The sequence below is a fragment of the Sus scrofa genome, unplaced genomic scaffold (assembly GCF_000003025.6).
Source record: "Sus scrofa isolate TJ Tabasco breed Duroc unplaced genomic scaffold, Sscrofa11.1 Contig1206, whole genome shotgun sequence".
Taxonomy (NCBI): domain Eukaryota; kingdom Metazoa; phylum Chordata; class Mammalia; order Artiodactyla; family Suidae; genus Sus; species Sus scrofa.
Window position 1 is genome coordinate 1,446,465 of NW_018084833.1, and position 250,144 is coordinate 1,696,608.

Genomic DNA, 250,144 nt, shown 5'->3' on the forward strand with positions numbered 1-250,144 from the left:
GGCCACCCAGGAAATGAGAATTTCAGTTAAACAGCGGATCCCCGTTAAGTCTAAGTATATCCCGTTAAATTTGCATTTCAGGTATGGGACTTACGTAGACTTCAAAAACAAGTCGCTGCTTCTCTGAAACTCACTTTTAACTGGATGTCCGGTACTTTCCTTTGCTATATCTGTCGAACCTACCCCAGGCTCGCGGGGAGGGTGGGTCCACTGAAGCGGGGAAAGGAGTGGGGCGGGGCCTGGAGGGGCGGGACCGGGCCTCGGGGGCGGGCCGACGAGGGGCGGGGCCTGGAGCAGAACGTGGGGGCCGGGGCGGAGCGAGCGGGGTGCTGAGGCGTGACCAGGCGCTCGGGGCGGGGCAGGAGGCGGGACCAGGCGCTCGGGGCGGGGCGAGGAGGTGCCTGGCCTTCCAAGGTCGGGACAGGCGGGGGGCCTAGGAGGCGGGGCTGGGGGCGGGCGGGCGGGGCCGGGGCGGGGCCTGGCCTCGGCGGCAGGGGCGGGGCCGGGGCGGGGCCTGGCCTCGGCGGCAGGGGCGGGGCAGGGCGCGCGCGGCGCACGTGACGGCGGTTGCCAGGGTGAAAGGTCAGGCGCGGCGCGGCACTCCCAACATGGCGGCGGCCGGGACGGCGGCGTCGGCGGCGCGCAGCCCGGGAGCCCCGGCGGGGATGGCGGCTCGAGTCCGGCGCCCGCCCGCGGCGCGGCCCGCGCGGCTGCCCGCCCTGCTCGTGCTGCTGGCGGCGGCGGCGGGGCCGGGAGCGGGCGGCGCGGCGCGGCTGTACCGCGCGGGCGAGGACGCCGTGTGGGTGCTGGACAGCGGCAGCTTGCGCGGCGCCACGGCCAACAGCTCAGCCGCGTGGCTCGTGCAGTTCTACTCCTCGTGGTGCGGCCACTGCATCGGCTACGCGCCCACCTGGCGGGCCCTGGCCGACGACGTGCGAGGTGAGGCGCACCCCCGCGCGGGTCCGACCCCGGCCTCTCGGCCTGGCTCCCGCGACCCCCGGATTCGCCCCTCCGGCCCGCGGCAGCCTCTCAGCCCCCTTTCCGCGTGGCTCTACTCAGGGACCCCTGTCGGCCGCCGCTGGCCTGCACCCCGGGGACCCCGTACGACCCCCGTGCGCTCCTGGGACGTCGGCCGTCTCAAGTCGGAAAGACAGCCCTTCTCAGTCCACAGCTGGGGGCCGGGAGGTCGTCCCATGCGTCCTAGCTCCCCAGACCCCTTGTTTTGAGTCCCTAAGAGCTTCGGCGAGCGCCCAGGCCTTTGTCGTAGCTGCGCCCTCTTCCATCCTGCGTCCCATCGCTGGAGTGGCTCGAGTTCTCACTCTCTGGGGATCCCCACTCCTGTCCCAGGCCCCCTCCCCTTTAAGCCCTCTTCCTCCTCTGCTGGTTTGCTTGGCCGAGCATATGGTGGCTACTCGAAGTATCCACACCTCAGGCGTCCAGCTGCGCTGAGACTTCTCCGTAGAAGCAGAAGAAAACCCTCAAAGCGTTTCATTGGTTGGTTGCTGGTACACAGCCGCGCAGCCTTTGATAAATCTGTCATCCACCCAACTTCTGCTGGTGTTCCCACGCGGTCTTGATACCGGCACTTCCCCGGCCTTGCGAATTGCGAATCAGTCCCCAAGCGAGCGGCCGGCTCTGAGTGGCAGAGGTGGAGGGCGGGGGGTTCGGGGCGCTGGCGCTGAATGGGGTGCGCGCCCCGTCTCTCAGGCGGGAAGCTGGTCCCCAGCGAGAGGCGGCTTGGCAGGCCGCTTGCTGGGGCGGAGCTGACCTCTAATTATGTATTTGAGCGGCTGAGAGGCTGAGAGTAACAAGTTGCAGGGCTGCTTCCTGCACCTGGGCGTCACAGCCAGTCTTGCGACTTTCTCACTTCTGGACAGATGCGGAAACGAACCTGAAAAAAGGGCTTCTGCGCCTGGTTGTAAATGACTATCTTTAGATGCTTTGCGTCTTGCCTTGGGGGTTGGGGCCCCTTGATCCGAAAGGGTTCGTTTTTTGGTCTCATGTTTTCTTTAGTCCCTCGTGTTCCGACCCTGGTCACAGCAGAAATCAGAGGCAAAGTGGACAGTCCGCTCCTTAGTAGGTTTTTTTTTATTTTTCCTAAGCCTTTGCTTTGATACCAGGCAAATACTTTAATAATACAGACGACTTTTCAGTTCTCTCTCGTTATTTGGTGGCGGAAACAAAGATATGTAAATTAAAAAGCAGGTAGATTTGGCAAGATGTTTGGCTCCTATTTTGTGCGTGTTCCGAGTTTTTCAGTGTAGTGGCTGAAAAAGGTAAAAGCTGTAAACTAGGTTTGACTCTGCAAACCCAACAAGGCGGGAGCCTTGAAATTTGTCCCCGGGACTCAGAAGGTAATTTATTTTTGAAACTGGAACTGGCCAAATCCATACCTAATGGTGTGATTAATTTAACTCGTAGTTAAATAAGGTTCTCTTCAGAGAGCTGGACGTCCTCCAAGTCAGAGCAGGAAGTACAGGCCTGAGAGAAAAGGGAGAAGTGGCTGAAAGTGAGAAACAGCTGTGGCCCCAGAGACGGGAGGAGAGCCGGGGGTCCTGAGAGCCCAGCTGCCCCGGGGAGGGGCCCCAGCACCAGTGCTGACCGAAAGCAGAGCCCTTGGCTCTGGGGAGTGTCCCCCCCTCAGGGACCTTGTGGGCCCAGCCCGAACCTGCTGGATCAGAAGCTGGGGCCGTGGGGCCCAGCCTCCTGTCGGCACAGGCCCCAGGGGTGGAGGATCCCTGCTCTTGGGGACAGTAACCCTGCAGGACACCCGCGGGAAAGGGCCCATGGCCGGCGGGGCTGCGAAGCGTGGCATCTAAACTCCCCTGGCGATGGGGTGCACGGGAGCGCCCCAGGGAAGGGCCCGTCACTCGGGCCCTCGCCTCCACGCGACTGACCCCGGGCCCTTTCTGTGCCTCATTTCAGCGAACCCCTGGGGAGCACACTGGGGACTGCCCCCGCCCCCGAGGAGGTCAGGGTCAGGGTCAGGGTCAGGAAGTCGGCGCAGCCCCTCTGCTCTGCCTTGCTTCCCGCCTGGCCCTCCCCCAGGGGACAGGTGCCCCGCGCCCACGTCGTCCGGTGTAAGAGTGGTCCTTGCTCCCGTTACCACCGCTTCGGCTGGTCAGTCCCTCGTGACTCGGGGTGTCCCCTGAGCCCCCAGGGCGCGCAGACTTCGGACCAGGCCTGTCGCTGGGGGCCTCTTCCGACCCCTCCTGAAGCACAGTGATGAGCCAGCGGAGGCAGGCGCGCCTCTAACCCCCCTGCTCCCTGCTGTCCGCCCTCCCCCGGCTGACTGGCCTCTGCCACTTGCTCTGAAGGGGCTCCCGGCCCGGGCCCGAGGGAGGGGGTCCCCTTCCGCTCGCTTGGGGGTACCTTTGTTTTCCTGAAAGATTTGGATTGAATTTTAGCTCTTTGCTGACGTTTTCAGGATTTTGAAAATAATCGTTTTTTCCTCATTAGAAGGTGGCTTAACAAACAAAAGGTCTGCTGTTGGCGGCTTGCAGTGTTTGTGTGGATCCGGCTTGGGCCTGTCTCTTCTGAGTCCTTTTCAAAGCCGAGCCGCCGCTGTGCTCCTGGAGATCCCTTTGCCCGGAGCTGTGGTGTCGGCTGGGTCTGTGGTGCGGCCTCCTCCTGTGCCAGGAGCCGAGGTGCCCAGCAGGCGGCCCCCACCCCTGCCAAGGCTCTGGCACACTTAGGAGAGCTCCTCGGGGCAAGGTGTGTCCCGCCGGAGGCCCCGGGGCCTGTTCGCCTCCGGGAAGAGCGCCAGGGAAGCAGGCAGGTGTTCCGTCACTGCCCCAGGATTCTGGGTGAGAGACGCGGGGGGCCCGGGAGCTGGTAGGAGGCGCCCCTCCTCTCGCCATCCGCGCGTGGCGCGTGGTCACGGCGTCGGGTGACAGGCCAGGTGGGCCGATGGCCCGCTCCCGGGGTCTGCGGAGGGCGGCCGGCCCGTTCTCGCTGCCGGTGGTGTCGACTCAGTCTCGCCTCCCGTCCGGCTCTTCCTCACCACGTGGCGTCCTGGTCAGCGTGGCCGCGGGGCTCGTGGACGTGAACTAGACCCCGGGTGGTTCCCTGTTCCCTGGAAGGAGGAGGGGCCTGAGGGCGAGGTGCTGATGGCAGCGGGAGCTCAGCCGGACGCGGGAGAGGCGAGACGAGGCTGTGAGGCAGGCCGGGTGCGTCCCCGTTACGGGCTCACGGGAGCCTGCTGGGGGCCGACTGACCCCCCTGCCCCCCACGACTTGTCCGTGAGACCCAGGCTCCAGAGGGACCCCACTGCCGAGGAGAGCTCGGCCAGCTCGCGTGGGGAGCCCGGCTTGTGAGGGCCGCCAGCCCCGCCGGCCTCGTGCCCTCGCGCCGTGATGCTCGGCCTCCAGCCCGTGAGAGACGGTTCGTGTCCAGCTTGCTGCTTACCAGTCAGCCTGCAGAGCCCACGGGACCACACACCGTGTCGGTTTAAGCCCATGGGGTGGACGTGGGGGTGGAAGGATCCTTGAAACCCAGTCCTGGGCCCTCTGCCCACGACGAGGCCAAGGCAGAAAACCCCTGCCCTGGCAGCCCGGGGGACTCGTGGAGACGTGTGCTGACCTCTGCTCATTAGCATGTGGCTTGGGTTCTGCCCAGGCCCCTGTATCCTAAACTGGCTTGAACCTGGAGCTTATCTAGAAAGATCTTTGCTCAGCCAGGCAGGGGCCTGCATGGGGCTGGCATGTGGGATCCGAGACGCCAGCCTCCCCCGACCTCCGGAGGGTGAGGAGGCGAAGCGGGGCTCGGTGCCTTAAACCAGCACCCGCTGGCGTTCTCGTAACCCTGAGTGGTTCGTTCAGCTGTCCTGTGAGCATTTTCTAGAACCGATGGATGCTTGACCGTAAACCAGCCGTTTTGAGAGGTTTTATTAGAACTGGACAGGTAATGGTGAAACGTTTCATCCTGTTAGGTTGAGATCAGGAGACTTGAAATAAATTTCAGCCCGCTGTGTGTGGAAGCTTAATTCCTCCCAAGTGTTGTTTAAGCCCGTGGCACTGAGACGAGGCGTGTGAGCGGTGAGGCGTGGGCGCAGGCCTGACCTCTGCTCCTGCCATGCCCCGCGGCCGCGCTGCCTCCCAGCTGGCCCTCCGCACCCCTCCCTGCCGTTTGGTGAGGGGAGCGGATGGCCGAGGCCGTGCCTGTCCTGAAAGCAGGCCGTTGGCACTCAGCTCAGCGCACCTCTCTGCTTTGGGTGGGGGGGGGTCCTGGCAGGGGGGAGACGGGGGTGGGGAGGGAGGGGCACCCGTTGAAGGCGCGGATCCCCTGAAGCTAAAGCTTTGACACGTTTGCATTTGATGCCGTGAAATCGACGTTTCCCTTTTGTGTCGCGGTGAATGCCGTCCATCTGCCAGGGCGCAGGGTGACTGCTGGCGCCCCAGAACCCAGGGCTCCCTCAGCTGCGCGGGAGGCGTCACGTGCCCTGCACCAGGCGGGCCGCTTCGCGGGCCCTGCTGCTGGAGCCGAGCCCCGGGCCGGGCAGGGGCTGCCTCCGCACGCACTGGCCGCCTCGCTGTCCTCTCCCGGCAGCGTGCGCCCCAAGGAAGCGGTTAACACGTTCTGAGTGCGCTACCTGCCCCCGGCCCCGTGACCGAGGCGGGCACGGTCCCTGTGCCCCCTCACCCCCCGAGCCTGTACATCAGAGGGGAGCCCCGGACAATAAACAGAACCAAGCACGTGAGCAGGTGAATTGCCGCTGACGCGTCCAGGAAGGGGACCAGGATGCTTGGCTTGCACGGGGCGGTGCCAGAAGGGTTCGGAGCAGCTGAGTGAGGGGCCTGCCACGTGGAGGGGACAGTGAGTGTGAAGGCCTGAGCCGAGCAGGACTGTTTCATGTCCAGAGGGCCCACGTCTGCTAGGGGCCACCGTCGCTCCCGCGCTGTCCTCAGGCTTGACCAGCAGGGAGAAGGGCGGCCTTTGGCAGGTGTTGGGAGAACCGAGGGCCGCAGGCTCCCAGGGGCCAGCGCGGGGTGCTTCTGGGAGGGGCTGTCGGGCTGGGGGCGGGTTTGGGTGGGCAGAGATGGTAGAGGTGGTAGCAGTTGTTCCCCAGAGAAGTCACGGGTGCAGGACTTGGCTTCAGGTTCACCGCCAGGAAGAAGGCCGCCTTGCAGGTGCTTCTGCGCAGGTGGTTTTGGCACAGCCTTCGCAAGTGCCGTGCCTCGGCTCCAGGGCCTCAGCACGCAGTCGCATTTGTCCCTGTGCTTGGCCAGTCACTGTCCAGTTGGGCTGGTTTTCTTTTCTGTTCCGTTGTTAAGAAACGTTATTGCGGAGTTCCCGTCGTGGCGCAGCGGGAATGACTCTGACGAGTATCCATGAGGACGTGGGTTTGATCCCTGGCCTTATTCAGTGGGCTCAGGATCCCGTGTTGCTGTGAGCTGTGGCGTAGGTCGCAGACGCGGCTCGGATCGGCTGTGGCTGTGGCTGTGGCTGTGGTGTGGGCCGGTGGCTACAGCTCCGATTCCCCTGACCCCCCAGCCTGGGACCCTCCATATGCCGCAGGTGTGGCCCTAAAAAAAAAAGGCACTGTTATTTCAGACTTGGACATGTGACGGGAAGGCGGGGCTCGTGTCCTCTCAGTGTCAGATTTGGGCTTCATTTCACAGGCTCCCGCGGGCTGGCTCTCAGGGGCCGTCCCGTGTGTGGCCTTGTTAACTGCTCTTCGTCAGGGGCTCAGGCCGAGGCTGCCGAGAGCTCACAGACCTCGACGGCAGAGGGAGGGTGGCTTCCGTCCAGTGGGAACAGGCAGCGGAGGGTAGGCGTCCCCGGCCCTGGCGGCCGTGTCCTCTCACTCCCCTGGCCAGGCCCTTTGGTGTGACCCCTGTTCCTTCTGCACGTGTGTGGGTAGTGCCCCGGGCGTCTTGAAGAGTAGTCCCCACTGTCGGCTTGGGGTGGACGCGGTGGAGGAAGCCTCATGCTGGTGAGCCTACCAGGTCTTTGTGTATCACAGGCGTCCGAGGACCTGTCGGCCCCGCGCAAGTTTTCTTCAGCCCCCGCAAAGCTCCTCCCCAGCGGTCAGACTGCTGAGCCGCCGCTGCTCTTTGGCAGGTGACGGCCCGACTCTCCGTCACCACGCGGGATAAGCCACTGGTGAAAACCTGAGGGAGACCAAGGTTTTTCTTTTTCTCTTTCATTTTTAAGCCACCAGCAGGTGTGCCCTGTGTGTGTGTGTGTGTTTATGCTACACCCACGGCATGTGGAAGTTCTGGGCCCGGGATCGCATCTGAGCCACAGCTGCCACCTGAGTCACAGCTGCGGCAACACCGGCTCCTTTACCTCGTTGCACTGGCTGGGATCCAACCCGCACCGCCACGGAGGTGACGTCGGATCCTTAACCTGCTGCGCCACAGCGGGAACTCCAGCTGTGCCCTCTTTTGAAGGGTAGGGTCCCCCTCGCCCCCAGTTCTGAGGGCGAGGTGGGCGCAGGGAGGCAGGGAGCCCGTGTCCTCCTGGGCCGTGATTTGGGTGGCGTGCCCGTGGCTCTTGGGACAGACCCCTCCGGGGTCTCCGCCCTGCCAGCCACTCCCGTCCCCCTCCTTCCTCGGGCTGCGCTCAGTGGGACACAGCCGAAAAGGATTTCCACGGCTGCCCTGGGCAGGGCCCCGTGTGACCTGCCCCGCGCGCAGACCACTTAGGAAAGAGGGCTCCCTTTCAGCACATCCTATAACCGGAGGCGAGGCCATTACCTACCTGGTCCCCGGGGCCTCCCCGACTGCTGCCCGAAGTGCCAGCACAGCTCCTGGCAGCACGCCGGCCCTCGGCCCCGGGGACCCTGAGCTGCTTCCTCGCGGGCTCAGGGCCCGTGGCCAGGGTCCTGCGTGGAGGGTGGGGCGCGCGCTCACGAGCGGGCTGCCGCCTGGGGATGGGCCCCGGCCTTGGGGGAAGGTGTGAAAGATGCTGGGGGCGTGAGGGCAGCGCGTTCCCCGAAGACCCTCTGTTCTCTGTGTTGGGCGCATGTCACGCAGAGGCTTTTTCGGGACGTCGCGTGATGAAGTGGCTGCTTTACTCTACGTGTGACCATCAGGGTTTGGGGGACAAACGTTCACCTGCACTGAGTTTGGGGTGACCTGGTGAGACTCAGCCCTTGGATGGCAGTGGCGCCCGGCGCCTGCCGGCGCCTGCTCTGAGGGCCTGGATGCAGGCCACGGTCGGCTTTCTGCCCTGCCAGCTCTGCTGCTCCTCTGTCCTCGTGTCCAGCAGTCCCCCAGGCAGGTGGCCTGTGAGCGAGCTCGTAACCCTGCTTCGCTTTGGAAGCGAGGTGGGCAGGGGTGGCCCTTGCCGTGGGGGCTGCGCCTGGGCAGGTCAGGGAGGCCCCCCGGGATGCGGTGTTTGTGTGAGACTGGAGAAGGCAGCCCCGCGCAGGCCAAAGGAGAGTGTCTGTCCACCCAGGGAGTGGGCTCGTCGTGGGGCCAGTGTCATCCATGCTGACCATCTCGGTGGCCAGGGTGGCTGGGGCAGGGGCCCGGTCCCAGGGGCAGATCTGAGCCCTCGCCCCGGTCTTGGCCCTTGGAGCGGGGGAGCGCCAGAGCCCGTGGTTCCCCTGGACCTGGCTCTTCAGCTCTGCGCCCGTGCGGGGAGCTGCAGAGCCAGGGCAGATGCCCTGGCTGCGGCCTGTGGCCCGGCGCTGTCTGGGAGTCCGGAGTGTGGCTACGCAGCCGGGGTCGGCTCTGTCCAGCCGCATATTCGCTGCAGCCTGGTGTCCACACGGAGCTGTGCTGGCACCTCCGGGAAGGTAGACCGAGAATCAGGACCCGAGGCCCGGGGTGCTCGCGCGCAGCACGCATCCCCGCGAGCGGGCTGAGGCTGCTGGGAACGTCTTTGTTGTCTTGCATCACTTTCCGTTTCGGGCCGGCTCCCCTGACGCCGTGTCCCACTCTCCGGGGCAGTGGGGCCCTCTGGACATCCTCGCTGAGCCTCGGAGCCTGCGGTTGTGAGCCAGGGAAGAGGTGGGCGAGATGGAAGGGCCGAGAAGCTGCGATGGGGCCTGGGGGCGTGGGGGGCGCCGTGCAGCCAGGCCGCCGGGCGGAGGGGCCCCCCTCAGCACAGGACCTGCTCCCTGCTCGCCCCGCGGGCGCTGCCTCTGCTGCACTAACTGGATGAGGGTATTAACTGTGCTTCCGTGGTTCCCGTGATTGGAGACGCCCGAAAGGAGTGACCCACGATGGGGAGGGTTCTGTGATTTTTTCCCATCCTCTTAAAGTGGCCTCAAGACAGGAGTCACAGACTCGCTGAGGCCGCGCAAGGGGCCCTGTTCAGTCATTGGTTGTGAAAGGTGCAGCTCGGCTTTTTTTCTTTGCCTTAATCCTTTGCCTTATATCAACGTTGGTCAATCGTTTTTATAATTACTGAAGAAAAAGACACTTTCTTTTGGTCTTTTTAGGGCTGCCCCTGCAGCATTTGGAAATTCCCAGGCTAGGGGTTGAATCGGAGCTGTAGCGAAAGGCATGTATTTTTAAGCAAAGGTGTCAGAGGTGTTACGTTAGTTGGGGAAAAACCAATTATTGAATTGCTAATGGACACAGGCCTTTACGCTGTGTAGTACTTAGTGGTGGTCAGTTTCTCCGTCCAGTCAGGTTGGTTGGTTTGGTTTGGTTTTGTTACTTAGGGCCGCACCTGCAGCATATGGAGGTTCCCAGGCGAGGGCTCGAATTGGAGCTACAGCTGCCGGCCTCCACCACAGCCGCGGCAGCATGGGATCCAAGCCACATCTCTGACCTACACCACAGCCCATGGCAATGCCGGAGCCTTAACCCACTGAGTGAGGCCAGGGATCACACCCGCAACCTCGTGGATGCGAGTTGGATGCGTCACCGCTGGCCGTGGTGGGAGCTCCAGGCAGGTCTAGAACACAAGCTCTGCAGTCTTCGAGCCCAGCAGTGCGCAGAGTGACCGCGCGGAGCCGTGGTGTCTGCAGTGTCTCGGGGACGCCGGTTGTGGGGTCCCCTCTGAGGTCACGTGGCTGTAGAGGACGGAGCCGGATTCCCCGTCCCCTCGGGCCGCCTCAGCGAGCCTGCAGAGGCCGCCAGCTCGGCCCCTTGCCCTGGGAGATGAGGGTGGGGCGCCGGGGTCTTACCACCTGGGAGAAGCGGGTAGAGCTTGTGAGGAGCAAGCCTCACTTGTCACTGCGGGGGCGTCACGCTGGTGACGGGAAGGGCCGGGCCGAGCCCTCACCCGAGCCCGCTGCGCCTCCTGCAGCCTGGGGAGCGGGGGTTCAGAAGGAAGGGAGGCTCGGCCGCCCCACCCGGGAGCCAGGCTCCCTGCGCGTTTACAGAAAAGCCCGGGCTGGTGCAGTCACGGGGCTGCGGGGTGGAAGCCCCCCGGCGGCGTGGACCGGGCCGTGTTTGGACCCGAGTCAAACTGAGGAAGAAGTGGACGCCTGGGAGGTTGGACCCCCGACCGGATCCTGTTGCTGTCGTCGGGTGTCTGCCTGGCCCCGCGTGCTCGCGGTGGTGACCTGGCTGGAGAAAGGGTGCCCAGGGCATGTGCTGGTAGCTGGCGGGCTGGCCCGGCGCCAGCGGCCGTGGCCGAGGACTCGATGAGCCAGGGATGGCTGCGAGCCGGCAAGTGTCCCTTTAAGGCAGGGAAGCCTGCGCAGTTCCGGCTGCCCCTTTTCACACGTGTTTGCGGCGTGGGAGGGGCCTTGGGGACGCCCTGGGGTCACCCCCCCCCCCCCGGGTTCTCCCTCGGCCGTGTCCCTGACCCAAGAGACCAGCGGCCAGACGCTGCCGGCACCTCCCCGCCCGACCGAGAGCCTGGGGACGTGCCGGCCCAGCAGCCGCACCGCGTGGGAACGCTTCTGGGCAGACGCCGCGCTCGGGGCCACCATCCTGCTGGCCGGGGCGGCGGGGCTCACGGGCTGCTCCCCGTTCCAGATTGGGCCGCCGCCGTCCGGGTCGCCGCGCTGGACTGCGCCGAGGAGAAGAACCACGAGGTGTGCCGCGCCTACGACGTCCGCTTCTACCCCACCTTCCGGGTGAGCGCGCCCCCCGCCCCCCCCCCGCCTCCGCCTCCCCGGGGTCGCACGTGCCACGGTGGGGCCGTGTGCCCATGGGTGTGCCGGGCTGGGCTCTGAGAAGCTCGGGGCTGCCCTGCCCCAGCCCCAGCCCCGGGCCCCGGCTCCGAGGAGGCTGCCCTGGCCGCCCCCACGCCCCCTGGCGGCCCACGTGACCTGGATTGGCCACATCGAGGGCGCTCGGCCCTGCGGCTCCAGCCCCCCTGTGTCCTCTTCCACTACAGAGGGCGGCGGCGCAGGTCACCTGTGGGTTGGCGCGGCTGGGGTCCCAGCGCGTGCCCGGGTGCCGGCAGCGGGGTGTGCCAACCCCTGCTGCTGGGGGCATTGTCGTGTGTGTCGCCCCCTCTGCCCGTGTCACTTGCTGTTTTCCCCCCGGCTCGTTTGTGCTTTTCTGACGATTTACCGAAGTCCTGGGTATGCGCCCTGCTCAGTCCCTCCGTAGTGAGACGGGGGTGTCTTCAGCCCGATGGCCGCTTTCTCCCCGACTTTAATGTGTCTTTAGTGGGGAAGGGGTGTAACTGTCATGTAGAAGCCTTTCCTTCTGCCCAGAGACACACGTAACACCCGTCTTCCTGCCGGACGTCGTGTGGGTCGAGCTGACGCTCCAGAAGCACCGTCAGCGCCGTCGGGAGGCGCCGTCCGCTCTTTCGGGCCCTGCGGGCTCAGGGTTCGGGTTGGCCCTGGGCGCCTCCCAGAAGCTGCTGGGAAGCAGGAAGACCCACAGAGACACACAGGCACGGGCTCGGCGTCAGGGCCGTGAGCTTCCCGGAGAAAGTCGGCCGCGGCTCTAAGACGACGAGCGCCCTGCCGCCTGGAGAGTCAGCATTCACACGGATACCAGCTGCTTATTTAGTCTCTGTTGCTCTTCCTAGTATTTTAAAGCATTTACGAAGGACTTCACAACTGGAGAGAATTACAAAGGTAAGGCCGTAGGCCTGCGTGGCCCCCTCTCAGATTCCGCCCTCCCGGAGAGGCCTGGGACAGTGAGGGTGGAGGCCCCCGGCAGCACCAGCATCCCTGCCTCTCCTTTAAGCAGCTGTGGCTCCAGCAAGGATTTGTTATTTTGTGCTTTGCCTGCCTTGGCAAACATGGCGGTGAGATTTCTCGTTTCTTCTTTTTTAACGGCTGTACCCGCGGCCTGTGGAAGTTCCCAGGCGAGGGGTCGAATCGAAGCTGCAGCTCCGGCCTACACCGCAGCCACGGCCACATCAGATCCAAACCCACTGAGCGAGACCAGGGGTCGAACCCGTGTCCTCACAGACACTTGTCAGGGTCTTAACCCCTGAGCCACAGCAGGAGCTCTGAGGTTTCTTTTTTAAAGTAAACTTTTTTGTCGGAAGAAAACCTTTGGAGACGTGCACACGGCACAAGTGCACCCATGGGTGTTTGTGAACGAGCCACCCCCCCCCAGCCCAGCCCCCAGGTGAGGTTGGCCCGCCTGTCTCTGACGGGTCTCGATGGACCCGTGCGGGTGGCCTCCGTCTCCATGATGTGTGTGCAGCCGGCCCAGGGCTCCCGTGTCCCCGGGTCCCCACGCTGGCCGCCGCGAGGCCTCCCGGCCCACAGACCAGTGCCGCGTGTGCCCTGCGTTGTGGGCGGGCCGCTCGGCTGGGGCTCCCCGGCGCCCGGTCGGCCTGGGCTGTGACCGGGTGCTTCCCCGCAGGGCCCGACCGAGAGCTGCGGACGGTGAGGCAGGCGATGATCGACTTCCTGCAGAACCACACGGACGAGAGCAGGCCTCCCGCCTGCCCGCCTCTGGACCCCATTCGGTGCGTGGCTCGGGGAGAAAGCCGCAGGGGGCGAGGGCGCTGCGTCGTGCCGGTAGCGGCCAGCGTCGTGGGTGCTGGCGGGGACGGCCGGGACCGCGCTGAACGCCGCCTCTCGTCCTCAAAGGCCCAGCGACCTTCTCTCCCTCATCGACAGCCCTGCTGGCCGCTATGTGGCGGTGCTGTTTGAAAGCGACGGCTCCTACCTGGGACGTGAGGTACTGTCTCGTCGTCGCCCGGCCTGTTGGGTTCCCATGTTCCAGTCTCACTGGTTCTGGGGACGGTGGCCTGGACTCGGCATCCCCCGGTTTACAGGCGGCTGTGGGGACAGGGAGGGCCTGGGGGCGGGGAGGCCCAGAGGGTCCCTCAGGCCTCGCCGGCAAGGCTTGTTGGGTGCCCTCTTCTGAGCTCCCGGCTTTTGTGCCACGTCCACAGTCCTGTCAAACCTCGTTTCTGCTGTGAAGCCTGTTTCGCTGTCATTTCACGCATGTGGGACCGATGCCCTGGCCTTTGGCTTCAAGCGGGCAGGAGAACAGGGCTCTGTGCCCCCGCGTCTTCCAGGGACGCCAGGGCGCACCTGCCTCCAGAACTCGGGCGTCCGTTGCGCTCTCTCTGCCCTGACCCCGACTGCTTTTCTGCTCCCGGGCGCTCCGGGATGGAGCAGGCCTGTGCTGGGCTCTGGCCCCCGCCCCTAGGGTCCTGCGTTGGGGGCCAGAGGCGTCCCGGCCACGGGCTGTCCCTTGCCCCCACGCCCTCCCCCCGCAGACCCGTGCCGGGCATGGCACGGCAGCGGCACCCTCGGCTCACAGGGCCCTTCCAACCCGGCGCCTTAGTGAGGCCCGTTCGGTACCCACGCCATCCCTTCTGAGAGGTGGTTCTGCGCCTGGCCGTGCGGGGCCCCATGGGCCTGCCGCTCTCCTTTCACACCATCCTAGCTCCCAGATGCCACCCTGGCATCCCCTGGCGCCGCGACCCCACTGCTGCGCCCTCAGCCTCCGCGGCACTGGGCGGGGCCGCTCCGGGAGAGGGGACGGCCAGCTCCGAGCCCATGGCCCTTGGGCTGGCCGCCGGGGAGCCTGGTCGCCGGCGGTGCCGTCAGCCTCCCAGACACAGGCCGCGGGGGTCGAGGGGAAGCGGAGGCTGGGACGCACCCCACATGCGGTGGCGAGCGGCCCTGCTCGGGGTGTGGACGCTGCGGGACGCCAAGGCGTGCAGGTCAGGGCCCGCTGTGGCCGCCTGCGGGAGCCCAGGGAGGGTCCCCGGCGCTGGCGGGCGAGCAGGCCGAGGGCAGGGTGGGCTCCGGCGGCGTTCGGGCCGCCCCTCGGGGCTCTTTGTGCCGTTGCCTGGGGACACGGCCGTCCGCGGGGCGGGTGACGGCCCTTCCCCGCTGTCCAGGTGATCTTAGACCTGATCCCGTACGAGGCCGTCTCGGTGAGGAGGGCGCTGGGTTCCGACGCGGCGCTCCTGGCGAAGCTCGGCCTTTCTTCTCTGCCCTCCTGCTACCTCATCTACCCCAACGGCTCCCACGGACCCGTCACTGTGTAGGTTGGGTTTGGCGGGAGGAACGTTCCCCACGGCCCCTGGCAGCCCCGGGCCCTGCGAGCGCGGGAGCTCGCTCGGTCCGGCTCCAGGCCCCACGCTGGCTGCCTGCTCCCCCTGGAGGAGCCCTGCCCAGGCGGGAGGTGGCACGCGGCACCGCGGCCTGGCTGCCCGGCGGCCTTTGCTCCCTCCCGGGTGCCGTTGGCACCTCATCCACCCCGTGCTGCCTCGGGTTCTAGTACTTGCAGGTGATGTTACCTTAAAACCCAGACAGGGATCAGTGCTCAGCACACCTGCCCCTCGGGGCTGTGGGTGGGTTCGCCTAACGTTCTCAGAGGGCCCAGCTCCCCGGGGCGCGGGCTTTGGCACCGTGCTGCTCCCCAGCCGCACATTCCTGGGCCGGAGGTCCCCGTCACCGCCCAGTGATGGAGGGGGGCTTGTGCTGGACCTCGAGACCCAAGGCAGCCCCGGTGCCGGGCGCCTGGTCCAGGCTCCTGCAGGCGCGGGCCGGCCGTCCAAGCCCCGGCTCTGAGCCCGCGCCCCGCCCCCCCCCCCTTTCTCACAGCGGGAAACCTCTCCGGTCCTTTTTTTCCTCTTATTTGAAGTCGCTGCCAGGTGTGAGGAAGAAATCGCTTTTGTCGCCCGAGAAGCCAGACAGGGAAGAAGACTCTGGGACCGTGGCTTGGAGGGAGTTTGACAGGCAAGTGTTCCCCCGGCAGTAAGGGGCTGCGGGTGCAGGACGGGCCACCACCCCACCGCCCGTCCCCCAGGAACCCTCCCTGAGGTCTCGGGGGGTGGGGGGGGAGCCCCGCGGGGTGTGGGAGTCAGAGCGCGGCTTTGGAAGGGGGGTGTCCGCCTGACTGTGGCGCCCACCCAGGTCAAAGCTCTACACGGCGGACCTGGAGTCCGCGCTGCACCAGCTGCTGAGGGTGGAGCTGGCCGCCCACAAGGCCCTGGCCGGGGCCGAGCTGCAGACACTCAAGGACTTCGCCACCGTCCTCGCCAAGGTGCCGGGCCTGGGCCGCGGGGTGCCAAGGGTGGCGGCTGGGGGTGTTTGCTCCGCTGGCTGTGGGGACACAGGCCGCCTGGGCTGACGGGGGCCCCCTGCTCCCATCACTTGGCCCGACCGGCCACGCACAAGTCACCGGGGTCACCTGTGCAGGGCGGGGGCGGGAGGCAGTGCCGTCCTCAGGACGAGCAGGGGCTTCTGGGGCCTCTGGGGCTGGGGGGGGCCTCTGGGGCCGGGCGGGGTCTGCGGGGGCTGGTGCCTCGCAGGTGAGTGGGAGGCTAAGGGGAGGCCTGGCGGGATGAGAAGAGGGCAGGGGGCTGGGGGAGGGGAGGGAGGGAGGGCAAGGCTGCTGTGCTGGGACCTGGGGGCTCCCGCCCTAGCGGCCTGTGGAGCAGTGGGGGCTGGCGTGGGGAAGTTAGGGGTCACCACAGTCTCCTCCTGCCGAGCCCGCTCAGCCCCAGAGCCGAAAATCCAGGGCTTGTGGCTGTCTTGGCCCGGGGCTCCTACGGTGGCCGGCTGGGCTTCAGGGAGGGGTCCTGCCCTTCCCGGGGGTGGGCCCGAGCCCCAGTGCCCTTGGCCCAGCAACCCCTCTGCCCACTGACCTCTGAGACGGCCCAGGCCACCTGCTGGTCGGCTGTGCTCCGGTGTCCCCGGGAGAGATCTGTTCCCCAAGGGCAACCCTGAGTGGCCTGTTATGCAGGAGACAGGAGACCTGATGTGAGAAGGTCCGTTTGTCACACGTTCCTCTCTGACCCAGTGACTCATCACACTTGGGCTGGTCTGGCTTTACTCACCAGGAGTGAAAAATGAAGGACATAGGATTTAGGTTTAAAAGAATAAAGGGCCCCACGATAGGTTTCACATGAACGAGCGCCGCCTCTTCAGACGGTTCCCCGAGCCCCTCAGAGCTCGGGGCCCTCCCGCTGCTCCGCTCCTGTGGGCGCGCGCCTGCCCGCTGCCCATCATGTGACCCTCGGGCCGTGGCCACCCCTGCACCCCGGCGCCAGCCGTTAGCGCGCCGCGTGGGCTCTCTCCGAGCCCCGAGGCCTTTGTCCTGCAGAGCCCGAGTCAGATCACACGACCAATAACTTTTCTCAGGTTTGCCTAGATGTCAGCTTCTGGGTGGTGGGTACTGGCGCCCTGGGACCACGCAGGGAAAACCCAGATGGTGCCGAGCGGGACGTGGGTCGCTTCTGCTCCATCCGTTTGTCTCAGCAGCTGCTTTCACGGGTTTTCAGCCTCAGCGACCCTCACCTGCGCGTTTAACGGGCCCCATCGAGTGGAGGGCGCCCCAGAGAAGGACCGCGGCTCCTTGAGCCGAGGCCCCTCCTGCGCCCGGCTGACACAGCAGCCGTGTCCACACGCAGCCAGGCAGCAGGCTGCCCTTTGCGCGGGCACCTCCGTGGCATCCCCCCTGTCCCGGGTGGGGACACAGTCAGAGACGGCCGAGGGGGCGGGACCAGCGAGGGATGAGGTTCTGGAGGGACCGCAGAGCCCGAGACAAGGTGACAGAAGAGGCCCAGGGTGGCCGTGTCGTCTGTCGTTGTGAACCGGCTGCCAGGCACGAGGACCAGTGGCCGTGGGCTCGGGGGAGGCAGAGGGCGGGGCACCGCGCGGGCTTTCCCCGCAAGGACCCCTGTCCTGCCCAGGTCCCCTGTCTGTTGGGGGAGACTCTGGTTCCTCCAGAGACCCCCACCCCGCTCTCCGTTAGCGCCACTGCGTTCGAGGGGTGGGTCCAGCCGGGAGGCTGTCCGGGCCCCGCGCGGTCGGGCCCTCTCCCGAGCAGCCCCTGAGTGGGCTCCCTCTGCTTAGCTCTTCCCCGGGCGGCCGCCGGTCCGGAAGCTGCTGGAGACGCTGCAGGAGTGGCTGGCCAGCCTTCCGCTGGACAGGATCCCCTACAACGCCGTCCTCGACCTGGTCAACAACAAGATGCGGGTGAGGCTCTGCTCCAGGGGGCCCGGGGGGCGCTCGGCCCTGACCCGCCTTCTCTGTGGTGTCCCCGCTCCCGCGCCGCCCCCGGCGCCGCCCCTGCCCCCAGCTGTCCCGCGCAGGGTCGGGGCCTCAGGCGGCGCGGCGCTGGGGCGTTCTGGGCTGTGGTTTCTGTTTTCAATTTCTAGCGTCTAGCGACCCCTTCTCAATTTCCCACCGAGAGACCCGGCAGGGACAGACGGGTTCCAGGAGAAGCGGGCGAGGGTCGAGCTGCCACGCAGGCCGTGCCAGCGGCGAGGGTCGCGGGCTTGGCACCTGAGGCTGCGGGCTCAACAGCCGGGCTGCCTAGCGTCTCGCGTGTTCCACCAGCTCCGGCCTTGCCCTCTCCTCCCCGGGACCTGAGCCGTGGGGCAGGAAGGTGGGCCCGTGTGGCCCCTCCTGGGCTGTCCTCGCCGCGTCAGGCCATCAGCTCACTGGCGACGTCAGGATCCTGCTTGTTGTGCCAACAGCCGTCAGGCGGTTGGCTCTCTCGGTCGTGAGTCTCGTAGGGTCGTGACCGAGGGGGGGCGGCCGTCCCTCACGCTGACCCCTGCCGACGCATCGAGGGCACAGGCGAGCCCCTCTCCTCCCAGACCGAGAAGAGCAGGGCGTCGCGGGTGTTGGGCGCCCTTCCTGAGACAGACTTTTCCCTCTCGTTTGTTCACTGGATGTGACCTCACATGTGGCGACATGTGTGGCGCTTGGAAGATGTGCTTCCTGTGCAGCCGCCACCCCCGCGGCCCGGACAGGGGTGGTGACCAGCTGTTTTTCTTTCAACGATCCCGTGATCTGTGCCTCCCTCTTTCTTCGTTTTTCAGATTTCTGGCCTGTACCTCACTCGCCGCGTCCAGTGGGTCGGATGTCAGGGAAGCCGAGCGGAGCTGAGGGGCTACCCGTGCTCCCTCTGGAAGCTCTTCCACACTCTGACTGTCCGAGCCGGGACCCACCCGGACGCGCTGGACGGCACAGGTGAGCCGCCCCGGAGCGGGGCCTGGGTGCCCGGGCCGCCTGGCGCCGGGAGGTGGGGGGGGGTGCGCCAGAGGTCGAGGGGCCCCCGGGCCCGCCTGGGGGTGGAGGCCCCGAGCGCAGACGCCTGCCCGCTCAGCTCTGCGCCCGCCAGTCTGCGGGAGGCCGAGGCCGCGCTCGGCCGGGAAGGCGTGCGAGCGGGTAGGAGGCACCGGGAGGGCGTCTCTGATGAGCCCCTGCCCCGGCGGCCTCTCCACCAGCCCCTTCCCCGGGTGGGGATCCGTCCTTCGGCCGCAGACTGTCCATCGCTCGCCCAGGAGCCGCCAGGGCCGCGCAGAACAGACAGTAAAACGCGCGCCGGGCTTGTGATCCTCTCTGAACTGGGAGGCGTGTGCACGTCCCGGTGAGGCGGCCCCCGGCAGCGCCGGCCTGTCTTTGAGTTTTGTGTCTGAAGCCGCATGGGGTCCCGAAGGCTGCACTGGTCCGAGCGGACTCTGGACGCCCACGGTCCGGTGCTCTTGCTGGTAAAGTCGCGCAGCTCTTCCCCGGGACCTTGTGCTGTGTGACGGCCTGGGGCAGACGCCCTGGCGCGGGACACCCTGCTCGGGTTTGGGCAGGCGGGTCGGCTTCCGCAGGTCGGGCTCACGGCGGCCCAGCTCCCCCACAGTAACCCTGGGGCCTCGGCCGAAGGGCCTGGCTGCGCTTCGGCCGCATCCCGCTGCTCACACAGGGCCCGTCGGTAGGTCTCGTCCAGCCCCGATCCGGGCGGAGGTAGCAGCAGAGCTCGGCCGGGCCACGCGGCCGCGTCGGCATTGCCGCCCCCGGCTCTGCCCAAGGTGATGCTGGGTTCCTGCTCCCGGGGTCTGTGGACAGAGGTGGCCTTCAACAGAAGAGTCCCTTAGGAGTCCCAGGACAGGGGAGTGCGTTTTCGGGGGAGAGCCCGGGGCTCCCACTAGCATGTGGAGCCAGCAGCTCCGCGCTGCCTGACCGACCGCCAGCCAGACCACCGGCACCCACTTCCGAGACGGGCACCTCAGCGGTGGGGACCCCGAGCACACGCGGGGGGCGTGGTGACGGCGGGATGGAGGCCGCCAGCCGGCCGTCGGCGGCGCAAATGGGAGCAGCCCCGAGGCGTCTGTCTCCCGCCCGGAACTGGGTCAGGCTGGGGCCCGGATTATGTCTTGGAAGGTTTTGCCTCCTTAGCACTCGCTAAACCCCGCCGCCCGCAAAGCCGGCCCGTCCCCTAATCCCTCAGGTGGAGTTTGTGCCCCTTGTCCACTTTAAAGATTAGGGCGCCCGCGGGAAGGGAAGGAGGATTACCCAGCGCGCGGGCAGATGTCGGCCGGGCCTGTCCCCAGCCTGGGCGCCGGGCAAGGCGGCGCCTGCTGGGTCCGCGGGAAGCCGCCCGGGGTGGGGACGAGCCGTAGGGCCGCCTGGTTTCAGAGGAAGATCCCGCTAGGGCTGCTGTCACCGCGGGTTCGGGTTCAGAACGATGTCTTTTGTTTTTTTTCTAATTATTTTGCTGCCTTTCTTTTAATGCCGACGTTTAATCTGTCTTAATCTCGCGGTCTCGTTTGTTCACTCAATCCCCGTATTAGTTGTCTGAACAGGACTCGGGCCCCGCCCTGTGCCGCTGCCCCGTTTCCTCAGGGGTCCTCCTTTGAGCGGAATGCTGGCTGCGTCCTGCTGGGGGCAGGGGGGTCACTTTCTTCAGCCACCTGCTCCTCACTCCTGGGTCCCGTCAGGGTCTGTGCGCCTGGTACATGCCAGAGGGTTTCTCCCCACGGAGAGGCTGCGTTTTCTTTAAAAGGGTGCAGGGGTGCAGGCCTAGGAGGGGCCTGTGGCCTCATGGTTCAGGATCCAGCGTTGTCCCTGCTCTGGTGCAGGTTCAATCCCTGGCCCGGGAAGCTCTGCGTGCCGCGGGCACGTGCAGGCCTTCACCAGCCTTGCCGCCCTGCTGTTCCCAGAAGGAGCCTGGCTCCTGATGGGCCGTGACTGTCGCAGCCCCTCCTGGAGGAGCAGCCGCAGCGAGGGGCTGGCCGCAGGCCCAGAGGCGCATCTCGAGGCCACGTTCATGCTGCAGCTTGGGCTTGGGGAGGGTCTCCGGGTAGAACCACCGCAACATTCCGCATGCGTGGCGGCCCTGGCACCAGCCGTTCCTGGCTCCCCCGCTGCCATGCCAGCGCCGCGGTTCCGGTCCGACCCGCCATGGTCCCTCCGCAGGCTTTGCAGGCGACCCCCAGGCCGTTCTGCAGGTCATCAGGCGGTACGTCCGCGTCTTCTTTGGGTGTAAGGAGTGCGCCGAGCATTTTGAGGAGATGGCCGAAGAATCGATGGACTCCGTGAGAACCGCAGACCAGGCAGTTCTCTGGCTCTGGAGGAAGCATAACGTGGTCAACGGCCGCTTGGCAGGTGAGCGAAGCCACGTCCGGCGCCCGCGCTGGCGCGGTGGGGACTGCACCTGCTCTTCGCTGACACACTGCCCACCACGCGCCAGGCTGCCTGCCCGCGAGGCCCGCCGCCCGGTCACCTGCCGGGAGCAGGGGTCGTTTCACGGGGACCCTGGCCGGGGAGCTGCCGGCCTCGGCTTCCTAGCGTCGTCGCTCGCTTTAGGGCTCCTGGGCTGCGTGGAAACGGAGGCGTCTCTTTCCACCCACCAGGTCCCCGAGAGCATTTGGCAGCGGAAGGGTGGGAGTGTCATTACTTGTCAGTGAGGAATCCTAGGGTCCTTAAAACCTGCTCTCAGACCGCAAACCAAACCTCTCAGAGTGGTTTTGTTTAAAAAACAAAAAACAAACTAGGGCGCGTGCGCTTTCTCAGCGTTAAGTAATTCAAACTGTTCCTGAATCAGTGGCAGATTAAAATTAGGCTTAAAAATAATCCACTGAGGAAGAAATCTTAATAGAGATGAATAGAAAATACCACTAAACTGCTGGTTTTATTTAATCCACTGCGGCGTAAAGACCTAGCACAACTAAGGCACTAAAGGGAATTGGTTTTTCTCCGCTCCTGGAGCTGATGGCTCCAGCTCGGGTCACGGGGCCGCGGTGCCTTGTGTCTGCGGGATTTGTCCTCTGCCTTAGGCTGCAGGTTAAGGCGCTTCCGCTGTGGCCTTGGCACAGACATCTCCAGAGGCAGGTGTCAGCCCCTCACAGGTCCCCGAGGTTGCCCTGCCCGGCAGCCCTGAAGCCGCGGGGGAGACGCGCTGGCCTGGGGGCCGCTGGGGCTGGGGCCTGCAGCTCTGTGACCGCCCTCCCTGGACGCCATCCCCCGCCCCCCAGGCACACCTCTGGCCTCTGGATTGGGGCCCAAGCTCCTTGGAGGCCCTGAGACCTGGCCCGGATGCTGCCCGTCCCGCCAGACCACAGGGTGCTGCACGGGGATGGCCTCTGGCCTCGCTTCTTGGTCTGGGTGTGCGTGTCCAAACCCCCCCACGAGACACGACCCCCAGGGGTGCACCCGGGCAGTGAGTGGCCGCACCGCCCTCCCACCCCGCCCGGGACGCGGCCTGCAGTGCACAGGCGGCGGCGGGGAGGTCGGAGGAGAGCGTCTCTGCTGAGTTCAGGCCTGCAGCCAAGGCGCTCTCCTCCCGTTGCTCCCAGGAGCACTCCCTGGGGGTGCGGCACCCCCAGTCCGATGGGGAGTTCCAGGGCCCCGGGCCCCATGGCCGCATTTGCTGGGGCAGGGCCTTCACGAATGGAAGGGAGACGGGTGCTCGGAAGTGCAGCTGTGGAGCTCCCTGGCGGCTCAGCCGGCTGAGGGACAGTGTTGTCACTGCTCTGGTTCGGGTTGCTGCTGTGGCATGGGTTCGATCCCTGGCCCAGAACTTGTGCGTGCTGGGGGTGTGGCCAAAAAAAGTGCAGCCGCGCGCCTGGGGGAGCTCCCTGGCTCTGGCTCAAGGTCTTGCCCCTCATGGCTGAGGGCCCAGCGTGCGTGGCCAGGGAGCGCCCCGGGGGTCAGTGGGGGTGGGGGCAGGCGGGGGACTGTGGCCTGTCAGGCGTGCTGAGGCGAGCGACGGCTGAGCTCTGTCGCCGAGCGGTCGGGGTCAGGAACCTCAGATTGGATTGTCTGAATCGCATCCCCCACTCCGAGGTCCTCCGGCAGGTGTGCAGGGCCTGGGCCCCGACCCGCTGCAGAGTGACACCTGTAAGGTGGGTCCCGGGTGGCGGGTTGACGCTGTCACCAGGGCAGTGCCACCAGCTGCCGAGCGAGCCGGGCAGAGCTGTGGTGCGTTTGTGAGCGTGGGGCGGCCGGCAGGATGCAGGCCGAGGTCTGCACGGGGGACGTGCTTGGCTTTCCCTGGGTGACCGGGTTCTGTCCTGGAGTGTCTTCCAGGGTCCCCTGGGGGTCCTGAGGAAACGCCTGGACAGCGCGTGTCCGGGGCGGTGCTCCTGGTGCTTTGTGGGGCTGGGGGCTTGGGCGGACGCCCTGAGCGGGCCACGAGGTCAAAGGTGCAGAGCCGGGGGCTTGGCCTGGCCCAGGGGGGTGGCTCGGAACGAGGTCTGGCTGGGGGAGTGGCCATGTCCGAGTGTGACGTCCCCGTGCTGCGGGGAGGGGCACGGCCAGTGCGGGCTGAGCAAGCAAAGGGAAGGCGGGACCCCACCCGGAGGTCGGGGGCCAGGAGCGGGGTGTGGAGGGGGTGGGGGGTGCGGGCAGGAGGGATGCCGGGTAGACTGGGGCCGGTGCTGGCCTGCGGCGCCAGGAGAGGGCCGTCAGCCGCCGGAAGGGCCCTCACGGCAGCCCCCCTCCTCCCAGGCCATCCGAGTGAGGACCCCAAGTTTCCCAAGGTCCCGTGGCCCACTCCGGACCTCTGCCCCGCCTGCCACGAGGAAATCAGGGGCCTGCCCAGCTGGAACGAAGGCCAGGTGCTCCTGTTCTTGAAGCGGCACTACGGCAGCGACAACCTCGTGGACACGTACTCCGAGGACCTGGGAGGCGCCGGCGAGGGCGCCCCGGCCGAGGGCGAGGGGCCGGAGCGGGGCCGCACTTCCCCAGAGCAGCCCCGCGGAGCCCTGGGCGCCGAGGGCCTCCGCGTGCCCAGCGAGCTGCCGCCCGGGCCTCACCTGTCAGAGCGGTGGCGCCAGGGCCCGGCCGCGGACCTCGGGAGTCTGAGCGGCGCCGAGGGCCGCAGGGGGGCCGAGGCGGCCGCCGCCGCCGCCGCCTTCCTGGGGCTGGGCTTCTCCAGCCTGGACATGAGCCTCTGCGTCCTGCTCTACGTGGCCTCGTCCTTGTTCCTGATGGGAATGTGCTGCTTCTTCCGGCTGCGGTCCAAGCGCTGGAAGGTCAGGCTCCACCACCCGTCCGTGTAGACGTCTCGAGACCATGGACGCGCCTTCGGGGGAGCCCGCGGCTTCCGTCTTGAGAGCAGGGATCTGTCCGCGCACCAGCCCTGAGGGCCCTCCGCCGTGCCTGCCTCTGCCTCTGCCCGCAGGGCTCACGCCCGCACCTGGCGAGGGACTGTTGGCCTTGCTGGCCCCTCGGTGGCCACCTTGCCCAGACCCGGGAGCGGGGGCTTCTGTTTTCTCTCTTCCAGGTCTCAGAGCGGGCGGGGGGCCCTTCCCCCGGCTCTCGCAGCCTCGCTGCCCTGGGACCTGAGAGCAGCCCCCCGCCCCCCAGGCCCCCAGTCGCCTCCCCGGCCCGCCTGCTCCCCGAAGCCAGTGGTTCTCAGTGGTTCACCTGTGTTCGTGCTTCTCCACTGTGTGGTTATTTCTGCTCGAAGCAGGAGAAATCTCCCTGGACGTCGAGGCAGCTCAGGACCAGAGAAGGGACGCCCCTCCCCGCCCTGCTCTCCGCAGGCGCTTCCCCTCCAAAGGCGGATGGGGGGCGGGGGGGCTGCGGGCCGGGGTGCTGCCCCTCGGGCTCCAGAGGCGTTCTCCTTGTTCCCGTGGTGACAGGCGGCTCCGAGTCCCCTCTGCCTGCCTGTGGGCTGGGCAGACCTGCTGGAGGCCCTGAGAGATGGGGTCCCCCACGTGAGGGGCTGGCAGGGGCCTCCGAGGGGGCCCGTGTCTTCCCCCTCCAGCACCCACGCGGCACAGCAGGAGCCCAGGGCTCAGCGGCAGGGCGGCGGTGGCGCCCTAAGGCCAAACCGCATTTGCCTGAAGCTGTTCCACCAGGTGTCCTGGTTCCAGGCCAGGTCCTCAGGCTTCAAGGATTGGTTTTCTAACATTTAATGGTTTTAACACATCATTTGTAAAACCCAAAACATTTAGAAGTAAATTCGCCCCTGAAAATGTAAACAAAGACAGACACTGTGGCAGGGACACTTCCTGAGATCCTTTGTGGCTGTTGGTTTGTCTCACAAGCTCAGACGTACGTGTGTGAGTGTGTGTGTGGGGGAGACCACGATGCTGTACCTGTGCGTGCGTGTGTGTGCGCGTGTGTGTGTGAGTGTGTGCGTGCGTGTGTGGTGTGTGTGAGTGTGTGTGTGAGTGCGCGTGTGTGTGCGCGTGTGTGTGTGAGTGTGTGTGTGAGGGAGACCGCGATGCTGTACCAGTCTTTCCACTCTGCCTCTTTCTCTTCCACCCACTTAGGGTGTTTACTAAGTGCAGCCGACCACGTGGTGTGTCCTACGACACGGATGCTGGTGTGACACCAGCAGCGTGGGGGGGACTGTCAGCTTCTGGTCACTGTCCGTGGGGGGCGCGGGCCGCAGGCCCTCAGAGCAGGGACTGGCTCCTGAGCTGCTCCCAGAGGTTTCTTGTTTGACGCTTTCTCAGCCCTGGAAGCCTTTGTGTTTTAAAGCCGGCTTGTCTTCCTGGGCGTGTGCCTGCGTTACTGAGGTCCCTGGGCAGCCTGACGCAGGATCCAAAGGGAAATACTTCGGACCAGTCCTTAAACGGCCTTTTGGTTCACAGCCAGTGTCTTTTTCTCCCCAGAAGTAAGTTTCTTTGGGCGGAACTGGGATGGCGCCTTGCTTACTTTCTAGAACCCGCCTGAGGGTGATGGTGGCATTCAGGGTCATAGCAATGTTGCAGTTGGAGGGACAAGGTGTGCACAGGCCTGTCGTGGTCGGGGGAGGATGTGCCAAGGTGGCCCGGGGCCCTGCGGCCCGTGTGCCAAAGCGGGAACTCAGCCTCACGTGCTGCTCAGAACCAGACGCTCCCTTTAGGCAGAGGTTCAATTCTCTTTCCTAAAGTTGTGAATATTGAGACTAATGAACATAGTAGCTCGATAATTTAAATGTATATTTATTTTTAATGGAAGGATTTTGATTAGAAAGAAGCTACTTGACATGGGAATGTCAGTGAAATTTCCTACTTGCCAGGGACACAAACATTTTGTATGTATGTAAAACTCTAATGTGCACATTTTAAAAATAAATCTGATGTTTGAAAACATTGTGATTCTTTTGGAATAAGAGCTGGCGTTACCAGCGACGGGTGTTGGGCAGGCTGCTGGCCAGGGTCTCCTCCAGTGTAGGGACTGGACATCCGAAATGGTAGGCTTGCTTGCTTTTTTTTTTCTTAATCTTATGGCCCCACCACGACATGTGGAAGTTCCCGGGGCCAGGGATTCAATCCAAGCTGCAGCTGTGGCAACACCAGATCCTTTGACCCATTGCGCCGGGCCGAGGATCGAACCCACCCCTCTGCAGCACCCTGACCTGTTGCAGTCAAATTCTTAACCCACTGCACCACAGCAGGAACTCCTGAAATTCTAGTTTCTTATGAACCACAGGCCAAGAGTCAGTGGGAAGTGAAAGGTGGGCAGTGAGGGAGCGGATCTGGGGCTGAGCTGGACTGAGCGCCGGGACAGCAGCCTCGGTTCCCCGCACGGAAGCGGGCAGGTGGTGGGGCTCAGATGATGCACGTGAATCTCCCCAAAAGGGCACCTCTGAGGACCCCAGGTGAAGGGTGCCACCAGCCTCCGCTCTCACTGGGCACAGCTCTCCCAGGCTGCCCCTCTGCCGCCAGACCTGAATGGCGTGCCTCGTGCCCACGGCTTTGCCCTGACACGTGCGCCACCTCGGGTTCTGGACTAGGGTCATTTCTCCTCCCCCCGCCCTCCCCTGTTGTGCAGTGGGGGACCTCCAGTAGTCGTGTGTGTGGCTTTTAGGGAGACCGCTTGGCTGCCCTTTTGCCTTCCCAGGCGGCCGCTGGGCGTGCCAACCAGCCGGGGTGTGAGTGATCAGTGGGCGCCCTGCCTGCCAGCCTGGGTCTGTGTGGGGCTGGTGTAGGCTTACCATCCGGTAGCCGGTCATCCAGGGTCTTGGCCCTCACAGCCCTTGGGTCCTTCTGAGGAGTTCTGTTGGGGGCGCCCGGGTGCACTTCCTCCTGGCTGTCCTGGGGGAGTGGGCCTGGGGCTGGGCCTGGAGGGCATTGTGGGTTGGGGGTGGAGGGCAGAAAGTTTCTTAGGCCTAAAGCAGCAGTTGAACCGGGCAGCACCTGGAGCCCGAGCCTCAGCAGAAGCCTGGGCCGGAGGCCACTGGGGCCAGAGGACCTGCAGCCTGGGCGCTGCCCTTGCAGGAGGCCGTGAGCGGGAAGGAGCGGGAGCGGCGGGGTGGAACACCCGCTTGGGGCGAATCCCCAGCATTGGGAGCTCAGGGCGGAGCCGGCTGGCGCCGCCCGCCCAGGCGTGGGGGCGAGGGGCGGGGGAGGGGGCGGCGGGCGGCGGGACGTGGGGACGCCGGCCCCGGGGAGCCCGGGCGGCGGGCGGGGTCGGGCGAGGAGGAGGTGGGCAGCCGCGCGCCTCCATCAGCACCGCGGACAGCGCCGGGCACAGAGGCTCCCGCCTCTGACCACGCAGCGCGGACCCCGACGCGCGCGGCTCCGACGCGCCCAGGGCCTCGGGGAGCGCCGAGCCCTCCCGGGGGTCGCAGAGGAGGAGGGAGGAGCGCTGCCCGTGCCACTTGGGCCCGGCCCGGCCCGGCCCCGCCGCCGCGATGCTGCTGGAAACGGAGCTGGCGGGCGACCGAGATCGGCCCGGGGCCCCCGCAGCCGCCGCTGTCTGCACCTTACGCGGGACTCGGGGTAAGAGCCCTCACGTGCCCCGCAGCCTCCAGCCTGGGCAGGAGGAGCCAGAGGGGAAAAACGGCAGCGGCGGCAGAGGTGAAGGGAGGGACAGCGGGAAGGAGGGGGCTGCACACCCAGGGCACGGAGGGAAGGGGTCTGGAAAGACCTGAGAGACGGAACCCGCGGTGGGCAGAGGGCCTGGAGCTCCATGCGATGTTTTGGGAAGCCTGAACCCTCGCTTGAGGGCCCGTGGCTTTCTGTTTCCGTGCCCTGAGAACAGAAGGCACCGTGAAGGGGGCGGGTAGAGAAAGAGCCGCCTAAATCCAGAGACCCCACGCCTCTCAGCTCCCACACACAGCCCAGGCCTCCTTCCGCAACCCTAATGCCAGCTCAGAGATGCAGCACAGAGGCCCCTGGGTCGAGTCTCCTGCCTAAACCGCCCTCCCCAGGGGCCATTCCATCGATGGCAAAGACGTTGGGAGATAATGGAGGCATTGTTGGCGGGCCGGCCAGATGCCCAGCGCATGGGCCCGCCCGCCCCTGCTCCAGTCAGACCACACATGGCTCGTCCCAGGCAGGCCTCTGCAGCAGCTGACACTCAACGGCCGCCGACGGCCCAGCATACCCAGCACCCTCTCAGCTCCCTGGCTCAGACCCTCTCGCCCTGTCCTTCTGGGGAGCAAGCTTAGGGCAAAGCGAGGGGGCAGGCACATGCTCCTGCTCAAACTGAGCCGCAGGGTGGCTCAGAGCAAAGAGGAGCTGTGCTTTTCCTGCCGAGATCCTTCCAGGCCGGCCTGCAAGTTCGTGTACAGACCAGGCGACTGGAGGCCAGGAGGGGGCAGGGTGATGCTGGGGCATCACTGGACTCCAGGCGGAGCTTCCCGTCGGGGCGGGGGGGGGGGGTGGCACCAACCTCTGGTCCCCAACACTTCCTGAGGTCCCTTGCCCTCACCACGCCCTGCGCTGCCAGGGTCCACACTGCCGTGTCCTGACGGTGGGTGGCTGCGGGGGGCTGGCCTGGCCTGGGCCTGCCCTCTGGGGTAGGCGAGCATCTCACATGATGAGGACGGTGGGTCCTGCAAGCTCACCTGTTTGGACTGGGGGCAGGGTGTGGGAGAATCGGGCACTGAGCCTTCCTCCTGTGCTGCGGTGGAGGGGAGTCAGAGTGGCTCCTGGCTTTCCCAGCTTCGTCCCTCCTGACCTGGAGTCCATCTTGGCCGCATCCCGGAGGAGTCGGAGCGAAGGACGCTGGGTTTCCCCTCCGGAGACTCACCCTCCCTCCCTGCGCCCACTCTGGGCTGTAGTTTCCAGGGGGAGGCCCAGAAGCTGCTCAGAGCTGGCAGGTCCCAGCTCGGGTCTGGCTCCTGGTGGCTTCGCTGAGTCCTAGGGCGGCACACTCACCCTCTTTGGGTCGGGGTGCGCTCGGGCGGCTCGACATTGTGACCAAGCCTCCCAGCTCCGGCTCGCTCTCGAGTCCGAGCCTCAGTGGCGGTAGGACCCGGCTCCCTCCCCTCCGTCCCCGCCCCGCTTGGGCCCCCAGCCTACCCGGGCGAGCCCGGGCCCAGGCCGCAGCCCAACGCCGGCGCCGGGGCTGGAACTTGCACGGCCCGGGGAAGCGCCCTCGGGCAGCCCCGGCCCGGCTCCTCCCCTGCGGCTCCGGGCCCTCGGGGCCGCGCCAGAGCCCCGCGGTCCTCCGCGCCGAGGCGCGCAAAGCCAGCGGACGCCCCCGACGCGTCCCCGCGACCCCGGCCCCGCCCCGCGCCTCGGCCCCGCCCCCGGCCGCTCCGCCTCCGCGCGGCCCGTGGCTCCGGGCCCCTGGGCGGCCGGCGGGCGCAGCGCCCAGCAGCGCCGGGAGACGTTGGCACGCCGGCCCGGGGCCATCGAAGCCGTGGTCGCACCGGGCCCCCGGCAAGTCCAGGGACCGAGAGCCGCGGCGCCAGGCGGCGGGACCCATGGAAGCGCGCGGGGAGCTGGGCCCCAGCCGGGAGTCGGCGGGCGGCGACCTGCTGCTGGCGCTGCTGGCGCGGAGGGAGGACCTGCGCCGAGGTGGGTGCCCGGCCGAGCGGCTGCGCCTGGGAGGGCGGACCCCGAGGAGACCTGGAGGTCCTCGCTCCTCTCCCGGCCTGGCCACGGAAGCTGCGGGAGCCGGGGATCGCGGGCCGGACCGGGTGTCAGGGCCCTAGCACAGCTCGTCCCTGCCTGAGCCCCTGGAGCTGTGCTGTCGGGCGTTTGGTCGTGGCGCTGGTGCTGCTCGGGCCAGGGAGCGCTCTGGGTCCCAGGACCGATTTCGGACACCCTCTCCCTGATGGGGAGAGTGTGCAGAGAGCAAACGTGGGTCCCAGTGACCACGGGGAGGAAGGTCCCCACGAAGGCTGCTGGTGCCCAGACCGTTCACCCTTTCCAGGGGAAGAGAGTCAGATGAAAGGGCCAGCGTGGAGCTGCGTCCTGGCCGTGGAGGGTCCCCAGCTGGGGTTTCGGGGTCCGCACGCACAGGCACCTGCTGTGTTGGCCCACTCAGGGCAGTCCTCCTACAGGCAAGCCCTCAGCTTGCGGGTGGCAGCAGCCTCGCTCCCACCGCCTTGGCGCTCTCGAACTGGGGCGGTTCGCTGCAGGCTTCCAAGCAGGCGGGACCCACAGGACTGGGAAGGAGGTGGCCCGGGGGTGGGAGCAGGGGGCGGGGGCAGGTGGGAAAGGGGTTGCATCCAGGCTGAGGGGTCTCATCCTGCTCCTGCTTATTTATTTATTTTCCGACGGTTCCTGGGAGGGGCGGCCACAGGAGCTGGGAGGAAAAGGTGGGAGGGCCGAGAGAGAGGGAGGGAGGGGCGCGGGCTCGGAGCGCCACGGCGCGCAAGGTTCTGTTGGGCCCCGCCAGCGCTGACGGTAGGAGACCCCGCCAAGGCTGGAGTCGCCATGCAGCGTAAGACCCGGGCCGCCGGCGCTTCGCGAGAGCGCGAGGGGCGCGGCGGGAGCGGCTTTTGCCGGCCGCGGGCTCCAGGGGTAGCACGGTCGGGGCGCTGTCCGGGCCGCGGTGCTGAATCTGCGCCGCGCCGGCCTGTCCAGCCACCAGCCGGTGCCGGGGGTCCTCGCCGTCCTGCCATCGCCAGCCCGGATGGGGGGCCAGGGTGGGCAGCATATTCCCCAGGCTCTGCTCCCAGGGCCGCGGTTTTGTCCGACGCGGGACCCTGTCCTTCGCGGGTTTCCTGGGCTGTGGGAGGGAGATTGATCCACTTTCTCTCAGCCTGGAGCAGAGGTCGAGCCCTCTCTGGCCCTTCCACCCCCTGCCGGGCCGGCCTAGGGCTGGAGGGGTGTCCCGCAGCGAGGTAGCGAGGTGAGCTCGCGTGATGTTTGAGTGGTTCCAATTCCTGCTCATGGCTCTCTCCTCTCCGGAGACCTTTTCCAAATTAACGGGGAGTCCTCACCCCATGGACACCCTGAAAGCCGCTCATGAGCCTGTGGCTCCGGAAGGCAACCCCTGCCTTTCCCCAGCCTGGTTTCCCTGGCGGCCCGTAGTCCCCGGGAGCAGAATTAGCAGGAACCCAAGTGTCTCTGTGTTGGGGTGGGGGGCAAACCACCTACTGTGTGCTCGTGAGTCCAGTCCACTCAAGTGCCAGCAGGGCCTCCCAAAGACGGGACGCCAGTTTTTACTTTGGTGGCCTGCAGACAGGACCCCGGGGCTGAGCAGCCACACCTGCAAGGTGTCTCTAGGTACCACGACGCCTAATTGTGCAGGTAGTGAGGGCGCTTGGATGGTGAATGCCCCGTGACCCCCACATGCCTGGCCTCTGGGGATGCTGAGGGCCCGACGTCCAGCCCAGCCTCTGAGAGAGCCCTCGGGTCGGGGTTTTTGCTTGAGCTCAGCGTGCCCCTCTGTGCCCTGGAAACATTTTACAGTTGATGAGCTCAGGCCTGTGGGGTGGCCTGGGCACCTTCCTGCCCAGGGGCCTGTTTCTAAACCTAGTTCATCTGTCCTGAATTTTAGCTGTGGGCCAGGCTGAGGACTTCCACGCCCCGCACTCGCACTCCCTGAACCTGAGCTCAAGCCGGCCGGGGACGAGGGTGTGCAGGGAAGGCAGTCCCCTCCGCGGCCCTGGTCCTGGGGGCGGGGGTGGGATGGTGCCTTCGAGGCCCCCCGATCTGTGCCCACGACCACGGGGGCTCCTCTGCCTGCAGAGATCCCACTGTGTGCCGGCTGCGACCAGCACATCCTGGACCGCTTCATCCTCAAGGCTCTGGACCGCCACTGGCACAGCAAGTGCCTCAAGTGCAGTGACTGCCACACGCCGCTGGCCGAGCGCTGCTTCAGCCGCGGAGAGAGCCTCTACTGCAAGGACGACTTCTTCAAGTGAGACTGGCTGCCGCTGGGCGGAGGGGTTGCTACGGTCTGCCCCGGGGAAGGGGGCCACCCCGAGGACCCCCCTGGACCCCCACGATAACCAAGGCCGGAGCCCTGAAAGCGCCTCTCTCCAGACCCCTTCCTGCTCCCCAGGCTGGGTGTCCTGGGGCTTCTCGGTTGGCGGCTGGGCTGGCACATTAGCAATTTTTCAAAGTAATGAATTTTACGAATTGTTGAAGCGGTTGTTCAAAAGAGGCCCCCAAGTTTGTAGAACTCTGCTGGGCTCACTCTCTCTTCATTTTGGGCTTGTTTTTGTCCTTAAATGATGGGGATGGGGCATCCACCGGACACAGACCTCGGAATCCAAAGGACCTGCCGCCCGCCGGCCCTGCCCCTTCCAATGCCCCTTCCTGATCCAGCGCCGAGGCCGGCCGTGCTCCCCGGGGCCTCCGGATCCCCTTCCCCGAGTCCGTGCGGCTCTGCCGCGCTGCCGGGGCTGCGGGCAGGCGACCAGGGGCAGGGCCGGGCGAGGCTCCCCTCCAGGACCCGCCCTGCGCGGCGCCGCGCGAGCTGCTTGCTCTCCGACCCGCTCGGGGCGAAGGAGCCGCCCGCCGCGCTGAGCCGCGCCTTGTGCGTCCCGCAGGCGCTTCGGGACCAAGTGCGCCGCGTGCCAGCTGGGCATCCCGCCCACGCAGGTGGTGCGCCGCGCCCAGGACTTCGTGTACCACCTGCACTGCTTCGCCTGCGTCGTGTGCAAGCGGCAGCTGGCCACGGGCGACGAGTTCTACCTCATGGAGGACAGCCGGCTCGTGTGCAAGGCCGACTACGAGACCGCCAAGCAGCGAGGTCAGTGGCCGGCGGGCGGCGGGCACCGGGGGCGGCCGGCGCGGGGCCCGCCCTCTCCCTGCCCGTTTGCGAAATGGGGCGGAGGCCAGGCCTGGTCGCCGCGGAGGGATCCTGCCCCCCGGCGCCCTTGGCGAAGCGCTCCCGGAGCGGGAGCGGGTCAGCGTCTTCCCACCCGGCCGGGGCGCAGGGCGCGCGCCCGCCCGCAGACCCCCGAGCCCGCGTGCCTGGGGACCCGGAGCAGGGCCGCTCCGGGGGAGCCGGGGCCTGCGGTCTTAGGGGGCCGCCTCTCTCGCTCGGGTGCGCCGGGCGGGGCGCCGGGGGGGGCGCCGGGGGGGGGCTGAATTGTGCGCAGGAACCCCGCGGGTCTGAATGATCCCCCCAAATCCTGGCGGGGACGAGCCGGCGCTCCCCCCGCCCTCGGAACCGAGAGGAGCCCGCGGGGGGCGGACGGGAGGTGGCTCCAGGGCCTCAGGTCTCTAACCAAGGCCGCCGCAGCCACCACCCCACCCCCCGCCGCCCCCGACGGCGTTTTCGAGGTTTTTCTCCACGGCTCCCAGCGTCCGCGTCCCGAGAAACCCTCTGGTCGCAGCGGCCGAGGCAGGCGGTCGCGGCGGGGGCGGCATCGGAGGCCCGGGCGGGCGTCCGCGCGCCGGGAGGAGGGTGGGACCGCGGGGCGGGAGCAGGCCCAGCTCACGGCTCCCCGCCGTGCAGAGGCCGAGGCCACGGCCAAGCGGCCGCGCACGACCATCACGGCCAAGCAGCTGGAGACGCTGAAGAGCGCCTACAACACGTCGCCCAAGCCCGCGCGCCACGTGCGCGAGCAGCTCTCCTCCGAGACCGGCCTGGACATGCGCGTCGTGCAGGTCAGCGCCCCGCCGCCCCGGAGGGCAGCCCCCCCCCAATCGGGCCCCAGACCCGCGGCCGCTCACCCACCCCCGCCCCGCAGGTGTGGTTCCAGAACCGCCGGGCCAAGGAAAAGCGGCTCAAGAAGGACGCCGGCCGGCAGCGCTGGGGCCAGTACTTTCGTAACATGAAGCGCGCCCGCGGTGGCTCCAAGTCGGACAAGGACAGCGTCCAGGAGGAGGGGCAGGACAGTGACGCCGAGGTCTCCTTCACAGGTACGCAGGCCGAGCGGCCCCTCACCCGCAGCGCCCACAGCAGCCCCCCCAGAGTCGGGAACAGCGCTGGGGTGATTGGCTGCAGGGAGCCTGGACATCTGAACGTCTCACTTAGAAAACACGCGCTTATAGACGCTGGTCCCCCATCGGCAAGCCCTGTGGTTTGGCCTCTCAGGCCCGCCGCTTTCCCCCTGTGACCCGAGGGAGGGAGGGGCGTCTGGACGACGGCGTCTTTGCCCTCCCCGGGCACTTGCCGTGACTTTTAGGAACGTGGCCGCAGCAATGTTGGGGTGATGAAAAGTTGGGGGGAGGGTCCGCCCTCCTCTCCGGAAGCTGATCATCTCCTTTTCCCAGCCCGGGGAGACCCCCCACTCCTTACGGTCCATCCTCAGAGAGTTGGCCCCGTGGCGTGACCTTAGGTCGCTTACCCAGCCTCTCTGGGCCTCGCTTAACTTGTTTGCAACAGCAGGATGGCAGCATGGGTCACCCCTCCCCAGGCAGCCTTGGGGTCTCACTGGAACCTTGGGCGCTGGGTGGACTGTTCCTGGCCCCCTCCCGCCCTGCAAGCCCCCTGTTTCTTAGGCATCGCGTGGGACTGAGCCGAACAGGTGCAGAGGCGGAGGGCTGAGAGCCTTGGGGAGACCTCACGCCTGCGGGGAGCACTGAGGGGGCCAGACGTGGCGGGGGGGCCCTGATCAGTGTCCTCTGCTTCCACTGCAGACGAGCCATCCATGGCCGAAATGGGCCCTGCCAACGGCCTCTACGGCGGCCTGGGGGAGCCTGCCCCTGCCTTGGGCCGGCCCTCGGGGGCCCCGGGCAGCTTCCCGCTGGAGCACGGAGGCCTGGCGGGCCCGGAGCAGTATGGAGAGCTGCGCCCCAGCAGCCCCTACGGTGTCCCCTCGTCGCCCGCCGCCCTGCAGAGCCTCCCTGGCCCCCAGCCCCTCCTCTCCAGCTTGGTGTACCCGGAGGCTGGCTTGGGGCTTGTGCCCGCGGGAGCCCCAGGTGGGCCCCCACCCATGAGGGTGCTGGCAGGGAACGGACCCAGCTCCGACCTATCCACGGGGAGCAGTGGGGGCTACCCCGACTTCCCTGCCAGTCCCGCCTCCTGGCTGGACGAGGTGGATCACGCTCAGTTCTGACTGAGGCCCCAGCTCCGTGGAGCACCAGACACGAGCACTGCCCCTGGCTGGGTGGTCGGGAGCCGCGCTCTCCTTTCCCGAAGCCCTGGGCCTCTAAAGGACACAGGGTCACCGGCGGGGCACAGGCTGAGGACTGTCCAGCCCGGCGGCCCTGGCCCCGGGCAGAGGGACTTTCTCCCGGTCTCGAGGCTCCTTCTGGGACAAGGGGCGGAGCCCACCTGGTGGCTGCTCAGCAAGCCTTGTTTTGTAAGCAGATTCCTCCCTTTATCAACCAAAATTAACTGAGTGCTTGCTGCTCTTTCTAGACCGGAGTGGTCAGCCCCCGAAGCCGGGGAGGGGGGCTCTCCCCAGCCCAGAGCAGCACAGCCCTCAGACTGGAAGATGCTTTAATTTTTAAAATTAAAAAATAATACGAACTGTGCTTCCATTTCCCAGCTTCCTCTGTCTGAGTTCTGCCGCCCCCCGGCCCTCCCACTTTAGTTCGGAGCGAGGCCTTGTCTGTCCAGGCGGCCAGGGGGCGGGGGGGGGGCGGCAGTGGGGAGGCCACGCCTGCGTCCTTCCTGGTCCCTCTGGGGACCTCGCCGCCACCAACCTCTGCCTTCCCCGGGATCCGCCTCACTCCTCTCCCCTGGGACACCTGGCTCCAGATCTTTCTGTCTTTCTGACTCCACGCCCCCGGGGGAGAGACAGGCTCTAGGCCACGAGGAGCCCTTGCAGCCCAGACTCGGTGTTCGCCGCTGCCTGCGCCCAGTCTCAGCCGCCCTCGGGCCCTCAGCGTCCAGGCTAAGCCCAGCCCTCCGACGTCCGATTCCGTTGCCAAACAGCTCCAGCTCCCCCCTCTAGCGAGCGGGCTCCAGCTGCCGGAGGATGGGACGCCCCGCTGGAGAGGGCTGGGGGGCCCTCCCCCTGCCAGATGCTCGGCCGCGGACACAAAGGCTGGCCGCGCGTGAACTCAAAGGTATTCCTCCAGCCCGCGTCCCAAGCTACCTGTTGGTTCTGTGAAGGTCCCCTGGCTTTTATTTATTCTCTGACCATCAGTTCTTCAATAAATTTGTCAGTTTCAGTCGCCGGAAGGTTCATATCCTTGGCAGGGAATGGGGTGCAGGCCGGGGGTGGGGCACGGGAGGGGGGACGGTTCTTCGAAAGCGGGGAGCCCCCTTGGAGTAGCTCTTGGCTCCTGGCCAGGGATGGCACCTGGTGTGAATGGGGGCCCCTTTGTTTCTGGATCTTGGCTAGACATCTGAGCATGGGAAGGAATGGGGGAGGACAGACCGTCCCACCGTGGGCGGAGGTGCTGGGCTCCCCTCTCTGTCCCCAGGAGGGGCAGGCGCTGGGGCGGCCGGGTGAGCTGATGGCTCCGGGTTTGGAGCTGGCTTCCGCTGGGGGAGGGGCACTGCCCTAGTCAACTTGTCAGGAGAGCTGTGGCCATGGGGGTCTCTCCAACTTGGGTTCCAGCCCTAGCCACCTGCTAACTTGCTGTGTGACCCTGGGGAAGTGACCTGCTCCCCCACCCTGCTTTCCTCCTGTCAAGGGGAGACAGGTGACAACCCCTCCACGGGGAGACATAAGATGGTCAGTGACCCCCGCCCCCCCGCTGTGGGTGCTCACTCCAGGGCAGAGCCCTGGCTCTGTGTCCTTCACTGCACCCTGGGCACTGAGGTGGGGGGGGCGGAGAACAGGCCCCCAGTTATGCACCAGATCAGACAGAGCATGAGGGATCAACCGAGGGTCCCCCACGTGGGAAAGGGTGGGGGGAACTCCCCAGATGTCCCCTTGGCCAGGCAGTCCAAGAAGCTTTGGTCAAGTCACCCCCAGCCCCAGCCACCTCAGCAGGGCCAGCTCCCAGGCCAGGGCCTGCTGCTGCCTCGAGGACTGGAGTTTGTGGCCCCTCTGGGAAGAAGGCTGCTGGCAGCCCCCCCCCAACCCCCCCGCACATGTGGGCGGGGGTATCTAGGGACAGAGGCGTTCCAGGGAGTGGGGAGGCCCTTAGGAGAAACTCGGGGGAGGGAAGAAGAGGGTTGCATGGCCATTCAGCCTGGAGGTGGCCCCAGGGAAGAGCTGCAGGTGCTCTGAGCAGAGGTGGGGGTGGGAAGCGCATTAGCCCCCGGGATCCATGGAGAGCAGAGGTGTCCCAGGCTGGCCCTGGACAGGTGGCCAAAGGGACATGGCCCAGCCGCAGGCGGGGCCGGTCCCCGGGGGAACCACTTTGGACTTTTTCCCCGCCAAGGGAGTCCCTCGAGGGGAAAGGGGCTGAATTTGGGGAGGGGGCCCGGCTGCCAAGGGGCGGACCCTGCCTCCCCTGGCAGCGCCCCCTGGGGCATATAAATCCTCCAGTCACGCCCCCCACCCCGCAGCCTGGAGACCTCCCCTAGGCCAATGGGGACCTTTCAGGGGCTGACAGGTTAATAAAGTGCTAAGCGTCCCCACGGGGCTCTCTGCCGGTTTGCTCACTCCAGCTGGTGGCGCGTCGTCGGGACGGCGTCAGGGCCCCAGACCCAACCCCCAGGGCTCGGGGAGGAGACCGCCCAGGCTGCCTCCGCAGGAGGAGAGCGCGCGCCTGGCGGGTGGGGGCTCAGCTGTGTCGGACCCTCGGTGACCCTGACAGCGCTCGTTTGCACACCTCGCGGGTCTGGTCCCCCCTCTGAGAAGGGCACCTGCCCTCCTGCTCTCCCTTTCAGCTCTCCACCTGGGCAGCCACCTATTCCCATCTGCATCCCCGCTCAGCCCACAGACGTGAGCCCAGACTGGACACCCCCAGAGGGGAGGTGGGGCGTGGGCAGACCTCAGGCTGCGGGCGCTCTGCAGGGAAAGGCGGCCGCTCCATCTTTCTGGAACTGTCTGCGGGGTCACCTGGAGACCTCAACTGACCTCCCGAGATGGATCCTGCTAACCGGGCGGAGCATCTAGGTGCTGGCGGGTGTCCGGCCAGAATGCGGGTGACGGGCACCCCATCTTCTTAGGGAGCCAGGCGGGTGGCTCCCAACCCTGAGTCCTAGATCCAGCCCTGGGGTCTCGGAGGGGACCCGCCCACAAGAGGCCAGCCCGCTGCTGGTCCAGGCCGCTCCTGCCAGCAACCGGCCCGGGGCACCTCCAGCGAGAACTGGAGCAGGAAAGGGCGCTACGAAGCCGGTGGGCGCAGGGCAGGGGCGGGAGTGGGGGGTGGATGGGGGGTGGCTCTGGGGCGGGAAACCCATGCATGTTTGGGGGAGGGGCGGCACCGCATCCGCCCAGGACCGGGACAGAACGCCTCAGGCAGGAAGCATCCTGGCGGGGAAGTAGGATCCGCTCAAGCGTTTCTCCTGGGGGGCAGGGCTTGTTCGCTTTTAAAAAACAATAAGCTCTGTAGCACCGTAATTAGAACAGCCACTGTTAACCCAGGCAGGACCCTCATGTTGGCACATCAGCACGTTCTTGTTAACTTTTGAACCTGGCGACGTGTGTACCTGGTCAAAGGTAAGACCTGAATGATAGAAATGATAAAATCAGCCAGTACATAAAAGGACCTCTTTCCTTTTAAATATAAAACGTGCACAGGGGAGGAAAGCTCAAAGGACCCTCTCTCTCCTGGGGACCAGGGGACACACCGGCTCCCCTTCCAGCCTCAGCTCCTCCTCCCGCCTGCCTGCAGAAAGGGTGGGTTTATTTCGGGGACTGCCCCCCCCAGGGGGGCAGGAGTGGGCTGGGGGTCCAACCCCCTGGGGGTTGCCTGGCTGAGTAGCAGGACGATAAATCAGTGGGTTTTCAAAGGAATCAGTCTGGAGCGCTGCCTCTCCGGGCCTGTAATGATCAATTCTTTAAGCCCATAATTGTTTAAATTACTCTGAGCAACATAAAACATTAATTTTAAGAAATTTAATAGAAAAAAGCTCTTTAAATCCGCAACGAGATAAATGGCACCCGGCATTTCGACCTTTTTCCCACCTTGGTGGCATTGAATAATCTGAAAGTTATTTACATTTTCATTCTTTGTGGGAAGTGTTGACAAGCTTTTGGCCGTGGGCGAGGTGTGCGGTGGCACGGAGCGCCCCCCTCCCCCCTAATTAATGGGGGAGCAGCGACTTCATAAGCAGAATTTTCATCCGTCTGCCTGGGCGACCTGTGGTGACGGCTCCCGCCCCGCCCCCCCCGTAGCTGATGCAACACGACTCATTTTTTACCATAAAAATATTCGCTCCAGACCAGCAGAGCCCCTCTTCCAAAAATAGATGCGGACTAGGAAGCCGCTGTCACGGGCATCGCACGGATGGAGTCCAAGGCCAAACCTGGGAGGGAAATACAGATTCTGCAGAACCCACAGTCCGCGAGGCACCTGCGTGCTGCGTGTTCGCGAGTGTGTGGAGCGGGTGTGAGTGTGTCTCAGGGGGCGTGGAGGAGTGGCCACCAGCCCCCCTGGACACCCCCTCAAACCCTCAGTCCCACGTGTTCCCAAGAGCCTGGCCAAGCTCTTGGGGCTCCACCCTGCCCACACCGCAGAGCCAGGGCAAGGCTAGGTCCAGGGAGCCAAGAGCCACAGCCTGCAGAAGTCCTGGGTTGCCCGCTGAGTCGCACCTGTCTGTCAAGGACCCCCATAGAGCACAGGCTGGGGTAACTGACCCTGGGACCTTCCCGGCTGTGCGGCTGCCTCGTGGCAGCTCTGTGACGGTGGGTGAGCTGCTCAGCCTCTCTGAACCACCAAGAGCAGCAAGTACAGCCTCCTTGCCAGGCTAAACAGGCTTATCAAGGCGGTGCCGGCAACAGGCTCGGGGGGTGCCTGGCCACCCTCGGGGCGGCACCTAAGCCACTTTCTCAGGTTCCGAAGGCGAACCCCATAGACCTGGAGGAGGCGGAACCCCAGCAGACCCGCCCCACCTGCCTGCCCAGGCCTCGGCCTCGGGGTTTCACGCAGCAGACATACTCCAGCGACACACACACTTAACGCGTTGCCCACCCCTGCTCCCCGAGTGCAAGGACGGGTGAACCGGGGGCGGCACCTCCAGCACCTGCTCTCAGAGGTCAAGGTGCCCTGGCCGGGTTGGATCAGAGCTGCCATGAGACTGGGTAGCCCAGGATGTTTTTCCTAACTTGTGGGTCCCAGTTGCCGCCAGGGAAACAGCTTCTGTGTTGAGGTTCTGGGCCCTGGTGTGCCCCGTGCTTCTGCCGGGAGCGTTTCCAAATCTAGGCTGGGGGGGGGGAGCCCAGAGGGGTCAGAGGCAGCTCAGGTCCCAGTGCCCTGCTGCAGCCCGTGTCTGCCCCAGGAGATGCTTCTACACACCCTCAGGACAGCGGGGGTGGGGGGGGGGAGAAACTGGAGCCCGGGCAGGGCTGGTGGGACTGTTCAGGGTAACGCCACTGTGGAAGATGCCTGGGGGTTCCAAGATGCAAACACAGGGAGCTCCCGTCATGGCTCAGCGCTAAGGCACCCAACTAGTATCCATGAGGACGCAGGTCCGATCCCTGGCCTTGCTCAGTGGGTTAAGGATCTGGCATTGCTGGGAGCTGTGGTGTAGGTCACAGATGTGGCTCGGATCTGGCATGGCTGTGGCTGTGGTGTAGGGAGGCAGCTGCAGCACTGATTCAGTCCCTAGCCTGGGAACTTCTGTGTGGCGTGGGTACAGCCCTAAAAAGAAAAAAAAAATGTAAACACAGGATCAGGAAGCAAGCCCCTGCACGCCTACATCAAACCCAAAGGACCTGGAAATGGACGCAAAGACACCTGCACAAGCATGTTTGCAGCAGCCAAAAGGAGAAACGGCCCAATGTCCTCAGTACGAACTTTAACTTGAAAACGTGCGTCACACCATGGGATGGAGTTTAGCCACAGGAAGGAAGGGCGTGGACACGCTGCGAGGCAGGCGATCCTTGGAAACAAGGTGCTGGGTGAAGGAAGCCAGACGCAAAAGGCCACATGCCATATAATTCAGATTCTATTCAATGTCCAGAGCAGGTGAGTCCCGAGACAGAGAGCGGACTAGTGGTGATGGGTGGGCGGGGTAAGGAGTGACTTCTAAAGGGTTCCAGGTTCTATTTGGGGTGATGGAATGTTTCTGGACTAGATCTAAGTGGTGGGCACCTCGTATGCTTTAAAAAGGTTAATGTGGGAGTTCCCTGGTGGCTCAGCTAGTTAAGGACCTGACATAGTGTCTGTGAGGATGCGGGTTTGATCCTTGGCAGTGGGTTAAGGACCTGGTGTTGCCAAAAGCTTCTGCAGAGGTTGCAGATGTGACTTGGATCCTATGTTGCTGTGGCTCTGGCATGGGCCAGCAGCTGCAGCGCTGATGCAACCCCTAGCCTGGGAACCTCCATATGCCACGGGTGCGGCCCTAAGAAGAAAAAAAAATTTTTTTTTTGTCTTTTCTAGGGTCTTACCCATGTCATATGGAGGTTCCCAGGCTAGGGATCTAATTGGAGCTGTGGCCATCTGCCTATGCTAGAGCCACAGCAATGCAGGATCCAAACCGCATCTGCAGCCTACACCACAGCTCATGGCATCCTTAACCCACTGAGGAAGGCCAGGGGTCGAACCTGCAATCTAGTCGGATTCGTTCACCACTGAGCCACAACAGGAACTCCAAAAAAATTTTTTTTTATTTTTTCATTATATTTTATTTTTTTAATTTTGTCTTTTTGCCGTTTCTTGGGCCGCTCCCGCAGCATATGGAGGTTCCCAGGCTAGGGGTCTAATCGGAGCTGTAGCCACCGGCCTACGCCAGAGCCACCGCAACGCAGGATTTGAGCCGCATCTGCAACCTACACCACAGCTCACGGCAACACCAGATCCTTAACTCACTGAGCAAGGGCAGGAATGGAACCCGCAACCTCATGGTTCCTAGTCGGATTCGTTAACTACTGCGCCACGACGGGAACTCCAAAAAATTTTTTAAATTAAATGGTTACTGTGGAGTTTCCTGGTGGCTCAGTGGGTTAAGGATCTGGCATGGTCACTGCCAAGGTGTGGGTTCGATCCCTGGCCCAGGAACTTCTACATGCTGTGGGTGCAGCCAAATGGAAAAACTAAAGAAAGAGAAAAATAAATAAATATGTAACTTCTTGTTATGTGAGTTTCACCTCGATTTTTAAAAGGGGGCACCACTCACCCCTCCCGGCCGGGCCGGCCCACAGGCTGTTGGCAGAACCGAAATGCTGTGGTTACTAAGGACAGCCTCCCCCACAGCCCCTCCTGGCGCCGGGTCACGGGCCGGCCGCCCCTCTGCCAGAGGCTTCCCTCTCCCCGATGGGTCCCTGGACACCCCTCCCAGAGACCCTCGCCTCCGCTCCCCTCCCGCCCAGGGTCTGCACACAGGCTGCCGCTTCCCCAGGGGCAGGGGGACAGGGCACTGTGCTTGGTGTCCAGGTCCCCACGTGCAGGTCAGCGGGACCCTCCTGAGCTGGGTACAGCTGCCTGGTGACAGCGGCTTCCAGCGAACGACAGGAATGGAACTCAAGGCCCCGCTCCCTTTGCAGGAAGGGGCTTGTCCGGAGCGGGAGTGCCTTTCCAGCCCCAGCCAGGGCCTGGCGGTCCTTCGCGGAATGGCTCTGTTCCTGGCCCCCTGTCCAAAGCGCCCCAGGAGGCCGCTGGCTGTTGTCCTCAGGCCAGCCGGGCCACCAGCCTGTTTGACCTCCAGAAAGGTCAGAGGTCGAGACCTGTGATGTTCCGAGTGCTGTGGGGACATGGGACACACCCTCTCTTCACACGCTGTGCCCCCGCCCAGGTTCTTTCTTTGCTGCGGGAACAATGCCGGCTGCAGGCAGGCCAGGGGTCCGGCGCTGGGGCAGCCACTGCGGCCTCTGCCCTCTGGAGGGCAAGCCAGTCACCACCAGCCCTGAGCTTGGGGACAGGTCCCCAGGTGACGGTAGGTGAGTGACGGGAGAGAAAAGGAAGGGCCCTGGAGCCCCTGCCGTGCACCACCTCACGTGACACCTCCCTCCTGAAAACCTGCGGCCAGCGTGCTGGCCCTTAGGAGGGAGCCCCCAGCCCCGCGCCCGCCTGGTGCCTGGCATCCGGGGTGGGGTACAGTGACAGCTGCCCTCGCCGTCTCCCCTGGCAGTGGCCCCAAGAGCCAGGCTTGTCCTGGGGCCATGCGTCTCCTGCACTTTCTGGAAGATTCCTTTTCGGCTGGTCGGCCAGAGACCTGGCAGTAGTTTGCTCCCAAGCTCCCCCCGCCCCGCCCGAGGGCCTTTCCTTGGGGTGGTGCGGCTTTGGCTCCCTGACCAGTGCTTTGTTCAGAGCTAATCTTTAGAATGACAAGGTTTAAAATTTAATTAGCAGCTTCCACTTATGCAAACTCTCCTCATTAAACTAAGTGTCCTATTAGTTAAAATGAAGCCCGGTGGGGGTGGGAGCTGGACGCATGGCCCCGGGCAGAGACGGATAACGACGCAGGAAATTTTACGGTGGCCTTGGCTGCTGCAAGTCGGGTCATCACTTAGGTGGGCGGAGTTCTTTCCTAGTCCTTCAGGTGACATGGACGGCAGGACTGGGCGGGGGGAGCTGGCCGGCGGGGGCTGAGGCGGTCAGGCTGTGAAATACAGGGGTTAGGGACACACTTGGCGGGGGGCTGGGAGAGTTGACGTCCCTGGGGAGGCCACCGGGCCCGCCAGGTGTGTGAAAGACGGGCGGGTGGAGGTGGGAGCTGTGGGGGCCCTCCTGGGGGTCCCTCCGGGGGTCCCTGGCCTCCTGTCCCATCTCTGGGGCTCTGGAACAGGCCTGCTGACCCCAGAAGCGGACGGGGGAGGCCACCTCCACCTTGCGTGTATAAACAAACGCGAACGGCTTCTGTTTCGCTTATAAACGGAATGCATGCCATCTTGCCAAATTCGGAAAAAACAAGGAAAGACACCCCCCCCCAGCGGGTGTCGCTCCTTCTAGGCTTTGCTCGCTGCCCTGCGTGCGTGTGTCTTGCACGCATGTCGACTCTACACAGCCGCTTTGTGTCCTGCTTCTTCTCTTGAGTGTCACCCTTGGCTGTTCCCTGGGCCACCAAATGTCCCTCTGAGATGTTCTGCTGGCTGTCCAGTCCCCTTCCTCTGTTCGCACTGGGCTCCTAGGGCTGCTGGCTCCTCAGCCTGTGTGGGAGGGGGCAGCTGGCCAGGCTGACCGCTTCACGTGCACAGCCTGCCCCTCCCCGGTGCCCCACAGTCCGAAGCTGCTGGCTGGGGACGCGCTGGGGGCGGGGCAGCATCTTCCTTCTCCAGGGCCGCCTCCTGACCTTGGGGACACCTGCGTGCAGCCACCCACCCTCTTCTTTCCTGGCAGGCTCGCACCCCCCTGCACACTCTGAGTGTCTCTGCTGGGGCTCTGTGCAGTTGGGGTCACCCACCATCACGTCCCTGGCTCCCACCCTGCCCCGAGCGCTCCCCTCCCTGGGTCCCTGGCTGGGTCATGTGGAATTTCTCCAACTTCAGCCCAGGGGCTTCTGTTCCCAGAGGCTCCCGGGCGCTCTGGCCAAACCCTTAACCTACCGAGCCCATGTGGCAGCCTGGGTAGGGGCAGGAAAATGGGGTTAGAGGCTTGGGCAGGACTGGGGACCCCGAGAGGGACAAGGGATCTCCCCGGGAGCAGCTGGGTGGAAGCACCTCGGCTGGGTGACGGCTGGGCAAGCCTGGAGGGGACGTACCAGGGAGCAACCGGTGGACGGGGCGGGAGGGTGGATCCAAGCCGAGAGGCGGGACCACAACCCTTTCCTGTGTCGTGTCCTTGTCACCCCTCACTCAGGGATGGCACCTGACTTCCCCCTGCAGTCCTGTCTCACGCCCAGGTTTTGGGGGCCCTTTGCGGGTCCCCCACCTCCGTGCTGCTCTTAAGCTGACGACTTTTGCGCCCTTCCTGTGGCCCCAGGGCAGGTCTGCGCCCCCCCACCCCCACTGATGAGTTGGAGGGCCCCCTGCGGGTCTGGGGGCTGACAGGTGAGCTGGCCCCATACCCCCCGCACCCCCTCCTCGGCAGCCTGCACCCTCCACCCCTGCATCTGGCCGTCCAGCACGTCCATCTGGCCCTTTGTGCGTGGGCTGCAGCCAGCCGGTGGGTGGGCAGGCGGCCCACGAGGGTCTGGGCAGGCGGGAGCCCCGACCCCAGGAGGCCTGGCCGCCCCGCCTCCTGTCACTGTCCTTTAACTAACACTCTGAAGGATTTTTCAATGGAAGCATCTCCAGACCGCATGCCCCCTCCCCCTCCCCAACCGCCAGTCACTGACAATGATGAGAGGGGTTAAAGGGCGGGGGTCAGGGGTTGGGGTGGGTGTGGGGGGGTAGGGCTGCTCCCTTCTTCCTGTGCCCCAGCGGGAGTTTGTGCCCTCGGCCCCCTACTGTCTTGGCCCATTGGGGGCGGGGGCAGGGCAGTGGCCTGAGCAAAGGGGCCCGCAGAGCCCGTGGCCCCTCCTCCTGTGTCTGCAAGAGGAAGCACATTTAGCTCAGGCAAACGCAGAATTAAGTCTGGGAACGTTTCCTGTTTGGGGTTTAAGGAACCTGCCTATTTGCTGTTTTCTGGTTTTGTCTTGACTTATTAGTGATTAGCCACCTTGTAATTCCAACAACTTTTTTTTTTCAAGGTCCTTAACCCTCTAGGCCACCAGGGAACTCAACGGCTAGAATTTGAAGTTAATTGAATATTAAAAAAAAATTGTACCGAATAATCTTTTCTATGGGGAAAAGCACACATTCTAAAGCACAGAATAAATATGAGATTCATTGCCACACTTCGCACTGGGGTGTTTCACCCCGGGAGTTCTCTGGGGCTGAGACGACAGGCCTGTCCCCTCCCCTGGGCGGGCGCTGAATCACAACGCCCACGTGTTCAAGCCCTCGCCTCCAGTACCTGCGGAGGGAGCCTTCCGTGGAAATGGGTCTTTGCAGGTGTAGTCAAGTTAGGAGGTGGCCGGGGGGGTCGGGTGGACCCTGATCCTGACGCGTGTCCGTCCGAGAAGAGGGGCTCCGGGACGGGGGGGGGGAGGATGGTTCTTGATGACAGAGGCGGAGGTGGCGCGATGCTTCTGGAGACAAGGGGCGCCAGGGATCTTGGGCGCCACCGGAAGCAGGAGAGGGGCCTGGGACGGAGGAACCAGCTGTGCAGACTGTGGGCTTCCGAGCTGGGAGGGGTCTGTGTCTGCCCTGATGTCACCCGTCGCCCGGGGCATGTGGCTTTGTCACCGCGGCCCCCTGGGGAAAGATGCTTGGCTCCGCCCCAGGCCAGCGCCAGCCAGCGCTAACTGGTGCCCAGGAGGTCTGTTCAGGACCCTGCTTCGCCCTGGGGGCCGAGCTAGTCAGCTGGGAGTAGGGTCAGGCCGGGGACACTCGCAGGAGGTGCCGTCTTCCCCCGCCCGGGGTGCACCTGATGCCCACCTCCCTACCACACCCGCCGGCCCAAGCCCCTGGCCGCACCGCCAGGTGCGAGCACGGGCAACTTTGGCGCCAGCCCCCGTCTCCTTCTCGTAGGCAGAGAGGGTGGAAAGGGGCCCGCCAGCTGCCCCCTCCCCAGAGGCCCCAGCAACCCTGCCCGGCCCCCGAAAGCCGCCAATATTAGAAAGGATTTGTGTCCCCGATAAATAATGCAAAGTTAAATTACATCCGCTCCGGCTTAAATTTTCATATTCCTACTTCTCAGCTCCATAAAGAAATTCTGTCCGCGGGCCTCACGGGGTGGCCTCTGCCAGCTGCCGGGGCTCCTAATGAAATTACTTCGGCGGGCGGGGCGCCGAGGGGCGTGGGGGCGGCGCACCCGCTGGGGGAAAAGGTAAAAGGCCAGAGTGCAAATTATTTATCTCCCTAATAACCAGGCGGAGCGCGGTTCAGCCGCAGAGGCCGGCCAGAGCCCCGGGGTGGGCTGGGCCGTGATGTATGAGGAGGCAGGAGGCGTGGGGTTCTTACGACGGTGACCCCGCCCCAAGGGCACAGCAAGGACGCGTTTCTTAATCGTCTGCAGAGCAGGGAAGCCCCCACTTCCAGGGAGAGGAGGGGGTCAGCCTGGCCCTCCCGGGGCTCAGCGAGCAGGCGCTGACCCCGCCTGCCCTTCAGGAAATGCGCAATCGGGGCCAGGCTCTCCCGGGCCCTGCCAGGGTCAGGGCTGGCTTTTGCAGAACTGCCGGAGGTTTTTCCTGGCCAGGGACACCGTGGGCTCTCAGGGTACGATGTGACCAGACCCAGGGCCTCAGGGAGGAGGGAGGGCCTGGGACTGCCTCCAGGGGTCAGGGGCCCACGCAGAATGGACTAGCATCCCGAGCAGGCCGGGAGAGGCCGGATGGCTGGTGGCCGTGGGAGCGACCGGCAGGGGGGCGGCCCTCATGCCGAGAAAGTGGCCAATTCTAAGGGCAGGCCTGGGAAGAGGGACATGGCCAAAATGTGGGAAGGGAGTGGCTGGACAGACCCCAGGGCAGCCTCGGAGGCCCCCAAACCAGGACAAAGAGCTGCAGCTAGAATCTGACTCCCTTGTTACCATCAAAAACAGGGATGCCCCCATCGGCCCCAGAGCGTGCTTCGCAAAGGCAGGCTCCGCTGGCGAGGGGCTGGCTGGGCCCCGGCTCTGCAGACAGTCTCCGGGCGGGACCGGGGTCTCTGCTGTTGTCCAGGTCCCCAGGCCCCGGTGGCCACCCCCACCTCAAGGTGGGCCCGTCGGCGCCCCACCTGCCGAGTCCACAGCTCCCGTCCCGCATCTCAGTGCTGCACCCACTTTCCCTCCCTCCTGGGTCTAGGACCCCTGGGGACCCCGCGCCATCAGGAGCCCCCCCAGAACTCCAGGCCTGGCCGGACAGGCAGTGTGGCCCCCTCCTTCTCCTCCAGCCCCCACCCCCCCTCCTATTTACGGCCACTTAATCTGTGTGAGCAGCCAGCCCCCCATATATCTCCAGGTATTGATCAGCTTTAGGCTGATAGAAGTTCAAGCTCATGGGGTCCCGCTCTTTGACCCCCAAATAGGGTATGAATCTCAATCGAATAGACTGATATTCGCACGTGGCTTCTCCCCGGGCTGGACGCTGCGGGAAAATCAATGCGGCCTGCTAATGTCTGACGATTTATAGAACACCTGCCATTTTAATATTAGAATAAATGCTATACGGCTGAGGGAGGGGGTGCAGGGGGTCTCTAGGAAAATATTTCTTAGAGAGCCTTTTCTGCTGGAAAATGATGTGCGTGGAATTTTATGAAGTCAAATTTATAGACCACATTGAGGCTTATAATTTAAAACTCCTTATGCGAAAGGCATTAAGTAGAGTGCCGGGGGTGGGGGAGGCCGCGCTGGACAAGTGGGTGGTCCCGGGGCTGGAGGGAGAAGCCTGGAGAGGGTGCCGAGCCTGAACAGCTGGGCCGCCGGCACAGGAGGCGTGGGCTGGCCTGGACGCCAGCGGGGCGCCCGGCCAGGGGCCCGTGTCACCCCACCCCAGGGTCTCAGGGCTCTGGAATCCAGGGCATCAGGCCTGGGGAAGAGAGGGGTGTCCCGGAGGTGAGCCCCCTGGGGCTCCGTGCGTGCCCCAGGCTCGCACACACGGCCGTGTCGTGCCCGTTCATGCCCGGACTGTGCGTGTGTGTGCCTGCAGCCCCCCGCACGCGTGTGCGCACACGCATAGGCACACGCACACCTGCTCCCCCGCAGCCTCTGGCCAGCCCCCTGCTCCTAAGCCACCTCTCGGATCTCGCTGCTGGCGGATGTTGTCAGCACGGAGCGTCCCATCCCCCGAGGAGCCCAGAGTCACAGGTGTCCCTGGTCCGGCAGAGGCAAAGGCACTCCGTAGGCGTTGTCGTTTATTCATCCGGCCGCTCCCGCAGCCACAGCAGTGACAACACCAGAACCTTAGCAGCTGGGCCACCAGGGAGCTCCAGCAGATGTTGTTTGGATAGACGTGCAGAAGACACTGCCGGGTGAGGGGCGGGGGCACCATTCCAGTGGGTGGAATTGGGCTCCGGCCAAGGAAGCAAACAGCAGACGGGGGGCCCTCCCAAGCAGCCTGAGTGCCAGGCAGAGACAGGCCCTGTGTGCACATGGGGGCCAGGGCCTCGGAGGGTCCCGGGGGACCCTTGGCCCGTCGCAGCCGGCAAATGCCCTCTCAGGGGCTCTGTGTCTGTGGACACCGCAGGGGGCCTGGTGGGCTCGCCTTCCCCTGAGGCCGAGCCATCCTCTCCGCTCTGAGCCTCAGTTCCTGCTGCCGGAACTGCAGAGGTTGCTGGCCGGACAGTCTGAGAGCCCTTGAGCCCAGGTCCCAGTCTGGTCCCCCGTACCCCCCGCGCCGAGGGGCCAGTTCAGAACCCACGCTGTCCCTGCCAGGAAACCCACCCGAGCCCTTGGAGGCCTAGCTGTGGGCAACGGGCGCTTCCTGCGGGCGGATTAAGGATGGATGGGGCAGGGGCATCCCTTCCCCAGACGGGAGACCTGCCCAGTCTGGGATCTCCCCTGAGGGCTGGGGGCTTATTTCCAGGGACAGCAGAGGGGGCTCGAGGCCTGGGGGACCCCGGCCTCCTCCCGACCGGGACTGCACCTTCCCTGCCTCGGCTCTGGGCTGCGGTCGCCTGGACGTGGCCCGGGAGGTCCCCACCGCATCCCTCTGTCCCTGCAGCACGCGGCGGCCGGCGGTCACGGGCGCTTCCCTCCAGGAGCTCCCGGGCCTCTGCCCACGGCGCCCGGGGCGGGACGGGCGTATTTTACATTTTCCACTTTATTAAGCGAGAGCGTGGAGCTTGGGGATGTTGCCTCTTCTCTGTGGTCAATTCCACTCCTGGAGCCGATAAATCTCCAGGCCCGTGATTTGTGGCTCCGCACTCCCAATAAATCCAATCTTTCTTGATGAAAAGGTTGGTGCTCCTGGCTCTGCTTTAGGTCACGGGGTTTGTCCAGAGTCCGCGGCTGAGAAGAGGCACCTGGCCGGGCGCCCTGGGGCAGGGGTGGGGGGCCAGGCGGGCGCCACCCGACCGTGACAGAGAGGAGAGCCAGGCCCCCCCTCAGTGCCCTGCTCCTGACTTGTGGCCAATTCCCCCGAGGCTCCACCACCAGGGCACATTTGGACTCTTTTTTTTTTTTTTTTTTGTCTTTTTTTTTGTTGTTGTTGTTGTTGCTATTTCTTGGGCCGCTTCCGCGGCATATGGAGGTTCCCAGGCTAGGGGTCGAATCAGAGCTGTAGCCACGGCCTACGCCAGAGCCACAGCAACGCGGGACCCGAGCCGCGTCTGCAACCTACACCACAGCTCACGGCAACGCCGGATCGTTAACCCACTGAGCAAGGCCAGGGACCGAACCCGCAACCTCATGGTTCCTAGTCGGATTCGCCAACCACTGCGCCACGACGGGAACTCCACATATGGACTCTTGGTCTAAAATTCTAGAAATCTCTGCAGTAATGAAGAGAGGGTTGTTGCCCTTCTCAGAGGCGGGGTTGCCGGTGGACAGGGGCCGAGCTCAGAGCGCTGTCCCTGCCACGCTCCGTGCGGTGGCCTCGGGACTGTGCCGGGTGTGACCTTCCAGGGGGCCTCTGCGGCCAGTGGGGACCGTCTAGGGCAGCAGGTCCGACAGAGGTATTGGGGTCGGCCTGCTGGGCCCCCGTGGCCGCCCTGGCCACTCTCGAGCCTCACCCCTAATCTGTGGGCTGGAAGCAGGGCCGCCTGAGAGAGGCCACGCAGCCCGGCAGGCAGCGAGCACCCGGCTAGCCAACCTGCTTTCCGCGAGGACTTCAGGCGGCCCTGACTTTCCAGCAGAAAAGGCTGATGATGGTGAAAGCCAAACCCTGCCCGGCAGCTCCTCGAACCAGCGAGGAGAGTGGTTTTCACAGCAGCCCTCGCGGGTCAGGGTGGCAGCGGCCCCAAGGACACGGGCCTTGGACAGAGGGGCGTGGTGCCCTCTTGGACAAGAGGGTGGAGCCCGGCGGGGTGCGTGGCGGCCTTGGTGCCACCCGAGGGGGGCGGCCTCGCCCTGAAGGCGACTCACGACATCCTCTAGGACTTTAAACCCCTGCTCATCTGACGCGCTGCCCATCTGCGTCGGAAACGAAGAGGGACGAAGGTTTGCGGCGGGTGAGAGCGGATCCCGGGAAAGGGACGGAGGAAGGGCTCGGCCGCAGAGAAGCAGAGGCTCTGCCGAGCCGGCGTCAGCGGGCGCCTCGGGTTTAAGGGCGCGACCAGGCCGCCAGGGGCCTGCATTCCTGCCCGGGCAGGGGCTTAGTTGCTGGCACCTGAGACAAAAGCCCTAACCCCCCACTTCCTCAGACTCGGGGCTGCTGAGCCATTATGCTGATGAATCAAATGTTTCCCAAGCACTCAGGCCTTTTCGGCTGATTGCATTTGGAGAGCCCGCTCCCCCATGGCCCCGCGGAAGTCCCGTCTATTTATTTTATTTAGTTTTTTTGGGGGAGGGGCCATGCCTGGGTCACCAGGGGCGGTGGGGGGATGCCGTGGCCTGGCAGGAGATGGGCCTGCCCTTCTTCAAGGGCTAAACAGCAGCGTCCGTGTGGAGCCCAGGGAGGAGGAGACAGGAAGTGGCCTGGCCGAGGGCCAAGGGCCAGGAGGCCCGTTGCGTCCACAGCCCTGGGGACTCAGTCCCCTCCCCATCGCAGAGGGGACCCCAGGCCCGGGGGCATGTCTGCCTCACCAGACAGGCTGGGTGAACCCGGGTGGGCAGGAAGTCTGGACCAGCTGCCAGGTAGCCCGTGGCGCCTCCTGACCGGGACTTCAGGCCGTCCGGGGCTGCCCAGAGAGGTGACCGTAAGAGCCCCTCCTGTCCCCTGTTCACACCTGTTACCTCGCCCCATGGGCCCGCAGGCCTGGCCTGCCCTCAGCTGAGAGCTGGTGTACCGGCCATGGGCAGCCATAGTGTCCTTGCGACCACCACATGAGAGAGAGGGCTGGGCACTCTTGGGGACAGGCTAACCCACCCTGGCGACAGCGCCCCCCCGCCTCTCCACTCCACACCCCCCTTCCCCGTGACTCGGCTCCTTTCTGAGTCTTGGACTCAGGACCTTTGCACCTGCTCTGTCCTCTGCCTGGTGCCCTCTCCACCTGCCCCAGGACTCCATCCCAGGCTGATGAGACATCAGCTCAGCTGCCCACACGGAGCTCCCTGGCCCCTTCCAGGTGGCTCCCCCGACTTGGAATCACCGGAGCACAGCCCGGGCTTGTGCCGGGGAGGCTTGTCCCCTTTGGGCCACAGTGGACGTGTCTGAGGCCAGGGAAGGCGGAGGGACAGAACGGGAGGTTGTGATGGGGCTCAGGACACGCTACCTCAGTACGGCGCCTGGGCATAATGCATCTTTTAAGCTGAAGGAGTTTGAGAAAAGTGTGGAAACAGGGAGTTCCCTGGTGGCCTAGCAGTTAAGGACCTGGTCTCGTCACCGCGGTGGTGCTGGTTTAATCCCTGGCCGCGGAACTTTCACATACGGCAGGCACCGTCCAAAAAGAAAGAGAATTATGTTTTAAAAGAAAGGCTGGGAGCAGGAAGGTCCGTCTCAGTCTCCCCACCTTCTCCGAAGGCAGGGGACCCGGCGGGAGCCTGCCTGCCGGCCTCGCTGAGCTCCCTGTGCGCCCGGCGTGGCAGGGCCGCCCTCCCTCCGGAGGCTCCAGGGGCCGGTCCCTCCTGCCTCTTCCAGCCCCTGGTGGCCCCGACGTCTGGGCTTGCGGGCCCCTCGCTGCGGTCTCAGCTCCACCCCATCCTCACGCGGCTTCGCCGCCGGGCTCGTCCGTGTCCCAGATCGGCTTTTCTCTTCAAGGACACTGGCCCGTGGACGCAGGGCCACGCTCACCCTAACCGCACCTGCCCAGACCCTGGGCCTGCTGCTCACTGGCTGACGGGGGCATGGCCAGCCTCCCGGCCTCTGGTGCCCTCCTGCAAGATGGGCATGCTGTCCCCTCTCAGAGGGCCGTGGGGGGGGGGCAAACCCCCTGGCCTCTCACGGGCTCGCTGCCCACCTGCTTGAACGCTGGACCCAGGGCAATGCCCCAGGGGACCTAGGACTCAGAGCCGAGCTGAAGGCAGTAGTTTCTGCTTTCCCGCGGGAAGGATTCCGGCCTCAAGGATGTGTCCAGACGGCCACTGGGCCTGGGGGTTTGCACTTTGAGGCAGCTGTCGGGGGAAGGCTGACTTGGCGTCCTCGACAGTGAGTCCAGGAGTTCCTGCTGGAGCACAATGGGATCGGACCGTCTCGGGACGGTGGGACGCAGGTTCGATCCCCAGCCCGGCTCACTGTGTCGAGGACCCGGTGCTGCCGCAACGGCCGCTTTGATCACAGCTGTGGCTTGGATCTGCTCCCTGGCCTGGGAACTCCATGGGCTGCAGGGCGGCCCGAAAAACCAAGAAAAAGTGAGGAACTGGCTTGGGGGGGACCCTCTCCAGGTCATTAGAGGGGCTCAGGCAGCCTCTGTCTTCGGAAGCCCAGGGGTTCTGACTCTGGGGGCTCTGACTGCTGGGTTTGGACAGGGGACCAAAGCTGTGCTCAGTCCCTGCCCTGGGCCCACCGCTTTGGGACGGGCACCTCGTGCCCAGGCCTGGTGCTTCTGAGCCCCATGGGCCCACCTCGCGCACTGGGCCCGTCCAGGACCTGAAGCCCCAAGGACGTCGCTATGGAGCACGGTCCCCCAGGGTCGGGTGGGGGCCCCCTCCCTAAGCCGCACCTGCACATGAGGGGTTCCCACCCCCGGCACTCTGATCGTCACCACCTGGCACAGCTTCCGGCCACGCGCCAGGCTCAGGGCGAAGACCTTGGGCATCTTGGGGGATCCCGGTAAGACTCGGGCTGGGGACCATCCACCCTGTTACGGACACATCAGCCGAGCCTCCCAGAGGCACGGCCACGCACTCGAGTTCACAAGCAGCTTCTGGGCTGGGGGTCGGGGGCCCAGGGCCAAGGCCATGACCAGCTGACCTCAAAGACTTGCTGCTCCCTTGCTACTGTGCCCTCCAGCTGAGAGGGAGCCCCCAGGGTGGCCAGCACCTCCCCCGCTAGCTTCCCCTCTGAGGCTTTGGCCCAGGGGACAGGCTCCAGGGCACAGCCTGGGGAGCAGATTCCAGAGGCCCCCTGAGCACTGCGTGCGGAAGGCAGGGACCTTCCACAGCCCAGAGCCCACCTGCCCAGGGCTCCACTCCCCCTGCATCCCGCCCCTTGTCGGACCACCCAGTGCCTGCAGGTAAGTGAGGGTGCTGGGTGGGGTGGGGGCTGCAGTGTCCCATCAGGGGAGCCCTGCCAACTCTGCCAAGGCCCTTTGGTGCTGTGGGGGAGGGGAGGGCCGTCCACAGGCCCCTGGGGTGGCATTGAATTGCACTGGACAGAAATCAGACTCCACAGAGGCGACATCTGAGAAGGGGACCTTCTTTGTTTGCTCCTGGGGCTAAAGTCCAGCCTCCAGCCTCCTCCCTGCAATTCTGTCCTCTTCACTTGGCTTTTGTCTGGGTGGCCTCCAGAGGGGATTACCTGGGGGTCCTCTTACAGTTCCCAGGTCTTGCCCCGCTAATGAGTTCGGGGGCGGGCGGCAGAGGTGAGCTCGTGGCCTGCTTCCGTGTCGTCCTGGTAACGACCGACCGGCCGCGGCCGCTCTCAGGCTGGGGAGGCCTCTGGGCACCGCTTCCCCGGCAGGGAGGGCGGTCAGCGCGGGTGTGGCTGTGCCTGTGGGACTGACTGTCCAGCAGAGAGCCGGGAAGGCAGGCCCCACACCAGGAGACCTTCCAAACGGTGACAGGTGCTTAGAACAAAACCAAGGGTGGGCTGAGTGTCCCAGGAGCGGGGAGGGGGACCTGGACGGAGCTGAGCGCCAGGAGGGAAGTCAGAGATGAGACAGTGAGACCCATTTTACAGAGGAGGAAGCTGAGGGCCAGAGAGGCTCATAAGCAGGGCCCTGGTGACAAGCTGATGGGAGCTGAACCGGCATCTGATCCTGGCCTGGGGATGTCAGCCTGCTTTCACGGCCACTCTGGCCCAGCCCCCCTCTTCTGGGGGTCCCTGACCCCAGTGGGTGAGCCCTTCGCAGCTGGGCTTCCAGCCTGGTAGACGCTTCCTCCCAAGGCCGTGAGTTACCCCGCAGGTGGGCACAGAGGGGTCCCTGTCCACCCGCCTGGCCCGGCCCCCCGGTGGCTGGCTGGCCTCTGCTGCCCCCTGGCTGCCACCCTGGTCTGGGCCCAGCCATCCTGCCATGTGTTACCCCGAGGCTCTGTCTGGGGCCCAACCTGGGATCCTGCAAACAGGTTCACCAAATTGTCAATTAAGTGAAAATCAATCCTGAGTCATTCATCACAGGCTGCTCGGCCGCGCACGGGCCTCCATCGATCGGGGCCCCCGGGGAGCGATTGAGGCCAAGTGCAGCCCGCATCTGCTGCATCGGGGCAGCCTCTGCGATCCATCATCTGGAATGGCCATTGCCCACCCCCGCGGGACGCCCAGGGCCTGCCTGGGAGGTGGGTGAATATGGGCACAGGACCCAGGACCGGGAGGCCCCCTCCCCACCAGCCCCCGCTGCCTTGGCCGGCTCCCACAGGCCAGCCTTCCCCGGGGACCAGGCCCCCAGGGACGCGGCTCCAGGAGGACTCCCCTCTCCCTCCCCACAGCCCCCATGGCCCGGCCGCCCCCCACTCCCAGCACCTGGGGACACTTGGGAGTCTCTTCCCCTCGAGGCGCTGTAGCCCTGACATCATGTCCAGGCCAGAGGAACTACATGAAAGAGGGGCCCCCCCATCTCTGCTCCCTCTCGTCCCACCTCCCCACGCTGGGCGCCCTGACCAGCCGTCACTGGTCATGGCCCTCACCCCCAGTGATGGTGACCCAGCAGGAACCTGCAATGTGCTGAGCTGGGCTCCGGGCCCCCTATAGGGACCGAGTCCAGTGAGGCCGCCTCTGGGGGCCAGTCCTCAGACAGCAGGCTGGGCTGCTGCCCCAGAGACCAGAGCCTCTGCCGTCCCCTACTCCCTGCGCTCAGCCGGGGAACCTGCGGGCCTGGAAGAGCCCGAGCTGTAATTCCTTTATAATGCAGCACTCAGGCCGTCATTTTTATGCCAGGAGGAAATAAACCATCTCCACCCGCCTGCAAACCGCCCGTCCCCAGGCCCTTCACTGAAAGCCGCACCAGCCCAGGCTGCGGGGTCGGGGGTGAGGAGCCAGGCCTGGGACCCCACGCATGTGGGCAGCCCAAAGGGGCTGTACATCCTGCCCTAAGAGCCAGGGTGCCCCCGGAGGGGGGGTTCCCCCTGGGACAGGCGAGCCCTCGATGGGGCGAGCTCCCAGCCCCTCTTCCTGGGTTCGAGGGGGAACTGACAAGGGCTAACCGCCCCCAGAGCGCCCTCCCCTCCGCGGCTCCCCTTGAGCACAGGAGTCCAGACAGCACTTGGGGATTGTTCCATGAGGACTCGGGAGGAAACTGGCCACGTGGGTCAAGGTCCACACCCTTGGCCTTCCGGACACACGGGTCCACTCACAGCCAGCATCCCCGCCGCCTGAGGGTCAGATGCTGCAACAGAGGCCAACAGGACCCCCCCGGCCCTGGTGGAGCCGAGGCGAAAGCAATCAGCCTAAGTAGGAGGACGGCTTTGCGCGCGAGGGCGAGCTTGCCGCGTTCCTCGAGCACTCACTCACCTCGAAATATTTATTAAGCCTTCGGGGGACTTTTGCTTCGAACCATAAGGGAGTAACAGGGACTGAAATGTCCCTCGTGCTGGGGAAAAAAAAAAACCCAGCGAAATAGCTAAAACATGTGGAATCACGGTGGTCCGACACGGGGAGGCGGGCAGCAGAAAACGATCCTCGGCAGATGGGCAGAGAGCAGAGTGACCCCTCGGTGGCCTCCGCCCATGGCCGGGCCCAGCCCAGGAGGGACACCGCACAGGACCAGCGGTCTCGGTCTCCGCGCTGAGGACGCAGAGGTGGAGCGGCAGGGACCGGGGCTGCGCGGAGAGCAGGGGAGCTCCGGACTGCCGCAGAGTCCCCTCGAGTCCCGGCAAAGCGGAACGGCCCACGTGTGCCAGGGTGGCACCCGACGTGGGACAGAACCACAGAAAGGAACCCACAGGGCAGTCCTCGGACCACCCGCCTGGGAGCGGCTCCTGTTCCAGCAACTAGAGGGGAAGGTAGAGACAACACTGAAGCATGTTACGTTTCTTTCTTTTTCTCTTTTTTGTCATTTTAGGACCGCACCTACGGCATATGGAAATTCCCAGGCTAGGGGTTGAATCAGAGCTGCAGCCAATGGCCTCCGCCACAGCCACAGCCACTCTGGATCCTTAACCCACTGAGCGAGGCCAGGAATCGAACCCGCATCCTCATGGATGCTAGTGGGGTTTGTTAATTACTGAGCCACAAGGGGAACTCTGCATATTACGTTTCCTTAAACCAGCGATGGCGAGTACATTTCAAGAGTAGCCGTGTGGGAGTTCCCACTGTAGCTCAGTGGTAATGAACCCGACTGGTATCCATGAGGACGCAGGTTTGATCCCTGGCCTCATTCAGTCGGTTGGGGATCCAGTGTTGCCGTGAGCTGTGGTGTAGGTCACAGACATGGCTCAGATCCTGTGTTGCTGTGGCTGTGGCGTAGCCAGCGGCTACAGCGCTGATTGGTCCCCTAGTCTGGGAACTTCCATGTGCCATGGGTTTGGCCCTAAAAAAAAGACCAAAAAAAAAAAAAAAAAAGGGAGCAATGATTCAATGATTGTGCTATTGGGCTATAAAGGGGAATACCATTCTGACACCTGCTGCAAGGTGTTTGAACCTTTAAAACATCATGCTAAGTGAAATAAGCAGATAACAAGGCCCTATACTGTAGAATTCCATTTCTATGTTATACCAAGACGAGCCAAAGGCATAGCAACAGAAAGTAGCCACAGTTATGAGGGGCTGGGCACTGGGAATGGGGAGCGAGTCTTTAATGGGGGCAGACTTTCAGGTTAGAGTGATGAAAAACATTTTTTTTTTTCTTTTGTGGCCGCCCGGCAGCATGCGGAGTTCCCAGGCCAGGAGTCAGAGCCGAGCTGGAGCCACAACTGTGGCAATGCCAGCTCCTTAAGCCACAGTGCCAGGGTGGGGATTGAACCTGCATCCTGGTGCTCCAGAGCCACCGCCAATCCTGTTGCACCACAGTGGGAGCTCTGGAAAGGTTTTGGAAGAATAGTGATGGCTGCGCAACATAGCGAATGTAATTGATGCCTCGGATTGTGCGCTAAAGACGGTTGAATTGGTGGATTTTGTTACCTATGTTTTACCGCATAAATTAAAAAATTAGTACACCATTCAAGTGCACCATTTAAATGGGTGAATTGTGCAGTAGGTAAACCGCACCTCAATGCTTAGGAGAAAAAGGCAACGGTCGTCAGATTCCCTTTTCTCACCGTTCTTTTTTCTTTGCTTTTTAGGGCTGTACCTGCGGCATATAGCGGTTCCCGGGCTAGGGGTCGAATTGGCTCTGCCGCTGCCGGCCTCCACCTCCAGCCACGCCAGATCCGAGCTGTGTCTGTGACCTACACCACAGCTCAGGGCAACTCCACATCCTTAACCCACCGAGTGAGGCCAGGGATCGAACCTGCATCCTCTTGGATATTAGTGGGGTTTGTCACCGCTGAGCCGCAGCAGGAAGTCCTATCCCTGACCTTAACGGCGGTGGTGGAGCAAGTACAGACCCAGCCTGGGCCCTGCCGAGCTCACTTTCTCGGAGAGACAGACGGGAAAGAGAAGCTGTAAGAGAATTATTCAGAAGAGGAGAGGGGCGTGAAAGAAGGAGGCTTCCCGGGGACTGTGGGGGGCAGCTGGGCGGGCCTGGGGGGGACGAGGGCAGCAGGCTGCGGGAAGCAGCACTCGCGTGGCCAGTTTTAGCACCGGTATTTCTAAGAGCAATGACACTGAATCTTCCCAAATGTCTCAATGTCAGGGAAACTATTAAGGGTTTACGCCACAACCAATCCATTGAGGATTTTGCAGCCCTTAAAAAAATATCTTTCAAAAAGAGCATTGAATAACTTGGGAAAATGTCTGTTGCAATTGGGTGAAAAACAGAAACAAAAGTCGACCACGTGATAGAATTACAACAGGGCCTGGGCAGTGCGCGCACGCACACACACACACACTCACACACGCCCCACATCTGGCGTCTTCCCTGCTGTTGCAGATGAGGAGTTAAGCCCCAGGGTGGTGACACCGCTGGCCCAGGGCTGGCGGGAGCTGTGAGTCGGCTGTGGCTTATTTCCTCCCGTCCAGGCTGCCTCCTGATGGCTTCTCCCGAGGCCAGCCCCACTCCACATGGTGACACCACCCCACCTGGTGACACCGGCCGGGCTCCACGCCCGCAGCCCCTGCCTGTGGCCCCGTGTTAGGGCACGGCAACAAGGACTCTGCTGTGCCCTCGAGGCACCGATCCCGGGTCCCGGGACAAATGAGAATCACACTTGAATCCTCATAAATCTTCCATTCCTGACAAACCGGAGGAAGACGAGGGCAGGGGAGATGGGGGAGGGGAGAGAGCCCGTCCCCTGCTAATTCTTTCCAACTGCTGTTTATTGAAATGAGGCACCAGGGATAAACCGGAGCCGGATCGATAACAGTCTGTCTAATACGATCAGGCCGTCAGCCAGGGGCCGCCAGCCCCCGCCCCGCCCTCGGCCCTCCCTCCAGGTGATGGCCCAGGGGCCCTGGGAGCCACCGCCCGCCTCAGCCCTCCTGACCCCGGGGGAAGCTGCCTACAAGGCACGGGGTCCGCCTGTGGACACAGCCAGCCTGCTCTCTGCCGGCTCTGGGCCGACCTGGGCCCCCTGGTTCTCCGCCTTCCTGCAGGGTCACCCTGCGAGGTGAGCATGTGCCCAGCCACAGGCCCTCTGGCTCCAGCAGCTCCAACTGCCCCGGGGGCCCAACCCAGCACCTTTTCCTGCCCTGTTCCCCATGCCCCAGCCCCGGCCCTGGGTAACCGGGGCCCCTGTGACCTGGTATCTGTGCGTCCCGCTCTGGCTCCTGGGGGCATCTTTCTTCTCTACTGAGTGACCAGAGGCTGACACAGGTCTCAGCCCCGCTGCAGGGGACCCTACAAACAGGGTGCCCTAGAGACTGACAACCCTGGGAAACCTCCCCCGCAGGGGCTGAACTGGGGCCGTGCTCTGGGGAGGGGGCCATGGGATGGGCTAACTCAGGCCCCCGCTGGGCTGTGCCTCCATGAAGCGGATCTCACGGAGGTGGCACAGGTGCCCACGTACCGCGCCCCCATCCAATGTCTGCAGCTCCAGTGAGGGACCAGGCGACTCTCCCGCCCCAGCCTCCTCCTCTTGGACCTGGAGACCCCGGGGTGGTGCTCCTGGGCCCCAAAGAGGTCCGGAGACGTGGGGAGACGTGGGCTTATCGAGGGACCAGCTTTGGGGCTGGAGTCACTGTGCCCCCCGCCAGCTCCCAGCTTCCCGCGGACGAGCCTGCTTTCTGAGTCGGCATCTGAACCCACCAGGGATCGGAGACCTCGGCCAAGTGGCGGATGAGTCTTTGCGAGCCCTCCACCCCGGTTCCCCCCATCAGGCCAGGAACGTTAAAGGCGGGAGGAGCGTGACAGAGCCGCGTGGGGCAGCCACCAGGAGACGGACGGCGAGAAATAGGCCTGAGGGTGTGTGGCCGGGTATAGACTGGCCCAGGCACCGTCCACTGCCCAGACCTCTGCATGGGGGTCTTTATCGGGTCTGGCTCCAGGCAGCTTCGCTCAGTCAATCAAGATGCCCCCAGCCGGGCCTCGCCCGCCCCCGACCTTGGGGTTCAGGTTTTGGCTGACACGCGACCTTGGCAGTGAGCAACCTGGAAGCTTTGAAGCCACCGCCTCTGTCCTGAGACAACGTCCTGCCTTCAGCTGGGCGGGACCCGGCCCTGCTTCTTGGCTGCAGAAGCAAACAGGGGAACAGACAGCATGCCCTGGGGTTTCACTTCTGCAGACACAACCCTTCCTGGAGCCGATGGACCCGGAGCAGATCGGCCACAGAGGCACGAGGCCTGGCCTTTGCGGGGTCACAAGGCAGCCCCCCAGGAGCCACCCCCCACCCGCCCTGGCTATTCCTCTTTCTCTTCCTCCAGGGCCGCCTTCTCCATGAATTGTCACAATGCTTTCCCACCAGAGGAAAGTCACAGGACAATGGCTCTGGCCAGACCCTGTGCTGAAGGAGGGAAAGCCACTCGGGCCACCTGCTCACCCGATCAGCCACCTCTAGGCGCTGCTTCCGGAAGCCCGGGCTCCCGTGCCCCAGACTCGGAGCACCTGTGTCCCCCAACAGGCAGAGGCCACCTCAGGCAGTGCCCCTGCAGGCCTGGTTCCTGTAGCCCCTCAGCCAGGGCTCTGGCCCCAGTCCCACGTCTGCAGGTCCCGAGAGTCGGCCAGCGGAGAGGGGTCATCGGACCCACAAAACACGCTGGGCAGGAGGGGAGAGGGCGGGCCGCCGCCTCACCCACCTGCAGACCCCGGCCCAGGGGACCAGGGCTCTGCAGGCTCACAGGCCCCAGGCGGGAGCAGCCCTGACCCAGCGGCCCCCAGGGGACTTTGCCAGGCAGGTGGGGTCCCTCGGGGGGGCAGTGCAGCAGTGACCGGAGCCAGGGGTGGTGTCCGCAGCTTCCACAAAGCCCCCGCCCCGTACAGCTCCACTTCTGACCCTTTTGGGGGGACCCTCCTCTGCGGCCTCGTTTCCCCATCTGCGGGGGGAGGGCCGTGCTGAGACGACCCACTGATGGCGAAAGGCCCTGAGGTTTCTGCCCGCGCTCCCAGGAGATAATGACTTGATTTTTGGCTTTGTTCTAAAGCCCCGAGCGCAGGGACCAGCTGATGGGAAGAACCGCAGAGGCTGGGTTGGCCTCTGACTGGGGACAGACCCTCTCTAAGTAGCCCTCAGACGCAGAGTGGGCGAGCCTCCCAGCAAACAGGGAGTCCGGGGCGCCCCTGCCTGGCCCCGGACGGGGTGAGCGGTCCGCATGCCCGGCCGGCCGCGGGGCTCCCGAGCACAGGGGAGAAGAGCAGCGGAGACCAAGAGGAAATCAAAAGCAAATTATTTTCGGGATTATAGCTCTCGAGCCCCGGCAAGATATTGCCCATTTTTCATAGCAGACAAAAACATTTTCCAAGGGATCAATTTTGCCGGGAGAAGTCGCCTTCTTTCAACCCACAATCCATCATATTTCCCCATTTGCAATTTCTCGGTGTCTGAGTGTTTTAAGTTTCCTATGAATTATTTTATAAAGCTTTCTTTCTCTCTGCTGAAATGAGCTTTCTGGCCCAGCTCAGAGGCCGACTCCCTCAGGCGTGGGCCTGGCGGGACAGGGTGCAGGGTGGACCCGCCCTCAGGGGGGTCGCATCGGCCGCCCGCCGAGGCGCCGCATCCGCTGGAGCCCGGGGGTGGGCGCGGGCCGGCTGGGCGGGTGGGAGCTGGTGGGCCTGGCCGGCGGGGGACAGGGCGGCCACCAGACTCTCGGGGGCAGTGGGGGCGGCGGCGCGGGGAAAGTTTTTGAAGAGATTTATTCTGATCTGCGGCTGAGGGAGGGTCATCCTTCAAGAGGCCGCGTGTATAAAAATTTCCCGGCCTGTTGATTGGTCTGTCACAGTGATTTGTGGCTCTTCCCCGGAGGTGGTGGGGAGCCGCTGGGCCCGTGAAAGGCGGCCGGACAGATTGCGGAACAGAACGGGAGGGAGGCCGAGGCGGCCGGCAAGATTTATTGACCCCGGCCCACGGAGGTCCCTTCAGCGCCTTTAATCTGGCCTTTCAGCCTGTCACCAGCACTGATTGCGGCCCGGCTGGCTCCCCGGGGCCCCGCGGGGCTAAGGGAAAGGGGGCGGCCCAGGAGCCCTCGCCATCTGGCCGCCCCCCTCCCGCCGTGGGTGCCCCTGCCCAGGCCAAGGAGGGGCCCCTCCCCCGCTGCCCCGACTTGCCATCAGCCGGGGCTGCCACTTTGATAAAAAGAACAACGTTCTTGACACAGGGTGCATGGCCGGTACCACTCCCAAGCCAAAACACACTAGTCGGGGTTCTCAGGCGAGTCACCGAGCCACGCAGCCGCGCAGCCACCGTCACGGCCAACTTTACAGCATCGCCCAAAGAAGCCCCTCAGGCGCCGTGCCCGTTTCTCACGAAAGGAAAAGTACTGGCACATTCCACCCTCTGCTATTTACCCGAAGGAGCTGGAAACTTACATCCACGCCAAACCCTGCACGCGTGTCTGCGCAGCAGCTTTGTCCCTCCGCGCCAACACTTGGAAGCAGCTAAGACGCCCTTCGGGAGGCATCCAGACGGTGGATGGATACTACCCAGTGCTAAGAGGACGTGAGCCTTCAAGCCGGAAACCTCGCGGAGGAAGCTTCAGCCCTGCTAGGAACTGAAAGGAGCCCATCTGCAAAGGCTGCGGTGATGCGAATCCAACCACAAGCCAGCGCTGCCCCGCACACCTGTGAGACAGGCCATCGTGGGGGAGTTAAGATGTTGGTGTTGGTGAGGGTGTGAGAAAAGAGGAGCCTCGTGTGCTGTTGGCGGGAACGTCAATTGGTGCAGCCTGGGATCGAACCTGCAACCTCATGGTTCCTAGTCGGATTTGTTTCCACTGCGCCACAGCGGGAACGCCTCAGAAAGATTTAAAATAGGAGTTCCCGCTATGGTGCAGTAAGTTAAGAATCTGACTGCCCGGCTCAGGTTGCTGTGGAGGAGGGGGTTCACTCCCCAACCCAGCGCAGTGGGTTACAGGGTCTGTGGTGTAGGTCACAGCTGCAGCTTGGCTTCAGTCGCCGACCCAGGAACTTCCATATGTCACAGGTGCAGCCATAAGAAGAGAACGTTTAAAAGTAGAACCACCGGCGTTCCCGTCGTGGCGCAGTGGTTAACGAATCCGACTAGGAACCATGAGGTTGCGGGTTCGATCCCTGGCCTCGCTCAGTGGGTTAAGGATTCGGCGTTGCCATGAGCTGTGGTGTAGGTCGCAGACATGGCTTGGATCTGATGTGGCTGTGGCTGTGGCTGTGGTGTAGGCCGGCAGCTGTAGCTCCAATTAGACCCCAAGCCTGGGAACATTCATATGCCGCGGGTGCGGCCCTAAAAAACAAACAAAAAAAAAAACCCAGAAAAAACCCTACCACACAATCCAGCAATTCCAGGGGACTGCAGACCTCGGCAATGCCACAGGCTCAATTCTAGACCAGAGCAATGAGGCGAGTCGCACTCTTTTGTTTTTTGTTGTTTTCCCAGTGCATCTAAAAGTACGTTTACACTGTACCATACAGTCTATTAAGTGTATAGCAGCATCACGTCTTAAAATATCCATAATGCACATACCTTAATTTAAAAATCCTTTATTGCTAAAAAAGGCTAGCCATCATCGGAGCCGTCGGCAAGGGTTTCTGCTGTGCAATTATAACATCGAAGACCACTGACCACGGAGCACCGCAGCACATAGGACAGCAGAGAGAAATTGGAAAACTTTCGGGAATTACCAAAACGGTTGCCCCAAACCTTCCGCTCGCGAGACGCAGTGTCTGCAGATAAAGCCACACAGCAAAGTACAGTAAAAAGGGGCGCGCCGGCCTTGATCCCACGGAAATGAAAGCACTGTCTCCAGGAGTTAGCGGCGCCCCTACGTTCACAGCGGCGACGTGTGCAATTTCCAAGACGTGGAAGAGCCTGAGTGTCCATCGGCGGATGAACGGATAAAGACGATGCGGTGTGGTGATAAGTTGGAACGTTATTCAGCCACACACCAGGAAGAGGGCCTGCCAGGGGTGCCGACGCAGACAGGCCTTGAGGACATGATGCTGAGGAGATAAGTCCGAGAACGTCTGGGTGGTCTCACGTATACGTGGAACCCAACAAAGCAAACGGCCGGGCACGGAGAGCAGGCAGATTGGCGTTTGCCGGCGGCGGGGACGAGCAGAGATGAAAGGGGTGGAAAGGTACCCACGTCCAGCCCTGAGGCCGTCAGGTCCTGGGATGCGACCAGCCGCAGGTCGACGGTACTTCACCGCGGCGTGGTTTTGTGCCCAGGAGGCGGGGGCCTCAGAGTTCTAGAAGAAGGAAGCTGGGGTGCCCGAGTGGTGGGGGTCCGCTGGACTCGCCGTGACCATCGTTTCGCAGCAACGTGCCTCGGATCATCGCGCTGGGCACCTCGAGCTGGCCAGCGCCACACGTCGCCAGGGCTCCGTGGAGCAGGAGGGGAGAGCACGTACCGCCTGAATCCAACTGCCATCATTCCAGAAAAGGCAAAGCTATGGGGACAGCAAAACGGTCGGGGTTGCCAGGGGCCGGGGTGGGGGGATAGGTGCGCACAGAGCGTTGTTATATATATTTTTTGTTATTATTTTTGGCCGTGGCAAGTGGACGTTCCCGGGCCAGGGGGTGCAACCTGAGCCACGGGCGTGAACGCGTGTCCTTCACCACTGCGCTGCCCGGCCTTTATTCCTTAGCTGTTACCCCCCACCCCCCATGTCCATCCCTGGCATCTGCTTTCTGTCTCCGTGGATGCCCAGCCCGGACACGTCACTCAGGGATCAGGCCGTGCGTGGGCGTTTGTGTCTGGCTTCTCTCACCGAGCAAGATGCTTGCGGGGATCACGCGTGCTGTCGCGCCTGCGCGTCGGGGCCTCCTTCCTCTTCCGCGTGAATGACGCCCCATCGAGGGATGGACGGCGCGGCTGGTCCGTCATCCGCTGACATCCTCCACCCCCCGGCCCGCGCCGTCTGTGCCAGGGTTTGCGTGCCGGGGCGGGCGGGCCCTTTCTCTTGGCGTGGAATTGCGGGGTCACGCGGTGACGCTGTGTTGAGTCATTTGGGGAACGGCCAGGGTGTTGACGGCTGCGCTTTATTTTTCCACGTTTCCTTGTGGTTGACGTCAGATGCGCTCATGGTCCTAAACCCTCAAGATAGAGAAAAGTGTAAAGAAGCAAAACAAACAGAAGCCCCCCCTCCCCCGCCCCCCGTGGCCCTTCCCTCCCTGCTTCTCAGGCACCAGCTTCACACACCAAAGGCCCCTCTGACTGCTCAGCTCTGCACCTGCCTTTTCTCCTTGGGGTTAAATATTTAGCGTAAGGTGTCCCCTGTGTTGGTGAACCCCCGCCTCCACATGTCACTTGAAAATGTTCTCGCGTATTCCGGGCAGCAGAGGCCCCGCTAATTGCTTCATGGCTCTTTCCTGGACCTTCCGGGGTGCAGAGAACAGCGCTGGACGGGGGGCATCTGAGCAGAGGCCTCCAGGGAGGCGCTGCCCCCTCCTTCATGGCCACCTGCTTGCCCCTTCTAGGGGCCAGGGCCCCAGCCTTGGCCTTGACCGGCTCAAGGGCGCAGGGATGGAAACGAGGACAGACCCTTGGTGCCTGGGATGCGGCTCGGACTGGCCACCTTCTCATCCCTTCTCCGTGTGCGACCTGGGCCGAAGGAGGTCCCGTCCTCCCCACTGGGTCCCCAACTGACCGGAGGGTGTGAAGGGCACAATCGGCTCTCCCAGTATCCCCCCTGCCCAGGCCCACAGGGCGGGGAGGGCAGGCTGGCCTGCTCTGTCCTGTCCTGGGCCAAGTCCTGGGAGCCTGCAGTCGCCTCCTCCTCTGGTCCCACAGCCCATTCCACGGTGTGGCCCCGGGGAGGGACTCCAGGGAACCAGCTGGGCTCAGAATCAGCACTGCCAGCCCAGCCCTCGCTGGGCCAACTCGGCTCTCAGCGTTTAACAGGGTGGGTGCTGCTGCGACACCCATTTTCCAGGTGAGATCACCTGTCAAAGCCTCAAAGCTGACCCGGGGCAGCCCCGGTGCCCCTCTTCCCTGCACTGTCTCTTGCAGTTACTCTGCCTCCTACCAAGTGGCCCTTCCATAAAGGGGCAGCGGGCCTTGAGCCCCATCGCAGGAGGACCTGGGGCCCTGGCACAGCCTGCGCCTGCCCCTGGGGCAGCCAGGGCCCTGAGCCCAGCCCCACCCCCAGGTCCCCGAGGACCTGAGCAGTTCCCGGGCAGCATCCCCCTCGTGACTGAAGGACAGCAGAGCTGGGCTCTTAGAGTGGCCCTGGGTGTCCAGAGAATGAGTCTGCGTGTCCCCAAGGGGTGGCCCTGCCCAGCACTCCCTCAGGGCTTCCTGTGGTCCTGGCCCCTCTGCTGACAGCCCCGGGGACAGCACCACAGCCATGACGGCCAGGCAGGGGCAGCTGCCTGACCCCAGGGGCCCTGGCCCCTGGCCCAGACGTGCAGAGCCGAGGTGGCAGGTCTAGAGGACAGGCCAGGAGGCCGAGAGCCACCCGGACGACCGCGTCTACACCGTCCCCAACTTTCAGAGGCCACACCGTCCTGACCTTGAGGGTCCAGGCTCCTGGACCAGCCCTGGTGTGTGGGGTGAGTCGGGGGCTTCCAGCTGAATGTAGGGTGGGCGACCTTTGCACCCCAGGTTCTCGGAGAAATGGGGAAGGCAGAGTGGCCCATCTGTCACCTTCACCGGGACTAAACCCCTTCTCCAGGATTCTGGGAAACCTCTAGTGTTTAAAAAATCCATAATAACTCCAGCTAAAACCAGGGGCTGGGCAGAGACGCTGAAGAGAGGTGACACGGGATGAACGCTCCCCGCCCCCCCTGAAGACACTGTTTCCGCAGCTCCTCCGGGCGCACGCAGCACCCTGTGGGCGGCCACGGCCGCAATCTATTCTCAGCCCGCACTTGGAAATTAAATTCCCTTTAGCCAGAGCGAGCCTGGCTTCAATCAGCCCCAGGCGCCGTTTCCCACCCCTGCCCGCCCCTCCCCACCGCAGCATCCTTTAAGTATGCAAATGGGGATGCCTTGCTAAATGGCCAGCAGATTGATCCTGCTGTTTCATCAGGGAAATGAAATTAAAGTGGAAGCAGAGGCTGCCGGGCTGCCCCGCATGCTCTGCCCTTCAGCTGGTCGGGTTTCTCCCGGACACGGCTCTCGGGGGCCCGTCCGGCCCCTGACCCTGCTGCCCGCCCGCCCGCCGGGGGCCTGGGCCTGTCAGCAGATGGCCCTGACCTTGAGAACTTCCGGAGGGCGCAGCAGGCATCCCCTTCTGCAGGACTCCAGCTGGGTGAGAGCCAGCAGCACCTCCGTGCCCTGGCAGGGGGAGGCAGGTCCCTGGGTGAGTCCCCTCCTGTGGGCTGCGCCTCCCTGCCCCCATCAGACTGGCCAGCAAATGCGATAGGAATGCAGAGTCTGGATCCCAGCAAGACCCCCTGAAGAGGTGGGGGACAGCTTGGGGGCCTGCGCTTCCCTCACCTGGGGTCCGGTGCCCACCCCTGAACCTCCTGATTTTCAGGGATCTCAGGCAGGGAGGGGAGACGCCGCCAAAGCCTCTGCCCTGGGCCCCCCACCCAGGGCGCATGGCAGATGTAGGGCAGGACGCAGTGGCCGCTGGTCCCAAGCCAGAGCACAACCCAGAGGGCTCCCCTGGGGCCATGGTCTCGCCCCCACCGAGAGGCCCCCCAGGCCAGGACGCAGCTGCTTCCAGAGGCAGGAATGATATGACAAAGTCGCCACATGCCCGGGGCAAGAGTAGCTTCTAAGGATGTGGCCATGCTTTCCCCAGCCACTCTTGGTGTCCAGTTCCCATCAGGCTCCCTGGGGAGACTAGACAGGTCAGGCCCAGACCCACCCCAGGGGCCCACAGCCACCAGGCCACGAGATGAGGGGCAGAGGGTGGAGCCAGGTGAGCTGGTGCTGGCTGGGGGGAGGCAGGGTGACAGATGGCCCACAGCAGAGGGCCCAGCACACCCCCTCTCACGCGCCCCCCCCCCACCTCAGGGCCTTTGCACCTGCCGCTCCCCTCTCTGAGGGCCTCAGGAATTGGCTCCCAGGCCCCTCCCCTGGGGGCAGGCAGGACCAGCACCCCAGCCCACTGTCCCGTCCTGGAACCCTGGACATTCTCCGGTTGTGCGTTCTGCATCTGACTCCGCCACTGGGAGGCCAGGACTTTGGGGTGAGCACAGCTGGACCCACTGGACTCAGACCCCAGCAGACACTGTCCTGGAACTGCGTCTGACCCGCCCACCAGTGGCTCGTTTCCCATTCTCACGAGGCCTTCTCCGTGAGTGACAGGTCCCGGCGCCCTGCTCCCCAGCCCAGGGTGCCCACTAAGGCGCCTGGCTGCCCGAGGCTCAGTGTCCCCGTGCCTCAGTGCCCCCAAAGGGAAGCCACAGGTAGCCCAGCACGGGGATCCGAGCTTCCTGGGCCTCGTGGGAGCCCCTCGGGCCCTCCCGTGCCGGGGTGGGGAGCAGGAAAGTGCCCCATCTTTGATTTAGAGCGATAATGTTAATTACGATGCTTGATTCTCACCGTAATTAAACGGATTCATTCCCAACAATCAAGGCTACACTGCATAATACATTTAATTAGCCAGATTTCCTAGGCACGTTGGCAGAATGGAACTGGCACGTTCGTGGTGTAATACACTTAATTCTGAAATAAATCATTGTTGGGAGAGACGCTCGCACAGCCCCCCCCACCCAGGGGACCAGGGGGCACTTGGGGGGGGCACCATCGGCCCCGGGGCTGGAACCACAGGCTCCTTCGAGGGCGTCTTCGGTCTGGGAGTCCTTCCTGGGGCTGGGAGGGGAGTGAGGGGCCGGTCCTGGGTGGGGAGCTGAGAGGCACCCGCTGATGCTTCCAGAACATGCAGCGCTGTCGGTTCAACAGCCACGAGAAGGCAAAGACCCCCTTGGGCCGGGGAGCGACCGTCACTGAGGGAAGAGTCTGAACCTTGTGGCCCAGAGGCCGCGTCATCTCGAGGGTCTCCCCACACCTCTGCCCCACCCCGGGGGGGCCCTGGCCCTGACCCTGGGGGCAAAGGCAACCCTGCTGTCCTGGGGTGCCCCCCTTTGGCACGGTCCCCCTCCCCCCCGGCTCCCCTGGATGAGGCCTCCCCTCCTGTAAGCAGAGGGACTTTCATGTTTGGTGTTTCCGTGAGAGGCAGGCCATGCCAGGCTCCAGATGTGAGCCCCAGGTCCCAGCGCCACCTGCCACAGCCCCGCCCCGGCCCCCAGCTCCTGCGGGCACCTCTTCCCCGGGGCCTCGGCCCACACGCCCTGTCTCCTGCAGCATCCCAGGCTGGGCCAGGTGCCTGCCCCTTTGGTGCCGCCCCTGTGAGGCCGGGCCCCACCCACCAGAATCCAGGCAGCAGAGCAAAGGCGCGAAGGGGATGTGCCCGGAGTGACAGCGAGGCCCCGGGGGCTCCCCCTGCGCCGCCGCCTGCCCTGGGCTCTGGTTACCGTGTGTGCCTCTGCCTGCCACCCGCGTGGCCTAGCCTCGTGCATAATTCAGGCGCCTTGGAGAGGCCCCAGCCAACAGGTAGCGATGAGGCCCGACTGGCCTGATCAGATGTCATGACACAGGACACAGGATGAGTGTCCTTTTGCCCCATCCGTTCTTCAGTGACAGGCGGGCAGGGAGCAGTGTGGGTGTCTCCTGGGCCTGGTAGGGGCTGTGTTGGCTGCAGGTGCTCAAGACACTGCCAGGGGTGCTGGGCTGCTCTGTTGGGCGGTGATCTTGCAACCCAGCTGGGTCCCTTACCTGCTGGTGGCCTTGACCAGGGGACCACACGCCAGCCCTCGGGCCTCAATTTCCTCATCTGTGAAATGGACCCAGGGCAGCCCCTGTCACTCGGGGTGGGAGGAGCGTGAGGATGACGCTGAGGGAGGACTGCCCCACGGCGTGGCCGGCGTGGCCCCTGGTCAGCCCGGGGCTGGAGTCCTGCAGACCAGGGCTTGGGCTGGGCCCGCGGCTCTGGTCTTAAGGGCACCACCTCCGCCCCTCGGCCGCGACCCCTTCTCCTTGAAACTGGAGAGGCAGTTCTGGCCTCCCACGTTTGACTCTATAATGAGATTTCAGGAGTTCCCATTGTGGTTCAGCAGATTAAGAACCTGCCTGGTATCCATGAGGATGGGGGTTCCCTGGCCTCACTTGGTGGGTTAAGGACCTGGCGTTGCTGCAAGGTGCAGCCTAGGTCGCAGATGCAGCGCGGCTCCTGTGTTGCTGTGGCTGGGGTGTAGGCTGGCAGCTGTGGCTCCGACGCGACCCTTAGCTTGAGAACCTAAGTGTGCCTGGGAAATGGCCCTAAAAAAATCAAATAAAAGAGATCTCAGATGGGGTCTACAGCACCCAGAACCCACAGCCACCCTACGAGGGTCACGCAGCCCCTCCAAGGTGCAGACAGCTGTGGCCACTGCCCTTGGTCCTGAGACCTGTGGGTTTCCCTGGAGGTCCGGGCTCGGGGCTCTTGATGCTGGCCTCTCCCCAGGGCTCACTGCTCCTCTGACTCGAGGGAGGATATGGGGCAGGGACTCCCTGGCCGGAATCTCAGGTACGACCATCACAAGGAGCTTTCAGCCTGGACAGAGAATGGGGGAGGGGGTGCCTGGCCCCCACCCCCGCCACTGCTGGCCGATTCCAGCAGGACCTGGCCCTGGCCACACACCACCCAGTACACTCAGGCACAGAGGACCTGGCCTCCAGCACCGCGAAGCCACCCTAACCTCGTCCCCCAGACCCGGGGTCGCAGGAGAGGCAGCCAGGCCGAGCAGGGCCTCTGCCCCTCCCTCCCTGTCCAGGGTCCCCCTTGGAAGGATGTCGTGCAGATCGAGAGACCCAGGAGCTACACGAGGAGAGGGGCTCACCGGGACCCCAGGAAGCCCTCCCAGGACTGCCCCACAGCCCAGGGCTCGGCCCCTCCCCCGCCCCCTCTGCATGAGCACCTGCAGACCAGGTAACCTGAGCTCGTCCTCTTCTGCTGCTGCTTTTTTAAGAAAAGAGGGATCCCTCCCCCTGAATAATTGATGAAAGGCGTTAACAATTGACCCTGGGGAACATCTGGCAGGTGGAGGGCTTTGCACCCAGTCGGCAGCATCAGGTTAGAGTGACTCTGCAGAAGGAGGGGCGCTGGCTGGGTGGGAGGCGGGGTGCTGAGCTGTGCCCTCCCTGCCTCTGCCCCATCCCCATAACCAGGGCGCCTCTCCTCTGCATCGGGGGGTTTCCTGGGGCAGGGGTGTCCCAGAAACAGGGGCTGCTGGAGGCCTGGGCTCAGACAGGGGTTCAGGAGCATACATGCTCCCACCTGCCACGCACAGACACATCAGCCACACGCCACACGCGTGCACGATAGTGCATGCACACACGTGTATACTCAGGCACGGCGCACAACATGCAGGTGTGTTCTTGCACGTGTGGGCACCCCCCTCCCCAGGTCACATGGGAGCCAGGGTGGCTGGCTGGGCGGGCAGGGGGCTCCCCGTCCATGCCCACCTGGACAACGGCCCCCTCCTACTGAGCTGGCACAAAGCCCCCTTGACCTTTGCCTGCAGGCCCCAAGGGCAGGGGCGCACCTGCGGGGGCGGTGGGGGGGTGGTCAGTGAAGGAGCAGCCAGCTCTGGAATTTTCCAGATCCAGGCACGACGTCTACAGCGATGTCTGTGGAGAGGAAATGGAGGAGCCCCCAGAGCCAGCACATCGCTTGCTTGGGGTGAGGAGGAGCTGGAGGGGGAGGGGAGGCAGCTCGTGCCCAGCGGGGCCTCTGCAGTCTCAGCCTCAAGACGCCCTCAGCAGAGTCCCGCCCTGAGCAGCCTCAGATGGCACTCAGCCCTCCCCGCCGGCCCCACCGGGGGGCACCTCACACTCTGGGCCAGGTGGCCCCTGTCCCCTCTCCCCCACTCCGTGCCTGTGCCGGGCACCCCCAGCGAGGGTCCCCCTCCCACCCACCCGAGTCAATGGTTTCCTCGTTAGGGAAACGTCCGTAATCGTCCCTAAGTTACTGGACTTCCGAGCACGTCTCTGGTCGATGTTTCTGCCGACCTTGACCCGGTGCAGGGTGTCCGAGCCGGGGAGGCCACGTCCCAAGGAAGGCGGCCCCCGGGAGCTGACGGAGGAGAGGCCCCAGGCGGTGTCAAGGCTGAGCTGGACCCCTGCATCCCCCGCCTCCCAGCTGGTCACCGGCCACGGGGCACGGAAGTCCTCAGGCCGCAGTGTCCCCGCCTGCTGCACGGGGCGATGAACGCAAACCCCCTCCCAGAAGGCAAGCAGGCCTCCCGCCTTCCTAAGGCTCACAGAGCTCCCGCTGTGGCTCTGCGGGTTAAGAACCCGACACAGTGTCCCTAAGGATGCGGGATTGCTCCCTGGCCTCCTTCGTGGGCTGAGGATCCGGGGTTGCCACAAGCGGCTGTGTAGGTCACAGATACAGCTCAGATCTGGCGTTGCCGCAGCTGTGGTGCAGGCTGGCAGCCGCAGCTCTGGTTCGACCCCTGCCCTGGGAACCTCCCTGTGCTGCAGCTGCAGCCTTAGAGGGGAAAAAAAGAAAGAAAAGCAGGCTCGCCGCCCGAGCCGAGGTGCCAGTGCAGCCGGGGCCGGGCCTTTGGGGTATGGCCTGGCCCAACCCTCACCGTCACCCAGACTCTCTCACCAAGGCTCGCCCAGCTCACAGATGAGGAGTCTGGCCCGGAGCTGAAGCCGCCGCTGCCCTCCTCCATCTGCAAGGCTGGCCCGACGGCATGTGGAGCCAGAAGGGAAATGACGCCCCCACTCCCGGACACCCTCCACTCACGAGACGGGGCGTCAGGACCGTAAGAGTTGAAGCCCATGGAGGTGCTGTGGCAGGAGTCGGGTGGGAAGACCAGGGTCTCCTGGGTCCCCCAGGGCAGGCATTCTGCAGCCACGTGGCCCTGCCACCCGCTCACAAAGCTGACTGGGGCGGGGGTGGGTCCAGACACTCCCTCGGGTCGGGTGGCCCCCCCCGGGGGGCACAGTACATGGAAGCTGCCCCATGTAGAGGGGGGCGGGGTGGGCTTCAGGAAGGTGCAGGCCTCTGAGGGGCAGCCCCCCCACTCCACCCCCGCAAAGGCCTGGGAAGGCGCCTCGGCCTGGAAATGCTGAGTCCCCAGAGGACACCTGCCCTGGGGAAACAGGTTTTGTTTGAACTCACCCCCAACCCTGGCGCGACAGGAGACAGGCTGGTGTTGCTGGGCAAAGATCAGACGGGCCCCCAGCCCTGCACCCAGTGGGGGGGTCTTGCCCCAGGGGAGGGGCCCACCTGCTCAGGGACTCTGCTGTCCCGGAAACTGGTCCCATCTGGACCAGAACCTTCCCACGTGATGCTCTGATGCTCGTGAGTGGTGGGGGTGGGAGCCCATCTGGAGAAAGCCCCCAGACCCCTGGTGGGGAGGAGCTAGGCGGCATCTTCCTGAGTGCCAGACTTGGGAGGGACGGGCCTGGCTGGACTTTGGTGCCAAGAGGGGTCCTGCCGTCCCCCTCCCTGGGGGGCTGGGGCAGATCCGGAGGCAGAGGGGTGTGGGGCCCCTGGCCGCCTGGGCCTTCTCTCCTGCCCTGGCGCCCAGCCCTGGGGCTGTCACCCATGCATCGACCCAGAGGACACAGAGCCACAGAATTGAGCGCCCACAAGCCTGGAGCCCTGGGTGGGGGGCTTGCTCCAGGTCTCACGGGAGAGGGCGGGGCCAGGACTCCCCGTCCAGGGCTGCCCCAGCTTCCCCTTCCTAAGACGGACTGGAGACCCTGGGTCAGGGAGCAGCCAGGCAACGCACAGTGCGGCCTGCAGGTGAGCTCGGCCGTGTCCCCCAGGCCGGGCGAGGGAGCAGTGGGAAGGGCTGGGGGACTGCCCTCCCCCTCCCAGCTCATCAGCAGGGGAGGGCGGGACCCTCTTGGTGAGCCTGCTGGGCACTTCCAGGAGGCCTCCCACGTCCGCATCTGCACACAGGGCCAGGGGTGCCGGACGCCGGGGACCCGCAGAGACAAACACAGGTTCCCAGCCTCTTGCGCCTGAAGGAAACGCCGCCAGAGCCTCCAGCAGCCCCTCCCCAGGCCTGACCCAGCAGCCGCCCAGGCAAAGGAAACTCAGGGCGCCCTCTCCTCCCTGGGCCTCTGCGACCTGGCCTGGGCCATCGCTGTCCGCATCCAAGGTCACCGAGGGTGGGGCCGCCTGGGACTCCTGGAAACGGGAGTAACAGCTTTAGATTTTTTCCTGTTTTACAGCCTGGAGGCAGGCTTTCTGACAGCCTTGCGGTGCAGAGGTGGGGGCTGGCCTTAGGAGGGAGGCGGGTGGGCCCAGGCACGCACGCTCCCCTCACCCCGGGACTCCCGGGTGGCCCCGGGGACCGTCCTTTGGCTCATAGAATAGTGATTCCGGCCCTCGCTCATTGATCTCCCTGAGTTTTTAAAGGAAATTTTATTTGTTTGGGGTTTCTAGTCATTAAGTTAAAACCAGTAAAACAGAGAAAAATCAATACACATAGGACACAGCACAGCCAGTCCGTATTACGACGTAAAGCAGGCGGAATAAATTGCAGCCAGGATCGGGGCTGGGGGAAGGGCCATGGCACCCGAGGGTGGACGGTGGGTGTCCTGGATGCCCCCCCACCCCGCCCCCGACCTCAAAGGGGAAGCCAGCAGGGTAGGTCAGGCACGGGGTGGACCCCAAGCCATCTCGGACCCTCTGCACATTGAAAATTCTTTGATCCAAACACAGATGCCCCTTGAGGGACAGGGAGGGTGACTGAGTTCCTAGGAATCCTGCCAAGCTTCGCAAGGGTGCCCACCGCACACGCCCCACTGCCTGGGCACGCTGGCAGAGAGCCGGCCGGGCACATGGCCGGAGGAGGCCCCGCTCCCTGTTGGGCTGAGCAGCTTTCCACTGGGCACCCCACGCCAGGGCTTTATCGGCTCCAGCGCCTCCCCTCACAGCCCTGGGAGGAGGGCACCCACGTGGCTGAGGGCTTCAACGTGGGCGCCAGGCACCAAGCACTTGACCGGAACCAGCAGAGGGTGGGACTGAGCTTCGGAGACCCGCGGTGACAACACCGCCCTTCTCAGGCGCCAGGCAGGGCAGGGGCCAGGGATGGCTGAGGGGCTGTACCGGGCTGGGACAGATGCCAGCAGGGAAAAAAGCTGGCTTAGTGCCTCCGTACAAGAGGTGCCAGAAGCTTCTCATCACCAGAGAGCCACACGTGTGCTTCTGCCAATAGGGAGGGGCTGGGAGGCCCACAGCGTCTGGCTTTTAAAGCTCAGCCCCTCGCGGACGGGAGGAAGGCAGGCGGGCAGGCGGACGCCACCTGCCTTAGTAACCCACGCACCATACGCCCACGCGGTGGGGGCGGACAAAGCACGGGGTTTAGTGTATTCACCACGAGGGCGACCCTCCCCGAGGTCAGTTTGAGAACACTTTCATCACCCCGGGGAGAATCCTGGGACATCGCAATGCAGGCTCCGACGAGCACGGACGGGACGATTCTGGGCGGAGAGCAAAAGCCAGGCGCCCAGGGACCGGGGCTGCGGGGTCCACCCGCGTGAGGAGTCAGCCCCGCAGACACAGGACGAGCCGGCGGGGCCAGGCTGGGTGGGGATGGGGACGGAGCTTCACCGCAGGACCATGGGACCGTCCTGGAGATGGTGACGGGGGCTGCGCAAAAACTTGACGGTGCCTGACACCCTGAGCTGGGCGCCAACAGTGGTCCGGGCGGTGGACTTTGCCGTAGGTCTATTTCACAACGACATAAAAAATCAAGGGCGTTCCTGCTGCGGCTCAGGGGAAACGAATCCGACGAGCATCCATGAGGACGTGGGTTCGATCCCTGGCCTCGCTCAGTGGGTGAAGGACCTGGTGTTGCTGTGGCCATGGTGTAGGCTTGCAGCTCTACCTCCCATTTGACCCCTAGCCTGGGAACCTCCATATGCCACAGGTGCGGCCTGAAAAATATAAAAAAATAGATAAGTAGGAGTTCCCGCCGTGGCGCAGTGGTTAACAAACCCGACTAGGAACCATGAGGTTGCGGGTTCGATCCCTGGCCTTGCTCAGTGGGTTAATGATCTGGCGTTGCCGTGAGCTGTGGTGTAGGTCGCAGACGCGGCTCGGATCCCGCGTTGCTGTGGCTCTGGCGTAGGCCGGTGGCTACAGCTCCGATTCAACCCCTAGCCTGGGAACCTCCATATGCCGCGGGAGCGGCCCAAAGAAATAGCAAAAAGACAAAAAAAAAAATAGACAGGTAAAAGAAGGAAGGAGGTCCTGTACCCTGAGCTTCACTCCAATACCCCCGATCTAGGCCCCTGGCAGTCCCAGGTCCCCAGGCTGTGGTTCTGCACATTTCACGCAAACAGGATCCCACGGCCCGTGGACGTTGCTGTCTGGCTCCTCTCGGCACCGCGTTTCCGAGGTCCGTCCGGGGTCCGGCCCGGCTGAGCTTCATCCCTTTCCATCGTCTGATATCATTCCGTCCAACAACCACGTTCGGTCGATCCAGTCGTCACACGATGGACATTTGGGTTGTTTCTGCTTTTGCCCGTAAGGCCTAAAGCCGCTGTGCTCACACCGGCACAAGCTCCCGTGTGGACCCAGGAGTGGAACTGCTGGGGCCAACAGCAGCCCCACGTTCAAGTGTTGGGGGAATCACCAGATTGTTTTCCAAGTCCAACTTTTATTTGGAGAAGGTGGTTTCAGGGAGCTCCCTGGTGGCCTAGTGATTAAGGATCTGGCACTGTCACTGCTGCGGCATGAGTTCCAATCTCTGGCCTGGGAACTTCCACATGCCTGCGGCCAAAAATAAACATTAAAAAATAATAAAATAAATATTAAAAAATAATAAAATAAATAGGAGTTCCCATCGTGGCTCAGCAGTTAACGAACCCGACTCGTATCCATGAAGACGTGGGTTCGATCCCTGGTCTCGCTCAGTGGGTTAAGGATCTGAGTTGCTGTGAGCTGTAGTGCAGGCCGGCAGCTACAGCTCTGATTTGACCCCTGGCCTGGGAACCTCCATAAGCCACAGGTGAGGCTCTAAAAAGAAAAAAATAATAAAATAAATAAAAGGTAGTCTCAGAATTCACCCTGACTGGGGGGAGAAATTTCCCCTTACAGAAGTTGCTCTCGGCACGGGAGGCCGGCGGGGGGTGGGGGGCGGGGGTCAAGCTTGCCCTTGCACACAGACTGTCCAGCACTTAGCAGTGAAAGATCGCAGCCCCACGCCCGGCCCTAGACGGTCCTGGCGTTTGGTCTCGCAGGGGACCTCAGGCCCACCGCGCCTGCCGAGGGCGACCGCCTCCTCTCTCAGGGAACCAGGGGCCAGTTTTCTCTGCAAACACGCGGGTTTCTTGCCTCTCCTGCCTTCCGTGGCCATCAGGCCCCAGCACAGCCGCCGCCTGGCACGCTGCCCTCTGGGGGATCGTGGCAGTAGGGGCCCAGCAGGGCAGCCCCCTCCAATCGGGAGGCCCGCGCGTCAGAGCATACGTCCTCTGGGACTTCGGGAGGCGACCCCTTCCACCCGTCCAGGCTTTCCAGTTGGCCCGCCGGGCAGCAAGGGCCTGGCCCTGCCCATCTTTCTGTGGTGGGGGGGCAGCTTCAATTGGCCAAACCTAAGCTCTGTGCGCGGTGGGGGCGGGGGCGGGGGCGGCCGCCGGGACCCTGCCTTGACCAGAGCTCTGGAAGCAAAGCTTTGTGTCCGTCCAGCTCCGCCCCCCCGAATTTGGGAGTTCACAGGATAGTTTGGCACTGGAATGGCACAGAAAATTAAATCAATTACCAAGTCTAATAACGAACCTCAGGGTTTTAATTAAACTAAGCGTAATTAAACGGCCAGCTCTGCTCTGTCGATGCCCTGCTCCGGCCCTGGGGGGCTGGGAGCGTCTGAGGAGACAGGATGGAGCTGGTGGGAGGGGATCGATGGGCTGCGACGTGGCAGGGGACACAGCGGTGTGACCGTGTCTTCGGGAGCTGGGACAGAGGGCCGTGCTCCTGCCTCAGAGCACCGGGTCCTGGGGAGGCTCGGGACCCCCGGGCCCGGCCAGTTGACAGAGGGGCTGAGGCCCCGGGACACCCCGCAGCTGAGGTCCGGCCCCTCTCCCTCCAGTGGCCGCGCTCTGGCCCTCATGGGCCTTCTAGGGCAGAGGCAGCGGTGGCCGCCAAGGCGGCGCGCAGCCCAGGCTCTGCCTCCGGGAGGTCCTCTCTTCCCGAAGCTCCCTGCAGGGCCCTGGGCTGGGCCTCCCGCCACCTGCTCACTTCACCCAGCTCCTCACGCCCTCCTGGCCCTGAGCTTGGGGTCTGAGTGGGCGGCGGAAGCAAAGGCCAGGTCTGGCCAGAGCTGCTGTGCTTCCTTAGAAGCCATCTGGCCTGGGGCCTGGGCACTGGGTTACCCACCCCACTGGCTCTCAGACTGTCCACTGCCAGCCCCATGCACTGGGCTCCACGGGGGTGACCGACGGCCAAGCAGGATGGGCGGCTGCCCGTGGGAAAAGGACGGGGGTTTTTAGGAGGGGCACAAGGAGGCTTTGCTTCAGAGGCTGGGGTCGGGCCCTGGAGGGCCCCACACAGGGAGAAAACAGATCTGCACCCATAAAACTGTGTGCTTGTCTCTGTGCTTTGGCAACCAGAGGTGAAACAGTGGTTTCCCAAGGCCGCCAGGCAGATTCAGGGCCGTCCAGAGCAGGCAATGAACAGAAACTCCAATCATCACATGCAGTCCGGCTGACCCAGAGCCAGCCCAGCAGAGCTCTCCCGGGTCCTTCAGCCCCAGCCTCGCAGGCCACGCCGCTGGGAGGCTTGTGGGTTCCTGATGGACCAGTGCCCGCTGCCCCGGGCAGCCCCAGGGCAGGGAGTGGGCCCCTCACCCTGGCACCCTCAGCTGGGCAGGAGTCCCACCGAGCAGTCTGGGGAGATTTCAGCTCACCAATGCCTTGTAATTCTCGCTGAAAGGTGCCAGAGGGGAGCCAGCCCCCCTCCCCGAAGGCACGGTCCCTCAGCTGCGGGATCCCTTCAGGAGCTGCTGAGGCCACGTAGGTCCTTCCAGCCTCCCCCTCCCCGCTCCCCGTTCTCAGGCTCAGGGCTTAGGGGCGCCTCCCGCCCAGGCGCCCAGAACCTGACGGATTCGTGTGATGCTGTGTGCTGGAAACGTCCTCCTCCAGGCGTCAAGACCTAAAATGCATAATAAAAAAAAGAACCTTCACTGCGATTGTCTGATCTAAATTTATTTCGTAACATGCAGAATTAATAAGATCCCGGCTTTAAGGCAACCATGGCAACCGAATGCAGAAAGGCTTGTCCCGGGGAATAGATGCATTCATAAATAACCCTGGAGTGCTGACATCAGCAGTCGTGGGACCTGCTGCAATGCCAACGCAGTGCCGCGCCCTGTGCCCTGTCCGTGAGCGCTGCGTGGCACGCCCCCGTCCCCCGCGGGGGGACTGTCTCCAGCTGTTACCTGGAGCTGGCGTGGGCTGGGGGCGTGTCCCGTGGCCCGTCAAACGGGAGCCCTCACTGAGCTCTGTCTCCTGTGGGGACCCAGCCTGCAGATGAATGGCCCTGGGCATGGGAGAGGTGGACACAGGTGAGACACTGTCTCCCTCCGCTCCGGCCTTGCCTTCCGGGGCAGCAGGCCGAGCCGTGGAAGAAGGCGTTTGCACATTCATGGAATCATCCATGCATTCGACAGAATAATGCAGTGAGCGAGGTGGCAGGACAGGCGGGGCGCGTCCTGGGGAGCTGCTACGACACCAGCAGGTAAACCTGCCGTGTGATCGCCAACCTCGGATCAGCGCTGAGGGACGGCCCCCGGAGACGCCCCCTGCGTCCTTGACCAAGGGCCCGTCAGGTGCCCTTTCTTCCCCGGGGCCTGTGGTTTTTGCTGCCCTGAGGCTTCAGTTTAGCCTCGGACATCAAAACAGCTCAGCCTGGCTGTGATTCTGCCCAGAAGCAGGAGCAGCCCACGGAGGGGCCACTGCACTGCCCTCTGGCCACCTGAAGGACACGGCTAAGACACGCTTGCCAGGTGGGTGTCCTCCACAGGGAGTCTGGGCCCTGCCGTTGTGATGCGCCCTCCACCTGGCTGGCCCGCCCTGACAGTGGGCCTTCCCTCAACCCCTGCACCCTCACCTCCTCGCCTGCCCGGCCAGATTCCCAAGAGCGCATCCAGAAGATCCAAGAGAGCGCCTGGGGATGGCAGGTGGGGGAGGGGCACGCAGGTGGCACGCAGGGAGTTCACGGCAGGGAAGCTATTCCGAGGGATGCTGGGACAGATACAGGCCCTCGCTGTTTCTCCAAACCCACAGAAGGCGCAACACGGAGAGTGAACCCTAAGGAAGCAGCAGCATTGGTGAGGACAAGGGACCATAGCTCTGGGGGGGTGATGCAGGGGCGGCTGTGCAGGGCAGGGCAGGGGGTACGCGGGAAGTCTCTGCACCTGCCTCTTCATTTTGCTGTGAGCCTAAAACGCCTCTGAAAAAAGTTGTCTACCTGTACAGAAAGTGACACTGTCGGGGCGACCCTGTGGGCGTTTTTAAACTCTGCTTCAGAACAACTCCTTATAAGAGGACCCCCAGGCCTAATGGAGCCGTCCTGCCCAGGCTCACAGGGCTGCGCATCCCCCTTGTTCCTGGAAGACTCATGCGCCCAAGAGTCGTTTGTCTCCGACCTGAGGAGCTGCCCCGGGACCATGGGCGGAGGCTGGGCTGCCAGGGATGGGGCAGACTCAGGCTGTGCCCAAAACCCCAGGGAGAGGGGCGGTCCCGTTGTGGTGCAGTGGTTAATGAATCCGACTAGGAACCATGAGCTTGCAGGTTTGATCCCTGGCCTCGCTCAGTGGGTTAAGGATCCGGCATTGCCGTGAGCTGTGGTGTGGGTTGCGGTGTAGGCGGACAACTGTAACTTCGATTCGACCCCTAGCCTGGGAACCTCCATATGCCAAGGGTGGGGCCCTAAAAAAACAGACAAAAAAGCCCCAGAGAGAGGAGAATGGGAGCCACTTCTGAGGGCTTCGAGACTCCCACTGGCATAGCCCAGCAGCCCCCACCGCCCACCAGGACATGGGCAGTGGGCTCCTGCCAGGCTGGCAGCTTGCCCTGGGCCCCTGTATTCTCAGTAGCATCACAGCAATTTCCCCATCAGCACCCAGCAGCCACACCCCCCTCCTTCAGTGAGAGCCCATGGTACCCACCCGGGCAGCAGGAGGCTCCGGAACCATCCTGCTGGACCCCTGACCCTGCCCTGATTCCTCGGGAGGTGTGTGTGCCAGCCTTACCCAACCTGGACCTCTGTCCACAGCCAGGCTTCCTTACCTGGCACCTCCATTTTCTTACCCACCTCTCCCTTCTGGGTGAGCAGCTCTCTCTCTCCTTGTCTCTCTGACTCTGTCTCTCTCTTCTCTCTACACCCACGCAGAGGCCTGTGTTGAGGGGTCATCCCTGCCCCCATGTGTCACTGCAAGAAACCCTGCAGCCCCCTCTGGCCCCGTCTAATGAGCGTCCATCCTGTTTTAGGAGGAAGGCTCCTGGGGGGCGGGGGCGGGGGTGGGCGGGGGTCTCGGCGCTGGGCGGGGAGCTGCGGAGTGAGTCTTAACCACCCCACCCCCGCCCCGCGGAGCCCCAGAACCTGGGGTCCCAGGAGCCGGTGGAAGGGGAGAGGCCGCCCCCTAGCGCCGCCGTGGTGGACGGAGCGCGGTTCCCGGCCCCCCGCTGGCCGCCCCCCACCCCCGCAGGCCGGACGGAGGGAGACACGCTCCTGGGGAGTGAGTGGGTGCGGGAGGTCACAGGTGGGCCGGGTCAGGTGGGGACCCGGGGGTGAGCGGCTCAGGACGCCCAGCCCTCCTTTTGGCGCTGCCCACGCTCCCCATATGCTGTGTGCTGCCCACCTGCTCTGCCCTGGGGTCCCCATATAGGGGGGTACAAGTTCCTCCCGGAATCAGCCCTCTGCTCACCCAAAAAAGCCTGGGCTCCCCCCGCGTCTGCACCCCGACCCGCAGAGCGCACCCCTCATCTTGCTGCCACCCCGCCCGTCTCACGCTCAGCTACGCCGGGACTAAACTGGCTTAGAGACCCCGGGATGCTCCAGGGTGCCCTGGGTGCGCGGGTGAGAGCAGGGTTGCCCCAGGGTGCCCCGCGGGGAGCAGCGAGGAGCTGGGGTGCCCGGCTTGCTCCACCACCTCGCGCCCACGCAGTGCGCAGTCTCGCGAGCCGGCCGTCTCGGCCCGAGCGCGCATCCAGGCCCGGGACCGCCCCCTGCTGGCCGCCACCAGCCAGGCCGAGCTGAGCCGCGGAGCTGGGGAACGGGGCAGGACGCTCAAAGTGAGCGCGGAAGAGATGCGCCCCCTGCTCCTTTGAGATGCTCACCCGTCCTGCCCATGCCTCCAAAGGAGCCCCCTCTTCCTGTCCATGAGGGCAGGAGGGTCAGTGTTTGGCAATATTTTTTCTTTCTCCCCAGGGGTGTAAAACAACAGTGGGGCGTTCCTGTTGTGGCTCAGTGGTAACGAATCTGACTAGTATCCATGAGGACGCAGGTTCCATCCCTGGTCTTTCTCAGTGGGTTGAGGATCCCGAGTTGCCGAGAGCTGTGGTGTAGGCTGGCACCTACAACTCTGATTTGACCCCTAGCCTGGGAACATCCATATGCCGCGGGTGTGGCCCTAAAAACGAAACAAAACAAACAGTGGACCTGCAGTTCACGCAGCCTTAGGTCTATGACACTGTGGGTCGCTGCTGTGTGGTGAGTGTTTGAAGTTATGACTGTCCCCACTTAAAGAAGAGAACCCGCCCCAGGACCACCAGCCCATAAGGGGCAGGGCCCTAGCACCTGCCTTAACCACTCCTGAGAGCCGGCAGGAGGCCGGTCCTCCCCACTCAGAATGCAGGGCCTGTAGATGGGAAAGGGGAGCCCAGCTGAACCGCCTTTGCAGCAGCCACACACAAGGAAGACAGAAAAGCCCGTCTGGGCCACCTTCAGGGCAGGCTTGATCCAGCACCTGAGTCCTGGGCCTGAGGCCCTTAGTGCTTCCAGGAGCTGACCGCAGGGCTGTCAGGGACCTAGGACAGGGGTTGAAAGTGAATGAAAGGAGGGGCCTTGGTTTGCCCTGATGTGAACCCAGCACCCATGAGAGCTAGCGCAGGCCCATCCCTGCCCCCAACACACGCACGAGAAGGAGGCTAGGCTCAGAGATGCAGCCAGGATGTGGGGCCAGGAGCACGGTCAGGCCCCAGTGCCCTTGCCTGAGAGGGTCAGTGCTTGGCAAGTGGGGTTGGGAGTGTCCCCTCATGGGACACAGGAGCAGAGCTGACAGAGCTGGACAGGTGCAGTTTCTCGGTCAGGGGCACACAGCTTCTGCTGTCCTTCTCGGAGGGTCAACACACCAGCCCCCCGTACCCCTTTACTGGTCATGACACCTCCATGCTGCAAAGTCAGAGTCCAGGGGACCCCCCCCCTGCAATGAGGATACTGGGGCTGCTGCCTCCTCCAGCCAGGAAGCTAGATGGTCCTGGGGCCCCCTGGCACCGGCCTGCGTCCAGGGCCATGTGCTGACCAATGCGTGTTCCCTCCCAGGTTCTGTCTAGCTTATTTCCCTCCACTAAACCCTTAAACGCCAAAGAAGCTGGGACGCCTAGGACCCTTGGCTGGGCTGGACAGCTTCTAGAAAGGAGCTCAGACGCACACTGGAGGCAGCTGCGGGAGGACCGGTGGAAGCCCCGGGAAGGGTTTAGGGTGTGATGGTGGGAGGGGACAGGTCAGTGTGGACGGCGTTAGCATGGCAGGCCCACGGGTTATTCTGTGCGTGCACGGGTCCCTGTTCATCACAGGATCGCATATAATGACCCAGACGGGCGCCTGTCCAGTCGGAGGGGAAGGATGAGGCAAGAGACAGGGCGTCATGGACCGGGGTACTCGCGGCCCTAAACGCCAGGTTTATGAAGAGTGTTCACTGTCGCGGTCCGGGTTCCTTGGCAGAGGCACGCGGTAGAGAGCAGATCGCACACTCAGGTGTGCAGCAGAGGCGTCTTTGGACAATTCAATAAAATACAGAGCACTCGCTGGCAGAAAGCAGGCGCCGAGGCGCTCGGCTTGTCCTCCTGGGTCCCAGGGCAGCGCCGGACTCCTCCCCAAAGGCCCCCCAGGGTGGCCAGGGAAGCAGGGGAGGCAGAGGGTGTGCCGATGGCTCCACAGAGGCCCTTCACCAAACTGTGCGGAGAGGGGAAAGAGGGGCCCTGGGGAGGGAGGTGGGTCCCGAGGTCCAGGCAGCTGTTAAGAGTGCAGACTGAGGGAGTTCCGACTAGTAACCATGAGGTTGCGGGTTTGATCCCTGGCTTCACTCAGTGGGCTAAGGATCCAGCGTTGCTGAGAGCTGTGGTGTAGGCTGGCAGCCGTAGCTCTGATTCAACCCCTAGACTGGAAACCTCCATATGCTGCGGGTATGGCCCTAAAAAGCAAAAGAGAAAGAGCTGAGACGGAGGCAGAGTGACCCGTCCCCTCCCTGAGGCTGGATGCGAGCCTCTTCCCCGTCTCTGCTCGCCCTTTCCCAGCTTCTAGAATCACACACTAAGCAGACCCAGTGCTGGTTGAAAGAGGAGCACAGATCCTACAAAAAGAACGAAAAACATCTGCAAAGCTTGGGTCCCCTTCTTCAAGCGCTAAGCTTAGTGACGTTCTCCTTGGCGATGTGCTCGGGCCTGGGGGGTCCTGTCGGACAGAGAGCGGCCTTCGGCAGGTTCCAGGGGAAACGGGGCTGGGGGGCGCGTTGATGGGGAAGTGGGCGCACAGCCAAGGTCCCCACCGCAGGGTGAGCTTGGTGAGCTCAGCTCCACGCCCACCCCCGGCCAAGCCTTGAGCAGAGACCACCTCCTCCCCCGCAGGCCCAGGCACGGCCCGTCTGCCTGTCCCCACCTCCCCCCCAAGAGGGCAAAACGCCCTTGAGGTCAAAACTCGCCTTTACTCAGGAATCAGAGCGGGGGCGGGCAGGCTCCGAGCAGAGACGTTGGTGGGAAGGGAACAAACCCCAGTCCATTTAGGTTCCCCTTGTTCTGGAAAAGACTGAGACAGACCAGGCATCCTCGCCGATGTGGGCACCAGGGCTTCGGGAGCCAAGCAAAGCCAGAGGGGGACGGTTCCAGACGGTGACTTCCGGAGCGGGCGCAGGGGACAGGCACGAAGGCTGCCACGCTCCCAGGACAGCACGCTCTCGGAACCGAGCCGAGTGCCTGGCTGATGGGCTCTACCTCCAGCCGCCCTGGGGAACAGGTGGGCCCTGACCGTCCGGTCCTGCTCCAGGCTAGTCCCGCCTCTGCTCCCCGGGGCGCGCGCCCACAGCCATCCATCACTTCCCGGCCTCCAGATTATTCTGGGGCTGATTAAATTAGCAAATGCAATCACAATCTGAAGCGAGTTAATTGAGAGAATTTATTTGGGCCTGACAGTTTTATGCATGTTTGATTAAGTATTATAAGGTTTGGTTTTGATTTTGCATAATTTAACTTTAAATCCTGCACGGGGGGGCCATCAGCCATTAACGACCAAAATAAACCTCTTTTAAGATGCATCTATTTATGATTTATTTCTGAATGCAATACCTTCCAGATTTGTTTGGTGCTCTTACCAAAGAGAGAAAGTTGTTAAAAGTAACATTCTGAGCCACCTCGTTCACCCCATAAATCTGCCGGAATGTATACAATTCATTAAAAGTTTTGAAAGAAGTACAAGTTAGTATTTATGTGGCAACAAGTGACATAGAAATGCTTATGTTGGAGTTCCCATCGTGGCGCAGTGGTTAACGAATCCGACTAGGAACCATGAGGTTGCGGGTTCGATCCCTGCCCTTGCTCAGTGGGTTAACGATCCAGCGTTGCCGTGAGCTGTGGTGTAGGTCGCAGACGCGGCTCGGATCCCGCGTTGCTGTGGCTCTGGCGTAGGCCGGTGGCTACAGCTCTGATTGGACCCCTAGCCTGGGAACCTCCATATGCCGCGGGAGCGGCCCAAGAAATAGCAACAACAACAACAAAAGCCAAAAAAAAAAAAAAAAAAAAAAAAAAAGAAATGCTTATGTTTGTCTTCTGAGTGTGCCATAAAACACATCCACCCCGCTGGGCTCCTCCGAGCCAGACAAGTCGCCCGCGCTCCAGGCCGATGATAAATCCGCCACAAATCTTCACGCCTCTCAGCACAAAACTGTTCAATCAACAGAGGTACGCGTTGTGTCTCTTGTGAAATTAGCACAGGAGAAAACACTGCCCAGGCCGGGACTGGGGCACGGGGGCTAGAAGCGACCCAACGGGCGTGTGCGCTCCCCTTGAACGTGAGCCTCCCCGCCCTCTGGGTGGCCCGGGTTCCAGTTTTGGGAGGGCACGTCTGTGAACTGGCCATGGCCTGCCACCCGAGAGGAGGCCAGCGCCACCAAGAAGGTGGGCCAGGCCGGGAACTCCGTCCCTGGCAGCGTTTAATGAGCATGGGTCCTGCCCTGGCCCTGGCCAAGGATGCCGTGTCATCAAACCCTCGTTAACGGCCGCTGGGGATGGGACATGCAGCCCAGATGGAGGCTGGACACGTAAGAAGGTGCCATGGCTTGGCCCACCATGGAGCTTGTGGCGAGAGGGAGGACGGACCCAGTTCTGAAATCAGGGCAAGTCTGTCATCCGTAAACTAGGGTCCAGCCACCTCGGGCTGTCCCTAGGTCACTCCCAAGCCCACAGCGGGTCTGTGTGCCCCAGTGTCCAGCCCCACCTGCTGTCCCTCCCGTGCCCTTTCCACCTGCAGTGCATGCACACGGAGCCTGGATGGAGTTGGGCAGGCTAATGCCCACGGCTGTCACTAGGCGATGCCAGACTGAGGCCTGTTTCCCTCCAAAGCCCAGGCCTCAGTTTTGAATGCCTAGCCCAGGCCGGGCACTTAACCAATCAGCCAACCAACCAACTCAGGTAGTCCTGGGCCCTGCTGTGTGCCAGGCATTAAGACTGCAGCAGAAGCTTCAGCTCCAGACTAGTGGAATGGGGGCAGGCCTCCCTACCAGGCACGACCACGCTGAGACTGAGCAACCTGCTCGTGCTGGCCTTGGACTTGGAAGGACGCAAGAGAGCCAGCCGCTGGGAGATCAGGAGCCGGGGAGGCAGAGGGGGCACACTCCCCTCCCCCACTACCTCGAGGACACAGCCGCCCGAGAGAAAGAGGACTTTTGCTCATGGCTGGAAAGCAGGCCAGAGCCCAACCAGGCAGGCTGGGCCTGCAGCCCACGCTCTGGCCGTCCCCCACGGTACTGCCCTCCGTAAGTGCTGTCCTGCTTTGGTGTGACACACTGGCAGGTGGCCATCAGGACACTGGCCCAGAATCCACCTTGAGGAGAAGACAACCTCTCTGGGTTCATGGCAGTAAAGGAGGGATCACAGCAGGGGCAGGAGAGCGCTGATCTCACAGAGGCTGGGATTCTGTAACCCAGAACCAGCAAGGAAATAGCCTTGGGTGAGGCGACCAGGGACTCAGCCAGAGTGCCCAATCAACTAGTGATGTCTGCCTTGAGTGCCCGATCAACTAGTGATGTCTGCAGGGGACCTGGATAAGACAATCCAGTACGCATGCTACGTATCAGGGGCGGGATTCATCCTGGGTTTTGGAGTCAGGCTTGACTTGAGCAAAAATCCCTTTCCTCATCTGCAAGGTGGAGGCTAGACTATTTACCTTGAAGGTGGTTATAAGGATTTTCCTTTTTTTTTTTTTTGTCTTTTTAGGGCCACACCCACAGCATACAGAAGTCCCTGGGCTAGGGGTTGAATTGGAGTTGCAGCTGCCGGCCTCCACCACAGCCACCGCAACGCAGGATCCTTAACCCACTGATCAGGGCCAGGGATCGATCCCACGTCCTCATGGATATCAGTTGGGTTCATTACCACTGAGCCACAGCGGGAACTCTGTTACAAGGATTTCAAATGACATGTTCCCTCAACCCACGTGAGGATGCGGCAGACCGCCCCAGGCCTGGCACCATTCTGTTACGCTCACGGGGTCCGAGAGGCAGGGTGTGGACAGGGAGGGGACAGGGCTTCCCTGCTCCATGCCATTCAGGAGCTCAGCTGGGAAGACGTGAGTCAGTAGAGGACTCAAGGGCTGCGGCCAAAATCACCCAGAGAGCTGTTCACTCACACGCCTGATGCCTGGGCCAGGACCCTGAGGCTCAGCAGGGCCACACCGTGGGCTGTCCCACGTGCCTCCACATGGCCCTGCGTCTCACAGCACAGTCCGCCGCTGGCTGCTGCAGGGGAGTGTCACGGAGGCTGCGGTGGAAGCTGCAGAGCCTGGCAAATCCCACGGCGTCACTTGGGCTCAGGACCTGGTCCCCAGGGCGACCCCCAGCCAAGGGGAGGGAATGCAGTCTGCCTCTTTTTTTTTTTTTTTTTTAAAGTTTTTTTTATTGCTATTTCCCCCATGCAATTTTGTTTTCTGCTGTCCAGCAGGGTGACCCAGTCACACAGACACGCACCCCTTCTTCTCCCGTGATCAGGCTCCGTTCTAAGGGACTAGACAGAGTCCTCGGGGCTACACAGCAGCATCTCACTGCTCATCCATCCCATGGAGTCTGTCTCTTGATGGCGAGGTGACAGCAGGACGGCTTATGAGGACTTTGAGGTGGCTGAATCCTAATACCCCACGTGGTTGGGACGCTTGTGAGGACGAAGCCCACCGACACGGGGCTGGAGGCCGCGCTGGCCCTGCCCACGGACGGACGGACCGTTAACACATGAGCCTGGAGAGGCCCACCCCTCCCCACACCCACGCCTGCAGGGCGGCCTGGGGTCGGGATCAGGACCCCTTTACTCTCCTGGGCAGCAAGAGCCCCTCCTCGTCTGGCCCCTGAAGTGCCTGGAGCCTCCTCACTCCCCAGCGAGTGCAGGGACCGCCGGAGCCAGGCAGCCTTCAGGCTGGCAGCTCTTTCGATTTAGTCATCAAAACACGTTTCGCATTTATTGGAGGCGTCTGCTCAAACCCGCCTGAAGGAGGTTTCTGTAAAGGCAGAGAGGACAGGGTTTGCGGGCCCCTGGGGCTCTGTCGCGGGAGGCCACTCGGCTCCATGGGAGCCACAGACAAGCGGGGAGCACGAAGGATCTGGTCTGGGCTGCCCCAGGTACCGCCAGGCCTTGAGGCCTCCGATGGAGTTGGGCCCTTCATGCCCACCGGCGGGGCTCTGCGCTCCATGTGCACTGTCCCAGCAGGTGGCGCCAGGGCACTGCCCGCAGCCACCCTGACGCCCGCGGGAAGGGCAGGGGCAGGCGAGGGAGGGGCGCCTGGGAGGACGGAGACGGTGGGGGAGCCCCACACCAGGGCAAGCCTTCGAACAAACGCAGCCTGGGGGGGTCTCTCCCCCCGCCCTGCCATGGAGCTGGCCCTGAGGACACAGCCTCGTCCTTGTCCTCGGGGCTCCTGACCTGGCGGTGGTCAGGCTGCAGATGGGTGACATCTGGCATTTCTACTGAACGAAACAACAGAACGTATCAGTGTGTCGTCAGGAGAAGTACTGCTTTATGAAGCTTCAGGAGTTGTTTAAAAGTGGGCATGTGTGCACTAGATCACAGCACAGAAATACATCCTACTGTGAACCACAGTAAGAAACTGAGCTAGTGGAGAACACTAAATACAGAACCACCATAGGATCCAGCAATCCCACTCCTGGGCATATATCCAAAGTGTTCCTTGAAAACGACACATGCACCCGCATGCTCATGGCAGCTCTATTCACAACAGCCAAGACATGGAAACAACCCACATGTCCCTCGACAGACGACTGGGTGAGGAAGATGTGGTATATATATGCAATGGAATACTACTCGGCCGTGAAAAAGGACAGAATAATGCCACCTACAGCAACATGGATGGAACTAGAGACTCTCATCCTGAGTGAATTAAGTGAGAAAGAGAAAGACAAATCCCATATGCTATCACTCATGTCTGGAATCTAATAGATGGCACAAATGGACCTTTCCACAGAAAAGAAACTCATGGATTCGGAGGACAGACTTGTGGTTGCCAAGAGGGAGGAGGAGGGAGGGGGATGGACTGGGAATGGGGGTTAATAGATGCAGACTATTGCCGCTGGAGTGCATAAGCAATGAGACACTGCTGTAGAGCACTGGGAGCTATATCCCGTCACTCGTGATGGAACTTGATGGAGAATAATGTGAGAAAAATATATATATACACATATACATTTATATATATATATAAACGACTGGGTCACTTTGGTGTACAGTAGAAATTGGCAGAACACTGTAAATCAACTACAATGGAAAAAATAAAAACCACAAAGTTGATAAAAAAAACTGAGTGGAAGAGACCGTCTCTTAAAGGATCTCTGCTGCTTTTGAGGCAGCAGAAGGGTAACCCCCTACCAAGAGGGGGCCAGGGGAGGGGTGGCACATCGTTGGAGGCAGCATCCCAGAGGAGGGGAGACTGACCGGGGTCTTGAAGGGTGCAGAGGAGGTCACTGGGCGGAGGATGGGCGGAGGGACGGGAAGAGCCAGGGTGGAGAGACACGTCATTGACAGGTGCAACGGGGCCTCCTCAGAGTGGAGCAGGCGCCTGCACAGAGGGGCCCAAGGAGACAGGCCTGGACCGGGGGCTGGGAAGGAAAACCACCACCCTAGGGTAGGGTGCAAAGTAGGGGGCTGCGGCGGAGACCCTGCTCACAGAGAAGGTCTTAGGAATCACTTCCTAAAACGCCCCTCTTCACTCTCCTCCTCCGCTGCTGCTGCTTCACCTAACCTGGAAATTGTTCAAAGCGCTCAGGGCCTCAGGCCTCTTCGGCCCCTTCCTCCCCTCTCCTTCATGATCCTGCCAGACTGTCCTCACCAGCAGAGCAGCAGCTAAAGGGACAGGACCACAGGTACCCGCAAGCCTAAGTCCCGACCTACACCACAGGGACCGGGCGTGGGCAGGTCGGGGTTGGGACTTGCACCCGGAGGTGATGTGCTCACCGTTAGGGGCTCCTGCAGGCAAAGAAGCTCGTGCTCGAGCGGGTCCGTCAGGAAGAGGGCAATACCCAACTGTCTTTTGTAAGGGACGCCTGAGGAGCTGGCTTCCGTCACAGAATCCAGAACAGAAAAAAAAAGACCAGGACACCCCCGACCCCCGCCACTGGGGGACAGAACCAGCCACTGCCACGTATGGGCAACCAGCAGATTCTCCGAACTTGTCAGAATTCAGGCAGACGGAACTTGCCAACTACAACCAAGGAGCGCGAAGTGTTTCCTCTGTTTTGACCCTGGTCAGATGAAAATATTGAAACACGTCTGCGCGGAAATCTTTTCTCCCTCCCGGGACGTGGCAACCCCAGGGCTCGGTGTCAGCCAGCGCGCCCTGACTCCCTGCATTTCAAAACGTGTGTCCACTGGCGGTGTCCCCAGCCCGCCCGACACCTTACACTTGGGGACCTTGGTGCCGGGGGTGGCCCGCCGACTACCCCCAGCTCGCTGTGTCTGGGGACGCCTATGTCTGTGGCTAGTGTCAGCCAGCCTGGCCTGACTCCCTACTTTTGGGGACGTGTGTCCGTGGGCGGTGTCAGCCAGCCCGCTCCCGACACGCCGGGCTGCAGACACGCAGGACGGGGGCGGATCCCGCGACCAAAGGGGAGCACGCTCCAGAGGCCAGAACTGCACTGGCGGCGGGCTGCGCGCCTGCGCACCTCCAATCGCCTCGGGCGTAGCGACGCATGCGCGGGGGCGTGGCCTCGGACTCCTCGGCTCAGGTCCACCCTCTGCGCCTGCGCAGGACTGGCCGAGGCGCCGGCGGAGTACGTGAGGTGGTGTCGCCGGGCGGAAACGTCATGGGTCGCGCGCCGGACACGCACGTACCCACGCACGCCCAGGGGAAGCGCCGAGTTCCGGGCGCTCAGGGTCGGCCCCGAGCAGGGGGAAGGGAAGCGCTCTCCGTGTCGGGGCGGGCGGAGGGGCGTGAGGAAAGTCCTACGGTGGCCGCAGAGGGACGTTTCTACGGCTCCCACGCTGGGCCAAACGCCGCCGGGCGCCGGGCGCGGGAGCCCCTGGCCCTTCGGGGCAGCCCCGAGCGGGGACGCTTGAGGGTCCGGGCCGCGCCGTCGGCACCATGCGGCCGCCCTGCTCCCGGAGCCCCGAGGGACAGGCGGCCGCGCGGCTCGGGACGCCGGCGCGGAGAGGGCACCCGGTGAGCGGGCGGGGGTGCCCGGGCGGGGCGCAGGCGGCTCCCGGGGGCGCTGCGCGTCGGCCCTGCCTGCCTCCAGGATCCGGGGCCTGGCAGCCCCCAGAGGCGGGCGCCCGGACTCCGACCTGGAAGCCCGTGGCGCAGACGGGTTGCTTGCGCCCAAGTGATGGGAGGATGGCGAGCGGCCCGCCCCCAGCCGCGACCCCGAACCGTGAAGGGAGCACTAACGCCGGAAAGTCATTGGCTGCTGTCAGACCGGGTCTGGCCGAAGCCTGTGGGGAGGGCTGGGCCTGCGGGTAGGGGAGGGTGGACGTGCCCGGCTTCCGGCTCTTCCGCCTCTGGCCAGAGCAGCACGTGGGCGGCCCTTTGCCCTGACCCGTGGCGGAAAGGAAGCTAGCAGGAGCCCCTGTGCAGGCCTCCGGGCTGAAGGCCTTGTGGTGGAGGCAGATGCCCTGGACAGTGCCTCCCCGAGCCCGTAACCAACTTCGCTGCTAGGTTTTTACGCATCGGTTCTGTACTTGCCGTTCTGTGTTTCTCTCTCCACGATTTCGGCACGCCATAAATGGCGGTTCCTAGGCCAAACCAGGGAGCCACTTGCTATTTCTCCTTTCCTGGGGTGGCCCAGTCCATTGGGCTCCATGCCCTGTGATGACACCACTGGCCGTGGGCAGTCACCCTTTCTGCCAGGCACAGGCAGCCCCTGCCCTGTTATGCCTGCTTCCTACAGCACCCCTGGGAGTCCAGCACTGTCCACGTCCCGGTTCTGCAGAGCAGGGAGGGTTTCCGGGGTGAGGTGACCTGCCCGAGGTCCCTCCAGGTAAAGGACAGCACGAGGGTTCGGGCTCCGCAGGGGAGCCCAGAGCCCTGTACCTGCTGCCGGGTTCCCAGCACTTGGCCTGTCAAGTTGCTCAAGAGAATGGCTGTCTGCCCTGTGGGCACCCTCTCCCTCCACCAGTCCTGTGGTGGCTGCCACTCAGGGACTGATTCGCCCTGGATAAAGCAGCCACAGAAGTGCAGGCAGGAATGGGCATCCCAGATAAGAGCCAGACGGTGAGTCCAGGGAAGGGGACTCCCGCCAAGCCTGGGGGGTGGGGGGGGAGCTTAGCCAGGGTTTCTACCGGCCTTTCATGCCGTGTTGCTCTTTGGCGTGTCCTCAGCATTCGTTAAAAAAAGACTAACCCTGGGGGGATGTAAGCAGGTCCCAAGTCTCTGACTCAGTGTCCCCGCAGCCCCCGGCTGGCTGGTGGCCCGCGCTGACCCGGCTCCTCCCCCTGTCGCTCTCCCTGCAGGCCCACGCCTCCCCCGGCGCTCTGCCTCGGACCCCGGGGCCCGGGCGCTCATGACGCCTATGCTGACCGCCACCCGGACGCCGCCGCTGCGAGCCTGCGCCGCCGCCCGGCCCGATGCCGGTCATGCCGATCCCCCGGCGGGTGCGCTCCTTCCACGGCCCGCACACCACCTGCCTGCACGCGGCCTGCGGGCCCGCGCGCGCCTCGCGCCTGGCCCGCACCAAGTACAACAACTTCGACGTCTACGTGCGGGCGCGCTGGCTCTACGGCTTCATCCGCTTCCTGCTCTACTTCAGCTGCAGCCTCTTCACCGCCGCGCTGTGGGGCGCGCTGGCCGCCCTCTTCTGCCTGCAGTACCTGGGCGTGCGCGTCCTGCTGCGCTTCCAGCTCAAGCTGTCGCTGCTGCTGCTGCTGCTGGGCCGCCGGCGCGTGGACTTCCGCCTCCTGAACGAGCTGCTCATCTACGGCATCCACGTGACCATGCTGCTGGTGGGCGGCCTGGGCTGGTGTTTCATGGTCTTCGTGGACATGTGAGGGCCCGGCCACCTCGCCCTGGGGGGGCTCTGCTGGGAGCCCCGGGTGCATGCACCTGCTGCAGGTTCTTTTCTTGAGACCTGGGAGGCCGGGCCCGGTCCGCCCTTGCCCACAGACACCACCTGGGTGCCTGACCTGGGAGAGGAGAGGGCTGAGGCTTTCTGTGAAGGGACCTTGGCACCTGCCCTCCTTTCTGTGCGTGCTTTCGGGGCAGGACCTCCGGCCACCTGCTTGTGGTTCCAGGCTGCACTTTGCCGAGCTGTGCCAGGGTGGGAGCTGGGGGGGGGGTCCGGTCTGCACTTGGGGAGCCTGTCCCTGTCCCCAATCCAGGACACTGGCATCGCCTCTGGAGTTCCCTGGGAGAGGGGCTGCCCAGGCGCACTTCTCGGGAGGGTGTGACTGCTCCCGGCCCAGCCTTAGGGAAGCGTCAGGCTCCACCAGCAGACGCACCGCACTGCCACCAAGCTCTTCACTCTGCCCCGGGCCACCCGAGCCCTGGCCTAGCCCGCAGGCCCTCCGCCATCTGTCACTCTGTGAGGCGCTGGTCCTGAGTCCCAGGCTGGGCTTCAGGGTCACCTCGGTTTGCCTGGCAGGTTCCCAGATCAGGGTCAACCCAGAGGAGTGTGGGGCCCAGGGTCCACCTGTCTCCCTCCTGGGTGGCGGGTCCCAGGGCCCACCTGTCGCCCTCCTGGGTGGGCCTGTTGAGAGTGCCAGCCAGGTGCTGTCATCTCGTCAAGCGTCCGTTTCTGGGGAGGCGGCTCTGTCTTTTTCTGGCTTTGGGGGCTTTCCATCCCATCCCCTGAGGGAGTGTCCAGGATGGAGACGTGCTTGTCGGAACAGATGTCAGAGGTGGCCCGAGGGCACCAGGCTGGACCTCCCAGCGAGGGGCTCGGCCGCCCTTGTTCCTGCCTCGGCAGCTGTTAGAATGGAATGAGGGCGTTCCTGCGGAGGCTCAGTGGTTAACAAACCCCACTAGTGTCCATGAGGACGCAGGTTCAATCCCTGGCCTCGCTCAGTGGGTTAGGGATCTGGTGTTGCCGTGAGCAGTGGTGCAGGTTGCAGAGGAGGCTTGGATCCTGCGTTGCTGTGGCTGGGGTGGGTGTAGGCCAGCTCCAGTTCGACCCCTAGCCTGGGAACTTCCATATGCTGCACGTGCGGCCCTAAAAAAGCAAAAAAAAGCAAGTTGAACGTGGGCCGGAAAAGAGCAAGTGGCCCAGAGGGCTTCTGCTTGTGGAGAGAACACGCCGGAGGCTGGTGCTTGCCCAGACCCTCCCCCTGGCCTCTGCCCACTGGGGCGTCGCGGGCAAGTGAGAGGGACTGAGTAACTACGCTGGGGCACCAGCCAGAGGCAGGACTCAGGGCCCCAAATTGAGGGTGACACCTCAAATTGTCCCCACAACCCCTGGGCACGGGCGGTGGCCCCTGCAGCCCTGCCTGGCCTGCCAGCCCAGCGGCCAGGGGCAGCTGGCAGGACCATTATGTGCCCCCCGCGAGGCAAACCCGAATCAGGTAGAGAGCAGAAAAGTACTCGGCTGTGCGCCAAGCCCTTGACTCCGTAGCCAGCTTCGGGCTGACGCGGCCACGCGCGGTCCGGGCAGCTCCTGCAGGCAGAGGGAGCGAGTCCGCCTGACCTGCGTGGGTGGCGGGCCAGACCCCGCGCGGACCCTCTTCTCAGGGCTGCAGAGAGTCATTTGCACTGGATCACGCTGTTCCCGAAAAGCTTCGTCTTGTGTTCACTGGCGGCCGTTACCCGGGCCCGCCGAGGCTGCCCACGGGGGCGTGGGCGCAGGGCTGGGCGTCGGGGCCTCGGCGGCGCAGATGCAGAGCTGCTCCCTGCCGCGAGTGCCTGTGAAGTCCTTTATGGAATGAGCCACCTGCATTAAACTTATTTTTTTAACACCTTGATGGCGTGATGGCTTACAGCTCAAAACGTTAGGAGTTCCCGTTGCGGCGCAGTGGTTAACGAATCCGACTAGGAACCATGGGGTTGTGGGTTCCATCCCTGGCCTTGCTCTGTGGGTTAAGGATCCGGCGTGGCCGTGAGATGTGGTGTGGGTCGCAGACACGGCTCGGATCTGGCATTGCTGTGGCTCTGGTGTAGGCTGGCGTCTACAGCTCCGATTCGACCCCTAGCCTGGGAACCTCCATGTGCCGTGGCAGCGGCCCTAGAAAAGGCAAAAAGACAAAAAAAAAAAAAACCAGCTCAAAACGTTTATTCCTCTTCTCCAGGACGTAACCTGCCAACACCGCCACAGGGCCGTTTCTCTGAGTGAGACTGACACCTGCCACGCAGGAGGCCTGAGTGTGATGGGCTGCAGGGGCCCAGCCAGGCCTTGGGGCCAGGGTTCCACCACCTGAGCCTGTGTGTCCTGGGGTTTTGGCCGGGGTGGCCCGGCAATTTGTCAGTGCTGGCCGAGGGGCCTGGTGCGGGCTGGATTGAGTGCACAGGTAAGCGCCTGTCGCCGTGTGAGAGGGCGGATGGCGGTACGTGGGCCCGTCCGGACAGGACTCAGTTCCAGGGCAGACACTTCGGCACAGGAGGAAAAGGGACACAGGCCGAAGTTATAGTTCTTGTTTCACCAAAGAGCCGCTTGAAGAACGAGAGACGCGACCTCATTCAGCGTCTTTATTTCACAAAGGCCTCCGGCTTCTGGGCAGGGACACCCACATTCCTCTCTTTAAGGGTGGCGTCCTTCCACGCGGGGCTGAGGGTGGCGTCCTTCCACGCGGCCATGGGCACCAGAACGCGCCCTTGGAAGGCGAGCCTGGCTGCTGCCTCGGAATTTGTGGAACTAAATGTTTCAGAGGGAAACAACCCAAGTCTGGGAGTTCTCTGGTGGCCGAGCGGGTCGAGGCTCCTGCCTTCTCACCGCTGTGGCTCTGGTTGCCGCTGTGCGGCGTAGGTTCGATCCCTGGCCCAGGAATTCCCCTGTAGCGCCTCTGTGGCAAAAACAAACAAACAAACCCCTAAACCAAAAAAGAGAACCTGAAGTAAACGTTGCAACTCTCATTTAAAAAAAAAAAAGTCCTTTTGGGGTTTAGCTTTCGATGGCAGAGTTGGTAAAATCCTTGTGAAAGCCTGGGGCCCCCCACCCCCCAAGCAGCGAGGACCCTTGGGTGTTGCCTTTTGTCTGACGAGGCCTTCGAGGCTCAGGTGGGCGCACTGCTTCCCAGGCGGCCCCCTTGTCCCCAGACCTGGGCCTGGGGTCTTCATTTCTCACGGGCTCCAGGCGATGTGGGGAAGGTGGATCCAGGCACAGGAGTGAACCAAACGTGAGACCACCCGCGGGCACGCTGGCTGCACTGGCAGCAGGTGGCAGTGGCTGGCACTGTCCCAGACTTGTCCTCACCATGCCGGAGCCTCGGGGATGCCCGCTTCCTGCCTCTTCCACAGGCCCCCTCGCATGGCCTCTCCTGGTTTGGGGCGAGTGGCAGTGTTGCCGTCGGCAGGTCTCTGGGCCGGTGCTGTGCGGTGGGGGTGCTGTCTGCACTGTGGGGCAGGCGCTGCCAGCCCCGTGGGGCCCTGAGTGCAGGAGCCGGGGCTGCCAGGCTGAGCGGCTGGGGTTGGGTCTGACCCCCCCTCCCCCAGGGCTCTGGTCGCCCTCCTGGACCATGCACTACACCTGCCAGGTGCTAATGGGGTTTCTAGTACCACGAGCCTGTGGGAGCTGAGGTGCTGGGGAGGGGCTGGGGCCTTCCTGCTGGGCCCCAATCCTCTGGCCAAATTTACCCGACGACCCCTGGGGACAGTCACCATTTTCAAAGAGCACGTGCTGAGCCGGCCACCGCGGGAAGGCAGAGGCTGTGTGGGTGTGCAGACCGTGCCCCGGTCACCTGCTCGGGTGCCGTCCAGGAGGGGTCCCTGGACCCTTGGGCGCCGCAGTCGGGAGCTGGCTGTGTCCACCCTGTGTCCCAGGGGAGCTGTGCCTCTGCTGGGAGGGGAGGCGGCCCCTGGACAGCGGTGATTTGGGAGGGGGCGGCAGCACAGCGGCCACAGAGCAGGAGGCTGGCCCAGGGCGGGCGGGGGGACAGTGCCCGTGGGGGCGGGGGGCGAGGTCTGGCAGGAGGATGGGCAGGTTTGCATGGAGATCCCTGGCGGGAGCGGAGTGTCTGGAGGGCAGCAGGTGTCAAGGCGGAGGTCAGGAGGTCAGGGCCGGGGCAGAAGCCTTCGCCGCTGAAGCTGCAGCCGGAGGAGGGAGTGGGGGAGGGGGGCCGAGGGGTGGAGTCGTGCTTTCTTCACACCAGGTGCCGGCAGCCCCTCGGCGGCCAAGCCCAGGAGCCAGGCTGCCTTTCCAGCCCGTCCCTCTGCTGAGCGACCCCAGCCAGGGGGAGGCAGCCCACAGTGGGAGGGAGGCCGCGGCAAGAAGGGGAGTTTCCAGAAGCCAGATGCTTATTTGCTGTCCAGGCCCCGGCCCCCGGCAGAGGTGGACAGGGGGCCGGTACCCGATGTCCTCTTTGTCCCTGCAGCCTGCAGCCACCTCTGGCAGCCCCGGGACGAGATGGTGCCTCCAGGGGCCGTCAGACCCTGCGTGGTTCCCCCCCCCGACCCCCGGGGGGCCGGCCCTGCGGAGGGGGGGCAGCCTCACCCAGGCGGGTGGGTGGCTGGGGCAGGCGCGGCCCAGCTCTGGACCGGAGCGTGACCCCCAGGCCGCTGCGGAGGAAGGGCCATCCCCCAGGACCCGCCCGCTGCGGATGTTGGCGTTCCTGACCTTGAGAGGTCCCTGTCCCTGCGGCGCCTGATTGGACGAGGGAGGGTGGCAGGCGCTGGCTCCGTGCTGACTCAGCGCCTTCAGGAGGGAGCCGCTTCCTTCCCTGCGCGCAGGCCGGCCGCTGGCTTCTCCGTCTTCGGTGTTGTCTGGAAGGGCCCTCTCTTCCGGGAAGGCCCTTCCTCTCACTCTCGGGAGGCCCGGCTCCTGCAGGAGCCACTTTCCAGAAAATCCCCAGTCGTCTGACAGGTCCCCGAAGGGAGCCCCTCACCCCCCGCCCCCTGCCACCAGCATCTTTGCCCGGGAGGGGACAGGGCGACATGGGAGCAGCGGGAGCAGCTGATTCAGCGCTCGTGGGCCTGCCCCTCCCCCAGCCCCCGCCGGGCAGCGTGCCCAGGCAGGCTGGCAGCTGTGGCACACAGGGCCTCTGGCAGGATTGCTGTGGCTCTCGCTGTGTGGCCTGCACTGCGCCTGGGGGGTGGCGGGCTGACGCTGGGAGGGCCTGCGCGGGCAGGCGGGCTGCCAGGCGCCCTGGTGCGGTGGCATCCACGGCCTGATGCAGAAGAGGCCACTGCGGTCCCAGAAATCAGCCTGTCCCAAACCAGGAGATGGCGGACAACCACCCCCGGCCTCGTGTGGTCTCCCGAGAGCCCAGGTCGGGAGAATTCCACAGCTGCTGGCTGGTCAAGCCACCTACCAGCCTGATCGAGGTGGCCTGGAGCCCTGGGGTGGGAACAGGCTGAAAGGGGCAGGCGCTGCTACTGGTGGGGACCAGCCAGCTGATGAGAGCAGCCTGGGCCAAATGGGGCAGAACGAGAGGCAGCACCCCTAAGGACCCAGAGTGGCAGGTGGCCCGGGCGGACCCTGGGGCAGACCCTGAGCCCGGGCAGGAGGATGCTGGCTCTGTCCGCCACGAGGGCCCCGTAGGCACGTGTGACGGAGATGTGGGACCGTCCTCGGGTCCCCAGCCCAGGGAGGGCCACCGGGGGGTTGGGGGCGAGCATTGGGGAGGCACAGCCTGGAGGCGGGGACTGGGCAGCCACCCCAGATCATCCCTCTGGACCCAGCAGTCCTGTGGGCCCTGCAGTCCTGTGCCACCTGCTGTGGTCGGTGGCTCTGTCAGCGAACGTCTTCGGACAAAGCCCCAGAGGCCGATACGAGTGTCTGAAGAGTCCAGGCCACGTTCCCATCAGCCGCACGGGACCCTTGCTCCCTGCGGGACGAGGCCGGCCCTCCTGCCTTCTTAGACCCTTAATGACCAGTCCTGGCTGAAAAGCCGCGTGACCAGTGCCACAGAATCTATCAGTCCAGGCTCGTCCCTGGGAGGAGGTATGTCCCCTGCTGAGGGCTGGGGGGCACGGCCTGGGCTCCCAGGAGGCTGGCGGGGCTACGGGCCCTTCCCTCCTGGGGACCCGGAAGTTGGCTGTCCTTCCGCAGCGAATGCCACCTCCCTGGGCAGCGTGCGGTGACCTTCCTGGTAGGAACACCAGCTGCCCTGGTGAGGGATTCACGCCTCTGCCCAAGGTTCACCTGTGGGGATCACTTTGCAGAACCAAGGGGGCCTCTGTGGCTGGAGGGGGCTGCGGGCGGCCCTGCGGTGACGTCACTCTGGGCTTCGCGTCTGAGTTCTGTTCCATCCCCACCGCGGCAGATGCTAACGCGAGTTCTTTGTGTGTTTCTCAAGTCGTGACCCTGTTTTCGGGTTCCCTCCATGCATAAAAGCACCGCAGCAAACTCGCTTATCCGCACTCGGGGGCCGAGTCAGCCTGTCCCGAGCAGACAGGTCCCTGAGGTGAGTTTCGGAGCGGCCGTGGCCCCGTTCGCCCCTGCACCCCTCCCCGTGCTGGGCGGCTGGGCGGTGCGTGCGTGTGTGCGCGAGTGTGCGTGTGTGCACGTGAACACGTCTGAGAGCGTCTTCCCTTTTGAGTCCTGCCCTGTTCACAGGGCTCCGGGCAGGGCGGGTGGACAGTCCCGGCCCTGCCACCCTCTGGGCCCCGGGCTCCCTGTCGGTGCTCCTGGGGAACAGGAGGCCCCTGACGGCCCTGGTCCCCGTGCTCCTGCCCAGGAGGCAGTGGCCGTGCAAAGGCCCCGCTTCCCACCGGGCTCAGCTGGCCGCCGGCCGAGCTGGTTCACACGAGGACGGGGCTGGTGCCCTGCCCACAGCTGCTCCTCGGGCGAGATAAGGGAGAGGAAACGGAATCTGGACTCCCAGCCCGGGCGGCAGGGTTGCTGGGCGGCTGGGCCCGGAGCCGGTGGGGAGGGCCGTGGGAGTACAGCCCAAGGCCAGTGCTTCCTGGCGGGTGGGAGCTGCAGGGAGGGGGTGCCGTGGGCTCACCACGTGCCCTGCCACCCGGATGGCCCGGCGGCCGTGTTCTCTGGGATGGTGCGGGCGCCCTGCCTCGGGACAGGTCTTTGGCCCCCGTCTCGACCTCAGGGGCACTTCCTGGGCAGGGGGGCACAGCCTGTGGCAGGATGTCGGACCTGTCACGGAGACCTGGCATCCTGCACAGAGCTGTCTAGGGAAGGGGAGTGAGTGGAGGGGTTGTTGTCTCAGCGCTTTCGGGGCAGAGTATCCCGGAGCTGCTGGCTCATAAACGGCCAACATCTGTTTCTCACAGTCGTGGAGGCTGCAGGTCCAAGGTCCTGGGGCCGCAGATGAGGTGTCGGGGCGACGGTGGGGTGCAGCTTCTGTGAGCTCACGGCGGAAGGGCAGGCACCCTCTGCGGCCTCCTTCATAAGGACACGAGATGACCTCCCAATACCTTCCCGGAGGTTAGGGTTTAACAGATGAACCTGGGAGCCGCACCCACATTCAGACGGCAGCGTGTCCTTTGTGTGCCCAGGGCTGGCACTCAGGACGCCCTCCAGTTTCTGAACACGGTGTCCAGGGTCACTCAAGGCCATCGTAAGCTGGGTCTCCCTCCACAAGTGGCCACGGGTGTCCTGAGTGCTGAGTTATTCCTGGAAAGGCTGCGCCGCTGTTTAGGACTTGGCCCCGTAAGTCCTTCTACTTGTCTCACCTGGGTGTCTCTAGCTGCTGCTGCTGCGGAAGACTTTCCCTGTCCTGTGTGCATCCTGTCCGCTGCCTCCTTCCTCCTGGCAGCGTGTGCCCAGCTCTCACCTGCACCCCACAAAGGCACTGACTGTCCCTCACACTGCGGCGGCCGCCCTGCGTGAGTCGGCCAGGCCCTGCTGCCCCTCCTGCAAGGAGGGTCAGCACCACAGCCGCCCGGCCCGCAGCCTTCTTGGGAGCAGGCGGCAGCAGCTGCCTAACAGCTGCACTAAATGTTAGAGGGAAATTTAGGACAAAAGAGGAAGACGATTGGCGCATCCGATTTAAACTGAGGGGAGGCATCCAGAAGCCAAAACAGTGCTGCCCTAATTCACGCGCAGAGCGAGCCACGGGTTTGCAGCCTCTGACAGGAAACCAAAATACTCACCCAGTTTCCTTCTGTGCGAGGGATCCAGACTCACCTGACAAGGAGCCTGCAGACGTCCCCTAACCTCTGCGGGGCGGCCTCAGACACCCTCGGGCCGCAGGGTCAGAGGCGCACGTGTGCTGGACTGGCCGGAGCGTCTGCCCTGCAGGCCGGGTTGAGGCCGGGAGGGCATGTGGGAGGAGCCAGAAGCACCTGGGCAGACAGGTGCCCTGCCCGCAGCTCCAGCTCCAGCTCCAGCCCAAAGCCCGGCGTTCCTGGGCCCTCGCACCCCAGTCATGGGTGGGCTCTCGGCCCAGGCCCCCAGCTGGGGGAGGTGGTCCCGTGGGAGCAGAGCCTGTCCCCAGGGAAGGGCTTAGGGGGAGGGGTCTGGGGGAGGACCTGAGGTGGCAGGCCTTATCTCAGAGCTGCCTTCAGCCACCTAAAGCCCCTAGATGAGGGCCCCACCCTCGGTGGAACCGCCAGGCCCAGCTGGCTGTCGGGGGCTGATCTGTAGAAAGTGAGTGGCGGTGACGGTGGTGGCGGCCGGGGCGGGGGGCCTCTGGCTCCCCCTCCCCACCATGGACCGGGCTCTGAGCGGCCACTCCTGCTGGCCTCGTCTCGGCCTCCAACTCTGACACAGGGTCGGTGCTGGGCGGAGTGTGGGAACCTCCGGTTTCCGGAGCCCATCGGAGCCTCAACCACAGACCCGCAGTAAGACCCCGAGAGGGATGTGCCTTCAGCCCCGTCCATGAGGCAAGGGGACAGGGGGAAACAACTCCCTCTGCCCGGGGTCGGGGCGAAGTGCATTATGTGAAAAGGGCTTCTAAACCCAGCTCCGGTTCACCCTTCCACTTCGAGCGTGTAAGATGCCGGCGGCGGGGAAGGAGCTCCTGCTGCGGCACAGCGCTCACGAACCCGACCAGAATCCATGAGGACGCAGGTTCGATCTCTGGCTTCACGCTATGGGTTAAGGAGCCGGCGTTGCCATGAGCTGTGGTGTAGGTCACAGACGCAGCTCAGATCCATCACTGCTGTGGTGTACACCGGCAGCTGCATCTCCAATTCGACCTCCATATGCCGCACGTGCGGCCCCAAAAAGACAAAAAACAAAAAAGTCCGGCAGAGGGTAGAGTTCCCAAGTGGCCTAGTGGTTAAGGACTTGGCGTCGTTACTGCTTTGGCTTGGGTTCAGTCCCTAGCCCCCATGTCCAGGGGGTCCCTCCCACTGTGGAGACTAAAGGGGGGCAGCCAGGTGAGCCATCAAGAAGAAAGGCACCGTCCCCTGGGGTCGGCACCTGTTCCCACCCGCCTGCTGCCTGGACTCAGGCAAGCCCCCCACCCCAAAAGCCGAGGGTCACTCGGGTGGGGGAGCGATGGGGGGAGCAGGGAAGGTTCCCCCATGGCAGGGGCATGGCGCCAGGCCCTGCACCCTCAGCCTCCTTGCTCCGGGGCCGACATGCAGCTCCCTGCTTCCCGGGACCCAGGAAACGTACGAGAGCCTCGGCCCTTCCCTGAGCCTGAGAACAGAGGCGGAGGAGGAGGAGCCACGCTGGGGTGACCCTCGGGCTCCCCGCTTCCCACTGGGCCTTGGCACCTCCCACCAGGCCCCCCACCTCCCCAGAGGCCACAGGGCCTGGGCACAGAGCCCCTCCATGCCCGTCTCCCGGGCTCGGGCTGTGCTGGGAGTGGACCCAGCGGCTCTGACCAAACATTCACCTTCCCTACCAGGTGGGTCGGAACCAGGCAGAACCAGCCCCTTCCCCGCTCGCCTGTTCCTCGAGACAGCCGGGCACCTCCTCTCGGGGCCCCGCATCCCATTTTGTTTTGCCTTGTGGGAAGCACGCGTAACCTGAGATGTACCTGTGTCACCACTTTGAGCGCACAGCTCAGTGGCCTCGAGCCGGTCCCTCTGGTGTAACCACCACCGCACCCACCTCTGAGATTCGCTCATTTCCCAAACCGAAGCTCTGTCCCCATTAAACACCCGCTCCCCCTCCCTCAGCCCCGGCATAAATAAACAAATAAATCTCCACCGATGTCGCAGAAGGTTCCAGTTTTCCTCGGGGCTCCCCAGCCCTGGTTATTTTGGTTTTTGTTTTTTATTTTGGATGAAGTGCTGTCTTGCTATGTGAGTGGCTCTTCTTAGCCCACGAGGTTTTGGGGTCTGTCAACCATCCGTGGACAGCAGCCCTGGCCGGCCGCATTCTCTCCCAGATCCGAGGGGCGACTCCCAGGCCAGCACGAGGCAGGAGTTCCAGGAGGACGGGAGGTCCCGTGGCTACCTGGCCGTGGGTGTGCGGGCTGCTCGCCGCCCCCGACCAGGGCGAGGGGGCCTTGCTGGCAGCCCTCCAGGCTGTCGGAGCCCTCGCTGTGCGCTCTGAGCAAGACCTTATCCACATCCTGGGGTTGATTCAACCACCCGCTCACAGACGCAGACGGCAGGCTGCAGAGGGCTGCCAGGGGGGCCCAGCGCTGGGAGGGCCAGCCGGGGGCTCACGATGACGTCCCCGAGGGCCCGGGGGACCACCGGGCCTGAAGGACGAACCAGAGTTGACATGCAGAGGGGAATCGCAGGTGCAAAGGCCCTGTGGCAGGGGGACAGAGCGCAGAGTGGGCCCGCGCGGGGGGGTGCGTGGGGAGGGGACCAAGGCTGGGGAATAGGCGGAGGCCAGCGGCTCAGGACTGGTGGGACGTCCCTGAGCACAGAAGGGGCACAGAGTGAGGCCCCGGCCCGCCCTCCTCTCCACTCCATCTGCCCCTCCCCCTCTCTGGCATCAGCCCAGTCCCCAGTGCCCAGTCCCCCGTCTGCAGGACAACCGACTTTTCCATCGGACACACAGGAGTTTAACGGGCCCCCACGTGGGGTCCACTTGTCACCTGCACAGGAACCTGGACTGGCTGGGGGCTGGAACCCCAGGAGTCTGGCCCCGGAGTCCCTGCAGGACGAGCTTGGGCCCAGTTCTGGTGTGGGGGATGCTCCCAACGCAGGCTTTGCGGGGAGTGACAGGCGCCCGGTGGGCAGAACCCAATGCTTCTGGGGACTGCAGGCCATGCCAGGCTTCAGAGTGAGTTTGGCGGAGACACGGAGAAGAGCCAGCAGTGCCCAGGGAGGTGCCCTGTGGCCCAAGGCACCCCGAGGGGGCAGAGGGACGCCACGGGGAAGAGGGCGTGGCCCTTCCTGGGTGGGGTTCTCACTGATTCTCCAGAATAACTGCCACAGCACAGTAACGGCGGGAGGGGGTTAACGTACACACAGGACTATTTATAAAACAGTTAACCAGCATGGCGTTCCCGTCGTGGTGCAACAGAAACAACTCCAACTAGGAACCATGAGGTTGCGGGTTCGCTCCCTGGCCTCCCTCAGTGGGCTAAGGATCTGGCGTTGCCATGAGCTGTGGGGTAGGTCGCAGACGCAGCTCGGATCCCATGTTGCTGTGGCTGTGGTGGAGGCCGGCAGCTGTGGCTCCGAGTCAACCCCTATCCTGGGAACCTCCATATGCCGCAGGTACAGCTCAAAAAAAAGCAAATGAATAAACAAATAAATAAATAAGACAATGGCAAATGGCATTAGGAAGGGCGGCCAGGGGGCCAGGAGGGCCTCCAACAGCCGGGGCACCCACTCCAGGAGGTCGGACTGCCAAGCCCTTTGCTGGAGGATCTGGGGACCCTTCAAACTCACAAGCCCCTTCCCGTTTTCTTGGCCCTGGGGCCCGAATCAGAGGGCAAGGCGCCCCTGCGGGCCAGTGGGCAATGGGATGGCCAGGCTCTGCCAGGAACAGAAGGAGAGGTGATTTCCTCGGGAGGGCAGGCTGGGGGCCGTGAGGCGATGCTCAAGGTTGGCCGGCTGCGGCTGCTCGGAAAAGTGCCTGCCTGACGGCCTGGGCTGGGCTTTGGCTGGAGGGTGGCCTGGGCCCTGGGGTCCCTGCCCTCCGTCCTGGGTGAGCAGCCCCATGCTCCCCTCCAAGTCTCAGCAGGCTCCGCCTGGGGGGCTGGCAGACTTCCTGGGGGGGCTCCTGGGGTAGGCGGCAGGATTGGATCAGTTTTGTTCCCGTATTAAGAGGCGGTAGCTTCAGGGACCCCTGAGCCGGGGACGGGGGTTGGGGTGGCAGAAACCCGGCTGAAATGGAAGGCCTGACTTCTGCGAGTCTGGGGAGGGCGGGGGCGAGTGGACGGCCTGGTTGGCACCGAGCAAGGTCCTAACAAAGAGCCGCTTTGTGGGCAGCTGGCGCGCGGCCACTAACGGGCTGGCCAGGGCCCCTCTGGGAGTTTCACGCGGACCTGGAAAGGGAGGCTCACGGCTTGGCTGACAGCCGCTGGGTCCGGGCAGGGGTCTCGCTGACCGCGCTGCTGCGATGCTCTGGTGCCTGCAGCAAAAGCCTCCACAGGCCCCTCCCCATGAAGGCCCAGCCAGCCTCCACCTGGGGGCAGCTTCCGAGGAGGAGGGGCCGGACCTGGGGCCGGGGGTCCTTCTGTCCCAGACCGGGAGGCTTCCCCTGGGGCCGTCAAGGCTGGCCTGGCCACCCGAGGCTTATTCTGTGTCCTCCAGGCAAAGTCAAGGAGGCAGGCCTTCCTTTGCTCTCAAGGTGGCCTGGGAGAAGGGGCTGCCACTGCTGCCAGCTGTCACACCGGGCAGCCGACAGGCCCCCGTGGGGAAGCGCTGCTTTCTCGCTCTGCCTCTTCGGACACTAGAGTCTGTTCACAGCCCCGCAGCCCCGGCCAAGGGCCTGACCCTGCGGTCCCCTGCCTGCTGTTTCCCTGCCTGCTGCCTGGGCTCCCTGGCCACTCTGAGGTCAGGAAAGTGGCACCAGAACACGGGCAGGTGGGCGGGGGTCCTGGCCCCTTGTTGGCAAGCTCACAGTGCCCCTCAGGCCCTCACACGCGGCAGATGTCTGTGGACAACGGTCTGTGCTGGGTACCCCCAGAACCAGAGCCAGGGCTGTGGACAAGACAGGGAACCTGTGCCCAAGGGGGAGACGGGACTGCGGACACCAGAGTGGATTATCACCCAGGCTGGGTCGGGGAGCCGGCTGCCAATGGGTCACGGTGGGCAGAGACACAAAAGCTCTGATAGGGTAAAGCGCTGAGACACAGGGAGGGCGGTACAGACAGTGGGACGAGCAGGTGCAAAGGACCTGGGGCAGACGGATGCCAGCATTGGGAGGCCCCATGCAGAAGCCGGCGTGGCTGGCCAAGGGACGAGTAGGGGTGGGTGTAGGGTGAGGAGCCAGAGCTTGGCCACCCCCGTGTCCTGAGTGAGGAGGGACACAGGGGCCACTGGGGCCTGAGTCACGGAGGGCATGAGCTGACATGTTCAGAAGCACCTCTGTGGTGACAGACCCAGGGAGGGACAAGAGGGGCAGACAGGAGACCAGTGAGGGGGACGTCGCAGTAACCTCAGAAGGGGGATTGGAGCAGGAGGGTGGCTGTGGACAGGTAAGGGGGACCAATGCCCGCCAGGCCTTGAGGCGGCGCTGTCAGGACTGGGGTGTGAGGACAGTGAGATGCAGAATCCAAGGTTGGCCTGAGCTGCCCAAGGAGGGAGCTTCCGGAAGGAAGAGCTGTCCTTTGCTGGGATGGAGGCCGGGGGAGCAGTTCTGGGGCACAGACAGGGTCTGTGCAGCCATGTCACACTAGGCACATCTAGCAGCCGCTCAGGTGGGCAGGTGAGTCTCCGGTTCAGTCTATCTGATGGGCCTCAATCCTTGGAGAGGAGCCTCGGTTGCAGGATGTCAGCCCTTCCCCAGAACTGATACCAGCCACGCGCAGGGGCCCATGCATCCCGGAAGACCCCCGCCCCCAGGTGGGAGCCCCTCTGCTCTAGGGAGCTCAGGACAAGACTTGAGTGAGCAGAGTGGGGTGCGTGGAGCAACTGGTGTTGATGCGTGTGGACCCGGGGAGCCTGGAGGAGGAAGGCGTCCCCTGCCCCTGCCCCCATGGGAACCCGGCTCCGTCCAGCGCTTCCGATCAGCCCTCACACCTGCAAGACCGTGGCAGCAGCACCTGGAGGGCTGGCCAGGGAAGGACAGACCGGGGACCAAGTCATGTGCCCAAGTGCACCCTGAGCCCCACCCGAGCCCCTGCCTCGGTGGGCCCTCCGTGTGTTTGCAGAGTCACCCGCTGAGATAGCCCTCTTCCCCCAGCCTGACGCCCTCTGGATAAAGGAGGGAATCCAGCTGAGGCCACGAAAGCTCAGGCCCAGCTGCCAGGCCTCCCCGAGCTGGGAAAACCCTGTTGGCATCTCGGGGTCTGTGGTGCTAATCGGATCCCTCAAGAGGGGCCTGTGGCCACCCAGCCTGCCTATCAGCCAGCGCAGGCTGGTCGTTTACAACGTCTGGAAGGGTCGTAAAGATTAAATGGAGGGATGGGGACCGCCCCGCCTGCTCTAGGATCCAGAGCGAGTGACCAGGAGCTAGCTGCAGTTTCTACCTAAGCTGCATTTTTCTCGTCAGTGAAGCAAGAATAAATAGAGAGCCAACGTCATGGAACTGAGGTGAAAATTAAGGCAGCACAGGCTGGGTTTGGGTAGATACCCAGCATTGGAAACCTGCAAGCAGGGTTTACACGCACACGTGCACGGAAACGGCACCAAAGCCTCGGGGACAGGCTTCTGGGTATCTGTCATCTTCTAAACACTTTTTGGAGCTCCCGTTGCGGCTCGGCGGGTTCAGAACCCGACGCAGTGTCCATGAGTTCAATCCCTGGCCTCGCTCAGTGGGTTAAGGAGCTGGTGTTGTCGCAAGCTGTGGCAGAGGGCACAGATGAGACTCAGATCTGGCCTTGCGGTGGCTGCAACTCCGATTCGACCCCTAGCGGGGAACATCCACGTGCTGTGGGTGCAGCCCTAAGACCAAAAAACAGTTTTCAATGCTTTCTACACGCCCTTCATTAGGGAAAAAAGAATTTCTTTAATATTTAGAAAATACAAACGATCAAAACAACCAAAAGAGTCCCTCCTGGGTGGCGGGTCAAGGATCTGGGGTTGCTGGTGCAGAGGCTTGGATCGCTGCTGTGGTTCGGGTTTGATCTCTGGTCTCAGGACTCCCCCATGCCACGGGCGTGGCCAGAAAAAAGAAGAAAAAGCAAAAAGCAATGAGAACATGTAAATCTACGATCAGTTTCCCGGTGAGCAGAGGCTCCCACCAGGAATACGTAGAACAGACGGCCGGCACCCCTGCCCCATTCTCACCTGCTCTAGTGAAGCGGTCACACCTCTGGACCCCATCGCACAATGACCTCTCACCCTTGGGCAAGGAGGACCTTGGAGCCTAGGGAGGGCTTCTTGTGTCCTGAGCCCTGGGCTGGAAGCCGCTAGACACAGCTGCCTCAGCTTGCACGTGCCTCTGCAGAAGCCCCAGTTCCCAGAGCCCCGGGGGAGTGTGCAGGGCGGTGATCCTAAATAATCCTAGGAGTCAGGCAATCCTAAAGTCGCCAGACTGCCCTGGGCCAAGGCGTGGCCTCTTCCCATCCCCCCCCCCCCCCCCCCCCCCCGGCCCCAGAGCCTCAGGGGTCCCCGAGCAGGCAGGGATCTACCTGGGCCAGGGCCACATGCCAAGCCACGTGACTGTGTCTCCAACTGGTAGCGTCCCCTCTGGACAGCTGGACTGCCCTGCAGCCGTGGGCATGGCTGGGGCTGGGGCGGGGTGGGGCCTGGGATGAAGTTTAGGTCTAGGTGCCGTCCCAGGGGCGTAGGTGCGGTCCCAGGGGCGTGCGCAGAGAGTCCCAGAAGGTTCACCTCCGACCCCCAGAGCATGGCAGGAGAGAGCTGGTGGGAGGAGGTTCTTTGTCAGCAAGACCTTCAGGGGTCTGTCTCTGACCAAGGTCAAGGAACGAGCAGGAGACTGGGGCCAGGAGTACGCAGACGGAGCTTCTGACCGTTGTCCTAGGAATGACCTTGGCTAACCATCCCGCGGAGCTTTAGCCCCAGCTTCTGACCCAAGGGGCATCTTCACATCAGCGCCCTCATGCCGGTGGCTCTGTGCTCAGGAACACTGTCCGGGGCTCCCCATTTTCCTGCAGGGGCCCTGGCGGGGAGGGGGGGCGGCGGCGGAAAGGAGGGAACCAGGGGGTCTTTGAAGGAGGTCTCTGGTCTCCTTGGACGACCACTGGAGCGGGTCCTGGCTGCAGCCCTCAAGTTAGCATGGCGGTGCCTGAGGGGGATGTTTGTGGGTCCTTTCGGATGCGTGGCTGGTTTTATTTCTGCTTACTTGTTTGAAAACCTCATCTCTGTCCACAGGAGGGTGGCCTCGAGCAAACCGGGAGACGCGGCGGGGCAGCGGGGGCAGGGGGAGGCCCTCCCGGCCAGTGCACCCAGATCACGCAGAGCCTGAAAGCAGCCCCCGGCCGCCTCTACGCAGCTCGCAGTTCCCGGGCTCCGCGCAGGAGGCGCCGGCGACCTGCGCGCTTGGCCTGAGGGCGCTCTTGCGTCCCCGCTTTCCGGCCGCCGGAGCGTCCGTGGCAGTCAAGGCCGCGCCCCCGCTCCCGCCCGCGCCCCCACTTGGCGCCGCATCCCGGAGGCTGAGCGCTGCAAGTGCGGCCGCCGCGGGGAGGGGGCGCCCCAGGCCCGGGGGCTCTGGGTACGCAGGGCCGGGGAGAGTGCGGGCTGGCGCCCCGGTCCTTCCCACGTCCCGTCCCGGCTCAGCGCCCGGCGCGGGGTCGCAGGCCGGGCGTTCGCGGAGCGGGCGTGCGGCGGGGGCGCAGAGCTGCCTCCCCTGGACCTCCCCGCCCGGGCCCCCCCCCCCCGCCCCGGCCCCTCCCGGGGCGCCCACCTGCCGGCGGGGCGGCGCGCCCCGGGGCGGCGAGTGCGCGCGCGCGGCCGGCGCGCTGTCCCTTTAAACGGCCCGCGGCGCCTCCCCCGCGCGCCCCGCCCGCCGCGGTGCGGCCCGGTGCTGGGCGCGGCCGGAGAAAGTCCATGTGAGCCGGAGCGCCGGGCCGCCGGAGCACTTCCTGCCGCAGGCCGGACCGGGCCGGCGCCCGCAGGTACCCCAACTTCGCGCCGCCCGCGGGCCCCGCCGCCGCACTTCCCGCGAACTCCGCGGCGCGCCCTCCCGCGCCTGCCGCAGTGCCCAAGTTCGCGCCGCGCGCCGCCCGCGGAGGTGGCCGGCGGCGCCCGGGCCTGGGGAGGCGCTCGGCCGGCCGGGCCGCACCCCGCCCCGCCGCACACGGACCCCGGCTCCCGGCGCCGCCGCCGCCGGGCTTCGCGGGGCGCTCGGGACTCTCGGCCTCCCCCGGCCGGGCGGACGGAGCCCAGCCCGCCCGGGTGGGGAGGCCCCCGCGGAATCGGCCGGGGGCCGCGGCCCCGGGGCCACGCCCCTCCCTCAGGGCCAGGGTCCGAGGCCGGCGCGCGGCTGCGCATCAGCCTGGCCCTGCGCCTCTCCTTCCTCGCCCTCCCGGTCCCGCCGCCGGGCCCCTTCGTGGGCGTCCCTGCCCCGTGTCCTCCCTCGTGCACACCCTCCCTGGGGAGAGTCTGGGGCCCCGCTGCACTGGGAGGGGGCTGCCACCTCTCCTCCGCTGCTCTGTCCCTGCGGAGCTGGGGTCTTGGGGCCCGAGCCCCTTCTCCAGGAAGCTCGCGGTGAGGTCTGAGCCTGCTGCTCCCCCACCCCCCACCCCCCACCCCGCATGGTCGGGGACTCAAACCCTTCCGTGGTCGGCAGGGGTGGTGTTGGGGGGGTCATGAGGTCAGAGGTCACCTCCGGGACCCCCTCTTCCGGGCTTCTCAGAAGTTTGGTCTTGGGGCCCGTGATGCCAGCTCTCGCCGGTGCCCTTTAAACCTGTGGATCTGCGGTGGGCCGGTCCTGGGTCTGGGCTGCAGGCTGTGCATCGTCCTGGGATCCTCCTTCTCCCGGCCTGGATGGGGAATGTTTGGCCCCCACGGGCAGCTGGGCTTTCTTTCCGGCGTCGTTTCTTGGGACCCGTTGGGCACCCAGCCACCCGTCCCCTGCTGGTGCGTTCCGACGGAGCCTGTCCTGTGTGGTGGGGGCGGGAGGGGGCGCACCCTTCCTGGGCTGCCATCTGGTTGAGCTGGTCTTCTGAGCACCCTGGTCTGGTCTGGTCTGGTCTGGGTCTCTCTCTAGGTCTCCCCTTCCCAACCCCTGCTTCTCGGCTTCCTCTCTTGAGCGCCTGTCCCCTCTCCCCTGGCTCCCTGCAGGTCGCCCCAGAACAAAGGACCGGGTTCTCAGTGCTCAGGGCGGGCGGGTGGTTAAGCCCCCAAGGACTCCAGGACCCGGGTCTGCCTCTTGGCTCCATTTTAGAGATGAGGAAACGAGGCTGGGCGGGAGGAGGGAGTTGGGGACGGTCAGGCCGTGGCACTGCCATCCACTGTCCGAAGCGCCTTCCCCCTGCGCCCCCGTCTGTGCCGCCCATCCCTCCCAGGAGGCCCCAGGCGGACGCTCTCCCGTCGGTCATTCCACGGTTGGGTGGTACCTCGGCTCGGCCGGAGCCTGAGTCCAGAGCCTGTGTGGAGGAAGCAGGAGGAGGCCAGGCCCAGGGTGGTTGGCCCTGCTGTTCTGGGGAGCTGGCTGGAAGGAGCAGAGACGCAGGACGCGTATCACCTGTCACCTCTCTGTGGCGTGGATGGGTCCCCAGTGGTCACCCTGACGGGGTTGGTGCTGACTCTGAGAGCTGGCGTCGTCCGGCCTCTGCTCTGCAGCCCTTGTGCTCTTCTGCAGGATCCCGGGCCAGGAGAAGATGCCTGTGCTGGGGCTGCCTGGCAGAGCCCTCGGCCCTTTATCATGGCCGCGAGGGGACACCCAGAGGGGCCCCCCGGCAGGGGGCTCCCGGGTGACTTTTATTAGAATCCTCCAAACCTCTCTCTGTTTTCCAGCTAAAACATGAGCTGCGTTCATGTGAGAGGGATGCCCATGGCAAGCGCTGAGCTGGCGTGCACAGCCTGGGTTCCTCTGGCACCTTTGCCTCTCGGGCTCTGCCTGGCGGCCCGGCGGCCCCGGCTGGGGTGGGCCTGGTACCCCTCCTGGGACGGAAGATCAGAACAACGTCTTTGACCCTTTCAAGGATGTTCCCAGGCAGCACATCCTCCCTGTGCCTCCCCCTGAAGCCCACCCCACCCTGCCCCCTTGCAGCTCCCCTACCCTCTCCTGCCTGGGCTCTGCCCGGCCTGCCCCACCCCCGGCCGGCCCCTGGGTTCTGTTGTCCTGCTGGGTTTTGGGGGTGCGGGACGAGCTGCCCTGGCTGGGGCGGGGTGGGGGCCACGTGCTGAATTGTTAGAGCCTGAGCAGCAGCCCCGTCCAGGCCTCGCCCCCAACTCACCAGCCTCATGTGTGCCCTGAAAAGCAGGGCCTCCGGCAGACCCCAGAGGGAGGGGCAGACTTGGGGAGCTGGGCTGGGCCTGGGTTCTTGGGACAAAGCAAGCCACCTTCCAGCTCGGGAGGGTGTTGCTGGCCTGGGCTGGCTCTTTCCCAGGGCCAGCATCCCCCAGGAGTGCCCTGGATCAATGGCCCTGGCCGTCAGTGCTGGCCTTTTGAAGGGGTGCAGTGCCTGTGCTGTGCCACCGTGAGGGGCACATATCTGTACACAGAGATAAGTGCCACCAGCCCCTGCTGGACCCAGAGGTGTTCCCGGTGAGCGGCACCCAGAGCCAACCCCACTTCGGGAGCTTGTGAGGTCTGGGGGGTCTGGGGTCTGACTCGGGGCTGGTGAGGGGCTTCAGCATCTCTCCTGGGGCCGGCCAGGCCCGGCCGCCTGCAGGGTCTGCAGAGAGCACAGCCCGGCCGGCCGGTGTTCTGGGTCCTCCCCAGGCCTCTCCAAGCGCCTCATTCACGTGGCTCTCCTGGCACCCCCGGCTTCTGCCCAAGGTGAGGAGCCTGGCACTCAGGTGCTTCCAGGTGGGGCTGGGACTTAGGGTTAGAGCCAGCATCTCTCTTTGGGCCTGCACCCCGGTTCAGAGGTGTGTCCTGTGTGTCCTCCGCCCCCCAACCCCTCCACCGGAGGTCCCACTCCCTTTTCTTGTGTCCCGAGACCCCAAAGGGTTACATCCCACCCCCGTCTTCAACCTCCGGGCTCGGGGTGCGGCCGCCGGGATGCGTTCAGTCAGCAGGCCTGAGGCGCCACTCCCGCCGCCCAGCCTCCTGAGCAGCAGGGATCCTGGCGACCTCTGTTTCTCTTTTAGCAAATCCTCGCTCTCACCAGGCCTGGCTCTCGATGAGATCATTTGCAAAATATGCTCCCGCCTGGCCAGGGCTCCCTCATTGTGTCACCTGCAGCTGCCTGCTCCTGGGAGCTGGGCTTCCTCCGGCCTGGCCTCTGGCTTTTGGGTTTGGAAGCAGGTGCTTTGTGGGTGAGGGTCTCAGAGGGCCTGGCAGGGCAGACGCAGTGTTTGGGACATGAACTTTGCAGCGCGGCTCCCTGGTGGCTGTCTCTGGGTTGGCATCCTCAGAGTGGGGGCAGCCCTCAGGGGGACAAGGACGGCAGGGCGCTGACCTTTCCCTGGGCCTGGGAGTGTATCTGAGCAGGAGGAATTGGTGAGGGGGGGTTCTGCTGTGACCCTGGGCTCTCCCCGGCCTGCCCTGCCTGCAGCTTCTCCAGGCCAGGAGGCCTCAGGAGCAGGGCCTCTGAGGGGTCTCTCAGATCACATCCTAGCCAAGGCTGTGTGACCTTGGGTGGGTAACTTAGCATCTCTGAGCCCCGTCCTGGCCCGTGTGTTGTGACACTACATAGTAGCTTCTTTATTCCCTGCTGGGAGGCTGAAGGTGAGCAGGCTGCGCCTCGGGGCCTCTGGAGATGCTCCCTCCCTGCAGGTGGACCAAGACGTGAGAGGGGTTCGTATCCCTTTAAGGGGAGGCTGCTTCTCAGGCTCCGGGAGGACGGAGGTACACTTTTCTGTGAGGTGTTTGTTTCTCTGGTCTCTGGTCCCACGGAGGAGAGGCTGGCTCTGGGTCTCTGAAGGAATCTTCCCCCTCCCCCTTGGCCCTGGGCCCTGGCATCTGGGAGGGCACATGGCCATGGATGGGCCGGGAACTCCTGGGCCCCGCCCAGTGTCTGCCCGTGTGCCTGGGAGGCAGGCAGGGCCGGGGGCGGGGACCGCAGGGGCCTGAAAGTGCCCATATATAGTCACTGGGGTAAGCCGTGAGCCTGGCTGTGGGGCTGTGTCCCAGGCCCAGGCTGGCCGGCCCCCACGGCCAGCATCAGGCCTAGCCACTGAGTCCTCCAGGGTGGGCTGGCCCTGGCGTGGGGGTACTGAGGGGAGCTGGCTTTGGAGCGAAGCATCAGGTACAGCAGCAGGCGCAGGTGTGGTGCTCTAGGAGCGTTTGTTGATTGAAAATAAAAACCTGGGCCCTCTGTCGTCAGGGCCAAATGTACTTCTTCATTTTTGGAAGTCGGAGGCCATGCTATGCGGCTGCCCCGTCAGCCAGAGCCACCCAAGCAAGCAGTTGCCTGCTTGTCTGCAACCCTAGCCCTTGCCCCACAAAATGCTCCCTTCGTTATGGTGACACCCCTAGATGTCCCCTCCCCATCCACACTGTGCCAGGGGCTTCTGCTGGCATTTTCTGGAAGAGGGCCTCCCCCCACAGCCCCCCTCCTGGCCGCTGGCTGGAGACCGGCTGGTGGGGCCTGCCAAGCTGCAGGGTGGTCTTTGCAGGAGGCCTGCTCGCTGTGGCGCGGGGTCAGGAGCCGAGGGCGTTGTCGCGGGTCCCACGGGGCTCCCCACCCTAGCTCTGGGCATCTGCCTGTCTCCTGTCCTGGCCGTCGGCGTCTCTGTGCCGAGAAGGGAGAAAGGGCCGGTCTCTGCTGCGTTCCGACTCTCGCGCTGTTAAAAATCACCCGGTGAACATAGTTTTTGCTCATTTAATTTCGTTTCCATCGCGCTGCTCAGCGCCTTTGTTAAATTTTGTATATTGGTACTTTTTGTTGTTGTCAGCAGTTTTTTTTGTCTTTCTTTTTTCTTTCTTTTGGGGGGGATATAAAACCATTAGGGTGAGAGAAGATTAAAAAGATACATTACAATTAAAATGTTAATGAAATCTGCATCATACAACTTTCGAAACCCTTTAGGCATTAATCTTGCCGGTGTCATGTCCATTAACTTTGGCTATTCTTATTCTACACTGACCCCTGCTGAGAGATTTGTGCTATAATTGGATTTTTTTTTTAATAAAAAAGAAAAAAAAAAAGCTTTTAAGGAAATAGAGATTGAGTGGTGGCCCTGGCTCTTACGCAAAGAGAAAGGGGGGGAGGGGGCCCCCCGTGGGGCGGGGCTCCTGCCTCTTCCAGCTTCTGGCCTCGCCCCTCTCTCCTTCCCTGTGGGTGACTGGCCAGTCCGTCCACGGGGACACTGCCCCGGTTGCTGCCCCCAGGGGGCCGAGGGTGGCCGTGTGCTCAGGCCCCGTGGTGCCCAGCTGGGTCCAGCTGGCCCGGCGAGCGGGCTTTCTCGGCCCCCGCGTCGCCGTCACAGCAAAGCCGGTCAGGTGGTTGGCAGGGGGCTGCAACAGACAGATTTCGTGTCTGTGTGTTTTTGCAACACCTTTCTATAAAGGGAAACATAATTTAAAATATGATTACTTAGTGTTGTAACAGCCGCCTCAGCGCTCCACGCTATGCCGAGATCATTATCAGAGGCTGATATTAACTTGCAAAGAATATTATGCAAATTGCCGGTTGGCTCCTCCGGGAACCCTTCTCGCGGGCTGGGGATGTGCTTGGGGTGCGGGGTGCCGGTGGGTCCCTCGGGGGTGACGCCCCGGCATCCCGGGCCCCCCGGTCCTTGGTCCCCGGCTGTGTCTCAGGACACTGGGGCAAGTCCGTCCCCTTCCTCCACACTCCTGTCTGCATGGGGGGACGTGGGGGGATGCGGGGAGCAGTGGGGACAGGGTGGACCCAGCGGAGGCTTTGGGGCAGGGTGACAGCTGGACACCCAGGTCCCCCAGCTGGCCACCCGGCTCTGTGCTGTGGTTTGAGTGAGTGTCGGCTCTGAAGGGGTCCTGGCAGGTGTGTGCCTTATGAGGTGGCTGTGATCACGGCTGCTGCCCCGTGGTCAGGGCGGACTGGGACAGGCTCTGGCAGCAGCTGGAGCTGGGCACTCATGAGTCCCAAGTGCTTGTCACTCCTAAAGGCTCCGAGGTCACAGACAGCCCCTGGCTCCTGCGACAGGCTAGCCCATCCACTGACTCAGCGCCTGGCTGGGTGGCCCCCAGGGGCCCAGGCAGCCCCCAGGGGGGCGGTGGCCCCGAGTGCCACGCACACCTGCCCTCTGGGGGTCTGAAGGTGGCTCCCTCCCTTGCTGAGGACAGCGCGGCCCCCATCATGTGAACGCTGCTTTGAGGGAGTCTCCGTGGGGTCTCTCAGCTCCAGGAACCTGGAAGTTTGCTCTCTGTGGAGAGGACGGGCCAGGGGCGGTGTCAGCCTCCTGGTCATCCTGGAGTGTAACAGGGGTGGGGTCATTTTCCTGGGGGCCAGGTAACAAGTGGCCACACAGCTGGGGACTTAACACGACAGAAATTGACTCTCCCACGGTCTGGGGGCCGGAGGTCCAAAGTCAAGATGTGGGCAGGGCTGTGGGGGGCCCTCTCCTCGTCCAGCGTCTGGCGGTGCCGGGGGTCCTCGGCGGCCCTTGGCCTGGAAACGCGTCACTCCTCTCTCAAGACCTTGACTTGTTACACCTGCAAAGACCCTTTTTCCAAATAAGGTCACATTCTGAGGTTCTGGATGGACAGAATCTGGGGGGCCCTGACTCCCCAGGGTGACAGGGTGGGCACAGAAGCGCTCTGGTGCCTGGGACGTGGGGGTGCTGTCCCAGAAGCAGGTGCAGGCCTTGCTGGCCATCTGGCTCGGCCCCGGGCCGCCCCAGGAGGGTGGGCAGCTGGACGCACAGACAGGAGCGCCACTCCCACGAGCACCTGCACGGCGGCGTGAAGGCCCAGCGCAGGCCACGGGGTCTGCACTGACCTTTGGTTCGGGCGCTGGGCCGGGGTCGAGGCCGGGAAACGGGGCCAGCCATGGAAGAGGATTTTCCTGAGCCAGTGTCTGCGGTTACATAAGTTTGGGGACAGGAGGCAGAATTTGTGTTAATTGTTGTAACCCAGTTTAGGCCACAGTCCTTGTCACGGGGAGCGGCCTGGAAAGGAGAGGGGGCGGGTCTCTGTGGGGCCTGGGCGCTGGACCCCCAGCCGCAGCACAGGCTCGGCCACCGTGGCTCTTGCCCCCTCCCCCAGAGGAAGAATGAGATCGCGGCAGAGCGCAGGTCAGAGCCCGGTTGATGCCGCGGGAGGAGGGGGCCAGGTGTCCGGGCGGTGGGGGGGCGGGGGCGGGGGGCGTGCCCTCAGGGTCCAGACAAGCCCAGACCTGGGGCCTGCGGTCCTGGACCTGGGCCCTGAGGCCAGGCCGAGGCGGGCTTGCCAGGGGCCCCTCCTCACCGGCTCCTCGCACTTCCGGCCCGGCTCCCCAAGCCCAGCAGCACCAGCTGTGTCCCCGGTTCCGCTCTGGGCCTCTCACCAGATTCCCAGTTAATGCGGGAAAGTGGAGACCCATTCCCACCCCCCAGATCTCCTTGGGCATCGGTCCCTGGCTCTCTTGTGAGGCCTCCATCCCTCCCCCCACCCCCCAGCCTGGCCTGGGGGGCTTCTCTCAGGAACGACAGGTGACATGCTTTTGCTGCTCAAGCTCAGGAGGCCAAGGTCCGGGGAGGGGCCTGGCTACGTCCCGTGGTGTCTTGAGGGTTTTTAGAACATCTGGCTAGGACTTGGAATGAGGCCCAGAGGTGGGGGCTCCCCGAGACCAGGCCCCCGTTCTCCAAGGTGGGGACATGGTGACGTGGCTTCCTCCAGCCTCCTGGGCCTGTTGTCACCATTGCCAGTGTAGAGGCCAGTTGAGGAGCCCCCCCCCCACCCCCCGCAGTGCTGGGGACACTGGTTCTGCTGACTAAGGCGAGGTGACAATACCGGATTTAGAGAAGCCGTATACTGGACACAGAACTTCGTCCAGAACCGAGTGTAAGTAAGAGATCCCATGTGCTCCAGTGTCACTCGCTGCCCACCCCGTCCCGCTGCAGCCCAGCCATCGCCCAGCCATCCCCCAGCTCTCACCCTGGGTCCTTTGCAGTCAGAGGGTTGCTAACGAGTCCATGTCCCAGACACCTGTTGGGTCTGCTTTTAAATTTTTAATTATAAACAATTCTTGGAGTTCCTGTCATGGCGCAGCGGAAACACATCTAACTGGCATCCATGAGGACGTGGGTTCGATCCCTGGCCTCGCTCAGCGGGTTAAGGATCCGGCGTTGCCTTGAGCTGTGGTGTAGGTCGCAGATGAGGCTCGGATCCCGCGTTGCCATGGCTGTGGTGTAGGCCGGCAGCTACCGCTCTGATTCGATCCCTAGCCTGGGAACCTCCGTGTGCCGCGCGGGTGAAGCCCTAGAAAGACAACAGCAAAAATTCTTGTTACTTCCGTGTAAAACCCACCATCGTTACCGCTTTTAAGTACTCAGTTCAGTGGCATCAAAGTCACAATTGTGCAGCCCCCCCGCCCGTGCCGTCCGTCTCCGGGACGCCTTCATCTTCCCAAACTGACACTCCGTCCCCAGGGAAGAGCCCCTGGCCCCGCCGTCCACATCCTGTCTCTATGGGTTTGGTTCCCTCACGTGGGTGCAGGATTCGCCCCTCTGCGTCCGGCTGCATTTTGTCCGCGCGACGTCCTCCCTGTGCGGTGACCTGTGTCAGGATGCCCTTCCTGTTTCAGGCCGAGTCTCGTGCTCTGTGCGGATGGACCTGAGCGGGTTTCTCCTTCCGCTGTCGCAGGACAGGTGGCTGTTTCCGCGGCTGGCTGTCGGGAGTGGCGCCGTGGGGACGCGGGTGTGCTGCTGTCTCTCCAAGTCTGGCTGCGTCTCTCAGGCTCCTTCCGTCTGGAAAACCCAGGGTCTTTCCTTGGTTCTCAAAACCTTGACCCCCGGAGTCCAGACCGCTTTTGCAGGGCGCCCCCCGTCTGGTGCCTCTTGGGTGGTGGTGCTACGGCCGTGCCACCGTCCTGTGGCTGGAGGTGGCACGTGATCGACTTTGCCCAGTCCCTCAAGGGCCCTTGTCTGGTGTGTGTGTTTCCGAAGCAGCCCCAGCATGGGGGTCACAGGGTTGGGCGTGTGGCCGTGGGGGGTTGCGGGCCTGAGGGATCTTGTGTACCCGCAGCCCTGGAACGGGGGCTCTTGCGTGGGCCCCGTCATGGCTGTGAGTGGCACGTCTCCCCAGGGTCCCCTGTGGAGAAGCTCCGAGCCGGGCACTGGACTGCAGCCCCCGGTCCCTAGCCTGCTCCTCCTCTGGGCTCTGGGGCTCCGTGGGGATGAGATGGGGGTGCCTGCGACTGGTCCCCTCGTGCCCACCCTGAGCGCCGGGGAGAAGTGGCTTCCACAGCCCCACTCACTGTGTCTCCTCCACCCGCCCCCCGACCTGGGGCTGCACTGGGGCCATCCCCCCACCCCCAGTGTTCCCTTAGGTCCAGGCTTAAGGCCAGCGTGGGGTGGGTTGTGAGTGTCTCAGGGCTGTTGAAACAGAGCCACAGACGGAGCTGCCTGTCCCCGTTCTGAGGCCAGAAGCCCCCAGGCCAGGGTCGCAGGGCCGGCTGCTTCCCTCCCCGCCCAGCTGCCTGTGGTCGTGGGTGCTCCTGGGCTCCCGGCCGCCTGGCCTTGCTGGGTCCGGACTTTCCTCTTCTCAGGAGCCCGGTCCACGGCCGCTGGGCCCCAGGTCCCGTCGGACACCGTCCTCCCGTGACGCATGGCACCTGCGGTGGTCCTACTTTCGCTTAAGGTCTCATTCTGAGCTTCCAGGTCAACGTGAATTTGGGGGACCCCATTCAACCCGGCAGAGGGTGAAGGCCAGATTGTCCCCCTGCCCCCAGTCCCTCTGCTCCGTGGCTGCCTCCCCCGCCCCGTCTTGGCAGGAACAGCGGTACGGTCCACCCGCTCTCAGGCTGGGCCCCCGGCCCCCTGCCCTCTCGTCCAGGCTCCCCCAAAACCCCCAGCCCAGCTGCTCGGCCTCTGGCTCTTCTCTTCTTGGTGGGGGCGCCCACACCTCCCGTCTGGCAGGACGGCTCCAGTTCCGCTGCTGAGGAAGAGGGTTGTGAGGTTTCCAGCCGGTGCCAGGAGCACCGTTTGCCCACATGGAGGGCGGTTGCCATCGTGCCAGCGCGCGTGTGTGGCGAGTGGCAGTTACTGCAGCCGTGCAACACGCAGCATCGTTCCTCTGGCTCCGGATTTGGGCAGGATTGAGGCAGCACGAAATCCTCGTCGTGAGCGCGTCGTACACGAGGGTGAACTGAGCGTACCCGGCGGCTCCGGGGAAACCCGTGGTTCTTCCGTGGCGTGAGGAAGGAGGCTGAGGTTGGGAGGGGCTGGTGGGCCTGTTCTGCCGTGAGCTGCTCTCCCCTGCAGTGTGGTGGTCAGCTCTGCCGTGCCCAGCTGGCCACCGAGGGCGCTGGGTGTCCTGGGCTTACGCCCACCAGCCTACCCCTGCGGGGCTGGGCGGGACCGGGCTTTCCCCCCACTGGGGGCTACAGGAGTGGGGGCTGGTGCCAGCAGGAAGGCACTGCCTGGGCATCTGTGGCTGGGCACCCCCAAAGGCCTCTCGTAGCTCCTTTTTTTTGCTTGGTGTGACTCCAAGGGCCCTGCCCCGTGCTTTGTGGGTGAGGGCACCCCACAGGCACCCAGGAAGAGGCAGGTCCAGCCACTGGCTCGAGGCCATAAGGCAGGGGCTTCAGATGGCCGTGCTGGCTGTACCCTTCCATAGACCCCTGCGGCCCTCTTAGGAGAAGCCCCTCCGAGCCTGGCCCCCTGCAGGGATCACTGGCCGTCACGGTCTTGCCTTGGTGATGAGCTGGCCAAGGGCTGAGGTCTTTGGGGGAGTGTCTCATACCCTCTCATTTCACGGAAGGAAACTAGGGCTGGAGGGCGGGTTGCAGAGCAGAGCAGGGGGCGGGGGGGCTGTAGTGACTGCTGTGCCCACTCGTGGTTCTCTTGGGGTCCCAGTGTGCTGCCCTGGGTGGGCCTGGGCAGGGCAAAGACAGCAGAGCCCGTGGGCAGCAGTGGTTACCTGGGCCAGGTGCGTCCAGGTGGACTGACCCTGGGTTGGGGTGGCTCCACGAGGAGCCAGCAGGGAACGGCAGTGTGTCCTTGTCCCGGGTGGGGCGGGGGGTTCTGCCCTGCCCCCGGCTCTCGAGCATCCCCAAAGGTTTCAGTTCCTCCGCACTGTTTCTTAACTTCGCTTTCGTAATAATTATAACCGCACGGAGCCCCCGAGCGGGCTTGCTCAGAGCCCCGGCAGCTGTGATTACATGGCAGCCACTGATTTCCAAGAAACCTCACAAGGGAATTCGTTAGAGCCGCAGTGGAAGCAGGTGCCAGGCACCGCCTCCCTAGACGGCACGGTGCAGGGACAGCCGCTGGCCCGGCCTGGCCGGTGCTGGCCCGCTGCCCTGGCCTCGCCCTCGCCCGGCCCTGGGAGGGGTGTTTGCAGGGTGGGGGATTCACAAGATGGGCCAAGTGCAGCCCCCCTCTGGCTTCCCAGCAACCCGGGGGCCTGGCAGGTCCCGAGGTGGCCGTCCAGTTCCAAGTTTGGTCTGGTCTCTCTCCTTGGGAACTCTCCTGTGTCCCTCGTCGGTTCCGGGACATACAGACATGTGCAAACAGGCTGTTTCTTTTCCCCAGACTGTTGGAGATCCTGACACCAACCCCCCCACCTCATCCCTGGGCCGCCTGCAGGGCACAGGGAGGGGCTGGTGGTCCCCAGGCAGCTGGAGGAGCGTTGCTCTGGCTCCCGCCCAGGCGGATGTGGAGTCGGGCCTTCCTGGGGCCGGGTCACGGCTGCTCGTGATGGAGAGACCAGTGGGCCCTCCGGGTCCCGCCGGGGGCCCAGAGGCGCTGTCATCAGGGCGGGTGACGCACAGCTCACTTATCCTTGGATAGAAGGCCATCGTAAGGCTAGGGCCGCAAACCGTTCCTCTCCCTGTCTTACGGCCCCGTCACCCCCAAGTGCGCCGTCTGGAAGGGCAGGACACCCCAGGTTCATGGGGCCGCTTGGTGGGTCCCAGGCAGGGCTGACCTGGGTGTGTGCTGCCCACAGGCCACCCTGCCCAGGTGTCCGGCTGGCGTCCTCTCTCTGAGCCCCTTCTGCTTGGGGTACTGGAGTGTGTCCCCCAGCCCCAGGCCTGGAGAGGAGATCCTCCGCCTGAGCCCCCCCCCCAAAAAAAAAGCTTAGCAAGGGCGCCGCAGTGTCCCTGGCTGGCCGTTTCTGTGCTGTCCGGCATTAGCAGCACTTGCTGAGCTGAGACCCCGCTCGGTGGGCAGGCAGGTGGGCAGGCACGCAGGGGCCCTGTGAAGAGCCCCCCAGAGCAGGAGAGGGAGGGAAGAGGGCTCCTGGCTCCAGGCAGCCTGAGGGCTTTTCCGGTTTATTGTGTGCAGACTGGACCCCTGCCTCGCTGCCTGGTGGCCACGGGCCACTTAGGTTATTCCTCCAGCAACTGAGGCCAGGAGGGGTGGCCCTGGGGTCCCGCAGGCCACTGCCGGGTCCTGCCTCCAGGCTGTACCTTGACATGGTCCGGGCTGAGGAAGGGGAGCTGGGCCCTCACGAGGGGGTCCTGGGCAGCCCGGGGTCTGGGGGCCGTGCTCCACCTGCCTGGCCCCCGCTGGGTGTCCCCTGTCTGGAGGCTGAGGGGCGGCGCCCCTGCTTGGCGTCCGAGGCCCCGAGCCGCAGCTCACACTTGGGGGTCCAGTGGTGGGCCTCCCTCTTGGCCCCCCCCCCCCCAGTGTCCGAGGTCCCCCTTGCCCGGGGCAGGGTGCTCAGACATGCATGAGTAGTTTTCAGGTTCTGTGCCCTAAACTAACAAGCGGGCGCTTTGTTTAAAAGCCGTGATTGAACTCAAATTATCACGTTTACCTTCTGTGCTCCCCGGGGAACCGTTGCAGAGGCGGAGAGGGGCGCCGGGCACGGCCGTGTGCAACAAAGGCTGATGGCGAGGGTGGCCCTGGCTCCCCGGGCTTCCCGGGCGAGTGGCCCTCGCAAGTGAGGCCCCCAGCCTCTCCTGCAGCGGCCTCTGCTCCCAGGGGCCCCGGGCTGTCCTCCCCATCGGAGACAGAGGAGACCGGCCCGTGGGCTGTGCTCGGCCCCGAGGACTTGGGATCCCAGCCCCCTTGGTGGCTGTTTCCTCTGGGGTCTGCTCGCCCTTTGTGGCCGACGCCCAGGGCCCCGAGCCCCGGCTTCTGTCCTGCTCTGTCTCTGGCGGCTGCTTTTGGCCCAGGGGCGTCTCGTGCTAGAGGCCCGTCTGTGGGTGAAGAGGCCTGGTGTCCACTCTCACCATCCAGGTTCCTGCTCTCGGGCCGGCGAGCGAGTTCCTGCCTCAGTTTCTCCACCCGTGAGACGGGGTGGTGGTATTTTTCCGCAAATTAAGAGCTACTCAGGAGCCGGGAATTGGGGCCATTGAAACGAGACCTGGGATCATTCAGGGCACCCCCCCCCCATGCACGTCTGCTTTCCTCTTGGGAACTGGATTCCAAGGAAAAGCGTTTCTGGATTCTGGGCTTAGGGGAGTGAGCCTTGGCCTGCGGGGCCCGAGGACGCGGTGTTTGTGTGTGGGCATCGCCCCCCCCAACACTGTATTTAAAACTTGAACATGGATTGTGTGATATGCAGCGCTGGAAAGGTGATGATCAAAAACTATGAGTGGAGTGGTCGTGTTGATCTGATCTTCTTTAGAAGCCCCCGTTGAGGGATGACGTCCAAGGCGGGATTTCAGCCCGTGCTCAGGCCTCACGCTGCTGCCTCTCCCGAGTCAGTGGGCGTGCGAGGCACGTGGCCACGGAACCTACAGAAAGGGGCGCCGACCCCAAGTGCACGGCTTGATGCACCTGCGTGGCCAGGTGCAGGTGGAGCCTGGCTCCCAGTGCCCCTCAAAGCCTGAGCCTCTGGCACCGGGGGAGCTGGCCGTTCTTGAACTGCCCAAGGGCAGCGTGGGCCTGGCTGCTGCTAGTGCCAGGAGAGTCTACCGGTTCCTGGTGGGCGACGGTCCAGGGGACTCTTCCAGGATTTCAGTATCTAATCTCCTGGGCGCTGTTACGGACACCCTCTGTTAGGAAGGTTCTAGGTGTGGGGCTGGGTGACCACCTGGAGGCATGGGGAGGCACCGGGACACAGGTGGGCACAGCTGACCCCCCCCCCCCGACAGGTGGGTCTCCGCCAGGGGTCTCATTTACTCCCTTCCTCCATGATGCCTGCCTGCCTTCTTTGGCATCTCTTGCTGGGCGCCTGTTCCCGTCGTGGCCTCCCTCCCCTGTCTGTGAGCTGCCCTTTCCTCCACACTTGGGGTCCAGTCGGAGCTGCAGCCGCCGGCCTGCAGCACAGCCGCAGCAGCCTGGGATCTGAGCCGCATCTGTAACCTATACCACAGTGCACGGCAATGCCGGATCCTTATCCCACTGAGCGAGGCTGGGATCGAACCCACATCCTTGTGGATACTAGTCGGGTTCTACACCGCTGCACCACACTCCTGAGCTGCCCTCTTCGTGATTGCCATGGAGACTGCTTTAAATATTCTCACCCTGCAGCCCTGGTTTTATAGGCATTGCAAATACCTCCTCCTCTGAGCTTTTCACGCCTCTTGGTGGGCTTTCTGAATTCCCAGTTTTAGTGAAATACAGTTTATCAGCTATTTCCTTTATGATTAGGGCTGTTTGTGTCCTGTTGGGGACCTTTTGGCCACAGGTCACTTTTCTCCCCCTGCTGCACCCCTGCTTTTTTTGGCCACGCCCACAGCCTGTGGAAGTCCCGGGCCAGGGATTGAACCCACACCACAGCATCGACCTGAGCCACTGCAGTGACAGTGCTGGCTCCTTCACCGGCTGTGCCACCAGGGAACTCCTCTCTTTTGTTCTTGAGGCTTGATTCCTATGCCTTTCGTCTGCAGCCCTGATGACATGTCACTTTCACAGACACTGTAAATTGCCGAGAGGTTTACCGACATGGCGTTTACCACCTTCAGGGTTTTCAAGGGCACAGCTCTGTGTGGCATCAGTGCACGCACATCATTGTGCAACCGTCGCCACATCCGCCCCCAGGGCTCTTCCATCGCGGCAAAACTGAAACCTGTCTCCGCCCCCCCCCCCCGCCCCCCCGCAGCCCGGCCCTCCTGTCCTGCTCTCTTTTTCCATGAATCGACTCCTCTGGGTCCTCACTCGGGCGCCCGCCCGATTTCCCTGAACCGTGTCCTCCAGGGTCATTCGTGTTGTAGCCTGTGTCGGGATCCCTCTTTTTTCATGGCCACACCCTCGGCATATGGACGTTCCCGGGCCAGGGATTGAATCCCGGCCACAGCAGCAGCCGCGTCGGGTCCTTTAACCCACTGTGCTGGGCCAGGGATGGCACCTGTGCCTCTGCAGCGACCCGAGCCGCTGCAGTCAGATCCTTCAGCCGCTGCGCCGCAGCAGGAACTCCAGGCTCCCTTCTTTTTTAAGGCCGAGTAGTATTTCCTGGTCTGAGCAGGAGCGCTCCCTGAGCGAGCATTTGAGGAACTCAGGATTTATAGTCCCTGAAGAAAGAGTGTTGCACTCAGGCTGTTCGGTTAGTTGCACAATTGCTGAGTGTCCCGAAGGCAGGACCCCCACCCCTCGGGGGTTCTCTCTCGACTGGGCAGGAGCCACCGCTTGCAGCCCTCGGGGATGGACTTGCTATCAGAGAGCAAGCGGAGCGGAGGCGCAGCCCCTGGAGAATGACGCGGTCCCGGTGACCTTGCTGGGCTGTCCTTCTGTGACACGGAAGGGGCACAGTCACTCCGCACCAGCCGGCCTCGCTTTGTGAGCCTAATTTCCAGCCTCTGTCCTTCGAAGCGGGTTTCACTGTGCTTGGCATCACCCCACGCGGTGCTCAGAGGCGCCCTGTGGAGCTGGTGGGCTGGAGCAGCTGCTGAAGCTGGTCCATTTCTCTGCATTTCCTGAGGAGGCTCAGACCCATGTCCAGGAACCTCAGGGGCTCCCTGGTTCTCCCCGGCTCAGAGGGTTAAGGATCTGACGTTCCTGCTATGGCGAGGGTTCGATCCCTGGCCCGGGAACTTCTGTCTCCGTGAGGATGCAGTTCGATCCCTGGCCTCACTCAGTGGGTTAAGGATCCGGCATTGCTGTGAGCTGCGGTGTAGATCACAGATGCGGCTTGGATCGCACGTTGCTGTGGCTGCGGTGTAGGCCGGCTGCTGCGGCTCTGATTCAACCCCTGGCCTGGGAACCTCCGTGTGCTGTGGGTGCCTTAGAGAAGAGGAAAAGAAAGTCAAGGGGAGTTCCCTGGTGGCTTTGCAGTTAAGGATTTGGCATTGTCACTGCCATGGCTTGGGATCTATCCCTAGCCCAGCAATTTTTCTGTTCACGGGCATGGAAAAAAATAATAAAAATAATTTTTTTTTTTAAGTGTCAAGGAGGTGACATAGTGCAGAGTACTGAAAGTCCCTTGGGGGTGACGGCATCAGCGGTCGGAGGGAGCGAAGGACCTTCGCCCCTTTACGTGGCCGTGACACGGACTCTGTTCACTAACATGCACCACTGTTTCCACGGAGCCCCAGCTTCTCGTTTGCCCAGAGTATAACATGCTTGGCAGCCAAGGAGTCATAAGCACCTAAAAAAAAAAGATCTTATGAGTAAGCCTCTCAAAGCCAAGCAAATTTTGCCCAGTTTTTACCATCTCGTGTCTGGGGGAAGAAAGACGCTCTCTGTGAACCTGCCGAGGGCCGCGGGTCCATTCTGTTTTGATTGTCCTCGTCCCCTTCGTGGGCTGGGGCAGCCAGACATTTCGCATGCGGGCCAAGTGCTCTTGTCCCCGTGACCCTGGAAACACACCCTTTGCTGTGCTTGGGTCTGCAGCCACGCTTCCTGGCCGCCGCAGCACCTGCTCACAGCCCCGTTTTATCAGGGGGGCTTTTTATTTCCATAACCACCGACTCCCTGGGAAAGAGGCTGCAGGTGAGCAGAGGGAGACGACAGGGAGCCGCGTGTCCTACAAATGACTTAGCGCACTGGGCAAACCCAGAGTACACCCGTCAGGATCCTGCCCCCCACCGGGCACACGTGTGTGCACGCACGCCTCTCACGCCTTGTTAAAGTGGCAAGGAGTGTGGTCATGGAATCTTGAGCTGGTGCATACAGATCTAAAGCAGAGAAGGCAGTTCCGCTGTGGCTCAGCAGTAACGAACCCGACTAGGATCCATGACGACGCAGGTTCGACCCCTGCCCTCGCTCAGTGGGTTAAGGATTTTTTGTTTCAGCCATTCTGGTGGGTGTGTCGAGTATCTCGTTGTTGTCGTGATTGGCTCAAGTGGTGGACATCTTTCGTGTGCTAACGTGTCATCTGTCCTCTTTCGTGCAGTGTTTCCACGACTTTGGCCAATTTTCTCGTTTTCTTCCCCAGCAGGTGTGTGTGTAGGTCATTTATGTAAAAAACTGGGTTCTGAGCGTCCATTCTGTTTCATAGTTTGGTGTGTGCACTTAACATGCTGTAAGTGGTTTTCCCTTTGCTCAGTATTCTGTGATGTTAAATCCGAGTAGCGTTGATTGATGATGCTGTGTTAGTTTCTGGGGTAGGCAAAGTGATTTATATATTTATGTATATCATAGATTATGTATGTATTCATTTTTTCCCTTTACAGTTTATTATGAGGCACTTAATCTAGTTCTCGGTGCTGGTCCCTGTTTTATATGTAGTAGTACGTATCTGCTAATCCCAAATTCCCAATTTTCCCCCAGCCCCCCCCCCCCCGTCCCATTTGGTGACCGTAAATTTATTTTCTATGTCTGTGAGTCTGTTTCTGTTGTGTAGACATACGTAGGATCACGCCCTCCACATATAATGACAGGTTTGCCCCTTCCCTTCCACTTCGGGTCCTTTTATTTCCTTTTCTTGTCTGATTGCTGAGGCGAGGACTCCAGGGCTGTGTGAATGGGCGTGGTGGGCGGGGCGTCCTTGTCTCCTTCCAGATTCTGTTTCTTTGTGCCTTGTGGCGACGGGGGCTCTTTGTCGGCCCGTGGTTTGCAGGTATCTCCTCCCGGCCTGGGTCTCGTCTGCCCCCTGCCTGACGGTCTCTTGCCCAAGCGGACCTTGGAGATTTGGATAAAGTGGCCCCGTCCATCAGGCTTTCCTTCTGGGAGAACGCTTTGCAAAGCCCTGGGCCCGGCGGCCTTCTGCGATGCCTTCTTCCCGCTCTGCGGCAGGCGCTTAGGTCCTCCATCCACCCTGGTGGATTTTTGCGTGGTGCGAGGTTGGGCCGAGGACCCTCCTCTGCCTCCGGGCCTGCTCCTACCCCGGCGCCACTTGCCGAAAGGACCGGGTGTCCTCCAGGATGTCGCCGCATCTTTGTAAAAAGTCGCCTGGGCGTGTGTGCGGGCTCTTTGGGGAGGGTGGCTCAGGGGCCTGTGTGTCCCCGTGCAGCCTGGGACACTGGGGCTGTGCAGGAATCTTAAAGTCAGCGGACCGATTCCTCCCCTGTCCCTCTTTTCCAAAGTGGTCTTAGCCCTCCTTTCTAGTTCCTCTGTCTTTCCGCATACGTTTTAGAATAATCTTGTCTGGGTTTGCAAAACATCCAGCTGGGATCTTGAAAGGCATTGTGTTGAATCTGTGTCCAACTGGGGGGAGAAATGACGTCTTTACTGCCTTCCCGTCTGTGGACACGGTGTGACGCTCCATTTATCTCCATCCCATTTCGTTCAGCAGTAACTTGTAGTTTTTCTCACGTGAGTCCTGTACATGTTTTGCTCGGTTTACAAGGAGGTGTGTTTTTTTCATTTCATTTTGTTTTTTATCTTTTTAAAAAGTACAGTGGGTTTACAATGTTGTGCCAATTTCTGCTGTACGCAGTGACCCGGGCACACAAATACACTCATTCCCTTTCTCTTTTTTTTGCCTTTTTTGTTTTGTTTTGTTTTTAGGGCCACACCCTTGGCATATGGAGGGTCCCAGGTTAGGGGTCTAATTGGAGCTACAGAGGCCAGCCTACACCACAGGCACAGCCACATCAGATCCGAGCCGCATCTGTGACCTACAGCACAGCTCACAGCAATGCCGGATCCTTAACCCACGGAGCGAGGCCAGGGATCGAACCCACAACGTCATGGTTCCTGGTCGGATTCGTTTCCGCTGCGCCACGATGGCAGCTCCCCGACATTCCCTTTCTTATCTTCCATCGTGGTCCAGCCCAACAAGTAGGTATATTTTTTGAGTGATTGTAGGTGGTATTGAGTTTTTTAATTGTAGTAATTGCTGATACATAGAAATACAATTTATCTTCTATCCTGTGACCTTGATAGAGTCACTTATTTGTTCTAGGAGGTTTTTGTGTTTTTGTCACTTCCCTGGGTTGGTCCCTGGAGACGACCCTGTCATCGGGAAACAGGAAGCTTTATTTCCTCCTTCCACTCGGTGTGCGTTTTCTGGCCCCACCGCACTGGCCCCCCGACGTCCTCGCCGTGTCTCCCACCGAGAGAAGGAGTGTGACCTGTGCGCTTTCTGTAGCTGCTCGGTGTGATGCGGGGCATGTCCTCTGAGAGGTTTGGTTTTGGTTTTTGTTCTTGTCTTTTTAGGGCCGCACCCGTGACGTATGGAGGTTCCCAGGCTAGGGGTCCGATAGGAGCTGTAGCCACCAGCCTACACCACAGCCACAGCATCGCAGGATCCGAGCCGCATCTGCAACCTACACCACAGCTCACGGCCATGCGGGATCCTTAACCCACGGAGCGAGGCCAGGGATCGAACATGCGTCCTCATGGATACATTAGTCAGATTTGTTGCCGCTGAGCCATGGCGTGAACTCCTCTGAGAGTTTTTATCATGGATGGATGTTGAATATGGTCAAAGCTTTCTTATGCATTGAATGATATTTTCATTTTGTTTCATTGATTTTCAGATATTGAACCAGCTTGTCTCTCTGGACTGAGTCCCACTTGGTCACGGTATATAATTCTTTTCATTTAGAGCTAAGATCTATTAACATTTTGTTGAGGATTTTTGCATCTGTATCAGGAGAGACTTGGGTCTGTAGTTTCCTTTCTTTGTACCATCTTTGGTTTTGGGTATCAGGGTAATGCATAAAATGAATTGGAAAGTATTCCTTTCTCTTCTGTTTTCTGGAAAAGTTTGTATATATGTTTGTACATATGTGGGGTAATTCTTCTTTAAATGTTTGGTAGATTTCTCTAGGGAACCCACGTGGGCTTAGAAGATTTGTTTTTGGAGAATTTTAATTAATTTATTTTTTAAATGTAATTGGTTTTGTTTTTATTTCCTGGGCCAATTTCCTGGGCCAGGGATCGAGCCTGTGCCACAGCAGTGACCTGAGCCCACGGCAGTGACAAAACCAGATCCTTAACTTGCTGAGCCTCCAGCGGATTCCTTTTTTGAGACTTTTCCAGTGAAAGATTTGGTCGTCAGAAAGTGCTCAGAAGGCTCTTTGACGGACCCCTCCTCCACGTTGGGTGAATTGTGCTGGGTTCCCCTGCCCGCCCGGTTGGTTCATTGCGTTAGGCTGTCAAGGTTATGAGGTAGCGTAGTCCCTGGTTCCCTCATTGTTCTTTTGCCATCTGAGGGTGTGTGGTGATCTCAGCTGTTACGTTTCTGAGATTGGCAATTAATGGGTCTTTTCTCTCTCTTCTGTCGGTCTTGCTAGAGGTGTGTCCGTCTGATCGGCTCCTTCTTCCATTGGTCTACTCCTCTGCTGTTTTTCTCCTTTCAGTTTCATTGAATTTTGCTCTCATCCTTGTTTGCTTCCTTCGGCTGGTGTCTCGGTGTCTTTGGTTCTTTTTCTGGGTTCTTGGGATGAGAACTCAGAGTATGGACTCGACTCCCGGGCTTCTTTGTCGGGCAGGGACTCCGTGTTGTGCCCGCCTCACGGCTCTTACGTGGGGCCCACGCGTTCCAATGCATCGTATTTTCATGGCCTTTCAACTCCATTTCCTTGAGGCTTCCTCTCTCGCACAAGGTTGACGTACAGGTATTGCTGCTTGCTTCCAGGTGTTTTGAGATTTCCCTGTCTCTCTTCTTTTCTTGTCTTTTTAGGGCCACCCCCACAGCATATGGAGGTTCCCAGGCTAGGGGTCGAATTGGAGCTGTTGCCACAGCCACAGCCACAGGGGATCCTGCACCACAGCTCATGGCAACGCCAGATCCTTGACCCACGGAGCGAGGCCCGGGATCGAACCCGCGTCCTCATGGATACGAGTCAGATTCGTTTCCGCTGAGCCCCGACGGGAGCTCTGACCCTGTTGGCTTCCTGTTACGGAGTCCGAATGGGATCCCACCGTTGTTCCAGAAGAGGCTCTGTATGATTTCATTTCTTTTCAATTTCTTGAGGTTTGTTTCTTGCCCCAGGACATTGCCTATCTTGGTGTAGGTTTCACGGGCACTGGAAAAGGAGTGTGTTGTGTCGTGTTGGGGTGGAGGCTGCGGTCAGTGTCAGTCAGATCTTGCTGGTGTTTAGTTCCTGGTTTGTTACCTGTCTGCTTCTATCAGTTGTTCAGAGGATTTTTGACGTCCTCGACTCTGGTTGTGGTTTTGTCTCTTTCTGTAGTTGTGCGAGTTTGTACTTCATGTATTTTGCCGTTCCCTTGTCTGCTACGTGCGTGCGATTGCTCTGTGTTCTTGGCGTAAAGCACCCCCTGGTCATTGTGAAATGTCTCTCTCTGTCTCTGATAATTTCCTTTGCGCTGAAATCTGCTGTATTTGATATGAACAGAGCTGCCCTTTTTTTCACAATTTGCATGATCTATCTTTTTGCATGATAGGTCATGTTTGCATGATTTATCTTCGTCTATCTTTTTAAAAAACTTGCCTTTCTTTGAAGTGAGTTTCTTGTTGACAGCAGTTGAATTGAGCCTTTCAAAAAAAACCCAAAAACCTGCTGTGCCAATCTTGGTCTTTCAGTTGGGTCTGTTTGGGCCGCTTACATTTAATGGAATGATTGGTGTGTCGGCGCTTAATCTGCCGTTTTGTTTTTCGACTTTGTTCTTCTTGGTTGTTTATGTCTCTGCTCTTTTTTTTCTCGCCTTCCTGTGCGTCACGTGAACATTTGAAAATTCTCATCTTGCTGTATCTTTGTTTTTAAGAAATAGTAGCTTTGTTGAGATGCAGTTCCATGCCATGTAATCGACCAAACAGTGTACAGTTCAGTGGTGTGCAGTCTAGTCATAGTTGTGTAACCATCCTAATCAATTTTAGAACATTTTCATCACTCCAAAAAGAAACCTCTACCTTTCAGCCGTCCCCCTCTTTCCCTCCCTCCCTCCCTGGCCAATCTTTGCTGCTTCTGGTTCTAGGCAGTCGCCGGCTTACTTTAGGTCTCTACAAGTTGGCTGTTCTGGACATTTCATATAAATGGACTCATACAACCAGCGGCCTTTTGTGGCTGGCTTTTTTCGGTTTGCCTGTCATGTTTTGAGGTTTACCCATGTTGGCGCGTGAATCAGTACTGCATTCTTTTTCATGGCTGAACAATATTTCATTGTATGGCTAGACCACACTTTGTTTATCCATTGTTCCAGGGACAGACATCTGGGTTGTTCCCACACTTTGGCTCTTACGCGCGATGCTGCGGTGGGCATTCGGGCACACGTTTTGGGGCGGACGTGTGCATTCACTCCTCCTGGGGAGTTGCTTAGGGCCAGTATCGCTGGCTCATGTGGTAACTCTCTGTTTAACCTTTTGAAGAAGTGGCAGATTGTTTTCTAAAAGTGGCGGCAGCATTTCACAATCTGACCATGTTTTCATCAGCTTTTTGTGGTTGTTTTTTGGCTGAGCCCAAGACATGCACAAATGCCTGAGCTGGGGATCAAGTCTGTGCCCCAGCAGTGACAGCACCAGCTCTTTGAGCCGCTGCGCCGCGGGGCACTTCCTGTAGTCATTTTTTCAATCGTGAGGTGTGGGTGCTCTCATTTTGTTCTTGTTCACTATTGTGTTGGCTGTTCTGGGTCCCTTGGCACTCCCGTGGGCATTTGGGAATTGGCTTGTCCGTCTCTACAGAGATGGCAGCTGGGACTTGGCTTGGGGTCGCATGGACTCTGCAGCTGAGGTGGGAGGTTGTCCTCTCTTTACACTAGTTTCTTTCCGCAAAGTTTTGCAGTTTGTTTGTTTTTTTTACTGTTTTCTTTTTGGTCACGCACGTGGCATGTGTGGAAGTTCCCTGCCTGGGCATCCAACTCGCGCCACAGCAATGACGACGCCCGAGCCTTGGCCCAGGGAGCCTCCAGGGAACTCCAGTTTTGCAGTGTTCAAAGAAGAAGGTTTTACCCTTGTTCGGTTTGTTCAGTTTATTCCTAAGTATTCTATGCTTTTTGGATGTCATCGTAGGTAGAATTTCTTCCTGAACTTCTTAACTGGAAGTGCGTTTGATTTTGATCTGCGGATTTTCTATCCTGCCGTCTTGCTGAACCGTGCCGTTGTTCGGATGGTCTTTTGTGGATTCCTTGGAATCTTCTTGGCACAAGATCATGTCATCCAGGAACAGAGTTAGTTTTTCTCTTCCCCGTGTCATTTTCTTGCCTAGTAGCCTTCACAGGACGTGGGACCTGCGGGTGTGGATCCTGCCTCGCTTTGGATGTCAGGGGAGGCTCGCCCGGTCTTTGTCCACGGGCTGTGAGTTAGCCAGGGCGTTTTCACTCACGTCCTGTATCCGATCGAGGGAGCCTCCCCAGTCCTAGTTTGCCGAGCGCTTTCTATGTGCTGAGTGTTTTTCCGTGTCGTCTGTGTGTTTCGTGTTTTCAGGTGGCAGGTGGCAGGGTTATCGTCTGCCGGAGGTGCGTGTTTTTGCTTATTGTTTTTGCGTTGTTATTCTTATCTGTCAGAAGTTTGAAAGCAGCCGCCGTCCAGGATCGTGGGAAGTGGGCGTCTCTCGCAATCAACGTCGATACCAGTTTGTCAGAATTCTTCAGTGAGTGGACTTTTTTATTTTCTATTTTTCATCATCACGCGAAAGTAACGCCAGCCTCTCTGGTTGAAACAGTGTGTGGAGTTGATCAGATGAACCACTTTGCCCAAGAGGAAACACACCCAGGTCTTGAAAATAAAATATGCCCTGGATTTAAAAATCAGGGGGACTGCGTCGTGTTGTCCTTTTAACCCGTTATCAAAGCAGCCTGATTTGTCCTTCGATGGCGGGAATTTGGGATCTTACCTGGGAGTGGTTTTTGAGCGAGCAGCTTCTCTGAAAAGGGCCCCTCCCCCTAAATGCCAGCTCATTTCGAATATGTTCTGGGGATTTTGAAAATCCTAGGTTTATAAAATTGCTTATGAGGGTGCCCGTGAGGACACAGCTCTTTAAGAGCGTCTGTGGTTCACGGATCCCCTTCAGAGGGGGAGACGGTCCCCCCGTCAGGGTGAACACAGGGCTCCCACATTCAGGGAACCTGCAGCCTCAGCCCTGGGTCAGGAGCAAGCACGAAAACAGCTCTGCTCCACGCCTCTGAGAGACGTTTTCCTTTGCAGGGGGCTGAGCTGTTTCCTTGCGGGAGGAATAGAGAGACAGATGACTGGTGGGGACAGACAAGACGCCCCCATCGCCCCTTCTGAGTGTCCCTGTGCTCAGCCCGGAATGTCAGGCCCCCGTGGCTGGGGGAGCTCTGGGCAGCGTGGCTGGGACCAGCCGAGGGGGCCTAGGAACCCCTGGTCCTCACTGCGGAAAAGGGGTGTGGCCCAAACCACAGCTAGGATGCAGACAGATGGGCTTTGGCCAGCAACCCACTTGACCTGCTTCTGCAGGCGAGTCCACGGGCACCTGCCAGGTGTGGTGGTTCAACGGTTATAAACAGACGCGAGAGAGTGTGTGTCGCGGCTGTGTGGACCTCGCCACCGGGGAGCTGGCAGGGTGGGCGCCCGGGGAGGGGTCTCCGGGACCTGCCAGGCCTGACCCCACACCGGCTCAGGTCCTGCAGTGTGAACCCTGCAACCTGTGGGGGCGTCTTTTCTATGGAGAGAAATCTGTGCATCTTTTGGGGGGGCCGTGTCCCCACCGTGTGTCAGCTCGAGATGAATGGTGCCATCTCAGGGCAGAGGATGTGGGGACATCGCCCCCTCCCCCGCCCCCGCCCCACACACGCCCGTCTGCCCTGCGAAGGGCCTGCGGGGCGTGCGCGCCGTCGGTAGCCCCCGGTGATCAGCATTCCCGGGCCATGAAGTTGGGTGTTGGCACTTAGGGGCGTTTTTTTCCGTATCAGTAGGTGCCTTTTATGGCCTCGCCCTGGGCCGAGGCCCGTGCCTGCCCCCCGGGTGAGCCCCCGGCTCTCCTCCCTCACGCGTGGCGCCCGAGTTGCAGGGGCGCTTTGGGAAGATCTGGTTTTGTGGTTGAGATTCTCACACTGGAACACGAGGACAATTATGTGTAGCTTTTATTTGGCCCCCAGGATTCTTACTGCATTATCCGTATTTCCTTTAATTTGTGGGATTTCTAGTAAATGGGCTTAAAAATAGGTCTGGGCGCGATGCCAGGCAGATGCGGGCAGCAGGCATCTCTGCGTCTCTTTCTAAAGGCAGAGCGGGGTAACCCCCGTGTCACTCGGGCCTGTGCCTCCTGCAGGTCCGCAGGCAGCCGCCCCTGCTCCCCGGGACGGGCAGGGGTGTGCCAGCCAGAGCCCCGACTCCAGGCTGCCTGTAGGGGGCCGGGCCCAGGGCAGGGTGAGGGGTGTGCCCAGCGCTAGTGCCCGGGCTGACCGGCAGGCGGGGTCTGCTTGAGGGGAGGGAGGGAGGCAGGCAGCGCGTGGAGGGGTGGTCTCCCGCTGGGCTCGTGCACCTCCTGGGCACGCTGGGGGCCGCTTTGCCCTTAGGCACCCCCATGTCCCAGCTGCAGCGCAGCCCTCAGGGACCCTGAGACCCCTGTGTCAGTGCCACCTGGGGGGTCCCGGATGCCCTCTCGTGCCCACCTGCGGGGGTTGGTGCTCTATGGGGCTCTGGGTGGCCCAGAACCTTCTCTTCTGTAGCCCCTCCACTGCGTCTCCCTGCAGACAGGGGGCTGGACCCAGAGGGCAGAGCCCACCCAGGCCTGTGCTGCCAGGCAAGCTGGAGCCCACCGTCACGTCCAGCCCTGTGCCCAGCTCGGGGCTGTGCCCGCCGAATCCCACCCCCCAGGGTGGCGCTGCTCCCAGGGGCTGGGCCCCATCCACTGAGTCAGGTGCTGCCGGCAGCCGGACCACAGCATCCAGAAGGTTGACCCTGAGGGTCGGGTAGGGGGCGGTGCCAGACCTGGGCCCGCGTGGGGTGGCTGGCCAGGTGTCCCCAGGGGAGGGGGGAGGAGGTGCAGGGACCCCTTTGGGAGAAGGTGGGACAGGCGGGCCGGCCCTAGGGGCATGGGTGGCAGGGTCCCTGAGGTGCTGTGGTGTCTCTCTCTTGGGCCGCCTTGGGTGAGGCTGGCTGGGGCGTGGCCCGGGACCCCACTGTCGCGCATGGAGGTGAGGGCTGGTGTGTTGTGGCCCCATCTCAGCGTAATCCCCCGCCCCCCCGCCCGCCCCAGCGGCTGATTTAGTATTTCTGTGTCGGTCTGATTTACATGAGATTTTTAAGCATAATTAGAAATGCAGGGATCTTTGTGTTTTACCTCGACTATTTATGGCATGATATGCAGATGAGCAGAGCTATGAATATTAAAGACGGTCGTGTGTGCAGAGGCGCTGTCTTTAATGAGTTGGGTGACCGGTGGGCACGGGCCCTCGTCCCCTCCGTCCTCCGCCAGGGACCTGGCCGCGTCAAGGACACCTGCAGGCCCACGAGGGGACCGCAGGGTGGTGGGGGGCCCGAGGAGGGATGGCCTGGGCAGCCCCTGCTCTCAACGCCCACCCCGGGGGCCCGGCCTGCCCCCAGCCTGGGGTGCCAGGGGGAGACCCTGCCTCAGCTCCGAAGGGAGGAGAAGGGTGCCGCCTGCCAGCTGGGAGCTGGCTTTTTAAGTTACTAAACTATGCCCGAGGGGGACCCTCTTCCAGCTTACATTATTTAAATTACAAATACAGGTGAGAGAGTGTCGGCTCTGCTCAACACACAGCTTAATTCCCTGCAAGCCTTCTGGAAGCGGTTCCCGGCTGGCCGTGGACTCGACGGGCTGCATGGTGGGCCGCAGGCTTGGGGGCCGCTCCGCTCCGCCTGGGCCGACTGTTGGTGTTTGCTGAGGTTCGTGCCCTGTGTGTTGGCTCCGGACCCGTTACCCGCACTGAAGTTGCAGTTTTCGAGTGGAGGGCCGGGGGCTGGCGTGTGGGTGGCAGGCAGTCCTGCCTGGTGGCCGTTGGCATGTCAGAAGGAGCCACAGGCTGCATGGTCCCCGTGGACATGGGGCAGGGGGCCACCCAGACCCCTAGACAGGACCCTCGTCAGAGCCCAGTGTGGGGGCCATGTGCCATGCGACAGACACAGGGCCCGCTGTCCCTCTGCTAGGCGACGCCCCACCCCATGGTCCTGTGGCCGGTGGGGCTGATGGGGCTTGGCTGTTGGTGCCCCGCCCGGTGCCCTGGGCCCTGGGGGGGGGGGTTGCTGGGTGCCATCTGGAGGGCCTGGTGGGGAACCTGTGTTTGTGCTCCCGCCTCTCCGAGGACCAGCCCGCATCTGTGGCTCTCTCCTTGGGGCGGCAGGGGAAGGTCCCATAAGCACATTTTTGAATTGGCAGATTCTGGCAGGCTGCCCTTCTCTGTTTGAAAAAAAAAAAAAAAAAAAAGGATTCCAGGCAAACATTTGTTAGTGCAGTTAAAACCGGCTTGTACGCGTGATGCCCGTCCAGGCTGTGGTCTGGGCGGAGCTGCTCAGGTGCCTGGCTCAGTGTGGGAGGCCTCTGGCCTCCGCCTGTCGGGCTCTGCGAGCTTGGGGGGGGGGCAAGGGGGGTGGTCTTGGTGGGTGGGCCACAGCCAAGGACCCGTGTGACCCTGAGGCCTGGGCCCACGCCAGCCAGCGTGGAGGCTGAGGTGGCGCTCTCACCTCTGCGGCCCCGGGGCAGGTGCCGGCCTCCGCGGGCCTCTGTCCGGCCCGGCCAGTCCTCGTCTGCTTGATGACCTGACTCGCCGGGATGGTGGCGGGTGTGGAACGCGAGAAGCTGGGGAGGATGGTGACGGGGTCCCTGACCCACCCGTGGCCTGGGCCTCCTTGTCTGCCCTCGTCTGGAGGCGGCGGGGCTGGGAGGTGAGCACGCAGGTGGGGACCGTGGGGAGGGCTGCTGGCAGCCGAGACCCTCCCGGAGCCCTGCTTCTCCCTGCCCGGGCATTCCCTGGTGGCGGCCAGCCTCCCTTTCTCATGTGTTAAAGTTCGGTTTCTGGGGGCGGGGAGGGGGTGCAGGGGCTTCCTCTTTACCCTGCGGAGAAGCAGAGCTGCACAGCCAAGGCAGAGCCTCACCTGGGCACCGGGGGGTGCGAGCGGTGTGCGCGCCTCCCCTGGGCAGTTAGTTGCTCTGCTGCCCGCCGTCCTGAGCCTCCCCCACCCCCTCATGCCCTCCTGACCACCTGGCACGCAGCAGCCCGGCTGATATGCCTCGTGTCTGAGGTGCCCGGTGCGGTGGCACTGGCTCTGAGTAACCCGCCCACCTCCCGGCCGGACACTGTCCTGGGGGATGAGGCGGCTGGAGCCTCGCGGCAGCTCCAGAGCACCTGCTTTGTAGCAGGTGTCCCCGTTGCCAGGCTGGCTTCTCCTGAGGTCCTGACCTGGCAGGGCTTGGTGGCCAGGCAGTGGGGCAGCCCTGCGACGGGCCCCCTGCCGGGGTGGGGGAGGCAGGCGGCGAGAGGGGCTCCTTTTCCTCCCATCAGAGTATTTCCTGGCACACCTGCCCCTCCTTCGTCGTGCCGCGGCGGGTGTGTTTAATGGCTGTGCGCCTGCCGAGGTCCAGACCTCTTATTAGATTGGTAAAATTAAATCCTGCAAAATAATTTAATTTAATTTAATTTATCTCGCCTCTCTTTCCCTTGCTGGTAGTGATCCTGAGAAATTACACGCTGCATTCCTCTGCCTCAAGCGCCCTCCCCCCCCCCCCCACAGGAAGCTCTTTAGGGTCTGGGGTGGGCGTGGGAGGGCGGGGAGCAGCCGGGCTTTTCCGGGACACGGACACCGCCACCCTGAGGCTCCCTTGGCCCCTGTGTGCACACCTGTCTGCAGCTCTTGGGGCCCGAACCCCCACATCTTGGCTCGACCCTCTGTGGGCTGCCCTGCTGGCAGGGGGCTGGGAGGTGCCTGGGTTGACCATCTCTAACCCCAGGGCCTGGATCCCAGCCATGCCCGAGGGAGGGTCCACGGGGAAGAGGACCCCCCCCGCCCCCGCTTATTCCGGGCAAGGTTGTGGAGTCCATTTGGAGCGGGGCTCCCCCGAGGCTGCCGGCTGCAGGGCTGGACGCTGGCTGAGGAGCACCAGCTGGGGGTTCCCTGAGTGGGTTCCATTCGGAAGGGCGTCATGAGGGGACGGGTTCCGTGGGGCAGCGGCTTTGAGGAAGGCCGGGATGAACAGATAGGGATCCCGTGGAGTTCCCGTTGTGGCGCAGGGGAAATGAACCTGACTAGGAACCACGAGGTTGCGGGTTCGATCCCTGGCCTCGCTCCGTGGGTTAAAGATCTGGCGTTGCCATGAGCTGTGGTGTAGGTCGCAGACACGGCTTGGATCCCACGTTGCTGTGGCTGTGGTGTAGGCCGGCAGCAACAGCTCCGATTCGACCCCTAGCCTGGGAATTTCCATATGCCGTGGGTGCGGCCCTCCAAAGACAAAGAAAACAGAAAACTAAAAAACCAAAGATAGGGATCCCTGATGTTCCCCCTGGCTCTCCAGAACCTTCTGTAAATGGACGGCCTTCGAGTCTTGCCACGGAGGATACCCGAGTCAGTGGTCCTGCCTGGGTCGCGGGGGATGGGCAGACGGAGGCCCTGGAAAAAGGGGTCACGTGGGGGGTGGCAGGCCTGGGCCAGGAGACTGCGTCTGACGCCCCCTGAGGCCCCTGGCCCGTCTCCTCTCTGGCCGCCGCTGGAGGGGCTGGCCCAAGGCTCATCCTGCTTTCACAGCCCTGGGTGTGTAAACCAAGCCTTTGTTTTATTCTTTTGTCTTAAAGTTCAGCTTTGTTCTTGCTCCGGGCTCCAGGCTTCTAAGAAAGCAACCTGAAACCGGCTCGCACTGGGCTGTCCCGGGCTGGGCCGTGGGGCTGCAGCCTCACCTGCACAGGTGGCTTGAGGACACGGCGACACCAGGGCCTGTTGTCCCCATCCCCCGGGAGCCGGCGGCGTCGGCACCTTCCGGGGGAGCGTGGTCCCCGCTGGGCGAACGCTCTGGCCCCAGCCCTGGGTCGCAGGCCTTGTGATGTGCAGACGGGGACCTAGACAGGCTGGGGGCTGACGGAGATGCCCACCTGGACCCCCGCCCTCCCACTCAGGTCACGGCAGGCAGGGCCACCGAGGTGCCGCTTACGGGCTGTGGCCGAGCCCTCTCCTAACATTGGTTCCTTTGACCCTGTGGTCACCCTCAGAGGGTGAACCTGGCCCCATCGACAGGAGAGCATCCCAGACGTGGGGCCCCTTGTTTGAGGTCACAGAACCTGCATCTGAGGTGGCTGGCACCGGGCCTGGCATGTGGGGTGGTGCCCAGCAGAAGCCAGGACCCGCTCTTGAAAGGGACAGCTCCGCAGGCCTCGTACTGTCCCCTGCTCTGGGTTCAGAACCTGGCTCCTCCCTGCCCAGCCCTGGGCAGTTGGGACGGTCTGGGGACTGGGGCCCGCTGCACCTTGGCAACCTCTGCTACCAGCCAGGCCCGGCCACCCCTTCTCATGCAGAAGAGCCCCTTCTGGCTCAGGAGACCCCACCTCGCCCTCTGGGGGGCTTCTGGCGGTGAGGGCTGAGGGCCTGTGACCAGGGCCGTTTTGGGGGGCCTCCCCGCTGTGCTGTGTGCCCCTGGGCAGCACAGCCCTCCCTTCCGGCCCTCCCCTGCTGGGTTAATGCTCATCAGGCATTGGGCAGGCCCGCCCTGGCCTCAACAAACTCATGTGTGGCCCCTGGAGGACTTCCCTGCAGAGGGCCTGAAGGCAGCTGCTCTGTCCCCAGGAGGCTGGTCCTCAGCTGCAGAGGGAGTGCTCGCGGGGGGGGGGGGGGGAGCGGAGGCGGGGCCGGACCCTTCTCTACCATCACGGCCCCACGGGTCCTTTGACCTCTGAGTGTCCACGTTGACTCCGCCTGGGCCCCGCCTGTCCCGCTTTGTGGCTGGGTGGGCACCGGAAGCTGGACCCACAACCCCCACCCCGAGGCCCAGCCCCTCATCGTGAGGCCAGGGGGCTTCTAGGCCCTGGGACGGGGGCAAAGTGGGGGGGGGACCACCAGGCCCACACAGCTTACCTGGGGTCCCGACAGGCTTCTGGCCCAAGGCCGGGTAAAGGTGGGCTGGTGACGCCGCACAGTGTATAGATGGCACCTCAAGGGCAGCGGGGCGAGGCCTGTGCCCCAGCACGCAGGGCAGGGCCCTCCTTCGCCAGGCGCCCCGGGGCTGGTGCATCTCGTCCAGGTGCAGGTGAGGAGGGACTGAGGTCTGGGCGTGATCACCCGGCGGCCGAGAGCCGAGGCCGGACTTGAAGCCCGGCTGGTACCGCGATGGGGGCACCCCGAGGAGGAGGCCCGGCCGAGCCCCGCTCCCCTTGCCCACACAGCCCCCCGGATCCCCAGAGTGCCAAGCAGGGCCCGTGTCTGTGAACGCTCTGCAGGCAGGCCTGTCTTGCCATCACCCCGTGAGTTGCCCCAACCCCATGGAGGAGGCACAAAGCCGCCTCTGCCGGCCGCCCCGCCGCTCCACGCGCTGGGCGGCTTCCCCGCACCTGGACTTCCTCCCGCTCTCCGTTCAGCGGCTTTTTATCTGGTCTCGGAGCTGAGCCCACGGTGTGTGGGGGGGGGGGCGCCAGATGGCTCTTTCTTTTTCTCCGGATGCCTTGGGGGGCAGCGGGGGGGGTGCTGCCTGTGGCCCGGCGTCCTCCCGGCTCCAGCCACCAGGGCCAGTTCTCAGGTCTTGACGGTGATGCTGGGTCTGCAGGGGACGGGGCCTTGGCCACCTCCAGTCTCAACCCTGTCTCTTGTTGCAGCTGTCACCGTTGGTGACAGGCAGGGAAACCGAGGCAGGCCAGGCCCACACGGTCCAGCAGGTAGTGGCTTGAGCCTGGAACGAGGTGCCATCCTCTGAAGCAGGATGGGCAGCATGTGGCACAGCCACCCCCACCCCCACCCCCCGCCCCAGAAGAAAGGCTCAGTAGAGGGCCGACCCTGGACCCTGGGGGCCGTGGCTTTGCTGCCTCCTCTCTGGGCTCGTCCATCAGGGATCAGGGCTGGTCCTTTGGGGGCTCCTGGTTGCTGGACACTGTGGGCCTGGCCCCAGCTGCAGTCACAAAGTTGCACTTCTTTAGGGGAGCTGCCCTCTGGGGAGTTTGGGCAACAAGGTGACTACGTGGGTGAGTGGAATGGGGGAGCCGGAGCTGCACTGGTTGGGGCTGCTGCTCTGGGACCCCAAGGAGAAGGAGGCGGGCGGGCGCCGAGGGAAGGGGCACTGGACTTCTCTGTCCGTTTCTGCACATACACCCCCCCCCACCGCCCCCAGCCCCTTGCTCTCTCCTTTCTGCCTCATTTTCTCACCTCCCTCCGTTTCCTCCCCGCTGGGCCCCCTCCGTCACCAGCTTCTGCCCTGACCCCCTGGCCTCCTCCCCCTCCCCCCCCAGCCCCGCCCGCCCTGGAGGAGTTAGACGGCTCTGCCAGCCCTGCAGACTGTTTGGAATAGTTTAAATGCTTTGACACCCGGGCTGTACAGGATGGCAGGGTGGCAGTTTACTGGGTAATTCATATGCAAAACTGCACTATAAATTTCCAGGCTGTCTCAGTTGCCGTGGCACCGCGAGGCGTCTCTCCGCGTCCAGTACAGTATTTCTGCCATCTTTGTTTGCATTGCAGTGAGTCATCAAAAGTCTGTCTTGTACCAACACCCGGAGCCGTGCATTCCTCTGGCACCAACACTCCACTGTTTTTAAAGCCGGGGCTGGGAGCTGGCATTTACTTCGGCTCCCAAATCAAAGGCGGCTATTCATTCCCGAGAGCTGCCTGGATGTCCGTCTGCATCCGGCCTCTTCATTTAGATGCTGTGCGCTGCCCCGGGAGCCGGGCTGGGTGCAGCTGAGCCGAGCCCAGCGCCGAGACTCTCTGCCCTGCTCCTCCTCCTCCTCCTCCTCCTCCCTCCTCCTCCTCCTCCGGCTCCTCGCGCCCTCCCCACCCCAAGGGCTCCCGCTCCGTTTGCTGCATTCCCGGAGCAGCTGGCGGCTGCGGGCGGCCGGCGTGCGGGCGAGCCTGCCCCTGCCAGGCTGAGCGGGCAGTGCCGGGGCCACAGCGGCAACGGCCGAAGGTAGGTCCCCTGCCGGCCAGGCCGGCAACTTCTCCGCAGCGGGGGCACTGCGGGCCCCCCCTCCCCGCCCAGCAGCCGCCCACCTGCCCAACTCCTGCGGCGGCCGGTCCGGCGCTCCGCCCTCCTCCCGCTGGCGCCTCTGCGGTCGCCTTCACTTTGCTCCCGCGGGACAGAGCGGCCCTTTGTACCGGCGCCGACTGCGCGGAGTTGGGCCGGCGCCTTCTCCGGCCCGTCCGCCGTCCGAGTCGGGCATCGGACCCTCGGCGCTGGGGGCCGGTGGCGCCGAGCCCTTGCCCTGCCCTCCCCCGTCTCCCCACGACCCCTCTAGTCACCTGGGCTGGGAACGAGCCAGCAGGGATTGGCCAGCGTCAGGAGCTGGGGGGCCAGGCGGGCAGGTGGGGCTGCGACAGGCTCCCAACTCCGGTCCAGCGGGCAGTTGGGGGCCGGGGATGCTGCCGGCCAGGGGAGCCCCTGGCTGTGGCCCGGAGGGGGAGCAGAGGTGAGGGAGCCGCCGAGTTCTCCCAGCTCTGGCTCACTTCCCTGGGCGGCCCCCCCTCCGCCCCTCCAGAGGCCCAAGGGGGCGGCTTCTCCGCTGGCGGGGGCAGAACCCCCCTTCCTGCGGGGCCCCTGCGCGGCTGCTCCGAGGGAAAAGCGCAACAGCAAACCGAAACCAAAGCCTCCGAGAGACCCCAACACTCCCCCTTCTGCTCCCCCGCCGCCCTGGGGGAAGGTGGGGAGTGGTCCTTGGCTGCTAACTTTTTCCCGGGAGAGGGGTGCTCTGCAGATGCAGGCCTGCCGCCCTCGCCCCTCCGGCAGCGCCGTCGAACCGCCCTGTCCCCCCTCCTGGTCCCTGTTCCTGTCTTCTGCCAGGACGGGGTCTCTGCCAGCCCGGGGGCTCATGCGCGGCCCAGGGTGGTGTGGCGGGCACCCTCCTGGCTGGGACCTGGCGGGAGCGTCTCGTGTCCTGGGCACCGTTGACGGCTCGGCCGGGGTCCAGCCGAAGGCCAGGTGGGCCGCGAGACCTGGTCTGGCTGGTTGCGGCCGGGGCGGCAGGGGGGGGCGGGGGGGCGCCCAGAGGGAGCACTGGGCGCTCGGGGCAGTGGGGGGCGGCGGCGGGAGCTCGGTCCTCCGGGCGGGCCCTGACCGCGGGCCCCCCCGCGCCCTCTCTCCGGCAGATGTGCCCCGCTCGGCCGCTCCCGCGCTGAGAGTCTGAGACCAGCCCGCAGCGCCCGCCCGCCATGTCGCAGATGCTGCACATCGAGATCCCCAACTTCGGGAACACCGTGCTCGGCTGCCTCAACGAGCAGCGTCTGCTGGGCCTCTACTGCGATGTGTCCATTGTGGTCAAGGGCCAGGCCTTCAAGGCCCACCGGGCCGTCCTGGCCGCCAGCAGCCTCTACTTCCGCGACCTGTTCAGCGGCAACAGCAAGAGCGCCTTCGAGCTGCCGGGCACCGTGCCGCCCGCCTGCTTCCAGCAGATCCTGTCCTTCTGCTACACGGGCAGGCTGACCATGGCGGCCAGCGAGCAGCTCGTGGTCATGTACACGGCCGGCTTCCTGCAGATCCAGCACATCGTGGAGCGCGGCACAGACCTCATGTTCAAGGTGAGCTCGCCCCACTGTGACTCGCAGACGGCCGTGATGGAGGACGCCGGCTCCGAGCCCCAGAGCCCCTGCAACCCGCCGCCCGCCGCCGCCGCCGCCGCCGCGCCCCCCTTCGTCGTGTCCCCCTCCGTGCCCATCCCGCTGCTGACCCGAGTGAAGCACGAAGCCATGGAGCTGCCGCTGGCCGCCGGCCCGGGCCTGGCCCCCAAGCGCCCGCTGGAGACGGGGCCCCGGGATGGCGTGCCAGGGGCGGCGGGCCCGATGGGGGCGGCGGGCACGGCCCCTCTCAAGCTGCCCCGGGTCTCCTACTACGGGGTGCCCGGCCTGGCCACCCTCATCCCCAGCATCCAGCAGGCGCCCTACTCCCAGGGAGAGCGGACCAGCCCGGGGGCCAGCAGCCTGCCCACCACAGACAGCCCCACGTCCTACCACAACGAGGAGGACGAGGAGGACGACGAGGCCTACGACACCATGGTGGAGGAGCAGTACGGCCAGATGTACATCAAGGCCACGGGCAGCTACGCAGGTAACGCGCGGTGGGGGCCTGGCCCCACGCCGCCCCGGCGCCCGCCCCCAGGCTCGGGTGGACCTCCAGGCCCTGCGTGGGCCCCGAGGCAAACCTGCCTTGCCCCGTGGCCCTCGCAGCCTGGCGGGAAGACGGGCACATCCGGGCCCTGGACAGCCCAGGGCGGCCGCTGCGCTGGCGGTGTGCAGGGGACAGTCCCCAGCCCCGTCCGGACGAGCCGGCAGGAGCAGGACCTAGGGCTGACGCGCAGGGCCTCAGCCAAGGACTTCACACTTGGTCCTGGATGAGGCGAGAGGCCACGGGCCAGTTCAGCTGCAGTGTAGCCTGTGGGACGGGGCCCTGGCCTTCCCTGGACAGATGAAGAGACTGAGGGCCTCAGTGGACCAGGGACCTGCCTGAGGCTTCACAGCGCGCTGTGTAACCCAGGCTGGTGCCTCCCCTGCTCGAGGCCTCCGGGTCCCTGTCTGTGAAGGGACCTTTGAGGCTGCCTTTGACCTCAGCCCTTTCCCCACCGGCCGCTCAGGCCAGATCCCCCTGGGCTGTCCCATGTGTACCCACCTCCCTGGGCCCAGCACCAAGGCACAGGCGGGAAAGTGCCAGGGGGACTGAGCGAGCTGCCCCCCAGCTTGTTCGGGGAGGACTCCTGCCTTTGGAACCTTTAAACCTGGCCTGTCCGTGTCACTGCCCGAAGGCTGCATCAGGTCCCCAGGGGTGGCTGAGGATTTGCTGGGTGAAGGGTCCGCCGTGGAGGCCCCGGCCAGGTGTCCCCCTGCCTCTTCCCTGTTCCCCGAAAACTGGCTGTGTGCCCGGGCCTGCTGCCTGCGCTGCGCTGCTCTGCATGCGGGGCCTGTGTCCAGTGGACTGGACCGGGTGTGTGGTGCCAGTGGGAGGTGACATCCCAGAGCTGGGACCCCAAGGGGCCGTGTGGGGACTCTTTCCTCCCTTTGGGGCCTCCCATGTCCTCTCCTCCCACTGCTGCGCCTCCTCCTCCAGGCGGGCACTCAGCCATTAGCCCCGGGGGTGGTGGGGGCAGAGTGAGCCGGAGCCCTGGCCGCCTGGGGCCCTTGGGACATCCGGCCGCCTTGTGGCCGAGGGCTGGCCGTCTGGATCTCGGCTTCTGGTCTGGCCACCCTGGGTCCCTCTCTCGGGTCCCTTTCAGAGCTGCAGGGGGAGGCACTGCCCTGCGCAGCCCCCTCGGGGGCTCTGGGCCTCGGTTCCCCCTTAGAATTCATTGCTTCATCTTAACCCGTCTCGTCATACCTGCGCAAATTCCGCAGGACGCGAGCGAGCACACAGACCAGCTCCACCGGGACTTGGGCTTCCTTAGTGGTAGAGGGAGGGCTTTGTGCTCCTGGTGCCCAGAACCCTGTGAGCCCTGCTGGAGGCACGCCTTGCTGGGACCCCAGGAGTACCCGGGTGCCGTTTTTTCCTCTGCCCCCGGCCGACAGCCCCCAGGGGAGCCCAGGCTGGGCCAGAGGCAGCTGGGGCGGCTCCTGAGCCCTTCCCGAGGAGACAGGCTACCCTCGATCCCTGAAGTCCCCCGTGCCAGCAGCTGGACAGTGCAGCATCTGCCAGGGGCCTGGCCAGTGCAGCAGGACCCAGGAGAGCAGCCTCGCTCAGATGTCTCCCTAGGGTCCCCCCGCACGGACCCCTCCCCCCAGCACGTCCTCAGGCCTTGGTGCCCCTGGAACAGCAAGAAGCAGGGTGGTGTTGGGATCACTGGGAGTGGGTCGGGGGCAGTAGGCCCTCTGAACCCGGGTCCCCCTCACCTGTGCAGGCGTGGCCCACCTGTGGCCTTAGTCTTCCACGGAGCCAAGGCACAGTGGCCGTGGACAGTCCAGGGTAGGGCTGGGGAAGCCGAGCTGCCCTGAGCAGCCCCCTGCCTTAATCGTGCCTGGGCCTTCTCACCAGCCCTCCCCGACTCAGACTGGAAACTGTCCATCTCAGGCTGGGCACCGTCCAGCCCAGGCCTGTGTGTCTGTGCCCTGTGGCCATCAGAGCCCCCTGCCCGCTCCCTGGGGGTGTTGGAGGTGGGGTGGGTGGTGGCGGGGGGGGGGCCTGCCTGCAGCTGACCCTTTGTGGGTTTTTTCCTCCGTGAGCCCGTAAGTGGGGCAGGGAGGGCTGTGTGATTTCTTGGTTAAAATCTAGGTTATTGGCGGTGACGTGGTTGCTATCGCCGGGCGCGGGGGAGGGTCCATGGGGGCAGACGGGCAGAGGGGGACTGGTCTTGGGTGCTGGCTCCCCACCCCCAGGTCCCTGCACACCTTGGCCTGGCCTGAATGGGGACATCGTGGCACCCCCGGGGGGCCTGGACGCAGGCTGTGCCGGGCGCTCAGAGCCGGGATCCACAATGTTCTAAGGTGAACTGCTGGGGCCCAAGGGCACTTGGAGCCCTTGTCCTTTCTGGCCTTGGTCTCCCCACCTGCCAGGGGAGGGCTTGGCCTGAGTGACCCTCGGGGGACTTTTGACAGGCACCCTGTGTGCGGGAGGGCCCCATGCGGTGACCCCACCCCCACCTCGTCCCCTTAAAGCACCGTCAGCTGCTCCCGTGTCCCGAGCGTCTGGAAAGCGGGGAGCTGAACGTGACAGATGAGGGTGTGGAGCCTGGACCCCCCAGCCCCCCTGGGTCCGTCCCCTGTGTCTCCTCCATTCCCTCTGAGTCCTGTGTCATCGTCCCCGGGCAGGTGCCGTTCTTGGTTCATCCACTCCCCCCTCCAAGGACGCTGGGGGGATTTGCATGTGTCGCTGTTAGGAGTGGGGGTGTCGATGGGGAGGGTCAGATTCACCCCCCGTGGCAGCGGGCTCGGCCCCCGCTCGGGGCGCAGGGCAGCCCTGCCGCAGGGCCCCAGCGCAGTGGGTGTCTGCACGCCCGTGGCTGCGGGAGTGGGAGCCAGGGGCCAGTGCTCAAGGCCGGGTTCGTCACGGGGGTTGGGGTTGTTTTTTGGGGGGAGCACAGAGGGCCCCGCCCCCACCGCACACCACGAGGGGTCTGCTGGTGTGGCCTCCCCTTGGTCACGCTTCTTGGGCGCGTCTGCACCTGCAGGCCGGGAGCAGTGGCCGCCAGGATGGGTGTGGCCCGTGGAGACGGACACACACACACTACGGCTGGAGGCCAAGGTCAGGGCAGGCTGCCCCTCAGCCCTTGAGGGAAGGGCTGGCAGGGGCGTTCCCAACGCCTGCCCGGGCTCCTCCCCTGCTCTGTGTGGGTCTGCCCCGGGTCCCCCCACCGATGGACGGGCTCCCTGTGGTCGTCCGAGATGGAGGCCTGCCTGGGTGTTTAGGCACCAGCCACGCGTCCACATGAGCCCCTTCCCAGGAGGGGCGGCTCTGGGGTGCCCTGCTGGTGCGCCAGGACGCCGCTGGTGGACCTGCTCCCCCTCGGGGTCTGCCCGGGTCCCCACACCTGGATGCAGGACAGACCCCGGCAGCGCATGTTCCCTGACCCCGCCGCTCCCCCGGCCAGCCCTTTCCTGCACCACGTCTGAGCTGAGCATCTGCTGTCCTGTCCTGTGGGTGGGGGTCCAGGGTAGAGGGGCCCGCCTGAAGTGTCACCACTCCCCATAGCAGGGCCTCCTCCTGGTCACAGGACGCCTGGCGGAGGCCACCCCCTGCGCCCAGAGCTCAAGGCTGTCACCTGGGGTCCCACAGAGAAGGGAGAGGACAGGACGTGTTCTGCAGGCCCCACCCCACCCCCACCCGTCCACACTGCCGCCCGGCCTTGACTGGGTCCACACTCTTAGAGCCCAGCGCTACCCTGGGCTGCCTGGTGTTGGAGGGTCCCCCGTCACATCCAGGTAGGCCACCTGGTGACAGAGGTGTCCGTGCCAGTGTGTCAGATAGCTCACACCCTGGCAGCTGCCTGAGGGCCAGCCAGGCCCCCCACGTGCCAGCCGGGCTCATCCCTGTGGCCTCCCTGGGGTCCATGCAAAGACACAATCACCCCTCGCACCCCCAAACACCCTGAGATGTCTTCTCAGACCCGTTATATTGAGTTGAGATGTCCACACTCGATGCCACGGGTGAGGCCAGGCCGGGGCGCCGTCGGCGCAGTCAGCCGGCGCGTGTGCCCGCGCCCCGGGGGCCCTGGCACCCTGTTGCTGGCGTCCCCTGGCCCCGTGGCAGGCAGCCTCCGCTCTGCTTTCCGTCCCCCGATGCTTCCACCTGTTCTGGAACGTCGGGGGGGCAGAGTCGTCCCTGGAGAACACGAGCGAGACTTGCCTGCCGTCCGCCTCGTGTATCCGGGTGTTTACACGTGAGCCGACACGCCAAGGCCAAGTGCACGGGGATGTGCTTGGTCCCCGTCAGCAGTCCGTCCAGCCCCATGGTCAAGGTGCCCCAGGTTTCCCACCCCCAGTGTCCCCTGGCGTCCCCCCCCACCCCGCCGGGCCACGTCCACCTGCCTCCCACTCCTACGGTTCTGCTTTCACGGGACCACGCAGGACGGATGTTTTATTTTTGACTCTTGCATCAACTGTGTCTGGAGAGCCATTTGTCCCTGCGGTTTAGGGGGTGGGTCTTTGGCCCTCCCAAGCCGGAGGCTGAGCATCCTCCACGCCGTGGCCGTGGCCGTGGCCGGCGGGTGGCGCCGTTGTCCTTAGGCTGCTGCGAGTGCCCGAGTGCAAGTGGGACTGCCTCCGTTTTCCTGATGTGTTGGTTGCATCCAGTTCATTGCGGCGGGCTGGACCACTCCTCCGTTCCACGCGGTCGTTCTGGTTTTTCGCTTTATTTTCAGTTGGCTGATATTTTCTTAAGGAGGTTGGCATCTGTGTTCGCAAAGGCTGGTCATCCATGGTTCGCCTGCAGCATCTTTGTCTGGTGGGACCGGAGGACACGCCAGCCTTCTGTCCCCTTGTCCTTTATTTTCTGAAGGCGTGTGTGCACGTTTGACGTTCTGTCTTTCTTAAGTGTCGGGTAGAATTCATTCACCAGTGAAGCCACTTGGGCCTGCAGGCTTGCTGTTTTGTTCACCGTGGGAAGATTCTTAAGTACATGTTCTGTTGGTGTAGATACAGAGCGATACGGAACGTCTCTTTGGTCTTGTTCAGGCTGTGGTAATTTGTGTCTTTCATAGAATTTATCCATTTCTGATCCGCGCAGTGTTCGTGTAGCCGTGCCAGTTCTTATATTTAGTGTATTTAGTGTTTGCCTGGCATTGGCTCTTTCTAGCCTTTTACTGTTACTTCATTGTATTTTATTTATCTGTGGCACGCAGTGGCCTGATGTGGCCCCTTAGTTCCCAGAGCAGGAATCGAACCCGGGCCGCAGTGGTGAAAACAGCGAGTCCCAACCGCTAGACCGCCAGGGGCCTCCCGTCGTCCTTTTCCTGTGTCTTAAAGCGCGTAGTTTATCGGTGGCACGTGGTTGAGATCGGCTTCCTTATCCAGCCTGATCCTCTTTTCTTGGGAGTCTTTGGATCATTTCCAGTTACCGTAATTTTCAAAGGGATTAGGTTCAGACCTGTTGTCTCACGAGTAGTTTTTTATTAGCCGTGTTTTCTTCCTCTTTTCCAGCACGTTTTGAGTCTTATTTTTGTGGCCGCACCTGCAGCACATGGAAGTGCCTGGGCCAGGGGTCGAATTGGAGCTGCAGCTGCTGGCCGACGCTGCAGCTTGCGGCAGCCCTGGATCCTTCACCCGCTGAGGGAGGCCGGGGATCCAACCCGCGTCCTCACGGACACTGTGTCAGGTCCTTAAGGCATTGAGCCGCGGCAGGAACTCCGTCCCGCACTTTGGGACGGCATCTCTCCAGCGTTCCTCCTGAGCTCTGCTGGTGACCCAGCGATTAGACCCCCGCCGCCCCCGCCGCCCCCGCCGTGTGGAGCTGCCTCGTGAGTCTCGGCTGATCCCGTCGGGTTTGCTGCTCCCTCCCGGGGGATTCGGACCCTAGAAACTGTGTATTTTCCTTTCCCCGCCCTGGTCCTTTGTGGAACTGTTGTCGTGGATTTTACTTCTTCGTAAGCTCTGAACTTTATGATAATGTCACTGTGAAACAGCCACTTGTCTTTTTTTCCACTTTAAAATCCAAACACCAGAGTTCCCGTCATGGCGCAGTGGTTAACAAATCCAACTGGGAACCATGAGGTTGCGGGTTCGGTCCCTGCCCTTGCTCAGTGGGTTAAAGATCCGGCGTGGCCGTGAGCTGTGGTGTAGGTTGCAGACGCGGCTCGGATCCCACGTTGCTGTGACTCTGGCGTAGGCCGGTGGCTACAGCTCCGATTCGACCCCTAGCCTGGGAACCTCCATATGCTGCAAAAAGACAAAAAAAAAAAAAAAAAATCGAAACACCGTGGAGTTTACTGCTTGGGGCGTCTTGTCCTCTGGGTTTCAACAAACACGTACAGGCACGCGATCGTCTCCTTCGTAATCAAGACCCAGGGCCGTTTCACCTCCCGGGTTCCCCCCCACCGCCCCCGGGGCCCCTTCGGGGTCTTTTCTTCCCTTCTTCCAGCTCCTGCAACCACAGGTCTGGTGTGGGGCACATCGGCGGTGTCGCAGCACGTGGCCTTCGAGTCAGAAGGCATTTGATCATTTGCGTGGTGTGAGCGCAAGCTCCTTCTTTTTGCCTGCTGAGTAGTACTCCATCGTGGGTTCATCTGGTTGCCAGGTGAAGGACCTCTGGGGTGTTGCTAGTTTGTCGTCGTTATGGAATGAGATGCTGCAACGCGGTGTCTGGGTTTTTAAGCACAGTTCAGTTTTCAGTTCTGTTGGGTGAGTTGGCTGAGGAGTGAGAGTGTGGGTCCCACCGTGAGTGTATTTTTAACTGTATAAGCAATTGCCCAAACTCTTGTCGGCAGTAGTTCTGTCACGTTCCATCCCAACCAGCCAATCAGGAGAGTTCCCGGTGTTCTGTCTTCTCGTCGGCACTTGGCTTTGTCTTTCTTTTAAGCCACCCTCGTGGTCTGGGGTGGTGGCTCCTTGCAGCTTTAACTGGTAGCCCTCTGGTGTCTACGGACGTGGTGCACCCTTTGTGTGTGTGTTTGCAGTCTGCGCACCTGCTCTGGCCAAGCCTTTCCCAGTCTTCTGCCCTCTTTGTCTTGGGTGGTAGTGGGTACTGGGTATTGTGTGTTTTGCACACGGTCCTCCGGAATTCCACGGACGTGTCCTCAGTGTGTCGTGTGTGGAGACCCGACCTCGGTCTGGCTCGGTGTCTGCGACGTCCCCCTGGGTCATCTGGTTGAGGTGACCTCCGCCAGGGAGAGTCGCCCCCGTGACAAGAGAAGCTGTGCCGTTCGCCTTTCACCCACCACTTCTAGTATTTATTGATGATTCTTGGAGCTCCCGTCGTGGCTCAGCAGGTTAAGAACCCAGCTAGTATCTGTGGGGATGTGGGTTCGATCCCTGGCCTCACCGAGTGGGTTAAGAGTCTGGTGTTGCCATGGGCTCGGAGTTCCCGTCGTGGCGCAGTGGTTAACGAATCCGACTAGGAACCATGAGGTTGTGGGTTCGGTCCCTGCCCTTGCTCAGTGGGTTAACGATCCGGCGTTGCCGTGAGCTGTGGTGTAGGTTGCAGACGCGGCTCGGATCCCGCGTTGCTGTGGCTCTGGCGTCGGCCGGTGGCTACAGCTCCGATTCAACCCCTAGCCTGGGAAACCTCCACATGCCGCAGGGGCGGCCCAAGAAATAGCAAAAAGACCAAAAAAAAAAAAAAGAAAAAGAAAAAAAGAAAAAAAAGAAATGGCACATTCGTACTGACGTCTGTGCGTGGAGCTCAGCGCCCCGGGCTCCTCCAGCGCCTCTGTCCCCTGCGTCTCGTTTCCCCTCTAACAGTCCCCATGCCGACCCTGTTTGCCCATTAAGGCTTTGCCCTCTGCAGTATTTCTGCACTGGATTTTTTTAAAGCAGTGTGACCTGCGGCTCCAGGTTTGCCTTTCTCTCTACCTTTCCAGTGAGGCTGCTGCCACGCTCTCCTGAGAAGACCGCGTTTGCACAGTGGCGTCGCCGTGTCCCCCGCGTGGTCCCCAGACAGGATCACAGGTCCGGCTTCTTCTATCCGAGCTCCGTCGGTCCCTGCGCTTAGCCCTACGCCCACCCCCCACCCCCCAGTGTCTCTACCGTGTGGGTCTTCCAGGTCTTTCTTCCTTACTGCTGCCTTGCTTGGGCTATTTTTTGGCATCTGGATATGCCTTTTGGAACCAATTTGCCAGATGCCACACAATCCCTGCTAAAAGTTGGTTGGGATCTCACCTGCTCTTTGTGTTTTGTTTTGCTTTGTTTTTGTCTTTTTAGGGCTGCACCCACGGCATATAGAGGTTTCCAGGCTAGGGGTTGCATTGGAGCCACAGCTGCCGGCCTGCACCACAGCCACAGCCACGCCAAATCCAAGCCAGGTCTGTGACCTACATACGCCACAGCTCACGGCAACGCCGGATCCTTAACCCACGGAGCGAGGCCAGGGATCAAACCTGTGCCCTCATGGATGCGAGTCAGACGCATTCCTGCTGAGCCGCGACGGGAATTCCATCACCTACTCTTTGGATTAGTCTGGGGCAAACCAGTCTTTCCAAGATCGGGCGTATCTCTCCATTTTTTGATATCTGTTTCTGTTTTCTTAGGACTATTTTGTAGTTTTTCTGCGTATCTTTTATTAGATTTATTCCTAGAAATTCATTTTTTGTTTTAATGACATTTAAGCCCCCCCCCATTGCTTATTGCTAATATACAGAAACAAATTGGATTATTTTTAGAAATCTGGCCACTGAGCTCAAATCACATCTTTATCCTCACAGGTTTTACCCACACGTGCTTTTGGCTGTTTTCTCTGCACGCGCATGTCGTGTGCTGAGAAAGACAGCTTCCTTTAGTCCTCTTCTTAGCCTTTTTCAGTTCAAAATGTTACTGACGTGTCATTGATTTCGGCTCCTTGTTTTCTTTCTTGCTTCCTCCGGCCAGAGCTCCCGGCTCAGCCCTGTCTTCCTTCCAAACCCAGGAAAGGCTTCCAGTGTTTCATCTTTAAGTGGGATATTTGCTCTAGGCTTGTTCGTGATTCCCTTTATCAGATTCAGGGAATTTCTCTTCCGAACTGAAGAGTTTTGTTTTGTTTTTCTGTAAATAAGCATTACATCTCCACCAAAGCTTTTTCTCTAAATACCGAGGTGGTCGGGTCGCCTTTCCCTTCTGGCCTGTTGATGTTGTAAGTTGCTTTTTCCAATATTCAAAAGCCTCACATTCCTGGAAGACGTTCAACCGCCTCGTGATGCCGGGTCCTTGTTTTATGCACCTCTGGATCCCCCGTCCTAATTTTGTTTACCCCCGTTTTCGGAGGGGGGCCTCTCCTGAGCGTGATCCCCACCCCCCCTGTGTTCACCTCCTAGAAGGAGGCAGGAAAGGCAGGTGGAAGACCTGGGGTCCAGCCCTCGCTGAACTGGGGGAACCTCTGGCCTGGAGCCTCTGGCTCTGCAGGTGCCCCCCCCCCCGCCACCCCCCGCCCCGAACAGGTGTCCAGAGCTCCAGCCTGACCACCGGGAAACCTGTTAAATGGTTCCACGTCCTTGCACAGCACACGCCGTGTAGGTGCTGGTGTCAGCACCCCAAACCCGCATCAGGGGAGGCGAGAGTCTGGGCCCCACGCCTGGAGGCCACAGCTGTGGGGGACGGGGCCATGCTTTCCACGGTGGCTGATATTTTCCTTAGGGTTTTCACCGCCGTGTCTACGAGTAAGTGTACCCCCTCATTATCCTCTAAGGTAATGGCTCCCTTTTTGTTGGCAAGGCTATCTTGCTTCATAAGATGAAATGAGAGCGGCGTCCCCGTTGTGACTCAGTGGTAAGGAACCTGGCGAGTATCCAGGAGGACGCAGGTTCGATCCCTGGCCCCGCTCAGTGGGTCAAGGATCTGGCGTTGCTGTGGTTGTGGTATAGGCTGACGGCTGCCGCTCTGATTTGACCCCTGGCCTAGGAACCCCCATATGCTGTGGGTGCAGCCCTTAAAAAAATTGAATTGGTAATTAATTAATTAAAAGAAAATAAGAATTGGAGTTCCCTGGTGGCTCAGCAGGGTAAGGACCTGGTGTTGTCACTGCTGTGGTGTGGGTTCGATCCCTGGCCCTAGAATGTCTGCGTGCTGTGGCCAAGGAAAAAAAAGTGAATTGAGAATTATCCTCTTCTTCTTTTAAAAAAAATGATCTGGAAGCGTTAGGATAAGTTTAGCCAATATCTTAAACGTTTGCGGTTAATTCACAGGTGAAACCACTTAGGCCTGGAGTTTTTTGCAGGATGGTATTAGATTCCTGTCTGTATTAGCTAAGTTTAGATTTCTTTCTCTTCTTAAGTCGGTGTTGGTGAGTTCTCTAGAAGCTTGTCAGCTTTATTTAATTTTCAGATTTATTGGTGTGAATTTACTCCTAATACCCTCTTAAAATCTTCCTAATGGTTTAAAAACATTTTTGTGTGTGTCTTTTTAGGGCCACACCCATAGCATATGGAGGGCCCCGGGCCAGGGGTCAAATTGGAGCTTGTAGCCACCGGCATACATCACAGCCCCAGCCATGCCGGATCCTTCACCCACGGAGCGAGGTCAGGGCTTGAACCTGCGTCCTCATGGATGCTAGTCAGATTCGTTTCCACTGAACCGGGACAAGAACTCCTTAAATTTATTTTTGAATCAATGCAAATGGATTATCGTTGACTTGTAATGTTGTAAGCTTCAGATCTAGAGCGAAGCGAGTCAGCTGTGAAGGTACGTGGATCTAGTCTTTCTCAGACTCTCTCCGCATGTAGGTCCTTGGGAAATCCCGAGTGGATTTTCGGCAGCGTGGTGTGTATGCCTTAATCCGCATTAATCCCAAACGCCAGTTTATCCCTCCTGGCCGAGGGTCCTCTGACGACCACAAGGTTGGCTTTGCCCTCTTTCCGTTTCGTGGGTAAGTTCTTTTGTATCGTTCGTATTAGATGCCGCACAAGTGGCACCATGTGCTTGTCTTTCTCTGACGCCACTTGCGTGAGCGTCTCTTGTTGCATCTGTGTTGCTGCAGATGGCACGGTTTCCTTCTTTTTGGCGGCTGAGTCGTGTTCCGTGGCGTGTATGGACCACATCTTCTTCGCCCGTCCTCTGTCGATGGGCACGTAGCTCGTTTCCATGCTGTGACCATGGGGTGCCCGTCTCTTGTCGAATTCAGAGTTTTCTCTGGACGCATGCCCAGGAGTGGGATGGCTGGATCATAGGGTAGTTCTGTATTTGGTTTTTCATTTTCATTTATTTTTATTTTTGTTTTTTTTGTTTTTGTTTTGTGTCTTTTTAGGGCCACACCCACGGCATATGGAGGTTCCCAGGCTTAGGGTCGAATCGTAGCTGAAGCCGCCAGCCTGCACCACAGCCACAGCCACAGCCACAGCCACGCCAGATCCGAGCCGTGTCTGCGACCTACACCACAGCTCACAGCCATGTCGGATCCTTGACCCACTGAGCGAGGCCAGGGATCGAACCCGCAACCTCGTGGTTCCTAGTTGGAGTCGTTCACCACTGCGCCATGACGGGAGCGCCTGGATTTGGTTTGTTTAAAGGAACCTCGGTACTCCTCTCCGTTGGGGTTGTACCGTATCATCCTGAAGTTTACGGAAGAAAGTGGCAAACTCTGACTCTGGGCGGATCTGCCCCAGGGCCTGGTCCCCAGCAGGCCACACTCTGAGGATGCGTTTCTGTTTTTAAAGAGGTATTTAAAAAGGAAAAAGGGGAGTTCCCGTTGTGGCGCGGTGGTTAACGAATCCGACTAGGAACCATGAGCTGGTGGGTTCGATCACTGCCCTTGCTCAGTGGGTTAAGGATCCGGCGTTGCCGTGAGCTGTGGTGTAGGTCGCAGATGTGGCTCGGATCCCGCGTTGCTGTGGCTCTGGCGCAGGACAGTTGCTACAGCTCCGATTAGACCCCTAGCCTGGGAACGTCCATATGCCGCAGGAGTGGCCCTAGAAAAGGCAAAAAGACAAAAAAATGAAATGAAAAGGAAAAAGGCAAAAATGAAGGCTATGCCACAGCAGCCCCCCGATGTGGCCCAAACAGCTGAGAGACTTGGCCTCCGGCCCTTGGCCGTGACCCCCGTTCTGTAGGATCCGCTGTCGTGTCGTGTCGTGTTCTCAGGACTGGTGGTTTGTGTCTTTTCTGCGCTTGAGCCTTGCGTCAGTCTTGCCAGAGACTTTCCAACAGAGGAGTCTTTTCAGAGAGCCAGCTTTTGGGTTTTTCTCTGTTGTATTTTCAGTTGACCTTTGAAACGCATGGATCCACTTTAGAGAGCTTTTCCTCCCTAAGTACGACACCTGTAAATAAACGTGGGCTTCTTTGTCACGTACCTTCCTTGTTGATGTCTAGTGCGGGAAACTCCTACAGCAGCTGCAGTGCTTGCTATCACACGAGACACAGCGTGGACGGAGATGCCGATGGATGAGGCATCTTGGAGCAGACGGCGTAAGCCTGTACCATCCGGAAAAGCGGTCAGTGTATTGGCGCTTCCTTGTGACTTTTTAAATAACATTTTCTTTTCTCTGACGTAGTTTAAGAATACAGTGTAGAGGAGTGCCCATTGCGGCTCAGCAGTAACAAACCTGACTGGTATCCATGAGGACTCGGGTTCAATCCCTGGCCTCGCTCCGTGGGTTAAGGATCCAGCGTTGCCGTGAGCTGTGGTGTAGGCCAGCAGGTACAGAAAAAAAGGAATACGGTAAATAGAGTATAGGAGTTCCCATTGTGGGTTAAGAACCCAACTGGTATCCATGAGGATGCAGGTTTGATCCCTGACCTCGCTCAGTGAGTTAAGGATCCCGTGTTGCCACAAGCCACAACGCAGCTCACAGATGCGGCTTGGATCTGGCGTGGCTGTGGCTGTCGTGTAGGCCCACAGCTCTGGCTCCGATTTGACCCTTAGCCGGGGAACGTCCATATGCCACAGGTGCAGACCTAAAAAAAAAGACCCCCCCCAAAAAAAAGAATATAGTATAAGTAGGAGTTCCCTGGTGGCTCGCTGGAGAATCTGGCATTGTCACTACTGGGGCTCGGGTTCAGTCCCTGGCCTGGAGACTTCCACACGCCCCAAGCGCATCCAAAACAACAGCAATAGAAATACATACACATGCAAGCTATGTGTGAACCGACTGCATACGTGAGGCTTCTGCTCAGCAGCGGGCTCCTTGCTGACAGCCAAGTTGTGCGGGCGGCGAACGTTACCTGTAGAGTCTCAGCTGCCCAGGGGTCAGCCGCTCGCCCCCATCATTTAAGGGTCGCCTCTTCTTATATACATTTTCACTTCGGTTTCTTTCTCCTTCCTCTGAGCTAATCTGCTGTTCTTTTCCTGGTTTTTGTGATCGACTGATGTCTCAGCCTCTTAAATGCCCTTCGAGTTTCCCGGTCAGCTCTGCGTCATTCTTCCCAAGACAGTGGGATGTGTCGTATTTGCATTTTCACGTTGTTAAAAATATTTATTTTTTATTTTTTAAAAAAATATTTAAAAAAATATTTTTTCCTGGTGCTTTCGCGACTTTTTTTTTCCTTGACCCTTGGGTTATGTAGTGGTGTGTTACTTAAATTTCTAAACACATTTTGGGTTTCCTGGTCATCTTTTTGTTACACCTTCCAAGTTAAATCTCCCGTGGTCACAGAATATTCTCAGACCACCTCATTGCTCTGACATCTGTGGAAACTCACTGTGCCCCAACAGATGTTCTGTATGCAGGGAAAAAAAAAAGGCATTATTCAGCCTCATAAACTGCACCTGTAATTAACTCAAATCTTGCATACTCTTTCAGTTTTTTTAGGGCTGCACCCACAGCATATGGAGGTTCCCAGGCTAGGGGTCGAATGGGAGCTGCAGCTGCTGGTCTACACCACAGCCACAGCAACACCATATCCGAGCCGCATCTGGGACCTACACCACAGCTCACGGCAACGTGGGATCCTTAACCCACGGAGCGAGGCCAGGGATCGAACCCTCATCCTCGTGGACACGAGTCCGATGATTTCTGCTGCGCCACGACGGGAGCTCCCTGTTTTTATCTTCCTATGTTGGCTCAAGACATGGGGTGTTAAAATCTCCAAATATGGGGGTTCCCTTGTGGCACAGTGGATTCAGGATCTGGCGTCACTGCTGAGGCATGAGTCAGCCCTGGCCGGGGAACCTCCATGTGCCTCAGGCACAGCCAAAAAAAAAAAAAAAGAAAAGAAAAATCCGTGTATGTTTATAGATGCGGCATCTCTCCTCTTCGTTCTGCCGGGTAGTGCGGGGTTTTGATTCGGGTGCCTGTCGGTTGCACGGGGGTTTTTCATCCTTTGAACCGGCCCTCTTGTCGCCGTGGGATGCTCTGTGGCCCAGGAGAGCCTCTTGCTCCGAGGCCCGTCTGGTCGCACGTCGGCAGAGCTGCCTGGCCGCCTTCTGCCCCCTGTTCACCCACCACATCTCCTCCCCATCTTCAAACCTGCTCAAGATTAGCTCTTGAGTTTTGCTTTTGAATCCAGTCTTAACCTTTTTTGCTTTTCTCACGGCCGCTCCCAGGGCCGTTGCAGGCCAGAGCAGAGTCCCAGCTGCAGCTGCGGCATTGCCAGGTCCTTTGTTTTTTATTCGTTTTTATTTTTTATTTTATTTTTTGCTTTTTACGGCCATACCTAGAGCATATGGAGGTTCCCAGGCTAGGGGTCCAATCAGAGCTACAGCTGCCAGACGACGCCACAGCCACAGCAGCACCAGATCCGAGCCGCGTCTGCGACCTACACCACAGCTCACAGCAACGCCGGATCCTCAACCCACGGAGCGAGGCCAGGGATCGAACCCGCAACCTCATGGTTCCTAGTCGGATTCGTTAACCACCGCGCCACGACGGGAACTCCACGGCAGATCCTTTAACCCACTGCCACTGGGCTGGGCATCCAACCCTTGCCTCTGCAGCAACCCGAGCCGCTGCGGGCAGACTCTTAGCCCGCTGCACCACAGTGGGAACTCCGTCGCCGTCTTTAATGGGAATATTTGGTCCAGTACATTCCATGTGAGTTACGGTATCATGGGTTTCCTCTGCGATCTCAACGACGCTCCCTCCGATCATGTGGTTTCTCGATTTTCCCCTTTCCTTCAGGTTACTCAGGCGTTTTGTTCTGTTTATTGCCTTTCCACGCCTGTTGTAGGGCTGTGTCTTTTCCTCTGAAGGCTTAGGGATTTCACGCCGCGTCCTGGCTCCGACCTTCCTTCAGGGAGGCCCCCCCCCCCCCGCCCCAGTACACACACACACACAGGCCTCCATCACTTTAGCCTCCGTGGTACCCAGTCGTGCCAGGTGGGGGCATCTCAGTTCTGGGCCCCGGCCCGTGTGTCCTCGTCTGCCCCCGCGCCCAGCGCCAGGCCCGTCCTGTCTGATCAGCTTGGAATCCTCTGTGGTGGGCGCACCCGTGCACCCGCCACCCCTGCGTGCTCCCGAGCCACGCTTCGCCGCCGCCTGCGCGCTCCAGGTGACGCTCTTCTGCGCTCTGGCTTTTCCCTCTTTTCACTTCCGCGGCTTCGGTCTGGATCTTTTGCCCTGCGCCGTTTTCCAGTAGGTTCTCCAGTCTTCTCATCGGCTCTGCTGAACGTCCTCCGACCCGTCGTCTTTCTGGGACTCGATTGTTTTGGTCGATCCTGGAGAAATACCCCGTGGTGTTCCTTTCTGGCGCAGATGGACAAGAGATGTTGCAGAGGCCGCGTCTGTCTGTTTTCTGTTGCAGATCACCGAGCGTTCCGATCTCACTTTTTTGTAAACGGTGAGGGTTTTTTTTTTTTTTTTTAAATCATTTGGCTCTGTTTCTCAGCTGTCTGGTAATTTTGTATTGCATGCTGGACAGCGTGTGAAGGCACATGGTGGAAGCCCTAAGCGGGGTGGCGCCAAAGGCGTCCCAGGAGCTGTTTGAGGCTGCGCGTGAGGCCGTGGGTTTGTCCCGCAGTGGGGTGACCTCCTGGGGTGCCCCACTCCTCGGCCCCGGCTCTTCCGGGTCCCGGCTGACAGCGGGACATTCCCTGGAGCACCGCCGCCCCGTGTCTGTCCCGCACAGACGTGAGACGCCGCAGTCTTGACTTCAGTTGTATTTTCGTTTCTTGCCAGTAGTTTTTCAGCATCTGGTCTTGTGCGTGCACACACACACACACACACACACACACCCCGTTAGTGGGAAGCAAATACGTTGGGAGGATGTTGGGAAGTCACCCCCGTGCCAGCTGCTGGCGTGGCCCCCGAGTCCCTGCATGTACCTGATCCTACCACCTCCTCTGCTCAGTCCCAAAGCTGCCGCGCCCCCTCCTCAGCCTGGCCCCAAAGTCCAGGCAGCTTTTTGTCTTCTTTATTGGCCACCCTGCAGCCTGTGGGGCTCCTGGGCCAGAGGTCAGACCCGAGCCGCCGTTGTGACCTGTGCCACGGCTGCACCAGCACCCGATCCTTTCACCCGCTGCACCGGGCCAGGGCGCGAACCTGCACCCTGGCGCTGCAGAGACACCTCCGATCCCGTTGTGCCGCAGGGGGAGCTCCCAGGGAACTTTTTTTTTTTCTTTTTAGGTCTGCACCTGCCGCATGTGGACGTTCCCAGGCGTGGGGTCGAATTGGAGCTGCCGCTGTCGGTCTACACCACAGCTGCAGCAACACCAGATCTGAGCCACGTCTGTGATCTACACCACTGCTCACGGCAATGTTGGATCCTTAACCCACTGACTGGAGCCAGGGATCGAACCTGCATCCTCACGGATACTCCCCAGGCAACTTTTTTTTTAAACGCAGATTTATTTTTTAATTGAAATGGAGTTGATTTGTACTATCACGTTAGTGTCAAGTGTTGTACATAATGTATGACATCTGTTCTTTTTTCAGATTCTCTTCCTTTAAAGGGTAGTGCGCAGTGCTGACGCTGGTTCCCTGTGCCGTACAGTAGGTCCCTGTCAATGAGCTTTCAGGGTTGTTCTTGCCAATGGGGTCCGAGCAGTACTGGCCACTCCGTCATTCTCAGAGTGCGTCTCTGGGGTATTTTGCAGGCTAAATGCATTTATCTTTGTGTAGCTAGTATGTGCTCGTTATCTGAAAGAATCTAGGAAGATTGGAGTTCCTGTCGTGGCTCGGCGGTGAAGAATCCAACTGGGGTCCATGAGGATGCGGGTTCGATCCCTGGCCTCACGCAGTGGGTTAAGGATCCAGCGTGACCATGAGCTGTGGTGTAGGTCGCAGCCGCGGCTCCGATTTGACCCCTAGCCTGGGAACTTCCAGATGCCACGAGTGCAGCCCTGAAAAGCAAAAGAAGAATCTAGGAAGATCACACCATGCAAAGCTGCTCGGTGTGGCCTCACTGCCTCCGCTGGCTCTCAGAGGCGTCCCCAGAAGCCCCTCTGGGGCCCTGTCCAGGCCTGGCGCCTCAGGCCCGTGTCTTCCCCCGTGGCTCTGCCTGCAGCGTCCTGACCGTGGGCCCCGAGCCCAGCCGTGCGTCCCTTTCTGGTGCACGGGTCCTCCTCGCTCCGGGTCTCGTTCCTGTTTCCACCTTTAGTCGTCTTTCTCACCGGCTTGGACATTGGCTGCTGCTTATTCCTCCACGTGCCGTGATTCTCCCTGTGTGCCATCATGCCCCACGTGCCGTGATGCTCCCACGTGCCGTGATTCCCCACGTGCCGTGATTCCTTGGTCCCAGGGCTCATTGTGTCCTTGCGTTTTAGGCCCCAGAAATGGGGTACATCTTGTCATCTGTGGTGTCACGGCCACACTTCTGTCCTTTGGCATGTAAAAGGCAGAAGGACGACCACAGTGCCACCCCTGCCACTGGTGCCCCCCCTTCCCCTCCCGCCCGGGCGCCACCACACCTGCGGGACCACCTGGTGACAGGTCCTGGGACGCTGACGCAGTTGTGTTCACAGCGCGGCCCTTTCAGAACTGCCAGTCTGGTTGGCACTGAGCTGGCAGCTGTACGGGCGAGATCGTGCACCCATGGGTGTGTGTGTCGTGAGTGGGGTCTGCTCGGAGCTGGGGGGGCTGGAGAGTCCCCCACACAGAACAGCCCCGTCCACCCCCGGGGCCCCACAGCTACTCCCGGCGGCTCTGAGGTCACCCCACCCCTTCTGTTGGCCGTCCTGATCGCTCCACGTCCCCACGCCCGTGACTTTGGCGCGTGTTCTCCACACGGAGCCACCCACGAGGACACCGGCTCCTCCACGTGGCGCGGCCACCCTGGGATCCACCCAAGTTGTGCAACAATAGCACGTTCCTCCGTGTGGCTCCGTGGTGACCCGGCGTGTGGCTGGCACCCAGCCGTCCCTTCCCCTGACGTGGGGCGTCGGCTGCTTCCAGTCCGGGGCATTGGCGAACAGGGCTGAAGTGGGCATTTTCTGTCCGGGGTTTGGTGCAGCCAGTCCTTGCTTCTCTCTTCTTCTGGACAAATACCTGGAAGGGACCTACTGGCTCATCCGCTAAGCACCCGCTTCACGACACAACACACTGCCTGGTTTCCCGCGGGCTGGGCCAGTTTGCGTTCTCACCGCTGGGACGGGCGTTCCCGCGGCCCGGCATCCTCGCCGGCACGTGCAGTGCTTGGGGCTGAGCTGTAGAGCCCTGTCCTCATCCACGAGCAGAGCTCTCGCCACGTGGTGAGGTTTTTGGTTTTTTTTTTTTTTTTTTTGCTCGAGCCCACGGCCTGCAGAGGTTCCTGGGCCAGGGATCGAACTCGTGCCACACAGCTGTAACCAGAGCCACAGCAGGGACCACGCCACATCCTAACCTGCTGAGACACCAGGGAGGAAACTCCTCAGTGTGTGGGTTTTTTGTTTTTTGGGGTTTTTTTTTTTTGCTTTTTAGGGCCGCACCTGAGGCATATGGAGGTTCCCAGGCTCGGGGTCTACTCGGAGCTGTTGCTGCCGGCCTACACCACAGCCACAGCAACGCGGGATCCGAGCCACATCTGGGACCTACCCCACAGCTCACAGCAACACTGGATCCTTAACCCACGGAGCACGGCCAGGGATGGAACCCGCAACCTCGTGGATCCTAGGCAGATTCGTTTCTGCTGAGCCACGATGGAGACTCCCTCGGTGTGGTTTTAATTTGCATTTTTCTGATGGCTAATGACGTTGCGTGTCATTTCATGTGCGAATTTGCCGTCCGGCTGTTCTCTGGCGAAGTGTCCACTCAGGTCTCCTTCCCACCCTTAAAACCGGGTTATTCGTTTGCCTTCTGTTGAGTTTGGAGGGTCCGCCGCGGGTCTCCCGCACGCGGTCTGTGTCAGACGCGGGGCCTGTGGACCGTCCCCGGCGGCGGCGGGTGGTCTGCTCACCCTTCACGCACGGGAGCTCTCCGTTTTGGCGAAGCTCAGCTCATCTCTCGGGGCTTTGCGGGATCGTGCCTTCGGGGTCATGTCTGGGCTTTGCGCTGAACCCGAGAGCTCAGATTTTCTCCTCCGAGGGTTTGGGGGCGTGGGGGCGTGTGTGTGTGTGTCCCTGGGCGGGCACGAGGCCGAAAGCTTGGTCGTCGGGGTTTTATGTTTAGGTCCGCAGCCCGTCTGTGTGCGTCCCCATCTCGGGCGTGGGGTGCGGCGCAGGGACGTGTGGCTCCGGGTGACCCCGCCCCCGAGCTGGGCGTTGGGGAGCTGTCACTTCCCCCGGGGGCACCTGTGCCTCTTTGTCACGGATCAGCCGAACGCACCTGCGTGGGTCTGTCTCTGGGCCGTGAATGTGTGTCTGGCGGCCGCAGGCGCGGTGTCTGGCAGGAGTCCGAATCGGGCGGGGCGGGGCCGTGATTGTCTTTCCATCTGGTTTTCAGTTTATTTTGCTACATAATTAAGGACCTGGGGCTCATTTTCTTATTCTGCTGTCTTACCAAATGGCATGCAGTCCTGTGGCGTGGGTGTCACCTTCTCTGTCCCCTCCCTGCCCTGCCCAACCTCAGCTGGGCTCCCCTGCAGCCGCAGGGTGGCTCGGTCACCTGCTGGTGGCCGCACAACAGGGATGGGGCTCCCAGGGGTGGGGGCCGCCTGTGCGTCTCTGATGGGGACTCCCCAGGACACACTCTGCACGTGGGGTCAGGGACGCGGTTCCCCCCTTGGGGCCTCCCCACCCAGCAGCACCCTGAGGGCGGGTGTCTAGGTGGGTGTTCCCCAGGGAGAGGGCCCAGCGCCTCCTTCAGAGTCCCAGTCCCTGACCGGCAGGAGGCTGAGCAAGTTCAGGCCGAGACCAGCGTAGCCCTCCTGGTTTCCAGCCCTCCGTTCATTCTTCGTGTGTGTGTGTGTGTGTGTGTGTGTGTGTGTGTGTGTATGTGTGTCTTTTTAGGGCCGCACCCACAGCATATAGAGGTTCCCAGGCTAGGAGTCAAATCAGAGCTGCAGCTGCTGGCCTGCACCGCAGCCACAGCAACATGGGATCTGAGCCATGTCTGCAACCTACACCCCAGCTCACAGCAATGCCAGATCCTTAACCCCCTGAGCGGGGCCAGGGTTTGAACCTGCATCCTCAGGGATGCTAGTCGGGTTCATTACCACTGAGCCTCAACAGGAACTCCCCATTCATTCTTTAAAAAAACCCAAAAAACAAAAAACCAGGGGAGTTCCCATTGTGGTGCAGCAGAAACGGATCCGACTGGGAACCATGAGGAACCGGGTTCAATCCCTGGCCTCGCTCAGTGGGTTAAGGATCCGGCATTGCCGTGAGCTGTGGTGTAGGTCGCAGATGCAGCTTGGATCTGGTGTGGCTGTGGCTGTGGTGTAGGCCGGCCACTGCAGCTCTGATTAGACCCCTAGTCTGGGAATGTCCATATGCCACGGGTGTGGCCCTAAAAAAAAACCAAAAACCCAAAAAAAACAGGAGTCCTGTTGTGGATCAGCAGTTAGCGAACCTGACTAGCATCCCTGAGGACACAGGTTCGATCCCTGGCTTCGCTCAGTGGGTTAAGGCTCCGTCATTGCTGTGAGCTGTGGTCTAGCTCAGCAGCTATAGCTCTGATTCAACTCCTAGCCTGGGAACCTCCATATGCCTCAGGTGTGGCCCTAAAAAAAAAAAAAAAGACAAAAACAAGCAAACACCTTTTTCTCGTGGAAAAGTGCGCACAGGATTTGCTGGCGAAACCTCTCTCAGGTGCACCGCTCGCTGTTGTATAACCACTACCACCACCCGTCTGCAGGGCTTTGTTGTCAGACAGAGGCTCTGTCCCCATTAGACCCGCCCACGCGCGCCCCGTCCCACCCCCACGGCCACTTCCCGTCTCTGTGGGTTTGACGCCTCCAGGGCCTCAGGGTCTGGGTCTGTCCTTCCTCAGCCCAGGGTCTCTCCGCGGGTTGGGTGGAGGGGGGGCAGCAGGACCCCGAAGGCACAGCAGGGACCCTCTTGATCCCCAGCCAGAGCCTGGGTGGGGGGGCACCACTCGCCCAGTGGACACAGGTGCCTCCTCTCGGGCCCATAGGGTCCGAGGGAAGCTTCGCCTTTCTCGCTCGCCGATGCCCACCTGTCCAGGTGAGCTGCTGTTCCCGACAGTTCTGCCGAGACTTTTATGACTGTGACTCTCTCTGCAACCTGCAGAGCAGTCACTCACCCGCCGGGACAAACAGCTGATGGCTTTCATGTGCTTCTCTCCAAATCTCACGGCGCCTAAATATTTGGAGCCCGCGATCATGGAAACCAATGCTGCTGGTCAGGAACAGGGCCGGTGATGGCGCAGGGGCCCGTCCTGGGGCAGCAAGAGGCCACTGGGTCCCTCGGTGCTCAGGGGGACTTCGGTGTGACCCTCAGGGTCTCTGCCCACAGCCCACCTGGGGGCCTCCACCCCACCCCTTGCCATCAGGTGTGGGCTGACCCAGCCAAAGGCCACCAGGGATGCTCGCGGGGCACCATCACTGTGCCTGGTGCGAGGCGCTCCTGGGTCCGCAGAACCTCTTTGCAAGTCAGCCCCCCTCCCTAGAAGGAGGCGCAGTGGGTAATTTGGGGCTGGGGCGGGGCGGGGTGCGGGAAGCGGTTCGGAGCCCCCTTCCAGATGAGCCGCCGCTCTGTTTGGGGTATTTTTAGCTGGCGCGCTACCCGGCACATGGCACCGCAGAAATAGAAGAAGCTCTTTTGGTTGTTCTGGATCTGACAGTCTATGCTCTTGGGGAGCCGGGCTGGGGCCGGGGGGGCGTGCGGAGCGCAAACAACTTCTGCTGTTTGGAGAAGCGTCGCGGGACCAGGGGTTGTGGACGGGGATTATTCCTGCTGGTGAGCACTCTTTATGTAAATGCCAGGGCGCCAGCGTTGGCGCTCTGCTCGAGCCTGCGAGTCTACGCGTGTAATCACAGCAGGCTGGTGGGGGGAGCGGGTAATTATGTTTTAAAATACCATCCGGGTTGTTTTTCCTGCGCTCCCCGAGACCCTGGGTAATTCCGGGTTTGGAAGATTCTGACTGCTCTCCGCTGCTCTGCCCCCCACCCGCCCCCAGCCTTCCCCAAACCTGCCAGGTGGGAGGGGCTGCCCGACCCCAGGGTGACCCCAGCGTGGCGCCCCCCATCCCCCCCCACCCTGTTCCTGCTCTGGTCTGAGCTGCAGCCTCGCCCGGGGCTCTGCTGACTTGGGAGAACTCTGCCCTCGCCCTGGCATCCCCCACAGCTGGACCCAAAGCACAGCACGCCACCCTGTCCCGCGCATACTGGCGGGTGCCTCTCCAGGAAGGGCTGAGCCCCAAGGGGACAGGGTGGAGGGGTGGCCTGGGGTCCCTGGCGGGGGTTGGGGCTGACTCCAGAGCAGATGATTCCAGACCCTGGGTGGGGGAGGCTGGAGCAGCAGGTGGGTCTCAGCACCCCCAGCCTCCATCCTCAGAGCGGGGCTGATCGTCCGGCCTGCTCCCTGTGGTTTGGCGGACGCTGGGCCTCCTGGGCGGGGCGGCTCTGACGCTTCCCCACGCGAGTGTTGTGCGGAGACCACGTCTGACTAGTGCAGGGCCTGGGACTGGGGACCTTTCCCTGTCACCCCGCTCCTGAGGCTCCGCCCCGGCAGTCTCAGCATGGCCTCCAGGCTCTTCTCACGGCACCACCTGGCCTCCCCGTCTCCTGGGCTCAGGGGCTTCTGCTGAGCATTCCCATGACGCCTGAGGGTGTGTCACCGTGCACAAGGGTAGGACACTGGCAGCCCTGGGGGCCTGGTGCACCTGCCTCTGACCAGCTTGGAGCGGCCTCGGGACATCCCGACAGACCCGCCAGGGAGTGGCTGCCTGAGCCTGGGCAGAGCAGCCTCCAGCGCGGGGCGTGCGAGCCCTAAAACCCTCCACCCGGGGTCACAGGGCGGCTAACGAGAGCCGCCCTTCTCGGCAACGGAAAGCAACCTCCCGCAGGCGTCCGAGCAGCCCGGGGCCTTTCCAAGCTGCAGGCCCTGCCTGACTGGGTGGGTGACGGGGACGGGCCCTGGGGCCCCTACCTGCCGGCCCTGCTGCTCCCCCAGGTGTGATTTCTCGATGCCATCAGCTGCCGGGAGCAGGTGGCCCTCCCAGGATGACCTGGAATCATCCGTCTGCTGGGGACACGGATGAGGCAGCTGGTGCCCCTGCCATCTCTGTGGGCAGGGTGGCCTTGAGCGCGGGCCACACGGTGAAGAGAGCTAGATTGATGACCGCGTGCAAGCCCGAAGGGGGAGGCCGTGGGGGGTGGGGGCGCGGGTGGAGCCCCGCTCTGCAAGGGCCTCTCTGTGACCCTGCACGAGGGCGGGCAGGTGACACTGCGGCAGCGACTGCTGAAGCGGGAAAGCAAGGAGGGGACTTTGAGGGACTGAGGGGGGCAGCAGGGAAATGGGGGAGGCCCAGGGCTAGAACTGGGGGCCTGCTTAAAGGGTGTCGGGATGTGGAGCCCAGGGAGGCTGGGTGCTGTCCACTGGGGACCCCCACGTGGCTCCTGCCCTCACCCCACCCGGCTGCCTGTGGACCCCCTGGGCTGGGTACCTTCTGAGGGACGGGGCAGGCCCTCAGCGCCTGGTGTGTAGGTGCCCAGCAAGTGCCTGAGACTCGAGGCTCCAGGCCGGGGGTCATCGCAGTGCCCTGATGTGGTGCTTTCACTCACGGCGTGACATGGGGACATCAGAAGGGGCCTCCCACGCCCGCCAACCCCGCCGGCCCATCACAGCGCAGGTTCCTGCAAGCTCGGGGGTCCCTGATGTCCCGCCAGCAGTGGTTGGGCAGGGACAGTCCCCGCCGGCCCCGGGCCCTGCAGCCGTCCGCGGAGACTCCGTGCTGCCCTGGGTCGCCGCCTGGTGGTTCTGCTGGTGGATATTTACGGGGCCAGGAGGACGGGGCGCAGCCTCAGGGGAGCTCCCCTCCCACCGGAAAAGGGGGCTGCTTCGAGGGAGCAGACGGGGGCGGGGTGGGGTGATCAGTCCCCTCCCAGCCTTCACTCCCTGGCCACGGTGGCCGCCTCCGGCCAGGCTCTCCTCCACCCGCATCCCGCCCCGGGCCCAGCCCCAGCCCTCCCTCCTGCTTGCCCGGCGGGCCGTGTCCCTTGCCGCCTTCTCTGCGCTCTGGTTCACCTTCATCCTCCTGGATGGGCACTGCCTGTGGGCAGGCAAGCGGGCAGGAGGGGGGCCTTGCAGGGCGGGCGCGGAGCAGGCCTGGCCTGGGTGGGCAGGAGGGGCATTCTCCTGTGCCCCCGCGTGGGGCTCGGCCGGGACGCCCCCTGACCGACAGGTCCTGTCCCCGCAGTGCCGGAGAAGCCAGAGCCGGTGCCGCTGGAGAGCCGGTCCTGCGTCCTCATCCGCCGTGACCTTGTGGCCCTGCCCGCCAGCCTCATCAGCCAGATCGGGTACCGCTGCCACCCGAAGCTCTACTCCGAGGGCGACCCCGGCGAGAAGCTGGAGCTGGTGGCAGGTGAGACCGCGCCCCCGCCCCGACCCTTCACGCGGGTGCCCTTCCGTTTATTTTTTCTTCCAAGCTGTGAACAATGTGCTCATCACCAATCAGTCAAAAAAAAGAGAGAGCATCTTAAATTCCCTCTAATTTCCTCTTAGAAGAATGTGTCATTAAGAGGAGTTATTCAATTGAATTAATTTAGCATTTTAATTGAATCCCCCGGGCTGGTCGCGCTTCTGATTGGCGAGGCCTCCAGTCACGACTGGGTTTTAATTTAGGTCGTGGGCACAACCGAGTCCCATACGGTTTACTAGCCCCCCAAGCCCCGCCCCGGCTCCCCAAGTGTCCAGTCGCCCCGATCGAGAGGTAGTGGCCAGAGGTTCCGAGCAGCAGCTCCCTGTCAGAAGTGGACTCATTTCTCCTGTAAAAGCAAACGGCGCTGTGGGGTCCGCAGCCCGTCCGGGCCGGTGCCTGTCGGAAATGCCTTCTCAGTGTAGACATCCACTCGGCCTCGTGGCTTCTCGTAGATTTTTAAGGCTGTTCAGCGGGCAGATAGGAGTTCATGGGCTCAGCACCCTGGCCGGTGGACACCCAGCCCCTCCTCACCCTCCAGAATCTTCCCTGAGTTCACCACAGGGTCTGGAGCTCAGGCCAGCCGGGGACACGGGCCCCCCGCCACCTTTCCTGCGAGCCACCAAGACCGCCCTCCTGTCCAGTTCCCCACCTGCTGCTCCCAGGAGCATCGCGGGATCTTTCCACCTGAGCCGCCCCGCTGCTGGACCCACGCCCCAGCGGGCAGCCTCGCCTTTGGCAGCAGAGCAGCCAGGCGGTGCTGGCTGGGCTGGGCAGGCCTGGGTGGGGTGGAGGTGGCCCAGGCCATGCCCAGAGCCCCCGACCCTGCCAGCCCTCGCTGTTCCGAGGGGGTCCCGGCTCCTCTGTTCAGCGAGTGTCAGGGTTGGGCTGTGACAGATCCTGGGAGCGGGCATGGCCCCCGGGGTGGCCTGTTGGTCAGTGTTTGGGGTTGGGGGCATTTGAGCTGGCCACCTTCCCTAACCAGACCCCGCTGGGCCCCAGGCCGCCTGCGAAGCCCCCTTTTCCAGATCTCCCCACAGCCAGGGGGCTGTCCCGTGCAGCTCAGGGTGACCCGCTCTGCTGTTGGGTTTGAGGCCCTCAGGGGTGGCCGGCCTGTCACGGCCAGGGACCATCAGGCCACGCCCATTAGACACCCCCAGGGGTCTCCATCCAGCGTCGGCCACGTGCTTCCTAACCGGTGGCCACTGCTTCTCCAGACACCTGGCCCCTGGTGGGTGGGGCCAAGGCACTCAGCCAGGGTCGGCCCAGAAGCTGGAGGCGAAGCCTTCACGGGTCCTTCCAGCTGCCCCCCTCCAGGAAAGGACCCCCGCCTTGTCCTTGTCTCCCAATAAGAAGATTTCTGCGTGTCTGTGAAAAGTCAGATCACAGGGAGAGGCCCAAACGAGCAGAGCCCCTGCAGGGCCTGATGCCTGTACGTCCAGGGCGCTTCCTGTGCCCAGGGGTTCTCCACAGCGGTTGCTCTGGCCGGGCCAGCTGAATGTTGCATAAGCTCCTTTTTCCACGGGCAACGTCCGTTGTCAGCAGCGGCCTCCCCAGGGCTCCAGGGGGTCCGAGCCTGCTGTCGGCCCCGCCCTCTTTGGCACAAGCCCCAGTGGGGCCCCAGGCCTTGCCTCTGCCCTGGGCTGGCTCTTCCCTGCCTGCCCCGGAGCGGCCAGGGCTGGCCGCCGTGAATCCGCCGTTGCAGCTCCCCGTCCGGCCTGCAGCTCAGTGCTCCTTGGGAAGGAAGTGAGAGCGAGACGCGAGTTTCCCAAACCCAGACCCCGGCAGTTCCAGGACTCCCGTGCGGCTGGGAGGGCAGTCTGGGGACAGACTGCCTCGCCCTGGTGGCAGGGTCTCCGCATGGTGTGGAGGCCCTTGGGGTCGCAGGCCTGGAGGGGGGGTCTGCTCTCAGGAGGCGCGGAGGCCTCCAGGCTGCCCTTCGCCCCGGGTCCCCGCGTCGGGCCCGCAGCCCTGGGGAGGTTGTGGCCCCGGGGCCGGGCCGAGGGCCTCACTCCCCCGTCTGGCGGCCACAGGCTCTGGCGTCTACATCACGCGCGGCCAGCTGATGAACTGCCACCTCTGCGCGGGGGTCAAGCACAAGGTTCTGCTGCGGCGGCTCCTCGCCACCTTCTTCGACAGGTAGGCGCCCTTTGGCGCGGGCGGCGAGCCCCCTGGAATCCCCGCTGGACGGGGCCGTGTCATCAGGGCGCACACCTTCCCAACGTCATGCGGGGCGTCGGCCCAAGGCCGGACCTGAGGCTGGGGGGGCTCGGGGACCGCCCAGAACCACTGACCCCACGCCGGCCCCTGGGAAATACACCGCAGTCCAGGGCGTGTGGGCGGGGCCCCCGTTCCCGCGTGTCACCGCCCTTCCCGTCCCCCCGCCAGGAACACGCTGGCCAACAGCTGCGGCACCGGCATCCGCTCGTCCACCAGTGACCCGAGCCGCAAACCGCTGGACAGCCGCGTCCTGAACGCTGTGAAACGTAAGAGGGGGGCTGGGGTCAGCGGGGGGCGGGGGCGCGGCGCCGGAGCCCAGGAGCCCCAGGGCCCGTGCGGATGGCAGCCTGGGAAAGGCGGCTTGTCCCCGGGAGAAAAGAGCAGCCCGAGGGAGCCCGGTCTCGAGGTGTTAGCGCTCTTGGTAGCTTTCCAAGCGTGATGAATTCAGCTGCGAAACTATTTTAATATGTGAAATAGATCTAATTTTCCTTTTTGAACAAAACCCCTTATTTACATGTTGGGGTTATTTTGAGCCCTTGCCATCTGCTCGGCCCGCTTCTGCCTCCCGCTCCTGGGCGCGTGGGGGTGGAGCCCAGTCCGTCTCCGTGGCAGACCGCCGCCCCCATCCCGCACCCGCCCCCAACGGGGAGGGAGCCGCCGGTGCCCGGCTCGGGCCAGACGGGCCACGAGCACACCCTCCCGTGGCTGTCGGCGCACAAAACTCCGTCTTAGTTTTCTTGCTTCAAAAATCGCTCTCGTGAAGCTAATTCTGTTTCAGAGCAGAGAGCAGCCTTTGCAGCCGCTAAGTGCCTCCCAGAGCACGGGGTGCCGGCAGGGCCCTGGCAAAGGTGCTGGGAGAGGTGCGGCCGTGGCCGCCCTGGGATGGGGCTCCTGGTGGGGGGGCCGCGGGAGCCGCCTGCAGGTTCCATGCTGTTGGGAGTGCTGGGTCTCGTGGCTCCTGGCGGAGAAGGGAGACGAGGGTGCTTGTAACTGGGAAGGCCGCCCGGGGGCGGGGCTGCGGCAGGTGTTGGCCGGCTCCCTCCTCCTCCAGCCCTTTGATCAGGCCCCAGAGGCCCGAGCCTCACAGCTGGGTGGGTCCCCGGGCCCTGCCCTGATTCCCGCTCGCCAGGGTGGGGATGCCCTCAGGCTCGTCTAACCAGGCCCCCCGTGTGCAAGCTGGGTGGGGAAGTGAGGCCTGGAGATGGGGGCCTGCCCGAGGCCACGCAGCCAGCCGGGGTCAGGAAGGCCGGAGCCCCCGGCCTCTGTGCTCAGGCTTAGGTCCACAGCCTAGCATCTCGTCTGCTCTGACGGCCCCTCCCCTGAATGTTCCAGCCAGACAGTGTCCCAATGGAGCAGGGCAGGCCTCCAGACCCCGGCAGCAAGGAGGGTGAGCCCTGGCCTCCCGTCGACCCAGGAGAGGCCTGGGTGGCCGGAGGGGCGCGAGGCGGAGGGCCCCCGCCTGCCCCCGGGGCCCCGCAGTGGCCGCTCCGGCACAGAGCGCTCTGCCCGCCGGCTGGTCCGGGCACCTCAGACCCGCGGCCCCGTGGGAGGCGGAGGGTCGGCCTCGAGGGAGTCCCCGAGCGGGCGGCCGCTCACGGGCCGGGCGCCCTGTCCTTGCAGTGTACTGTCAGAACTTCGCCCCCAGCTTCAAGGAGAGCGAGATGAATGTGATCGCCGCGGACATGTGCACCAACGCCCGCCGGGTCCGCAAGCGCTGGCTGCCCAAGATCAAGTCCATGCTGCCCGAGGGCGTGGAGATGTACCGCACGGTCATGGGCTCCTCGGCCGCCAGCGCGTCCCTGGACCCCGAGTTCCCGGCCGCCACCGCGCAGGTGTTCGAGCAGCGCATCTACGCCGAGCGGCGGGGCGACGCCGCCACCATCGTGGCGCTGAGAACTGACGCCGTGAATGTCGACCTGGGCACCTCCGCCAACCCCGCCTTCGAAGCCGGCGAGGAGGCGAACGGGGCCGGCTCGGTCATCCAGGAGGTGGCCGCGCCCGAGCCGCTGCCCGCCGACGGCCAGAGCCCCCCGCAGCCCTTCGAGCAGGGCAGCGCCAGCACCAGCCGGCCCGCGACCCCGGCTGCGGCGAGAAGACAGGAGGGCCCGTTCCCAGGGACCTTGTAGGAGCCGAAGCGGGTCCTGAAGCTGCTTGCATGCGTTACTAATACAGACAAATGTGATCAAGCCACTTACCTACTGAACTGCTACTGTTGCCTGAAAAAAATGTGATTTTTATTCTGCTTGTATTTAAAATTTATGAAGGAAACAAATGCATTCGTTATACTGTAAACGATTAGGCCACTGGCGACCTAGTTGCGAGAAGAGGTCCCGCGGCTCCTTTTTGATATTCGAGAGGTTCGTCTCCAAAGCCCCAGCTTTCCTCCCCCTTGGGGGGGGGGTGGGCAGGAGGCCGCCGACCTGGTGCCCTGCCCTGCCGGCCTCCCGCCCCCGCCCCTCCACCCGGGGGAAGCCAGGGGCCTGGGGTGAGGGGCATGCGTCTCGGGACCCTCGTTCCTCACCTGGGGGGACCCCACCCCTCGGGGCCACGGGCCAGGGCTGGGCCCCCGGGGGCCAAACTCCCCTTGTTTTCCCTTCTTCCGGAGACTCGGGGGTCAGGCCTGCCGGGTCCGCCGTGTCTGTGGGGTGTGAGTGTGTGCGGAGCGTGTGAGTGTGTGTGAGCGAGCGTGTGCAGGGAGCAGGTGACGGCACGGGGACCGGCCCGCCGGCCGGCCGCCGTGGGTGGAGAGTGCCCTTGGCTGTATCTGTTTTCCTTCCCGGCACCTGTGGGACCTGGCCGACCCCACGGACCCTCGGTCCACCTGGGACCCAGCGCCTGGGCCGCCACCGCCGCCGCCGCCGAGCCCCCGCTGGCTCCCACCTGGCCGCCCGCCATCCCGTGGGGAGGGGCTACAGCCCCTGGTGCAGCCACGCAGCCCTCAGCCACGTTGGGTTTGTGTTTGTTTGTTTATGCGTTTTCGTCTTAATTCAGATCTATTTCATGTATGAAACCATATCTGGTTTGGAAACTTTCAGACCCAAAAGAGCAAAAAAAATTAGGGAGGATGGGGTGTCCCTGCCCCAACCCGCTCTGGCTTGGGGGTGGGCCCCTCCGGACACCATGGCCCCCAGGCCTCCGGGCCAGGTCCCGCGCGCCTCCCAGGGCTGAGAAAGGGGTGCAGGCTGGCGCTGGCGCAGGGTCCCCTGTGGGTGCACCGAGCCTTGGGCTGTCTCGCTCCGAGGCTGCAAGTGGTGGCCAGGGGCACAAGCCGGAGCTGGGGCGGTTTGCAGGTGCCGAGCTTCTGGAATGCAGAGGGGGCGGGCCGTGGAAGCTGTTGGTTTGAGGCTGGAATGCTCACTGTGAAGTTCAGTTGCTGTTCTGAGGGGGAGGGGCACAGGCTGTCCCAAGTGCTCGGGTCCAGTTGTCCGGGGGCCGGGGGCCGCCTGCCTCCCCCTCCCCCTCGCCAGGCAGCAGGGCTTCAGGCCCGTCCTGCTGACCGCAGCCCTTGGGAGGAGACCTTGGGCAGTAGTGGGGGGGCTCCTTCCAGCCAGGCCCTCCAGAGAGCTCTGATGGTTGCCCGACCTGGGTTGGGGGGCCCTGGGCGGGCACGCGGGGGCTAATCTCAGCCCCTCTACCCACCCCCACCGTGCCTCCCCAAGGGCAGGGAGGGCCAAGCCCTGTGGTCCCAGCCCAGGGGCTGCAGCTCCTTCCTGCTGGAGCTTGGAGCCCACCACCTGGCCCAGAGGGGGGCCCCCTCCGTCTGAGGCCCCGAGGGGGCTGGAGCTGGCAGGGGCCTGGGCCCTCAGGGCGCTGCGGGGTGGCACTGGGGGTGGGGAGGCAGGCCCGTCGCCTCCCTCTGGAGCCCCCCCATCCCCCCCCACGTTTGCACCTGCACCTTCATTCATCACTGGGGACCTTCGGGAGCCGGCCGCCCACCCGTCCCGCTGTGGGCAGAGGGCTCGCCCTCCCTCTCTCCCCCCTCCAAAGTGGGCACGGGCCCCCCCCACCCCCGCGCCGAGGCCGGGACGGGGAGGGGCGCCTCCGGGCCGGCGGCCTCCCGGCAAAGGCCTGACCGCCGCTCGGGCTAGCACAATGTCCCGTGACCTCTGTCCTTTGGTTGTCTCTGTCGCTGTCTGTTGTGTTGTTCCGGGTGTGGAAGGCAAGAGCTGTGGGTGGAACTTTAATCATAGTCAAATGTGAATGGCTTCTGAGCTCTCCCTGCGCCCTGGGCGGGCCAGGCCGAGCGTTTTGCACTAATGTGACCCGCGGGGACGCGGGTCGGGAGCGGTGGCGGACGGGCACGGCTGATGATTGTACCTGCCGGGGCGCGCCCTCCGTGCCCGGCGCGATCCGCGGGGCGGCGGCGGCGGCGGCGGGCCCGGCGCGGAGGGGCCCTCCAGAGTGCCTTAGCATCTTTTGACCATTTTCCCCAAGGAAAACCAGTTAGGAGAACCGGACCCTCCCCTCCTCTGTTTACAAGACGACTAACCCTGTCCTGTGGGTGTGATCCTGACGGACCCTGACCCGTAGACCGAGACAAGCCACTCAGTATTTATGAAATGTCTGCACCTTTATCCCTAAGCTTGACTAGTAGCAATACGCATATACTCGTAGTGTCCACATAGAGCTAATCCTATCAGCGCCTTTCAAGGAGGGAAGGACTGGGCCGGGTCCCAGCGGCCGCGGCGGGCGGCGGGCCTGGGCTCAGCAGCCGCCCGCCCTCGCCTGCCCCCCCAGCGGGACCGTCCAGGAGAAGGTCCAGGAGAAGGGACCGGAGGTGTGACAGATCCTGTGAGCTCGGGGGGGCCGCCCGCCTGGCCGGCGCGCCTCTGTACTTGAATCCTGTCTTGCACTGTGTCTGGTCTCGCCCAGAGTTCTCTGTGACTGCTTGACCTTGCACTTGACGGACTGTGCTACCTTGCCCCTGAAGGCGGACCAGAGGCCGGGGGAGAGGCCCTGGGGTGGGCAGCCTGCCGGCCTGCCCGGCCGCCAGGGCCGGCGTGTTTCTCCTCTGTGTTTAGAGGGAGGGGGCAGAGGCTCAGCCTGGGAGGGGCCTGCTCTGCGCCCGGCCCAGCGCTGCCCTGGCGGCACCCGATGGCCGGAACGTTCCAGCACTGGCCCAGTGCCTGCCACCCCAGCCGTTGACTGCTTAGGTGCCCCTCAAACGGGTTATTTTTAGGGAAATAGCTTGCTACAAGTAGAAAAAGGCCTCTGGCCCGTTCACCAACCGAGAACTCCGAGAAAACCTGCTTTTTTGCCTCTGCAGCGGTAAATCCTCAACGCAGAATGGAGAGTGCATAGCTGTCTTGAGCTTTAACTACTGTTTCCGAACGTTGCTGCTGCGGGAATTTGTCACTCTGTCAGCCAGCCAGCCCCGGGCGAGCGTGTCACCCGCTGGCGGCCGGAGAGCGCGGGGGCTCGGTACAAGATGTTTCTGACATGGCAAGGGTTTCTGGTTTTTGTTTGTGTGTGTGTTTGTTTTGTTTCGCTGGAAAAAAAAAATGAAAAGAAAAATTATGCAGAATCTATAACACATTCAGATTGGACAACCTGCTTGAATTCTGATCAATCGCTTCATTGTTAGCGTTTCGCACATGATTGTAATTTTTATGTCAAAAGAAGCCAAAACTTGCAATACTATTTTTAGCAGACAAAAAAAAAAAAAAAAGAACTAAGTATAAAATGTACACATATTTTTGACTTGAACATTTGGATGTTACTGGTGCAAAGAGACCATTCATCCTTTGGATGGAATGTTTGGGAAAAAGAGACTTTTGAAAAGGACATGTGGTTGCAAAGAGTGCGTGGAGGGTGCGGAGTACTGTAACTCGCGACTGTTAAAAATAAATAAATAAACACGTTGTCCTGGGCTGCGTATAAAGGAGGCTTGTTTCTCAGTGACACTGAGTTCCATTTCAGCCACACAAGAGGCTAGCTTTTTTTTCTTTTTCTTTTTTTTTTTCTTTTTTTTTTTGAAGAAGGAGGAAACCTCTGACCGTTCCTCCTGTGCCGCCTCCTTTCTGCGCTGCTGCTCGGCAGCATCCAGACTGTCGCTTTGTAGCCACGCTGACACCACGCCGTAGCATAACTCAGACGACAGAACGTCCGCCTGCGACCAGGACCCTGAGGGCTGTGAGCCCCGTCAGGAGGTGGAAATCCGTTACAGACAAAAGGATGTGATCCTTCACTGTAAAGCGCTTTGTAAAATTCACATTTACAGAATAATAAAGTCAGTTCAAACCCAGGCTGCCTGCACTCTGCTTGGCCACTGTGGGCTGTTGGGGGGGCAGGGTGGCGCTTCGAGGACCCAGGAGCCCTGGGTGAGGGAAGGGACCATCCCCAGGCTTGTGGCCCACTTCCCGCCCCCTTCCCCGCAGTATCCTCAAAGGGACGGGGCCGGCAGGCACCATGTCCCGGGCGGGGGGTGTCTGGGGAGGGCCCTGAGCTCCAGGTGAACTGGGGGGGAGGCCTACTTTTTATTGTCTGCAAAGGGTATACCCACCTTATGGGGCTCACCTGCCTGCCACCTGCCAGGTGTGCAGCTGCCTCCATCCCCTCCCCTCCCCTCCCCTCCCCCCACCTCCTCTTGGGCCAGGTCTGCCCCCAGGTGGATGGAGAGGGAATTGCAGGTGGGCAGAGCCGGGGGTGGGGAATCTCAGATTCAGGCTGCCTGCCTTCCCACGAGGGCTTTTCTGGGCCCCCAGGACCCCCGACAGACCAGGCTTTGCATCAGTGTGTCCCATGGACGTGGGTCAGTTGTCGGGCCCCCACACTGACACCTGGGTGGCAGGCTCCTCGCTTCCCTCCTGTCCTGCGACGGTCTTGTCCAGAGGGCCACCCCTGACCTGCTTCTAAGCACCCGGCCTCACCTCTTTCCTGGGCTCCGTTGCCCCTGCTCTGCCCAAGCTCGTGATGGACTCAGTCGCTCGTTTGTGCGTCTTGCCTCCCCGGAGGGCAGGGGTCTGCAGGACGGCTTCATGTGACACCTCCCGAAGGGGACCCCCCGCAGTCATGGTGCAGACACGGGGTCTAAAACAGGTGGAAGTGGTTTCCAGATGGCAGCTGCCCTGGTTCGGAGCCGCTGGGACCCTCCCCCTCCTGCAGGGGCCGAAGCACACAGCGCCCCCCGGGCAGGCCAGGAACAGCCAGGGAGCCAGAGTCCATCCCACCGCCAAGCCCTGCGGGGCGAGAGCTCCCGGTCCTGTTTCAGAGCAGCGCGGCCTGTGCAGGCCCCTTCCCCTTCCTGCCGGGGCCTCGAAGCTGCTGGGTGGGTGCCCTCTGGTCACCCTCCTGGGATGGCGGAGACTCCCAATCTCTGGGCCACAGGCTGCGCCCCTGGAAAGGCCTGTACAGCCCCACCGTAAGCCCCCAAATGTCCCCACTCAGGCAGGCCCGGAGCTGGGCCCGTGGGCTGGACAGCTGTGGCCCATGGGCTGGGGCTCGGCTCTGACCCAGACCTGCTGGTTCCTCTGGGCCCAGCCCCTCTCCCCGGGCCAGCCTCTGGGTTCCTAGGACGAGGGATCGGGGCACCTGCCCGCGTGGCTCTGTCCCCAGGCCTCCGTCCTTCAGCCGGCCTCCCTGCCCTTGCAGCCTCCACAGAAACTGGCTGAGGCATCAGAAGCTTCGCGTCCCCCCTTTGTCCTGTTCTGGGAGGGGGTGCAGAGTCAGCAGGACCCAGAGGCTCTGCCGGAGCCCTTTGTCCTCCGAACAAAGAGTCAGAGCCGGGTGGGGGTGGGGTCGAGGCCGAAGAGGCCGAGCCAGGGCCTGGCTGGCGCAGCGATGTCCGGGGCCGTGTCCACTCCCGACTGTGACAGTGTCCGAGTGGTGTGTCCCTCGCCCCCCCGGAAGGGCACTGCGGCTCCCCTTATGGGGAGACAGGCTGCTGGATGGGCTCACTGACGGCCGAGCACCCCGTGCAGGTGCCAGAACAGCCCCGCTGGGGGTGGGTCCCAACTCTGCCGTTGGTCAGGAGGCCTGGGTGTGTCAGTGACGCTCTGTGTTGCACCCTCCCATCAGGAGGCTGGCAGGGGCAGCACAGGCACCAGTGAAGGAAGGCCAGCAGGGCGGGCAGGAGAAGCCGAGGGCCCGGGGTTGAGCGGGCAGAGGAGGAGGGATGGTGCCCGCCCTCTGCGCTGCCCTGGGGCACCCAGCGCCCAGACCTTTTGGCCACCCCGGGGCCCTACACAGGTCTGGGAGCACAGGGTGGGGGGGGGGTGAGCAGAAGGTGGATCTGGTGACGTGGTGTTCGCAGGACTCCCACTGTGACAGAGTCAGGGGTTCAGACCATGAGGCCATCACCTCCCTTGGGCCCCTGGTTTCTTGGACCCCCCCCTAGGGTGTCTGGAGCTGGGAGGGGCCGAGGAGCCAATAGGGGTGCGGTGGTAACATCCGGGTCGCCCCAGTGGAAACGCAGCCACAAGAGCAGGGCAGGACGGGGACCCCCGCCTGGGTCTGTCCTTCTGGGGGTGGCCTGCAGGAGGGGCCCAGCCACAGTGGAGGCTGAGGGAGGCTGTTCTGGGGAGGCTGGGGTGGGAAGGCTTCCCTAGATCCGAGGTCCTGCCCAGCGTCCCCTCTAGGAGCCGGGCTCAGCTGCAGGTTTGTGACCAGGGTGGGGACCCGCAGTGGGCCATGTTCTGGCCCAAGAAGTGACAGCAGCCCTGGGGTCTTGTCCCAACGCCCACTCTGGCCTCGGGATGCAGGCCTCGCTGAGCAGAGACGCAGCAGCAAGGAAGCCGGTCCCAGCCTCCTGGGACTGTAATTGACTAACAGCTCCAGACACTCGGCGGGGAGACGGATGGCGCATGGCCTCCTGGGGAGGGTGCGGGTTTCCGGGAAATCAGCCTGATTCTCCCCGGTGGTGTTCAAAGCAGTTCCCCTGGGCAGAATTCCCTGGGCAGCCTCCCCACCCCCGACCAGGCAGCGATGGGGGACTTGACCTCCAAAGGCCTGGGGTCTGGATCTGCTTCCTGAGCCGTCTCCATCCAGTGCCCCCTCCCTCCGCCTGTGGTTCTGGCAGGTAGAGCTCTTCCTGCCTGCACCTGGCGGGCACAGTACTTCCAGCCCGCGGACCTGGGCACAGCTCGTGATGGGCAGAGCTCTTCCTGACCAGTGGGGTCCAAGGGCTTTAGGCTCATGGCTCTCCCTGCAAATGGGCCCATTCCTTCTTCCCTGGCTTTGCCCCCACCCCCCAAGCCCCAGTCGCCCACCCCAGGGATGCCCCACCGAAGACTCTCTTTCTGGTTTGCTTTGTTTGGTTTTGTTATTCGACTGCACTCATGGCCAAAGTTCCTGGGCCAGAGATCAAACCTGCAGCACAGCAGCAACCCAAGCCACAACAGTGACAGTCCTGGAGCCTTAACCTGCTAGCCACCAGGGAGCTCACGGAGAACTCTGGACAGGAGGAGACAGAGTCGGTCCAGCTTGGGGCCAGTGCTCTGAGAGGGGCTCATGCCTGCCTGCCCAGCTCTGGATCTCTGCTTTGCCCCAGGGTTGCTGGAGCCTTCAAGCTGGTGACAAGGGGCTCTGTGGGGCTCTAATTGGGCAGGTGGTTTTGCCTGGTCACCCAGAGAAGAGGCAGGTGTGGCTCGTGTTCACAGCAGCACCATTCCCAAGAGCCAGGGGGTGGAAGCAACCCAGGTGACTGCTTGGACAAACTGGACTCGGAACCTCCACACGCACCCCCAGGTGCACGTGGAGACAGAGGCGTTGATGGGCCCCCCAAAGGCAAGCCGGCCTGACCACAGCCCTACAACCCCGTGGAAATAGCAGAGACTCCCAGCCCCACACAGGGTTGACGAGGGGTGTCAGCCCAGGCCGACCAAGTGTGGGCCTTGAGTACCAGACCTGGATTCGAGCCCTCGGCCCGGCAGAGCCACCAACCTGCTGGGGGCAGGGGCTCCTCACTGCACCAAGTGGCTGAGGGACACCCCAAGCCCCTCCCTTTGCAGAAGCCTCCCTCCAGGCAGCCCAGGCAGGCAGGTGGGTGTGGAGGGTGGGTAGAGCCTGGTGCCACCAGGGCCCTGAGCCCCATTCCTCAGTGCCCAGGCATTTTCACTTCAGGGCCACACGCTGGCCCCGCCCAGTCTGCTCCTGGAGTCCTACCCCGTCCCCCCGGGGGTCTCCCTGTGCCCGCCCCCTCCCCTAATGCCCCCCTCAACTGCATCTTTATTCACCCAGCAGTCCCCCCTTCCTCTGTGGGAGCCAGCCTGCCACAGTGGGAGGCACCCCAGACTGCGTGCAGAACACTTGTCTGATGCCACCGTCTCATGCCCCATTCTGCCTTTAGTTCCCGGGATGGGAGCTGAGGCCTCAGCCGAGGGTCAGGAGGGAGTAACTGTGGTGGCAGCGTCCGCTGAGGGCAGCGCTGAGTCCCTTACAACGCTGTGGACCCAGAGGGCTCTATCTGCTGGGGCGGGGCCCCAGAGCCCTGCCACTCAGCCCGCCAGGGCCCCCACCAGTTCCAGGAAGTCCCCAACTCCACAAGGCACCCTGTCCCTGAGAAGGAAGCGGTCACCCAGAGTTACACTGTCCGTTACACCTGTAGCCTGAGGCCTGCAGAGGGGCGTGGCCACAGCGCAGTCACAGGAGGCCCTTGGCCTTGACCCCTGCCCTGCCCTGAGAAGGCCTGCTGGCCATGCCAGGTGTTCTACCGCGGGGGGCTGATAGGAGGGTGAGTTAGTGAAGGGGCTGCCTCAGGGCAGCTGTCCCTCAAGGACAGGCAGGGGATGGGGAGCCGGGCGGGGGTGGCCCTGGGCCAAAACAGACTCCAACCCCAGGGAGGGGCTCCAGGCCTTGGACTGGCTCCCCTACCTAAGCGGAGTGCAATGAAAGGGCACAGCGGGAGGGAACAGGATCCAGAGGCGGGAGGAATGAGGGCAGGGGACCAAGGCACGGCTGGACCCGCACCCCAAGGGCACTGCAGGAATAAGGGTCCCTCTGGGCTCAGGAATAAGGGTCCCTCTGGGCTCAGGACCGGCTGCAGAGGGGCGTGGAGCCAGGGGCTCAGGTCTGTCCGCACACAGGCCGGGGCAGTAGCTCGGCGTCAGGACCCCCACCCCACGGGGGACTCCTGCGGCCGCTAAGGGGTCCTGGGCTGCAGCACGGACCTGGCACCTAGGCGTCAGCCTCCGTCCACCGCAGTGCCAGGGAAGCAGACAGCTCGGGGTGCAGAGAGGGGCCTCCAAGACCGAGGGGCGGAGCTCGCTCTGGAGGGGAAGGAGCGACCCGCTGCTGAGCTGAGCACCGTGGGGATTGGCCTCGGCAAAGCGGTCCCGCTGCGAGGAAAATCAGATCACTCCGACCGGACCGACCGGCGCAGAAACGGAGATAAGCCTGGGCGCGTGATCCGACCGCTTCGCTGCAGACCCCACCCCAAGCGGGAACACTAAGTGATTAGGCCTAAAAGCTCGGGCCATTTAGCTTTTTATTCGATTGGCAGAGAGGCCCACGGTGCCCTCTGCTTTTTGCCGTTTGATTATACGTCTGTGCTCAAAATACTGTTCCTGGAATGGAGGCGGCCGGCAGGACTCATTGGAATGGAAATCAATTTGATTAGAGAGCAGTCAATTACCAGGAGGAGGAGGCCGCGATCCAGCTTCGCAAAACATGCGAAACTTTCTGCAGAGATGCCTGCGGGGGGCGAGGGGGGACGCTGGGGGCGGGGCCGGGGCCAGGGCCGGGGCGGGGCCAGGGCCGGGGCGGGGCGGGCCTCCCGGGGGCGCCCCGCCCCGCCCCCGGGTGGGAGGGGGAAGGGCTCCCAGCCACTGGCCGCCTGCTTGGCCTTGGTGAGCGCTGGGCTGCCTCAGTTTTCGCCTCCCTAAAATGGGATCATGCTGGTGCCGGCTCGCAGGGTTGGGGGCCCTCGAGGGGACCACGTTCAGGACGTACACAGCGGTGCCTTGTGCTCCGTGTACACTGCAGGCCGGGCCCTCTGCTCCGGCGGATGGAAACTCGGTTCCCCTCGCATGCGCACTCAGAGGCCTGGAGGACTGCGTCAGGTGATTCTGTAACAAGCACTGGGTCTGGCAGCCACAGCCAGTTACCCGACCGACAGGGGACCCCGGAGACAAGACCCGTGAAAAGAGGGACGCTGCGTTTGTGTCCCGCGAGCCTTGACCTGGTCACTCTGAACCTCCACTGCCTTTTCATGCATGGAGCGGAGTCCCCCCCCCCCCCGCCCGAGGCTGTGGAGGGAAGCCCCCGGCCCGGCCCCGCCCCAGTCACGCCCCCAGCGTCCTGCACCCACACCCCGAGGGGGCCCGCTGAGGGCGCGAAAGTGGAGGGTCTGCCCGCTCCTGTTCTCTCTAGAGGGTGGATCTGGGCTACCTCCCCCGCCTGGCCAGGGAGGCAGGCTGGTCTCTGGCCTCCGCCCTGCTCTAGAGGCCCGCTATGCCCGTGTCACCCATGTGCAGCAGGGGTGGCCCAGAGCTCCCCGGGTGGGCCCGGCGCGGGACCCCCAGGACCTGCCCAAGCCTCCCCCAGACCTCACAGCACTTGTGTGCTGATCACAAGGTACCCTGATGCAGGGGCCGGAGCAGGGCCTGGAGATTCCCCCTCCCCCCTCAGCCGGACTCCCTCAGGCAGTGCACAGCCTGCACACACGGGTGCCTCCGCCCAGCACTCAGGATCTGGGGGCCTGAGACAGGGTCTCAGCTGTATCCCCTGGCCGGGGGGGCTTTCAAAGTCACTTGTGTGAGGTTTGGTAACACAGAGGCAGCACTTTCTGTCGTGCTGGGGTGTCATGGAAATTAGAAATCACCTCTCCATCCAGTATTTATTCAGCACCGAACAGTGGCTGGTGCCTGGCAGGTGGCCCCAAAAGGGAGCTCTGACTTTCGGGATTTCGTTGGCTGACCCGAGGACACTGTCCTCGGGGGTCACCAGCCTGTTCACGAACAAGAGACTAGTGCACCCTAAGTGCGCAGGGAGTGAGGCTCCCAGGTCAGGGCCTGGGGCGCAGGGTCTTCCACTGGGCAGACGCCACCCCCTCCTTGCTCTTCCTCATGCCCGGCAGAGCAGCGGCGTGATGGTGTCCACTGAACGGACGGCAGAAGCCGAGCCTGCCTGAGCCTGGCGCAGATCTCATGGCTGGTGGGACTGAAAATCTCGGCCACGGCGGATAACAGCCTGGCAGGTCCTTAAAAGCTGAACGCAGGCTGAGTATTGAACCCAGCAATCCCACTCCTGAGCTTGCACCCCAAAGGCTTGAGGACAGATATCTAAACAAAGCTGCACACCCACGTCCACCGCAGCATCTCTGCAGCAGCCAAAAGTAGAAGCAATCCATGTGTCCTTCGACAGGTGAAGGATAAACAAGATGTGGTCCACCCATATGGTGGAACATTATGCAACCGTCAAAAAGCATCAACGGCTCATCCGTGGTACCTCATGGATGAATCTCAAAAACAGACGCCAAGTGAAGGAGACCAGACACAGGATTATATGATCCACTGATGTGAAATGTCCAGAACTGGCAGAAGTAGAGCTGTGGTCACCAGGGGCCAGGGGAGGAAGGAATGGGAGTGGCTGTTTTTGTTTGGTTTTGGCCACACCCACAATATGGAAGTTCCCAGGCCAGGGATCAAATCCGAGCCAAAGCTGCAACCCGAGCCACCGGCGGCAGCACCAGGTCCTTTAACCCCCTGTACCACAGCAGGAGCTCAGGAGTGGTTGTTTAATGGCTATAGGGTCTCTTTCTCTCTCTTTTTTTGTTTCTTGTTTTTTTGTTTTTTAGGGCTGCACACACGGCACACGGACGTTCGCATGCTAGGGGGCCAATTGGAGCTACAGCTGCCAGCCTACACCACAGCCACAGCAACGCCAGATCTGAGCTGTGTCTGCGACCTACACCACAGCTCACGGCAAGGCGGATCCTTAACCCCCTGAGGGAGGCCAGGAATCGAACCCGCAACCTCGTGGTTCCTAGGCGGATTCGTTTCCGCTGCGCCACGACAGGAACTCCAGGTATAGGGTCTCTTTAGGGGGAAAAGTTCTGAAACTAGATAGTGGTGTTGACTAAACAGCATCCTAAGGAGTGTACTGGATGTCACTTGAAGGTTCAGATTTACTGTGATGAAAATGGTAAATTTCATATTTTGTGTATTTTACCACAATTTAATAAAAACCCTCATGGCCAGTGAGTGATGGAGCTGAGAAGGGAAACTGAGTCAAGCCGGCCCAGGCATCGCCCACCCCCAACACTCCTCAGGTCAGGGGGCCTGGCGCAGAGGGGCCCACCTAGCAGGCAGGGTGTCTGTCTCACGAGTAGTGGTGGGAGCTTGCAGGTGGGAGTCCCACCAGCCCTGGGGCCTGTGTGCCGGGAGCAGGAGGTGACTGGCCCACGCAGGGGACACTGTTGTCACAGGAGGAACCAGGAAGGAAGCATGTGGCAGCTTGGAGCTGGCCTAGGGCACTTTGGCCCAGGAGGGGCTACCCGACCCCCTTCCAGACTACCCGGGTGGACGCTGATGGTGAAAACATCTTGGCTGAGCAAGGGCAGTTGGGGGGCGCAGCACCCCCCCACCCCTTCCCCTGGGGACTTCCAGGGCAATTTCTAGAAACCTGGGGGGCAAGGCTTCGGAAGTGGAGGCAAGGCAGCCAGGCAGTGGGGGTGGGGGGACCTGAAGAGCCTGCGGACACCCCCCCTACCCATCCATGCCCCCCACCTGTGACCCTCAGACCCCCAGACTGTGAGAGGAAGGTGCCCCCATCCCCGAGCCCTCAGCCGCCCGGGAGGTGAGCGTCTGGTGTCGTTTATGGAGAGGTCCGAGCCATATGGACGCTTGGGGGAGAAGCCAAGACCTGCCCCAGGGCTCTGAGTGCAGTGGCCACAGCAACCCTGGCACGTGGGAGAGGGGGAGGAGGGGCAGAGTGTTGGTGGGGGGTGTCCCTGGGCAGCCGTCAGGGCCCAGGAAAGGCACCTGCTGCAGGTGCCCCAGAGCTGTGCGGAAGCTGGTGGGGGCAGGGGCACAGCCTGAGCAAAGATGGGCGCAGAGCCAGGTGCTCTGAGCCGGCAGGTGCTTCAGCCCCCGCGAGGCGGGAGGCCCCTGAGACCTCGAAGGAGGGCCCGTGACAGCCCTCTCTCCCGCCAGGCTCTGAGGCTGGCTGTAGGGCTGTGCCACCCGGCGAGAGCCGCGGGCCAGCCCCCAGGAGTGACGGTGGCAGTGCTGTCAATCCCGCCACCGCCACCACCGTGGTCTGTGATGCTGCTGAGTCACATGCTCCCAGCGTTTGTACTTAGGGAGTGGAGCAGATGGTGCTGCAGTAACACATTAAATTTAGATTTAATAAGACAGTTATTGTATGGAAATTAAAGGCCCATTGATTATTCTCTGGGTATTGAGGTCCGGCAGGAGCCGTCCAGTTCCCGGGGGCAGTAGCTGCAGGAGCGCTAACCGCGTTCGTGCGGAGGGAGCCGGCGGTGCGCCCCGCGCCCCCCGCCTCGCACAGACCTGCGTTTCCCAGGCCGTGTCCCCCGGCCTTCCTCTGAAACGGACCACGGCTCCCGCGCTTGAGCCGGACGAGGGCCAGGTGCCACCCCCGCGCTGGCCGGGCGGATGTCGGGGACCCTCCAGGAGCTCTTCCTCCTTTGCTCGTTTCGCAGGAGAGGAGACCGAGACGCAGAGCGGGGAAGGGACTCGATGGGGCCCCTATGGCTGGGGTTGGGGGAGGGCGGCAGGAGACGGAGGGACAAGCAGTGGCTGGGAGGCAGGGGCCGGGGAGGGGAGCCTGCGGGGCTGGGTGGGCGTGGGGTGGGGGCGCGGCTGGGTGGACCCTGGAGCCTGGAGAGAAAAGCTTGGCTGAGCAAGGGCAGCTGGGGGGGCTCCCAGCCAGTGGGGGAGGGAGGAGCCCTGGAAAGGGGAGCGGCCCCGCCCCCGCCTCCCCCACCTCAGCGCCAGCTCCCCGCATCCCCTCAAACCAGGGGCTGGAAGCTGCTCAGTGCGCGATGATCTCTCGTGGCTTCAATAAATCTGGTCATCGTGTCCCTCCTGAGACGGAAGAGGAAACCGGCTCTCGGAACCCCCGCGGGTTCACCCCCTGCTGCAGTTCCTGGAACTGGCAGCAGGCTCTTAATAATCGATCCTCTGGCCAACATTTATCACCCGCTTCAGGGGGAGCGGAGTGGCCTCTGCAGGTGTCCGGGCGGGGTGGGGTCTGCGTGTGGCCCACAGTCCTGCAGGCGTCCCTGGGGCCTGCCGGGGATCTGCCCAGGGCCGGCCGGACACCTGGTTTCCTCTGTGACACGGGCTGATGGGCTCAGCGCTTGCACTGTTACCTCCAAGGAGGGGTCTGGGCTGCAGGCCCTGCGAGCCAGGCGAGCCCAGCTGGCCTTGGTGTCCACCAAGCAGGACCCCCGGGGAAGGGGCAAGCTGTGGCCTGGGGGTCTGCCCAGCAGACAGCTGGGCGCCCTGAGTGTCTGCTGCCCCTGGCTGGAGTGGCCAGATTTATCAAATGAAAATACGTAAAGCCTTATTAAAATGGAATTTCACTCACAAGAAATATTTTTTTAGTGTAAATATGCCCCATGCAGTTTGGGGACGTTCTTCTAAAAAAAAACATTGCTTATTTGAAATTCAAATTGAACTGAGTATTTTTTCCCTTTTTAGGGCCACACCCGCGGCATATGGAGGTTCCCAGGCTAGAGGTCAGATTGGAGCTGCAGCTGCCAGCCTATGCCACAGCCACGGCGATGCCAGATCTGAGACGCATCTGTAACCTAAGCCAAAACTTGTGGCAACATGGGATCCTTAACCCACTGAGCAAGGCCAGGGATCAAACTCACATCCTCATGGATATGCATTGGGTCCTTAACCCGCTGAGCCGCAGTGGGAGCTCCCTGGGCTTTCTGTATTTTATCTGGCAACCCCTCCACCCTGGCTGGCCCCCCTGCCCTGGCCCCCGGCCTGTGCTGCTCCAGCCCCTCATTCCCTGTGCTGTGCCTGCTGGCATCCCCTCCTTCTCTGCCCCAGGGCCTCTGCCCTGGCTGCCCCAGTCTGCCTGCAGGCCAGCCCCAGGCGTCCGCCATGCGTGACCTTACCCCCCGGGTCACAGAGCACCGTTTCTGTGAACTGAAATTTTGGACGGGTGCCTTCCCACAGCTCTCCCACCCCCCGGGGGCTCACATACACCCCCACTGGGGACCCCACAGCCTCCGGGCTCTCCCTGAAGGGGCTGCTGCCAAGGTAACACTCCCCAGGGGCCCTGAGCTGGGGGATTCCACTGCCTCTGGGTCTGGGGGCCTCTGGGGCGGGGGGTGGGGAAGGCTGGGAGGACACAGTCCTTTAAGGGACTGAGAACCTGTGGACGGTCCTTGGAGAACGGGGATGTTGGGGAAGCCTGGCCAGGAGGGGCTGCTGCTGACCCGGCTGCAGATTGGGAAACTGAGGCTGGGGGGGAGGCAGGGTGAGCCCAGGGTCCCCCTTCTGTTTCTCTCCCACTCTCGGCCCCACTCCACCCCCACCCTATACTGGACACCCCCACTCTTCGGGCTGCCCACATGGCTTCGCGAGGTCCCAGGTGGTCTGGGGACAGAGTCACTGCAGGCTGGACACACGCACACAGGTGAGCAGTGAGCACCCACCCAGCCGCTATGGGAGGGGGCCTGGGTGGAGAGTGGTGGACAGCAGGGACTGGGTGTCCAGAGGCTCCTTCCCTGCCCGGGCGAGGCGGCCCATCTGGGGGGACCCCGTCAGAGGATCCAAGGCCCCAGACCCCTTGCAGGTGCCTATCTCGATGCCTGAACCGCTCTGGAGTCCAGGACATCCTTGAGGTGGGCAGGGGGGACCCGCCCTCGGTCTCTGCCTGCTGGGGATCTGCCTGTGGGCACTGCTCCCTTCTGTTTAACCAGCGAGGTTTCAGCTGGGAAACTGTCGCCGGCAGTCTGCAAACATCCCTTCCCGCTCCGCCGAGCCGCCTGCCAAGCGCTGCCAGCCGCCAGCTTGGCTCACAGTCGGCTCACACAAGCTGCCCGGCCTGGCACGGGGCTCCTCGCACGGCTCCCTGGGGGGCTGGCTGGGGAGGGCTGTCCCCCGCTGCGCTCAGAGCCTTGCAGCCTCACAAGAGGGCTCCAGCCCCCCTCCGTGTGCTCCCCCAGGCCCAAGAGAAATCAGGACCCCCACCCCCGAGACTCCTTAGGAGGAAATACCCAACTCTAGGGAGGCGTCAGTTTGGGAAAAGCTGAGGAGCCCCAGGAGGGGGCAGCTGTCACTGAGCCTTGGGGACAGCCCAGCGCTGCCCCAGTCCCCTGTCCTTCTGCCCACCTGGTCTGCCCTCCGGTCCCCTCTGCTGGCCCCTGGTGGCGGGTCAGGGTCACAGGCTCTTTCCGTTCCCTGCAGTGTCCCTTCCCCTCTGCAGACACCAGCACCCACCCTGGCCAGAGGAGGGACCATGGCAGGCCAAGCCTGGGGCTGACCCCTCCCCCATCCCTTCAGGAAGGGTGTGGCCCCCACCGGGTTTGGGGGTGGCGGGGAGATGGGCTGGCTCTGTCGCCCTCCACCCCTCCCCCCAGCTTGCTGGCGGGGCAGCCTCTGGGGTCCCAGAGCCCAGGCCCCGCTGGCTCCCCTGCTGCCCAGACCACACCCAGCTCTGCAGACCCCATCTCCCCAGGCCCCTAGGAGCCCCCCAGGCAGCTTTCGGGCTCAGCCTTCAGGACTGAGCCGCGTAATGTAAAATTGATAACCGTGCTTGTCTCGTGGCCTCATAATTAAGTGTCTGTTCATCGTGATGACTGTCACAGAAAGATTCGTTGTCCTCTGGGCAATAAAATCAACCTGCTGAAGAAGGCGCTCGGAGCAGCTCACGCACCGCACCTGCAGCCAGGAGCCCCGAGGAGGGGCCGACGCCCCCTGTCCAACTGGGCTCCCTCGACCTGGGCTCCAAGGTGGCCTTTGGGGGCCGACAGGCAGACCTGGGGCGGGGGCTGCAGAGACCCCAGGGTTCCACGAGGGAGTGTGGACGTCCCCCCCGAACCACACACACACGTGGGAATCGGCCACATTAGAACTAAAGGGCGGGAGTTCCTGTCGTGGCTCAGCAGGTTAAGAACTTGACCAGGATCCATGGGGATGCAGGTTCGATCCCTGGCCTCGCTCAGTGGGTTAAGGATCGGGCGTGGCTGTGAGCTGTGGTGTAGGTCGCAGACGCAGCTTGAATCCTGAGTTCCTGGGGCTGTGGTGTAGGCCGGCAGCTACAGCTTCAATTCGACTCCTGGCCTGGGAACCTCCATATGCCCTGAAAAGACAAAAAAAAGACTGAAGGGCGCCTCTCGGGGCTGGAGGAGGGGCTACAGGGGGGAGGGGCGAGGGGCTCTTGGTCCCGGTCGGTCTCTTCTGTCAGGGGCCCCACTTGTGGCTCAGGTTCTGCACCATCAGAAAGGGGTGACAGGGTCCATCCGCTCCCGTCTCCTGGGGTGAGGGGCACGGGAGCTTCAGCCCCATGGGGGGTGGAGCCAGCCCTGAGCCCTCTAGCAGACCACCAGCGGGGCACCTGGGTTCAGGGCCACCTCCCTGATTGGGGCTGGACACCCGTCTGCTGGGACCCCTAGTTTGTGAGCCAGGTCACTGGGGAGCTGCCCCTTCGGGTCCAGTGAGGCCCAGGCCTCCCTGCGTCCAGCACAGATGGCTGCAGGGCCCCAGGGAGGGTGTGCCCATTAGGTTTGGCAGGTGTCGGCAGAGGACAGCCCGAGGAGCTGGACAGGGCACTCAGTCCGGGGGAGATGGGCAGACCCCGCCTGGGTGCCAAGGCTGGGGGTGGGCTGCTCATCCCAGGGGCCACGACTCACCGGCCCCCCCTGCAGATACAGCCCCCACCCCCAACCCCGCTCAGGGCTCAGCCATTCTCCTTGGGGCATTTAAAAAATTAGGCCAAAACACACATAAAGAGATTTTTGCGAGGGAGGAGAAAATGTGAAATAATGAGCTAACAAAAGAAATTTGGTCCAACATAATCTCCTAACAAGAATTGACTTTCAGATTATGGTTATTAGCCATATTTCCTTTCAGGAGCAGTTAGAGACGCTTCGGAAGGTGAGGCAATTAATTTTTAAGTTTATGTTGAACATTGTAGCACAGTGAGCCATTAACCAGGGGCAAGTCAGCCCTCCTGTACTGGGCAGTCGGCCACGGCCCCTCGCGGGACGGCCCGGCCCAGGGCCCCTCGCCGGCGCCCAGGCTGGGCTGCGGGTCCCCAAGGCCTGGTGTCCACTCGAGAGGGTCGGCTGGGTGTGGGCTGCCCAGACACTGCGGCCATGGGGCTTCTGGCCGCTCAACAGACACAGGGGCGGGTCCATCGAACGCAGGACTCAGTCTGGGTTGGGGTCCGAGGCCAGGGCTGCCTGGAGCCGGGGGTCCCTGACTCGGAGCTCTGGGCGCCCTGGCTGCCGCGCCTGAGGGCCCTGCCCGGCTCCAGGCCCGGGACCTGCTCAGGACTCTGCTCAGCACTTGGGCGCTGCCTCCCAGCAGCCCCATCCTCCAGGGGAGGTGCTGGGCTCGAGGTCAAGGTGGGGTGGGGTGGGTGGGGGAGCAGGGCTGGCGTCTGCTCCAGTCTGGTCTGACCCTGAGGCCAGCACTCTCTCCTCTCCCGGGGCCTCAGGCTCCCCAGCTGTGGGTCCCCTCCTCACTTTACCTGGGCCTGGCATCCGCTGGGGCGGGGTCACGGCTCCCACCACAGCTCAGGGGGTCCTGGGGGCCAAAACGGGGCCGGACTTGCCCTAGCCTTCCCGCTGCAGGCTCTGTGCCCGCTTTCCCCTCGGCATCGGCATCGGGGAGAAGGGTGCGGTGAGCCTTTCCCGGCCGCACACACGGTGGCAACTCAGACCCTGACCCCTTTGAGTGGAGGGTGAGGCACTAGGCGACAAAGAGGGCAGCCCGGGGCTCGCGGTCTGGGCCGTGGGGCAAGTTCAGAGGCCGCCATACCGCTGTCCTGGCTTGGTTCCCACCTGGCGCGTCCTGGGGCTGGAGGATGCCAGCGTTGAGGGTGAGCGCACGGCCTGGAACTTGGCCCCTTTAAGTACTAGACCCCAATAAGCTGGTTTCGTAGGACTCTCCTCCTGCTGCCCTGCCTTCTCTGGGGACCCCCTGCCCAGTGCCAAGAAGCCCTGTGGACTGGCCCCCACGTGCCAGCTCCTCGGTCCCTCGGTCTGTGTCCTGCCGCCCCTCTGCCCCTCCACCACTGGTGGGCGGGTGGGTGGGCGGCTGAGCCAGAGACCCAACTGGGTGCGAAAGCCCCTCGGGTGTGGGCCGGCCCTTTACCTCCCCTCTCAGGTGAGCTCCCCCTCCAGGTCCAGCTTCCGGGCCCCTCCTGCCCACCTGGGGGGGGATGGGGTAAGAGGATGCCCGCAGGACCGCTTGGCCCCGCCTCCCGGGGTGGGGCGGGGGGCGGGCAGCGGCCCCCTCTTCTCGCCGGGCGCTGCTGCCAACGAGACTCAGATGGATCTGAGACGAGCCTGCAAAGTCTCATACCTATAACTTTAAATTAAAAAAGCCGTGCGCTGTTTATGGGTCCTCCCGGCGGCTCCACGAGGCAGCCCCATAAAGATCATATTATAGTACAAGCCATTATGCGCGGAGCTGACTGTATATACATTTCTAAATGGTTCGGCAAACAGCAGCCTACTTATGGGCAGGGAAGGAGAACGGGTTCATTTGGGGTAACAAATGATCCTTGATTTGATTTTAAGTGCAATGACAGCCAAATTTATGTCTTATTTAATCACTTCCCTGGGCTGTTGAGAGCAGGGCGGCATTCAGCTCCACCACGCCGAGCAGACTCCAGAATCAGCCGAAAGAGGCGAGCGAATAGATTATGTTTATAGGGTAAAGGCAGGCAGAGCAGAACACATAACCAGGCTGGGTATTTTTGTCATTTATACGGTGGCTTCTATCATTAGTCCTTCCTGCTTCCAATTTCTCAGTAATAAAAATATAGGCAATGTGATTCTCTTTGCATTACAGATAAAGCATCTTGATTCTTTATTAAATATTTTTATTAATCTGAAAGACTGCAAAGGGTTCTCACTGATAAATCAGGCTCAGAGCAGACACACACACGCACACGCACACACACGCACGCACACGTGCAAGCTCTCGGAGAGGCGCCGTCGTGTTTACGAGCCACAACCCCTAAGAAGCCGCGTTCCCTCTTCCGTGCCAGCCCCCCCGCCTGCCCCGGTTTCGTGGCCGTGTGTACCAGGCAGAATTGACGCTAACGGATTATTTGTTCTTCAAAATCCAATCGGTTTGGGTAATCACTCCGCCGGCCTCAGTTTTGTGCCCTATTTAATTAGGAAGCCTACCCTGGTGTCACTCACGGGCACCAGCTGGGCCAGGGGGTGCCCTTTGGGGTCTCAACGGCTCTGAGAGCGGCCTCGGCCCAGGCACCCTCAAGCCTTTGGGGCCCGAGAGACCACGGAGGCCCCCTGCGACGAGGCAGCGGACAGGCTGAGGGCCAGCTGCCGTGGGGGACCCTGGTCCTGGGGTAGGGACAGCCAGGCAGGGCCCCCTCTGGGGTGGCCTGGGTGTAGCCTGCCTGCCCTCCCACTGTGGCGAGCCTGTGGGAGGGGGCGCAGGCTGGGGGCTCCGGTGGAGGCAGTTTCTAGCCAGAACCCTTTTCCCAGGCCCTCCTGTGGCCCCACCAGAGCCGAGAGGCTGAGAGCTCCGGGACGCTGGAGGCGGTGGCGGACCCTGGGCCCAGCTGCACGCCCCCACCCGCGTGTCCGGCCCCCACAGACTGTTGGTCCCCGAGGATGTTTAGCTGCACCCCAGGCTCCGACGACAGCACAAGAGAAGGGACCCTTTGGGGTCCCCAGGGGCGTCTGTTCTTGGATGGGGTGCAGACCTCGGCCTGTCCCAGCTCAGGGGGCGACTCTAGGGGGGCGGGGCCATGTGGGACTCCACGGATCTCCCAGGCTGGAGGGGGTTCAGATGGCTCTGGGGACCTGGCACGGGGGCCCATCAGGGGCCAGGGTGGGACTGGCCCGTGGACCTGGGCTGAGATGGTGATAGTGCCTCTGACCCACAGCCAGCCCCCCAGGCCTGGACCCCTTCCTGTCCAGCTGCCCCAGCATGAAAAGCCCCCTTGGCTGCCTCTATCTCGGGGGTCTCCAGTCTCTGGTCTCTGAGTCCTCCCTACGGACCCCACATTCAGAGCCTGGATGAGGCTTGGGTCGGGTCCTGATTCTGCCAGCCAGGGTCTGGTGGTCTCAGAGAAGCCCATCCCACCACCTCCACACTCATCTTCTTTCCTGGCAGGGCTGCTGGGGGTCCTAGTGGACCCCAGATTCAGCTCAGCCCGGTGCTGCTGGAGGAGCCGTCTGGGAAGGCTCCACGGAGGAGGTGCTGTGGAAAAGGCCCTGTGTCCAGCAGGCACCGAGGCCGGGGAAGGGGCAACCCTGGGGGGCGGGGGATGCAAGGACAGGGGTGGGTGGGAGCAGGACAGCGGGTAGCGCTGGGGGTGGGGCAGATGGGAGAGGCCCCAGAATAGGAGCCGTGGAACTGGCAGGACGGCTCAGGGAGGCACAGCCACAGACCACTTACCAAGCCCAGCCTGGGGACAGCTACATGCAGGTGCCCAGCGCTGGACATTCAAAACGACCAGTGCTGGAGTTCCTGTTGTGGTTCGGCAGGTTAAGAACCTGACATAGTATCTGTAAGGATGCAGGTTCGATCCCTGGCCTCGATCCGTGGGTTAAGGATCCAGGATTGCCATGAGCTGTGGTGTAGGTCACAGGTGCAGCTTGGATCTGGCGTGGCTGTGGTGGAGGCCGGCAGCTGCAGCTCCGATTCGACCCCTAGCCTGGGAACCTCCACATGCAGAAGGTGCAGACCTAAGGAAAATAAATAAATAAAAAGCACATTTTGTTCAATAGTTAAAAAATGACCAGTGTTCCCAAGAGAAGCCGTAAAGTGCAGAAGGGGGCAGAGCCAGCGCCAAGCCCGGGTCAGGCCTGACACGCGAGCCTGGCCAGACCCAGAGGAGGGAGGGGTGACCCGGAACCACTGCCCAGTGCAGCCCAGGCCCCCCACCGTCCAGGGCAGGTGGGCCCCAGCCCGTCAGCTTCTGGGCTTACAGGCTGGCTGGGCATCCTCGGAGCCAGGCTGCAGACGGTGTGTGTCTGGAGGTGGGCGGTGCTGCTGGAAGGCCCTCAGGGAGGAGGGAGGGGGACAGGCTGCCTGGCCGGGCCCCAAGGGAACACAGCGTCCCCACCACCACCTCGCGGGGACCCGCTATGAATGCAGCACATCTGCTTGGCCGCTCCCCGAGTGATGCCAGGCTGGGGGCGGGGAGGGAGAACCGGGGGTGGTGGAGGCTGTGGATTCCCCCGTGACGGGAGCAAGGTGCCCCCTCGGCAGAATCAGCCCACAGAGGTGGGGCGTCTCAGAATCCTGCCTCCTCCCCGAACGTTCTGGTCTTGCTGGAGGAATTGGGGGGCGAGTCAGGGTAGGAGGGGGAAGCCAATTCATTTATATTTTTGGCTGCACCCCTGGCGTGTGGAAGTTCCCGCCCAGGGATGGAACCCTCACCACAGCAGGGACCCGAGCTGCAGCAGTGACGACCCCAGCTCCTTCACCTGCTATGCCACCAGGAAACTCCAGAAGCCAACTGATTTTAAGGTGTCACTCCTCTGTGCCTCAGTCTCCTTCCTCTTAGATGGCTCACACATGCTGCAGAGGGCACCCCTGGCTGCACCCGGTCCCTGCCACTCACGTGGTCACCGCTCCGGCCCTGGGGACGAGGGGATATGCAGCCTCCAGACTGCTCGTGAGTCCCTTACCTGGGGACCAAGAGCCCCTGAGGCCCTGCAGCTTGGCCTGGGACCATGTGTGTGTCACCTAAGGTGGCAGAGGCTGGGGACTGTGGGGGGCGGGGCTGTGCCAGGTGCAAAAGACCTGTGGTGCTCAGGGTGAGGAACGCTGGTGAAACGACACGCTGGCAGCTCTTCATCTGCAGCCTCCAGTGCTGCAGCCCCGGGTCTCGGCTGCAGCCTCAGGCTGGGCAGGATGGGGGGCTAGAGCCAGGGGCAGCCTCCGACACTTTCAGGTGTGAGGGTCGCTCCCAGGTCGGGCATCAGACTCTGTTCTGGGAACAGCGGGTCGAATTGAGCCACCAGCTGTGGGCAAATGAGTTCAGAGTTAAGCTGGACCTTGGCCTTGAGTTGCAAGGTGGGGGCAGGGCCTGGGCCCCACCCGGGTGAGTCGGGGCTGTGGCCGGGGTGGCACAGCCCTGGATGGGGACGCCTGAGGCATCGGCCATCTGTGGGCCTGGTTGTCTGAGTGCCTTTCAAGGGGTTAGGAGGCGGACAGGGCAGAGGCCCGAGCAGCCCACGCAGTCCAGAGCCCAGGCTTCCAGTCCTGGCTGGTCCAGCACTGACGCGCCAAGGGACCCCGGGCGAATCGCAGGGGTCTCTGCGCCTCAGAGAACAGGGCCGCCACGGCAGGTCTCGTGGGGGGTCGAGTCCCTGTGACCAGAGTCCTCGCTCAGCTCGGCCACCCTTGGCGTGTCCTCAGGCTGGACCAGAGCCCGAGGTCCCCCGGGGGGTGGGAGGGAAGATGCTGCAGCGCAGGCCGGGGTCTCTGGGAACTCAGCAGCTGAGACCGGGGCGACACAGGGTGGCTCGGGGTGGGGGGGGGCTAGTCCCTGGGGGAGACCCCTCTAGGGAGAGGACATCCATTCCTGGAAAGAAATTAATTTTGCTTTTGGTTCGAAGTGGCTGGTGGTAAATGACCGGAAACCCCTCGGGGGCTCGCGACAGCTCTGGTGTCTGGGAATCCAGTAGGAGCTGGGGAACATCCCAGAGCCTCTGGGGCACCGTGGGAGCTGGGGGCTGGGACCTGCACTTGGGAGCACGGGGCCAAGGCTGGTGGGGGTCCCTGGGGCCTGGCCCGCGGCTTTGCCTCCCTGCGCCTGGGAGGCAGCTCACACCTATGCTGAGCTGACAACAGCTGTGTGTGGGGACAGGTCAGCCGAGGTTCCCTGGGGGAATCAGAGGGCCCTGGGATAGCCCCCTCTGGGGCTCCTGACACTTGCCCACATTATCCGCCAGGGCGGGCGGGGGGGCGGTCTTCCTGGGAAGAGACAGATTCTGTGATGGTCAGCGCAGGTGCCACCAAAAACCCCTGAGGGAGGAGTTCCCGCCGTGGCTCAGCAGTTAATGAACCCAGCTAGGGTTCATGAGGATGCGGTTCGATCCCCGGCCTTGCTCAGTGGGTCAAGGATCCGGTGGTGCCATGGCTGTGGTGGAGGCCGGCAGCTGTAGCTCCTATTTGACCCCTAGCCTGGGAACCTCCATATGCTGCAGGTGCGGCTCTAAAGACAAAAAGACCAAAAAAAATTTGTTTTAAAAACATATTGTAAAATTTCCTGGGGGGAGAGAAAGAGACCCACGTTGACGGAGTAAGTTAAAGGACCCAGAAGGCCTGGAAGCCCCCCAGGCCAGAGCTGGGGCAATTGAGCAAAAAGGAAAGCAATTTAGGGTTGTGCCCCGAAGTGCAAGACAAATGTCCTGCCAACACATGGGACACACCGCTGCGGACAAACGGCCGAATAGAGCAGCCAAGGGGAAAACAGGGACCACCCCGGGGCAGAGCCCCCAGTGGCACCGGCAGCCCCCCCTTCCCCCGGGGCCGGGCCTCCTTCCGGAAGGTAAACGTGCAGAAGGCGGAAGGAGGGACCTACGGGGAGAAACCTGAGCAGCCTTAGCCCATCCCAGGGTGGCCATCGGCAGTGACAGGTCATGGCGACAGCCAGCACCCCTGGTTTGCTGGCCTGAGAAGAGCACCCGGCCAGCCCCCCGAGCCCTGTCCAGTCGTGAGGAAGACGGAGCGACCCTCGTGAGCCCCCTGCCCAGTCCTTCGACAGTCAGGGCCAGCAGAAGCCGGGAGGGTCCGAGGAACCGTCACAGGCCAGAGGAGCCCGAGGAGACCTGAGGACCAGCCAACAGGAGACATAAGCATGGGCTTCAGCTCCTTTAAAAAAGGCCTTCCTGGGAGCTCCCGATGTGGCACAGCAGAAACGACTCCGACGAGGAACCATGAGGTTGCGGGTTCGATCCCTGGCCTCGCTCAGTGGGTCAAGGATCCGGCGTGGCCCTGAGCTGTGGTGTAGGTCGCCGACAGGGCTCAGATCCCGCAGGGCTGTGGCTGTGGTGGAGGCTGGCGGCTGCAGCTCCGACAGGACCCCTAGCCTGGGAACCTCCATATGCCACGGGTGTAGCCCTAAAAAGCAAAAAAACCCAAAAAGGCGTTCCTTGGAGTGTCAGCCAGCCAGCTCTCAGGTAAGTTGTGACCTTGGCCGAGTTGCGGCCTCGGAGCCGGGAGGAGGGCGGGGCCTGTGCAGGTGGTGGACGGACGGTGCCTCCCCTTCTCGACCCCGTGGCAGGGACTGTCACGCGCGCCTCCATCCCTGGGTCTGAGGCCGTGGACAGGTGGGTGGCATCTGTCCCAGAGGCAGGAAGCCCCATTTAGGACACGTGGAACTTGAGGGCCTCAGGGACAGAGTCGGGTGGACAGAGGGACCAGTGGGCGGCCCTCGGGAAGGAGAGTGGCCGGAATAACCACATTTTAACCCATCGTAATGTGGACGGTTTTGTTATGGAAAACACCAGAAAGCCATTAATGTAAATCATGAAATATTCAGCAAGGAAGTCGCTTAAATGTCTGACGTTCCCAGAAGCGGGCGGCCGAGTGCTTCCTGCGTCAGACGCCCCAACAGCAGCCCTTCTGCAGGGCTCTTATCTCAGAACCGGGAAGCCTTAGCTCCCCGCCTCGCGTGGGGCGGACGCCGGGCTGAGGGCAGGGAGCAGGGCCGGGCCCGGGGCCCTCGCAGCCATGTCCCCGAGCGCGCTGGCTCTCGGGGATCCCGCTGAGCCCTGGGATCCCAGCTCACACAGGCAGACCGGCTCCAGGGCCCCCGCGTCTGCCCTCCCTCGGATCCCGCCTGAGCAGCCCCGTGCGGTCACGTCCTCCGGCCGCGCGGCCCTGCCTTCGGCGATGCGACAGCAGGGGAGCTGCCGGAGGGCTCACTCAAGGCCAGGATTTGGACCCAGACCTGTTTGGCTGCAAAACCGTCTCAACCACACCACACGCGTCTCTGAGCAGCCCCTGCTGCAAAAACACACGATGGAGCGAAACAAACACCCCAAGACGGGAAGAAGACGGGGTGGGCCGGCCGGGAGGGCTGTCGTCCAACAAGCGGGAAAGAGCAAGGGGAGGGCGGGGAGAAGGGGGCGCAGCCGCGGCAGCAGGCAGAGGGGGGCCCCGAGGACGGAGCAGAGTCCCCCTGGGCCCCGGCAGGCCCACGTCTGGGTCTGTACCCCAGAGACCTGAAAGCGGGCCTGGGAGAGATTCTGAACACGGGTGCCCGGGACCGCCTTATTCACAGCAGCCGAAGGCGGACGCCACCCTCGCGTCCCTGACAGCAGTGGCTGAGCCAAGCGGGTCCAACCCTACGGTGGAAATGACTCATCCTTGAAAAGGAAGGGATCCCGACACAGCTACAACGAGGGTGGACCCCAAAACGACCGCGAAACGAGCCCCACACGGAGGACAGACACGGCGCAAATCCCCTCGTGCCAGGGCCCTAGAGAGTCAGGTCCACAGAGACAGGACACGGATGGCAGGGTCCAGGGCTGGGGGAGCGGGAGTTAGTGTCCAGTGGGGACGGAGGTGACATTTAGGGAGGTGGGACCGTCCTGCAGACAGAGGGTGAGTGTACTTAACGCCCCCTAACTGTGCACTTCAGGGGGGTAAGACGGGGGCAGATCCCGCCATGGCGCAGCAGAAATGAATCTGACTCGTGTCCATGGGATGTGGGTTTGATCCCTGGCCTCGCTCCGTGGGTTAAGGATCCAGTGTTGCCGTGAGCTGTGGTTGCAGACGCAGCTCGGATCCTGTGTTGCTGTGGCTGTGGTGCAGGCCGGCAGCTGCAGCTCCTATTCGACCCCTAGCCTGGGAACTTCATATCCCGCGGGTGTGGCCCTGAAAGAGGAAAAAAGGAGAGTTGGAGTTCCCGTGCGGCGTTGCGGGTTAAGGAGCCGATGTGGTCACGGCAGCAGCTCTGGTCACTGCGGTGGGGCGGGTTGATCCCTGGCCCATGATCCCCTTCCACTTGATGTTGGCACTGCCAAAAAAAAAAAAAAAAAGGTTAGAAAGGTAAATTTTACGTGGGTGTCTTACTACTGATTTACAAAAATAAGTGAGACGATGAGGGTGGTGACGCAGCTGGCGGAAGGAGCTGCGTGTCTGGGGAGCGATGGTGGGACAGGCAGGGGAGGGACGACCGTGGCCAGATGTGGGCCAGGAGTGTTTCAGCACCTCGGAGAGAGACACCGCCCCTGGGTCTGGACTTGGCACCTCTGGCCGCACGGGGCTCCCCTGAGAAACGGGGCTGTGCCTTCCCGAGGCTGCGCGCTGCTCCTTGTGGGGGAGGGATGCTGTGAGCGGTCCTGGGGGCCTGGGGTCAGTGACCCAGGGGAAGGACCACCCGGTGACCGTGGGAAGGCTCCTGCCCCTTCTGTGCCTCCTGCCCCACCCCGGCCCCTGGGCGTCCTGGTCCAGGGTACATGTCCATGCCGAGGGCAGGACAGAAGGAGGGAAGGTCTGGCTTCTTCCCCGTGTGTGCCTGGCTTGAGACCTCCTTGCACCCACGTTCTCACAAGGGCATGTCCTGGCCCCCGGTCCCTGGGGGCTCACTGCTTTTGTCACGGCCGGGAGATTGGCGCCTGGGGTGTGCAAGTGTGAGCCAACTCTGCGCCCCGAGCCCAGCCCCTCCCCAACAGAGCTGGTGGTGTGCGTGCAAAAAAATCAGCTGCTAATTCTACAAACACCATTTCAGCAGAGAACCCCCACACGTCTAGAAGCGGAGCCTCTGGGGTGGGGGGCTGCGGGCGTCCGGTCCCTCAGATTCTCCGAGGCAAGATTCCCAGGGACAGTTAAACACATTGGTTACAGTGAAACTCCTCTGGTTCTGACTCGGCGGTTTTCACCACTGACGCCGCACGTGTGCACAGCTGTAAACCGCCAGCTCACGCTGCCCCAGGACAAGCCGTGCCTCGCAGGAGGAGGGTGCAAGGACCGCCACCCCAGCCACTTAGCCGCCTCCAAGCCTGAGCTATTCTCACTCGGACCTGGGAAAGCGACCTTATGCGTCAGCCCTGGGCCTGCCTGGTAGCGCTTTGGTGGCCGGCACAAGGCACTGTGGCTCCCGGGGGTCAGAGCCCAGTTTTTTTCTTCTTGCTTTTTAGGGCTACACCCAGGGGATATGGAGGTTCCCAGGCCAGGGGGCAAATTGAAGCTGTAGCTGCCAGCCTACACCACAGCTCACGGCAACGCAGGATCCTTAACCCTCGGAGCGAGGCCAGGGATCGAACCCTCATCCTTGTGGACTCTGTGTCGGGTTCTTAATCTGCTGAGCCAGGACGGGAGCTCCACGGATCCCTCTCCTTTACCTGGCTTGTAGGTCACTGCTCTGGTGGATCACGCTTTGTGCACGCACAGTATTTCTGGGGCAAATCTGTCAGGGGAGACCCTCCTATATGAGTTGCTTCATTCATTCATTCAAAGCAGAAACCCGGTGGCCGTCTGCTCTCACGGGAGCCCTGATCGACGGACAGGGGGTGGGGAGCAAGGAGACCCGTCCTCAGGACAGACGGCACACCTGAGCTCTGATCCCAAGGACTTGAGTCGGGGGAGAGTCAGCAGGGCCCCAGCGAGGAAGGGGCAGCCAGGATGCTCAGTCTGGGGGCCGTGTGGGGGGCAGGGTGGGGGGTCAGGAGAGGCCAGGGCGAGCTCTGCGGGGGCCCAGGGGGTGATCAGATGGGCCTGGGGCGCAGGGCCCGCCTCCTTGCGGCCCACCCGGACGAGGGCCCTCCATCTGCAGGGGCGGCTCTGGTGGGGCCTTTGGGGGGTCCGTCTGATGACAGGCCAGGGGCAGGGAGGAGAGGCAGGGGCCTCAGGAGCCGAGCACCTCCGCCCACCGTCACCCCGTCTCTGAGCGGGCGCTGCTTCCCCCACGAAAGACGACGATGGGAGTGAAGACATCTGACTTTCCACGTGAACATGTACTTCGCGCCTGGCTACGGCTTGCTGGGCGCGGGTAGGTCCTATCACTGCATTGAGTGCTGGCAGTCACACCGGGAGGACACTCCCGGGGAAGCTGCGGGGGGGCTGGGGTCCCCCTCTCCACCACCTCCACCACTGTCTCTCTGCGTTGCTCCAGACCTGAGGCAGTGGAGAAGGGCGTGGCACACGGGCGTGGCAGGGGGGACACGTCCCAGCTCGAGGCTCCCATTTCATGGATGAGGAAACTGAGGCCCAGAGAAGACAAGGAACTTGCCTAAGATGGCCCAGCGTCAGGATTTGGACTGGCTTGTGTCTGACTCCGTGGCTAGGCTTCCCACCCCTCACCTGGTCTGCAGGTGGCGATTCTGCAGTGGCCCAACACAGAGCGGCCACGGGGACCTGCTCATAAACAGTGCCGAGCCGAGCAGAGGGGTGGAGGACACGGCCCATTAACGTCATCCAGGGATGTTCCCGGGGGTGACTCCACGTCTGGAGCCACTGGCAGGAAGGCCTGGCACCCCCCAACCCCAATCCGTCCCCTACTGGCTCCTCGGACTGTCTGGCTGAGCAGAACAGTCACCGCCTGTCCTTATCTCAGGGCCTGGAAAATTACTATTCATGACGGTAAACTTAAAAATGAAATAATAAGTCTGTCCTTTTAAGAAGCAAATTGCGACGCCAGAATATTCATGAGCCGTGACTTCATGGGAAATGGCAGCAGCCGGGGGTGATCATTTGGTTAAGTCAGCAGTGGAGAAATTTAGGGAAACGCACTTGTCACTGGGAGGAAACGGGTGATTAATACTTTCCTGTTTGTGGGGCCCTTGCGGGCGCATTTTTAATGTACTAATTAATTAACCTTGGGACCACTCTCATCTCCCACGCTGCCGAGGCCTCCACTCCTCCACCCTCGGGAGGCGGTGCGGCCGGCTCCCAGCTTCCTCCCAGCTCCCAGGGGGCCCCTCAGAACTGACCTCCCCTGGGGCCAAAGCTGGCGAAGGTGGGGTGGGCAGCTCTGGGCTGGGGACACCCCCGCCACACTCGGAAACGCCCACGACCTCTCGGTGGGGGTGAGTAGGGTCCCCTCAACTCAGTCCACTCAGAAGCTCAGAACGACTTTATTTGGAAATCAGGTCTTCTCCGCCGACCGCAGCAGCAGTCAAGGATCTTGAGACAGGATTATCCTGGATTGAGGGTGGATCCTCGCCCTGGATTTAGGGCCCATGTCCCCTAGGAAGAGGCAGAGACACAGAGAAGAGGGAGATTTGGGACAAGGGGACACGTCCCAGCCAAGGACCTCCGAGGATTTCTGGCCACCCCAGAAGCTGGAGAGAGGCCTGAAACACACCCTCCCTTGGCCCAGAGCCTCCTGCACCCTGAGCCCCTGCTCGCTCCTGACTTCCGCCCCCTCTGCGGGCCTTTGTTAAGCAGCCTCCGGACGGGAGGCCCCTGCCTTTGGTTGGAAGTGCTGGAGGCGGCCTTCGCAGCAAACCAGATGAGCGACAGGTGCCAGCCCCTGTTCCCTGTGGGTCTGGGGTCTCCCCCTGCAGGGGGCTGGGCCAGAGCTGTGCTTTTCCAACGGGGTTTCCTGGGCCCACAGGGGTGGCGGGGCCCTCCCCCCGCCCCGCCCCCAGTCCACGTGCCTCAGTTTCCCCACCGCCACTTCCTCCCTTTCGTGTCTGGAAAGCTCTTAGTGCGCCTTTACACGAGTGGCCAGAGCTCTGCCGGGGTCGGGGAGAGGATGGCGGCCCATCGGCTGGTCCTCAGAGTTCGCACTGGCGCCCCCACCCCCCCCAGCAGGGGGCCGGAGGGAGCGGGTGGCCACCTGCCTTCAGGACCATGGCTCAGCCACGCCCTCTAGTGGACGCCTGGCGGTACTGCCTGGCAGCCCTATGGGCCGATTGGGGCCTCTCGGGGTGGGTGGCCCTGGGGATGAGGAAGGCCTGGGGGACGCCCTGTAGACCGGACTTGGGGCCCTCTTTGCCAGGAGACCCTCCCTGGCCTTCGAGGCCCAGCCATGCCTGCTCAGGGTCCAGGGGACGAGTCCGAGCAGGAGGTGGCGGGTCGGGGGGTGGGTGAAGACCTGGGAGGGATGGTTACTGCCTTGGCTGCCACCACCGACAACTTGGGCCATTCCCGGGACTCTCAGTGCTGGGGCAGGAGCCAGGCCGGGCTGGGGCAGTGGGCTGGGCCTGTCCAGCTCAAACAGGGCCTGGTGCCAGGCTGCTCTGCCCCAGCACTGAAAGCCTCCGGGCTTGCTGACTCCCGGCCAGGCCCTGGGCAGGACATGCTTGGCCAGCCAGGCCGTCTTGCTCCTGAGAGCAACAGTGACCTTGACACCTCCCAGAAAGGGTGAGGGTGTGGGCTCTCTCTCTGCCTTGTTCCTGCTGCGCCCCCAGCCCCTGAAGCAGCCCCCAGAGCATAGCAGGTGGTAAATACACACACACTGGGTGGCCAGGCGGGGTTCTGGGGATTCTTGGGGAGCAAGGCTGAGTTCAGGGCACGTGCTGTGCGCTGTGTTGAGGGACCAGCACCTGTTGGATTGGCGGGCGGGGGGAGGTGGAGGGTGAGGCCGGATGGGGCCGGGGCCTCCCCGTCAGGGGTCTTTGCAACCCATTTAGCTCACTCATTTGGGAGGGGTGAGACCACGCAAGGCCGCTGTGTAGCTGAGGCTGCAGGAGGGGCCAACAGTCCAGCATCAGCTGACCGCTCCCCAAAGCTGGGCAGCTGGTTTCCCTTGAAAAAGTCCCCCCCCCCACGTCAGAGTTCCTGCTGTGGGGCAATGGGATTGGCGGCGTCTTGGGAGCTCTGGGACAAAGGTTCAATCCCCAGCCTGGCACAGTGGATTGAGGATCCTGTGTTGCTGCAGCTTCGGCATAACTCAAAACCGCAGCTCAGGTCTAGGTCCCTGGCCCAGGGCAGCCAAAAAAAGGAGACACGTTCCCTTCCCAGGGCACACAGCGACCTTGTGCTCATGCACAAGAGGAGACAGAGGCTCAGAAAGGCAGGAACCCACCGAGGAGGCCCAGGGAACCCTAGGACACTCCTGTCACTGCTCCTAGCAGCTGGCTGGGGATTGCAGCCTTGGAGGGAGCCCTGGTCCGGGCTCACGGCTGTACCCCACAGGCTCTTCTGCGTCCTGAGGTTGGCGGGGAAAGATCACTGACTGGCCCCCGCTCGGAGGAGGCGCTGCCACCGACGGGAGCTGGGACCACTCGCTTACATCTGAGCCCCTGGGAAATTTCTGCCCACACACCGCTAAGGAGAGCCAGCCTGCAGAGGTCTGCTCGGGTGACGGGGTCAGCCGCCAGAGGGGCAGGCCATTCACAGTGTGCTAAGCGGTGGCTTGGAGGAGGCACAGCCAGGGTGGGCTCCCCGAGGAGGAGGTTCCGAGCTCCGGGATGGCTGGGTGTGCACGGCAGCGAGGCTGGCATCGGGGCATCGGGACGCGTGCGGGGAGGCTCGGTGGATGGAGGATTCTGGACGCGTGAGGCCTGAGTGATTTGGCTGATCAGGGCGCTTTTAGCCAGTTTGTTACTGACATCGTGAGAGGAAGGGGCTCCCCGGTCCCCGTCCCACACACTGAAAAGGATGCCTTTGGAACCACAGAGGCCAGGGACGCCCCCAAGCACTGGGACACCCAGTATCTGAGGAGCCCCTTCAGCCCCAGTGGTCAGGGCTCTTCCTGGCCCCCCAAGACAGTCTCTCTGGGGCCATGTGGCATCTCCAGGTCCCCCACAGGCTTATATTTCTCCTTGAAATGCTCCCTTTGGGTTCCTTGGGGCCGCACTCAGAATGTCACGCACCCCCTTTGCTCGGTCTCCACGGCTCTTCTGTAAAGTGTGTGTGTGTGTGGGGGGGGGGTTGGCAGCGCCACGGTCTCAGCCACCAGCCACGCTGCGCATTGACAGCTGCCTGACCCTTGACCCCAGGCCAGACTTCTCTCCCGGACTCCAGCCTTCCCATGCAGCCCCTTCTCCACCAGGCTCCCTGTCACCCAGGCTGGAAGCCTTTCTGTTACTCTTCCTCCTGCATGTGTTTACAGACGCCCTCTGTCAAAGGTCCCCACCCGTCCCCGTCGCTGTCTGCCTTGCCTCGGGTCCCCTGTCCCCCCTCCCCCATGGCTCCTCTGCAGGCCCGGTGGCTCAGTGACACGCCTGACCTGGCTGCACATGGCCCCTCCAGCCTCCTCCCCGCCAGTTCCCTTCCGTCCTGGATCCTCTTCTTCTCCACGCCTCCTCCTCAGCCTTCATGTGCCTTCGCGGCCCGGAGTCCGCTCCCCGGCGCCTCCCCTCCAGGCCCTGCTGGCCCCCCAGGTCGCCCGTCTTGTGCGACCGTGTCCGCACAACCGCCAGCACGTGTACCTCCTGCGTGAGAACACACATTCCCAGGACTCTACCTTGGCCTCCAGCTTAATCATGACTATATTTTCAGTGAGCAGCGAGGGGCTGGCTCAGGGAGGCAGTCAGTCAATGGACAAAGGGAACTTGGACGTGGTGGGAAGCGTGGTGGGGGGAAATCACGTGTGTATGACACGGTGAAGGCGAGAGGGGCTGGGACTGGGTCCCCGTTTAGACGGCCACCCTCCGAGAACAAGAACTGTGTGGCCTTGCTCAGCAAAGGCCCCTGGATGAATGCGGCGGGTGAGGGCGGGTCAGGCACAGGTCAGCTTCCTTCCCTGGGGACGCTCGCGAGCCCGCCGAGCGCACCTCCCCCGAGTCCTTGATCGGAGGATCCAAGCGGGTCGAGGAACCCCAATTGCTTCTTTCTTTTCTTTATTGGTTTTGTTTTTTGTTTTTTAGGGCCACACCCGGGGCATGCGGAGGTTCCCAGGTTAGGGGTCCTATCGGAGCTACAGCTGCCGGCCTGCACCACAGCCACAGCAACGTGGGATTCAAGCTGTGTCTGTGACCTACACACAGCTCACAGCAACGCTGGATCTTTAACCCACTGAGTGAGGTCGGGGATTGAACCCGCGTCCTCATGGATACCACTCGGATTCGTTAACCACTGAGCCACAAAGGGAACTCGGAACTCGGAGAGAACCCGAACTTCTGACAAGCTCTCAGGCACTGCTGCTCCTGGTCCTGGGACCACACTTTGAGAGACTCTGATCTAGGGCAGTGCGGTCCAGAAGGAACCACAGCAGCCACATATGCAATCTAAAAGTATCTAGTAGCCACAGCTTTAAAACGTGAAAAGAGGAGTTCCTGTTTGTGGCTCAGAGATAACGAACCCGGCCAGCATCCATGAGGACGCGGGTGTGACCTCTGGTCTCGCTCAGCGGGTTGGGGATCCCGCGTGATTGTGAGCTGCAGAGTAGGTGGCAGATGCGGCTCTGATCCCAGGTGGCTGTGGCTGTGGCAGAGGCCAGCAGCTGCAGCTGCAGCTACGATGCAACCCCTAGCCTGGGAACTTCCATATGTCCTGGGTTGCGGCTCTTAAAAAAAAAAGGCCAAAAGAAGAAAGTGAAAAGAAGCAGGTGAAACCAACTTTGATGTATTTTACTTAACCCAATATATCCAAACTATTATTTCAACATGTAGGCAAGATATAAACATTAGGAGGTATTCTTCAGGCTCTTTTCCTGCCAGATCTTGAAGATCCATTGCGTATTTCACACTGAGACCCCGTCTCAAAACCAACTCGCAAGCCCACGGCCAGGACCGGACGAAGGAAGCGGCCCGAGAACTACACCTCCCAGCACGCTCCGGGCGCACCCTGACGCATTTCCGGCGCGGCAAAGACGGCGCGCGGCCGCGGGAGAACCACATCTCCCGGCGTGCTCCGGGCGCGCCCTGTGACGCACTTCCTGCGCGGCGGCGGCGGCAGCGCGCCCCCGGCGGCTCGGCGGCGGAGCGAGGCGACGGCTCGGTCCGCGTCGAGTGGCGGGCGGCTGGCCGACGGGAGCCGGGGCGGGGCGGCGGCTGCCAGCGAGGGAGCGCGCGGGCGGCCTAGCCCCGCCCCCGGCCCGCCCGCCCCGGTGACCTTCAGGGCCCGGGCGGCGGGCGCAGGCCCCGGCGGCGGCGGCGGCGGCGCGATGTTCGTGCAGGAGGAGAAGATCTTCGCGGGCAAGGTGCTGCGGCTGCACATCTGCGCGTCGGACGGCGCCGAGTGGCTGGAGGAGGCGACCGAGGACACCTCGGTGGAGAAGCTCAAGGAGCGCTGCCTCAAGCACGTAAGTCCGCCGCGGCTCCAGGCCTCCCCTTCCCTCGCCCCCTTTCCCTGCCGCCCCCCGACACCCGCTGGGCGCGCCTCCGCGAGCCGGCCCTGCGCCCTCCGGTTTCACCTCGACGACCGCCCGGGAGGCGGGGGCACGTCGGGGTGCAGGCGAGGCGAGGCGAAGTCGCCGCCGGAGCGGAGGCTCCTGTGCTTCCAGCATCCGTGCTCGCTGCTGGGGTGGGGGTCGTAGTGTGTCAGCAGCTCCCCGCCGCTGGGAAGTGGTGCCCGCGAAAGTAGGGGCCCGCAGGGAGAGGCGCCTTCTGCTGACCTGCGGAGCTGACTGCTTGGAGCTGTTTCCCGTTGGCTGGCGTGTGGGCCGGGGCCTGGCTTGGCCTCTCCGTAGCTCGAATCCCTTAAAATAGTGCGGCTGCGGGACTCCTCCCTGCGCCCTTGCTTCCCCGAGGCCTGTAAATTGATTACAGGGGTAGGGACAGGAGAAAGGGCTTCTCGCTGAGAGAGTCGGTTTTTAAAGTCTGTTCCCATGTAATACTCCTCGTCCAGCTCCTTAGGTTGCTAGTTTTTGGAACTGGTTCTTGGCTTTATCTCTGTAAACAACCAGCTCTGTAAGGCGGGCTAAGATATCTCTCTATCTGACCCTGGCTGAGGAAACTCTATCCTTTGCACAGTGTAGCGTCTCCATGTCAGAGTTTAGGGTAAAGGAGGCCGCAGCTTTGAGGTGGGCGTTGCGTGTGCTGAATCCCGTGTGTATGAGGTGGTCTCTGGGACCCGCCTGCAGTTGCTGCTGTGTGACTGCCCGCAAGGTGCTTTTGGGTCCTTGGTTCTGTAACTGTCAGAGGCAGGCCAGAGCCCCCTTCTGGAACCTGCAGCCTGCGAGTAACTGTCTTGGTCTCGCATCAGGGAGGCAGACCACCTGGGCTCACACCCTTGGGCAGGTGTGTTTCCAGCACTCTCTTCTCTTCTTCTGACCCAGTCGGGCGATGTCACCATCTAGAAAGCCACCCTGACGGCACTAAGCTGGCACGCTGAGCGCTCCCTGACCATCCAGGCTATTTTGTGTTGCTTGTTTAGTACGGTTTGTGAAGCCCTCCCTGCGGGCTGTGTTCCAGCTGCTGCAGAGGGAGCTCCTCGGGGGTCGGGTTTCTAGTCACACACCCGGAGCCAGACTCGGAGGGCCCAGAGCAGACGTGTGGCGGAATGGGATACGAGCCCGCCGCTCCGTCCCAGACGTCACGGTAAAGCGAGCATCACCATAGAGCTAATTCCACGAATTATCTGGTTCCCCGGTGCATGTCAAATTACCTTTACCCTGCAGTCAGTTCAGTGTGCAGTGGCATCGTGTGTAGAAAAGACGGTCCTTCCTTAAAGATAACGCTGCTGGGAAAATAGCACAATAGACTGGCTTGACAGAGGGTGCCACAAACCTTCAGTTTGCAAAAAGCACACCGTCTGGGAAGTGACATAGGGCAGGCACATAAAACGAGGCATGCCTGGACACGGACAGACCCGCGTGGACATGGCCTGTCACCTGCTGAGTCAGGCAGGGTGACGTCAGCGGGTATATTGGTGTGGCGTCTAGTTTAACTCACGGAAGGTGAGGGTGGCGTTATTTTATGGAGGGGAGCAGAAGCGGGAACTCTTTGGTTCACAGCTGGTTGCTAATGAATCTCAAGAGCACTTGGGTTTAATCAGGCTGCCGGTTTTGACATGAGGCTAATTATTATGTTCCTGATATTATTGCAGTCGGGATTTTTCCTGGCCAGATCCTGCTTTGAGCTGGGGTTTTATTCCGCTCTGCAGTCTCTCCAGGTGTGGAGGTCCAAGCAGCAGGTCCGAGTTTCACAACCAAAGGGTTGACACACGTTGCGGAACTTGGAGCTGAGCTGTCCATGTGCCGCCTCTGTGCCCATCCTGATCTGTGGGCAGAGTTTGCTGCCTCGGGAGCCAGTCAGAAGGCATCGGTTAGGGAGGAGCGTGCTCAGGTTGTGTACTTGACTGTCACCCTGGAAACCAGCCCTGTGCTTCTGTGCTGCCCCCCCCCCCGTTTCCTCTGGTGCAGCTTAAGCTGGCCTTCTTTCTTCCTTCCTTTGTCCCTCTAACCTGAGGGGACACTGTGGGTTCCCCCCCACACACGGAATGTGGCATTTTTTATTATTATTTTTAAAATTTTCCCACTGTGCAGCAAGGGGATCAGATTTTTATTATTTTGTTAATACTTTTTTGTTTGTTTGTTTTTAGGGCCACACCCACGGCACATGGAAGTTCCCAGGCTAGGGGTCGCATTGGAGCTGTGGCTGCCGGCCGACACCACAGCCACGTCAATGCTGATCCTTAACCCACTGAGCAAGGCCCAGGCTTGAACCTGCGTCCTCGTGGATAGGAGTCAGACTCGTTTTCGCTGAGCCATGACCAAGTGCCTGCGTATTTTTTAATTAACAAAGTTGCTTTATCGATGAGTTCCTATCGTAACTCTTACAGAAGTGGATTGCTCCTGTGGCTTTCCTTTCTGGGTTTATGTGAGTTGGGATCACCAGGCTTGGGGGAGGGGCAGAGTAAACCATCCTGTGTGACAGGAGTTTGATGATTTTGAGAAAATGACCCCTGTGACGTGGCGGGTTTTGTCGGTGTGTGTGGCAGCTGGCATGAAGCGGCTGGTGTGCGGCCTGCTCGTGTGGCCGTGCCCTTTTCTCAGATCACACGAAGGTGTATCTTCAAGGGCAGACCACAGCTAGCGTGAGAGAGACTGGTCTCCGTGCCGGGCAGGAGGCCAGCCGGCGGGTGTCCACCCTCCCTGCCCCCGGACGGGCTGTGCTGGGGCCCTGGGCTGCCGCTCCCGGCCTGCTGCCGGCGCCTCTGCTGAGGACAAAGGAAGGAGTGAAATTCGCACGCACAGCAAGGATGACTCATGGTGTGTTTTGCTCTGGCGGCTGTTGACACCCGCAGACTACGGTTTTTGCAGGAAGCTGCTGATGGTTTTGGAAAGTCGTGTTTCATAGACTGTATTCTGGACTTGACTGATCGGCCCGCCTGCCCATCTTAGAACGAGAAGAAGCACGCCCTGTTTCTGGGAGAGGAGCCACTGTGCGGTCACAGGGAGGGGGTCCCCTGTGCTAAAGCCTGCCGGGGGCTGCCGTCCCCTTCGTCCTCCCGCTCACGCCTGCCCAGCCCTGTGTGCGCACTGACAGCCCCTGGGAGTCTGTGTGACCCTCTTTTCCTGTTTCCGGCGGTAGATTTGCCAGAACTCCTGCCTGCTCTTGAGGCCGGCGCAGGGAGGTGAGGGGCCGGTTTCCCTCCTGGGAGCTCGGACGCGTGTGGCGGATCTTTGAGCGCTGGCAGCAGAGCGGGGTGTAAAGTTGCTCTGATGACCGAGGGGGCCGTGGGGACGCTGGCCCTGGGGCCCTGGGGGGGGCAGCTTCCCTCCAGCCTGTGCTTCAGTGCCTCCCCTCGTGTGTCCTGGGGCTTTTGGGCCCCTGAGTAGTGAGATGCAACCACGTGCCCGTTGCCCCACTTCGAGCTCCCGGGGGCGGGGGGCACCACCCCTGGAACTTCTTGGGGTCTCTGTGGCTGTGGCCTGCTGGGCTGGGGGCTGAGCCGAGGCCGGTCGTGTCTGCTCGGGGCCTTGTGGCTTCGGGTGGCCAGGGCCCTGTCCCCTCTCCCTGGGGACCAGCTTCCCTCCCGCTCCGTGTCGCTTACCTGGGGGGTGGGGCTGCACAAGTCACGCTTGGACCGTTAGGTTCTCGGGAAACATGGACCTGCTGGTCTCGTTTTTAAAGCACTCGCCAGGTCTTTCCAGACCAAGGAAGCAGCTCAGGCTGCCGCCCGTTGCCAGCAGGGTATCACGTGTCGAGCTGGGAGCCCGTTTGGGGTGTGGGGAGGGGGTGGACAGGGCGCTGCCTGCGGGGCCAGGTGGCGCCGCGTTTCGTTTGGCCTCCCCCGTTGCCAGGCCTTCGTGGCTCGCTGCCCTCCCTTCCGGGCCATCCGAGGGTGGCGGGTGGCGTGTCAGGCCTGGGGCCCAGTCGGGACCTTTTCCTTTGGCCTGGGCACCTGCTCTCTGCCTTCCCCAGTGTGCTCCCGGGAGCTCGGAAGACCCCAAAAGCGTGAGCCATCACAAGTTAATTCACGCCGCCTCCGAGAGGGTGCTGAGTGATGCCAGGACCATCCTGGAGGAGTCGGTCCAGGACGAAGGTGAGGGGCGGGGCCGGGGGCGGGGCCGGGGCCCAGTGGGACCAGCCGGACCGAACCGAGACAGTGTTACCTTCCCTTTGCTGAAACAAAAGCTGCCCCCGGCATATCTGTGCAAAAGAGCAGCCCCTGAAACGGAGCGCGCCGCCTGCACCTGAGACGCCAACCGGGCCTTTATTCTCGGTTCCGTCTCAGCAAATCCACCGCCTCCGGAGCGGCCGCCCGCCTTGTGCGGGGCCGGAGCCTGTGGTTGCGGCGGGCGTTTCAGGCGCCGAGGGAGACCTTCTCAGTGTACCTGTGTCCCTGGGGTCCCTCAGAGTTGCGGGGGCGCCTGGGGAGAAAACTTTGGTTTTCTGCATATTCAGAACCCGGTCTAACCCCGGGCTCCCCGAAGTCCCCTGTGGCAGGCGTGTTGGGCTGGCCGGTTGCTGCCAGGCCGCGTGGGGGCTGCCCGGGAGCCAAGCACACAGTGGACGGTGGCCTGACCCCACGCTGCAACCTCACAGGCTTTCAAAACGGAGGCCCTGGAGGAAGAACTCGGGTCGCCTCTGCTGACCCACAGCAGGCGCTTGCCAGGCCCGGGGCCGTGGGTGAGCGGGGGCTGCAGACCAGGGCCCCGGGCGGGGGGCTCGTGCGCAGGCTCCGTGGGGCGTGCTGGGGGGACCCTGCCTCTCTGTCCTTGGGCCCCGGGCGCCCCTCATGCCGCTTGGTGGGTCTGAGACGGTGGACGCCTTCCCTAGATGTGCTGCTGCTGATCAGAAAGCGGGCCCCGTCGCCGCTCCCGAAGATGGCCGAGGTCTCAGCGGAAGAGAAGGTGAGTTTCCGAGCTGGGGTGGGGGCGCTGGTTGGTCGGTGTTGCCCGTGTCGACGCTGTTGAAGAGAAGCATCTGGGCGCTGCTGTCCGTGCTCCCTGCCGGGCCCTTGTTGCGGGAGGCATGGGCACCAGCCCTCCTAGTGGCTGCTCCCGTGACCAGCTCCACCTTCGGGGCTGTGGCCCCTTCTTTACCGTCGAGCCCCCGCCCCTGCCCCCGAGGCCACTCCCGATGGGAAAAGGCCGGAGCCGCTGAGGAGCACCCACCGAGCAGGGCGGGGAGTGCGGAGGGCTGGCGACGGCGCCCGGCAGGGCGGGGCGGCTGTCCCTTAGCGGGGCTCCTCGGATGCCAGGCGCTGGGAGGACCGTGTGGTCGTTACGCGGAGAATCCGCTCTTCCGAAGGCTGTTGAGGAGGCCCGGCCACCATCCGTAGGTGCAGGGTTTGTTCTGTACATGGGCCTTTTCCTGCTCTTCTGCCAGATGCCTGCTGTGCGGGGCGCAGCTGAGCCCTGCTGGAGGGCATCGAGTGAGCATCCCGGCCAGGACTGAGCTCCTGTCCCACGCTCGCCCTGAGACGCTGGGGAGAGTGTCCACCCCAGAGACAGCAGGCCAGCCTCTTCGGCCTGAGCCTGGGCCTGGGAGCAGGCCGAGCTGTCAGGGTCCCCTCCGGGAGCCCCTTATCTGCAGCCGCGCTCGTCCCGCCCCCCGCCCCAGCCGGGCCTCTTTCCCAGAACTGCGGGGCCGACCCGGCTCCCGGGTTACCGTCTTGGTCGCCGGCAACTGAACCTTGGTGCCTGAACCTCGACAGCTGTGTGGACAGCAGCGTCCCGTCACCCCCACGCTCCGGTTGCAAGGGGCCCTCACCTTTTTTCTGCACGTATTTGAAAGATGAAGCAAAATGTTAATGCCTGTCAGTGTGAATTATTGCCAACGTCAAAGTAGCCCACGTAGTGAAAAAGTCACGCCACGCTGCGCGTGTTCCGTAAAACTCAGCAGCACCCGCATCCCTCCCGCGTGGCGCCCTCGAGAGGCCGCCCTCAGCTCTCCCGCCTGCTCCTCCGGCTCCTTCCCGGCCTCTGAGCGGCCTGTGCGCTGACGCCTCTTGGAGACCAGCCGCGGCCCCCGCTGGCTGCCCCTCGAGTCCCCGTGGGAGAGGTGGGGGGGCTCGGCTCCTCCGTCGTTGGGGGAGTTGCTGAGGCCCGCGAGCCTCTTGCTCACCGAGTTTGCGTCCTCCTGGAGTCGGTCACCACTTCGCTGTTTTCTTTATTTTCTGGGGGCTTATCCCTGATTGTTCTCAGATTCTTCTCCCAAACGGAGGACCGCTCTGAGTACAGGGTTGCAAGTGTGAGGCCATCTGCCAGCTCCCCGCCCTCCCCTCCCAGGTCTGTGGGTCCCCGACCGACCGACTGACCGACCAACCGACCGCGGGCCCGCGGGCTCAGAGCCGCCTCCGTTAGCGCACACGGGCTCGGGCCCGCGCTGGGGTTCAGCTGGGCCCTGCGTGCGCGAGTTGGAGTCAGGTCTGCCTTCCTCTGGGGATGCCCTGCTGCCGGCTGTTTGTCGGGTGTTGGGCAGAATCCCGTGTCTGCCGTTTGAGGGGCTGAGGTCCCGCTTCCCTGCTGGCTGCGAACGGGGCCGCCCTCCTCTCCTGCAGGCCACCACGCTCCTTGCCGCACAGGGGCCTCATGTGCCGACTCCCTCTTGCTTTGTATCTCGGCGGCCAGAATTCACCCGATGAGGTCAGGCCCACCAGGGCCCGTGTCCTTAGGTCGCTGTGCCTTGTGACCTGGCCTAACCCCAGAGTGAAACCCACCTGCTCACAGTGGGGGCCCCCAGCAGGACCGGCGAGAGCAGGGCCGCGGGCGTCTCGCTTGTGTGCCTGCTTCAGAGTCCGTGGTCTTGCTCCTGCCTCGCTCCTTGCTTTGGGGGCCAGACCCCCTCTGGCCCCCGGGAGGAGCAGGGGCCCTGAGGCTCGGGCCCTGGGCTGCTGGGCGTCTGTGCGTCCCCGGCTTCCCGTCCTCTGCTGGAGCCGCTCCCCCCCGCCTCCGTCTGGGACCCTGAGGCCCCGATGCTCTTCCGAACTTGCAGGTCTCTTCCCGTCACTGAGCCTGCTGCTGAATCTGGGTTTTCTTTCCGGAAGTTTTCCGGACTGTTTTGGGTCATTTCCTCCCCTCGTGTTCTCTTTCTGGAGCTCCCGTTCGTTGATGTTGGAGCTGCTTTCTGAGAGAGTTCCTTGGCTTTGTCTTCTAACCATCCTATCGCCTTTTTAATCTGGTTATCATTTTATTTTATCGTTATTGTTTTGGCTGCACCCAGGGCTTATGGAAGTTCCCAGACCAGGGACTGAATCTGAGCTGCAGCTGCGGCAATGCCGGGTCCTTAACCTACTGTGCCAGGCCGGGATTGAACCCAAGTCACTACAGACTCAACCCCAGGTCCTTAACTCTGCACCACAGCGGGAGCTCCTCTGGTTGTAGCTTTTGGTTTTCCAATCAGGTTCTCGTTCTCGGGCCATCTTCTGTAACACCCCGTTGTGCTCCTGTGTCCGTGAGTGTCGTGAAGCAGCGCTTTCTGTTGTTAAAGCTCTGCCGACCCTGTTTGTCTTTCCTTCACGCTCTGACTCGTCCCGCTTTTATCTTGGTCTCTGTCTTTCACGTGGCAGACTTTCCTCGCGTCCCCGTCAGAGGCCTCGGGGGCTCCCTGGCTGCTCTCCGTGCCTGGCGGCTCGTGAGGCCAGTGGGCTCTGCTGCGGGCAGAGACCCAGCCGTGCGCCTCGTGGCCGTCCCGTCCTCAGCTCCCCGCTCACCCCCACCGCGCGGGCCTCCCCCGGCTCGCGGTCGGCCTGGCCTGGTCCCCACACGCTCTGGGTCTCCGCCTTCCCAGCTCTGCTGGCCCCCCAGCTGTCTGCTGCCTTCCGAGAATCTGGTGCCATTTCTCCCAGTCTGGGCTCTCTCTTCCTGTTCTTGTGCGTTTCTGCCGTCTTCGTGCCTTTGCTGTCGCGTCGGGAGTTCCAGAAGGAGCCAAGGGGACTGCACGTTTCTGGCCGGCCGGGCGTAACTGCAGGTCGCGTGGTTCCTCCGAGTTGACTGTCACGGTGTGGTGGCCATTCCGTGGCCACGAGAAACCGTGTCTGTCTCCTCCTGTCCTGCGCTGCCACGTCTGGCGCCAGCAGGCCGTGGGGGTGTCTAGCGTTCTGTCCCCGAGGCTGTGCACAGAGCCCTCTGGAGACCCCCCTGCTGGTCAAGGGGCGTTGGGTTCCAGCTCCCGGGGAGCCCCGTTCTTGCCCTGTTAGCGCTGTTTCTCAGCAGTATTCACAGTCCTGCCTCTTGCTGCTCTTATGTTCACGTCTGACTTTCCAACTCCTTTCCATGTTAGAAGAAACAAGAGCAGAAGGCCCCGGATAGAGACGCTATATTCAGAGCCACCGCCAACCTGCCCTCCCGCGACATGGACCGGGCCGCGGTGCAGACCAGCCCGAGAGACGTGAGTGCTCACGGGGCTGCCGGCCTCCCGGGGGCCATGGCCGCTGCGGCGGTGGGGGGTGCTTGGGGGCCCTGGGGAAGCCAGGCGAAGGGGGTGTGGGCACTCTGAGTGCTGTTGGGGCTTTTTTGTAAACCTGGCATCAACTCAACATAAGAAGCTTGAAAATGAAAGGATAGAAACCGCTGGAGAAGCGGACGTCACGTCCTGAGTTTGGCAAGAACTGCTGGCTGGAGCTCCGGGCTCCTGGTTATCTGGGACTGGCAAGTTCTAAGTTACCAGTGAGCCATGACGGGAATCCCAGTGGATTGGCACGTTCTAAGCTGCAAAGCTGAGCCTCTCCAGCGCTCCCCTGGGGCCTTGGCCGGACCTGGGGCGCCCCGGGACTGGTCCGGTCTGAGCTCTCCCTCGAGCCCAGGTCGCTGCAGGAACAGACCTCTCCAGCGCTCTTCCGGGGAGTTCCGTGCGCACGAGGGCATCAGAGCCCGGGTGCCCCCCGCCCTTGTGGTGTGTCTCACTTGATGGGGCGGGTTGGCAGGGTTTCCGAGGACGCCCCCCCCCCATTGAGAAGATGAATTAGCGGCAGGCCGTCCTTGCGGCCGGGGCGGAGTTAGAGACTGCGAAGCCCATGGAATCCGTCTGTTTTCCTCAGTGAAGCCAAAGGGGGCTTAGCTGACTCCGTGACGGGTGGGCCGGATGCCGCCCTGGGCCAGGGCGCCCAGGGACGTCCGCGGGTGTTGGGTTTGTGCCGCTGGCCGGGAGGCTGCGGGCCCTGGCCGTCTCTGCGGCCCGGCCTCTCCTCCCCGCCCTCCGGACACGCCTCGCTTCCCTCTGGTCTCGACTCCCGCTCGGTGTCTTTTCGGGGCCTGGCTCGCACGTGGGGAGCTTCAGGCCAGGGCGTGGCCTCAACCCCGGGGCGGTGGGCGTCTTCCTCTCGCCGCAGTTCCAGACCGAGCTCCGGAAGATCCTGGTGTCCCTCATCGAGGTGGCACAGAAGCTGCTGGCGCTGAACCCGGACGCCGTCGAGTTGTTCAAGAAGGCCAACGGTACGCGCGGGCCCTCCCCCGGAGCCCACGGCGGGGCTGGAGACGGGGCTTCGGAGGGCCGCGGGTTCGAGCCCGGGCGCCCTTGGCCACAGGCGTCAGGGGCTCCGCGGCCGCCGTTGCTCACGCGTGTCTGTCGCCCGCAGCCATGCTGGACGAGGACGAGGACGAGCGTGTGGACGAGGCGGCCCTGCGGCAGCTCACGGAGATGGGCTTCCCCGAGAGCAGGGCCGTGAAGGCGCTGCGCCTGAACCAGTACGTGCAGCGGCCCCTGGAGCCCACGCCGCTTGCATCGTTTCCCAAGTGAGAGGGTTTGGACCCTTCCCCGGGCGCCTGTCCAGGAATAACCCGATGGGGCGTCTCCCAGCGTTGGGGGGCAGCCGGAGGTCGAGTCGCTTGCTGCGAACGTGTGTCGCTCCGTCTGCACGTGTTGCCGGGCTCTTGCCCAGGTCTGGTGGCGGCCGACGCGTGTGCGGCCGGCTCCCCAGGGGTCCCCTGCGGGCCCCGCCTTTAGGCCCGTGCCCTCCATTTCTGTTCAGCACTCGAGCCGGTCACCTGTCCCCAGGACACAGTCGGCAGGCCGTGTGCTTCGGACCCAGACGCGCCTCCCTGGCAGGCAGCCCAGGCCGGGATTCTCCCCCAGGGTGGGCGGCTCCCGCCGCGGGCGCAGAGCCCAGTGCCCAGCGCCGGCCGGTGCCGCAGGGCCGTCTTCTCTCGCAGCATGTCGGTGCCTCAGGCCATGGAGTGGCTCATCGAGCATGCGGAAGACCCCACCATAGACACGCCGCTGCCGGGCCCGGCCTCGCCGGGAGAGGCGGCCGCTGCGGGGCCCAGCGCCGGGCCCAGCGCGGAGGAGGGGGACGAGGAGGCCCGGGACGAGCTGACGGAAATCTTCAAGAAGATCCGGAGGAAAAGGGAGTTTCGTGCCGACGCTCGGGTAGGTGCCCACGGCCCTGGCCCGGCTGCTTCTCCCCGGAGGCTGCGGCTCGGCCCGGCCCTGCAGAACGGCAGGCCACGCGGGGGTCGGGGGAGAGGGGCAGACGGGCCGGCGGCTGCAGGCGGCTCCCGCTTTCTGTGGAGGGCTGCGCTTCCTCTGAACCAGGAGTCCACAGGCCTGGCACCTTCTGGAAGCTCCGAGGCTCCCGTCTGTCTTCCGAGTGAGTGTCCCAGCGCCGAGCGGCTGGGCGGGGAGGCTGGTCAGGCTCGAGTCGAGGGCCCGAGGTCCGCGTGCCGCTGGCTGTGCCCCGCCAGCGGGCCCGAGCGAGCCCGCTCAGCGCCACCTCTCCTCTGCCGCCTCGTCGTCCCGCCCTCCTCTTCTCTGGGGTTTGAATTTCAGTTTCCTCTCGGATGGCTTCCTCCTTCGAGCAGGGTCTGTTGTTTTCCATCGGAGGCCCACCCGCTTCAGCTGGCAGGGCTCTGATTCGTCCATCCTCTTGATTCCGCGGCCACGGCATCCCAGCGTGGGCGGCGTCTGGGGGCCGTGTTTCCATGGGCGCCCCCACCCCCCACCCCGCAGGCCACCCTCTGGGGGCGAGTCAGAGCCCACCTGTGTGGGGCTGAGCCGGACCTCCGGCCAGGGGCCAGTTTTCCTGTGGCTCATCCCTGCCCTCCTCCAGGGGTGCAGACCCCTCTCGGGGGGCCCGGCGTCAGGCTCTGCGTGCCCCCAGGGCCTGCGTGCTGTGTGTGACCTCAGGCCCCAGTCCGCCCCATAACGCCCGGGCGGGGCCCCCACCCCCAGCACAGCCTCTGTGGGCCTGCAGTTCTTGTTCCTCTGGGAGTCTCCTCCTCTGGGTTCAGCTCTGCATTCACAAGTAGCTGGTTTACTTTGGTCCAGAGGGAAGTTTCTCATCGTCTCGCTGTCTTAGGGGCCAAGCTCGGCTCCAGCCTGGGAAGGGCAGCCGCTGCTGGCTGGGCCTACTGCTCTTCGGCCGGGCTCTGCGCTTCGCCCTGTGGGGACCCGCGTGCCTTATGGGGCGGCTGCTGGGCCGTTCATCGTCTGGTTGCCGATTTAGAGGCTCGAGAGAAGGGGCTTTTGTTCCTGTCCCTGTCCACAGGGATTGAGATGTGACTTTAGATCCTGGGGAGACCGGATGGGAGAGCACGGCTTGGACTTGAGATGCTCCCCTCGCCAGCTGTGGGCAGAGCCTGCGGATGCCAGGGCCCCATGTGGCAGCCCACGGGGGGTCTTTCCTGGACGGCTGGGAAGAGGGGTGGGGGAGCGTCCGCTCTCGCCCCCAGCAGTCCTGGGCCGAGACAGGAGTCAGGAGAGAGGAGGGTTTTTATTGGGACGAACAGGCAGGCCCTCCTGTCCTTGGATTTCGAAGTAGATTCCCGGAGCTCCCTGGTGGCTCAGCGGGTTAAGGTTCTGGTGTTGTCTCTGTTGTGGTGCTGGTTCAATCCCTGGCCCCGGAACGTCACACGACGCAGGCACAGCCAAAAAAGAAGTAAACTGCCGGCGGTTTTATAGCGTGGGCGTCAGAATCCTCCTGCGTGGGGCTCTCACCCCAGCGGTCTTTGACGCCCAGAGGGAGGCCATGGCTCGGGAAAGCAGACGAGGGGGGTTGTAAGCAGAAAGTCCTGACCGACCGTCGGACGCACCGCGTGCCGTCTGGCCCCGCTGAGCCGTCTTTCCCGGCCCCCGCCCGCAGCTGGCGGCGGCTGTGTTGGGCCCTCCGAGCAGCAGTCAGGCGGCCTGCAGGCTGGCCGCACACGTCCACCAAAGGGGGGTGAGGTCAGAGCACGGGGCTGTGCGGTGTCCACACGCCGACCCTGGGCTGGCAGCGCCCACAGCCCCCACTGTGAGCGGTCGAGGACAGAAGGTGGCAGAGGCTTAAATCGCGTGGTGTGAGCTGCCGAGAGTTCAGAGAAGCCCGAGAGGCTTTGAAAAATCTGTTACCTTTTTGTGCAGAGCCGACCCTTTCAGAGATTGTGCGCTAAAGTCGGGGCAAAGCGAAGGGTGTGTTGTCCTGTTGGGGATTTTTTGTCCTGAAAACGTACATCCGTCCAACCCCCAAACGTTGGACATGGGGTCATTGTTCCTTCCAAAAATTAGCACGTGTTTATGCTTAAATCTCATTAATTGCGTTTAGCATTAATCTTAGTTTCCGTTTTTAAAGATAAAATGTGAAGGAAACCTTTTTCTTTTTTTTCTCTGTCTTTTAGGGCTGCGCCTGCGGCATATGGAGGTTTCCAGCAGGGGTCGAATTGGAGCTGTAGCCACTGGCCTGCACCATAGCCACAGCCGCGTCTGCGACCTGCACCCCAGCTCACGGCAACGCCGGGTCCTTAACCCACGGAGCGAGGCCGGGGATCGAACCTGCATCCTCATGGATGCTAGTCAGGTTCCTTGCCACTGAGCCCTGACAGGAACTCTGAAAATGCTGTTTCTTATGAAAATGACGGGCGTTTTGTCTGCACTGAAACGGAATTGCTCGTGCGCCCCTTTTCCCCGACACTCGCCCTGGATCGAGTGAAGGCCGTTGTGCCCGCAGAGCCGGGGCTGCCCCAGGGGGACCCGCGGCCCGTCCGCCCGCCCGCCTCTGGGCGGCAGGCAGACCCTCACCTCGGCGCTGCGTCTCCCTGTGGTTCAGAAAACCAGGAAGCGTGCGGCCGAGGCCGTAGGGAAAGGGTTTTCGGAGAGCAGCCCCGGCGGCGTTTTAACCCAGCCTCTGCCAAGCGCCCAGACGCTTCCGGGCGCGGCCTCAGCCGGTGCCTTCTCCCCAGGCCGTCGTCTCCCTGATGGAGATGGGCTTCGACGAGAAGGAGGTGATGGACGCCCTCCGGGTGAACAACAACCAGCAGAACGCCGCCGTGAGTAACACCGCCGGGCGCCGGCGGCGGGTGCCCTGGGCTTTGCGGCAGGCAGGGCGCCAGGTGGGCGGCGGCGCCGAGCTCTCGGGCCCCGGGAGGTTCTCGCTTTGCCCTCAGAAGCCAAGCGCGGTGCTGGGGCTGAGGGACGGGTTGGTGGACTTCGTTCCACTAGCGCCAGGATGGACCCGTGCCCAGCGCGGCGGGGAGCTGCCCGGGAGGGGCTGGGGCGGCAGCTTCGCCCACTTGCGGGGTCAGAGCCGGGCAGTGGCCAAGCAGTTGGGAGACAGAGAGGCCTGGACCTGGGGGACGCCCAGTCCTGCCCGGCCGCTTCCCCGCAGCAGAGCCCAGCGTTCTTAGTTCCTCTCCCCATCCCGTTCGCTGGCCGGGTGGGCTGCCTGCCGAGAAGACCACCCTGGGAGCCGGCCGGGAGCTCCAGCTGCAGCGCTTGGGGTCGGAGGGGGTCCGGGGACACTAACGGCTGCCGCCCTCTGTCCGCAGTGCGAGTGGCTGCTGGGAGACCGCAAGCCCTCTCCCGAGGAGCTGGACCAGGGCATCGACCCCGAGAGTCCCCTCTTTCAGGCCATCCTGGACAACCCCGTGGTGCAGCTGGGCCTGACCAACCCCAAGACGTTACTAGGTGTGTGCCTTCTCTCTGCTGGTTCGGGCGGGCCCGGCAGCCACCGCACAGATGGCCCTGCTGATATTGCCGTCACCACCCCCGGTAGCTCCTGCCACGAGTGCCGCGTGGGGCCCGGAGATTGGGCCCTGCTCGCAGTGGGACAGCCGCCTATGCGGTGGCTCTGTTCAAGCTTTGATAAACCAGTTAAAGTGGATGATCCAGGCCGGCAGTGTAGACAGCAACGCAGGGTAGGGCCGAGCTTGAGGGCCTGTTGGTTGACTGGCTCTTACTCCTGTGAGGCGTTCCCGTGGCATTTTTTTCGACTGTGATGTGTATACGTACGGAAGGGTCTGTGCCTTTAAGAGTGTTATGCTTAAAGAGAATAATAAAACCAGCAACCGGTACCTGCTGTTCAGCTTAAAAAACCCGGATTTTTAAAAGCCAGCGCAGCCCAGGCCCCAGGGGCTCCCCTCCCCCCGCTGTGAGTGGCCCGAGAGCCTCCCCCGGGCCCTGCTGCCCGAGGCTGGTCGCTGCCTCTGTGTTCCAGGCAGGCTCCGCTCCGGCCGGGCCTCTGTTCTAGAGAACTTCATCGCAAGGCGGTGCCAGGACTGGCCGCTCTGCTCTGCGGCCATGGCACCTGCTGGTTCCTTGCCTGCCCGGCTGCCCTGCGCCCTCCGTGGCCCGCGGGAGGGTTTCTCTAGGCCGCCTGCTTCAGGCAGGGCTTACCAGGCGGCCGTGAGTGTGCTGAGCCCGTTCACCAGGAAGGTGGCGCACGTCCACAGCGGCTCAGAGCCCTGGTCCCTGGCCCCCCAGGAGCAGCCTCCCAGCGGGCACAGGTGCTCCTGCCTGCCTGGCCCTTTGCCTGACCTCAGAGGCCAGTCTGCTTCCAGCAGTTGCCCGCCGTCGGCCCCTCTGCCCGCAGTTGTCCTCCTCTCATCCAGGCGCTTCTTCCCCGCACGCTGATCCCGTCACTGTGCAGACTCCGCTGCCTTCTCCCCTCGGTGAACACACGTCCTGCTCTTGAAGCAGCTGAACGTTCCTGAGTCCTGGAGGAGGGCCCGCTGGTCCCACGGTCAGGAGACCTTCTCCTCTCTCCTTTTCTAGTGGTTTTTTGGTTTTTTTTTTTTTTTGCTTTTTAGGGCCGCACCCGAGGCATATGGAGGTTCCCAGGCTAGGGGATGAATCAGAGCTACACCTGCCAGCCTACGCCACAGCCACAGCAGTGCTGGATCCGAACCACATCTGCGACCTACACCGCAGCTCATAGCAATACCGGATCCTTCACCCACGGAGCAAGGCCAGGGATCGAACCTGCGTCCTCAGGGATCCTAGTCAGATTCGTTTCCGCTGAGCCACGGCAGGAACTCTGAGAGTTGTTGTTTATTTGGTAGACATTGTTAGGAATTGAAACCCAGGAGGCAGTGTCTCAAGTGACCCTGAGAAAACTGTTCCCTAAGAGTTTTTGTTTGTACATTTGTTTTCAGCTGCGCCCAGGGGTGTGTGGAAGCTCCCCGGCCAGGGACTGAGCCGGTGCCGCAGCCGCGACCCGAGCCACTTGAGTGGCAGTGCTGGGTCCTTAACCCGCTGAGCCAGAAGAGAACAAACACCCTCAGATTTTTAACCCCAGATGCTTTTTCCCCTTCTGTCGAGATCGTCGGGTGGTTTAACATCTGCCACGTTGAGTGTTTCTCACGTTTCTGAAGCAAACCACCCAGAGCCGGTGACCTGGGCCAACACCACGTTGATGCGTCTTCTCTTGATGCATCTGCTCTTTTCAAGGGGGGTTTAGGAGTTCCTGCTGGGGTGCAGTGGGTTAAGGATCCAGCATTGCTGCAGCTGTGGCTGGGATTCAATCCCTGGCCTGGAACTTTCGTATGCTTTGGGTGTGGCCAAGAAAGACAGAGAGACGTTTCCAGTGGACACAGGGCTTGCTTTCTGTAGATGCGTCACAGGTTATTTAACAGACGCTGTTCCTCTCTTGCTGGTTATTTACGCTGTTTTGCACTGGGCGCTTCCGAAGCTCCTCATCTCGGAGCTCTGTTCACAGGACGCCCCGCGCGCCAAGGACGCCCCGCGCGCGCCAAGCACGCCCTGTGCGCGCCAGGGAGGCCCCGTGAGTGCCAAGCACGCCCTGTGCGCGCGCTCTGCGTCTTTAACGTGCAAGTGAGACGTGCGCAGAAGGTCCTGCCTTGGCGAACGCTCTGTGTGGTTTTTACACGGACCGCTTTTTCCTCTGTGCTCCTTCCCCCTGCGGTTAATCTTGCGGTTTGCTGGGTGGGGGGACGCGGGGCCCCCGTCCTCACCTGCAGCAGCACCCCGTACCTCCTTGTTCCGGGCTCTTCTGATCCTCCAGCTGGTTTTCAGAGGCGTTTGCTCAGGAGCGCCTGGCCCTGTGTTAGGGGCCGGGAGGGCCACCCGTTGTGATCGTGATGGACTCAGACGTTCACGCCGAGCTGAGGCCCCCGTGGCCCCGAGCAGCTGTGAGCTCACGTTAATGCTTTCCATGAAGCCTGCAGGCTGGGGGCCGCTTTCCCAGCCGGGCCTTGACGTCGGCCGACGTGACAGGGTCCAGGAGGCGGGTGACAGCCCATCCTGCGGTCAGCGAGCTCCCCACCACTTGGCCAGTGTGTCGGGGGTAGAGTTTCTTCCGGGGGCACCTCTGTGTGTAAAAGCGCATAGAAATTCAGTTTTCGTTTAAAGAACTGCTCAGTTCCATTTTCATCGTGCTCGTTTTTTTCAGTGATTCCCTTAAGCCTGAACACTTGGGCTTTTCCCATTAGATGCTAGGTTGCAACAGCACCTTTTTTTTTTTCCCAATTGTGGTAGTGACCGGGGTGTCTGTCTTTCCTGCCTGACCGCTCTGTCAGCGTGGGCTTGGGGTGGGGTCACGTGGGCGCGGCTGCCAGTTCTTTAAGGCCCTGGCACCTGCTGCCGGGGTGCTTGCCCGTTTCCGTGCCAGTGAACCCGCCCTCCTGCAAGTGGAGACACTGCTCCCGTTTTCAGGCAGCTGCATAAGCAGATCAGACCTGGCGGGCGGGGGGTTGGAAGGGCCTTCCGCGTGGCCCGGGCTGTCCCGGAGGCTGCCAGGCCGGGAGTCTGCAGCTGGGGAGGGCGCGGGCGCTCAGCCGGCTCTGCCGTCTCCCCGCAGCGTTTGAAGACATGCTGGAGAACCCGCTGAACAGCACCCAGTGGATGAACGACCCTGAGACGGGGCCGGTCATGCTGCAGATCTCCAGGGTCTTCCAGACCCTGAACCGCTCGTAGGCCGCGCGGCTCCTCTGCGCACCCCCAGCCGAGCCGGGCAGGAGCGCCGACACCGGGGCCCCAGGCCGGGGGCGGAGAGGGGCCGGCGGGCGCTGCGGCTTCCACCTTCCTGCTGCAGACCTCGGACGCCGCGTCTCCAGCCTCTGCCAGTGTTTACAGACGAGTGGCTGTCACACCGAGAAGGGTCGTCTCCCTCCGAGGGCCCCTGTGGGCTCTTGAAATGCTACTTGACTTGGCCTGTAGGCGCTGCTTGTAGAGTCCACGTGTTATTTGAGAGAGGAGGCATGTTTCAACCCAAAGTGTTAACGTCAAAGGTACTAACTTAAGTAGAATTCACAGATGACTTTCTTTAATAAATAAACCCCCTTTTGCAGTTTCTGTCCTGGTGTTATTTCGGTGCCCAAGTGGACGCCGTGTGCGTCCTGGCAGATGTTTGCGTTCTTGGCCGAGAGTGGCTTTCCACGCTGCTTCTGGTTTCTTGGCAAAGTCCCGTGTTTTAGTTGGAGTTAAAGTGCCGGCAGGAACTGGTCCTGCTGCCTTTTCTTTTTTAACCGTACTTGTGTTTTTAAGTGAGAAACTGAGCCGCCGCACGGTCCGTGGAGCTGGCCTGGTGTGGGGCTGGCTCAGCTGCGTGTGGCAGCGGGAGGGCCTCGGAGTCACCGAGTCACGGATCTTTCCTGCGATGTTTGGGGGAGGGGTCCCTCAATAAGAAGAGGCTGGAGCAGAGGGCAGAGCCCGCTTCTCAGGTGACCAGCGCACCGACCGGAGCGCCAGCCTGCTTGTTTTGGTTGAAGAAACCCTGTGCCTCGATACCCCAGGCGGCCAGGCCTCCTCCAGGCTGGAGGGAGGGGACCTGGCCACCCGGTGTCAGGTCCCGTCTCCTCTCTGGGCTTTTGCTCCTGCATGTCCCTTCCTGGCTTCTCGCCGTGGCCGCCACAGGTATGTGGAAGCCCCCAGCCAGGGGCTGAACTGGCACCACAGCAGTGGCAGTGCTGGGTCCTTAGCCCACTGCCCCGCCGGGGAACTTGCAGGGCATCAGATCTTGATAAAGTACATTTTCCCATTGATTTACACAGTAGCCGCGTTCCTCGAAAATACCCTAGAATTAAGAATACGTGCGAGTGATGGGGAAATTTTCACACCCTGAGGCATGAGGTCGTTCTGGCGCACATGCGATTTGGCTGGAACCTGGTGCTAACCAGAATGGCCTGTCTTACAGCCTGTCAAACATGCGTGGTGGGTCTGCTTAACCACCAAAGGAAGACTGCACTAAAAAGAAAAATAATGCATTTGAAAATCAAAATAGTATTAGAGTTCCCTGGCGGCCTAGCAGGTGAATCACGAGTTAGCACTGCTGTGGTTCAGCTTCAGTCTCTGGTCCAGGAACTTCCACATGCTCTGGGCGCTGCTGGAAAAAAAGCAAGGGGTTCCCACTGTGGCGCTGCAGAAACGAATCCAGCATGAGGATTCGGGTTTGATCCCTGGCCTCACTCAGTGGGTTAAACATCCAGTGTTGCCGTGAGCTGTGGTGTAGGTCGCAGACACGGCTCAGATCCAGCATTGCTGTGGCTGTGGCGTAGGCTGGCGGCTACAGCTCCGATTCAGCCGCTAGTCTGGGAAATTCCATGTGCCTCGGGTGAGACCCTAAAAAGCAAAAAGAAAAAAAGAAAAATCAAAATGGGTCAACGGTGGTTCAGGCACCCGGTATGGAGCCGGTGGCCGTTGTGGATGTGGTTTTAGACAGTTCCAGATTCCTCAGGACCTTAGTTTTCTGAGCTGTATCAGACTCAGCCAGCCGTTCTCAGAACAGCATCTGCCAGCAGCTGCCGGCTGCAGCCTTACAGTCTCAAGGTCTCCCGAATAACTGTGTGTTTGGGACCCTAAAGCATCCTTGATTACCAAGCAGCCTTACATCTTGCCAGCTCTAATCCTAATTCTTTTTTTTTTTTTTTTTAAGGGCCAAACCCGCAGCATGTGGAAGTTCCCGGGCTAGGGCTCGAATTGGAGCTGCAGCTGCCTGCCACAGCCATAGGCACGGCAACTTGGGATCCCAGCCACGTCTGCAACCTGCACCACAGCTCGCAGCAACGCCGGATCCTTAACCCACCGAGGGAGGATCAAACCCGCATGGATACTAGTCAGATTCTTAACCTGCTGAGTTGCAACGGGAATTCCTCTAGTCCTGATTCTTGACGACTGACGTGATTTTGCAGGCCTCCCCTGTCTTAAAGTCTGGGGAAGCGTTCGGGTGCTTTCTGAATCTGTGTCTCCCAGGCCGTGGGTCCTCAGGCTCAGGTAGAACTCATTTCTGCTCCCGCTGTAGATTGTTTGTGGTTCTCTCTGTCCACACAAACAGCACTGAGTTTGAAGCAGAGTTAGTTTCTAGGCGCAGATGATGTGATGCGCGCGCTCGGCCGTGTGATGCCTGGTGCGCGAGGAAAGCCGTGTGGGGCAGTGAAGCCGTGAGTGGACGATGGGCGTTCCCTTGGGGCGCAGCATGTTAAGGGTCCAGTGTTGTTGCTGCTGTGGCTCGGTTCAGCCCCTGGCCCAGGGATTTCCACAACCGAAACAAAAAGAGAAAGCGGACCGGGCAAGGGTGGTGGGTTTGCCTTCAGTGTCTGACACACCCACCGCCCTTCCCCGAGAGCCCCTTCTGTTGGTCCCTGGGCTGCTCCGACTTGCAGGGTGGAGGCAGCTTTGCGACTGCCCTGAGGGGCCCCTCGCAGGGAACTGCAGACATTAGCCGGGTGCTGTTTTACCCCGTAGCGAAGCTTGCCCCGTACTCAAAGGTTCCTGGGAGGGGCAGGAACCAACCTGACGGGGCTGCCTTAAGGCCGTGCCGCCCAGGGGAGGCCCAGTGACATTTCCAACCCAGCGGTGGGCACTGGTGTTAGGAGTGGGAGGAAGGCAGGGAGGCCAGCAGAGAAGCCACAGCACCTCCTCGGTGGGCAGCCCCAGAGCGACGCCCTGGACAGGGCTGCTCAGAGCGCACAGCCGCGGCCGGAAGCCCCCTGCTGCTCCCGGTCCTGGGTTCAGGGCACTGCCTTGCGGCTCCCCTCCTCTCAGGCTTTAGGTTAGGGGAGGGCTTTTTCTTCGAGGGCTCCACCCAGCTCTGCGCAGGGAGCCCTTGGGGAGCGTTCAGGGGCGGCTCCCTGCCCAGGCCCCAGCGGGAGCTGTCTGCTGCTATGAAGCCTTATCGCTGTGACCTGAGTGTCCCTAGCAGATGCCCACCGAATTTGGCGACTTGCGACGCTCAGCGCGCTTCCTCTTCCTTCCTTGGAGAGATTGGAAAGTGAGTTTGGAGTTTGGAGCCCCTCCAGGGGCCTGGGTTCGCAGCGCCCCTCCCAGCCACGCCCTCAGCCACGCCCCTCCCAGGCCCCGCCCGCTCCGGACCACACCTCTTCCAGGCCACGCCCTTCTGGGCCCTGCCTCCTCCGGGCCACGCCTCTCCGGGGCGTGGCACCCCCCCCCCCCCCCCCCCCGCCTCGTGCTCTTCTGGGCCACACCCCTCCAGGCCACTCCTCCGAGCTCGTCCGGGTCTCCCCAGGCGCGTCCTCAAAGGTAGGCCCGCGTTTTAACCCGACGGTGCGGTCGTGGGAGCAGCTGCGGAGGAGAATAAATCGCTCCCCTTGAAACTCAGTAGCTACGGAGAGCGCTTATGTAGGATTCAGGCCAGCACCTCTGCTTCCCTGTGGGCTGATCAGTTCTACTCCTGCGCCCGCCACTCGGGGGCACTCGGGGACTGTCCTCTGGCACGTGGAGAGGTGGGCTGGCCACTGCAGCAGAGGTTGTGGCCAAAGGAGTCTGAGGGTAGAAAGGGCCAGCTCACTCTCAGCAGGTGGGTGGGGGTGGCAACGAGGGCCTGCCTGTGCTGTGTGCCTGGTGGCACTCAGGAAACACTTGATGGGCCGGGCCAGGCGGGCGGCACGTGGAGGCCCCGTGGACTGGGAGAGCCTGGCGTCTGCCGGCCTGCTGCTGGGTTAAGGTCCTCCGAGGGGGTGTGGAGGCACGGCTGCAGGAGCGGAGGCCCCAGCTGTGGGGTGGGGTCTGCTCCCAGGCCCTGTGCCCTGCTCTGCCCTGTGCTGGACGCTCAGTCTCCCCTCCATGGCTGGGCATCCTGCAGTGAGCCTGCGTAGCTGGATGAGGCAGAGCCCTGCCGGGCAAGGGCCCCTGGCTCTGTGGGCCCAGCAGCGGGTGTCTGGGAGGTTGCAGGTTTGAGAGAAACTGTTTGCCAGCAGGACCCCCTTGGGTGATCCTGAGCAGCCCAGGTCTCCTGACTATTCAGAGCGTGCCTCTCAGGGTTTGGGGTGCCCAGGACACCCCACCCACCCCAGGCTTTCCTGGGATTAGGGGCCAAGTTGGGTGTGGCAACTGCAAAAGGGCTTTCTGTGCTGGCACCTGGGGGGTGGGGGTGGGAGGACCCTAGCGGGCTCTCCCTGGGGGTGGGGAGCTCCCTCCCAGCTCTGAGACCTGGAATCCAGCATCTTCACCCAGGGACTGCGGGGAGCTACAGGCCAACAGGTACATCCCAGTTTGAACCACGTGCCCCAGGCCGCAGCTGAAGGTAGGTGGAAAGGCTTGTCTGGCCATCGCCTGAGACGGTAGCCTACCAGTTGGCCGAGACAGCCCAGGACGGGATAATCACTGCAGAGTGACCACCATGTCATGTTGGCCAGTCCAGCCCAAGGCCGGTCTCAGAATCTAGAGCGCAGAGGCTTTGCGCTTAGGCCACTCCTGGCTGCTGCAGCCCCGGCTGGGCGCCGCCTTCCTGCCGAGGACCTGGACCTGGTGACTCTGCTCTGCTGGCGGCCAGGGGGTGGGGTGGGGGCCAGGGGCTGCCCCCTACCCCCAGCCAGGAGCAGCGCTCTACCTGTCCCCTCACACCCTCATCCACACCCACCCGGACCCCTGAGGCCGCCCCCTGTGGGCCTTTGTTCCTGAGCCCAGACTGTCTGCTCTTAATAAGAGAATGAGCTGCTGTCCCATCTGCCCCAAACCCTGCGCCTTCCCAGCTGCTGCTGGCAAGGTCCACAGCTGCACAGTGCCGCCCCCATCATCTCACTTTCCAAGTGGCAGTGGCAGCTCCCGCACTGCAGCTTCTCAAACTGGTCCAAGGATGGACGCAGCAGCTTTCAGAGAAGGCTGAGGCCAGGTTGTCCCATGGAGCGGCCGATTCTGCCGGCCCCGCTAGAGTGTCCCTTGGAGGCCAGGGTGCTGGGGCTGCTCTCTGCACGTGTTGGCCACACCAGGGCCCAGAGCTGCTCTCCCACACCCCTGTCAGGCCCGGTGCCACCTGCCCTGGGTATTAGCTCAGAGTCCTGGCAAGCAGACAGGGCGTGGGGGTGGGGCTGCGACCCTGTTTACAGCCAGGGAGGGGCAGCTGCCAGCCCGGGCCAGCAGGTCTGGGCAGGGCCCGAGGGCTCCAGGGCGGGAGCAGGAGCTGGGCAGGTGGAGGGCCGGGCGGAGATGCCTCAGCCTTGAAGTCCTGCAGCTGCCTGGGGACTTGTCTTAAATCTTTAACTTCTGCAGAACACAGAACCTGCTAGAGGCCAGCACTCAGTCCCGGGGGGCTTTGTCACTCCCATAAAGAGTGGCCCTGGATCCTTGTTCCCCACAGACAGGCACTGACACCCGCATTGCCCACCTGGGCTGGGTCCTGCCCCCCACACCCTCGTTACTGTGGTCGACTCAGCCCCTTAGGGACGCTCTGCTGAACCCATCCCGGGGCCCCAGCCCTCGGCCCCCTTCCGCTGCCCGGTCATCTCGCCTCCAGACCCTCCAGTGCATCTGCAAAGACGCTTTTGCCAAAGGAGGGCACACGCACAGGTTCTGGGGGGACGTGGACTTCTGGGTCACACAGCAGCTTCTCTGTGGGGGACCCCCTGTAACCACAGGGTCAGCAGCTTCCCCCACTCCCTCGTTGCGGGCCGAGGCTGGGGGCTCTGTCCTGCCCCTGGCTGCCGATCTGGGGCCGGGCTGGGCTTTCTCCCTTGGAGAAGGACCTCCTTTCTCAGGTGGGCCTTCTGGCAAAGAGGGGGCGGGCAGGATGTGCCTGCAGAGGCCACGGTCCTCAGGGCTGCCTGACACAGTTGACTTAGCGTTGACGGTGGGTCCCCACCTCCGGCGGGACCCTTCCCGCCTCTAGAGACAGGCCCCTTTGAGAGCCCCTCCCCATCCCTCTCCGCAGCCCCCACCCCCACTGCATTTTGTCACATGGGTGGTTTGCCTGTGGTGGCAGGGACCGCGGGGTGCGGGCTGCGTGCCTGTGGTCCAGGAGCCGTGGCTGGCACGGTCTGGTGCCAGGCGTTCACTCCAGTGGCTACTGAGCTGGGATCTTCTCCTCCGCTACACGCCTGGAGGGGGGCAGTACTCCCAGCCCAGCAGGTCTCGAACCCCGACCTGGGGCTCCAGGAGGGGGGGGTGCTGGCAGGGACCTGGCCTCTGGATGTGACCTCTGGGGCTGGTGGGGAGGCCTCTGCCGGCCCCCTGTCTGGGGAGCTGGACGGTGTTCTGGGTGGCCAAGTCCAGCACCCAGGGTCTGTGTGGACCCTGCCTGGTTGCAGGGAATGCAGGCGTGACCCACTGGCCACCTCCAGGGCAGGGGAGCTGCAGCTTCCCAGCTGCCTGGTGCCTGGTTCCCGATGACCCTAGTGTCAGGACAGGCTGCAGGCAGGTGCACCTTGGAGGACAAATGGCAGAGCATGTGAGTCCACTTATAGGAGACACGTCCAGAAAGGCAAGTCCGGAGTTCCCTTTGTGGCTCAGCGAAAACGAATCTGACTAGTATCCGTGCGGACGCAGGTTCAATCCCTGGCCTTGCTCAGTGGGTTAAAGATCCGGCATTGCCATGAGCTGTGGTGCAGGTCGAAGATGCAGCTTGGATCTGGTGTTGCTGCGGCTGTGGTGTAGGCCGGCGGCTACAGCTTCAGTTGGAGTCCTAGCCTGGGAACCTCGATGTGCCGCGGGTGTGGCCCTAAAAAGACAAAAAAGAAAAGAAAAGGCGAGTCCACAGACAAAAGTGGGTTGGTGGTTTTGGGGATTGGGGAGGGGGTGGGAAGTGACTGCTGACAGCAGGGGGTCTCCCTGGGGGGGGGTGCAGGTGCTCTGGCGCTAGATGGAGGTGGGGGCTGCACAGAACCCTGACTAAATCAAGCACCGCTGTCCTGGGCACCTGAAAGGGGCTAATTTTATGTTATGTGAATTCTGCCTTAAATTTTAATTGTATCTTTTTAAATTATCATTTTAAAATTTGAATTTGTATTTTACTTTTATGGCCACACCCGTGGCACATGGAAGTTCCCAAACCAGGGACTGAATCCCAGGTGTGGTGATGCCGGATTCTTAACCCGCTGCACCAGCCGGGGGTGGAACCGCCACCTCCGTAGTGACCTGAGACGCTGCAGTCGGTTTTCAACCCTCTGAGCCACGGTCGAACTCCACCTCAATATTTTTTTTAACTTTTTTTTTTTTTTGGTCTTTTTAAGGCCACACCCATGGCACATGGAGGTTGCCAGGCTAGGGGTCGAATCAGAACTGAAGCCGCTGGCCTATACCACAACCAGAGCAACAGCAGATCCAAGCCGCATCTGCAACTTACACCACAGCTCACGGCAACGCCAGACCTTCAACCCACTGAGCGAGACCAGGGATCGAACCCGCGTCCTCATGGATACTAGTCGGGTTCCTTAACCACTGAGCTGCAGTGGGAACTCCTCAATATTTTTAAAAAAGAAGAAAAACCCTAAGTTGCCTCTAGCTTTCCAGTTACGACTTTTATGATTTTTAAGCCCATTCCACCTATATTTTTTGCCTCTTTTATTGACGACATCAGTGTCAGCAAATTGATAAATTCCATTTCCCAGAAAGGTCATGAAAAAAGTGGCAACAGGAAAAACATCCAGAGCCGAGCCCAAGAAGCAGCCGTGGCCGTTGCTGCAGCATCTGGGAGCCCCTCCTTGGGGGCAGCGGGAAAGGGGCCCCAGCTGTGTCCCAGCAGAGGCTCAGGGAGCCGGAGGGCGTCCAGGCAGGACAGGGCGCTGCCCCCGAAAGGACTCGGGCAGCCTCATGGGGAGATCATGAGACCCGAGGCTGCGCTTCTGCTCCGTGGTGGAAAAGAGCAGAGCAGGAAGTGGGGCCAGAAGGCCCCTGCCGTGCTAGCGTCTCCCCAGGGCAGGCCGGGGGCTACCCCTGCTCTTCGTATTTGTCTGTGGTTTTCACGTTTCCCACCAGGCCCGCAGTGCCGATATAATCAGAGTGGCTTATTAAACCCAGAGAAGAAGAGTGCATTTATTACTAATACAGGATCTAGCTGGTAATACCTTTCTCTCTTTTTCTCCTTTTTTGGCCACACACATGGCATACAGAAGTTCCCCGGCCAGAGACTGAATCCTAGCTGCAGCTGCAACCTATGCCACAGCTGGATCCTTAACCTGCTGTACCCCAGCGGGAACTCCTAATGCAGTTGTTTAAAAAGCCCGCTGCAGAGCAAAATGTCACCCGCCCAGTGTTAGACGTTGAGTAGAAAAAAGGGTGATGCATTGAAATTACCTTCTTGCGATGAGGTGGCCAAGCTCTGGCCTTTCTTTCCGAAGGGCCTGGTGCTGCCAAATCGGCCATCCTGAGGCCGCAGAGAAGGTGCGGCTGCGGGGATGCAGGCAGGGCCAGGGTGGTCCTAGCTGCCCACCCGGTCCATCCCTGAGGACGTCCAGCAGGGCTCGGTCTGGGGCACCCAGGGGCTCCAGGGCCAGACAGGACAGCTGACCCGAACCAGCACTTCCATCCGGGCTGCCCTGCGGAGCGGGCCCTGAAGCCAGAGCTGGGAAGGGGTGCGGGGAGGGGAAGGCGAGGGTGGGGGTAGCTTCCAGGAGGAAGGGGCTGGGGGTCCGAGAGGAAGGAGGGAGTGGGCGGCTTCCTGCGGGAGCTGGAAGGAGGGGCCCCCCACTTCGCCAGCACAAGAAGGGGTGCGGCCCAGGCGGCGAGCAGGTCCGTCCCCCCCGAAGGGGCGCGATGCACCGGCGTCCTCCTACCCCGAGCCCGAGAGGGGGCGGTGGGCGTTAGCTCTGGGCGGAGGGCGGGGCTGCCTCGGCCCCGCCCTCCTGGGAGGCCCCGCCCACAGGCCCCGCAGAGTCCCGCCTGGCTCTCCTCCCCGCACCTCTGGCTCCTCTCCGGAGGTGGGCGTGGGGCCCGAGCAGGCCGACCTGGGAGCAAATTGGGACCGTTCGCCTGGGGGCCCGCGGGTGCCAGAGCAGAGATGGAGGCTGGAGGGGCAGCGGGGCTCTGCCACCATCGCCTGAGCTCACGTCCCTCTCCTGCCTCGGCCAGCTGTCCGCAGGGTCGGTCCAGGTCCTGGGTGGGAGGGACAGAGGAGGTCGGATGGTGGGGAGACACCCTGAACCCACATGTGCGGGGTGGATGCTGAGACGTGGGCGCAGGGGACAGAAGTGGGGCGTGTATCCAAGGGCCAAGCAGGGGTGGGGCCCCTGGGCGGGGAGGGGGGTCCCCAAGGACAGATGGGGCAGAGATGGGAAGGCACTGAGGGCGGGGGTAAAGGCTCTATTTCCGTGACCCGAGGCTCGGACACGGGGCCAGGGGAGGCTCCGGGAAGGGGCTGGGGCCGGCTGCCCTGGGGCCCTACCCGTGGCCCTGGACGTTTCTCAGGTACAGCTTTGCCAGCTCAGCTGTCTGTCATTCTACGCAAAACTTGGTGTTGGGGTTCCTGTGGTGGCTCAGTGGTTAATGAACCCAGCTAGCAACCAGGAGGACCTGGGTTCTATCCTTGGCCTCGCTCAGTGGGTGAAGGATCCGGCGTTGCTGGGAGCTGCTGTGCGGTTACAGCCGAGGCTTGGATCTGGCGTTGGTGTGGCTGTGGCGGAGGCCGGCAGCTGTGGCTCCAGTTCAACCCCTAGCCTGGGCACCTCCATATGCCACGGGTGCGGCGTTAAAAAAAAAAAAAAAAAAAAAAAAAAAAAAGGTGGTTAAGCTGGTACATTTTATGTGATGTGCCTTTTCCACAAGAAAAAGGAGCCTGCTGCTGTCTCTGCCCTGAACCCTCCTGAGGGAGGGGCAGAGGGCGTTGGTGCCCCCTCCTTCCTCCCGGTGCTGCTTGGCCCAGAGAAGGAGTGATGGGGACGGGGATGCAGAGCTGTGGGTTCGGGCACCCCCAGGAGCGACTCCAGTCACTCGGGGGACGCCTGTGGGGGAGCCCCGCCTGCCGCCGGCCTGCCCCTTTCTCTCGGGCACTGGCACCCACAGCTGAGGCCCGTTCCTCACTCCTCTTTGCTGGGTGGTCAGCGTCCAGTGGGGCCTGGGCTTGCCCCTGGGCCGGGGTGCGGCTCCTGAACCACAGCTCCCTCCCAGGTGTCTGCAGACCGGTGACAGTGATGGTGGCCCCCAGGCTGACAGCCCTCTGCTGTCTTTGCCCAGGGAGTGTGTGACGATCACAGAAGCTCCAGGCTTCTTCCTGGGGCAGCTGGGGTGGGGGGTGGGAGGAGCCGCCTCTCCAACCCCTTCAGCGTCTCACGAGGCCTCCCTGCCCCCCAGACAGAGCAAGGCCCCCTCCTCTGCCAGGTGTCTGCTCCTGCAGCACAGAGAGGGGACCACTGCCCCACAGGTGTCCACTGAGGGGCCCCCATCTCTCTAGATGGTGGAGGGGCCGCAGTCAGAGTGCCCCTCAAGGAGGCACCTGCCCCCCCAACTGTGAGGCTGTGCCCCAGACTTTCCATCCTTTGCGTGAGGACGGGGTGGGCTGGGGGGGGCCGTGGTGGCCTCGCCGAGTTGTTCAGGGTACCTGAGTATGGATGCCTCGGGTGTGTCCTGGCCTGTCCTGTCCCCAGGAGCCAGAGGGGACAAGGAGGGAGCAAAGAGCAGAGTGGTGGTGGACTGGCCAATCCTGGGGTGGGGTCGGGGCCTGGAGGAGGAGGGGAGACCACACATGGCAGTGGTTTGTGGTGCTTCCGAGACCACCCCTCCCCGACAGACCCTGCCTCTCTCTCGAAGGGGAAATTAACTTTTTATTAAATTAAGTTTAAATTGAATTAGCCTATCTCCCCGGGGGAGAGGTGTGGAAGGAAGGCTTGGGATGCGGGCACCTTAGGCCGAACGCCGGGGTGCGTGGCGTTTGGCGGGTGCCCCCTGCACTCATTACATCTGAACCTGGACTGTCCCAGGAGTGTCCCAGCCCGGCTTGGCTGTGCGATCGTCAGGTCCAGTAACCACGGGGGTGGGAGCCTCCCCTTGCCAGCTCTGCGCCCACTCTCCTGCTGCTGTCGGGGGTCCCCTCAGGGCTGGTTTGCACGCAGCTGCCCACGAGCCACGGTGAACAGGCCGTCCTGCCAGGCCTGCCCGAGGCCCTCACGAGCCGTCGACAGAGGTCCTCTGGGAAGCACCGGGCAGGTGGCCGGTGGCGACCTCGGCTGTCGGTTGAGGGGGGAGGAGTGCCTGGAAGGGTATCCGGGCAGGGCACAGCAGGCTCCAGGCCAGCCGAAGGGGGACAGGACCAAGGTGGTGGGGTGGGGGGGCGATAGGACTGGCTCCTCCAGCCTGGTGGGCTCTCTCTGGAGCAGTGGCGCCCCCCGAAGGCTTGGCTGGGGCTGGTCTTGGAAGCTGCGGCTGCAGAGCTGGGCCCGGTTTTGCTTTATTCTTTTACTTAATAGATTTTATTTTTTACAGTAGTTCTAGGTTCACAGAAAATTATGTTAAGAAAAGCGGAGGCCCCCGCCCCCGCCAGTTTCCCTCTTACTAACGTCTGCCTGCTGTTAGCGCATTTTATTAACGAAAGGCCGCTGTTTACTTAGGGGTCTCCTCTGGCCCGAGTCTCCCGGCAGCTGTGAGGCCCACCTGGGGCTGGACACGTGACCTGATCCTCAATTTTCCTGCCCGTCAATCAGCTGTTGTTGCTCCATAACAATGCTGAGACCACAGCACGAGGCTGTGGCTGCCCTGAGGCGGCTAGGGCATGGGCTGCTGCTCCCTCTGTTCTCAGGAGTAAAGGTGACTCTTCTGCTGAAGGCGGTTTCCAGTTTTGCTTTTCAGGGCTGCAGGTGCGGCACATGGAAGTTCCCAGGCTAGGGGTCAGATCGGAGCCGCAGCAGATTCGAGCCACGTCTGCGACCTACACTGCAGACCACGGCAACGCCGGATCCTTAACCCACTGACCGAGGCCATCCAAGACTCAGGACTCCTAGACCCCCCAAAGACAATTACTGGGCATCCATCCAGCAAGGAAAGTGACTCTGTGGGAGCCATGGGATCCAGGGTGGAGACGAACCCCTGGGATAGCCCAAGACTGGGGAGAGCTTGCACCCAGGCAGCTGAGGTGTGGACAGAGGTTCAGAACCCAGCCTTGAACCCCCTGGGGATGCGGCTGCAGCCCTGATTGGCCTCGGTCTAGCCAGCAGCACCATATGCCAGCAGGAGTGATGCCCACCCACGCCTCAGGTAGCAAGACATAGACCTCACTGCTGGCGGTGGATCCTGAAATGGCCTCTCTTGGCCACAGTCTGGGAGGAGACCCTGCCAAACTCAGCCTTACGGGAGAGTCTAAAGTGGCCTGAACTGGGCTCCAGCCTTCCCAGCCATAGCCTGTGAGTCCTGCCAACATAGGGACACAGCAGGAGACACACTCACATCTGGGCCCTGTTGATTCTGAAGGGACCCTATGAGCAGCTCCAGCCCCTCCAACCCTGGCCAGGGAGCAGCTCCCAGAAGCCTGCTGGGGACACATCCATCCGTGTCTCCAGAGCCAGGTCTGTGGACCTGAATCTCAGCTGTGGACCATGAAACAGTCCAGGGACTCAGTCATCCAGGGCCAGTCCTGCCCACCTAGAGGCCCACCCGGTGACCTGGCAGAAAACCTCCCAGGAACTCTGTGGAGCTACACCTGTCTGTGCACCTGGTACCAGGTAAGTATCTGAGGACCCGACTTGAGACTCTGAAGTGAACCCATATCCCACACAAGGTCTGGAGGCAGCCCTGTCCCCCAGGGACCAGACAGGCTCCATGAACACCCAAGCTCCTGGTAACAAGCCTGCCATCCAGGGGTCCAACCGCCGACCCAGCAACAGCCTCTAAGGCAGCTCCACCCAGCAGAGCTGTAATTCCAGCAGTAATTCCGTCATCCTGGGGAGTGATGGGGAAGGCATTTCTCAACCAAAACCAGTCTCTTTTTTTGTCTTTTCTAGGGCTGCGTCCGCAGCCTATGGAGGTTCCCAGGCTAGGGGTCTAATCGGAGCTGTAGCCACCAGCCCACGCCAGAGCCAGCAACGCGGGATCTGAGCCACGTCTGCCACCTACACCACAGCTCACGGCAACGCCGGGTCCTTAACCCACTGAGCGAGGCCAGGGGTCGAACCCACAACCTCACGGTTCCTGGTTGGATTCGTTAACCACTGCGCCACAATGAGAACTCCAAAAAACCAGTCTTTAAAGACTGAAAGAGGAGTTCCCGTCCTGGTTCAGTGGTTAACGAATTCAACTAGGAACCATGAGGTTTCAGGTTCGATCCCTGGCCTCATTCAGTGGGTTAAGGATCTGGCATTGCCATGGGCTATGGTGTGGGTCGCAGACACAGCTTGGATCCCGCATTGCTGTGGCTGTGGTGAAGGCCAGCAGTTGTAGCTCCGATTTGACCCCTGGCCTGGGAACTTCCAAATGCTGTGGGTGCGGCCCTAAAAAGTAAACAAAATTTAAAAAGATAAATAAAAATAAAGATTGAAAGAGGCATGTGCTCCTTCAAATGCACAGATATCAAGCTCCTTCAGCACTGAAGGAGCCATAAAAACATTCCCCAGCAACAGAAGCTTGCAGAGCTCATCACCATCGGGCTTGCCTTGCAAGAAACGCTAAAGGGAGTTGAAATGAAACCATGCTAAGTAACAACATGAAAACAAACACAGGGATAGGCCCACCGGTAAAGTCAAACTCAGAAAACCTTAGTACAATAATGGGTGCGTAAATAAATCACTTTTCTCTCTAGTGTAGCAGGAAAAGCAACACTGGAGAGCTTTGTATGTAATTGAAGCAAAGTTGCTATCAGCTTAAAGTAGACTGTTAGAGCTACACCAAAGATAAGGGAAAGCAGTTAATGCATACCACTAGAAAAATAAATCACAAAAGGAAAACAGGAGAAGGATAAAGGAACAAAGGAACACAAAACAGTCAAAAAACAATGAACCAAATGGTGATACCTAGCAATAATTATTTTAAATGTAAATGGGTTAAATTCTCCAATCAAAAGACATAGGGAGGCTGGATGGATAAAAACACAAGATGCGATGATATGCTGCCTAAAGGGGATTCACTTTAGCTTTGAGGAGACACATAGGCTGAAAGTGAAAGGATGGAAGAGGATATCCCATGCAAATGGAGAACAGAAACGGCAACACTTCTGTCAGATAAAATAGATTCTCAGTCAGAATTGGTCACAGGAGACGAGGTCAGTGTGTAGCGTTAAGGGGCTCAATTCATCGAGAGGCATAACAACTGTAAGTGCACATGCACTTAACAGTGGATTGCCTAAGTATCTGAAGCAAACGTCAATAACTTAAGTGAAAAACAGACATACAGGAGTTCCCGTTGTGGCGCAGTGGTTAATGAATCTGACTAGGAACCAGGAGGTTGCGGGTTTGGTCCCTGGCCTTGCTCCGTGGGTTAAGGACCCGGTGTTGCTGTGAGCTGAGGTGTAGGTGGCAGATGTGCCTCAGATCCCGTGTTGCTGTGGCTCTGGAGTAGGCCGGTGGCTACAGCTCTGATTAGACCCCTAGCCTGGGAACCTCCATATGCCACGGGAGCGGCCCTAGAAAAGGCAAAAAGACAAACAAACAAACAAACAAAAAGCAAAAAAACAAACAAAAAAACCAGACATACAGTAGTAGTGGGGAACTTTAATACCTCCATTTTCAACACCAGATAGATGTTCCAGAGAGGAAATCAATAGAGAAGCCAGCAGGCTAAAATAACATAAACAAAATGAACCTAACAGACTATGCAGGACAGTCTATCCAAAAGCAAACAGAATACACATTCTTCTGAAGCACACACAGAACATTCCCCAGGATAGATCATACACTGGGCCACAAAGCAAGTCTTAACAAGTTTAAGAAGACTGCCATCGCATCAAGTACCTTTTCTGACCACAATGGTATAAGACTAGAAATCAACAACAGGAAGAAAACTGGGAAATTCACAAATAGATGAAAGTTGAATAACACACACCTGAACAACCACGAGGTCAAAGAAGAAATCCAAAGGGAAATCAGAAAGTATCTTGAGGCGTTCCCGCTGTGGTGCAGTGGGACTGGTGGTGTCTCTGCAGCACCAGGATGCAGGTTCAATCCCCAGCCTGGCACAGTGGGTTAAAGAATCTGGCATTACCACAGCTGTGGTGTAGGTCACAACTGTGGCTTGAATCTGATCCCTGGCGCAAGAATTCAGTAAGCCACGTGGCGGCCAAGAGAAAAAAGAAAAAAAGCATACTGAGACAAATACAAACTGAAATTCAATGCACCAAAATTTATGGGATGAAGCAAGAGCAATTCTTTTTTTTTATAATTTTTTTTATTTTCCCACTGTACAGCAAGGGGGTCAGGTTATCCTTACATCTATACATTACAATTACATTTTTCCCCCACCCTTTCTTCTGTTGCAACATGAGTATCTAGACAAAGTTCTCAATGCTATTCAGCAGGATCTCCTTGTAAATCTATTCTAGGTTGTGTCTGATAAGCCCAAGATCCTGATCCCTCCCCCTCCCTCCCCCTCCCATCAGGCAGCCACAAGTCTCTTCTCCAAGTCCATGATTTTCTTTTCTGAGGAGATGTTCATTTGTGCTGGATATTAGATTCCAGTTATAAGTGATATCATGTGGTATTTGTCTTTTCTTTCTGGCTCATTTCACTCAGGATGAGATTCTCTAGTTCCATCCATGTTGCTGCAAATGGCATTATATCATTCTTTTTTATGGCTGAGTAGTATTCCATTGTGTATATATACCACCTCTTCCGAATCCAATCATCTGTCGATGGACATTTGGGTTGTTTCCATGTCCTGGTTATTGTGAATAGTGCTGCAATGAACATGCGGGTGCACGTGGCTCTTTTAAGTAGAGCTTTGTCCGGATAGATGCCCAAGAGTGGGATTGCAGGGTCATATGGAAGTTCTATGCATAGATTTCTAAGGTATCTCCAAACTGTTCTCCATAGTGGCTGTACCAGTTTACATTCCCACCAGCAGTGCAGGAGGGTTCCCTTTTCTCCACAGCCCCTCCAGCACTTGTTATTTGTGGATTTATTAATGATGGCCATTCTGACTGGTGTGAGGTGGTATCTCATGGTAGTTTTGATTTGCATTTCTCTTATAATCAGCGATGTTGAGCATTTTTTCATGTGTTTGTTGGCCATCTGTATATCTTCTTTGGAGAAATGTCTATTCAGGTCTTTTGCCCATTTTTCCATTGATTGGTTGGTTTTTTTGCTGTTGGGTTGTATAAGTTGTTTATATATTCTAGAGATTAAGCCCTTGTCAGTTGTATCATTTGAAACTGTTTTCTCCCATTCTGTAAGTTGTCTTTTTGTTTTCTTTTGGGTTTCCTTTGCTGTGCAAAAGCTTTTCAGTTTGATGAGGTCCCATGGGTTTATTTTTGCTCTAATTTCTATTGCTTTGGGAGACTGACCTGAGAAAATATTCATGATGTTGATGTCAGAGAGTTTTGCCTATGTTTTCTTCTAGGAGTTTGATGGTGTCCTGTAGTATATTTAAGTCTTTCAGCCATTTTGAGTTTATTTTTGTGCATGGTGTGAGGGTGTGTTCTAGTTTCATTGCTTTGCATGCAGCTGTCCAGGTTTCCCAGCAATGCTTGCTGAATAGACTTTCTTTTTCCCATTTGATGTTCTTGCCTCCCTTGTCAAAGATTAATTGACCATAGGTGTCAGTGTTTATTTCCGGATTCTCTATTCTGTTCCATTGGTCTGTCTGTCTGTTTTGATACCAGTACCACACTGTTTTGATGACTGTGGCTTTGTAGTATTTCTTGAAGTCTGGGAGAGTTATGCCTCCTGCTTGGTTTTTGTTTCTCAGGATTGCTTTGGCGATTCTGGGTCTTTTGTTGTTCCATATAAATGTTTGGATTGTTTGTTCTAGTTCTGTGAAAAATATCATGGGTAATTTGATAGGGATTGCATTGAATCTGTAGATTGCTTTGGGTAGTATGGCCATTTTTACAATATTGTTTTTCCCAATCCAGGAACATGGAATATCTTTCCATTTCTTTATATCTTCTTTGATTTCTTTGATTAAAGTTTTATAGTTCTCGGCATATAGGTCCTTTACCTCCTTGGTCAGGTGTATTCCGAGGTATTTGAATTTGTGAGGTGCAATTTTAAAAGGTATCGTATTTTTGTATTCCTTTTCTAATATTTCATTGCTGGTATACAGAAATGCAACTGACTTCTGAATGTTAATCTTATATCCTGCTACTTTGCTGAATTTATTAATCAGTTCAAGTAGTTTTGGGGTTGAGTCCTTAGGGTTTTCTATGTATAGTATCATGTCATCTGCATACAGTGACAGTTTTATCGCAAGAGCAATTCTAAGAGGGAACTTTATAGAGATAAATGCCCATATTGAGAAAAAAGAGGGAGTTCCTGTTGTGGCACAGTGGAAATGAATCTGACAAGGAACGATGAGGTTGTGGGTTCGATACCTGGCCTCGCTCAGTGGGTGAAGGATCCAGCATTGCTGTGAGCTGATGTAGGTCACAGACCTGGCATTGCTGTGGCTGTGGTGTAGGGTGGCGGCTACAGCTCTGATTTGACCCCTAGCCTGGGAACCTCCATAAGCCATAAAAGCGGCCCTGGAAAAAAAAAAAAAAAAAAAAAAAAAAAAAGGAAAGATCTCCAATGAGTGTCCTAACTTTACACTTCAAGGAAACAGAAAATGAAGAACAAACTAAGCCCAAAGTTAGCAGAAGAAAGAAAATAATAAATAGTAGAGCAGGCATAAATAAAATAGAGACTAGAAAAAATAGGAAAAAAATCAGCAAAGCTAAGAGGTTTTTTTGTTCAATGGGCACACTGGTAACCTATGGAAGTTCCCAGGCCAGGGATCAAATCCAAGCTGCAGCTGCAACCTACACCACAGCTGCAGCAATGTCAGATCCTTAACTGGCTGTGCCACAGCAAGAACTCTCTAGGAGTTGGGTTTTTGAAAATGAAAAAATTGACAAGGGGAGTTCACGTCTTGGCACAGTGGAAGCTAATCCAACCACCATCCGTGAGGATGCGGGTTCCATCCCTGGCCTCAGTGGGTTAGGGATCCCGCATGGCTGTGGCTGTGGTGTAGGCCGGCAGCTGCAGCTCTGATTTGACCCCTGGCCTGGGAACTTCTATATGTCATGGGTGTGGCCATAAAAAGAAAATTAATTAAATAAATAAAATAAAAACATTGACAAGCCTCTTGCTAGACTAACCAAGAAAACAAGAGGACTCAAATTAACAAAAGCATAAATGAAAGAAGAGACATTACAATAGATACCAGAGAAATACAAAGGATCATAAGAGACTACTATAAACCATTACACTCCAACAAACTGGATAGCCTGGAAGAGAAGGAATAAATGCCTAGAAACATACAGCACACCGAGACTGAATCATGAAGAAGTAGGAAATCTAATAGACCAACAGTGACTAAGGAGATTGAATGAATCATCAAAAATCTCCCAACAAAGAAACGCCCAGGACCAGATGGTTTGACTGGTGAATTCCACCAAACATGTAAAGAATTACTGCCAATCCACACGGAAGGATCATACACCATGATCAAATGGGATTCAACCCTGGGATGCAAGGATGGTTAAACACATGTAAATCAATAAATGTGATACAACACATTAATAGAATAAAAGATAAAAATTGCATTATCTCAGTCGATGCAAAAAAAAGCATCTGACAAAATTCAATAGACTTTCATGTTAAAATTTCCACAAACTGCGTACAGAAGGAATTTACCTCAGCATCATAAAAGGCATATATGACATTCACAGCCAACATCATACTCAATGGTGAAAGGTTGAAAGTTTTCAGGATTGGAAACAAGCAAAGGTGCCTGGTGAGCCACAAAGGGAACTCCTCCAATGATGTTTTTATCAGAGAGAGAAAAAACAATCCTGGAATTCATATGAACCATAAAAAAATCCCAAGTGGTTCAAGGAATCTTGGGACAGAAGAACAAAGCGGAGTCATCACTCTTCCTGATTTCAAACTATATTACAAAGCTTGAGCAATCCAAGCAGTATGGTATGGGCGTAAAAATGGACACGTAGGTCAATGGAAATGAATGGAGAGTCCAAAAATCAGCCCACACATAGATGGTCAACTAGTGCTCAAGGCAGAAAGGGCAGTCTCTTCAATAACCAGAGCTGGAAGGCTGGACAGTCCCAAGCAAAGGGACAGACCCCATCTGACTCCGTTCACAACAATTAACTCCAAACAGGTTAGAGACTTAAATGTAAGACCCAGAGCCATGAAACGTACAGAATCAAACAGGGAAAAAGCTTCTTGAGATGCGTCTCGGTGATCATTTTCTGGCTATGATACCGAAAAGCACAGACAACAAAAGCAAGAATGAACAAATGGAACTACATCAAACGAAAACGCTTCAGCACAGCAAAATGAACAGGCAACTTATAAGAGAGCGGGAGAAAATGTTTTCAAACCATGTATCTCCAAAGGGGCTAATACCCAAAATACATGAGGAGGAATTCCCGCTGTGGTGCAGTGGGTTAAGAATCTGACTGTAGGAGTTCCTACTGTAGTGCAATAGGATCAGCAGTGTCTCTGCAGTGCTGGGACGCAGGTTCAAGCTCTGGCCTGGTGCAGTGGGTTAAGGATCCAGTGGTAGGTTGCAACTGTAGTTTGAGTCTGATCCATAGCCTGGTGTAGTGGGTTAAAAGAGCCAGTGTTGCCGCAGCGGCAGCTCAGATTGGATCCCTGGCCCAAGAACTTCCACATGCAGTGGGTGTGGCCATAAATATATATATGGAAATCGTACAATTCAATAGCAAAAAGCAAATAATCCAATCGAAATCCAAACAGCTATTTTTCCAGAGAAGACATACAAATGGCCAATACGTACATGCACAGGTGCTAGACATTAATATTCATCAGGGAAATGCAAATCAAACTCAGGAGCTATCACCTCACCCCTGTTAGAATGGCTGTCATTAAAAAGATAAAAGATGGAGGTCCCGTCCTGGCACAACAGTAACAAACCCGATTAGTATCCGTGAGGATTTGGGTTTCATCTCTGGCCTCGATCAGTGGGTTAAGGATCCAGCACTGCCATGAGCTGTGGTTGCAGGTTGCAGATGCGGCTTGGATCCAGGGTTGCTGTGGCTGTGGTGTAGGCTGGCAGCTGTGGCTCTGATTTGACCCCTAGCCTGGGAAGGAACTTCCATAGGCCACAGATGCAGCCCTAAAAAGCAAAACAAAACAAAACAACAACAACAAAAAAAAACCCCACAAAAGACAGAAAAAAGAAAATTTAAAAAAAAAGATAAAAGATAACAAGTGTTGGTGAGGATGTGGAGAAAGGGGAACCCACATGCACCACTGGAAGGCATGGAAACTGGTGCAGCCTCTCTGGCAAACAGTATGAATATCCTCTCTCTCTTTTTTTTTTTTTTTTTGTCTTTTTGCCTTTTCTAGGGCCGCTCCTGCGGCATATGGAGGTTCCCAGGCTAGAGGTCCAATCGGAGCTGTAGCCGCCGGCCTACGCCAGAGCCACAGCAATGCGGGATCTGAGCCACGTCTGCAACCTTTACCACGGCTCATGGCAACGCCAGGTCCTTAACCCACGGAGCAAGGGCAGGGATCGAACCCGCAACCTCCTGGTTCCTGGTTGGATTCATTAACCACTGTGCCACAATGGGAACTCCAATACGAATATTCTTTAAAAAATTAAAAATAGACCACCATATGCACAGCCACTTCCAGGTACATATCCCAAGGATATAAAATCATTCTCTCAAAGAGATACCGGCATCTCCACGTTCACTGCAGCATCATTCACAACAGCCAAGACAGGGAGACAGCTGGATGGATGAATAGGTAGCGGAAATGTAATGTGTAATGAAACATACAAGGAAATCCTGCCATTTATGACAATGTGGATGAACCGCGAGGGTATTACGCTAAGTGAAATAAACCAGACAGAGGAATACAAACACTGTCTGATCTCCCTCACGTGTGAAATCCGAAAAAGCAAACTCATGGGAACAAAGAGTAGACTGGTAGTTGGTGGGGCCTGAGGGGGTGGGAAATGGAGGGGTGTTGGAGAAAAGGCAGAACCTTCTAAGACGAATATGCTCTGGGGATGTGAGGTATGTCTTGCTCCCTACACGGGACAACGCACCCTGTATTGTATACCTGAAAGCTGCCAGGAGAGCAAATCTCAAATGTTCTGAACATGGGTGTGTGTAACTGGGTGAGGTGATGGACGTGTTAACTAACCTTATTTGGTACTCATTTCACAATATAAACCTATACACATTGCAAGTTATCACACGGTACAACTCAAACGAACCGTGCTACACATCCTTTAATATATCTCAATAAGACTCCCAAATGATTAGCCATGGAGTTCCCTTTGTGGCTCAGCAGTTAACGAACCCGACTAGTATCCATGAGGACCTGGGTTCAACCCCTGGCCCTGCTCAGTGGGTTAAGGATCCAGCATTGCCGTGAGCTGTGGCGTGGGTTGCAGACACGGCTCGGATCCTACGTGGCTGTGGTTGTGGCTGTGGCTGTGGTGTAGGCTGGCAGCTGTAGCTCTGATTGGACTCCTAGCCTGGGAACTTCCATATGCTGCAGGCGCAGCCCTAAAAAGCAAAAAAAAGAAG

General features: G+C 62.1%; 6 protein-coding genes and 2 long non-coding RNA genes across 19 annotated transcripts; 6 read left to right on the top strand and 2 right to left on the bottom strand.

The window, feature by feature from the left end:
• Nucleotides 1–599: 599 nt before the first annotated feature.
• On the top strand, nucleotides 600–25,611 carry QSOX2 (quiescin sulfhydryl oxidase 2). Of its 3 annotated transcripts, none has more exons than XM_021081047.1 (12): nucleotides 600–939; nucleotides 10,887–10,987; nucleotides 11,899–11,947; nucleotides 12,690–12,795; nucleotides 12,920–13,010; nucleotides 14,188–14,333; nucleotides 14,897–15,031; nucleotides 15,209–15,338; nucleotides 17,153–17,275; nucleotides 18,127–18,277; nucleotides 20,498–20,686; nucleotides 23,030–25,611. In XM_021081047.1, the coding sequence occupies exons 1-12, from the start codon at nucleotides 609–611 to the stop codon at nucleotides 23,581–23,583; spliced, it is 2,106 nt and encodes a 701-aa protein (XP_020936706.1). In that variant the 5' UTR covers nucleotides 600–608; the 3' UTR covers nucleotides 23,584–25,611. The 3 variants fall into 3 exon arrangements, with proteins under 3 accessions (XP_020936706.1, XP_020936707.1, XP_020936708.1); XM_021081048.1 differs by having other exon boundaries at nucleotides 12,950–13,010; XM_021081049.1 differs by lacking the exons at nucleotides 600–939; nucleotides 10,887–10,987; nucleotides 11,899–11,947; nucleotides 12,690–12,795; nucleotides 12,920–13,010 and adding an exon at nucleotides 13,017–14,007.
• A 1,485-nt stretch (nucleotides 25,612–27,096) lies between these two features.
• LHX3 (LIM homeobox 3) lies at nucleotides 27,097–36,367 on the top strand. Of its 3 annotated transcripts, none has more exons than XM_021081033.1 (6): nucleotides 27,097–27,243; nucleotides 31,396–31,567; nucleotides 32,202–32,404; nucleotides 33,116–33,267; nucleotides 33,351–33,522; nucleotides 34,243–36,367. In XM_021081033.1, the coding sequence occupies exons 1-6, from the start codon at nucleotides 27,156–27,158 to the stop codon at nucleotides 34,659–34,661; spliced, it is 1,206 nt and encodes a 401-aa protein (XP_020936692.1). In that variant the 5' UTR covers nucleotides 27,097–27,155; the 3' UTR covers nucleotides 34,662–36,367.
• Nucleotides 36,368–91,933: 55,566 nt separating this feature from the next.
• On the top strand, nucleotides 91,934–93,405 carry LOC110258089. The gene has a single exon (XM_021081254.1). It carries the CDS (start codon nucleotides 91,951–91,953, stop codon nucleotides 92,422–92,424), a length of 474 nt encoding a protein of 157 aa, XP_020936913.1. The 5' UTR covers nucleotides 91,934–91,950; the 3' UTR covers nucleotides 92,425–93,405.
• Nucleotides 92,096–96,145, top strand: TMEM250 (transmembrane protein 250). 2 transcript variants are annotated; one of them, XM_021081255.1, is made up of 2 exons: nucleotides 92,096–93,467; nucleotides 93,707–96,145. In XM_021081255.1, the coding sequence occupies exon 2, from the start codon at nucleotides 93,821–93,823 to the stop codon at nucleotides 94,238–94,240; it is 420 nt and encodes a 139-aa protein (XP_020936914.1). In that variant the 5' UTR covers nucleotides 92,096–93,467; nucleotides 93,707–93,820; the 3' UTR covers nucleotides 94,241–96,145. The 2 variants fall into 2 exon arrangements, with proteins under 2 accessions (XP_020936914.1, XP_020936915.1); XM_021081256.1 differs by having other exon boundaries at nucleotides 92,269–92,420.
• Nucleotides 96,146–109,246: 13,101 nt separating this feature from the next.
• LOC110258091 lies at nucleotides 109,247–110,189 on the bottom strand. Its single transcript, XR_002340980.1, has 2 exons — nucleotides 109,895–110,189; nucleotides 109,247–109,766 (listed from the first exon to the last, which is right to left on the bottom strand). It is a non-coding gene; the product is annotated as an uncharacterized LOC110258091 (long non-coding RNA).
• A 665-nt stretch (nucleotides 110,190–110,854) lies between these two features.
• Nucleotides 110,855–179,484, top strand: NACC2 (NACC family member 2). 3 transcript variants are annotated; one of them, XM_021081253.1, is made up of 6 exons: nucleotides 110,855–110,937; nucleotides 145,828–146,782; nucleotides 171,378–171,542; nucleotides 173,630–173,735; nucleotides 173,985–174,082; nucleotides 175,437–179,484. In XM_021081253.1, exons 2-6 carry the CDS (start codon nucleotides 145,891–145,893, stop codon nucleotides 175,940–175,942), a joined length of 1,767 nt encoding a protein of 588 aa, XP_020936912.1. In that variant the 5' UTR covers nucleotides 110,855–110,937; nucleotides 145,828–145,890; the 3' UTR covers nucleotides 175,943–179,484. The 3 variants fall into 3 exon arrangements, with proteins under 3 accessions (XP_020936912.1, XP_020936910.1, XP_020936911.1); XM_021081251.1 differs by lacking the exon at nucleotides 110,855–110,937 and adding an exon at nucleotides 111,212–111,340; XM_021081252.1 differs by lacking the exon at nucleotides 110,855–110,937 and adding an exon at nucleotides 144,532–144,652.
• A 283-nt stretch (nucleotides 179,485–179,767) lies between these two features.
• On the bottom strand, nucleotides 179,768–181,642 carry LOC110258092. Its single transcript, XR_002340981.1, has 2 exons — nucleotides 181,347–181,642; nucleotides 179,768–180,845 (listed from the first exon to the last, which is right to left on the bottom strand). It is a non-coding gene; the product is annotated as an uncharacterized LOC110258092 (long non-coding RNA).
• A 28,711-nt stretch (nucleotides 181,643–210,353) lies between these two features.
• UBAC1 (UBA domain containing 1) lies at nucleotides 210,354–228,633 on the top strand. 5 transcript variants are annotated; one of them, XM_021081204.1, is made up of 11 exons: nucleotides 210,354–211,043; nucleotides 215,110–215,230; nucleotides 215,734–215,817; nucleotides 215,968–216,041; nucleotides 219,415–219,522; nucleotides 220,463–220,565; nucleotides 220,709–220,865; nucleotides 221,283–221,499; nucleotides 224,286–224,372; nucleotides 224,871–225,009; nucleotides 228,140–228,633. In XM_021081204.1, the coding sequence occupies exons 1-11, from the start codon at nucleotides 210,906–210,908 to the stop codon at nucleotides 228,253–228,255; spliced, it is 1,344 nt and encodes a 447-aa protein (XP_020936863.1). In that variant the 5' UTR covers nucleotides 210,354–210,905; the 3' UTR covers nucleotides 228,256–228,633. The 5 variants fall into 5 exon arrangements, with proteins under 5 accessions (XP_020936863.1, XP_020936864.1, XP_020936866.1 ...); XM_021081205.1 differs by having other exon boundaries at nucleotides 220,709–220,817; nucleotides 228,140–228,631; XM_021081207.1 differs by lacking the exon at nucleotides 215,734–215,817 and having other exon boundaries at nucleotides 210,849–211,043; nucleotides 220,709–220,817; nucleotides 228,140–228,631.
• The last annotated feature ends 21,511 nt before the right edge of the window (nucleotides 228,634–250,144 follow it).

Bases quoted from the DNA above. Each gene is read 5' to 3' on its own strand.
- QSOX2 (XM_021081047.1), top strand. From the start codon at position 609: ATGGCGGCGGCCGGGACGGCGGCGTCGGCGGCGCGCAGCCCGGGAGCC. The intron at 15,032-15,208 runs GCAAGTGTTCCC...GCGCCCACCCAG, and splicing joins GCTTGGAGGGAGTTTGACAG to GTCAAAGCTCTACACGGCGG. The intron at 18,278-20,497 runs GTGAGCCGCCCC...GTCCCTCCGCAG, and splicing joins GGACGCGCTGGACGGCACAG to GCTTTGCAGGCGACCCCCAG.
- LHX3 (XM_021081033.1), top strand. From the start codon at position 27,156: ATGCTGCTGGAAACGGAGCTGGCGGGCGACCGAGATCGGCCCGGGGCC. The intron at 33,268-33,350 runs GTCAGCGCCCCG...CCCGCCCCGCAG, and splicing joins TGGACATGCGCGTCGTGCAG to GTGTGGTTCCAGAACCGCCG. The intron at 33,523-34,242 runs GTACGCAGGCCG...CTTCCACTGCAG, and splicing joins CGCCGAGGTCTCCTTCACAG to ACGAGCCATCCATGGCCGAA.
- LOC110258089 (XM_021081254.1), top strand. From the start codon at position 91,951: ATGCGCGGGGGCGTGGCCTCGGACTCCTCGGCTCAGGTCCACCCTCTG.
- TMEM250 (XM_021081255.1), top strand. From the start codon at position 93,821: ATGCCGGTCATGCCGATCCCCCGGCGGGTGCGCTCCTTCCACGGCCCG.
- NACC2 (XM_021081253.1), top strand. From the start codon at position 145,891: ATGTCGCAGATGCTGCACATCGAGATCCCCAACTTCGGGAACACCGTG. The intron at 146,783-171,377 runs GTAACGCGCGGT...CTGTCCCCGCAG, and splicing joins GGCCACGGGCAGCTACGCAG to TGCCGGAGAAGCCAGAGCCG. The intron at 171,543-173,629 runs GTGAGACCGCGC...TGGCGGCCACAG, and splicing joins GAAGCTGGAGCTGGTGGCAG to GCTCTGGCGTCTACATCACG.
- UBAC1 (XM_021081203.1), top strand. From the start codon at position 210,906: ATGTTCGTGCAGGAGGAGAAGATCTTCGCGGGCAAGGTGCTGCGGCTG. The intron at 219,523-220,462 runs GTGAGTGCTCAC...CTCTCGCCGCAG, and splicing joins TGCAGACCAGCCCGAGAGAC to TTCCAGACCGAGCTCCGGAA. The intron at 220,818-221,282 runs GTACGTGCAGCG...CTTCTCTCGCAG, and splicing joins AAGGCGCTGCGCCTGAACCA to CATGTCGGTGCCTCAGGCCA.